This window comes from Nerophis lumbriciformis, linkage group LG08 (assembly GCF_033978685.3).
Source record: "Nerophis lumbriciformis linkage group LG08, RoL_Nlum_v2.1, whole genome shotgun sequence".
NCBI lineage: Eukaryota > Metazoa > Chordata > Actinopteri > Syngnathiformes > Syngnathidae > Nerophis > Nerophis lumbriciformis.
Genome location: NC_084555.2, coordinates 7,777,501 through 8,057,500, shown reverse-complemented (window position 1 = coordinate 8,057,500; position 280,000 = coordinate 7,777,501). Strand labels below are relative to the sequence as shown.

The window sequence follows — 280,000 nt, the reverse complement described above, 5'->3', positions numbered from 1 at the left end:
GGGTGGACTACGAGATATAATGACTGATGAACACCTTCGTTCGATAATGAAGGTTGCCTCAGCTCAAAGCCTGAGCCCCGACATTAATGAACTAGCATCCAAGAAAAGATGCCAGGTATCTGGCTTGGGCACATCAGATTAGATCAGTGTGTTGCAAACTGAGCAGTTTAAAGTCCTGAATGGTTGGTTTATTCATTGTTATTTTATTTTCAAATTTATTAGCCTGTGGAAAAAGTTAATGTTGATATTTACCTCAGAAGGCTGCAAATAGAAAAGAGGCATTCGATTTTTATTTAAATTGTATTTGATATGCCATTGATATTTTTTAATTATTATTATTATTATTTGAAACTCGATTTTTCATGTCACTATAAAGTTATATAAGCCTTGCTTGTTCAATATTCAATGCAAAACTTGTTTGGGTCCCTATTAAAAGGTTCAACCTTGGCCCACAGCTTTGTTCAGTTTTAAATTTTGGCCCACTCTGTATTTGAGTTTGACACCCCTGCTATACCGTCTCTGAAATGTACCCATCTTTTTAAGAGGGGTATTTTTTCCAGCACACTGTGCTTTGATTGATTGATTTAAAAAAAACTTGTATTAGTAGATTGCACAGTACAGTACATATTCCGTACAATTGACCACTAAATGGTAACACCCGATTAATTTTTTCAACTTGTTTAAGTCGGGGTCCACGTTAATCAATTCATGCTGTAATAATGCATTCCTGTTAGTAATTCATTTCCACTACTTTTACTTCGGAAAATAACCAGAGCGACTGCAAATAACCCACAAAAACAACACTGGCGCAACAGTCCTTTCTCCTGCCACTTATTAATAATGTCCAGTGAAAGGAACTTTGAATGCTCTAGGACAGTATTTTTCAACCTTTTTTGCGTTGAAAAATCCGGAGGCACACCACCAGCAGAAATCATTAAAAAAGGAAACTCAGTTGACTGTAAATTGTTGGATATGACTTTAAACCACAACCAAGCATGCATCACTATAGCTCTTGTCTCAAAGTAGGTGTACTGTCACCACCTGTCACATCACACCCTGACTTATTTTGAGTTTGTTGCGGTTTTCCGGTGTGTAGGGTTTTAGTTCCTGTCTTGCGCTCCTATTTTGGTGGCTTTTTCTCTTTTTTTGGTGTTTTCCTGTAGCAGTTTCATGTCTTCCTTTGAGCGATATTTCCCGCATCTACTTTGTTTTAGCAACCAAGGATATTTCGGTTGTTTTCATCCTTAGTGGGGACATTGTTGATTGTCATGTCATGTTCGGATGTACATTGTGGACGCCGTCTTTGCCCCACAGTAAGTCGTTGCTGCCGTCCAGCATTCTGTTTGTGTTTACTTTGTAGCCAGTTCAGTTTTAGTTTTGTTCTGCATAGCTTTCCCTAACTTTCATTGCCTTTTCTTAAGGGCACTCACCTTTTGTTTATTTTTAGTTTAAGCCTTAGACACCTTTTTACCTGCACGCTGCCTCCCGCTGTTTCCGACATCTACAAAGCAATTAGCTACCGGTGTCATGACGTGGACTTTTTCGCAGCTTGCTGCGAGGATTGTTTTCCCGTGATGCAAACGGACTTGACCGGACATCGGTAGCAGGTAAAAACATGATTTAATTATTCAAAGTCAATGAGGGAAAAACAAAAAGGCGCACAAGGCGGAGACACAAACTTAGCGTATGAAACAAAAAATAACCCGAAGGTGAGCGTGCCTAACGCACGTAAAAGCAAAGGCAAAAACACTTAGGACATGAAAATCTCGCTAACTGTGACATGAAACATGAAACTTAAAAAAACTCACTAGACTGTGGCTTGAATATACAAAAACTTACGTGGCATGGCATGAAGCATGAACTATGGTATGAATCGATCATGAAAAGCACATCAACAGAGCATGAACAGAATATCAATGTCGCCAGGACGACTAACTGAAAATGACAGGCTTAAATAGTCTCTTTGATTACAACAAGTGCGTGAGTCCAAACAAATGAGGCAGGTGAAACTAATGAGTTGCCATGGTGACCAAACAAGGGAGTGCACAAACAGGAACTATTGCAGTCGTCATGGAAACTAAAACAAACAAGGGTGCACAAAAACAGGAACTACTGTAGTCCAAAACTAGCAGAAAATAACAAAACATAATCCAGACCACAGAACATGACAACCGGCTGCCACCTACTGATATGGAAGAGTATTACACGGTTACTCTGCCAAGCTCTAAACAGCACCGACCGCTCAACAACAACACATCATTTGCAGACTATAATTACTGGTTTGCAAAAAATATTTTTAACCCAAATAGGTGAAATTAGATAATCTCCCACGGCACACCAGACTGTATCTCACGGCACATAGTGTGCCGTGACACAGTGGTTGAAAAACACTGCTCTAGGATACCAAAACATTTTGGACAATTCCATTAAATGGCACTTCAAGTTCATATGTGCGTCAAGGCAGGTGGCCAAATACTTTTGGCAATATAGTGTATCTCCTGCTTGTTTATAAACATAGCAAAATGGCACAGGTAGAAGTATGATAACAGGAAAGCGCAATAAATAAGAGTGTATCTGAGGTTATGTCCCGTATAGTACACACAAAATCCTCATTTTAAATAAGGCGGTCTGCACCACATTTCCATTGCACACGCAGTCTTAGTAAATCGCAGGCAACACGCCCACTAACAGTAGACACGTGGTGTTTGGATCTTACTAAATCAGTTCCCAAGAGTTCTCTTCACACACTGCAAAAAGTCAGTGTTCAAAAACAAGAAAAAAAATACAAAAATTAGGGGTATTTTATTTGAATTAAGCTAAATTATCTGCTAATAGAACAAGAACATTTGGCTTGTCAAGACTTTCCAAAACAAGTAAAATTAGCTAACCTCAATGAACCCAAAAATACCTGAAAATAAGTACATTCTCACTAATAACAAGTGCACTTTTCTTGGTAGAAAAAAAAAGAGACCTTTTTGCTCAATATATTGAAAAATATTCTTAAATTAAGTAAATGCTAGTGCCATTATCTTGACATAATGATATCAATCAATCAATGTTTATTTATATAGGCCTAAATCACAAGTGTCTCAAAGGGCTGCACAAGCCACAATGGCATCCTCGGTACAGAGCCCACATAAGGCAAGGAAAAACTCACCCCAGTGGGGAGTCGATGTGAATGACTATGAGAAACCTTGGAGAGGACCGCATGCAATGGATGTCGAGTGGGTCTGACATAATATTGTGAGAGTCCAGTCCATAGTGGATCCAACATAATAGTAATAGTCCAGTCCATAGTGGGGTCAGCAGGAAACCATCCCGAGCGGAGACGGGTCAGCAGCGCAGAGATGTTCCCAACCGATGCACAGGCGAGCGGTCCACCCCGGGTCTTGACTCTGGACAGCCGGCACTTCATCCATGGCCACCGAACCTGTGCCCCCCTCCCCTCCACAAGGGATAGGGGGGAGCAGAGGAGAAAAGAAAAGAAACGGCAGATCAACTGGTCTAAAAAAAGGGGGGCTATTTAAAGGGTAGAGTATACAAATGAGTTTTAAGATGGGACTTAAATGCTTCTACTGAGGATATGCGCTCGGCATCATGATTTTTTTTTTTCATGCTTGAAGTAAGAAATTATTACTTTAAAAAAGTAGTTTTATACTTGTGATTGTTAATGACACAGCTTTGCATCAGTTGATATTCTAGTTTCAAGCATGTTTTACTCAATATAGGTCATACAATCTGAGCAACAAGCTGTAATATCTTACTGAGATCATTTAGGACCAAAACCATTAAAACAAGTAAAACACTCTAACATAAAATATGCTTAGTCAGAAGAATCATCTTATCAGACAGAAAATAAGCAAATATCACCCTTATTTGAGATATTTAGTCTTACTTATATTTCAGTTTTTGCAGTGCAGCGGGGGGAATTCATGAGATATCAGTAACAGGAACAAAGTGCATGAATTAACATGGAGTCATCACATTCGCATTATGAGTCGAGTAACATTTTCTCTGTGTTGCTGCTTAAAAAAGAAGGATCTACTTTGCATGCATATGTGTTGGGGGTCAAGGAGCGCACCCACCCATCATCACTATCATCACCGCCCCTCCTCCAGCACTCTCCTCCATTTTCTTGTAAGTTTGTGTCAAGCACACATCTTCATGCATGAAAGACGATTGGTGTAGCCCACCGCCAAAACAAAGATCAGCACTCAAGTAGAGGGATGCCCTCTCTATGGTTCTCCCCGTGAGAGGCAATCAAAGCCCATGGGTGCAGATCAAAAGAGGAGGGATTGAACAGCCTCGAGGAGGTTTTATGTACCTCGCGGGCAAATATCGCTTTACATGTATGTGACATGTTTTTCCTTGACCGTCTCCTCCTTGTAAACACGGCTGTACAAGAGGAGGGCGGCACGTGTACTGAAACTCTAATAACCTCTTTAAACTTATATGTCGGCGTCCAACGGGATCTCCAGCGTGTGTTTTGCTTCTTCCTCTGATTTTTTGCAAAATGTACAAAACCAGTGAAGTTGGCACGTTGTGTAATTCGTAAATAAAAACAGAATACAATGATTTGCAAATCCTTTTCAACTTATATTCAATTGAATAGACTGCAAAGACAAGATATTTAATGTTCAAACTGCAAATAATCATTAACTTTGAATTTAATGGCAGCAACATTGCAAAAAAGTTGGCACAGGGGCATTTTTACCGCTGTGTTACATGGCCTTTCCTTTTAACAACACTCAGTTAACGTTTGAGAACTGAGGAGACTAATTTTTAAAGTTTTTCAGGTGGAATTCTTTCCCATTCTTGCTTGATGTACAGCTTAAGTTGTTCAACAGTCCGGGGTCTCCGTTGTGGTATTTTAGGCTTCATATTGTGCCACACATTTTCAATGGGAGACAGGTCTGGACTACAGGCAGGCCAGTCTAGTACCCGCACTCTTTTACTATGAAGCCACGCTGTTGTAACACATGGTTTGGCATTGTCTTGCTGAAATAAGCAGGGGCGTCCATAATAACGTTGCTGGGATGGCAACATATGTTGCTCCAAAACCTGTATGTACCTTTCAGCATTAATGGCGCCTTCACAGATGTGTAAGTTATCCATGCCTTGGGCACTTATACACCCCCATACCATCACATATGCTGGCTTTTGAACTTTGTGCCTAGAGCAATCCGGAATTGTTCTTTTCCTCTTCGTTACGGAGGACACGACGTCCACAATTTCCAAAAACAATTTAAAAATGTGGACTCGTCAGACCACAGAACACTTTTCCACTTTGCATCAGTCCATCTTAGATGAGCTCGGGCCCAGCGAAGCCGGCGGCGTTTCTGGGTGTTGTTGATAAATGACTTTTGCTTTGCATAGTAGAGTTTTAACTTGCACTTACAGATGCAGCGACCAACTGTAGTTACTGACAATGGTTTTCTGAAGTGTTCCTGAGCCCATGTGGTGATATCCTTTACACACTGATGCCGTTTTTTTGATGCAGTACCGCCTGAGGGATCCAAGGTCATAGGCATTTAATGTTACGTGCAGTGATTTTTCCAGATTCTCTGAACCTTTTGATGATATTACAGACCTTGGTTGGTGAAATCCCTAAATTCCTTGAAATAGCTCATTGAGAAATGTTGTTCTTAAACTGTTCGACAATTTTCTCACACATTTGTTCACAAAGATGTGACCAACGCCCCATCCTTGTTTGTGAATGACTGAGCATTTCATGGAAGCTGCTTTTATACCCAATCATGGCTCCCACCTGTTCCCAATTAGCCTGTTCACCTGTTCCAAACAAGTAATTGATGAGCATTCCTCAACTTTCTCAGTCTTTTTTGCCACTCGTGCCAGCTTTTTGTTTTGTTTTTTGTTGCAGGCATGAGATTCCAAATGAGCTAATTTTTGCAAAAAATAACAAAGTTATCCAGTTCGAACGTTAAGTATCTTGTCTTTGCAGTCTATTCAATTGAATATAGGTTGAAAAAGATTTGCAAATCATTGTATTCTGTTTTTATTTATGATTTACACAACGCGCTAGCTTCACTGGTTTTGGGGTTTGTATATAATTAAACCGAGTTAGGGCAGTGCGTCTCAATTACTTTCTGTCATGACCCCCATGGGGGACAGAAATTTCCACCCAACCCCCTGAATTTAATTACTATTAAGAATTTGATAATGATTATACTCATTTAGTTATCTGAGCTATATTCTTCATATTCGCCCAGGGCAACATGACTTTCTTTTCATTCCTTTCACATACTTCTCCATCTCTTCGCACTCTAACACACATTTAACACACATTTAACACACTTCCTTGTGGTGTAGGTCAGGGATCTCAAACTTGATTTACCTGGGGAGCTGCATGGAGATAGAGTCAGGGTGAGGCTGGGTCACACAAAATATTCACTTTAGAATTGGGTTTAACAACGTGACTAAATTACTACTTCTGTCAGCAGCTATATTAGGCTCTAAATCAGGTGTGTCCGAGCCACGGCATCTTCAATTTGGCCGGCGAGACGACTACACAGGTTCAATTTCAATAACCAACCTGGTCGTGTGGGGTGTTTTCATATAAAATTGAAGTACTCAGGGGTCTGACAAGTGGCAATTTGTCACCATTTTGTGGACATTGTAAGAAACCTGGGTCAGTGACCATGATGTGCACTTTTTTAACTTCACAAGAACAGCATTTCCCTTTTTTGACCCAATCCAAACAACCTTTCCTAGTCATGGTGCAGGAAAAAAAAAAAAAAAAAATCCATCCAGCACAATAAATAAACACATGGTCACACATAACGCAACCTGCTCAGTGAACTTTGTGGATATTATTAAAAAAAAACATCCTATCAACATACAACAATTCTAAATTACACCCATTCAAATCCATTGCAAGGCATAGTGGGGAAAAATGCTAAACACTCTCTCCACACTTACCAATGTTTGACTTATAGCTGCTTGATATTTTTGATCGATTACAAAGCTTTCAAAAGGTCGTCACGGAAGTAAACGAGGTCGGAGTTGAACTTTCACATTCACTTTCTCTTAATATTCAATTATAAATAATTATTAATAATCTATCCATTATATTATCATAATATTTAAACAAACACACATACATATATATATATATATATATATATATATATATATATATATATATATATATATATATATATATATATATATATATATATATATATATATATATATATATGGTTACTTTGCAGGCAGTCGGCTTTCGACCCCCCGGCAATTTTTTTTAGCCCAATGCGGCACCCCAGTCCAAAAGTTTGGACACCCCTGTTCTAAGTCATTATTACTGTAAAATGTTATGTAAAAATTTTTTTAAATAAAAAATAAATAAATAATACAATTTATAAAAAAAAAAAAAAAAAAAAAAAAAAAAAAATATATATATATATATATATATATATATATATATATATATATATATATATATATATTAGGGGTATGGGAAAAAATGTATTCGAATTCGAATCGCGATTCTCACGTTCTCATTTAAAAAAAATATTTTTTATTTTTTTTATTTTTAAATTATTATTATTAATTTTTTTTTTTTAATTAATCAATCCAACAAAACAATACACAGCAATACCATAACAATGCAATCCAATTCCAAAACCAAACCCGACCCAGCAACACTCAGAACAGCAATAAACAGAGCAATTGAGAGGACACACAAACACGACACAGAACAAACCAAAAGTAGTGAAACAAAAATGAATATTATCAACAACAGTATCAATATTAGTTACAATTTCAACATAGCAGTGATTGAATCCCTCATTGACATTATCATTAGACATTTATAAAAAAAAAAGAAAAAAAAAAAGAACAATAGTGTCACAGTGGCTTACACTTGCATCGCATCTCATAAGCTTGACAACACACTGTGTCCAATATTTTCACAAAGATAAAATAAGTCATATTTTTGGTTCATTTAATAGTTAAAACAAATTTACATTATTGCAATCAGTTGATAAAACATTGTCCTTTACAATTATAAAAGCTTTTAAAAAAATCTACTACTCTGCTTGCATGTCAGCAGACTGGGGTAGATCCTGCTGAAATCCTATGTATTGAATGAATAGAGAATCCTTTTGAATCGGGAAAAAATAATTTTTGAATCGAGAATCGTGTTGAATTGAAAAAAAAATCGATTTTGAATCGAATCGTGACTCCAAAAATCGATATTGAATCGAATCGTGGGACACCCAAAGATACACAGCCCTAATATATATATATATATATATATATATGTATATATATATATATATATATATATATATATGTATATATATATATATATATATATATAGAGAGAGAGAGAGAGAAACTGTTGAGTTCCCCAAGAGATGGTCAGAGAGACTCCGTTGGTTGTGTTGTATTTTTTTCTGTTTGCACCGTTATTCTAGTTAATGTTCTTTCTAGTGAGAGTCAAGATTGCCATGATAAGTTTTACCATTAGCCGCCCAGGTTGCGTTACACTAAATCTTTAAAATAAGTAGAGGGACACAAAAAATGGGCCGCTGACCGCTAGATTGAGGCCCCTGGTCTGGATAATATGTATTAATATGTTTTGGTGTCGGCCCTGCGATGAGGTGGCGACTTGTCCAGGGTGTACCCCGCCTTCCGCCCGATTGTAGCTGAGATAGGCTCCAGCGCCCACCGCGACCCAAAGGGAATAAGCGGTAGAAAATGGATGGATGGATGGATGTTTTGGTGTCAATTTTGCTCCACAGTGACATTTTTAAACACATTTTTCGAGTATACCTCATTTTGTAGGGCTGTCTTTTTAGATGCAAGTAAACCCCTCAACTCCCTATTTGTTCAAGACAAAATCTATTTTTGTTTTCAAACACAGTCGAAAATAAACTTTCTAGCATATCTCACACATGTTTAAAGGGGAACTGCACTTTTTGGTAAAATGTAAAATGTATTTTTTGTCTATGCATTCTAACATGTAAAAATTGGCTTGCTCTAGGTGGTTAGCAATGAAGCAAATGAGAGCAATCAATTCTACCTCGAAATCACTTTAAATTTGCATTTAGAAACTGTCAACAATACTTAACTCATGTTCTGTAGCCCGTATAATAACTCAACTGTTATTGTTATTGTAAGAGCGAACACTGAGGAACTATTTTTCTATCGTGGTAACACATCAGCGTGCTACGGTATTAGTCGTAAAAGCTAACTACGGCAAGAGATAAGCTACCTTCTACGTCAGCACGAAACACGTTTCTAAAGCACAACACTGCGATAGTACACCGATCTGTACTGACTGAAAAACATAAACAATCATATTACAGTATCTGTAAAGTATTAGCCCATATTTCGTGTTTTGTTTGTACACAGGTGAGCTAGCCAGATAGAGTATGTACTGTAGTTGTTATGACACATGTGACGTGTTGCGTGTATCAGGGTCGATATTATAGTGACTCACTTGATGGACAGTTGTCTTTTTGGTCCAGCTGACCAGGGACGTTTCCTGTTGATTTTGGGTAAGTACGCCATTTATGTTGAAATAACTTGTCTCCAAACTCCACATTTGCAGCTTCAAGTGACTTTCTCCTCATTCTCTCGGCTCCAACGTTTCACCCTCTTATTCGTGCTCGCTACTATGGGCAACAGTTCATCCTCCGTATATTCAGCTTCAAAAAGATGAGGTAGAGAATCCTCATTTGTCCAAAAAGAAATAGATCCCGGAAATTATTTAACCTCTAAAGGCCTTAGTGGCCACATGCGTGGACAGCACCTTTTAGCTCTTATTTCCAAAATTGTGTACACTACTGAATTGGGGTCTTATGGCCTTTATGTGGACACTTATACTGCCATCTGGTGGTGTCAGAAGAGTATAACATACAATGGAATTTGGAAAACAAAAGTGTAAAAATAAAAATGTGCGTGTCACTACACATGAAGTACACGTTTGTGTACTTATGGACTAAGTACTTCATATTAAAATATTATTTTTTGTTTTTATTCTAATTAGGGTCCGATAAGCCCAAATAGCAAAGAGGAATAAAAAAAAGTATGTAAACAAACAAACAAACCTTAAGAAGTTAAATGATCAAAATACGGTAAAAATTGTACATATTAAATATTGTAATGATCGTGTCTGTTACTACGTTATATATAGACTTGTAGTGTGTATTTAAAACGTTGATGGAGTATTTTGAAGTTGTTTTAGAGGGCTGTGAAGGCTACAACTGTGACTCCCATTAGCCCCATCAAGTGTTTCTTTTTTATCATTTTTAAATTCCTAAAAAAATAAATAAAAAAAGACATGCGTGTTTTTGTCTCTCATAATGATTGTAAACAATAGGCATAATTCCAAAAAAAAAGCGCAGTTCCCTTTCAAGGATGGGTACCGTTTACATTTGCACCGATACAGTACCAATTTCCCGTTACCTGGGAATCGATACTGGTACTCAACGGTATCTATTTTCGGTACTTTTGTGTGTGTTGCTAAATATTGTTTTTGATAATAAAATCTAATTTTTTATTGAAACATTGATTATGAAAACTGCTGTCTGGTAGTTATATCTTGTTTTATTATCACAATTCGTAGTCTTATTTGCAGGTATAACATTAAGTTGCAATTACAGTTGCAAGTATCATTTTGGTGTGTCGTTTTTCTTGTTGCCCCCAAGAAAGTGTAAAACTGTAAGTATTGTACTTATTACGTGCCAGCTGTTTGATTGCATTTTGCAACGTAGTTGTAGTTTTTATTAACAAATTTGGTGGTGTTGTAATTGCCATGTAAAATCATTAATGCTAATCAGTAGCATTCCAATGTACATTAGCATCAGGCTCGTACATTTTTGCATATTTAAATTTTTGGTGGACCCTTACTTTACTTACATTGTAGAATTTTTTGTTGGCATTGAAAATTGCAACGTTACTGTCACGGCGGGATGCAAACGGATCACTCCGGACAGGACTTGCAGGTAGGAACATGATTTAATCTTGAACAAAACTCAAAGAGGTACAAAAAACGGAAAACAAGGCGCCGATCGCACTTGAAGCTAAAAACTTAGCATGGACTAGAAGACAAGAGACTTGACGAGAGCATGAAGCAAACACTTAGCATGAACTATGGCCTGGAACACTCAGGGAACTGTGGCATGAAACTAGCAAGACATACTTGGCAAGGCATGAGACAAACAATGACGCCAGGACGACTGACTGGCAAAGGCAGGCTTAAATAATGTCTCTTGATTAGAGCCAGGTGAGCGTCCCGAACACCAGCGGCAGGTGAAAATCGTAAGTAGCCGAGGCAACAAAGCCAAAATAAGGTGTCAAACAGGAACTAAAAGAGTCCAAAACTAACAGAACATAACAAAAACATGATCCGGACCACGGATCATGACAATTACCCAGTGTCAGTTTGGCTGAGTCTGTTCTCAGTGCTGCTCGAATAATCGGCAGGCGCCGAAGTACGAAGAAACGGGCGAGTCGACAACCGGGCATGACGTCACACACAGGCCGGGCAAAATGCAGATTATGATATTGGGGTTAGGGCGAGTAGATACATTCCAATACTTGTCTACTCTAATTCTCCGTTCGTGGCCCTCAAATCGATCATAATTGTGTCTTGTAGAGCAGAAAACTTCTCCGAGATGTTGTCCAGTTTGCTGTTGAGTTCTGAGATCGCCACAATCTCAGTGCCAACCGCCCTGCCTATCCCATCAGTCGTGACGGGCAGCTTCTGGGTGCCTTAAACGGCTGCCCATTTGTCGATATACCAGGGCAACGTTCAATCCAATCAACAGATGCCCTATTATCGTAGATCCGAATAGGTTGGTGATAACAATGTCCTAAACAGAAAGAGTCGCTAGGTACATGACCCTCCACTCCTCCCCATTGGTCCATTGTCTATACAGCAACAAACGTTCCGTCAGGAGCTTCTTCTTGAGAAAATCTTGTCAATCGCTTTTATACAAAATAAACCATTACGAGTCTGAGACTCTGAGTTTTTAATCATAACCTGATCATTATGGATGATTTCCTATGAGAATCATATTCATTCACTAGGAAATTATCATTACTATTTTATTTTTTTTTAATCGGAGCATAATCTTCTTCCTGGAACGAGTTGTATCTTCGCGATTCCACTTAAGAACAATTGTTCGACATTTTGTAAAACAGTGGTACCTCAACTTAAGAATTTGAGTGTTGAGAGTTAAGGGTGTTTTGAGACAAGAGCTATCCCTCGGCTAATTATGCGACATGTTGCAAGCAAAAATTGGAGTTACAAGCATCTTTGCCATTAGTTGGCGTATTGATCTTACTCATTAGCATTAGCCTTCGCTAGAAATTGACATAACTTTGTTTTCCAACCATGGGAAGGAAGAAAGTGTGTGTGAAGGACAGGTGATATTCATTGAGTCAAAGGAACACATAATCAAAAACATGACAGACCAAAGCAATTTAAGCATATCACTAACAGTCCTCACCATACTGAGGCAGATTGAGTCTAATACAAACCACAGCCATAGCTAACGTCATGTTAAAATAATATATAAATGGCAGTCAATTATCCATGAAAATATGGATGAGCTCCAGATGGTGTGTTTGACTGCGGAACCATAGAAGTGAACTCTCCAAGAAAATTGTTTTCCTTTTTTTTTTTACATTACCTTAGAAAACTACTGTCATTGTTTGAAGTACATTCTATTGTATGTTTTTTTATACAATATTTCTTATCTAAACATTTGTTTTCCTTATTAAAAGGCATGTTAAAATTGTGTTGTTTTGGGGGGTTAAACCAGGGGTTGGGAACCTTTTTGGCCCAGAGAGCCATAAAAGCCAAATATTTTAAAATGTATTTCCGTGAGAGCCATATAATATTTTTTTAACACTGAATACAACTAAATGCATGCAATTTTAAGTAAGACCAACATTTTTAGAGTATAACAAGTCTCTTTTTCTTTTTAATAACATTGTTATTCTGAAGCTAACCAATACTAAATAAAATGCTTCTTACCAATAATACGACTTCTTGAACAAGTGGGGTAGAAAACGGATGGATGCATTGAAATGCATGAGAATGTTTTATATTTTGAGAGCCAGATGGAGTCATCAAAAGAGCCACATCTGGCTCGAGAGCCATAGGTTCCCTACCCCTGGGTTGAACTGATATTAATTCATTTCAATCGAGAGGTTTATTTGAGATACCAGTTTTTGTTTTTGTTTTGTTTTGTTTTTTTGGATGAATCAATCCAACAAAACAATACACAACAATACCATAATAATGCAATTCAAATTCCAAAACCAAAACGCGACCCAGCAACATTCAGAATAGCAATCAACAGAGCAATTGAGAGGACACACAAACATGACACAAAACAATCCAAAAGCAGTCAAACAAAAATGGATATTATCAATGACAGTATCAATATTCAATATTTCCAACATAGCAGTGATTAGAAATCCCTCATTGACATTTTCATTACAGCCATTTATAAACAATAAAAACATTTAAAAAAATCAACAATAGTGTCACAGTGGCTTACACTTTAATCGCAACTCATTGTGTCCAATATTTTCCACAAAGATAAAATAAGTCATATTTTTGGTTCTGTGGAAGTCGCTTCATATCCGTTCCACTATTATACACGACACACGAGCCAAGATTGCAGTTTTTAGCAATGTTTTAATGTCCATAGAATTTCTCACAGATTTCCCTCCAGCAGGACGTGACTTTTCAGCCACCTCCGTATCCTATCCCCCTCCTGCTCTCGGGCGCTTACTGTTAAAGACAACAGATGATTAGATTAAAGGCCTACTGAAATGCGATTTTCTTATTTAAACGGGGATAGCAGGTCCATTCTATGTGTCATACTTGATCATTTTGCGATATTGACATATTTTTGCTGAAAGGATTTAGTAGAGAACATCGACGATAAAGTTCGCAACTTTTGGTCGCTGATAAAAAAGCCTTGCCTGTACCGGAAGTAGCAGACGAGTAGCGTGACGTCACAGGTTGTGGAGCTCCTCACATCTGCACATTGTTTACAATCATGGCCACCAGCAGCGAGAGCGATTCGGACCGAGAAAGCGACGATTTCCCCATTAATTTGAGCGAGGATGAAAGATTCGTGGATGAGGAAAGTGAGAGTGAAGGACTAGAGGGCAGTGGGAGCGATTCAGATAGGGAAGATGCTGTGAGAGGCGGGTGGGACCTGATATTCAGCTGGGAATGACTAAAACAGTAAATAAACACAAGACATATATATACTCTATTAGCCACAACACAACCAGGCTTATATTTAATATGTCACAAATTAATCCCGCATAACAAACACCTCCCCCCTCCCGTCCATATAACCCGCCAATACAACTCAAACACCTGCACAACACACTCAATCCCACAGCCCAAAGTACCGTTCACCTCCCCAAAGTTCATACAGCACATATATTTCCCCAAAGTTACGTACGTGACATTCACATAGAGGCACGCACGTACGGGCGAGCGATCAAATGTTTGGAAGCCGCAGCTGCATGCGTACTCACGGTACCGCGTCTGCGTATCCAACTCAAAGTCCTCCTGGTAAGAGTCTCTGTTGTCCCAGTTCTCCACAGGCCAATGGTAAAGCTTGACTGTCATCTTTCGGGAATGTAAACAATGAAACACCGGCTGTGTTATCCGGCACAACAGTCAGGGGGTGCATTCTACGGCGGGGGTGCGTTATCCGGCACAACACCTGCCGCAATACACCGCTTCCCACCTACAGCTTTCTTCTTTGTTGTCTCCATTGTTCGTTGAACAAATTGCAAAAGATTCACCAACACAGATGTCCAGAATACTGTGGAATTTTGCGATGAAAACAGACAACTTAATAGCTGGCCACCATGCTGTCCCAAAATGTCCTCTACAATCCGTGACGTCACGCGCTGACGTCATCATACCGAAACGTTTTCAGCAGGATATTTCACGCAAAATTTAAAAATTGCACTTTAGTAAGCTAACCCGGCCGTATTGGCATGTGTTGCAATGTTAAGATTTCATCATTGATATATAAACTATCAGACTGCGTGGTCGGTAGTAGTGGTTTTCAGTAGGCCTTTAAAGACAACAGATCATTAGATTAACACGTACCACCTGTGAAATCTAATCACCTGCCAGCTGTGTCTCGCCGTCAGCACCTGCCCCGCCCCTATCCGATGGTGTTTGTCCTCGGCACCATAGACAGAGGCGGTGACCTTTGCTCCCGCAAGTGCGCTGGCCACACCTCCCTCCACAGGTTAATTTAATAGTTAAAACTAATTTAAATTATATATGACTCATTATTATAATTTCCATAGCTTGTGTATACCATTCAGTATGAGTTGGACTATCAACATCTCTCCATTTTTTTTTAGTATTACCCTTTTTGTTATGATGCGTATTGAAAGATACCAGTTTTGATTAAAGAGCTTTGTCACCAAACCAATGAAGCTTATAAGTTGAGGCACTACTGTAATATAAAATAAATAACAACAACATATTTATAGTCATTTTGTTTTCTAAATTTTGTACCTGGATTTGCATGGTCTATAGTTTATAACGCTTGTAGAAATATTTAAATTTATGCCAGTGGTCTATTTTTAGTCAACTATAAGCTCACAAGCTCTGCTGTAGACGAGTCGGCGTATGCAACCCACTGACCTGCAAAAAGAGCGCTCTTCTCCTGAGAGGTTTGGATGCAGACTCCAACAAGCTGCTTGCGCCTTTGGGATACTAAAAAAACAAACAAAAAACTGAAAAAGATGACTACAACTTGTTTTTTTTTATACCACTCAGCGGGCTGCACGTCCTTGAAAACTGCTCTTGTCTCCAGCCCAATGCCGTACTTTGGACAATCATCACTAAAAGATGACTTCTGAATGCAAACAACGAAAGGATAGGGAAAATATTCCAGATATCGACTTGATGTTGCACACACAAAAAAAAAGTTATTGAATGTCTCCTCATTCTTTGTGTGCTCTTTTCACAGCACTTACGAGCGAGCAGATGGCTGATATTCTATTGAGGAAAACGTAATTTATTTTTGATGGAAAATATTTCTCCCACTCGTGAATAAAACATGGCTGCGCGAGGGCAGATATGAAACGCTGTGTAACATGCGCAAAGGCAGGATGACAGTGACAGTGAAATTATTTATTTACGATTTACAGATTGGGCTCTGTGGTCTTGTGTGTGTGTGTGAGAGAATGTGTGTGTCTAGTCTAGTGTTGGTCCAATGAAAAACATCTGTCTCCACAATGGTTATGAGTTTTTCGGATACAGTTCCAAAGATTGTAAAAAAACAAAACAAAAAAAAACCAGCCTGTATGTCAGCTTTGTGTTATCAGCATCAACATTTATTTTTTTCCCTTACATTAAACCTCTTTGCTCTTTTAATTCCAGTTGTTTTAGTAATAGTATTTTTAGAATGTGCCATGGGCTGTTAGAAAATTAGTTAAAAAAGCCGCACTTAGAACTGACCTTTTTTTTTAAATGTATGTTTAAATCTGCTTGGTAAAATACATTTTTGTACAAAACATTGTGTAAATCGTAAATAAAAACAAAATACAATGATTTGCAAATCCTTTTCAACCTATATTGAATTGAATAGACTGCAAAGACAAGATACTTAACGTTCGAACTGGAAAACGTTATTTTTTTTTGCAAATATTAGCGCATTTGGAATTTGGTGCCTGCAACATGTTTCAAAAAAGCTGGCACAAGTGGCAAAAAAGACTGAGAACGTTGAGGAATGCTCATCAAACACTTTGAGCGATATTTCCTGCATCTACTTTGTTTTAGCAATCAAGCATCTTTCGGTTGTTTTCATCCTTCTTAGTGGGGACATTGTTGATTAAATAAATAAATGATAAATGTGTTATACTTGTATAGCGCTTTTCTACCTTCAAGGTACTCAAAGCGCTTTGACAATATTACCACATTCACGCATTCACACACACATTCACACACTGATGGCGGGAGCTGCCATGCAAGGCGCTAACCAGCAGCCATCAGGAGCAAGGGGTGAAGTGTCTTGCCCAAGGACACAACGGACGTGACTAGGATGGTAGAAGGTGGGGATTGAACCCCAGTAACCAGCAACACTCTGATTGCTGGCACGGCCACTCTACCAACTTCGCCACGCCGATTGTCATGTCATGTTCGAATGTACATTGTGGACGCCGTCTTTGCTCCTCAGTAAGTCTTTGCTGTCGTCCAGCATTCTGTTTGTGTTTACTTTGTAGCCAGTTCAGTTTTAGTTTTGTTCTGCATAGCCTTCCCTAACTTTCATTGCCTTTTCTTAAGGGCACTCACCTTTTGTTTATTTTTAGTTTAAGCCTTAGACACTTTTTTACCTGCACGCTGCCTCTCGCTGTTTCCGACATCTACAAAGCAATTAGCTACCAGCTACCACCTACTGATATGGAAGAGTATTACACGGTTACTCTGCCGAGCTCTAAACAGCACCGACCACTCAACAACAACACATAATTTGCAGACTATAATTACTGGTTTGCAAAAAATATTTTTAACCCAAGTAGGTGAAATTAGATAATCTCCCACGGCACACCAGACTATGTCTCTCGGCACACTAGTGGTTGTGGAAAATCCCACAGGTGAACAGGCTAATTGGGAATGGGTGGGTGCCATGATTGGGTATAAAAGCAGCTTCCATGAAATGCTCAGTTGTTCACAAACAAGGATGGGGCGAGGGTCACCACTTTGTGAACAAATGCGTGAGCAAATTGTTGAGCAGTTTAAGAACAACATTTCTCAACGAGCTATTGCAAAGAATTCAGGGATTTCACCATCTAAGGTCTGTAATATGATCCAAAGGTTCAGAGAATGTGGAGAAATCACTACACGTTAGCGATGATATTACGGACCTTCGATCCCTCATCAAAAAGCGACGTCAGTGTGTAAAGGATATCAACACATGGGCTCAGGAACACTTCAGAAAACCACTGTCAGTAACTACAGTTTGTCGCGACATCTGTAAGTGCAAGTTAAAACTCTACTATGCAAAGCCAAAGCCATTTATCAACAACACCCAGAAACTCTGCCGGCATTGCTGGGCCCGAGCTTATCTAAGATGGACTAATGCTAAGTGTAAAAGTGTTCTGTGGTCTGACGAGTCCACATTTCAAACTGTTTTTGGAAACTGTGGACGTCGTGTCCTCCGGAACAAAGAGGAAACAAACCATCCGGATTGTTATAGGCACAAAGTTGAAAAGCCAGCATCTGTGATGATATGGGGGTGTATTAGTGCCCAAGACATGGGTAACTTATAAATCTGTGGAGGCACCATTATTGCTGAATGGTACATACAGGTTTTGGAGCAACATATGTTGCCATCCAAGCAACGTTATCATGGACGCCCCTGCTTATTTCAGCAAGACAATGCCATACCACGTGTTAAAACAGCGTGGCTTCATAGTAAAAGAGTGCGGGTACTAGACCGGCCTGCCTGTAGTCCAGACCTGTCTCCCATTGAAAATGTGTGGCGCATTATGAAGCCTAAAATACCACAACGGAGACCTCCGGACTGTTGAACAACTTAAGCTGTACATCAAGCAAGAATGGGAAAGAATTCCACCTGAAAAGCTTCAAAAATTGGTCTCCTCAGTTCCCAAACGTTTACTGAGTGTTGTTAAAATGAAAGGCCATGTAACACAGTGGTAAAAATGCCCTTGCGCCAACTTTTTTGCAATGTGTTGCTGCCATTAAATCCTAAGTTAATGGTTATTTGCAAAAAAAAAATAGAAATTCTCAGTTCGAACAATAAATATCTTGTCATTGTAGTTTATTCAATGGAATATAAGTTGAAAAGGATTTGCAAATCATTGTATTCTGTTTTTATTTACGAATTACACAACGTGTCAACTTCACTGATTTGGGGTTTTGTATATAAAATGAATTAATTAAAAAAAAAAGGAAACTGCAAACCACACCAAAAATCGAAATATGCTAAAATATCCTGCAAAAAAACAGCTTTAAACTTTTTCTCGTTACATTACTCCTGTTCGCTCTTTTATTACATTTACTAGGTTTTCATTTTAAATGTTTTAGTAATGGTACCTGCCAAGACCCACAATCCACACTTTGGATAGCCCGGTTAAAAAAGTGTTTTTTATGTTAGGATCTCTTTGGTTGAATGAATGTACGCATATTATATTAATTACATTAAAAAGGGAAACCACAAAACAAACTACCGTATTTTTTCGGACTATAAGTCGCAGTTTTTTTCATAGTTTGGCCAGGCTCCAGTGCGATTTATACATGTTTTTTTCCTTCTTTATTATGCATTTTCGGCAGGCGCGACTTATACTCTGGTGCGACTTATACTCCGGAAAATACGGTAATCACACCAAAAATCAAACCTATCCATGCCATCTGTCATGAAATAAAACAATAAAATAAACAACAACTAAACAATAACAACAATATTTGTCCTAAAATCTATGTTATAAACGTGTTTTCTGCATGATTCCGATCAATTGCTAGCATTTCTTGGGGTAAAAAAAGCACTGAATTTGCACATATCAGGGCAAAAAACTAAACCGAGTTGCAACTTAGAATGTGAAAACTAATGAAATGGGCGACTTGCCGATGACTTTTAGTTTTTCAGTGTGCCGCTGCAATATAAAGTTTGCAAAAATACTTTTTCTCATGCCCTTCTACAGCCTGTGTAATGTAACGCGTGTGACATCTATAATCTTGCTGATTGGAACAATAAACTGAAAAGAATAACCATAAAGGGACCTAAAGGGGCATGCACGTAAATCTGACTCCTTACCAGCCATGAACCTACTAAATAACTGCAAATAGTACCATTTTTGAGGGTGTGTTGGACTTTGTCAATTAAGCACGTCTCACAATGCTAATCTAGGACACCAAGTACCTCTTCAGAAAACACTTGGCTGTCGAAGTACCACCATAATGACCACAATTTAAAAAACAGCATAGTAGGCCTAAATATTCATTAAAAACAAGTACATCTTTAGCACCGCCCTAGTTTTTTCCATTTTTGAAAAAAAAGATGGGAGGGAAAAATATATTTGTTTTTTTAATAATGTATGTGTAGGAGGACAAACATGACACAAAACTTCCTAGTTGTTAGAAAGCCCACTGTTTAATATGTTTGTGTTTATGCTTCACTGACGAGAATATTTGGCCAGCGCCGTTTTGTCCTACTAATTTTGGCGGTCCTTGAACTCACCGTTGTTTGTTTACATGTACAACTTTCTCCGACGCTGCCACAGAAAGACGTTTTTTTATGCCATTCCGTCTTTGTCTCATTTTGTCCACCAAATGTTTTATGCTGTACGTGAATGCACAAAGGTGATATTTGTTGATGTTATTGACTTGTTATTGACTATTTAGGCTAGCTATGTATACATATTGCATCATTATGCCTCGTTTGTAGCTATATTTACTTTATTTATATACTGTGTGGGCATTAAGGGCGCCGCCCTCAACTGGTTCCGGTCGTACCTAACCGACAGGAGTTTTTGTGTAAAAGTAGACAGTTTTATGTCGTCCACAGCTCCTTTACCACATGGGGTCCCCCAGGGCTCAATCCTTGCCCCAATTTTATTTGCGCTTTACCTTCTCCCCCTTGGTTCTATTTTTAGGAAGTACAGTATTGCATTTCATTTTTATGCCGATGATTGCCAGATTTATTTTCCCATGGCACAAAATAACACGGTTCAACGTCTTATTGACTGCCTGCACGACATCAAAGTCTGGCTTTCAGCTAACTTCCTGAGCCTAAATGAAGACAAAACAGAAGTTATGTTGTTCGGTCCAAGTCGCTCTCCCTCCCCCAACGTTGACCTCGGCACTCTGACCCCGTATCTCAGCGACTCTGTCACAAACCTGGGGGTAAAGTTTGACTCAGATTTTAAATTCGAAAAACAAATCAGCAGCGTCGTTCAAAAAAGCTTTTATCAATTACGCCAAATAGCGAAAGTGAAACCGCTTCTATCAGGACATGATCTTGAGAAATTAATCCACGCCTTTATCTCGACTCGTCTTGATTATTGTAATGCCCTGTATGTTGGCATTAGCCAGGCCTCCCTCGCCCGCCTGCAGCTCGTGCAGAACTCTGCTGCTCGTCTGCTAACACAGACCCGCAGACGTGAGCACATCACCCCTATTTTAGCGTCCCTTCACTGGCTCCCTGTGCGTTACCAAATCAATTTTTAAACTCCTTTTATTTGTTTTTAAATGTCTAAACAACCTCGCGCCAACCTATCTCTCCGACCTCCTTCAGCCTTACTGCCCCACCCGATCCTTAAGATCAGCCGATCAGCTGCTGTTGACGGTCCCTGACACAAGGCTGAAGCTTAGAGGTGACAGAGCTTTCGCCGTTGCTGCTCCCAAGCTCTGGAACGACCTACCCCTGAGTGTTAGACAAGCCTCCTCTCTTCCTGTTTTTAAATCTCTCTTAAAAACATACTTTTATTCCATGGCTTTTAACACTGAGTGATATCCATCCTGCAATGGCGCCCCATAATACACCTGCTGTGATCCTGTTTTTATGTTTTTATGTTTTTATTAATTCTATTTTAATTATTTATTTTTTATCGTGTTCTGTTTGTGTTGTGTTGTGTTTGCTCGGTACTCGTTTTATCTTTTAACCTGTTCATTGTACAGCACTTTGGCTACCCCTGTGGTCAATTTTAAATGCGCTTTATAAATAAAGTTGATTTGATTTGATATTTGAGTTTATTTAATTTCCTTTACTTAATTCCCCTGTGTATTTAGTTTATATTTACATGTCTCATGACACAATATATGTATGTAATATTAGGTGCATTTCTGTGCCATGTTGTTTCGGACCACAATAAACGTTGCCCAGTTGTTCCAGACCACAGCAAACATTACCCAGCTTGCCAAGATTATAATTAATCCATTAGAAGACAGCCTGCTGTTTCCTTTAACTTGGACACACACATCTATACCTTTGGCAGTTTTACGCCAGTCATTTCCAGGAATTATCTCACCTTCTGAGACACTTACTTAATGTGTTGCCTTCATTATAACACTTATACAAGACTTTTAAAGTCATTTTGATAGTAGGCTAATACAGCTAATATAAACACTTATTAATGTGTTGCCTTTATTATAACACTTATATAAGACTTTTAAAGTCATTTTGATAGTAGGCTAAAATAGCCAATATAGACACGTACTTAATGTGTGGCCTTCATTAAATCACTTATATAAGACTTTTAATGTCATTTTGATAGTAGGCTAATATAACTAATATAAACACTTACATCATGTGTTGCCTTCATTATAACACTTACATAAGACTTTTAAAGTCATTTTGATAGTAGGCTAACATAGCTAATATAGACACTTAATGTGTGGCCTTCATTATAACAATTATATAAGACTTTTAAAGTCATTTTGATAGTAGGCTAATATACCTAATATAGACACTTACATCATGTGTTGCCTTCATTATGACACTTATATAAGACATTTAAAGTCATTTTGATAGTAGGCTAATATAGCTAATATAGACACTTAACTAATTGGTTGCATTCATTATGACACTTACATAACACTTTTAAAGTCATTTTGATAGTAGGCTAATATAGCTAATATAGACACTTTCTTAATGTGTGGCCTTCATTATAACACTTACATAAGACTTTTAAAGTCATTTTGATAGTAGGCTAATATAACTAATATAGACACTTACATCATGTGTTGCCTTCATTATATCACTTATATAAGACTTTTAAAGTCACTTTGATAGTAGGCTAATATAGCTAATATAGACACTTAATGTGTTGCCTTCATTATATCACTTATATAGGACTTTTAAAGTCAATTTGATTGCAGGCTAATATAGCTAATAAAGACACTTACAACATGTGTTGCCTTCATTATAACACTTACATACGACTTTTAAAGTAATGTTGATTGTAGGCTAATATAACTAATATAAACACTTACATCATGTGTTGCCTTCATTATAACACTTACATAAGACTTTTAAAGTCATTTTGATAGTAGGCTAATATAGATAATATAGACACTTACTTAATGTGTGGCTTTCATTATAACACCTATATAAGACTTTTAAAGTCATTTTGATAGTAGGCTAATATAGCTAATATAGACACTTACTTAATGCGTTGCCTTCATTGTAACACTTATATAAGACTTTTAAAGTAATTTTGATAGTAGGCTAATATAACTGATATAGACACTTACTTAATGTGTTGCCTTCATTAAAGCACTTATATACGACTTTTAATGTCATTTTGATAGTAGGCTAATAGAACTAATAAAGACACTTACATCATGTGTTGCCTTCATTATAACACTTACATAAGACATTTAAAGTAATTTTGATAATAGGCTAATATAGCTAATATAGACACGTATTCAATTTGTTGCCTTCATTTTAACACTTGCATCAGACTTTTAAAGTCATTTTGATAGTAGGCTAATATAAACACTTTCTTAATGTGTGACCTTCATTATAACACTTGTATAAGACTTTTAAAGTAATTTTGATAGTAGGCTAATATAGCTAATATGGACACTTACTTTAATGTGTGGCCTTCATTATCACACTTATATAAGACTTTTAAAGTCACTTTGATAGTAGGCTAATATAACTAATCTAAACACTTACATAATGGGTTGCCTTCATTATAACACTTGTATAAGACTTTTATAGTAATTTTGATAGTAGGCTAATAAATTTAATAAAGAGACTTACATCATGTGTTGGCTTCATGAAAGCACTTATATATAATATATAATATTATTTATAATCAATTTTATAAACGTTTTGTTTCTTAAAATGTATGAAATTGAAGAATTATTTCCCAAACCTGATTCGTGGTGACTCAATGCAGCTCTGATGAACCCTAACTAACATAACTTTGTGTTGATACCGCATTTTTCTTGGTTAAGATTGTTTTGTTGAAATTGATGGACGGGACCGACTTTGACGGCCCATAAAATCCAAACCGAAACAGTAATTAAAACTCTTTGGTCAACTTTTAATCAGAAGGGTTCAATCTCTCTCCTGTGCTAGTTTGAAGCCGACACGACAAACGCGCTCAGAGGAGATAATGTTTGAAAAAAGGTGACCGGTTTTTACAAAACTTTTGTTTTGAAGGGGGAATTGCAAACTTCCGTTTTTAATAATGCTGACTTACTGGTCAATTTTATAAACGTTTTGTTTCTTAAAATGTATGAAATTGAAGAATTATTTCCCAAACCTGATTCGTGGTGACTCAATGCAGCTCTGATGAACCCTAACTAACATAACTTTGTGTTCATACCCCATTTTTCTTGGTTAAGATTGTTTTGTTGAAATTGATGGACGGCACCGACTTTGACGGCCCATAAAATCCAAACCGAAACAGTAATTAAAACTCTTTGGTCAACTTTTAATCAGAAGGGTTCAATCTCTCTCCTGTGCTAGTTTGAAGCCGACTTGACAAACGCGCTCAGAGGAGATAATGTTTGAAAAAAGGTGACCGGTTTTTACAAAACTTTTGTTTTGAAGGGGGAATTGCAAACTTCCGTTTTTAATAATGCTGACTTACTGGTCAATTTTATAAACGTTTTGTTTCTTAAAATGTATGAAATTGAAGAATTATTTCCCAAACCTGATTCGTGGTGACTCAATGCAGCTCTGATGAACCCTAACTAACATAACTTTGTGTTCATACCCCATTTTTCTTGGTTAAGATTGTTTTGTTGAAATTGATGGACGGGACCGACTTTGACGGCCCATAAAATCCAAACCGAAACAGTAATTAAAACTCTTTGGTCAACTTTTAATCAGAAGGGTTCAATCTCTCTCCTGTGCTAGTTTGAAGCCGACACGACAAACGCGCTCAGAGGAGATAATGTTTGAAAAAAGGTGACCGGTTTTTACAAAACTTTTGTTTTGAAGGGGGAATTGCAAACTTCCGTTTTTAATAATGCTGACTTACTGGTCAATTTTATAAACGTTTTGTTTCTTAAAATGTATGAAATTGAAGAATTATTTCCCAAACCTGATTCGTGGTGACTCAATGCAGCTCTGATGAACCCTAACTAACACTATATAAGACTTTTACAGTAATTTTGATAGTAGGCTAATAGAACTAATATAGACACTTACTTAATGTGTTGCCTTCATGAGAACACTTACACAAGGCTTTTAACTTTTTGCGGCTCCAGACAGATCTGTTTTTTTGTATTTTTGGGCCAATATGGTTATTTTAAACATGTCGGGTTGCCGACCCCTGCACTAGGACAAAGAATCACTTTAGCTAACAAATGAATTTGTTGTGGCCTTCATTCCAGACTGGTCTGAGACACAAACTCCGGATGCTTCCAGGGAAAATGGTCAACACTGTCTACAGTGATGAGGAGAAGGGAATCCAAGACAGGGAAAGCAAGGAGGAGACCATCTTGGCCATGTTGGGCATCATTGGGACCATTCTCAACTTGCTAGTCATCATCTTTGTCTACATCTACACCACGTTGTAGAGCGCTTTGGTTTTGCAGCTCTCGACCGCCATGTCGACCAATGAGGAGAAGCGCAGAGGAGCACGATGGCGGACAGAAGCCAAGCCATACAAACATCCAGTTAGTTGTGACTTGTACATAATGCATGAAGACTGCGGGTCGATCAGGCTTTAAGGAGCAGCTTTTCCCCACTCATGGACAACAAAAGATCGCAAATACTTCTTTTTTTAATGAATATTATTAAGTAAAAAAATAAAGCTGTAACGTGTGCTTTTAATTCAACATGCAGGTTTTTGGGGCTTTTTCTAAAAATATTTTCTCAATAAAACCATGTCTTTTTGACCAAACGTGTAAAAGAGCAGATATGATCAAAAAGTTTACTTTTAAAATTTGGTAGTTTTTGTGCTTTATTCTTGAGAAAAAAAAGTGTGTAAATTTGTGTAAAACTGTTCGTTAAATAGAGATTTCATGGAATTTTATGGATACATCACTAAATGTACCGCATTTTTCGGACTATAAGTCGCAGTTTTATATGTTTTTTTCCTTCTTTATCATGCATTTTCGGCAAGTGCAACTTATACTCCGGTGCGACTTATACTCCGAAAAATACGGTATTTAATTTCATATTTCAAGAACAAGGGAGAATTTGAACCCGTTCGCATACCAAACATTTTGTGACTACATTTCACATAGCTAACATTTATTTTGCGACTAAATCAACAGCGCCTCTGCTGGTCCCAGCCATATAGTGCACTCATTTTTGACTTAATTGCTTTAAGACGTAATTATTTAACACAGGGGTGTCAAACTCATTTCAGTTCTATTCCCAAGTGGGCCGTAATGGTAAAATCATGGCACGATAACTTAAAAATAAAGACAACTTCATGGTTGATAATAATAATAATATATTTTATTTGTAAAACGCACTTTACATTCAGTAAACAACCTCAAAGTGCTACAGTGTATTAAAAAAAATAAAAAGATAATAAATACAAATAATAATAAAAACTAGAACAGCCTAATAGCTAGAACTAGTATGCATTTATCTAAAACATTTTTTTTTTTTTTTTTTTAAAGGGTTTTTAAGCCTTTTTTAAAAGCATCCACAGTCTGTGGTGCCCTCAGGTGGTCAGGGAGAGCGTTCCACAGCCCGGTCTCTCATTGTTCGTAGCTTTGTCCTCGGAGGTTGGAGGAGGTTAGCCTGTCCGGAGCGGAGGTGTCGTGTGGAGGATTTGGGGGTGAGTAGTTCTTTGAGGTAGAGGGGGGAATTTCCATGGAGGCACTGGTGGGTTAGTAGGGAGACTTTGTATTCAAAGTTGATTTCTTTGTTTTACTTTGGCCAAAAATAGAACAAGCACATTCTGAAAACGTACAAAACACTTCAGGTTTGTTGAAAATTCTGAGGAAATTGGTGCAGCTTCAAAAACACAATGAGCTTAGACTTGGTCTCAGTGTGTCTACAAAGCCAGGATTAATTTAAGTCTTTCTGGGATTGAACAAAAACACAACATGTAAACTCTTCGAGGTATCAAATACTCCCTTGTCATGTCCACGTATCAATCCAGTGCTAACTCAACAAACCGTAAGAAACGAAGGTAAACACTAGGGATGTCCGATAATGGCTTTTTGCCGATATTCCGATATTGTCCAACTCTTTAATTACCGATACCGATATCAACCGATATATACAGTCGTGGAATTAACACATTATTATGCCTAATTTGGACAACCAGGTATGGTGAAGATAAGGTACTTTTTTTTTTTAATTAGTAAAATAAAATAAGATAAATAAATTAAAAACATTTTCTTGAATAAAAAAGAAAGTAAAACAATATAAAAACAGTTACATAGAAACTAGTAATTAATGAAAATGAGTAAAATTAACTGTTAAAGGTTAGTACTATTAGTGGACCAGCATTATAATAAAAAAAACGATATCGATAATTTCCGATATTACATTTTAACGCATTTATCGGCCGATATCGGTAAAAACTATTCAAATATCCAGTAAAAACTATTCAAAAGGGTTAAGTTCACTTTTCTCGTGTTTAACAGAGACATTTTGAGCGAGTAAGGGTGCCAAATAACGACGTGTTTGAAGGAGATTACATAAAACCGCAGGTTTTAAGTTCCATGTGGGTCAAGGAGGAGGAGCCACAGTCACCCTTTACTGCGTACCTCTTGCTTGGCTCCGGTATAAACTGTTTGCTTGCCTAACAGAATTGCTATTGTGACATCAAGTGGACACATTTAGAACAGCAGTTTCTTTCTTTAAAAAAAAAAAAAAAAAAAGCAGCTAATTTCTATACTTGGCAAACTTATCATGCGGGCCGGATAAAACCTGTTTGTTTGACACCCCTGATTTAACATCAAGTCTACACAATCTACTGTAATTCTCAACTACCAAGTCAAGTATTAATATGTCCTGTCTGACCCGTAGCAGCGGTTTCAGGTATGGGGAACATGTCATTTGAATTGTATACATGGTTGCTGTATTCAAGTCCATCTGACTCCTTCAAACTTTTACTACCCCTGTAGCTTCCAGTTACCCGGTCAGTCTTTCCAGTCTCCAGTATTAGCTGGTAGGTCTGGTTTTAAAAGATATTGAACTTCATTTTAATAATGTGTATTTTTAGATGATGTTTTAGTGTACACTAGGTTAGAGTGGTTTGAGTGTCCGCCCTGAGATCGGTAGGTCGTGAGTTCAAACCCCGGCCGAGTCATACCAAAGACTATAAAAATGGGACCCATTACCTCCCTGCTTGGCACTCAGCATCAAGGGTTGGGATTGGGGGTTAAATCACCAAAATGATTCCCGGGCGTGGCCACCGCTGCTGCTCACTGATGGGTCAAATGCAGAGGATAATCTCACCACAACTAGTGTGGGTGTGACTGTCATTGGTACTTCAACTTTAACTTTTTATTTTATTTTATCGTCACTAAAACGACTCTATGTTTAACAACGTACACAATTCTAAAATGCACCTGTAGTCGAAAACAACCACTCCTTTTCGAGACTTATTTTTGGAATAATGGTTTTGCAAAAATTTTTCGGGGTAGTTTCCAGTAAAAAAAAGAAAAAATTACTTGCATGGGTGAGTGTTAGGAAGAAAAGCAGTGACTTTCTTGGGGAAAACTCATTTGATTTGCAATATAAAATACCCAGTTAGTTCTCGCGAAAAAAAGAAATTCTGTCTTTTACTTGAGTCAATAATATTTTATTTTCATGTAAAAGTCATTTACCGTATTTTTCGGAGTATAAGTCGCACCGGAGTATAAGTCGCACCGGCCGAAAATGCATAATAAAGAAGGAAAATAACATCTAAGTCGCACTGGAGTATAAGTCGCATATTTTGGGGATATTTATTTGATAAAACCCAACACCAAGAATAGACATTTGAAAGGCAATTTAAAATAAATAAAGAATAGTGAACAACAGGCTGAATAAGTGTAAATAAATAACCAACACATATTATGGTAAGAGTCATTCAAATAACTGTAACATATAGAACATGCTATACATTTACCAAACAATCTGTCACTCCTAATCGCTAAATCCCATGAAATCTTATACGTCTAGTCTCTTACGTGAATGAGCTAAATAATATTATTTGATATTTTACGGTAATGTGTTAATAATTTCACACATAAGTCGCTCCTGAGTATAAGTCGCACCCCCGGCCAAACTATGAAAAAAAACTGCGACTTATAGTCCGAAAAATACGGTAATTACTTTACAGATGCTACGATGTACACGTACAACAGAGTTCTTCGTTATTTTATATTCATGTAAATGTCATTTCATTACTTTACAGATGCTACGATGTACATGTACAGCCGAGTTGTAGGTTATTTGGTAGTGTGGATGGATCTGTGGTACAAATGTAGAGTTTTTGTGCATAATGACTGTGCGCCTTAAACATGTTCAATTATCAGGTTTTTATTATCTCGTGAAATACTTCACTTGTCGTGTACAGTACATGTACAGTTCACTACCAATGTTCCGTTTTTAACAATGCTGACTTACTGGTCAATTTTATAAACGTTTTGTTTCTTAAAATGTATGAAATTGAAGAATTATTTCCCAAACCTGATTCGTGGTGACTCAATGCAGCTCTGATGAACCCTAACTAACATAACTTTGTGTTCATACCCCATTTTTCTTGGTTAAGATTGTTTTGTTGAAATTGATGGACGGGACCGACTTTGACGGCCCATAAAATCCAAACCGAAACAGTAATTAAAACTCTTTGGTCAACTTTTAATCAGAAGGGTTCAATCTCTCTCCTGTGCTAGTTTGAAGCCGACTTGACAAACGCGCTCAGAGGAGATAATGTTTGAAAAAAGGTGACCGGTTTTTACAAAACTTTTGTTTTGAAGGGGGAATTGCAAACTTCCGTTTTTAATAATGCTGACTTACTGGTCAATTTTATAAACGTTTTGTTTCTTAAAATGTATGAAATTGAAGAATTATTTCCCAAACCTGATTCGTGGTGACTCAATGCAGCTCTGATGAACCCTAACTAACATAACTTTGTGTTCATACCCCATTTTTCTTGGTTAAGATTGTTTTGTTGAAATTGATGGACGGGACCGACTTTGACGGCCCATAAAATCCAAACCGAAACAGTAATTAAAACTCTTTGGTCAACTTTTAATCAGAAGGGTTCAATCTCTCTCCTGTGCTAGTTTGAAGCCGACACGACAAACGCGCTCAGAGGAGATAATGTTTGAAAAAAGGTGACCGGTTTTTACAAAACTTTTGTTTTGAAGGGGGAATTGCAAACTTCCGTTTTTAATAATGCTGACTTACTGGTCAATTTTATAAACGTTTTGTTTCTTAAAATGTATGAAATTGAAGAATTATTTCCCAAACCTGATTCGTGGTGACTCAATGCAGCTCTGATGAACCCTAACTAACATAACTTTGTGTTGATACCGCATTTTTCTTGGTTAAGATTGTTTTGTTGAAATTGATGGACGGGACCGACTTTGACGGCCCATAAAATCCAAACCGAAACAGTAATTAAAACTCTTTGGTCAACTTTTAATCAGAAGGGTTCAATCTCTCTCCTGTGCTAGTTTGAAGCCGACACGACAAACGCGCTCAGAGGAGATAATGTTTGAAAAAAGGTGACCGGTTTTTACAAAACTTTTGTTTTGAAGGGGGAATTGCAAACTTCCGTTTTTAATAATGCTGACTTACTGGTCAATTTTATAAACGTTTTGTTTCTTAAAATGTATGAAATTGAAGAATTATTTCCCAAACCTGATTCGTGGTGACTCAATGCAGCTCTGATGAACCCTAACTAACATAACTTTGTGTTGATACCGCATTTTTCTTGGTTAAGATTGTTTTGTTGAAATTGATGGACGGGACCGACTTTGACGGCCCATAAAATCCAAACCGAAACAGTAATTAAAACTCTTTGGTCAACTTTTAATCAGAAGGGTTCAATCTCTCTCCTGTGCTAGTTTGAAGCCGACTTGACAAACGCGCTCAGAGGAGATAATGTTTGAAAAAAAGGTGACCGGTTTTTACAAAACTTTCGTTTTGAAGGGGGAATTGCAAACTTCCGTTTTTAATAATGCTGACTTACTGGTCAATTTTATAAACGTTTTGTTTCTTAAAATGTATGAAATTGAAGAATTATTTCCCAAACCTGATTCGTGGTGACTCAATGCAGCTCTGATGAACCCTAACTAACATAACTTTGTGTTCATACCCCATTTTTCTTGGTTAAGATTGTTTTGTTGAAATTGATGGACGGGACCGACTTTGACGGCCCATAAAATCCAAACCGAAACAGTAATTAAAACTCTTTGGTCAACTTTTAATCAGAAGGGTTCAATCTCTCTCCTGTGCTAGTTTGAAGCCGACTTGACAAACGCGCTCAGAGGAGATAATGTTTGAAAAAAGGTGACCGGTTTTTACAAAACTTTTGTTTTGAAGGGGGAATTGCAAACTTCCGTTTTTAATAATGCTGACTTACTGGTCAATTTTATAAACGTTTTGTTTCTTAAAATGTATGAAATTGAAGAATTATTTCCCAAACCTGATTCGTGGTGACTCAATGCAGCTCTGATGAACCCTAACTAACATAACTTTGTGTTCATACCCCATTTTTCTTGGTTAAGATTGTTTTGTTGAAATTGATGGACGGGACCGACTTTGACGGCCCATAAAATCCAAACCGAAACAGTAATTAAAACTCTTTGGTCAACTTTTAATCAGAAGGGTTCAATCTCTCTCCTGTGCTAGTTTGAAGCCGACACGACAAACGCGCTCAGAGGAGATAATGTTTGAAAAAAGGTGACCGGTTTTTACAAAACTTTTGTTTTGAAGGGGGAATTGCAAACTTCCGTTTTTAATAATGCTGACTTACTGGTCAATTTTATAAACGTTTTGTTTCTTAAAATGTATGAAATTGAAGAATTATTTCCCAAACCTGATTCGTGGTGACTCAATGCAGCTCTGATGAACCCTAACTAACATAACTTTGTGTTGATACCGCATTTTTCTTGGTTAAGATTGTTTTGTTGAAATTGATGGACGGGACCGACTTTGACGGCCCATAAAATCCAAACCGAAACAGTAATTAAAACTCTTTGGTCAACTTTTAATCAGAAGGGTTCAATCTCTCTCCTGTGCTAGTTTGAAGCCGACACGACAAACGCGCTCAGAGGAGATAATGTTTGAAAAAAGGTGACCGGTTTTTACAAAACTTTTGTTTTGAAGGGGGAATTGCAAACTTCCGTTTTTAATAATGCTGACTTACTGGTCAATTTTATAAACGTTTTGTTTCTTAAAATGTATGAAATTGAAGAATTATTTCCCAAACCTGATTCGTGGTGACTCAATGCAGCTCTGATGAACCCTAACTAACATAACTTTGTGTTGATACCGCATTTTTCTTGGTTAAGATTGTTTTGTTGAAATTGATGGACGGGACCGACTTTGACGGCCCATAAAATCCAAACCGAAACAGTAATTAAAACTCTTTGGTCAACTTTTAATCAGAAGGGTTCAATCTCTCTCCTGTGCTAGTTTGAAGCCGACTTGACAAACGCGCTCAGAGGAGATAATGTTTGAAAAAAGGTGACCGGTTTTTACAAAACTTTTGTTTTGAAGGGGGAATTGCAAACTTCCGTTTTTAATAATGCTGACTTACTGGTCAATTTTATAAACGTTTTGTTTCTTAAAATGTATGAAATTGAAGAATTATTTCCCAAACCTGATTCGTGGTGACTCAATGCAGCTCTGATGAACCCTAACTAACATAACTTTGTGTTGATACCGCATTTTTCTTGGTTAAGATTGTTTTGTTGAAATTGATGGACGGGACCGACTTTGACGGCCCATAAAATCCAAACCGAAACAGTAATTAAAACTCTTTGGTCAACTTTTAATCAGAAGGGTTCAATCTCTCTCCTGTGCTAGTTTGAAGCCGACTTGACAAACGCGCTCAGAGGAGATAATGTTTGAAAAAAGGTGACCGGTTTTTACAAAACTTTTGTTTTGAAGGGGGAATTGCAAACTTCCGTTTTTAATAATGCTGACTTACTGGTCAATTTTATAAACGTTTTGTTTCTTAAAATGTATGAAATTGAAGAATTATTTCCCAAACCTGATTCGTGGTGACTCAATGCAGCTCTGATGAACCCTAACTAACATAACTTTGTGTTGATACCGCATTTTTCTTGGTTAAGATTGTTTTGTTGAAATTGATGGACGGAACCGACTTTGACGGCCCATAAAATCCAAACCGAAACAGTAATTAAAACTCTTTGGTCAACTTTTAATCAGAAGGGTTCAATCTCTCTCCTGTGCTAGTTTGAAGCCGACACGACAAACGCGCTCAGAGGAGATAATGTTTGAAAAAAAGGTGACCGGTTTTTACAAGACTTTCGTTTTGAAGGGGGAATTGCAAACTTCCGTTTTTAATAATGCTGACTTACTGGTCAATTTTATAAACGTTTTGTTTCTTAAAATGTATGAAATTGAAGAATTATTTCCCAAACCTGATTCGTGGTGACTCAATGCAGCTCTGATGAACCCTAACTAACATAACTTTGTGTTCATACCCCATTTTTCTTGGTTAAGATTGTTTTGTTGAAATTGATGGACGGGACCGACTTTGACGGCCCATAAAATCCAAACCGAAACAGTAATTAAAACTCTTTGGTCAACTTTTAATCAGAAGGGTTCAATCTCTCTCCTGTGCTAGTTTGAAGCCGACTTGACAAACGCGCTCAGAGGAGATAATGTTTGAAAAAAGGTGACCGGTTTTTACAAAACTTTTGTTTTGAAGGGGGAATTGCAAACTTCCGTTTTTAATAATGCTGACTTACTGGTCAATTTTATAAACGTTTTGTTTCTTAAAATGTATGAAATTGAAGAATTATTTCCCAAACCTGATTCGTGGTGACTCAATGCAGCTCTGATGAACCCTAACTAACATAACTTTGTGTTCATACCCCATTTTTCTTGGTTAAGATTGTTTTGTTGAAATTGATGGACGGGACCGACTTTGACGGCCCATAAAATCCAAACCGAAACAGTAATTAAAACTCTTTGGTCAACTTTTAATCAGAAGGGTTCAATCTCTCTCCTGTGCTAGTTTGAAGCCGACTTGACAAACGCGCTCAGAGGAGATAATGTTTGAAAAAAGGTGACCGGTTTTTACAAAACTTTCGTTTTGAAGGGGGAATTGCAAACTTCCGTTTTTTAATAATGCTGACGTACTGGTCAATTTTATAAACGTTTTGTTTCTTAAAATGTATGAAATTGAAGAATTATTTCCCAAACCTGATTCGTGGTGACTCAATGCAGCTCTGATGAACCCTAACTAACATAACTTTGTGTTCATACCCCATTTTTCTTGGTTAAAGATTGTTTTGTTGAAATTGATGGACGGGACCGACTTTGACGGCCCATAAAATCCAAACCGAAACAGTAATTAAAACTCTTTGGTCAACTTTTAATCAGAAGGGTTCAATCTCTCTCCTGTGCTAGTTTGAAGCCGACACGACAAACGCGCTCAGAGGAGATAATGTTTGAAAAAAAGGTGACCGGTTTTTACAAAACTTTTGTTTTGAAGGGGGAATTGCAAACTTCCGTTTTTAATAATGCTGACTTACTGGTCAATTTTATAAACGTTTTGTTTCTTAAAATGTATGAAATTGAAGAATTATTTCCCAAACCTGATTCGTGGTGACTCAATGCAGCTCTGATGAACCCTAACTAACATAACTTTGTGTTGATACCGCATTTTTCTTGGTTAAGATTGTTTTGTTGAAATTGATGGACGGGACCGACTTTGACGGCCCATAAAATCCAAACCGAAACAGTAATTAAAACTCTTTGGTCAACTTTTAATCAGAAGGGTTCAATCTCTCTCCTGTGCTAGTTTGAAGCCGACACGACAAACGCGCTCAGAGGAGATAATGTTTGAAAAAAGGTGACCGGTTTTTACAAAACTTTTGTTTTGAAGGGGGAATTGCAAACTTCCGTTTTTAATAATGCTGACTTACTGGTCAATTTTATAAACGTTTTGTTTCTTAAAATGTATGAAATTGAAGAATTATTTCCCAAACCTGATTCGTGGTGACTCAATGCAGCTCTGATGAACCCTAACTAACATAACTTTGTGTTGATACCGCATTTTTCTTGGTTAAGATTGTTTTGTTGAAATTGATGGACGGGACCGACTTTGACGGCCCATAAAATCCAAACCGAAACAGTAATTAAAACTCTTTGGTCAACTTTTAATCAGAAGGGTTCAATCTCTCTCCTGTGCTAGTTTGAAGCCGACTTGACAAACGCGCTCAGAGGAGATAATGTTTGAAAAAAGGTGACCGGTTTTTACAAAACTTTTGTTTTGAAGGGGGAATTGCAAACTTCCGTTTTTAATAATGCTGACTTACTGGTCAATTTTATAAACGTTTTGTTTCTTAAAATGTATGAAATTGAAGAATTATTTCCCAAACCTGATTCGTGGTGACTCAATGCAGCTCTGATGAACCCTAACTAACATAACTTTGTGTTCATACCCCATTTTTCTTGGTTAAGATTGTTTTGTTGAAATTGATGGACGGGACCGACTTTGACGGCCCATAAAATCCAAACCGAAACAGTAATTAAAACTCTTTGGTCAACTTTTAATCAGAAGGGTTCAATCTCTCTCCTGTGCTAGTTTGAAGCCGACACGACAAACGCGCTCAGAGGAGATAATGTTTGAAAAAAGGTGACCGGTTTTTACAAAACTTTTGTTTTGAAGGGGGAATTGCAAACTTCCGTTTTTAAAAGGGGGAATTGCAAACTTCCGTTTTTAATAATGCTGACTTACTGGTCAATTTTATAAACGTTTTGTTTCTTAAAATGTATGAAATTGAAGAATTATTTCCCAAACCTGATTCGTGGTGACTCAATGCAGCTCTGATGAACCCTAACTAACATAACTTTGTGTTGATACCGCATTTTTCTTGGTTAAGATTGTTTTGTTGAAATTGATGGACGGGACCGACTTTGGCGGCCCATAAAATCCAAACCGAAACAGTAATTAAAACTCTTTGGTCAACTTTTAATCAGAAGGGTTCAATCTCTCTCCTGTGCTAGTTTGAAGCCGACACGACAAACGCGCTCAGAGGAGATAATGTTTGAAAAAAGGTGACCGGTTTTTACAAAACTTTCGTTTTGAAGGGGGGATTGCAAACTTCCTGTTGATTTTTGCTGAGGGTTGTTGATATATGAAATGTAGGTCTAAGTGAGACCTACATAAAGGTTTTGGTTTCATGTCTCTAAGACATTCTTACTGGAAGTTACAGGCAGTTTTGTCTGAGTGTTCCTCCTAGGAGCAGTTGTGTCTGTGTTTTCTTCCTAGGGGGCGCTAGAGCGCAATTTTGAGTTTTGGGGTTGGGGTTTTTTTTTAGATCGCAATTTTTGCCAGTCCTGATGTGTGTGTCCAGTTTGGTGAGTTTTGTTAAAGAGGTAAAATTACAGGTCAAAGAGGCAAAAGTGACTGTTTTTACTAAAATTTAGTTTTGAAGGGGGAATTGCCAACTTCCTGTTGATTTTTGCTGAAATATGTCAATGTATGAAATCTAGGTTTAAGTCAGACCTACATAGAGGTTTTTGTTTCATGTCTCTACGACATTCCTACCGGAAGTCACAAGCAGTTTTGTCTGTGTTTTTTCCTAGGGGGCGCTAGAGCGCAATTTTGAGTTTTGGGGTTTGGTTTTTTTTTTATTAGATGGCAATTTTCGCCAGTCCAGATGTGTGTGTCAAATATGGTGAGTTTTGAAGCATGTTAAGGGGGTCAAATTAGAGCTCAAAGAAGCGGCAGAATAATAATAATAATAATAAAACGCACGGAATACTATAGGGTCCTCTGTCCCAAAGGGACATTGCGGTCCCTAATTAAATGCATGGAGGTAATGTTTATACAAATTGTTCAGTTCTGAGTCGCCATATTGGTGTACAGTCCAATGCAGGGGTGTCCCAAAAGGGGGACTTTTGGGTCCTGAAGCCGCTTTGACGTATTCTATCAATTTGATTAAATCATTAAGGATTTATGCCAAAAGGTTACAAGGAAAGACTGCATCATGTTGTTTGCCAGTCTCCGACATCACGACTTCAGAAAGTGCCTGAGACCTGCGTGTCTCCATACTCACAGAAACGACACAACAGTGACTTTATCCAACTTGGTCAAAACTTTACCAGACCGCCAGGAAGAAACCGTACCTGCGAGTACAAGCTGCATTCTGGATCCGCTCTGCGGCCACCGCGGGACTGAACTCCTACCAGGTGGATCGATAAAGTCTGCTTTCAGCTGAAATCATGAGGAAAAACCGCCTTGTAAGCACACAGAAAAATATACTGAATGTATTTGTGATTCTTGTAAACATTATTCCTAAACTCTAACAACTATACTGGTGTTAAATTCATGCAGATGATTAAACTCATTGAATCCTGAGAAACAAAAGCATTGATTGATCGATTGAAACTTTTATTAGTAGATTGCACAGTACAGTACATATTCCGTACAATTGACTACTAAATGGTAACACCCGAATAAGCTTTTCCAAAAAGTTGTTTTTTTGTTCCGGTAATAGAAAATATCCAATAAATAAAGTAGTGCCAATAGAACAGGGCTATTCACCCATATAGTTCTGGGGACACATTGTTTACATTGCAAAGGACACAAGTCAAAAAGTGTATTACAACTGAAATAGATATTTTTTGACTGCCCTTTAAGCGGCGCTCGTGGCCCATAAATAGGTTAAAGACCTACTGAAATGCGATTTTCTTATTTAAACGGGGATAGCAGGTCCATTCTATGTGTCATACTTGATCATTTCGCGATATTGCCATATTTTTGCTGAAAGGATTTAGTAGAGTACATCGACGATAAAGTTCGCAACTTTTGGTCGCTGATAAAAAAGCCTTGCCTGTACCGGAAGTAGCAGACGAGTAGCGTGACGTCACAGGTTGTGGAGCTTCCTCACATCTGCACATTGTTTACAATCATGGCCACCAGCAGCGAGAGCGATTCGGACCGAGAAAGCGACGATTTCCCCATTAATTTGAGCGAGGATGAAAGATTTGTGGATGAGGAAAGTGAGAGTGAAGGACTAGAGGGCAGTGGGAGCGATTCAGATAGGGAAGATGCTGTGAGAGGCGGGTGGGACCTGATATTCAGCTGGGAATGACTAAAACAGTAAATAAACACAAGACATATATATACTCTATTAGCCACAACACAACCAGGCTTATATTTAATATGCCACAAATTAATCCCGCATAACAAACACCTCCCCCCTCCCGTCCATATAACCCGCCAATACAACTCAAACACCTGCACAACACACTCAATCCCACAGCCCAAAGTACCGTTCACCTCTCCAAAGTTCATACAGCACATATATTTCCCCAAAGTCCCCAAAGTTACGTACATGCACATAGCGGCACGCACGTACGGGCAAGCGATCAAATGTTTGGAAGCCGCAGCTGCCTGCGTACTCACGGTACCGCGTCTGCGCATCCAACTCAAAGTCCTCCTGGTAAGAGTCTCTGTTGTCCCAGTTCTCCACAGGCCAATGGTAAAGCTTGACTGTCATCTTCTGGGAATGTAAACAATGAAACACCGGCTGTGTTATCCGGCACAACAGTCAAGGGGTGCATTCTACGGCGGGGGTGCGTTATCCGGCACAACACCTGCCGCAATACACCGCTTCCCACCTACAGCTTTCTTCTTTGCTGTCTCCATTGTTCATTGAACAAATTGCAAAAGATTCACCAACACAGATGTCCAGAATACTGTGGAATTTTGAGATGAAAACAGACTACTTAATAGCTGGCCACCATGCTGTCCCAAAATGTCCTCTACAATCCGTTTTCAGCAGGATATTCCGCGCGAAATTTAAAATTGCACCTTAGTAAACTAACCCGGCCGTATTGGCATGTGTTGCAATGTTAAGATCATTGATATATAAACTATCAGACTGCGTGGTCGGTAGTAGTGGGTTTCAGTAGGCCTTTAAGCAACACTGGCATACAGTATATGTGCCCTAGAAATGGCTAGTGAGCAGTTTAAGATGTACCAAAACCAGCTGGGATAGGCTCCATCTTACCTGTATCCATAATGATGATAAGCGATACAGTGAAGTGAAGTGAAGTGAATTATATTTATATAGCGCTTTTTCTCTAGTGACTCAAAGCGCTTTACATAGTGAAACTCAATATCTAAGTTACATTTAAACCAGTGTGGGTGGCACTGGGAGCAGGTGGGTAAAATGTCTTGCCCAAGGACACAACGGCAGTGACTAGGATGGCAGAAGCGGGGATCAAACCTGGAACCCTCAAGTTGCTGGCACAGCCACTCAACCAACCGAGCTATACCGCCCCTGTACTCATAGGGTTAGGGTTAGGGTTAGGTTTAGAAAATTAATGATTAAAAAAACATAGAAACAATAAAACAAACAAAAACAAGAGATTACCTCAGGGGTCGGAAACCCAAAACGTTGAAAGAGCCATTGTTAAAAAAAAAAAAAAGAATTAAAAAAAAGAAAAAAAAGAAAGAAAGAGCCATTGTTAGAATAATTGTATCTAAGTTATCACAATACTTTGTGTTGAAATCAGTTCCCGGCGAGAAGACAAAAGCTGGACCATAAATACAAAAAACAAATCTGTCTGGAGCAGCAAAAAATGAAAAGCCTTATATAAGTCTTATAATGAAGGCAACATATGACGGAAGTGTCTATATTAGCTATAATAGCCTACTATCAAAATGACTATGCGTCGCAGGCTGAAGCAAATCTTCATTGACAGAAATGTTGAAGTTTAATATTTATTCTACACAATTTTACAACATTAGAAACCATTAGTACATCAGAGGCTACTCAGAAGGTGAGATAACTCCTGGAAAAGACTGTTTTTTAATGGCCAAAAGGTATAGATGTTGTCTGGAACAACACGGCACACAAACAACTATCTGAAACGCAGCCAATATCACATACAGATAATGTGTCATGAGACATGCACACCTAAATTATACACAAAGAGGATAAAAGTAAAGGATATTAAATGAGCTCAAATATACCTACAAACGAGGCATAATGATGCAATATGTAAATACAGCGAGCCTCAATAGCCTGGTTAGCACTCCAACAAGTCAACAACATCAACAAAGAGCACCGTTGTGCATTCACGCACAGCATAAAACTTTTGGTGGACAAAATGAGACGAAGAAGGAGTGGAAGATTTCACACGTAAACAAACTGTTGCGTCACAGTCCACACTATGGCGAGTTCAAGAACCGCCGAAATTAGTAGGACAAAACGAATGTTCACTAAATACTCACATTAAACATATTAAACAGTGGGCTTTCTAACAATTGCGAAGGTGTTACGTGTACAGGAGGAGGAGACGGCACAGACAGGACAGACGTCGTTTAAACTCTATGTATTCATATATATATATATATATATATATATATATATATGCACAATATATTTATATAAATGATAAATGAAGTGTGTGTATTAATCCAAGATGTGTATGGTGTGCGACTATGTGTAGGAATTAAATGAGTGTTACCGGGAGTGTTGAGCGACAGTTGCGGAAGGTCGGAGGTCCGTGAGCAGGCAGGAAGTCGGGGGGCTGTAGCGAGGCGTCAAAGGTCCGTGTCCAGGCGGGAGGTCGAGATCCAAGAGGCAGTCAGGGAAGCAGAGGGAACAAGGGGAGGCGAGACACACAGCCCGTCACGCGGGAACGGCGTTATGCTGTTGGAACGACAAGGAGGACACGAGACAATAAACACGACGGGGGAGAAAACACAGAGAGAGCAGGTTTGCATAGAGCAGTGGTTCTTAACCTTGTTGGAGGTGCCGGACCCCACCAGTTTCATATGCGTATTCACTGAACCCTTCTTTAGTGAAAAATAAAATGGTTTTTTTTTCAAATTCAAGACAAAGTTATATGTTTTTTGGTAACACTTTAGTATGGGGAACATATTCTAAGTAACAAATACTTAATTTAGAGTTTTTTGGACAATAGGGGAACATATTCCAAGTAACAAAGACTTAATTTAGAGTTATTTGGTTAGGGTTAGGGTTAGAGGGTTAGGGTTATAATAAGGCCATGCCGAATAAGGCATTAATAATGACTAGTTAAGAGCCAATATGTTACTAATTTGCATGTTAATAAGCAACTAATTAATGGTGAATATGTTCCCCATACTAAAGTGTTACCATGTTTTATTACTGGTGCACAAAATGAACCGTGCATGAACATCACCTTGTTCAAACAACAAAACCAACACAGTGCATAAACTCACAACAAATTACACACCGTGCAAATCAGTCTGACTTCTGCTGTTGCCGTATCCGTAATACACCGATAGGGAGAAGTTTTTATTTACACGATGAGTCGGGTGTGTCTTGACCTCCGCCGAAGCCTTCGGTTTCCACTGGCATGATGATATGCAACTTACTGTACAGGACAGGTAGCTACGTTCTGGCCCGGAACGCAGGTCTGCACTGGTATTAAAAAGTCCAGGAAGCTCATCAACGACAGGTGCGCTGATTGCTGGCGATTGACTGCAGCCGCTTGCCGCAGCCGGACTGGCGCACGCCTGATGCGCGCCTGGAGGTGCGCTTAGCGCGGCGCACACATGAATGCGCACTGAGGTGACAGAAGGTTTGTGTCATGCTTACTACTGCTACTAAAAAAAAATACATTTTTCCCCATCTTTTTCCATTTTTAATCCTTTTTTAAATAATGCTCCAGGGAGCCACTAGGGCAGCGCTAACGAGCTGCATGCGGCCCGAGAGCCGCGGGTTGCTGACCCCCGTGTTACATTCTCAGGGGAAGTAACAAATGAAAATTAAAGCTGCAAGCAGCGTTGGTCGGGCCCGCGTATTTGGCAGGTGCTAGTCCTAAGTGTCCCAATACTTTTGTCTACTTTTAGTCTGAAGTGTCCCAAGACTTTTGTCTAGTGTACCTACCTTGTCTGCATTGTGTGGGCACGTTGGTGCTTCCTGCTTTTAAGCAGCCATCTTAAAAAACCAGCACCGCAGCAGCATGAGTGCAGCGGGTCTTTGAAGGGTCATAAAATCAAAACCGGAGCACTTAATTAAAAAGCGCTTCTGTTGTTGTATTCACAAGGGTTCAATGTCTCTCCTGTGTTATTTTGAAGGCGAAACGACAAACGCGCTAAGAGGAGTTCGTTTTTGAAGGAAGGTGACCGGTTTTTACAAAAAAATTGTTTTGAAGGGGGAATATCAAACTTCCTGTAGATTTTTCCTGGGGGTTGTCAATTAATGAAATGTAGGTCTAAGTGAGACCTACATAGAGGTTTTTGTTTCATGTCTCTCCGACCTTCCCAGTGTGAGTTACAGGCAGTTTGGTAATTTTTTTCTTCCGAGGAGCAGTTTGTTGTCCGTTTTATTCAAAAATTGCTGTACAGCGCAATTTTTAGATTTGGGGTTAGGTTTTTTCATTATATCACAGTTTTAGCCAGTCCTGATATGTGTGTTCAGTTTGGTGAGTTTTGAAGCATGTTAAGGGGGTCAAATAGCAGCTCAAAGAGGCAAAAGTGACAGATTTTAGTACTTTTTTGCCAACCTCCTGTTGATTTTAGCCCGAGGATGTACAATTATGAGAACTAGGTCTAAGTCAGACCTACATAGAGGATTTTGTTTCATATTTTTCCGACCTTCCTAGTGGGAGTTACAGGCAGTCTAGTTTTTGTTTTTCCTAGGGGGCGCTAGAGCGCAATTTTGAGTTTTGAGGTTTGGTTTTGTGATAAAAAGTTTTGCCGTATATTACTGATGTGTGTGTAAAATTTGGTGAGTTTTGAAGCATGTTAAGGGGGTCAAAGTAGTGCGCAAAGCTGCGGAAGAATAATAATAAGAAGAAAGAAAAAACGATCGAATAACAATAGGTCCTTATGTCCCATTGCATAAGGACTCCCTGTGGGAGTCCTTTTGCAATGGGCCATGGCGGGCCCTAATAAAACTTCCCAAAACAGCAATGATAAACATACAGTAGCCTACTTTAACCTCCTCGGCCCTTTTTTTTTTATTATTATTATTTTTTTTACAGAACATACAGAGCAGATTGTGTTGAATTGCTGATTGATGCTTGAGCTCAGCAGATTTTCCATGCAAGACGTTCAATCTCGCTGAGCTGACAACTTGAAGAAAAGCTGCGCGGGCGATTAATTCATCCACCACGTGCGCCACACCAAATCAACAAGACGTGCTAATGACTAACAATGGCCAACGCTTTCTATTGTCATTCAAGACCAGGTTTCAGCGATGGCAGCAAAACACAGTCAAATTGAATATGACCGGAAAAATAAACACTGTACCCAATAGTGGACACGCATTTGTATGCTTGGAGAAAAAAAATAATAATTATGATATTAACAGCCGACAGATTATTTCATTATGGCACAGTCCTTCAAGCGTCATTTCACTGCATGAGGAGATAACTGTACCTGACTGGGGGCGGGGGGGGGGGGGGTCAAATGTATAATCACATTCCTGTAATTAAATCGAGGCGGTGAGAAAAATTCTGTTGGGATGCATTTCTTTTTCCGTGAAGCAGGAGCAAACGCGCATCAGTATGTGATGCAATTTCATAGCTGCAGGCGTGCACAATAGGCCGAGGGGGCCGATGTCCACATGCACTTCTCAGATGGATTACACCATCTTTTTTCATCTGAAGAATTCATGTTAAAAACAAGCACAGCTTTTCTGCTCTGATCTAGTTGGGGTAAAACAGCTTCACTGTTAGTACCGTATTTTCCGGACCATAGGGCGCTGCCGATGAATGGTCTATTTTTGATCTTTTTTCATATATAAGGCGCACCGGAGTATAGGGCGCATTAAAGGCCTACTGAAACCCACTACTACCGACCACGCAGTCTGATAGTTTATATATCAATGATGAAATCTTAACATTGCAACACATGCCAATACGGCCGGGTTAGCTTACTAAAGTGCAATTCTAAATTTTGCGCCAAATATCCTGCTGAAAACATCTCGGTATGATGACGTCAGCGCGTGACGTCGCGGATTGTGGAGGACATTTTAAGACAGGATGGTGGCCAGCTATTAAGTCGTCTGTTTCATCGCAAAATTCCACAGTATTCTGGACATCTGTGTTGGTGATTCTTTTGCAATTTGTTCAATGAACAATGGAGACAGCAAAGAAGAAAGGTGTAGGTGGGAAGCGGTGTATTGCGGCCGACTTTAGCAATACAAAACACGGCCGGTGATTCATTGTTTACATTCCCGAAAGATGACAGTCAATCTTTACCATTGGCCTGTGGAGAACTGGGACAACAGAGACTCTTACCAGGAGGACTTTGAGTTGGATACACAGACACGGTACCGTGAGTACGCTTCCAAACATTTGATCGCTTGTCCGTACGTGCGTGCCGCTATGTGCATGTCACGTAAATAATTCAATGTATACACCCTGATGATTATCTTGTGTGATGACTGTATTATGATGATAGTATATATGATAGTATATATCTGTATCATGAATCAATTTAAGTGGACCCCAACTTAAACGAGTTGAAAAACTTATTCGGGTGTTACCATTTAGTGGTCAATTGTACGGAATGTGTACTTCACTGTGCAACCTACTAATAAAAGTCTCAAAAAGTCTCACGTACGTAACTTTGGGGACTTTGGGGAAATATATATGCTGTATGAACTTTGGGGAGGTGAACGTTACTTTGGGCTGTGGGATTGAGTGTGTTGTGCAAGTGTTTGAGTTGTATTGGCGGGTTATATGGACGGGAGGGGGGAGGTGTTTGTTATGCGGGATTAATTTGTGGCATATTAAATATAAGCCTGGTTGTGTTGTGGCTAATAGAGTATATATATATATATGTCTTGTGTTTATTTACTGTTTTAGTCATTCCCAGCTGAATATCAGGTCTCACCAACCTCTCACAGCATCTTCCCTATCTGAATCGCTCCCACTGCCCTCTAGTCCTTCACTCTCACTTTCCTCATCCACAAATCTTTCATCCTCGCTCAAATTAATGGGGAAATCGTCGCTTTCTCGGTCCGAATCGCTCTCGCTGCTGGTGGCCATGATTGTAAACAATGTGCAGATGTGAAGAGCTCCACAACCTGTGACGTCACGCTACTCGTCTGCTACTTCCGGTACAGGCAAGGCTTTTTTATCAGCGACCAAAAGTTGCTCTCTACTAAATCCTTTCAGCAAAAATATGGCAATATCGCGAAATGATCAAGTATGACACATAGAATGGACCTGCTATCCCCGTTTAAATAAGAAAATCACATTTCAGTAGGCTTTTAAAGGAGTCATATTATTATTTTTCATTTTTTTCTAAATTGACAACCCTTCCTTGTGGTCTACATAACATGTAATGGTGGTTCTTTGGTCAAAATGTTGCATAGATTATGTTTTACAGAACATCTTCAAGCCGCTTTCTGACAGTCGCTTCAGGATGTGGGCAGTCTTATTTACGTGGCTCACCTTCGGCAGCGTCTTCTCCCCGTCATCTTTGTTGTAGCGGTGTAGCATGCAAGGACGGGAGTGGAAGAAGTGTCAAAAGATGGAGCTAACTGTTTTAATGACATTCAGACTTTACTTAAATCAATAACGGAGCAGCATCTCCTCATCCAGAAACAACCACACCGGAAATGTGTCCCGTGAAAAAACGTTCGACCGGAACTCTAATAACGAAAGTTCCTTGGGTGAATAATGTAAACTCACTACGCCGGTATGTTTTAGCGCTTTCATGGCGAGTTTACTGACAAATACAAGTAAGAACTTTACACTACTTTATATTAGAAATGGCAACAGCGGAAGATTGTCCGCTCTGAGATCGGTAGGTCGTGAGTTCAAACCCCGGCCAAGTCATACCAAAGACTATAAAAACGGGACCCATTACCTCCCTGCTTGACACTCAGCATCAAGGGTTGGAATTGGGGGTTAAATCACCAAAAATGATTCCCGGGCGCGGCCACCGCTGCTGCTCACTGCTCCACTCACCTCCCAGGGGGTGATCAAGGGTGATGGGTCAAATGCAGAGAATAATTTCACCACACCTAGTGTGTGTGTGACAATCATTGGTACTTAATGTCCCATAACAAGAAGGTAGAGAAAAAGAAGAAGCTTATCGACTACGGTGTCGGCACGGACTACAAAGGCGGACCCGCGCAATTTTTTAGGATTCATGCAGATCCCAAATACAGATCAGCAGGTTCCAGAAGATAAGAAAAGTTGCTTTTGCATACTATTGCGAAACAAAACGCCAGATAATATGTCTTACCTTATACCCACACCATAATAATAATTGTATGTTTAATGTGCCAACAATCCTTCAAGCGATGCGGCTTTATAGCTTACCAAAGTCGTACTAAAACATTTTCATAGATTTTTGAGCGCCGTGTGTAATGTTCTATATTTTCAATGGAACATTCAAAATGTTGCTGTTGTTTACTTGAGACATATTGCCATCATAGTGCAGGCTACACCATACTTGCCAACCTTGAGACCTCCGATTTCGGGAGGTGTGGGGGGGCGTGGGCGTGGTCGGGGGCGTGGTTAAGAGGGGAGGAGTATATTTACAGCTAGAATTCACCAAGTCAAGTATTTCATATATATATATATATATATATAAGAAATACTTGACTTTCAGTGAATTCTAGCTATATATACAGTATATATATATATGTATATATATTTATTTTATTAAATATATATATATATATGTATATGTTTATTTTATTATATATATAAGAGAAATACTTGAATTTCAGTGTTCATTTATTTACACATATACACACACATAATACTCATCTACTCATTGTTGAGTTAAGGGTTGAATTGTCCATCCTTGTTCTATTGTCTGTCACTATTTTTATTAACCATGCTGAACACCCTCTCTGATTATGCATTCTGCTTCGTCTCCTTGTTGTGTGCGCAGTTGTGCACTGCACTCTCTAAAAGCCCTAGATGTTATTGTCACATATGCATGTACAGTAGATGGCAGTATTGTCCTGTTTAAGAGTGTCACAACATTGCTGTTTATGGCAGACAAACTGCTTTACGGTAGACAAAAACATGACTGCTGTTGTTGTGTGTTGTTGCCGCGCTGGGAGGACGTTAATGAAACTGCCTAACAATAAACCCACATAAGAAACCAAGAACTCACCCTCGATCATTAGCTGTTTATATTGTGAGAAAGCGGACGTGTGAACAGGCTGTCAACACGTCACTCAGGTCCGCATGGAGCTGGAGATTTTCGGGAGAAAATTTGTCCCGGGAGGTTTTCGGGAGAGGCGCTGAATTTCGGGAGTCTCCCGGAAAATCCGGGAGGGTTGGCAAGTATGGGCTACACTTGTCTTTTTTGTTTGACTGCCATCTACTGGTCACACTTATCATTACAGCATGTACCAAATAAAATAGCTTCAAGGTGGGCTAGCTCAACCAAACTTATTCCTTACATCAGGCGCACAGGGTTATAAGGCGCACTGTCCAGTTTTGAGGGGGGAAAAAGGATTTTAAGTGCGCCTTATAGTCCGGAAAATACGGTAGTTAAATGGCCATTTCTGCGCATTTTACAGTGGAAGTGTTTAAGTAAGGTGGCCATTGGCGGCCGGTATCTTAGTTTTGTTTTGTTTTGTTCATTCCAGTGGTTCTCAAAATGTTTTCACCAAGTAGCACCTCAGAAAACACTTGGCTCTTCAAGTACCATCCTAAAGGCCAACATTAAAATATAGTTGCATATTATGGCCTAAATATTCATTAAAAGAAGGCAGATGTTTTATTTATGTATTTATTTAACAAGTATATTCAATATTTTGGCCACTGTAACATTACACACAGTTTGAACAGTAACACTGTGTTTGAATATTTAAGTGGGTTTTTTTTCATCACTTTGAGAATAGCTAGTCTATTCTGTCATTTATATCAGTGAAAATGTCACCAAGACAAAACAAGAGGGATATTTTTTGAAAATTTAGGAAATTAATAGCTCAGTAAGCATTTAAATGCCTTACAAATGTCAACATGTTGTCTGCCCTGCATACTACCAGTAAAATATTTCCCATCCTAATCTTCTCCTTCTTCTCTTTGACACTTTCGTCTGTCGAGTGTAACGTTCACACCGGGCTTTTTCATGCCTTCGATTTTTTAAAACCACAGGATTTATTCCTCCGCATGAGTTACTGTGACAAAAGGGAGCTCGCCATGCGTGCCCCTTTGTGACGGCAAATCTACTTAGAGCAACATCTGCTGAAAAAAATCTTCACATCTTTTAATTGAGGGAGGACATTAATGACAGACGGAGGGGCGGGCGGCCGTCACGTCATTGATACTCGAGAGAAAACCGTGACTTGCTTGACTTTTATCTGAACCTAAAAAAATTGCTACTCATGCAAACATTATAGCAGTCTGAAAGTGCGAATAGAAGATGAAAAAACACGAGGCTCCCAGTGCAACCCACACTGGTTTAAATGTAGCTTAAGGCGTGTCAAACTCATTTTAGATCGGGGGCCACATAGAGAAAAATCTACTCCCAAGTGGGCCGGACTGCTAAAATCACGGCACGATAACTTAAAAATAAAGACAACTTCAGATTGTTTTCTTTGTTTAAAAATAGAACAAGCACATTCTGAAAATGTACAAATCATAATCGTGTTGGGGTTTTTCTACTCTTACATGTTGTACTTTGCAACATCGCGTGGACATCGGGGGCGGTACCTCTGGATTGGCAGACCGGGGTGGTGGTTCCTCTCTTTAAGAAGGGGAACCGGAGGGTGTGTTCCAACTATCGTGGGATCACACTCCTCAGCCTTCCCGGTAAGGTCTATTCAGGTGTACTGGAGAGGAGGCTACGCCGGATAGTCGAACCTCGGATTCAGGAGGAACAGTGTGGTTTTCGTCCTGGTCGTGGAACTGTGGACTAGCTCTATACTCTCGGCAGGGTCCTTGAGGGTGCATGGGAGTTTGCCCAACCAGTCTACATGTGCTTTGTGGACTTGGAGAAGGCATTCGACCGTGTACCCCGGGAAGTCCTGTGGGGAGTGCTCAGAGAGTATGGGGTAACGGACTGTCTTATTGTGGCAGTTCGCTCCCTGTATAATCAGTGTCAGAGCTTGGTCCGCATTGCCGGCAGTAAGTCGGACACGTTTCCAGTGAGGGTTGGACTCCGCCAAGGCTGCCCTTTGTCACCGATTCTGTTCATAACCTTTATGGACAGAATTTCTAGGCACAGTCAGGGCGTTGAGGGGATCTGGTTTGGTGGCTGCAGGATTAGGTCACTGCTATTTGCAGATGATGTGGTCCTGATGGCTTCCTCCGGCCAAGATCTTCAGCTCTCACTGGATCAGTTCGCAGCCGAGTGTGAAGCGACTGGGATGGGAATCAGCACCTCCAAGTCCGAGTCCATGGTTCTCTCCCGGAAAAGGGTGGAGTGCCATCTCCGGGTTGGGGAGGAGATCTTGCCCCAAGTGGAGGAGTTCAAGTACCTCGGAGTCTTGTTCACGAGTGGGGGAAGAGTGGATCGTGAGATCGACAGGCGGATCGGTGCGGCGTCTTCAGTAATGCGGACGCTGTATCGATCCGTTGTGGTGAAGAAGGAGCTGAGTCGGAAGGCAAAGCTCTCGATTTACCGGTCGATCTACGTTCCCATCCTCACCTATGGTCAAGAGCTTTGGGTCATGACCGAAAGGACAAGATCACGGGTACAAGCGGCCGAAATGAGTTTCCTCCGCCGAGTGGCGGGGCTCTCCCTTAGAGATAGGGTGAGAAGCTCTGTCATTCGGAGGGAGCTCAAAGTAAAGCCGCTGCTCCTCCACATCGAGAGGAGCCAGATGAGGTGGTTCGGGCATCTGGTCAGGATGCCACCCGAACGCCTCCCTAGGAAGGTGTTTCGGGCACGTCCGACCGGTAGGAGGCCACGGGGAAGACCCAGGACACGCTGGGAAGACTATCTCTCCCGGCTGGCCTGGGAACGCCTCGGGATCCCCCGGGAGGAGCTGGACGAAGTGGCTGGGGAGAGGGAAGTCTGGGCTTCCCTGCTTAAGCTGCTTCCCCCGCGACCCGACCTCGGATAAGCGGAAGAGGATGGACATGTTGCGGTTAATAGTATTCTATCTTTATTTGTCCTTATTTTTATTTTCTGAATAAATGATGTGATAATGTTCATCAGTCAACTTATTGGTGTTCATTTTCAATCTATCTATATAAAAAAAATAATATCAAATTCAAATTACAGTGTGTTGTTTATGTAGTTTGATCATTTTCCTCGACTGATGTATACAAAGCCCCTAAGGGGAAATGGAGGACATTTTTTTTTTAGATATGTATCTCTTGTACTCACGCAAAAGTTTCTCGTGCGCTCGAGATAGTTTCTCGTGAGCACAAGAAACATATAGGGACATGGGGAAAATATTTTTTTAGATATGTTTCTTGTGCTCACCGGAAAACATCTTGTGTGCACGAGATACATATCTAAAAAAAAATGTTTCCCCCAGGTCCCTTTAGGGGCTCCGTATATTTACTAACATCATGTGTTTTTTTTTTGTTTTTTTTTACATTTATAGCATCATCTACAAAGATACAAATAATTGTGTGGAGGGGGGCGTGGTCTGCGGGCCTGCCGCGGAGCGGGGTGTGTAAGGACTGGCCTCGAAGCACAGCTGGCAGGTGATTGGATTACCCAGCTGGGGCTGATCCTCCAATCACCTGCCATGCTTATTAGCAGAGACACGGGGGATGGAGTTGGAGTTCGAGCGGGACGCTCACACGCGCCCGAGACCACGCCAAGGGAGAGACAGGACTAAAAAGTTGCTGAGCAGACTGCTAACCTGGCGCATATGCACCCAATAAAAACTTTGTTACACCAGACTACCGGGCTCACGAGAAGATCTATTACGGTCAGGAGAACCCACAAGAGGGAAACCTCCACAAATTGCTATTGCGACATCTAGTGGACACATTTAGAACAACAGTTTCTTTAATTTAAAAATTTCTGGTTCATTTTTATACTTAGCAAACTCATCCTGCGGGCTGGATAAAACCTGTTCGCGGGCCTGATCCGGCCCTCAGGCCTTGACTTAAATGCCCCTGATATAGATAATGGGTTTTACTATGTAAAACGCTTTAAGTCACGAGAGAAAAGCGCTATATAATTCACATTATTAACAGCACACGATTTGATCTTGACAATAACGCAAATCACATGAAAATTGGTCGGAAAATTGGCAAATTATGATTAATTTTCAATATACATGCATTGCCTTAAATGGGGAACTTGGCTGAAATCGTAGGTACACTATATTGCCAAAAGTATTTGGCCACCTGCCTTGACTCACATATGAACTTGAGGTGCCATCCATTGGAATTGTCCAAAATGTTTTGGTATCCTGGAGCATTCAAAGTTCCTTTCACTGGAACTAAAGGGCCAAGCCCAACTTCTGAAAAACAACCCCACACCATAATTCCTCCTCCACCAAATTTCATACTCGGCACAATGCAGTCCAAAATGTACCGTTCTCCAAACCCAGACTGGTCCATCAGATTGCCAGGTGGAAAAGGAGTGATTCATCACTCCAGAGAAGGCATCTCCACTGCTCTAGAGTCCAGTGGCGACGTGCTTTACACCACTGCATCCAACGCTTTGCATTGGACTTGGTGATGCATGGCTTAGATGCAGCTGTACGGCCATGGAAACCCATTCCATGAAGCTCTCTGCGTACTGTACGTGGGCTAATTGGTAAGTCACATAAAGTTTGGAGCTCTGTAGCAACTGACTGTGCAGAAAGTCTTTGCACTATGCGCTTCAGCATCCGCTGACCCCTCTCTGTCAGTTAACGTGGCCTACCGCTTGGTGGCTGACTTGCTGTTGTTCCCAAACTCTTCACTTTTCTTATAATAAAGTTGACTTTAGAGTATTTAGGAGCGAGGAAATTTCACGACTGGATTTGTTGCACAAATGGCATCCTATGACAGTTCCACGCTGGAAATCACTGAGAGCAGCCCATTCTTTCACAAATGTTTGTAGAAACAGTCTCCATGGTTCAGTGCTTGATTTAATACACCGGGCCAAGTGGATAGGATAGGATAGGATAGGATAGGTCTATATTTTCATTGCACAAGTACAACGAAACTTTGTTTTCAGCACAAACCCGTTCAAGATTAGACAAACAAACAGTGTACAGGGTTACAGAAAAGGAACGCTGATGGGTCGCCACAAGGCGCTCCGTAAAAGATGGGGACAAGGTCAACGCTGGGGAAGGATGAGTAAAAAAATACAATCTAGACTGGGCTCCTAAGGGGGCCTAGTCTGGAGTGGGAATAAACCTCCATAGCAAAGCACATATTCATATTACAACGTACATGTCGAGATATATAGCAACAGAGGGGAGGGAGTGGAGGGTCATGGAGGCTGGCTGCAGCTCTCAGGCGCTGCCCATCCTTCCATCACCCCTATGGGATTTGCGTCGAGGGCGTTGGATTTGGGTGGGGTATGTGTGTGTGGCATATATTTTTGTGGGTGCATGTGTGTGTGTAGGCCTGCCGCGTGGCTCTGTTCCGCGGCCTTGATGTCGTGCAGCCGATAAGTCCAAAGTCAACAACAACAGGTGTGTGTCCATGAGAGACAAGAAGGGAGTTTGTTGTGTCTTTGCCGCACTGTCCTTCAGGAGAGTCTCGAAGCCAGGGAAACAATCCAAGTTTTAATGTTTTGTATACGAGTGAAAATAAAATTTGCCTTTCACTCCAAATTGTCTATGACTGGTCCTCAGACAGTCCGATGTGATCCAAAATCACAAGAGTGTCCACAGTTCTTCCCGCATCCTCCAATCATTTGCAGCAGCTTTGGGGTACTTTGAAGACTGCCAGCAACTTCCAATTTGTTGACAAACCAGAGCAACGCTTACTCCAATCAGCAGATGTCCTGTTGTCATAATTCCGAATAGGTAGATATCTTCACGTCCTCGACTGAAAAGGGTCGCCAGGCACGCGGCACTCCTTCTTCTGCCAAGAGTCCGTCGCGTGTCCAGCAACAACCGCTCCGTCACGACAAACAGGTTCCCCCAAACCCAAGATCTTGTCAATTTGGTTGAGGCCAGTTAAACAGTTCCAATGTTTAGATTTGGAGAGCAGCTGATTCTCATCATTTTGGATGGGTGACCACATTTTTTTGGCAATATAGTGTATGTCTCGAGCATTATTGCTACAGCCCGCTGGCATATCTCATCGTTGGTACATATTAATGGGCACTCCTAGCAAGATGTTAAAATTAAAGCTACACACTAGTGATCAACAAACCACAAACAGAGGCTAAAAAGTGCTAACAGAGACGGATAAACTACTGGGAGAGGCTAACTTAGAGCTAACAGAGGCCAAGACAATCACAGATGCCAACAAGTGCTGTAAGTGACTCATTAAACCACTATCAGAGGAAGCGCTAACAGTAGCTAATAAAGTATAATACTGGTGAGCCCGGCCCACTAACAGAGATTAGCACATAATATGATGGGTTAAAAGTGCTAACAGTGACTACTAAGATATTAAAAGGTTAATTACAGCTTACAGAAGAGAACGCATCAGAGGCTAAAAAGTTGCTGACGGCGACTACAAAGTTACCATGGGAGGCTAACGCATACTTGCCAACCTTGAGACCTCCGAATTCGGGAGATTGGGGGGGTTGTTGAGGTGGGCGGGGTTAAGGGGGAGGAGTATATTTATAGGTAGAATTCACTGAAATTCAAGTATTTCATATATGTCATACTTGCCAACCTTGAGACCTCCGATTTCGGGAGGTGGGGGGAGGGGGTGGGCGTGGTCGGGGTGGGACGGGGGCGTGGTTGGGGGCGTGGCTAAAAGGGGAGGAGTATATTTACAGCTAGAATTCACCAAGTCAAGTATTTCATATATATATATATATATATATATATATATAAGAAATACTTGACGTTCAGTGAATTCTAGTTATATATATGTCAGGACTTGGACTTTGGCTTGGTTTGTTCTCCCGTGGTGCAAATGAACTGGACTGGTCAAGGCTTGAAGGTGGGTACATGATTTATTTAAACTATCAAAAAAGGAATAAACGAAAAGCGCGCACAGGGGCAGAGGTACAAAACTAGACTTTAAACACAAAACTTGCACATTGGCAGAAACTATGAACAATTAAACAAAACACTAACTGTGGCTTAACAAACAAAAACTTACTTGGCATGGAACCGGCATGAAAAAAAAGAGTAGCAAGGGTCATCAGGGTGTGGAGAGTGTGCAGGAGCATAAATGCGGGGATGTCGTCAGGACGAACAACAGAAAATGAATGAACTTAAATACTATGGACATGATTAGTGAAAGCAGGTGCGTGACTCAAAACGTGAAACAGGTGCGTGACGTGACAGGTGAAAACTAATGGTTGCTATGGTGACAAGAGTGCACAATGAGTCCAAACGTGGAACAGGTGCGTGACGTGACAGGTGAAACTAATGGTTGCTATGGTGACAAAACAAAACAAAAGTGCACAAAAAGTCCAAAATTTAAACCGAACATTACTAAAACAAAACATGATCACACAGACATGACAATATATATATATATATATATATATATATATATATATTTAAAATAAATACTTGAATTTCAGTGTTCATTTATTTACACATATACACACACATAACACTCATCTACTCATTGTTGAGTTAAGGGTTGAATTGTCCATCCTTGTTCTATTCTCTGTCACTATTTTTCGAACCATGCTGAACACCCTCTCTGATGATGCATTGATGTGTAGCACGCACAAAAGTGCTTTCATCAAATGCACTAGATGGCAGTATTGTCCTCTTGAAGAGTGTCACAACATTGCTGTTTACGGCAGACGAACTGCTTTACGGTATACAAAAACGTGACTGCTGCTGTTGTTGTGTGTTGTTGCCGCGCTGGGAGGACGTTAATGAAACTGCATAACAATAAACCCACACAAGAAACCAAGAACTCGCCCTCCATCATCCTACAGTTATAACGTGATTGGGCAGGTATGCTGTTTATATATCCCGCCTGAATTTCGGGAGATTTTCGGGAGAAAATTTGTCCCGGGAGGTTTTCGGGAGAGGCGCTGAATTTCGGGAGTCTCCCGGAAAATCCGGGAGGGTTGGCAAGTATGGGCTAACGTACGTACTTTTAAAGTACCAGTACAGTGGAAAAACAAGTTGCCTCTACATTGAAGCTCTTACCATATATATCCGATTTATGACACCAAAAAGACTTCCAAACTTTGCGGATAAATAGGTATGATCAAAATAGTATCAATTTGACGGACATTCCTGAGCCGTTTTGAGATACAATGAGGAAGCCAGCCACGTGATTGCTTGACGTCGCATGAGGAACCACAGAGCCCTTCCCCATCAACAACAATGCTAATCAAGTAGACTGTGTGAGCGCCAACAATGATTACTTTTGTAGAAATTATGATCCAAGACATTATATTTATGAGCCCAAACACAAAGAGGATGAGCAATAAGATTTAGAAGCCGAGTGAATGGATGCAGTTTTATTGTGGCGCTACAGCGTCCGCAGCATTGCTAGGTGCTAAACATACAAATTAACCATCCATCCATCCATCCATTTTCTACCGCTTGTCCCTTTCGGGGTCGTGGTGTGTGCTGGAGCCTATCTCATCTGCGATCGGGTGGACGGCGGGGTACACCCTGGACAAGTCGCCACCTCATCACAGGGCCAACACAGATAGACAACATTCACACTCACATTCACTCATTAGCCATAACAAACCAAAATAAAACAAACACTTACTGTACAATGTCCACTCTCGCTGGGATGCCGACCGTCAGGACGCTCACATAATTCTGTTTAGATGAAGAATCAATCCCAATTCTTACGAAGGGTTAAAAAAAAAGTGCCTACAGGAAGCGTCTTTTGGGCTCTATTTCACCATCTCAGGGACTTGAAAGCCGACCAGCAGGTCGGTCCATGGCCACATTTGTCTACCACCAGGTGAGAGATGCATGAATTATAATCTAGAATTTACTTTTAGCAAGTTTGAGACGAAGCAGAAGTGTGTCCACAACAGCAGCGTAAGCTAGCATTAGCTCACTGCTAGCAAAGCACGGCTAAAATAGTCCATCTGCGTTGGCACTTATGATAACAATATCACTCATATTTGGTTAATTTACAATTCACGACATGTAAATAGAGTATTGTTGGCGCTTTCTTGATGTTTTTAGAGAGAGTATAATGAGTGCAACAGAGGACCCTCGATCTGGTGACTCAATTAGCAATTTATTCTTTTTTTGACGGTACTTAAATGTATTATAGACTGTATTTATATTATTCACATGTGAATCATGTTGTATAATAGACTGTATTTATATTATTCACATGTAAATAATGCTGTATAATAGACTGTATTTATATTATTCACATGTGAATCATGTTGTATAATAGACTGTATTTATATTATTCACATGTGAATAATGCTGTATAATAGACTGTATTTATATTATTCACATGTGAATCATGTTGTATAATAGACTGTATTTATATTATTCACATGTGAATAATGCTGTATAATAGACTGTATTTATATTATTCACATGTAAATAATGCTGTATAATAGACTGTATTTATATTATTCACATGTAAATAATGCTGTATAATAGACTGTATTTATATTATTCACATGTGAATCATGTTGTATAATAGACTGTATTTATATTATTCACATGTGAATCATGTTGTATAATAGACTGTATTTATATTATTCACATGTGAATAATGCTGTATAATAGACTGTATTTATATTATTCACATGTGAATCATGTTGTATAATAGACTGTATTTATATTATTCACATGTGAATAATGCTGTATAATAGACTGTATTTATATTATTCACATGTGAATCATGCTGTATAATAGACTGTATTTATATTATTCACATGTGAATCATGTTGTATAATAGACTGTATTTATATTATTCACATGTGAATAATGCTGTATAATAGACTGTATTTATATTATTCACATGTGAATAATGCTGTATAATAGACTGTATTTATATTATTCACATGTGAATCATGTTGTATAATAGACTGTATTTATATTATTCACATGTGAATCATGTTGTATAATAGACTGTATTTATATTATTCACATGTGAATAATGCTGTATAATAGACTGTATTTATGTTATTCACATGTAAAAATACCTAAATGTTTATTGTTTATTGTGAGCGATCTGTGGTGCTGAATTTCCCCCAGGGATCAATAAAATACTTTCTATTCTATTCTATTCTATTCTATTCTATTATTTACGATTTTGAATGCATCAAAAAGCCAAGCATAAGGATTGTGAATGATAAACATCACATCTCTTTCCGATGTTTGTGTATTTCCAGTATGACTGATCTGATAATATGGTCAGTGCAGTGACGTGCAGTCAGGGGAGGCAGGTGAGGCGGGGCCTCACGTGTCATCATGGAAAGAAAAAAAATGTAAAAAGAAAAAAAAAAAATTAAATTGTTATATGTATCCAGTGATTATACTATAAAGTTATTTTCCATTTAACTTCACCAGTTTTACATTATTTTTATTAAAAATCGCTGAATTTTCACATTTGCCGTTCAATTACTGAGAAGAGACTTGCGGTGATCAGCAGCCAGTTGAGCCTCACCATGGATTGCGCAATGACTCGGCTAACTGCTGGTCTGCTGTGCAGTGAGACCGTATTGCTATATGAATTGTATTATACATTTCCATAGTTTAGTTAGCTGAGGTATATAATGTACAGTGTATTTTGTCAACAACTGTATGTGTGTAACGTATTTCTTGTGCTGAGCAATCATAAAACGGCTGCGAAGACGCACTGGATGAGGCTCGCAGTTCTCCCGACTCATGGTGGTGGAGGGCGCTAGTGATCCCAGGGATCATTCTTGCGACTACTCGGCTGTAGAATAAGTGACAACAAGCCACAGTTAGCAAGTCAAGTGCAGTGGCAGCGATCATTTATTTTTTTCCTCTCGCCTGGACTTTTAACATGGAGGATTACATATCTAAAATAAAACAGTTTTCTAAACTGGACTTTCAATCGAAGCAGGAGGTAATAATTAAAGGAAGATCTCCATCGAGACAGAGAGACTTTTAAAACTGAAGAAAGATAAGGAAGACTTCTATAAACAAGTTATCGATGCTTTTGTTCAGAAGGAGCGGCACATGGACTTCATTTATAAGTAAAGGTAAGACCATAATAAGGTTTTTTTTTAAATTAAATGTGCTTTTTTGTGTGCTACAGTTTGTATGTGTAAAGAATGCTGGTATGAGCTTTTAAACATAACCCGTTAACTGCTGCCAATCAAATGGTGAATAAGATACCCTTTAGGACAGTGGTCCCCAACCACCGGTACCGGTCCGTGGACTGATTGGTACCGGGCCGCACAAGAAAAACATCCATCCATCCATCCATTTTCTACCGCTTATTCCCTTTGGGGTCGCGGGGGGCGCTGGAGCCTATCTCAGCTACAATCGGGCGGAAGGCGGGGTACACCCTGGACAAGTTGCCACCTCATCACAGGGCCAACACAGATAGACAGACAACATTCACACTCACATTCACACACTAGGGCCAATTTAGGGTTGCCAATCAACCTATCCCCAGGTGGAAAACATAATAATAATTAAAAAAATTTTTTTTTTTTTTTTTATTAAATCAACATAAAAAACACAATATATACGTTAAATATCAATATAGATCAATACAGTCTGCAGGGATACACTCTGTAAGCACACATGATTGTATTTCTTTATGACAAAAAAAATAAAAAATAAATAAATAAAATGGCTAACAATTACTAACAGAGACTTAAAGGTGACTAAAGAAGCACTCCTTTAACAAATACGAAATATTAGAGGAATAAGAATGAAATGTGCGATTTAGTTTTTTACTTTAAATGTGCTAGGAGTAATCAATTAGGTTAATATTTATTCAGAGCCTTGAGTCAACTGTCAACTTTTATTTTTCTTAATCCGGGCTGATTTCCCTCAGTATTGTGCCAGCTGACTGGAAAGTCTTAGCATACATTTGGAGATTTATGGGTAAGTCTCAGCCTTACCGAGCATACTGTACTGCATGTGTGTATTCCTTACACACAATGCATCCGGAAAGTGTTAACAGCGCTTCAATTTTTCCACATTTTACGGCCTTATTCCAAAACGGGATACGTTCATTTTTGTCATGAAAATTGTACAGACAATACCACATCATGGCAGTGCAAAAAGTTTTGTTTTTTGTTTTTCAATTTTGCAAATGTATTAAAAATGAAAAACTACAAAAAAAAGAAAAAGAAATCACGTGTACATTAGCATTCACAGCCTTTTTTTTTTTTTTGCTGCAGCTGTTACATATACTGTAATGGTATTTGGGATTTGTTATATATTGTATATATTATATAAAAATATAATATAAAATAATATAATATATCAGTTTATACTGTTTATATAATATGTAAATATTACATATTTGTTAAATTTGATATTGCTACTTTATACTTTATATATACTCTATATACTTTATATGGCTCTATATTGCTCTGTACTGAAAAGTTAAAATTTGAATGTCAATAAAAGGAAGTCGAAGTCAAAGTCTATGGTACATTTTTAGTCTACTTAAAACCTGCATTATCATTTCCATCCTTAGAAACCGAGCTACTGTGTGGAACAATTTCCCTTGTGGATCAATAAAGTTTGTTTAAGTCTAAGTCTAAGTCTAAGCAATCGGATTTGACAAAACCTCATCGAGCTGGATGCAATCTTACTTGGAGGGGAGGGAACAGGTGGTAGAGGTGAACGGCACCGTGTCCCCCCCCCACCTCTCAGTGAGCTGTGGAGTCCCCCAAGGCAGTATATTGGGGCCTTTACTGTTCCTAGTTTACATAAACGACTTGTCATCGGCATGCGACTGTGAATTGTTCTTGTTTGCGGATGACTCGGCCCTGCTGGTATCAGACAAGGACAAGTCACAGGTGGAGAAAATCCTCAGTGCTGAACTTTGTAGAACTTGCACCTGGCTCGCTGACAACAAGCTATCCATACACTTGAGTAAAACGGAATCCATCCTGTTTGGGTCCCACATCAACCTTAAGAAAGTCAATGACTTCACTATAAAAGTGGGTGACATTGTTATCACCAGGAAGGATGAGGTCACCTACCTAGGTTCCATTCAAGAGGCTAATCTTTCCTGTGATAAAATGGCAACCAAGATAATCAAAAAGGTCAACCAACGAACGAGATATCTCTATAGAATCTCCTCTTTGGTCAACAAAAGCACCATGAGGATTCTAGCGGGAACTCTCGTTCAACCCTTTTTCGATTACGCATGCACCTCCTGGTACCCTAGCACCTCCAAAACCCTCAAATCTAAACTCCAAACATCCCAGAACAAGCTAGTCAGATTACTTCTAGACCTCCACCCCAGATCACACCTCACTCCTACCCACTTCTCCAAAGTGGGCTGGCTCAGGGTGGAGGACAGAGTAAAACAACTTGCACTGAGCCTAGTCTATAAAGTACATGTCAAACTACTTCCTTAACATAAATGACCGCCATAACCACAACACAAGGGGGAGCTCCACTAACCACGTTAAACCCAGATTCCGATCTAACAAAGGTCTTAACTCATTCTCTTTCTATGCCACATCAATGTGGAATGCGCTTCCAACAGGTATAAAAGAAAGGGCATCTCTATCCTCCTTCAAAACCGCACTAAAAGTACACCTCCAGGCAACTTCAACCCTAAACTAACACCCTCCCAGATTGTTAATAAGCAAATGTAAACAATCAAATGTAGATACTTTTTTTATGCCTTCTGATCTGTCACTCTCTCTCTATGCTCTATGTCCACTACTTGCTGTACATATCCTACCAAGTCAGACCTACACTGTTTCAATATCCATTTCTTTGTTCTCAATTGTTGATGACTGATGATAACAACCAAACCTACCCCCCCCCCACACACACACACACACACACACTATACACCCTGATGATTATCTTGTGTGATGACTGTATTATGATGATAGTATATATGGTAGTATATATCTGTATCATGAATCAATTTAAGTGGACCCCCAATTTAAGTGAACAAGTTGAAAAACTTATTCGGGTGTTACCATTTAGTGGTCAATTGTACGGAATATGTACTTCACTGTGCAACCTACTAATAAAAGTCTCAATCAATCAATCAATCAAGTCTAAGTTTGCTTAATACTTTGTTGATGCACCATCTTTTTAAATAGGATGCCACAAGCTTGGCACACCTATCTTTGGGCAGTTTCACCCATTCCTCTTTGCAGCACCTCTCAAGCTCCATCAGATAGGACAAGAAGTGTTGGTTTTCATCCGGGATGTCTCTGTACATTACTGCATTCATCTTAGTCTAGTCAGGGAGGTGACCAAGAACCCGATGGTCACTCTGTCAGAGCTACAGCATTCCTCTGTGGAGTGAGGAGAACCTTCCAGAAGGTCAACCATCTCTGCAGCAAACCACCAATCAGGCTTGTATGGTATAGGGGCGAGATGAAAGCAACCCTTTTAGTAAAAATGTTCCCAAAGTGCACCTGAAAGACTCTCAAATCATGAGAAATCTAAGTTCTCTGGTTTGTTGAGACAAAGCTTGAAGTCTTTGGCGTGAATGCCAGGTGTCATGTTTGGAGAAGACCAGGCACCGCTCATCACCAGGCCAATACCATCCCTGCAGTGAAGCGTGCTGTGGGGAAGTTTTTAATCGGCAGGAATTGGGAGACTCGTCAGAATAGAGGGAAAGATGAATGCAGCAATGTACAGAGACCTCCTGTATGAAAACCAATGCTTACCACCCAGCTGATGCTGCAAAAAGGATGCTGCCTAAAGATAGGTGTGCCAAGCTTGTGGCATCATATTCTGGATTGGGAAAAGGCTGTGAATACTTATGTTCCTATGATTTTTGTAGATGTTTTACTTTAATTCAATTAGCAAAAAAAAAAAAAAAATCACATTGTCACTATAGGGCAGGGGTCGGCAACATGCGGCTCTTTGATCACTCTGATGCGGCTCAGCAGCTTACTTGCTGAACCCCCCAATTGTCCCGTGAGACTTCCGGATTTCAGTGCCTCTCGCAGAAAACTCCTGGGATTAATATTCACCGATTTTCACCCTTATAGCTATATTAAGGGCGTGCCGTGATGGTACAACATTTGGCGCCCTCTACAATCTGCATTGACAGCATGCCAGCCCAACACTTGTTATACATTATACATCTTCTGCTTGCACACTACTTGACAGCAAGGCATACTTGCTCAACAGCCACACAGGTTACACTGACGGTGGCCATATAAAACAACTTTAACACTCTTACTAATAATGCGCCACACTTTGAACCAAAACCAAACAAGAATGACAAACACATTTCGGGAGAACATCTGCACCTTAACACAACATAAACACAACAGAACAAACACCCAGAATCCCATGCAGCCCTGACTCGTCCGGGCTACATTATACACCCCTGCTACCAACAAACCCCGCCCCCACCCCAATCCTGCTCCCTCACACATCAACCCCCCCCTTGTGCGTCGGTTGAGGTGGGCAGGGTTTGGTAGCTGGGGTGTATAATGTATCCCGGAAGAGTTAGGGCTGCATGGGATTCTGGGTATTTGTCCTGTTGTGTTTATGTTGTGTTACGGTGCAGATGTTCTCCCGAAATGTGTTTGTCATTCTTGTTTGGTGTGGGTTCACAGTGTGGCGCATTATTAGTAAGAGTGTTAAAGTTTTTTTTATCCCACCACCGTCAGTGTAACCTGTGTGGTTGTTGAACAAGTATGCCTTGCTGTTACCTACATGAGCTACCGGAAGCACCATACGACATGTGGCTGATCAGGCACGCTGGTTTAGTGGGTGTTATATGCTGTACCATCACGGCACACATGACGTGACAAGCGCTATTCATTCAAAACCCGCGTTCCGCACCACCTTAAAAATTCCATATAAAAGGTGTGGGCAGCGTGTCTGAGTCCCCTGGTTTATACATAGCACAAAGCAAAAAAAAAATTTTATATACAGTGTTATTTCATTTAAAATTTCCAAAATTTTTTGCGGCTCCCATTGTTTTCTATAATTTGTGAAACTGGTCAAAATGGCTCTTTGACTGGTAAAGGTTGCCGACCCCTGCTATAGGGTATTGTCTCTAGAATTTTAAGGACAAATATGAATTTATTGGAGAAGTAGTATTGTATCCAGTCTTCATTGGCTCCCAGTTAAATTCCGCATTGAGTTTAAAATTTTAGTCCTGACATTCCGTGCGTTGCATAGTGGGACCCTCAGTACATCACTGACTTGCTATGTCCCTACTCTTCAGGGCGCAGCCTCCGGTCTTCAGGCCAGGGTCTTCTAAAGATCCTCAAAACTCGTTTTAAAACCCGTGGAGACCTGGCATTCCAGGCCATAGCTCCCAGACTCTGGAACAATTTGCACCAGTCCCTCCGTAATCTTGACTGTGATGAAACGTTGAAGAAACATTTGAAAACGTATTTTTTTTTAGTAAAGCTTTTAGTTAGTGCACCTTTTAACTATCAATTTTAATCCACTTTGTATCGTTTTTGTGATGTTGCCTCTGTTGTTTTAGTTGAATTGTTGCTTTACTTTACCTATGTTTTGTACAGCACTTTGTAATTTTATCCGTGAAAAGCGCTTTATACATAAAATGTACTTACTTACTTATTCCATTTTTTAATAAGACTGTGACATAACAAATTGTGGAAACAGAGAAGTGCTGTGAATACTTTCTGGATGCACTGCATAGCATAAAAGTGTCACTCTGGGTCGGCCTTACGTCAGGACAGAAGTCCCTACTTGGACTGTTTGTCTACCAGTTGGACACTGGGGATGTTTTCAGAAACCAAGTTGTAGCTTTTGTGAAAAACTGAACCAGTCCTTTGATGCAAACTGATTGGTTTAGCATGCTGATTAATGGATTACTTATTTTGACTGTTTTCTGTAAAATAGAACTTTGGAAGAAAGGCGGGAAAGCACAGATAACAGCAAGGTGTTACTTTTAATGGGCGGTGAAGGATGACAAAGAGTGATGTCTCAAGCTGAGGTCAGACGGCTCGTTGTTGTCTGAACAAAGACTGCTGAACTGATGGAAGGTTCTGCAGACCACTTCAGGAAAACTGACTATACAGACTATTTCTGAGCATCTTGTGCAAGGAAAAAAACCTACTGTTTAGCATTAAAGCATTAGACGCCAAACAGTGCCGGTCGTAAAGTGCAAGCTAGATTTGATCAGGTGTGAAATGAATGCTTGGCTAACTACCCACGCGGTCGCAGAAAAAGCTCAGCAGAATGAGTTTTGCTCTTACAGAGCCCTTCTCCTTGTGAATTTCTGATATTTGATTTGCACCCAGAGGAGAGCAATGGCCGGCTCCCTGGCCGGATGATTAAGGACCAGGTAGAGTCCAGAGTTTAAGCAGGCTGACCGGCAGGCAGGTCGTATTATTCAAGGGCTGAAACACCTCAATGCACTTCAATCAGTTCAGGCCGTGGAGGTTCATGCAAGCTGATGTGCATTCCTCATATCTGCTACAAGAACAAAGCATTTAAGTCTTTAAGGTAGTTGTAGTTTATAATAATGGACTGTCGTCCTTTACCAATGACAACCATGTCAAGTTATATTTCATAAAGTAATCCTAAACGCAGTGACGTGCGGTCACTGGAGGCGGGGCCCTCACCTGCCATCATGGAAAGAAAAAAATAGTAAAAAGAAAAAATTAATTAAAAAATTAATTAAATTGTTATATGTATTCAGTGATTATACTATAAAGTTATTTTCCATTTAACTTCACCAGTTTTAGATTATTTTTATTCAAAATCGCTGAATTTTCACATTTGCCGTTCAAATACTGAGAAGAGACGGTGCGGTGATCAGCAGCCAGTTGAGGCACGTCACTCAGTTGTGCCTCAACATGGATTGCGGACTCGGCTAATTGCTGGCCTGCTGTGCAGTGAGACCGTATTGCTATATGAACTATATTATACATTTCCATAGTTTAGTTAGCTGAGGTATATAATGTACAGTACCTAACCGACAGGAGTTTTTGTGTAAAAGTAGACAGTTTTATGTCGTCCACAGCTCCTTTACCACATGGGGTCCCCCAGGGCTCAATCCTTGCCCCAATTTTATTTGCGCTTTACCTTCTCCCCCTTGGTTCTATTTTTAGGAAGTACAGTATTGCATTTCATTTTTATGCCGATGATTGCCAGATTTATTTTCCCATGGCACAAAATAACACGGTTCAACATCTTATTGACTGCCTGCACGACATCAAAGTCTGGCTTTCAGCTAACTTCCTGAGCCTAAATGAAGACAAAACAGAAGTTATGTTGTTCGGTCCAAGTCGCTCTCCCTCCCCCAACGTTGACCTCAGCACTCTGACCCCGTATCTCAGCGACTCTGTCACAAACCTGGGGGTAAAGTTTGACTCAGATTTTAAATTCGAAAAACAAATCAGCAGCGTCGTTCAAAAAAGCTTTTATCAATTACGCCAAATAGCGAAAGTGAAACCGCTTCTATCAGGACATGATCTTGAGAAATTAATCCACGCCTTTATCTCGACTCGTCTTGATTATTGTAATGCCCTGTATGTTGGCATTAGCCAGGCCTCCCTCGCCCGCCTGCAGCTCGTGCAGAACTCTGCTGCTCGTCTGCTAACACAGACCCGCAGACGTGAGCACATCACCCCTATTTTAGCGTCCCTTCACTGGCTCCCTGTGCGTTACCGAATCAATTTTAAACTCCTTTTATTTGTTTTGAAATGTCTAAACAACCTCGCGCCAACCTATCTCTCCGACCTCCTTCAGCCTTACTGCCCCACCCGATCCTTAATATCAGCCGATCAGCTGCTGTTGACGGTCCCTGACACAAGGCTGAAGCTTAGAGGTGACAGAGCTTTCGCCGTTGCTGCTCCCAAGCTCTGGAACGACCTACCCCTGAGTGTTAGACAAGCCTCCTCTCTTCCTGTTTTTAAATCTCTCTTAAAAACATACTTTTATTCCATGGCTTTTAACACTGAGTGATATCCATCCTGCAATGGCGCCCCATAATACACCTGCTGTGATCCTGTTTTTATGTTTTTATGTTTTTATTAATTCTATTTTAATTATTTATTTTCTATCGTGTTCTGTTTGTGTTGTGTTGTGTTTGCTCGGTACTCGTTTTATCTTTTAACCTGCTCATTGTACAGCACTTTGGCTACCCCTGTGGTAAATTTTAAATGTGCTCTATAAATAAAGTTGATTTGATTTGATTTGATACAGTGTATTTTGTCAACAACTGTATGTGTGTAAAGTATTTCTTGAGCTGAGCAATCATAAAACTGCTGCGAAGACGCACTGTGTGAGGCTCGCAGTAATCCCGCCTACTGGTGCCGGTTAATGCACCCCCGCCGCAGAATGCACCCCCCCACGGGAGCGCCACACCAACCAAAGCCCACACCCAAACCCTCCACGTGCAAGACCGAATCTACCCCAAAAAAAGTCACTTAACAAGAAGCCAAAAAGTGCAAAAACAACAATGCTCGCGCCGGAGGAGCCGTGAACGACTGCAGGGACACAACATTAGGTACACCTGCAGACTGCAGCACGGATTTCATATTTCATTAATTTACAACTCCTCCAACACCAACACCACTGTTCCCGCACTTATAAGTAAAGGTAAGACCATAATAAAGTTTTTTTAATTAAATGTGCTTTTTTGTGTGCTACAGTTTGTATGTGTAAAGTTAAAGTTTAGTTAAAGTACCAATGATTGTCACACACACACTAGGTGTGGTGAAATGTGTCCTCTGCATTTGACCCATCCCTTGATCACCCCCTGGAAGGTGAGGGGAGCAGTGGGCAGCAGCGGCGCCGCGCCCGGGAATAATTTTTGGTGATTTAACCCCCAATTCCAAGCCTTGATGCTGAGTGCCAAGCAGGGAAGAATGCTGGTATGAGCTTTTAAACATAACCCGTTAGCTGCTGCCAATCAAATGGTGAATAAGATACTCTTTAGGGTTTACATGTTTGTAAATCTGACTGTGATGAAGTCAGTGCCTCACCAGCCATGAACCTCACCGCACGTCACTGCCTAAATGTAAATCCACGTCAATATAAGTTTATTAATGTAGAATATTTCAGCGGAGTTGTCAAGTATATACTGTATTGTATTGGAGTAGAGCAGTGCTTCTCAATTATTTTATGTTACGTTCCCCCCCCGGTACCCCATGAAGAAGAAAACATTCCACGCCTCCCCCCTACTACCTGCCGTGACTATAAATAGTACCATTTGTTTAGAAAATTGTTATAAGTACACCTCTGCATAACATTGTATCCTTATTAACATGAAAAAAACCCAAAAAATATATATATCAACTAACAATAAATAGTACATTCATTAACATTGTTTTTAGTCTGTAACAGAAAATATTTAAAGTGCATCAGTTTGTCTGAAATTAAATATGTATATATAAAAACATGATTTGCACTATAAACATTTTTTGAGTGATTGAGCACTTCGATACTGATTTTTTAATTTTGTTTTTATAAACTCAATACAACATTAAATCAGGAGCCCAATGGTATGAAGGGGATTCTTATGGCCCATTTAAAGTTAAAGTTAAAGTTAAAGTACCAATGATTGTGAGTCATACCAAAGACTATAAAAATGGGACCCATTACCTCCCTGCTTGGCACTCAGCATCAAGGGTTGGAATTGGGGGTTAAATCACCAAAATGATTCCCGGGCGCGGCCACCGCTGCTGCCCACTGCTCCCCTCACCTCCCAGGGGGTAGTTGCGGTTAGCCTGACACATTAACGCGATGGATTTGGGGCGTGCGCTATCCACTTTAGCCGCCAGAGGGCAGTGGAGTGTTGAATATCTTAAAATATGTTTTGTGGCAATTCCAACTGGCACTTTCCATAATTTTCAGCAGACTGCATTGCAAAATGATTCCCACCCCCCCTTTTGGATCCACCCAGGAATGGGGCAACATGAATCCCTTCCCCACTGCCGCACTGTATCCCCCCCCCCCCGGTCCCCCATGAAGAAGAAAACATTCCACGCCTCCCCCCTACTACCTGCCGTGACTATAAATAGTACCATTTGTTTAGAAAATTGTTATAAGTACACCTCTGCATAACATTGTATCCTTATTAACATGAAAAAAAAAAATATATATATATATATATATCAACTAACAATAAATAGTACATTCATTAACATTGTTTTTAGTCTGTAACAGAAAATATTTAAAGTGCATCAGTTTGTCTGAAATTAAATATGTATATATAAAAACATGATTTGCACTATAAACATTTTTTGAGTGATTGAGCACTTCGATACTGATTTTTTTATTTTGTTTTTATAAACTCAATACAACATTAAATCAGGAGCGCAATGGTATGAAGGGGATTCTTATGGCCCATTTAGTTGCGGTTAGCCTGACACATTAACGCGATGGATTTGGGGCGTGCGCTATCCACTTTAGCCGCCAGAGGGCAGTAGAGTGTTGAATATCTTAAAATATGTTTTGTGGCAATTCCAACTGGCACTTTCCATAATTTTCAGCAGACTGCATTGCAAAATGATTCCCACCCCCCCTTTTGGATCCACCCAGGAATGGGGCAACATGAATCCCTTCCCCACTGCCGCACTGTATTCCCCCCCCCACCCCCCACACATTTTTTATAAATAAATATGAGGAAGCCTAGATTAATGGCTACAATGAGCATGTTTTGCAGTAAACATCTTTTTGAAGCGGGGTTTGAAGCATGATACTGCATGATGCTGATAAAAATGTCACCTGGAGTCACACGGGCCCCCCCCCCTGGCATCGCATCATGTCCCCCCAGGGTGGCTCGCCTTGATACTATCCACTGCTTCTTTCCCCACTGTCCTTCAGGCTCACCTTTCTCTTTTCCACTGGTTGGAAAAACAAAGTTATGTCATATGGTTATGTCGATTTCCACTATATCACTGTAATAGAGACATATGTTGAGCTGCTGGATGAATTAAGGGGCTGATTTGGCGCTAGCAGACACCAAAAGTAATCAATTGATTTTTTTTTTGTCTGCCGGCGATTTTTTTTCATATTAGAGATGAAAAACTTTCCTGCAACACGGCATTTTTAATTGCGTCCCAAAGTGTCGGTGATGCACCAAAAAGTTGATAGCTAAAAAACTGATTTTGTTGTACAAACCCCGTTTCCATATGAGTTGGGAAGTTGTGTTAGATGAAAATATAAACGGAATACAATGATTTGCAAATCATTTTCAACCCATATTCAGTTAAATATGCTACAAAGACAACATATTTGATGTTCAAACTGATGTTTTTTTGCAAATAATCATTAACTTTGGAACTTGATGCCAGCAACATGTGACAAAGAAGTTGGGAAAGGTGGCAATAAATACTGATACAGTTGAGGAATGCTCATCAAACACTTATTTGGAACATCCCACAGGTGAACAGGCAAATTGGGAACAGGTGGGTGCCATGATTGGGTATAAAAGTAGATTCCATGAAATGCTCAGTCATTCACAAACAAGGATGGGGCGAGGGTCACCACTTTGTCAACAAATGTGTGAGCAAATTGTTGAACAGTTTAAGAAAAACCTTTCTTAACCAGCTATTGCAAGGAATTTAGGGATTTCACCATCTATGGTCTGTAATATCATCAAAGGGTTCAGAGAATCTGGAGAAATCACTGCACGTAAGCAGCTAAGCCCGTGACCTTCGATCCCTCAGGCTGTACTGCATCAACAAGCGACATCAGTGTGTAAAGGATATCACCACATGGGCTCAGGAACACTTCAGAAACCCACTGTCAGTAACTACAGTTGGTCGCTACATCTGTAAGTGCAAGTTAAAACTCTCCTATGCAAGGCGAAAACCGTTTATCAACAGCACCCAGAAACGCCGTCGGCTTTGCGGGGCACTGAGCTCATCTAAGATGGACTGATACAAAGTGGAAAAGTATTCTGTGGTCTGATGAGTCCACATTTCAAATTGTTTTTGGAAACTGTGGACGTTGTGTCTTTCGGACCAAAGAGGAAAAGAACCATCCGGATTGTTATAGGCGCAAAGTTGAAAAGCCAGCATCTGTGATGGTATGGGGGTGTATTAGTGCCCAAGACATGGGTAACTTACACATCTGTGAAGACGCCATTAATGCTGCAAGGTACATACAAGTTTTGGAGCAACATATGTTGCCATCCAAGCAACGTTACCATGGACGCCCCTGCTTATTTCAGCAAGACAATGCCAAGCCACGTGTTACATCAACGTAGCTTCAAAGTAAAAGAGTGCGGGTACTAGACTGGCCTGCCTGTAGTCCAGACCTGTCTCCCATTGAAAATGTGTGGCGCATTATGAAGCCTAAAATATCACAACGGAGACCCCCGAACTGTTGAACAACTTAAGCTGTACATCAAGCAAGAAGGGGAAATAATTCCACCTGAGAAGTTTAAAAAATGTGTCTCCTCAGTTCCCAAACGTTTACTGAGTGTTGTTAAAAGGAAAGGTGATGTAACACAGTGGTGAACATGCCCTTTCCCAACTACTTTGGCACGTGTTGCAGCCATGAAATTCTAAGTTGATTATTATTTGCAAAAAAAAAATAAAGTTTATGAGTTTGAACATCAAATATCTTGTCTTTGTAGTGCATTCAATTGAATATGGGTTGAAAAGGATTTGCAAGTCATTGTATTTCGTTTATATTTACATCTAACACAATTTCCCAACTGATATGGAAACGGGGTTTGTAGATTGCACTGGAGGAGTGATACTAATAACCCAGTAAAGGTGGCAGAGATGATGTTGTGTGCAACATAGCAAAACGTCGCAGGTTGCTGCATGATGCCCTGGATATTCAGTGAATGAGTGTATCCATGGTGACAGCCGCTACGCTCAAAAACCAATATATAAATAGGGCAACATGCACAACTATCAAACTTGTTTAGGCTCGAGGAAGATCGAGCCCAAGGTGTTATAAAATGTGGTTTCATTGGTTATTTTATTTGTTGTGCCGTAGCTTAAAAGTCAAATATATTCGATGCAGCAGAACGCTGCAAACATATGTATGTTTGTACAGTGAATGTGCATGTGGATGTACAGTATGTACCGTGTGTGTTTATATGTTTACTGTATTTGTCTATGTAGGTGAAAGCGTATGTACCTACAGTATGTATGTGCATAAATACCTATGTGTGCACATATGTATGTATGAATGAATGTAGGTATGGTTGCATTAATCTATGAATAATTGTCTGTATGTTTGTGTGTTCGTATGTACAATATATTTGTCTCCCAGTATGTGCGGGAGCCAATGTATGGCCCCAGGCACCCAGAGAGCCCATCCCAAAACAGCAGGTGTGGTGCCCAGGGAACAAGGGACCATCTGCCCCGAGCAGTCAGGCCAGTCAGCGACAGGACCCCCGGAACAGAGCCCACCGTTCCGCACGGCAGGCCATAGACAGGTGCGCCCAGCAGCGGACAAGGCACGGGAAAAGCAGGGGACAGCCATCCCCCAAGCTAGCGAGAGACCACACCCTATGCGGGCAGAAAGACGAATCCCTCCCAGGAGAGCCCGGCAGGGTTGGCCATAGTGGGACCATCCAGCACGGGGCCACGGAAACCACCCGCCCCACCTGTAGGGACCCCAATGATGGAGATGGAACATCCAGCAAATGCCCTGGTGGATCCTCCCCCTAAGGAAAGAGGAAGAGACCCCACCATCCACCAAGAACCAGCCAATCCATTCCCCCCCTCCCACAGGCCTGGCCACGGCCGCGCCTACCTGAGGGTCCCCCACTACATCCATAACAGAGATGGAACCCACCCCCACTGCTCCCGGCACAGGACTCCGGGCATAGACAGAGCATGCCTCACCCTGCACGGGATTGGCAGGCTACCAGTCCCTGGAGCCTGTGCCGGTCGAGGAAGCAATGAGGGGCACGTCGCACCCCTGAACCCTGAACCCACTCGTGCATTTGATGTGGGAGTGTATAAGGGCCCCCCAGAATTTCTAATGTGTAGTTAAAATGAGTTGGAATTAGGAGGTCAGCCATCACAGCCGACCTCCTATTGATGTGTGTGCTGTAGCGTGAGGTAGATATGTATACGGGTGGGGACTAATGATGCGATTAAAATTGGGGGACATCAGGGTCATGGTGGGTCTCTACCATGCCAATCCCCCCAAGCCCTAAGTGTTTAACATACAGTTAAAATTGAGGGACGGGCAAAGCAGGGGACAAATCATAAGGACTGGAGCCCCATAGAGGCATCCTCATCCCCCCCGCCATTCCCTCAAAGTCCTATAGATGTGTGTGCGCTGTAAGTAGGAGGAGCAGAAGGCCCAGACACAGCAGAATCCCTCATCCAAACAAAAATCATAACCAAAAGTAACAAAATAGGCCCAGTCCCCTAGCAAGGAAACCCCAGATAAACATAAAGCCAAACAAAGTCATCGCCATCATCATCACCGTGGTAAATGAGTCATAATTGAAAAAAAGAAATAGATGGCAATGTTCCATATTTCTGCAAAACTCTACAATAAGAAAGGTCCATACTGTAGTTTCTGATGCCTTCATAGCAGTTTATTCAATACGTTGTTAAAGAGGGTTTTCTTTCCAGTGTGGCAGGGCCATATTTGTTGTGATTAATGGCTAAGTAAATGAATCAAAATGAAACAAATAAGCCAATAGCAATTATCTTGAACTAACAAATTGTTGGACCAGAACATTTACGCGAGAAAACAAAGGCTGATCATCCGAGGATTGCCTTCATCCTAAAACTCCGAACAATGGAAGCTAAATAACACAATAAACGAGGCCTATTTTTGGACTTGTAAAACAGTGCAGGGTATCATTTTTGGCGCGCTATCATGCTTGTTAAAAGGGGACAAGATCTTTAACCAGTCACACTTGAGCGGCTCTCAAAAGGGGGGGGGGGAAAAGCATGGCAGCTTATTTGTGCAGGGCTGGAGCACCTTCATCCGGCTGGAAGCAGGAGCTACAGCGTGTGTGCGGGACAAAAACAAACAAGGCAGTGGAGGATGGAGGAGATGTTTTCATTTCAAGCACTTGAGATGCTTTAATAGCCTAGAGGACATACAGTATATTGCCATATAATTGTTGTAAGAGATGTTGAACTGGAATTTGAATAGTTCAGTTTTAATACCGATTTACGATATCCTTACATGTATACATCCAAGCTCAAGTACTTTAAGGAACTGGACAAACAACTGTGTGCGGGATCTTCTCAATATGTGCTTATCTTTGTCAGCTACTGACATCTAGCTGGCACACAAGGCAACAACACATCATATCTCAACACAAACCACTCAAGTAATCGTCTCCACAAACTGATAGAATCCCTCGTTTCAGTCTAATACCAGTGTCAGGTTCAAACACAGGACATCTGATTACACAAGACAAAAGGCAAGGAATCAAACAGAGACAGAATTCAATTTGGACTCAATTGAGGAGAGACGGCTTCAACCTGTAACCTCTTACGGTGTCTTAGCACGCTCTGACGAAGAAGGTTCTCGTCTCCTCTTTTAATTCAGATGTTCCATGTTCACGCACCAACATATGTCACAATAGGAATGGGGAGGTATGTAAAACAGTCATTGTTTTTGGTCGCTTTGAAGTCCAAGAAGAGGACTTCCCGGGCTTGGCTCTTCCTGGATCCAGCTGGGGCAGGTGTTGGAGGACAATGGACAACCCCTCCCGTCTCCTGTCCACAGTGACTTCAAGAGGGCAGCGTGTCGTAAATAGCGTTGACCAAATAGTTGGAAGAGAGTTTGTGAATTACTTCAAAGAGAGTTCGTTTAACACTTCAAAGAGAGTTCCTCCAGGAGTTGAGCACATCCTGCCATCTGTCCGTGCTGAAATCACAGTGGCGTTTCACGAGCCTTCATCCTTTTGTTAGGCCTCGAAATACAGCATTCATAATACAACATTTCTTTTGTGATAACTTACAAACAATTATTCCAACAACCAGTATTTCCCCAATCTACTGCAATTTAGGAGTGCGTTCTCAGTGTGCATGTAGCCTCCTGGAGCCAAAAACACATCTATTTTTATGTATACAGTCGTGGTCAAAAGTTTACATACACTTGTAAAGAAAGTAATGTCATGGCTGTCTTAAGTTTCCAATCATTTCTACAACTATTATTTTTTTGTGATACAGTGATTGGAGCACATACTTGTTTGTCCCAAAAAACATTCATGAAGTTTGGTTCTTTTATGACTTTATAATGGGTCTACTGAAAATATGACCAAATCTGCTGGGTCAAAAGTATACATACAGCATACTTGCCAACCTTGAGACCTCCAATTTCGGGAGGTGGGGGTTGGGGGGCGTGGTCGGGGGTGGGGCGGGGAGCGTAGTTGGGGGCGTGGTTAAGATATATATATAAGAAATACTTGACTTTCAGTGAATTCTAGCTATATATATATATATATATATATATATATATATATATATATATATATATATATATATATATATATATATATATATATAAATAAATAAAAGAAATACTTGAATTTCAGTGTTCATTTATTTACACATATACACACACATAACACTCATCTACTCATTGTTGGGTTAAGGGTTGAATTGTCCATCCTTGTTCTATTCTCTGTCACTATTTCAGAACACACACATTATACAAATATACATAATAAAATCAATAAGAAAACGGGAGCTCTAATTTGGGAGTCTGAATTAGGATCAGAAGTTCCTATATAAACATTGCGTACTCACGTCGCCATTTTGTATTGATTACTGCAGCTGTGCACTGGATTCATTCACAAATACAAACTACAACTCACAAACACTTTAGAGTTAGGCTCCACCATCAGAATGTGTACTTAAACTTATAAAGATCACATGGATATTATTCAGTGAGTTGATTCACCAAAACTAACCTGTTATACAGGAGGAAAAAGCACACAGGACGTTTCAATTGTTCACAGACTGGTCGCGCTCATCAGAATGACAAGACACTTCCGGTCTGCAGGTGATAGCATTCAATTGGGAAGAAACGCCCTACTGACCCCTACTGACCAATGCGAATACTGATAAATGTGTAATGACAGCTCCAAAAACTAATTCAAACCACAAAATAAAATAAATAAATCAACACAAAAATGTGACACATTATGGGTGATTCACATATGCATGTACAGTAGATGGCAGTATTGTCCTGTTTAAAAGTGTCACAACATTGCTGTTTACGGCAGACGAACTGCTTTACGGTAGACGGAAACTTGACTGCTGTTGTTGTGTGTTGTTACCGCGCTGGGAGGACGTTAATGAAACTGCCTAACAATAAACCCACATAAGAAACCAAGAACTCGCCCTCGATTATTAGCTGTTTCTATTGTGGGAAAGCGGACGTGTGAACAGGCTGTCAACACGTCACTCAGGTCCGCATGGAGCTGGAGGGGGCGTGGCCTCCAGCTCCGCCTGAATTTCGGGAGAAAATTTGTCCCGGGAGGTTTTCGGGAGAGGCGCTGAATTTCGGGAGTCTCCCGGAAAATCCGGGAGAGTTGGCAAGTATGACATACAGCAATGTTAATATTTGGTTACATGTCCCTTGGCAAGTTTCACTGCAATAAGGTGCTTTTGGTAGCCATCTACAAGCTTCTGGCAAGCTTCTGGTTGAATTTTTGACCACTCCTCTTGATAAAATTGGTGCAGTTCAGCTAAATGTGTTGGTTTTCTGACATGGATTTGTTTCTTCAGCATTGTCCACACGTCAGGACTTTGGGAAGGCCATCCTAAAACCTTAATTCTAGCCTAATTTAGCCATTCCTTTACCACTTTTGACGTGTGTTTGGGGTCATTGTCCTGTTGGAACACCCAACTGCGCAAAAGACCCAACCTCAGGACTGATGATTTTAGGTTGTCCTGAAGAATTTGGAGGTAATCCTCCTTTTTCATTGTCCCATTTACTCTCTGTAAAGCACCAGTTCCATTGGCAGCGAAACAGGCCCAGAGCATAATACTACCACCACCATGCTCGGCGGTAGGTGTGGTGTTCCTGGGATTAAAGGTCTCACCATTTCTCCTCCAAACATATTGCCGGGTATTGTGGCCAAAGAGCTCAATTTTTGTTTCATCTGACCTGAAGGTCTTATCTTTGTCCATGGGATATCAAACTTCATGAATGTTTTTTGTGACAAATAAGTATGTATCACTCTATCACAAAACAATAAGAGTTGTATAAATGATCGGAAACTCAAGACAGCCATGACATTATGTTCTTTACAAGTGTACATCCTCGTTCATCAACAAGCATAGCACGCAGATATTCACTTTGGCAGCCTATTTTGTTAGATGTGCAGGTACGTTAAACTGTTCAACAGCCCGCAGACCAACCCACACATGTCCAAACATCATTAAAAAGTCTGTTCCTCCAAGTCTGTTCCTCCAAGTTATTAGCGAGGTTGACCACTCCTCTTGATAAAATTGGTGCAGTTCAGCTAAATGTGTTGGTTTTCTGACATGGATTTGTTTCTTCAGCATTGTCCACACGTCAGGACTTTGGGAAGGCCATCCTAAAACCTTAATTCTAGCCTAATTTAGCCATTCTTTTACCACTTTTGACGTGTGTTTGGGGTCATTGTCCTGTTGGAACACCCAACTGCGCAAAAGACCCAACCTCAGGACTGATGATTTTAGGTTGTCCTGAAGAATTTGGAGGTAATCCTCCTTTTTCATTGTCCCATTTACTCTCTGTAAAGCACCAGTTCCATTGGCAGCGAAACAGGCCCAGAGCATAATACTACCACCACCATGCTCGGCGGTAGGTGTGGTGTTCCTGGGATTAAAGGTCTCACCATTTCTCCTCCAAACATATTGCCGGGTATTGTGGCCAAAGAGCTCAATTTTTGTTTCATCTGACCTGAAGGTCTTATCTTTGTCCATGAGATGTCAAACTTCATGAATGTTTTTTGTGACAAATAAGTATGTATCACTCTATCACAAAACAATAAGAGTTGTATAAATGATCGGAAACTCAAGACAGCCATGACATTATGTTCTTTACAAGTGTACATCCTAGTTCATCAACAAGAATAGCACGCAGATATTTAATTTGCAAGGCTATTTTGTTAGATGTGCAGCTACGTTAAACTGTTCAACAGGCCGCAGACCAACCCACACATGTCCAAACATCATTAAAAAGTCTGTTCCTTCAAGTCTGTTCCTCCAAGTTATTAGCGAGGTTGACCACTCCTCTTGATAAAATTGGTGCTGTTCAGCTAAATGTGTTGGTTTTCTGACATGGATTTGTTTCTTCAGCATTGTCCACACGTCAGGACTTTGGGAAGGCCATCCTAAAACCTTAATTCTAGCCTAATTTAGCCATTCTTTTACCACTTTTGACGTGTGTTTGGGGTCATTGTCCTGTTGGAACACCCAACTGCGCAAAAGACCCAACCTCAGGACTGATGATTTTAGGTTGTCCTGAAGAATTTGGAGGTAATCCTCCTTTTTCATTGTCCCATTTACTCTCTGTAAAGCACCAGTTCCATTGGCAGCGAAACAGGCCCAGAGCATAATACTACCACCACCATGCTCGGCGGTAGGTGTGGTGTTCCTGGGATTAAAGGTCTCACCATTTCTCCTCCAAACATATTGCTGGGTATTGTGGCCAAACAGCTCAATTTTTGTTTCATCTGACCTAAAGGTCTTATCTTTGTCCATGAGATGTCAAACTTCATGAATGTTTTTTGTGACAAATAAGTATGTATCACTCTATCACAAAACAATAAGAGTTGTATAAATGATCGGAAACTCAAGACAGCCATGACATTATGTTCTTTACAAGTGTACATCCTCGTTCATCAACAAGCATAGCACGCAGATATTCACTTTGGCAGCCTATTTTGTTAGATGTGCAGCTACGTTAAACTGTTCAACAGGCCGCAGACCAACCCACACATGTCCAAACATCATTAAAAAGTCTGTTCCTCCAAGTTATTAGCGAGGTTGACCACTCCTCTTGATAAAATTGGTGCAGTTCAGCTAAATGTGTTGGTTTTCTGACATGGATTTGTTTCTTCAGCATTGTCCACACGTCAGGACTTTGGGAAGGCCATCCTAAAACCTTAATTCTAGCCTAATTTAGCCATTCTTTTACCACTTTTGACGTGTGTTTGGGGTCATTGTCCTGTTGGAACACCCAACTGCGCAAAAGACCCAACCTCAGGACTGATGATTTTAGGTTGTCCTGAAGAATTTGGAGGTAATCCTCCTTTTTCATTGTCCCATTTACTCTCTGTAAAGCACCAGTTCCATTGGCAGCGAAACAGGCCCAGAGCATAATACTACCACCACCATGCTCGGCGGTAGGTGTGGTGTTCCTGGGATTAAAGGTCTCACCATTTCTCCTCCAAACATATTGCCGGGTATTGTGGCCAAAGAGCTCAATTTTTGTTTCATCTGACCTGAAGGTCTTATCTTTGTCCATGGGATATCAAACTTCATGAATGTTTTTTGTGACAAATAAGTATGTATCACTCTATCACAAAACAATAAGAGTTGTATAAATGATCGGAAACTCAAGACAGCCATGACATTATGTTCTTTACAAGTGTACATCCTCGTTCATCAACAAGAATAGCACGCAGATATTTAATTTGCAAGGCTATTTTGTTTGATGTGCAGCTACGTTAAACTGTTCAACAGGCCGCAGACCAACCCACACATGTCCAAACATCATTAAAAAGTCTGTTCCTCCAAGTTATTAGCGAGGTTAAATGAGAATACGCACCGTCACGTATTAATGAGCTCAAGTATTATTGAGATTTAGTGCAAACAATCTACGTGGCATCGGTCTGGCAGCGGCAGGAGAGCGATTCTTTAATGAGCGCGACCTCGTAGTCACCTCATTTTTACTCTTTAAGCATCTGTTAGAGTAAGAGTGGGAAATGAAATACGACCTTTGGAGGGGGTAATTTTCACGTGTCTGCTCGTTTGGCGCCACTGACGAGATTAGAGGGGACGATTATTCCATTAACTTATGTGTCACGTCCTGAGGATGAACGGTTAATGTACTACGCCCTCTTGTATACATGAATAATTCATCGCCATTAATTGCAACCGCTGCACGACTGTACCAAATTACACAGATCTTTTAAAAAAAAAAAAAAAATTAAAATACAATCACTCTAGTACAGGGGTCGGCAACCCAAAATGTTGAAAGAGCCATATTGGACCAAAAATACAAAAAAAAATCTGTCTGGAGCCGCAAAAAATTAAAAGCCATATTACATACAGATAGTGTGTCATGAGATATAAATTGAATTAAGAGGACTTAAAAGAAACTAAATGACCTCAAATATAGCTACAAATGAGGCATTATGATGCAATATGTACATATAGCTATAGCATGTTAGCATCGATTAGCTTGCAGTCATGCAGTGACCAAATATGTCTGATTAGCACTCCACACAAGTCAATAACATCAACAAAACTCACCTTTCATGCACAACTTTAAAAGTTTGGTGGACAAAATGAGACAGAAAAAGAAGTGGCATAAAACACGTCCTAGAAAGCCGGAGAAAGTTATACATGTAAACAAACTACAGCTGAGTTCAAGGACCGACAAAATTAGTAGGACAAAACGGCGCTCGCCAAATACTCGAATCAGTGAAGCATGTTTAATATAAACAGTGTGCTTTATAACAATTAAGGAGATTTGTGTCATGTTTGTCCTCCTACAGAAACCATATTAAAACAAAAAATAGATTGTTTTCCCCTCATCTTTTTCCATTTTTCATACATTTCTGAAAAAGCTCCTCCAGAGAGCCACTAGGGCGGCGCTAAAGAGCTCTAGAGCCGCGGGTTGCCGACCCCTGCTCTAGTAGAACCTGAGGAACACAAAAAATACAGTTAGGATTTCAACCAAAATATTATGGAAAACTATGCCTCAAAAGTTTGGTGTTTAAATGGGAACTGCACTTTTTGGGGGGAATTTTGCCTATAATATGTAAGACAAACACTTTTTTTTATGCATTCTAATTTGTAAAATACGGCAAATACGAGATGGCTAACAATGCAGCTAATGGGAAAACACTATTTCGCCCACAAAACCCTCTAAAAACATCCATAAACCGCTAACCGCAATTAGCAATAAGGTTATTATAAGCGCTATCGTTAAGGAAGTATTTTTAGCGGCGCCGTTATCACAGAAAGCTAACTGGCTTATGCACCTACAGTATTGACGTACTGAGCTGCTGCAGCTGCAACGCCTCTGAGCTGGTAAAAGTGAATTCTCGATTATAACTCATGCCTCTCACCTGGAAAGTAGAAAATTGTGTCCATAAACTGAAAAGTTGGTCATTTTTTACATTAAACTAAAACTCAGGGATGAAGAGAAAGACACGAAAAGATGCTTTTTTTTTTTTTTTTTTTTACCTGCGCGAGGATTATGATGAATTATTTATCTAAACAAGAAGATATAAACGTTCCATCAGTCTGCATCCCAGTGAGAGCAGATATTGTACAGTAAGTGATTGTTTTATTATTGTCAGGTTCAAACACTGATGACACCTATTAAACAAGACAAGAAGCAAGGAATTAAACAGAGACAGAATTAAATTTGGCTCAATTGAGGAGAAACGCGTACACCTGTACCCGTGTACAGTGTCACCACGCTCTGACGAAAGATTGTACGCCTCCTCTTATATTTGGACTTTCCCTGATTAAATAAATAAATGATAAATGGGTCATACCTGTATAGCGCTTTTCTACCTTCAAGGTACTCAAAGCGCTTTGACAGTATTTCCACATTCACCCATTCACACACACATTCACACACTGATGGCGGGAGCTGCCATGCAAGGCGCTGACCAGCAGCCATCAGGAGCAAGGGGTGAAGTGTCTTGCCCAAGGACACAACGAACGTGACTAGGATGGTAGAAGGTGGGGATTGAACCCCAGTAACCAGCAACCCTCCGATTGCTGGCACGGCCACTCTACCAACTTCGCCACGATTACATGGCAACAGCTGTTTCTAAGGGAGGGGGGTCATAAACAGCCATCGCCTTTGATTAAAAATAGTTCAAAGAAAAGGTCGGTTCAAAGAAAAGGTCGTAAAAGAGTTCAAAGAAGAGGTCGTAAAACAGTAAAAAGAAGAGGTCCCTGGAGCTTGGCCAGGTCCTGCTTTCTCTCCAAAATCTGTCTGTGGATTACAATAGAAGAAAGAAACTGACGCCTTCATGTCGCTTCCCATCGTACACAGTGGAGTTTTACAAGCCTTCTGCTTGGTAGGATCAAAGACATCTTTTGTTCTCTCGCAGGGCGAGCTGAACTCAATGTAACACAAAGTTTTGTGATAACTTAGATACAATTATTCTGACATTTCTGTTTGTAGTTTGTATTTCTTGTTTAGCACTTAGCAATACACTATAGCATGATGCTTATGGTGTTTCACTAAAGCTGTATCTTTTTATCACACAGCTTCTAAAACGTGTAGCTCCTTTTATATTCAGGCTTAAAATATAAGGTACTGGATCATCATTTGTCCCATATTAGTCTTTGTTGTCTCTTATGGAGTCTGACATGAGTAGTCGTAGTTGTCGTTGAAGGAAAGGAAAAGCGAACGTTGTGATGTGTCGGTAAAATGAATATGCAATATGGAATATGTGGGCTCTGTACCGAGGATGTCGTTGTGGCTTGTGCAGCCCTTTGAGACACTTGTGATTTAGGGCTATATAAATAAACATTGATTGATTGATTGATTGATGCCTGTCAGGGCGGACGAGGGGGGTCGCAGCTGACTGTGGGGTGGTTCGTTCTCCCGGGATGCAGACGGAACACTCCGGACAGGACGTGCAGGTAGGAACATGGTTTATTTGTCGAAAGTCAAACAAGTACCAAAAACTGAAAACAAGCCAGAGGAAAAATGTGCTGATCGCACTCGAAGCTAAGGCTAACACTTAGTATAGGCAAGAAGACAAGGAATACTCACGTAACTGTAACAAAAGCAAACAATGAAGCCAGGCCGACTGACCGGCAAAGGCAGGCTTAAATAGTCCCTCTGATTGGTGCTCGGGAAACAGGTGAGCGTCTCGAGCACCAATCAGAGACAGGTGGAAACAATAAGCACCCATGGTAACTAAACAACAAACAAGGGTGCACAAAAACAGGAACCCAGGGAGTCCAAAACTAACAGAATATAACAACACATGATCCAGGCCACGGATCATGGCAATGCCACTGTACTGTATGCTTAAAATGAGCAAAATATGTAAATATTACATGTTATTAAGAATGTTCCTGTTACTACATTGCATATATACTCACAGCATGTATATAAAATGATGATGAAGGCTTTTGGATGTTATTAGAGCACTTTATTGGTGGAATAGAGCGACTCCCATTAGCTCTATTGTTACTGTAGCTGACTTTTGCACACATCTAATTACGAGTTAAGATGCCTAGAATAAAACAAATTAAAAACATTAAAAAAATTAAAAAGTGTGCTTGTCTCACATACGGATAGACAAAATTCCAAAAAAGTCCAATAATTTTATCAATCTCTCCCCCCAGTTAATTTGGAAGTGGATAGGAAGCCAATTTGGTACGAACTCCGTACTACCGAATACCAATACACACTATATTTCAATGCCTTTGTTGCATGTGATGTCACGTCCGGTTGCACAGTTGACCCCCCCCCCCCAAACTGACGTATTAATAACAAACTGCCTCTTGGTCAGTGGATCTCAACTGATTTTCCCCAAGTACCACCTCAGAAAAAACTTGGCTTTCCAAGTACCACCATAATGACCAGCATTAAAATACAGTAGCATAGTAGGCCAAATTGTTTATTAAAAAATAGGTAGAGGTTTTATTCAACAAGAATATTTAATATTTTTGGCCACTGCAACATTACACAAAGTTGGAACAATAAAACTGTGTTTGAATAAAGGAAAACAAAACAACGTGATTTTTTAGGGCACCACTATATGGAACCCAGGTACTACGGTTTGAAAATCACTGCTCTAGGTAAGATTGCAATTTTCAAAATGCGCTAGCATTATGCTAATTTGCATTGGATATACATGCGTTTGATTAGTATTTGTCATGTCTGTGTAATCATGTTTTGTCTTAGTCATGTTTTGTTTAGTTATTGGACTTTTTAGTTTCTGGCTTTTCACTCCTTTGTCTTGTTTCCATGATTACCCATTAGTTTCACCTGTTCCACGTTTGGACTCATTGTGCACTCTTGTTTGTCACCATAGCAACCCATTAGTTTTCACCTGTCACGTCACGCACCTGTTTCACATTTTGAGTCACGCACCTGTTTTCGTTAATCATGTCTGTAGTATTTAAGTTCATTGTTTTCAGTTTGTCTTTCTGGTGACATCCCCACATTTATGCTCTGCACAGTTCTGACTCTTTTTTCATGTCCATCGTTCACGCTGCTCCTTTTTGTCCATGCCAAGTAAGTTTTGTTTATTATTGCCACAGTTAGTGTTTTTTGTTGTTCATAGTTTTTGCCTTTGTGCAAGTATTTGGTTTCATAGTTTGTTCTCCGCCATTGTGCGCGCCTTTTGTTTACTTCCTTTTTTTGTAGTTTAAATAAAAATGTACTTACATTCCCGTCTCGCCCGAGCCAACTTTCCGTTGCATCCCGGAAAAGCAAACACCCTGGATCAAGTCTTGACAGTATTAGTGATTTTACGTGGAGATTTCACCACTTCCAAATTTGAAAACTAAGATGCACGTTACAAACAAACAGCCGGTGTGAAATAAGTACAATACTTACAGTATAAACACTTTCTAGGGCGCAACGCAGACAAGACTGGCACATTCAACTTTATGGCAAAGACTACTTCCTGACCACGGCCACACACTCAGGACCAACTGAAATTAATATATACTTAAAAATATTATAAATATACAAAATAACATGTATTACTATATGAACACACAAAAGTACCAAGTTGAGTCCCAGTATCGATTCTCAGGCACAGGGAATTGGTACCGTGTCGATTCAAATGTGAAAAGTACTCATCCCTATTTGGAAGGCATATTAAATGTCAGATATCGTCCAGTGGGATACATTGTAGTCATTATTTTAAGCTAGTTTTTTTAATTGTTTTTGCGAGTAAATGCAATTTTGAATTATACCCGACATCTTAGTTTAACACGTGTACAGTATTTAAAAAATATATAGCTAAAACCTGCATACAAAACAAGGACCCAACACTTCCATCCAGTTATCGGCCAATCTCCCTGATTAAGGATGATCTTAAAATTATCCGCAAAGTATTAGCTCAATTATTAGAAATCACTCCTTATGTAGAACATCCTGATCAAACAGGTTTCTGTCATGTCTGTGTAATCATGTTTTGTTTTGTTTAGTTATGGACTCTTTAGGTTCTGGCTTTTCACTCCCTTGTCTTGTTTCCATGGTTACCCATTAGTTTCACCTGTTTCACGTTTGGACTCATTGTGCACTCTTGTTTGTCACCATAGCAACCCATTAGTTTTCACCTGTCACGTCACACACCTGTTTCACGTTTTGAGTCACGCACCTGTTTTCGTTAATCATGTCTGTAGTATTTAAGTTCATTGTTTTCAGTTTGTCTTTCTGGCGACATCCCGCATTTATGCTCTTCATACCCCTGTCACACTCTGTTAACCTCTGCGCACTTCATGCCATGTCCATTAAGTTTTCTTTATTCATGCCATAGTTTGCAAGTTTTGTTTCTTTGTTCATAGTTTCTGCCGTTGTGCAAGTTTTGTATTTATAGTCAAGTTTTGTACTTCCGCCCTTGTGCGCGCCTTTTGTTTACTTCCTTTTTTTGTAGTTATAGTGTTTAAATAAATCATGTACTCCCCTTCACGCCACATCTGGTCCAAATCTTTTGCACCTCGGGAGAACAAACCACGCCACAGTCCCAGTCGTGACAGATGTCGCCAGCAAGACAAACTGAAAACAATTAACTTAAATACTACAGACATGATTAACGAAAACAGGTGCGTGACTCAAAACGTGAAACAGGTGCGTGACGTGACAGGTGAAAACTAATGGGTTGCTATGGTGACAAACAAGAGTGCACAATGAGTCCAAACGTGAAACAGGTGAAACTAATGGGTAACCATGGAAACAAGACAAGGGAGTGAAAAGCCAGAAACTAAAGAGTCCATCACTAAACAAAACAAAACATGATTACACAGACATGACAGTTTCATCAAAGGGAGACAATCGTCCAACAATGTTCGCCGTCTACTCAATCTGACAGACTATTCTGTTATTAATATTCTAAAAATCGCTGTTGTTTCATTGATGCTGAAAAAGCATTTGCAAGAGTGAATAAAAATGTTCTTCTAGCTACAGAAATTTGGATTTGGAGACTCATTTATAGCATGGATCAAGGTTCTATATAGTTTCCCTACAACTTCGGTTCGAACGAACAGCCAAATCTCTCCAAGGTTGTCCACTTTCTTCGTCACTGTTTGCTATATTTATTGAACCTCTTGCAACCGCAGTTCGACATCATGCAAATATTAAAAGCATCCATACCGCAACCGTTCATCATAGAATAAGCCTTTATGGTGATGATGTATTACTTTTCTTACAAAATCCACAATCTTCTCTTCAAGACACAATCACACTCATTAATAAATGCAGTTATATTTCAGATCAACTGGTCCAAATCTACTTTGTAACCTATTCATTTTGACTTTCAGAGCACCTCATCGATTCCACTGCACAAAGGGAATACTAAATACCTGGGTATCAATATTTCCTCCACATTGTCAGATCTGAATCGCTTGAAATACTCCCCAATCTTAAAATCGATTGAGGATGACCTAGTGCGTTGGAAGACACAGCCCATCTCACTTATGGGAAGAGTTTGTACCGTGAAAATAATGGTCTTGCCTAGGGTTAATTATCTTTTATCAATGATTCCCACCAAACCTTCTCAAATTTGGTTTAAATCACTAGACTCACATATCAATCGGTTTCTTTGGAAAAGTAAACCAGCACAAATCAGCCTTAAAACATTACAAAAACCCAAAGAATATGGGGGTCTAAAACGCCCAAATTTTTCCAATTACTTCCTTGCAAATAAACTACAATACATATTCACAATGGATCAATCCCAATTTATTTGATCATTTATGGTTAGATATTGAACAATCACTCAGCCAGGAGATCCCAATTTCTAACTTGCCCTGTATTAGCCAAATTCTCCAAAAAAACGACTGCTTTAAAAGTATTAATATACGCACTACCTTAACAGTTTGGTGGGAATTTATTAAAATAACTGGCTCAATCCCTGCCAATTTACGCCTATTTGGAATAATCCTTATTTTCTGTTTAACAAGAAACCATTGAACTTTCCTACATGGTATGATAAGGGAGTCAGATGCCTTGGAGATGTCATCAATGGAAACAGTTGTATCTCTTTTAAAAGTTGAATGTGAATTAGTGAAGTGAATTATATTTATATAGCGCTTTTCTCTAGTGACTCCAAGCGCTTTACATTGTGAAACCCATTATCTAAGTTACATTTAAACCAGTGTGGGTGGCACTGGGAGCAGGTGGGTAAAGTGTCTTGCCCAAGGACACAACGGCAGTGACAAGGATGGCAGAAGCGGGGATCGAACCTGGAACCCTTAAGTTGCTGGCATGGCCACTCTATCAACCGAGCTATACCGCCCTATTTGAATTGAATTGAATTGAAGTATTTATTTCAAACCTGCACAGTACAACAACACACTTTTTTTTTTTTTTTACACTTTGGCAGAGACATTTATGCAAGGCTTGAAAAGGGGTTGGATGAAGCAGATGCTTATAATATCCCAAACCCTCTCACTCATTCCACATTTAACATAAACAATATAATAGAAGAACAATACTATACAAACAAAAACAGGAAAACTAACAATACAATAGTACCACTGTTACTATGAGACAAGACAAGACGAGACAAAACACACACACACACACACACACACACACACACACACACACACACACACACACACACACACACACACACACACACACACACACACACACACGCACACACACACAAATAATAATATAATAACATATAATAACACAGTATGCAGTACATCCTAAACAAATCCCAGAATATATACAAATCAAATCTGTAATCAGCACAAGATTCAACAAAACAACATGGGAAAGTAATCCTACTACTGTTAAATTCTTCAAAATATCTGCCCCCAAAGCTTTATCCCAATTATATGCTCTATTATCAAGAATAGATAACACAATAGGTATCCCAACTTCCAAATGGCATTGTCATTTCTGCATTAATATTTACTTCACTAACTGCTTCTCTGCTTTCACTTTTACTATCATATTTGCACATACCGTATTTTCTAATGCTGTTCTGTTGTTGTTTTTGTTATTGTTGTTGTTAGTGTTGTGTTTGTTGTTGTTGTCTCTCTGTCTTATCCCCCTCTTGTCCTTGCATTTTCCCCCCTCTGTATTCCTTTTTTTCTCTTTCTATCCCCTCCTGCTCCGGCTCGGCTGCGCCAAATAATAATATAAATCCATTTAATAAAGTCAAATACAAATAAGGCAACAAGAGAAGTATCCTACACTTCTCTTTTGTAAAGTAAATATGTACAGCCAATATGGGCATCTTCATCAACAATATGATTTGCCTGTACAGGACAAAAAAGAAATAAAAAAAGAAAATGTAGCCCACTTTTTTTGGTATATTTTATCAAAAAAAATAATATTTTAAATGTACTGTATTTTTTAAAATGTCAGTTTAATAATAATGTATAATATGAGGAATATAATAAATTTGCATGAAGCGCATACAATGAATTAAAAATGTATTTATTTATTTTACCTATTTTATTACTTACTGGGTAACCATTTTTACACTTGTATGACAGCTATTATACTGTTGTGAAATTAGACGTCAACACAAATTGTGCTTGCTGTTCTGCTTGTGTACATTTATTGTAATCTACACGTGTATTCCCTGTGTGCGTGCTTGTGAACAGACGGGGGTTGATGCCCTTTTCAGAGAGCTATCTTTTAACGAACACTGACAACCTTTTAGAGACCACTTACCGTTTTTTATCTGGCCCGTAAGATGAAGTCATTCAGTCAAACAACAAGTGATTGATTCATTGTCCCGAGACAGATACCAAAAAAAGCACACAAAATCAATATTTCACGAGTGAAGACGGACATTTTTGGAATTCTGCTTTGAAAAATGCCCAATTACGAGGGCTCTAATGTTCTTTATTGAACATTGACGAAAGAGTGTGTGTAGCACCACTAGAATGTTGTGCCAGTGATTCTCTATGAAGTATATTAAACCTTTGTAAAGAGCTTTCTAGTGATGACGGAGGACTTTACTAAAACAAAAACTAATAGTATACTAAATAAAACACCAGGTTTACCAAACATATATTAACTCCATGTGATCAGCAGCAAACTTTAGACGAGCCTTATTAAGGTGTCGCTTCTTGCATGGTAGCATCTCAGTCCATGGTGATGCAAAACACGCTTGACACCTGTGTTCCAGCAGCTTCCAATTCATTGCAGACCTGCTTTTTGATGGTTCTCGGTTAACTCTTGATCATCCTGACCAATTTTCTCTCAGCAGCAGGTGATAGCTTGCGTTTTCTTCCTGATCGTGGCAGTGACAAAACTGTGCCATGCACTTTATACTTACGAATATTTGTCTGCACAGTTACTCTTGGGACTTTAAACTGCTTTGAAATGGCTCCAAGTGACTTTCCTGACTTGTTGATGATTTGTTTTTTTCAGATCTGTGCTGAGTTCCTTTGACTTACCCATTGTCGCTTTTGTAACCGAGTCTAATGACTGCATCACATGAGCCCTATTTAAATGGGCTCAGAGAAATCAACACGTGTTGTCAATCATAGTCACTCACATGAAGTTAAAGGGGAACATTATCACCAGACCTATGTAAGCGTCAATATATACCTTGATGTTGCAGAAAAAAGACCATATATTTTTTTAACCGATTTCCGAACTCTAAATGGGTGAATTTTGGCGAATTAAACGCCTTTCTAATATTCGCTCTCGGAGCGATGACGTCACAACGTGGCGTCACATCGGGAAGCAATCCGCCATTTTCTCAAACACCGAGTCAAATCAGCTCTGTTATTTTCCGTTTTTTCGACTGTTTTCCGTACCTTGGAGACATCATGCCTCGTCGGTGTGTTGTCGGAGGGTGTAACATCACGAACAGGGACGGATTCAAGTTGCACCAGTGGCCCAAAGATGCGAAAGTGGCAAGATATTGGACGTTTGTTCCGCACACTTTACCGACGAAAGCTATGCTACAACAGAGATGGCAAGAATGTGTGGATATCCTGCGACACTCAAAGCAGATGCATTTCCAACGATAAAGTCAAAGAAATCTGCCGCCAGACCCCCATTGAATCTGCCGGAGTGTGTGAGCAATTCAAGGACAAAGGACCTCGGTAGCACGGCAAGCAATGGTACAGTTTGTTCCCGCAGACAAGCGAGCTAAACCCCCTGGATGTCTTGGTTCACACCGTCCCTTATGCCACCGAAGATGATCAAGAGAAGAATATCGACCCTAGCTTCCCTGGCCTGCTGACATCAACTCCAAAACTGGACAGATCAGCTTTCAGGAAAAGAGCGCGGATGAGGGTATGTCCACAGAATATATTAATTGATGAAAATTGGGCTGTCTGCACTCTCAAAGTGCATGTTGTTACCAAATGTATTTCATATGCTGTAAACCTAGTTCATAGTTGTTAGTTTCCTTTAATGCCAAACAAACACATACCAATCGTTGGTTAGAAGGCGATCGCCGAATTCGTCCTCGCTTTCTCCCGTGTCGCTGGCTGTCGTGTCGTTTTCGGCGGTTTCGCTTGCATACGGTTCAAACCGATATGGCTCAATAGCTTCAGTTTCTTCTTCAATTTCGTTTTCGCTACCTGCCTCCACACTACAACCATCCGTTTCAATACATGCGTAATCTGTTGAATCGCTTAAGCCGCTGAAATCCGAGTCTGAATCCGAGCTAATGTCGCTATAGCTTGCTGTTCTATGCGCCATGTTTGTTTGTGTTGGCTTCACTATGTGACGTCACAGGAAAATGGACGGGTGTATATAACGATGGTTAAAATCAGGCACTTTGAAGCTGTTTTTAGGGATATTGCGTGATGGGTAACATTTTGAAAAAAACTTTGAAAAATAAAATAAGCCACTGGGAACTGATTTTTAATGGTTTTAACCCTTCTGAAATTGTGATAAAGTTCCCCTTTAAGAGGCCATGCCATGAAGCTAATTTGATTTGATTGTAACTTTTCTACATCACCAAAATTGATAATGTATGTTGCTGTATGTATACTTTTGACCCAGCAGATTTGGTCACATTTTCAGTAGACCCATAATAAATTCATAAAAGAACCAAACTTCATGAATGTTTTTTGTGACAAACAAGTATGTGCTCCAATCACTCTGTCACAAAAAAAATAAGAGTTGTAGAAATTATTGGAAACTCAAGACAGCCATGACATTATGTTCTTTACAAGTGTATGTAAACTTTTGACCACGAACTGTATATATAAACAGAGATCCTGCTTTAGTTTTTGGCTGAGACCAGGGATCGAAAAGGTTGGTCAAGGCTGGTACGTCAATATCATTTACTTAAAGTATAGTGTTTTACTTTACAATATTCAAACATAGTGTAACTGTTCAAACTGTGTGTAAACATATTAAATATACTTGTCAATTAAAACATCTGCCTTGTTTTTAATGAATACAATGACCTACTACTCTACTGTATTTTAAAGTTGGTCGTTATGGTGGCACTTGGAGAGCCAAGTTTTTTTCTCAGGTGGTACTTGGTGGAACAATTTTGAGAACCACTGTCTTAGACAAATAAAAATATAACCACTGAACTCCAAAACTAATGTAAAAAAATAATACTAAGTGAAAGTACCTGCCCTTGGAAGACACCTGACACCTGACTACCTTTCCCTTTTGATTCGATATGGTCCTAATACTTAATATTAGGGATGTCCGATAATGGCTTTTTGCCGATATCCGATATTCCGATATTGTCCAACTCTTTAATTACCGATACCGATATCAACCGATACCGATATCAACCGATATATACAGTCGTGGAATAAACACATTATTATGCCTTATTTGGACAACCAGGTATGGTGAAGATAAGCTACTTTAAAAAAAAAATTAATAAAATAAAATAAGATAAATAAATTAAAAACATTTTCTTGAATAAAAAAGAAAGTAAAACAATATGAAAACAGTTACATAAAAACTAGTAATTAATGAAAATGACTAAAATTAACTGTTAAAGGTTAGTACTATTAGTGGACCAGCAGCAGGCCCAATCATGTGTGCTTACGGACTGTATCCCTTACAGACTGTATTGATGTATATTGATATATAATGTAGGAACCAGAATATTAATAAAAGAAAGAAACAACCCTTTTGTGTGAATGAGTGTGAATGAGTGTAAATGGGGTAGGGAGTTTTTTTGGGTTGGTGCACTAATTGTAAGTCTATCTTGTGTTTTTTACGTTGATTTCATAAAAATAAAAAAAATAAAAAAAACGATACCGATAATTTCCGATATTACATTTTAACACATACTGTATATCGGTCGATAATATCGGCCTGCCGATATTATCGGACATCTCTACCTAATACTAAACAAACCAATTTTTCAGATTTCTGTGTGTGTTCCTGTCCGATCAAAAAATGTTTGTTAGGTTAAAAATTAAATGTCATGTTTTGATTTAACATTTAACAGTAAGCAGGAATGACTGTCCAGTTGTTATATATTGTTTTTTTTTACACTTCTGAGTCTCATTTACAAGTATTATAAAGCAGATTTTTGCCTTCGGAGCTGCACCCAAACGTGACCTCATGTCATACTTGCCAACCCTCCCGGATTTTCCGGGAGACTCCCGAAATTCAGCGCCTCTCCCGAAAACCTCCTGGGACAAATTTTCTCCCGAAAATCTCCCAACATTCAGGCGGAGCTGGAGGCCACGCCCCCTCCAGCTCCATGCGGACCTGAGTGACGTGTCAACAGCCTGTATTCACGTCCGCTTTCCCACAATATAAACAGCGTGCCTGCCCAATCATTATAATTGTAGAATGATCGAGGGCGAGTTCTTGGTTTCTTATGTGGGTTTATTGTTAGGCAGTTTCTTTAACGTCCTCCCAGCGCGGTAACAACACACAACAACAGCAGTAATGTTTTATTCTACCGTAAAGCAGTTCGTCTGTCGTAAACAGCAATGTTGTTGTAATATATTGAGTTGGAGGCAATAACCAGGCGAGGTGATGAAGTACGTCTCTTTACTGTAGACTTCAGAACAGACTCACACACTTGACGTCAGGTGCGCAACACCACGTAAATCGTTGGCCAACCAAAAAGTAACCCCAGTATGCTATAGCCAACATTCACCAGGAGATGGCAACAGACAAACATAGATCACTCTATTACATTCCTCCCCTTTTAGAAATGTAGAAGTTACTTAAAATAAATAAACAACCCAACCAAAAAATGCAGCAGCTCAATTAAAAAACTGTACTTAAGCCACATTCTTTTTTTTTTTTTTAGTACTGAACTCTTAACCCTCATTTGTAAACAATAACATGCTTATTATACAAACAGTATTTGTACACCTTTAACACAGATTTCTATACTCTCTTCAGAGATTCAGTTTTTTTGGTGGTACTGGAAACCTTTCTGGGTACCTGCGAAAGGGTGTTCAGCATGGTTAGAAAAATAGTGACAGAGAAAGGACAAGGATGAACAATTCAACCCTTAACTCAACAATGAGTAGATGAGTGTTATGTGTGTGTATATGTGTAAATAAATGAACACTGAAATTCAAGTATTTATTTTATTTATATATATATATATATATATATATATATATATATATATATATATATATATATATATATATATATATATATATATATATATATATATATATATATGTATGTGTGGGAAAAAAATCACAAGACTACTTCATCTCTACAGGCCTGTTTCATGAGGGGTTCCCTCAATCATCAGGAGATTTTAATGGGAGCATTCACATACCATGGTTTGTATAGGGCACAGAGTGGGTGGGTACAGGCTGGCGTAGGGGCGTGGTGATTGGCTCATGTGTTACCTAGGAGGTGTTTCCGTCTGTGGCGGCATGCTGATACAATTTCGCTGCGCTTGTTGAGGGATGACAGGTCTGGACGGTAGATAATAAACAGTTTCTCTTTCAAGCATAGGTTGCATCTTTTATTACCACTATTGTAAGGTGTGCTGGATGCAAGAATTTGCCATGTTATTGAATATTCAACATTATTGTCTTTGAGGTCCCAAATGTGTTTGCTGAGTTCTGTGGTATTCCGCAGGTTTTGGTTCCTGAAAGAAGCCTTGTGATTGTTCCATCTGGTTTTAAACTCTCCCTCGGTTAATCCTACATATGTGTCGGATGTGTTAATGTCCTTGCGTGTTACCTTAGATTGGTAAACAACTGATGTTTGTAAGCACCCCCCGTTGAGAGGGCAATCAGGTTTCTTGCGGCAGTTGCAGCCTTTGTTGGTTTTGGGGTCGCTCTGTCTGGGGGCCGACGGCTCATTTGCAATTGTTTTGTTGTGGTTTGAGATGATTTGTCGTATATTGTTCATACAGCTGTAGCTCAATTTAATGTTGTTCTTATTGAATACTTTTCTTAGGGTGTTGCCTTTGGGGAAGTGTTTGTCAATCAGACTGAGGAATTTGTGGCCAATGTTAGTTGAGACGTTTTTGCTGTATGGGGGGTTGTACCAGATGATGTTGTTTCGTTTTCTGTTCTTTTTTGGTTGGTTTCCTGGCGTGGGTTCATAGGTGAGGGTGAAATTGTATCCGCTTTCATCAAGGGCTTTTTGGTACGGGGGGGTTGCTTGGTCAAATTCAGCTTTGCTAGATGACAGCATCGATAGCCTTTTATTAATTCCGGTAGGTATTCTTTTCGTGGTGGTGGGTGGGTGGTTGCTGTCATGGTGCACGTATTGGAGTGTTGTGTTGGATTTCGTGAATGGTTGGTAGCTGTTATTTCTCAGGTTGAAAGTGACATCGAGGAAGTTGACGGTTTGCTTGTTGGCTTCAATCGTGATCCGTAGGCCGTTCTCTTTGAAAATTTGGCATATGCGCTTCTTGGTATTCTCGCTGCTCCTTGGCGAGGCGCGGCACACTGCCAGTCCGTCATCACGGTAAATACCAAGGTTCAGGTTGAGGCTAGCAAGCTGGGAGAGGAGGAAACTCCCAACGAGTTCACACGTTTCTGCTCCGTCAAAACTTCCCATAGTGACGTCAAATGTTGAGTTGTTCTTTTTTTGCCATGGTGTACTGTTGTGGATGAGTATGGAGTTTTTTGCGTGGATGATGATGTTTCTTTCGTTGCCTGTGATTGAGTCGTAGTCTGAGGCGAAGTCTCCACGTCCCTACGCCAGCCTGTACCCACCCACTCTGTGCCCTATATAAACCATGGTATGTGAATGCTCCCATTAAAATCTCCTGATGATTAAGGGAACCCCCCATGAAACAGGCCTGTAGAGATGAAGTAGTCTTGTGATTTTTTTCCCACACATACATATATTGCGCTCTACTACGGTATCGAGCACTATTTTTTGGATAACCTTATTAAGACATATATATATATATATATATATATATATATATATATATATATATATATATATATATATATATATATATATATATATATATATATATACATGTGTATATATATATATATATATATATATAAATATAAATATATATATATATATATATATATATATATATATATATATATATATATATATAAATATATATATATATATATATATATATATATATATATATATATATATATATATATATATATATAATAAAATAAATATATATATATAGGTAGAATTCACTGAAAGTCAAGTATTTCTTACATATATATATATATATATATATATATATATATATATATATATATATATATATATATATATATATATATATATATATATATATATATATATATATGTATATGAAATACTTGACTTGGTGAATTCTAGCTGTAAATATACTCCTTTCCTCTTAGCCACGCCCCCAACCACGCCCCCACCCCCCCAAAATCGGAGGTCTCAAGGTTGGCAAGTATGCTTCATGTGCAACTAAGGTATCGAAATATGGCACCGTTTGATTTTACGTAACTTGGTACCATGAGTACCGACAAACTTCGGTCGGTACTTGTGAAAGTACTGAACTCGGTACCCCTAGTATGTTTTTGTACAGGGTGGGAACGATGCCTTCATTTCAATGAAAATGAATGGGGATTTTGAGTCTCCATGAAAATACCACCAATCCACTCCCACTGAACACTCATGCATATATGCACATAGGTTGGAACATAGACACCGAGAGAGGCGAGTTCACCGCTCATCGGGTGAAACGTTTCATGCACGGCAGCAGTGAACACGAGAAGTGGATACCGGAAGCAGGCCGACCACGATAAAAGCAGGAGCGCCAACGTGGGGGCACGCAATCGCTGCATTTTTTTGTTGTCCGGGCTGTGTGTTTGTCGTATAAAAAATGAAGCGATTACAGCTTGTCCCAACGCCACACGGCTTCTAAAGTTCCTGTTGGAAATATTGTTTTTTTAGCGTGTGATGGGAGAGGGACGACTTCCTCTCCTCAAAAGACACGTTGATAGCGAGTCAAGCTGTAAATTGATGACGCTTCATTCGGATTAATAAATTAAAGCGACCGACTTGTACCGGAATACATTTACATTTTAATGAGATTACGGGCCTGACACACACAAGCTCATTACTAGCTTTCTCTCCCGAACGTCATGAGACGCAGTGACGGGGAGAACAATACGTACACCAACTGGGTGATTGATGTGATGAATCCCAAGCTGCGCATTACGAGTGCTGGGATTTAGACGCCGTGCATTAGGCGCTAATGTACGTTGTCCAAGCTGTCAGTGCTGGAGGGATTGGGAGTGTTTACCGACACCTGTAATCACAGGGAACCTGTCATGAAAAAGAAAGAATGGCCACACAACTTTTTATTGCACAACTTCCTCAAAGAAATCACCAGTTGCATCACTATTACTCAGTCAGTGTCAGATTAATGACGAGGCAAACGACTGCATGCAAATTGAGTAGCACTTGACTCTGGTTAAGTACACACTCCTTTTGTCATATTATTATATTTTCTTGAAGTCATTTCTGAAAAAGGTCTTATTAAATGCCACTTTCTATTAATTCCTTCCCAATCCGGATGCAATGTAGGTAACTGTGGTCAAAAGGTGGTAGATTAGCCAAAAACTCTACTTAAGTATGAGTACTGTTAATTTAGAGCTGAGGTGATAATTACGTCGATCAGGCATTGAAAAAAAACCCGAAAAAAATGCCCACTCGTCAATCTTGACTATGGCGTCACATTCGTCCCTTGATTGACACAGCAAACGATTTGAAAACATATCTAAAAAATAACTTTTTTTACATTGTCATTGTGGGGAAGGGTTATTTTGCCCAACAGTGGCTTCACACTCTGCTGCGGAACGATCCAGTGAGATTTTAAGCTCCTGGTCAGATAAAGCCAACAGGACGACATCATCTGCTAAAAGCAAAGACCTCATCCTGCAGCCACCAAACTGGATCCCCTCAACGCCCTGACTAAGCCTAGAAATTCTGTTCATAAAAGTTATGAACAGAACCGGTGACAAAGAGCAGCGTAGTCCAACCCTTCCTGGAAATGGGTCAGACTTATTGCCGGCAAGCTCTGACCCCGATCATACAAGGAACCACAATCAGGCGGTCCGATACCACATACTCACAGAGCACTCCTCACAGGACCTCCCGAGGGACACGCTTGAATGCCTTTCCAAGTCCACAAAGCACAGGGAGCCTTTTTGAGCAAACTCTCATGCACACTTGAGGATCCTGTCGAAAGTATATAGCTGGTCCACAGTTCCATGACCAGGACGAAAAACCACACTACTCCTCACTATCCGGGGTAGCCTCCTCTCCAGTACACCTGAATATACATTACCGGGAATGCTGAGGAGTGTGATCCCACGATAGCTGGAATACACACTTGATTTGCAGACCACCCCTGGTCTGTAAATCCAGTGGCAGTGCTCGCTAAGTCCCTGCAATAGCGCAGAGTCTTGTCAGCCTAGATAGCTCCATAGCATCCAGAGCCTTAAGGAACTCTCATCCACCCCTGGGGCGCTATCACCGAGGAGCTTTTTAGGACGACGTGTAGATGAGATTAAAGAGGTCTTTGAAGTATTCCCTCCCACCGATCCACAACATCCCAGGTCGGGGTCAGTAGCACACCATCCCCATCATACACTGTGTTGACAGTGCCCTGCTTCCCCTTCCTGAGGTGGCGGATGGTCGTCCATCTTCGAAGCCTTCCAGAATTGGTTTTCAATGGCTTCCCCGAACTCCTCCCATGTCTGAGTTTATGCGTCTGCAACCGCCAAGGCCGCACACCCTTTGGCTGGTCGGTACCTGTCTGCTGCCTCCGGAGTCCCACGAACTAAAGGACACGATAGGACTCTTTCTTCAGCTTGATGGCATCCCTCAATGTTGGTGTCCACCAGCCTGCTCTGGGATTACCACTACGGCAGCCACCGACCACCTTGCGGCCACAGCTCTGATCGGACGTTTCGACAATAGAGAAACGAAACATGGTCCCCTCGGATTGAATGTCTAGCGCTTCCATCGTGACATGTTCAAAGTTTTCCCGAGGTGGGAATTGAAACTCTCTCTGATGGGAGACTCTGCTCGACGTTCCCAGCAGAACCTCACTATACGTTTGGGCCTGCCATGTCTGACTGGCATCCTTCCCCACCATCACAGCCAACTCACCACCAGGTGGTGATCGGTGGAAAGTTCTGCCCTTCTCTTCACCCAAGTGTTCAAAACATGGGACACCAAAGTCGATCATCGAACTGTGGCCAAGGGTGTCCTGGTGCCAAGTGCACATATGGACACCCTTATGTTTCAAACATGGTGTTTGTTATGGACAATATTTGATAAGCCCAAAAGTCTAATAACGAAACACCCCTCGGGTTTAGATCAGGGCGGCCTTTTCTCCCAATCACGCTTCACAAGGTTTCACTGTCTTTGCCAATGCTAGCATTTAAGTCCCCCAGCAGAAGAAGGGAATCACCTGGGGGAGCACTCTCCAGTACGCTCTCCAGTGAATCCAAAAAGGGTGGGTACCCTGAACTACTATTTGGTGCATAAGCACAAACAGTGGCGGAGGCGGAGGGAAGCTACCCTCTTGTCTACTGGGTTAAATTCCAACATACAGGCTCTAGGGCAACAAGTATTTCCACCCCTGCTCGTCACCTTTTACTGCTTGCAATGCAAGAATGGAAGAGACTCAAGCCCCTCCTGAGAGAACTCATTCTAGACCCCTTGCTGTGAGTGGAATTGAGTCTGACTCGATCCAGCCGGAACTAGCGGGATTGGACCGCCAAGAGCCGTGTCTTTGGCTGCCGCCCAGCTCACTATGCACCGAACCTCTTGTCGCCCTCATATGACTGGTGAGCCCATTGGGGGTGGACACCGACGTTGCCTCTTCGGGCCCCATGTGCACAGGCCCAGCCACCGGATGCTCGCCATCGAGCCCCATCTGCAGTCCTGGCTCCAAAGGGTGAAATCTGGGTCCTTGGTTTTGTGTTTCCATAGAGGTTATTCAAGCTGCTCTTTGTCTGGTTCTTTGCCTTGAGAGACCCTACCAGGGGGTGTAGAAGCCCCTAGACAACATAGCTCATAGGATCATTGAGACACTCAAACTCCTCCACCACGATAAGGTTGCAGCTCAGGAGAGGTTTGCTATGGAAGCGCTAAAAACTACAACATGGCTGACGGGATGGAGACACAGTTGTGGAGGACTACATAAAGCCGCCCACAAAACAACACGGTCTGAAGAGACGGCCTGAAAACGGTTTGAAGATAGTCTGTAAAACATAATCCATGCAAAATGTTGACCAAAGAACCATCATTACATGTTACGTAGACCACAAGGAAATGTTTTAAACGTAGAGAAAAGATCATAATATGACCCCTTTAGGAAATGATCAAGACGTGAGCCTCAAACTACATACAGGATGAGCTAGAAATCTCACGACTGTCTGAATCCGGAGGATATGAAAGTCATATCAGTGAATCTGTGCGAGTGTGTATGTGTGTGCATGTGTGTGTGTGTGTGTGTGTCTGTGTAAGCTCGTGTGCGACAGTGTGTCAGAGCTTAGGTCACTGGTCTTCACCCTCTTGAGGTATATACAGTATCTCCCACTGCAGAACCTTTGCCTCCCACCAATCTATATTGTTCCATGCACCACTTTCTGACTTGTCACTTTTACTTGAGGCTGCAGAACAGTTTTTTTTTGTGTCAGAGACTCTGCCCAGCAGTGTTGGTTGGTTTATGGGAAAAAGGAGTTCATGGAAAAATGGAAATGATGCACACAGTAAATGAGCTTATAGTTTGAGAATCTGCAAGCGTGTACTTTGACTTGAATAGCATTTGCATAAAAATGAAAGTGCAAGGGAGAATACAAATTACAACCCATACAGTGTGATTCACTCATATGATTACAAAAGAAAAGACTCACCTAAGACTATGCGTTAAATCAGTCCCTACTAGGTAAATAAAGCCCCCGAAGTCATTTTCATCCTACAATGCATCAACTAACCAGTAAGGCAAAACTCAAATAGAAAACCAAGTCACAGCGAGAAGAGTAATACATGTCCACTGACTAAATGCAAGATTTTTAAATCCCAGCTGGACGCTTTGTATAGGCTGCATGTGTCAGTTACTGAGATTGTGACAGGTCTAACATTGAAACATAATTACGAGTGATGGGTCTAACCAGTGACGTGCAGTGAGGTTCATGGCTGGTGAGGCACTGACTTCATCACAGTCAGATTTACAAACATATGAACCCTAAAGAGTACCTTATTCACCATTTGATTGGCAGCAGTTAACGGGTTATGTTTAAAAGCTCATACCAGCATTCTTCCCTGCTTGGCACTCAGCATCAAGGGTTGGAATTGGGGGTTAAATCACCAAAAATTGTTCCCGGGCGTGGCGCCGCTGCTGCCCACTGCTCCCCTCACCTCCCAGGGGGTGATCAAGGGATGGGTCAAATGCAGAAGACAAATTTCACCACACCTCGTGTGTGTGACAATCATTGGTACTTTAACTTAACTTTAACTTTACACATACAAACTGTAGCACACAAAAAAGCACATTTAATAAAAAAAAACGTTATTATGGTCTTACCTTTATGTAATATATTGGGTTGGAGGCAATAACCAGGCGAGGTGATGAAGTACGTCTCTTTACTGTAGACTTCAGAACAGACTCAACACACTTGACGTCAGGTGCGCAACACCACGTAAATCGTTGGCCAACCAAAAAGTAACCACAGTATGTTATTGCCAACATTAACCAGGAGATGGCAACAGACAAACATAGATCACTCTATTACATTCCTCCCCTGTTAGAAATGTAGAAGTAAGTTACTCAAAAGAAATAAACAACCCAACCAAAAAATGCAGCAGCTCAATAAGAAGCCCAAAAGTGCAAAAACAATAATGTTCGTGTTGGAGGAGTTGTGAATGAATGAAATATGAAATCCGTGCTGCAGTCTGCAGGTGTACCTAATGTTGTGGCCTTGCAGTCATTCACAACTCCTCCAACACGAACATTATTGTTTTTGCACTTTTTGGCTTCTTATTAAATAACTTTTTTAAATAGATTTAATCTTGCACGTGGAAAGTTTAAGTGTGGGCTTTAGTTGATATAACACTCCCGTCAGGGGGTGCGTTCTACGGCGGGAGTGCGTTCTCTACCACCAGGAGGCGGGATTACTGCGAGCCTCACACAGTGCGCCTTCGCAGCAGTTTTATGATTGCGCAGCACAAGAAATACGTTACACACATACAGTTGTATGTGACTGCACGTCACTGGGTCTAACGATACTGAAGTAGGGTTGTACGGTATACCGGTACTGGTATAGTATGGCAGTACTAATAAATCAAAAACGGTACTATACTCTGTTTGAAAAGTACCGGTTCCCGGGCACGACGGCGCGTCGTCACGTCGTGACATTGCTGGTTTTGCGAGCAGACGAGCATGTTCGACAGCACACAATCACGGAGTACTTACAAGCAGACACCGTGTGTAGACAGAAAAGGGAGAACGGACGCATTTTGGTCTAAAAACTAACGATAAAGGTGAAGTTATAACACTGAAACGTCTTCAGGAAGACGTGCTTTAAGATATGACAAATAGCGGCGAACGTCCATTTGTAACAAACGCACCCAAGTTCTCCGGGTGTCTCTGCCACTACGCAATTAAGGAGTCACAGGTGGGACCTGATATTCAGCTGGGAATGATTAATATAGTAAATAAACACAAGACATATATAACTATTAGCCACAAGACGATCAGGCTTGTATTTAATATGCCACAAATTAATCCCGCATAACAAACACCTCCCCCCTCCCGTCCATATAACCCGCCAATACAACTCAAACACCTGCACAACGCACTCAATCCCACAGCCCAAAGTACCGTTCACTTTCCCAAAGTTCATATAACACATATATTTCCCCAAAGTTCCCAAAGTTACGTATGTGACATGCACATAGAGGCATGCACGTACGGGCAAGCGATTAAATGTTTGGAAGCCGCAGCGTACTCACGGTACCGCGTCCGCGCATCCAACTCAAAGTCCTCCTGGAAAAAAGAGTCTGTTGTGCCGGTTCTCCACAGGCCAATTGAAAGTCCACAAAAAAGGTGAAAAATGAGGATTCTTCCATGAAGTGGCTCCGTAGCAAAAACGCTGGGTCTGACAGGTGCTCCTAGGTGGTTTGTGACGTCAATTTCCGCTTCCGCCTGGTCTGATAGCACCGGATGCCTTTTATATCCCCACATATTATTGAGTTACATTTTTAATATTAACATGATTATTTGATACGCCTGTAACAGTTTATAATAAGTAAATGGATGACATAATAAGTATATATATATTTATTTTCCCAGCTGAGCACAAGTTAACTGTGACTGGCAATATTTATTATATATATACGCCTCGATGGACCCCTATGGCCATTACACATTCGCAGTTGGCAGTGTTTAAGTTACCTCTAAATCACTAATCCTCACCTCCATGGCGACAAATAAAGTACGTTTCTTACAAGTATCCTCACATCTGCGGTCCCCTCCAAGGTTTCTCATTGTATCCCATTGGGTTGAGTTTTTCCTTGCCCTGATGTGGGATCTGAGCCGAGGATGTCGTTGTGGCTTGTGCAGCCCTTTGAGACACTTGCGATTTACTTTGATTGATTAAATCCTTAAAGAGAGTTCCTCTCTTTAAGAAGGGGAACCGGAGGGTGTGTTCTAACTATCGTGGGATCACACTCCTCAGCCTTCCCGGTAAGGTCTATTCAGGAGTACTGGAGAGGAGGCTACGCCGGATAGTCGAACCTCGGATTCAGGAGGAACAGTGTGGTTTTCGTCCTGGTCGTGGAACTGTGGACCAGCTCTATACTCTCGGCAGGGTCTTTGAGGGTGCATGGGAGTTTGCCCAACCAGTCTACATGTGCTTTGTGGACTTGGAGATGGCATTCGACCGTGTCCCTCGGGAAGTCCTGTGGAGAGTGCTCAGAGAGTATGGGGTTTCGGACTGTCTGATTGTGGCGGTCCGCTCCCTGTATGATCAGTGTCAGAGCTTGGTCCGCATTGCCGGCAGTAGGTCGGACACGTTTCCAGTGAGGGTTGGACTCCGCCAAGGCTGCCCTTTGTCACCGATTCTGTTCATAACTTTTATTGACAGAATTTCTAGGCGCAGTCAAGGTGTTGAGGGGATCCGGTTTGGTGGCTGCAGGATTAGGTCTCTGCTTTTTGCGGATGATGTGGTCCTGATGGCTTCATCTGGCCAGGATCTTCAGCTCTCACTGGATCGGTTCGCAGCTGAGTGTGAAGCGACTGGGATGAGAATCAGCACCTCTAAGTCCGAGTCCATGGTTCTCGCCCGGAAAAGGGTGGAGTGCCATCTCCGGGTTGGGGAGGAGACCCTGCCCCAAGTGGAGGAGTTCAAGTACCTAGGAGTCTTGTTCACGAGTGGGGGAAGAGTGGATCGTGAGATCGACAGGCGGATCGGTGCGGCATCTTCAGTAATGCGGACGCTGTATCGATCCGTTGTGGTGAAGAAGGAGCTGAGCCGGAAGGCAAAGCTCTCAATTTACCGGTCGATCTACGTTCCCATCCTCACCTATGGTCATGAGCTTTGGGTTATGACCGAAAGGACAAGATCACGGGTACAAGCGGCCGAAATGAGTTTCCTCCGCCGGGTGGCGGGGCTCTCCCTTAGAGATAGGGTGAGAAGCTCTGCCATCCGGGGGGAGCTCAAAGTAAAGCCGCTGCTCCTCCACATGGAGAGGAGCCAGATGAGGTGGTTCGGGCATCTGGTCAGGATGCCACCCGAACGCCTCCCTAGGGAGGTGTTTAGGGCACGTCCAACCGGTAGGAGGCCACGGGGAAGACCCAGGACACGTTGGGAAGACTATGTCTCCCGGCTGGCCTGGGAACGCCTCGGGGTCCCACAGGAAGAGCTGGACGAAGTGGCTGGGGAGAGGAATGTCTGGGCTTCCCTGCTTAGACTGCTGCCCCCGCGACCCGACCTCGGATAAGCGGAAGAAGATGGATGGATGGATGGATGGATTAAATCCTGTGCATTAAGGTGACTCTGAGTCCGTCGTTACTGACCTGTGTACAAAAGGCTGTTGACAACCAGATACTGAAAGTTACAAAACAGAAAAAGCAAGAACCGGATTTTAAAGGGCACTGCCATCCACACCTCACATCCAATCATCTTTCGCCTCGTGTAAATGCCGCGTGACACTCATCTATCACTCAGCAAAAAAGCCATAACCGTCCTTTTCCCATCTTCTCGGCTTCGGGTCTAAAGGTCCGATTGGGAAAGGGGCTGTGGGGTTGAAAAAAGTGCCTCTGGAGGCGGTGAGAGAGGCGAAAGGTTAAACTGTGACAGCACATAAGGGAGATTGTGGATGTCAGGTGTATGCTTATAAAAAAAAAAGTCAGAGAAATGGCTTGTGTTTATGCTTTACAGCAAGTAATAAGGACAAAGCAGCGCTGTCAAGGACCCTACTGTTGGTGGCTGGCTGATGGACAGGACGTGTTTTTTGTCATAAATCACAATGAAGTTAGCCCATGTGATAAATAGCTTTCCCCACCGGTGATGTCTGCTGAAAGACAGAATGCAGGAAGGCAATATGGAAAAACAGTGTCTGTGTTTGAGGATATGTTATCATCGCATATTGTTACACTGACAGTAGCTTGCAAAAGTTACCCACAACTCGCATTTAAGCAACCATTTAAAAAAAAAATTTTTTACAGTAGATTTACTTGAGGGACAATACAGTACTATATAAATGATACTTTGGTATCCTTTAGAGTAGTCAGTGTACAGCTTGGATATCAGTATAGATTTAGTGGGCAGCAGTCAAGTGTGGTGTGATGAGAACAGACTTTTATGGAAAAATATGCCAAAGCGGACTTATATCACAACGGGGGAGAAGATGACGGTACCTCTTCCAAGAAAACAAAACACGCCTCACCACCCCCACCCTGCAACCTCCATTCTCCCCCTCTGTGTTCTCCTTTCTCTCCTTCCGTGAACTGCTCCTTTGCCAATGTTAATGTACTGTTAGCGGATTTATTTTAAAATATTTAATTATTGTAGTAATATGGTTGTTAACAATTGTTGTGATTTCTGATCATTTGTGAGGGCACTTCTGTGTGTTAACAGAGCAGCGCATAAAGCACAGTTGAGCTTATAATTTTTGTTGTTTTGGCTTGTTAATAAAGAGATAGTTAGCTCATCACCTCCTTGTTATGTTTTTTTTATACACAGTACTGAATAGTACTCTATATCAGTGTTTTTCAACCAGTGTGCCGTGGGAGATTATGTAATTTCACCTATTTGGGTTAAAAATATTTTTTTGCAAACCAGTAATAATAATCTGCAAATGTGCCGTTGTTGAGTGTCGGTGCTGTCTAGAGCTCGGCAGAGTAACCATGTTGTACTCTTCCATATCAGTAGGTGGCAGCAAGTAGCTAATTGCTTTGTAGATGTCGGTAACAAGGTTTGTCGCGATCACAATATGCAGACGACAGCGTGCAGGTAAAAAGGTATCTAATGCTTAAACCAAAAATAAACAAAAGGCGATTGCCGCTACGAAAAGGCATTGAAACTTAGGGAAGGCTATGCAAATCGAAACTAAAACTGAACTGGTTGCAAAGTAAACAAAAACAGAATGCTGGACGACAGCAAAGACTTACAGCGTGTGGAGCAGACTGCGTCCACTATGTACATCCGAACATGACATGACAATCAACAATGCCCCCGCAAAGAAGGATAACGGCAACTTAAATAGCCTTGATTGCTAAAACAAAACAGGTGCGGGGAATAGCGCTCAAGGAAGACATGAAACTTCTACAGGAAAATGCCAACAAAACAGTAAAAGCCACCAAAATAGGAGCGCAAGACAAGAACTGAAACACTACACACAGGAAGGCACCAAAAAACTCCAAATAAGTTACAGTGTGATGTGACAGTACTTTGAGACAAGAGCTATAGTCATGCATGGTTGGTTATGGTTTGAATTCTTTATCCAACACTTGCGAGAACAACTTTTTATTGTCAATATCAGCTGCTGAGTTTCATTTTTTCATTTTCTACTGGTGGTGTGCCTCCACATTTTTTCAATGAAAAAAATGTGCTTTGGCTCAAAAAAAGGTTGAAAAACACTGCTCTATATTGTGTTCAAAGTGTACAAACCTTAACTAAAATAGGGACTTTTGTCGAGGATGGAACCCATTATTCATATTTACATTGTTTCTCGCGGAGACATTTGCTGCACTATACAAACTTTTCGATTTACAAACCCAGTTCAAGAACCAATTGAGTTTATAAATTGAGGTTCCACCGTATATAGATTTTTGTAACATGTTTTATTAATGTGAGCATTGTTTGGTTTTTTTTAACTTTTTTAATCAAACTTAAATTCAAGTTTTGTTCCACGTTTTCCCCTCTCAGCAATGCGAGAGATCCTGGGTGCTATTTACTTTAAAGGCCTACTGAAATGCGATTTTCTTATTTAAACGGGGATAGCAGGTCCATTCTATGTGTCATACTTGATCATTTCGCGATATTGCCATATTTTTGCTGAAAGGATTTAGTAGAGAACATCGACGATAAAGTTTGCAACTTTTGGTCGCTGATAAAAAAGCCTTGCCTGTACCGGAAGTAACAGACGATATGGGCGTGACGTCACAGGTTGTGGAGCTCCTCACATCTGCACATTGTTTACAATCATGGCCACCGGCAGCGAGAGCGATTCGGACCGAGAAAGCGACGATTTCCCCATTAATTTGAGCGAGGATGAAAGATTTGTGGATGAGGAAAGTGAGAGTGAAGGACTAGAGGGCAGTGGGAGCGATTCCGATAGGGAAGATGCTGTGAGAGGCGGGTGGGACCTGATATTCAGCTGGGAATAACTAAAACAGTAAATAAACACTAGACATATATATACTCTATTAGCCACAACACAACCAGGCTTATATTTAATATGCCACAAATTAATCCCGCATAACAAACACCTCCCCCCTCCCGTCCATATAACCCGCCAATACAACTCAAACACCTGCACAACACACTCAATCCCACAACCCAAAGTACCGTTCACCTCCCCAAAGTTCATACAGCACATATATTTCCCCAAAGTCCCCAAAGTTACGTACGTGACATGCACATAGCGGCACGCACGTACGGGCAAGCAATCAAATGTTTGGAAGCCACAGCTGCATGCGTACTCACGGTACCGTGTCTGCGTATCCAACTCAAAGTCCTCCTGGTAAGAGTCTCTGTTGTCCCAGTTCTCCACAGGCCAATGGTAAAGCTTGACTGTCATCTTTCGGGAATGTAAACAATGAAACACCGGCTGTGTTATCCGGAAAAACAGTCAGGGGGTGCATTCTACGGCGGGGGTGCCTTATCCAGCACAACACCTGCCGCAATACACCGCTTCCCACCTACAGCTTTCTTCTTTGCTGTCTCCATTGTTCGTTGAACAAATTGCAAAAGATTCACCAACACAGATGTCCAGAATACTGTGGAATTTTGCGTCGAAAACAGACGACTTAATAGCTGGCCACCATGCTGTCCCAAAATGTCCGCTACAATCCGTGACGCCACGCGCTGACGTCATCATACTGAGACGTTTTCAGCAGGATATTTTGCGCGAAATCTAAAATTGCACTTTAGTAAGCTAACATGTGTTGCAATGTTAAGATTTCATCATTGGCCGGGGGCTGGCCTCGCCGCGCTCTCCGGGGGTGGGGGGTGGGCTCGTGGGGGCCCGGTTGCCGGTGGGGCGGGGGCGGTCTTCCCGTCCGGTTGCGGGGAGTCTCTGGGTCCCTCGGGCGGGGCGTCTCGCCTTTCTGCCCGTGTGGGGTGTGGTCTCTCGCTGGCTTGGGGTCTGGCTGTCCCCTGCTTTTCTCGTGCCCTGTCCTCTGCCGGGTGCGTCTGTCTGCGGCCTGCTGCTGGCCCTTGTGGGCGGTACGGTGGGCCGGGCTCTGGGGTTCCTGTCGCTGGCCGGCTTGGCTGCGTGGGGGCGGTGGTCCCTGGTTCCCTGGGCACCACGCCTACTGTTTGTGGGTTGGGCTCTCGGGGGTGATGGGGCCGTGCTCTGGCTCCCACGCACTCTGGGAGTCGAATGTATTGTACATACAAATTCACATATGCTCACATACGTACATAGGTACCTACGCTCCCACATACATACACAAATACAGTACATATTTACCTACCTAATGTTCGTACATCCACACGCACATTCAATATACAAACATACACATACACATACTGTACATTTACATTCACTGTACAAACACATATACACATTCTGTACATATACATTCATTGTACAAACACATATACACATTCTGTACATATACAAGTACATATGCATACTTACACTCATGCACATAATCACGTTTCATCAAACATATATTAACGTTGTTGCCCTAGGGTAAACTGGGTGTAACACATGGCACACTGACAAAGCTTAACCTATTGTGACTATAACAATCTACAAGGTTAATGTAGGTTGCTTCTCTTTCTCCCCCTCCATTTTTCTGCATTCTTTCGTATCTCAAGTTATCATTACGTATATGTATTGTTGCATTTAAACAACTGTATTGTTGATAAAAAAGGTAAATTATTGGTATTGTTCATTATCAATAGCGCTATTTCTATTGGTATCTGTATTGATCCATTTGTAGTGTAATAATGCTCATTATCATTTCTGTATTATTTTTTATTTTTCGCTAACTGCTTATTTGCTATTACTTTTACCATCATATTTGTACATGTCGTATTTGCTGATGTTGCTCTATTGTTGTTGTTGTTGTTGTTTGCTGTTGTTGTTTTTGTCTCTCTGTCTAATCCCCCTCTTGTCCCCACAATTTCCCCCTCTGTCTTCTTTTTTTTTTCTCTTTCTATCCCCTCCTGCTCCGGCCCGGCTGCACTAAATGATAATATAAATACATTTAATAAAGTCAAATACAAATAAGGCAACAAGAGAATTATCCTACACTTCTCTTTTGTAAAGTAAATCTGAACAGCCGACATGGGCATCTACATCAACTATATGATTTGCCTGAGAAGCTGGACAGGACACAAAACAAAAAAACAAAAAACAAAAACAAAAAAAAAACAAAAAAAAGATTTCATCATTGATATATAAACTATCAGACTGCGTGGTCAGTAGTAGTGGGTTTCAGTAGGCCTTTAATAGACCACGCACCCACCAACAATAGAAGACCAGCTCACTTAAAAAATGCATGAATTGGTGCATTTTCAAAAATAATTATCCAATGTTATTGTGTCACAAGAAGAAGTTGGAAATGCTACAATCACACTGCTGCTATTAGCGCATATGACCTAGCAAACACTGTTTTGACCATTATCCAAGCTTCTAAATAAAGTCTTACCAAATAACCTTGAGCCCGTCACTGTACATCAAGCTTCTCCACGGCTGCACTGAAAGTAATAAAATAAACTGAAACCAAAATGGACTTCTAATCAAAAAAATAAAAAAATAAAAAAAAAACCAGCAAGATGACATATGCTGTAGCCCATTTGATTTGAGGGATGAATCACCCGTTGTCCTTGAGTGAAATTTGCGGTTCAGTGCCACCTTTGACCTGGGCGTGTGAGCAGTGTGCATTTCTATAGGTCACAAGGGAAGCTCGTAACCGTGTTGTTGGCACACAATCACAAACACACACACACACACGGTTCAGAGTATAGACACACGGCAACAAAGTCAGCAGAGTGTAAAATGAGAATTATACAATGGCGGTGAAGCCAGCCAATCAGTTATATTTAGCAGTGCATTGGCAAGCAGAAACAACCTTTTCTGGAACAATTTCTCTCAGACGCTTGACGTGTTTCGCTTTGTTTTTCCAAGAGGAATAACACCTTGATTTTGAGAACGTTCCGACCCACCTCCAGTCAATACTTGGTTTATTTATCGGCAAATAAAAAGGCAATAGCCCTTCAGTACGATCCGCATCAGTTAAGGCCGTGTTGCATTTTTGCTGGACGGTTGTTAATCTTTTATTTGCATGCTGTTCTTGTCTTAAATCACATGATTGTTGACAGATCTTATTGTTTATGGATAAACGATAAAACGTATTGCTTTTATAAGCATTCATGTAGGAATTATCAAGCTTGTTGTAGTCTGTTCTGTTACAAAGTGTATTGAGTTAGTAACACAGAATGGGTGACATGCAGGGGCGTCACTAGCTTTTAAGGACAGGGGGGGCTTAGCCCCCAGGAGATGCACAGGATGCGAGCGAACGTAGCGCACGAGCACAAAACTTCACAAACGGCTAACAAAGACTTAGAAATTATTCATTGTTATTATTATTATTAAAGTGGGTTTATTTTCAATCTGTGTTCAGTACAACAACAAACATGGGTTTGCACAGTGACATTTTGTTTACAGCATCAACAAGAAACAAGGACTTGCATGATCCTTCAAGATATGAAGGATCATGGCATTAGCCTTTATGTTATTAATTCACAACATAGAGGCTAATGCCACCACTTTCGCTCACAATACAATAATTGTTTGTTCCCAAATATTTTGACGTTGCACAGATTACATTTTGGGCACATGTGTGACTAAAATAGTTGTATATTCAAGCCCTGGAAATATTACTTAATTACTTGAATTAAAGTAATATCTGGATCGGGATAATTTGGCTTATATATAATATATATATATATATATATATATATATATATATATATATATATATATATATATATATATATATATATATATATTATGGCCAGCCGTTAAGGAAATTAAATATATATGGAAGTCTGAATAGAAATGAGAAAGGTTTATATATACTGTAAATAAGAAAGACTTAGAGTCCATCTGCTGATCTGAAAAAGAGCCAAAGCTGTCAAAGAGCTGAGGGACCATCTTCAAAGTGCAATTCTGAAACAAATAATGCAAACAATAAAATGTAACTTCTCTTATGTCCATTTTGCATCCGTTCACGTTCTTGTTCTGCAGTGCTGTGTGCTAATGTGCTTCGTACACCTGCAGGACCGCAAGCAAGGTCGCAGAGAAAATGCGGACTGGTGTTTGAATGATGTGGGTATTTTCTGTATGAACAAGTGGAATGGATTGGATACCGACGCACTAAAAGGGCTCTCTACCTTACGCTATGAAGTGAGGGGAAACTGAGTGAATAATGACAGGATATATGATTATTTATTTAAACTCATATTCGGGCCACTTTATAATAAATATGTCGGCATGTATATGTAAAAAAAATATATATATATATATATGTATGTGTGGGGGAAAAAAATCACAAGACTATTTCATCTCTACAGGCCTGTTTCATGAGGGGGGTACCCTCAATCGTCAGGAGATTTTAATGGGAGCATTCGCATACCATGGTTTATATAGGGCACAGAGTGGGTGGGTACAGGCTGGCCTAGGGGCGTGGTGATTGGTTCATGTGTTACCTAGGAGGTGTTTCCGTCTATGGCGGCATGTTGTTACAATTTCGCTGCGCTTGTTGAGGGATGACAGGTCTGGACGGTAGATAATAAACAGTTTCTCTTTCAAGCATAGGTTGCATCTTTTATTACCACTATTGTAAGGTGTGCTGGATGCAAGAATTTGCCATGTTATTGAATATTCAACATTATTGTCTTTGAGGTCCCAAATGTGTTTGCTGAGTTCTGTGGTATTTCGCAGGTTTTTGTTCCTGAAAGAAGCCTTGTGGTTGTTCCATCTGGTTTTGAATTCACCCTCGGTTAATCCTACATATGTGTCGGATGTGTTAATGTCCTTGCGTATTACCTTAGATTGGTAGACAACTGATGTTTGTAAGCATCCCCCGTTGAGGGGGCAATCAGGTTTCTTTCGACAGTTACATGCTTTGTTGGTTTTGGAGTCGTTCTGACTGGGGGTCGACGGCTCATTTGCAATTGTTTTGTTGTGGTTTGAGATGATTTGTCGTATATTGTTCATGCAGCTGTAGCTCAATTTGATGTTGTTCTTGTTGAATACTTTTCTTAGGTTGTTGTCTTTAGGAAAGTGTTTGTCAATCAGGTTGAGGAATTTGTGTCCAATGTTCGTTGAGACGTTTTTGCTGTATGGGGGGTTGTACCAGATGATGCCGTTTCGTTTTCTGTTCTTTTTTGGCTGGTTTCCTGGCGTGGGTTCATAGGTGAGGGTGAAATTGTATCCGCTTTATATATATATAAATATATATATATATATTAATATAAATATATATATATATATTTTTTTTTTAACACCAAATTATTTAGGGGGGCTTAAGAATATTTTAGGGGGGCTTGAGCCCCCCTAAAATAGGCCTAACAACGCCAATGGTGACATGTAAATATTTCCTCTGAATTACCGTATTTTTCGGAGTATAAGTCGCACCGGAGTATAAGTCGCACTTGTCCAAAATGCATGAATAAAAAAGGAAAAAAACATATATATAAGTCGCACTAGAGCCTGGCCAAACTATGAAAAAAACTGCGACTTATAGTCCGAAAAATACGGTAATACATTTTAAAATATACAGCAGGGGTGTCAAACCTAAGGCCCGAGGGCCGGATCAGGCCCACGAACAGGTTTTATCCGGCCCACGGGATGAGTTTGCTCAGTATAAAAATCAACCTGAAATTGTTGAATGGAAGAAACCGCTGTTCTAAATGTGTCCACTGGATGTCGCAATAGCAATTATTTGTATCTTTATAGATGATTAGATTTAGATTTAGATTTATTGGTCCCCGTTGGGGATATTCATTTTCACTGCCATACATTTAAACAATAGACATTACACATCACGAACAAAAATAACAAAAAGACATCATACATGACCAACACATTTACAGGCTTGTCAGACAGGTCGGCCGGGCCTGCTGTTTAGGGCGGCTATAGCTGCAGGGATAAGGCTTTTCCCGAGGCGGACCCTCCGGAATTTGATAATTCTGTACCTGCGCCCTGATGGTAGTGGGATGATGTATTGGTGTAGTGGGTGAGTCATATCCTGGACTATCGTGTTTGCCAGTCGAATGATGGACCTGTGGTTTAAGTCTGAAATGTTGGGTGTGGGTAGGCCGATGATTTTAGCTGCTATGTTTGTAATGCGTGGGAGTTTGGTCCGGTTGGTTACAGAAAGCATAGTGAAAAAACATGTGGAACAGTACATGAGGATGGGTTGAACGATGCTTTGGTACAGTAATAACAGGAGGTGAGGTGCAACGTATAGTCCTTTAAGTTTACGGATGGCTGACAGTCTTTGTTGACTTCTTTTTTGAATGTCCGTGGTGTGCTGATCAAAGGTGAGTTTATTGTCCAAGGTTATGCCCAGGTATGTGTCAACTGTTTTAACTGTTTGTGTGTTTATGATGATGGGATGCTGAGGTGAGGGGGGGTTGAACCATATTTCTTCTGTTTTATTGACATTGATTTCCAGATAACTGGCTGTGCATGACTCTGTGAAATGTTGCTACATATGTACAAAATAAACCACATGACGTTAGTATGTCAGTCGAGGAAAATGAGCGAACTACATAAATAACATCCTGTAATTTTTTTTTTAATATAATTGTTTGACCCGGAAGGGAATAAGCGGTAGAAAATGGATGGATGGATGGAATTGACTGATGAACATTATCACATCATTTAATCAGAAAATATAAATAACGACAAAAAAAGATATAATACTATTAACCACAACTTTTAAGTGTAAAAAAACAACAACATTATCATTTGTACATTTTCACAATTTGTTCTATTTTTAAACAAAGAAACAATCTGAAGTTGTCTTTATTTTTTTTACACCCCGGCCCGCCGTATGAGTTTGCTAAGTATAAAAATGAGGTGAAATTTTTGAAAGAAAGAAACTGCTGTTCTAAATGTGTCCACTAGATGTCGCAATAGCAATTCTTTGTATCTTTGTAGATTATGTTACATATGTAAAAATTAAAAAATAAACCACAAAGATTGAAGATTAACACCAATGAATTGACTGATGAACATTATTACATAATTTATTCAGAAAGTATAAATAACGACAAATAAAGGTAAAATACTATTAACCGCAACATGTAAGTGTAAACAACACCCAACAACATATATGATTTGTACATTTTCTGAAAAACAAAGAAAACAATCTGAAGTTGTCTTTATTTTTAAGTTATCGTGCCATGATTTTACCAGTCCGGCCCACTTGGGAGTAGATGTTGCTCCATGAGTTTGACACCCCTGATATAGAGCATTTACGTGGGAAAATGTTGCCTTGCTTTGAATGATTTCCACCATGTTTGGCTAATTCCAAGGCTTTTTTTTTTATAGTGCTTGCTGTTAAAATGGGACTGCACAGGCTGGGCTTCCGTACATTTAAGTTCCCAACTTTACAGGAGTGTACCACGTTTAAGTGTTGGCAAACTGCTATATTGACCTAAAAAGTTTAGAACAATACGGATCATATCTTCATCTTTGTACACCTCCTCGCCAAAATCTAATAAACAATGAGGTGTTATTTGCTCTAAGCAAAGTAATGTGATCATGAATGAGACCGAATCTTTTGCATTCTGGTCTGAGACCAATGAAAAAAATATGTGAAAATAACCTGCCGTATTTTCTGGACTAAGCCGAACCCACAAAGTTTTAGAGGAACATTTTTTTTTCCATATATTAGCAGCACCATAATCCCCCTATTAAAAGGAGGGGACCCTAGTAATCTAAATAATTACAGACCGATCTCTAAACTCTCTGTTCTGGCAAAAGTGTTTGAATCCCTTATCAGTGAACAGATAAAATACTTTTTGGACACCAACTTTATTCTGTCACCATTTCAGTCAGGTTTTCGCAGCAATCACAGTACTGTAACTGCTGCTATGAAGTTTATAAAAAATGATGTAACTGAAGCTCTTGACAAGAAGCAGTGCTGTCTGTCCCTCTTTATTGACTTTTCAAAGGCATTTGATACGGTTGATCATGTCATTTTAATCAAACGTCTTTCAGCTATTGGTTTTTCTCAGCAAGCAGTTGGATGGTTTGCAAATTACCGCACAAGTGGAACTCAGGCTGTTCAGATAGAATGTTCTTCCTCGGACGTGAAAAAGGGTGTCCCTCAAGGTTCTGTGTTGGGCCCCTTATTATTCACTATTTACATAAATAATCTTGGACAGAATACTCCGAACTCAACTTTCCATTTCTGTGCTGATGATACTGTCATATACTGCACAGCATCCACTCCTGCTGAGGCCTTTAAATATCTACAACATGCATTTGACAGAGTACAAAAACAACTTTGCTATCTTCAACTGGTTTTAAATGCAGATAAAACAAAGTGTATGTTCTTTACCACATCAAAAACTGTAAGATCAGCACTGTGTGAGAACATTTTAACAAGAAATGGGCAACAAATTATGTTAGTATCTGCTTTTAAATATTTAGGATTTTTAAATGATGACCACTTGAGTTTTAAGGAGCACATTCAGTATGTTGTAAAAAAACTGAAACTTTTACTGGGATTTTATTATAGAAACAAGTCTTGTTTTTCATTTACTGTGAAACAGAAATTGGTGGAAACAACCTTTTTACCTGTTATTGACTATGGAGATGTGTTGTACATGAATACTACTGCTGGTTGTTTCCACAAGCTGGATAGTGTGTACCACGGGGCACTGAGATTCATCACCAACTGTGCTCCCCTTACTCACCATTGCGTGTTATACTCAATGGTTAACTGGACATCTTTATGTGCTCGACGCCTCAATCATTGGTATGTTTTCATCTACAAAACCATTCTGGGTATCGCTCCATCTTATCTGTCTTGTCTTTTAACAAAGAAACAAGGAAGTCACATTCTTCCTTCAATGAATGTTCTGCAATTTGTCGTCCCCAAAGTAAGAACTGAACTGGGCAAGAAAGCATTTAGGTTTTCAGCACCGAAGGCTTGGAATAACCTACAATCGAATATTAAAGGGGAACATTATCACAATTTCAGAATTGTTAAAACCATTAAAAATCAGTTCCCAGTGGCTTATTATATTTTTCGAAGTTTTTTTCAAAATTGTACCCATCACGCAATATCCCTAAAAAAAGCTTCAAAGTGCCTGATTTTAACCACCTGTCCATTTTCCTGTGACGTCACATAGTGAAGCCAACACAAACAAACATGGCGGAAAGAACTGCAAGCTATAGCGACATTAGCTCGGATTCAGACTCGGATTTCAGCGGCTTAAGCGATTCAACAGATTACGAATATATTGAAACGGATGGTTGTAGTGTGGAGGCAGGTAGCGAAAACGAAATTGAAGAAGAAACTGAAGCTATTGAGCCATATCGGTTTGAACCGTATGCAAGCGAAAACAACGAAAACGACACGACAGCCAGCGACACGGGAGAAAGCGAGGACGAATTCGGCGATCGCCTTCTAACCAACGATTGGTATGTGTTTGTTTGGCATTAAAGGAAACTAACAACTAAGAACTAGGTTTACAGCATATGAAATACATTTGGCAACAACATGCACTTTGAGAGTGCAGACAGCCCAATTTTCATCAATTAATATATTCTGTAAACATACCCTCATCCGCGCTCTTTTCCTGAAAGCTGATCTGTCCAGTTTTGGAGTTGATGTCAGCAGGCCAGGGAAGCTAGGGTCGATAGCTCGCTCGTCTGCGGGAACAAACTGCCGCCATTGCTTGCCGTGCTAGCGAGGTCCTTTGTCCCTGAATTGCTCACACACTCCGGCAGATTCAATGGGGGTCTGGCGGCAGATTTCTTTGACTTTATCGTTGGAAATGCATCTGCTTTGAGTGTCGCAGGATATCCACACATTCTTGCCATCTCTGTCGTAGCATAGCTTTCGTCGGTAAAGTGTGCGGAACAAACGTCCAATTTCTTGCCACTTTCGCATCTTTGGGCCACTGGTGCAACTTGAATCCGTCCCTGTTCGTGTTGTTACACCCTCCGACAACACACCGACGAGGCATGATGTCTCCAAGGTACGGAAAACAGTCGAAAAAACGGAAAATAACAGAGCTGTTTTGACCCGGTGTTTGAGAAAATGGCGGATTGTCACGTTGTGACGTCATCGCTCCGAGAGCGAATAATAGAAAGGCGTTTAATTCGCCAAAATTCACCCATTTAGAGTTCGGAAATCGGTTAAAAAAATATATGGTCTTTTTTCTGCAACATCAAGGTATATATTGACGCTTACATAGGTCTGGTGATAATGTTCCCCATTAAACTTCAAACCCTTGTTACATTGAATGAGTTTAAAGCTTCTGTGAAAGGACCGCAGTCTACCTTGTCTGTATGCACATGTGTCATGTGAGCAAGTTTTAATGTTGTAAATGTGATGTTTTATGTATTTGTTTACTGTTTTTAATGTAACCTTGCTGCTGTCCTCTTGGCCAGGTCTCCCTTGGAAAAGAGATCTTTGATCTCAATGGGATTTTACCTGGTTAAATAAAGGCTAAATAAAATTTAAAAAAATAAGCCGGAGATACATATCGCTACAAAAGACTTTGTAAATGTTTATTTACATACCTTAATTGTTTCCAAACGGTGCTTGTCACACGGCAGTGAAAGGGCTGAACAAAAACAGAAGTCATCGCCATGGACCCACTAGCTGTGGAACCAAGCTGTTCAATCAGCTAAACAGACTCCACGGTGATGTTTTGTGTTATCATTCATATTCTCGGAAGAATGGCCAAGAAATCATAAATTCTCCCAGGGTATGTAAACTTATGAGCACGACTGTATGTTTCTTTGATACACAGTACTGTAGAGCAGGGGTGCTCATTACGTCGATCGCGAGCTACCGGTCGATCTCGGAGGGTGTGTCAGTCGATCACCAGCCAGGCATTAAAAAAATAGTCCTAAAAATGAGCGATCATAAATCTTCACTATGACGTCACTTTCGTCACTTGATTGACATTCACGGCACCCGAGGGTCTTCTGAGATGACGCTGGCTGCTGCCAGCTCATTAAAATTACCGACAGGAAGGCGAGAAACACTTTATTTCAACAGACTCTGGCGCCGCACCTGTCGTCAAAACTCCAAAGACCGACTGCACAGTTGCACAATAAAAGCTCTGCTTCATCCTGCCTGCGCTACCAAAATAAGAGTCTCAGAAAGCTGGCGTGCACAAGCTAGCAAGCTACGGAGTTTGCCGACAATGTATTTCTTGTCAAGTGTATACAAAGGAGTACGGAAGCTGGATAAATAAGATGCCAAAAACCAACCACTTTCATGTGGTATTGAACAGAAAGGAGGACTTTTTTTCTCCTCCATTCGAAAATGCGGACGTTATCATCACTACTGTCTTATTCCAATCAATGCAAGTCATCAGAATCAGGTAATACACCAACTTATATTCTTGTCTTCATGAAAGAAAGGAATCTATATGTGTTAAACATGCTTGTATTATCTTTAAACACTTTTAACTTATTAACATTATTAACTTTTTTTGTTAAACATGCTTGTATTATCTTTAAACACCTTTAACTTGTTAACAATATTAACTATGCGTTAAACATGCTTATATTATCTTTAAACACCTTTAACTTGTTAACAATATTAACTATATGTGTTAAACATGCTTGTATTATCTTTAAACACCTTTAACTTGTTTACAATATTAACTATGTGTTAAACATGCTTATATTATCTTTAAACACCTTTAACTTGTTAACAATATTAACTATATGTGGTAAACATTCTTGTATTATCATTAAACACCTTTAATTTATTAACAATATTAACTATATGTGTTAAACATGCTTGCATTATCATTAAACATCTTTAACTGGTTAACAATATTAACTATATGTGTTAAACATGCTTGCATTATCTTTAAACACCTTTAACTTATTAACAATATTAACTATATGTGTTAAACATGCTTGTATTATCATTAAACACCTTTAACTTGTTAACAATATTAACTATATGTATTAAACATACTTGTATTTTCATTAAACACCTTTAATTTTTTAACAATATTAACTATATGTGTTAAACATGCTTGTATTATCATTAAACACCTTTAACTTGTTAACAAAAACATATATTTCATAAATAAGTAAATATAAATTATATATATGAATGAGGTAGATCCCTACGACTTGATCAATTGAAAAGTAGCTCGCCTGCAGAAAAAGTTTGAGAGACCAAGAGAGCCAAAGAGAGCTGTAGAGAGACCAAAACCGAAACACGGCCGGTTTTGGATCTGAAACTAATAGCTAGAGTACAACTGTCCCTTTGGTTGTAAATGTCTTAGACTTCCTTTTTATTGTCATTCAAATTTGAACTTTACAGTACAGATAAGAACAAAATTTTGTTGCATTAGCTCATGGTAGTGCAGGATAAAAAAACAATAAGGTGCAGACATAAATAAATAAATAGATTACTGTACAGATGAATATATTGCACTTTTGCATATGCATCCACGTTTATGGATGTATGTTATATTGTCTTTATATTCCAGCGAGTTAATCCATTTTGGGGGGGAATTAAGGGGATTATTATGATGCGTTCAAGTGTCTTACGACCTGAGGGAAGAAGCTGTTACAGAACCTGGAGGTTCTGCTACGGAGGCTGCGGAACCTCTTTCTAGAGTCCAGCAGTGAAAACAGTCCTTGGTGGGGGTGGGTGGAGTCTCTGCAGATTTTCTGAGCCCTGGTCAGGCAGCGGCTTTTTGAGATCTCCTAGATAGGAGGAAGAGGAGTTCTGATGATCTTTTCCGCCGTCCTCACCACTCTCTGGAGAGACTTCCAGTCTGAGACACTGCAGGCTCCAGTCCAGACAGAAATGCAGTTGGTCAGTAGGCTCTCTAAATGTCGATCCGAAATCAGAGGAGAATGTCACCAACAAGCTACGACAAGTAGTGCTCGTCGGGAGGAGGAGCTAGCCGGAAAAATAGACATTTTTATGGAACTCTCAAATGCCAAACGACACAAAAAAAAGGTCAGGGTGGTTTGGCCTCGATTTACTGCTTAAAGCCAAACATATTGTCACATTTCCTCAGACTTGCAGGAGGCTGAGTGGCTGACTGAGCCCCACAAACAAAAAAATGTCCAATGCATTACCGCAGAATATATTAGCGCACAAGAGGACATTTAAAAGTCAGTCCGATTTTTGATCAATTGAGACGGCAAGATGAGCATCCAAGACAGGCACACCCCAAAAAGTGATCAAGTCGATTACGGAAGAGCAATTCCCCTTTAAAATTAGGATGGGTGGCAGCACATAGAGGACACGGGAAGAGAGCCAAGCCCAAAAAGGAGTAGACATGTTTTGGGTTTTATGCCGTGTAACATGATTTCCCCTGGGTGGGCGAGGACGCTGTCATCAGTCTGGCATAAAAAGAAGCTGATGAATTTCAAATAACAGCAAAAATGTATGGATGAATAAAAAAAAAAGACAGCAGCTATAGGTTAAATGTTGGAGAATAAACAGTTGAGTGCATGCAGCATGTCGTCCCTTTGAGTAAATATCATTAGCCAGGCTGTTTATGGGCAGTCAGACGTTCCTGTGGCTCAAGGGGGGAAAATCCATCCTCGGTATTTGATCCATTCCAAACAATTTAGCAAACAGCCTGCAACACTGCATGCTGAAGATGCTAGGCTTTCAGGCCATCGCCATGGTTACAGGATATTATTGAATGGGACTTTTTTTGTGTGTGTCTTACAGTTCAAAATATGAAAAAGACTCCATTTGTCATTACAGATAAGCACATATTTTTATTTTATTTTAACACATTGCAGTATTTTCACACTTTTATGACAGGTAAGATGCTACATAAAACACTGACAATGCACAGTTAGACATTGGAACAGATTAATTTAATTTATGTTTCCACTGTAGTCATACTTGCCAACCTTGAGACCTCCGATTTCGGGAGGCGGGGGGTGGGGGTGGGGGTGGGCGTGGTTGGGGTGGGATGGGGGCGTGGTTAAAAGGGGAGGAGTATATTTACAGCTAGAATTCACCAAGTCAAGTATTTCATATATATATATATATTATATATATATATATATATATATATATATATATATATATATATATATATATATATATATATATAAATATATATATATATAAAATAAATACTTGAATTTCAGTGTTCATTAATTTACACATATACACACACATAACACTCATCTACTCATTGTTGAGTTAAGGGTTGAATTGTCCATCCTTGTTCTATTCTCTGTCACTATTTTTCGAACCATGCTGAACACCCTCTCTGATGATGCATTGATGTGTGGCACGCACAAAAGTGCTTTCATCAAATGCACTAGATGGCAGTATTGTCCTCTTGAAGAGTGTCACAACATTGCTGATTACGGCAGACGAACTGCTTTACGGTATACAAAGAAGTGACTGCTGTTGTTGTGTGTTGTTGCCACGCTGGGAGGACGTTAATGAAACTGCCTAACAATAAACCCACATAAGAAACCAAGAACTCGCCCTCCATCATTCTATAGTTATAACGTGATTGGGCAGGTACGCTTTTTTATATTGTGGAGGACCTGAGTCCGCCTGAATTTCGGGAGATTTTCGGGAGAAAATTTGTCCCGGGAGGTTTTCGGGAGAGGCGCTGAATTTCGGGAGTCTCCCGGAAAATCCGGGAGGGTTGGCAAGTAAGACTGTAGTTGCTTATAACATGCTCAACTATTTTCTGTGATGGGGCCCTCGGAAGAAGAAAACATTTCCACTTTCTGCTGTGATATAGTATCATTGTTATGTGTACAGGAGGAAGGAGACGGCACAGACAGGAGGGACGGCGTATAAGCTCTATTTCTTAATATACAGTATATACACTATATATATGTATAATTAATGCACGAGGGAATGGAGTGTGACTAGATTCAAGAGTGTATGGTGTGCGACTATGTGTGAGGGAATTAACTGTTGTGTGTTACCGGGAGTGTTGAGCGAGAGGCGGAAGTCCAAGAGGGCCGAGGCTGGCTCGGAGATCCGTGAGCAGACGTGAGGTCTTACTGTAGAGGAACAGATGACTACGTTCTGGCCTGGGATAGCAGGTTGTGCTGGCTTATAAAGGCAGGTCTCATCATCAGGTGTGTTGATTGCCGGTGATTGATTGCAGCTGCAGTCGGGCTGGCGCACACCTTGCGCACTCTCAAAGGTGCGCCCAGATTAAAGCGCACTGACGTGGGCCCGGACCGTGACAATCATTGTGTGAACGCTTGGGCATTCACATATTAGATTCTACACCAAAAAAATCATCTATTTATTATTATAAGTTCGGCGTGCTCCACAGCCCACAGTCGAAACCCTTCAAGTATCAAAACGTTCGGCTCGACCGGGAATCGTGAGAAACTCAAAATTTTAAGGAAAAATATCCTGGACTACACAGAATTCCCAGTTTTCCCGGACAAAACATACCTCTTAGTTGAGACAACAAACGCTCCTATTTTTTTCCCCTACTAATTCCTGGTTTTCCCCAAATTCCAGGAATTCCGAAATACCTATTCACAATTCTTTCTTTTTACCACGTCAACATTTTTTTAAATGATTTCAAAAATTCCAACACCAACCCATTCATATCATCTAGGACGGGGGTCAGCACCGTGGCTCTAGACCAGGGGTGTCAAATGTAAGACCCAGGTTTTAACAGGTTTTATCCGGCCCGCAGGATGAGTTTGCTAAGTGTAAAAATGGGGGGAAAAATTTGAATGAAAGAAACTGCTGTTCTAAATGTGTCCACTAGATGTCGCAATAGCAATTCTTTGTATCTTTGTAGATTATGTAAAAATTAAAAAATAAACCACAAAGATTGAAAATTAACACCAATGAGATGACTGATGAACATTATTACATAATTTATTCAGAAAGTATAAATAACGACAAATAAATGTAAAATACTAATAACCGCAACATGTAGGTGTAAACAACACCCAACAACATTATGATTTGTACATTTTCAGAATGTGCTTGTTCTATTTTTAAACAAAGAAAACAATCTGAAGTTGTCTTTATTTTTAAGTTATCGTGCCGTGATTTTAACAGTCCGGCCCACTTGGGAGTAGATTGTGATGTGGACCCCGATCTAAAATTAGTTTGACACACCTGCTCTAGACCTTTAGCGCCGCCCCAGTGGCTCCCTGGAGCTTCTACAAAAATGTATGAAAATGGAAAATAATAGGAGAAAAAAACTTATTTTTTGGTTTAATTTGGTTTCTGTAGGAGAACAAACATGACACAAACATTACTAATTGTTAGAAATCCCACTGTTTATATTAAATATGCATCATTGGTGATAGTATTTCCATTTTGTCCTACTAATTTCGGCAGTACTTGAACTCACTAACGTTTGCCACAGAAAGAGGTCTTTGATGCCACTCCTTCTTTGTCTAATTTTGTCCACCAAACGTTTTATGCTGTGCGGGAATGCACAAAGGTGAGCTTTGTTGATGTTACTGACTTGTTGGAGTGCTAATCAGGCATATTCGGTCAATGCACGACTGCAAGCTAATCGAAGCTAACATGCTATTTAGGCTAGCTGTATGTACATATTGCATCATTATGCCTCATGTGTAGGTATATTTGAGCTCATTTAATTTCCTTTACATATGTCCTCTGTGTATCTAATTTATTTTTGCATGTCTCATGACACATTATCTGATTATCTTATTGGTCAATAATGGGTAACTTGGCAGGACCTGGACAAAGACTGCATTTTCCGACCTATAAAAATGGAAAATACACACACGTGTACTTTTTAAAAACAGACTTGCACTTGGGAATGTCTGCAGTGAAAAAGCATATGCAATCCTATTGGTTGCCCTTGGCCCAAAACACACAGCATTTGATAGATTTGAAGATATTCACAGTGCATTAATTATGAAATACCTGCCTGTTTGACTCTGCATTGTTTGGAAGTGAGCCAGGCCCGCTAGGACGTGCACAAAGAGAACGCAAAGCTCAATAGTACAGCAAACATACGGTATGAAAAAAGTTCACTTTGTGGAGGGTTAGGGCCCCAATTAAAAATAAACCAGAGTTGTTAATAACATTACAAAAAAATTCTTTTTTTAAAATAATTAGCTTGATATTTGTTGTTGTTGTAAAAAGGTATTACTAACGTCTTTAATATATATTTTTCTGGGTTGTTTTTTTTATATATAAAATTGCAACTTATTTTTTTCTTACTATAAATTTTGTTCTAATAAAATTACATATTTTTTTTATCGTGATCCTAACATTTTTTCTCACATGAACTTGCATCTGTAATCAGAATATTCAACTATTTTCATTTCTAATATTATTTTGGGAATTGATTCAAACGTTTGTTCATTTTGTAATTAACACATGTAAAATATGGTAAATATTTAAGTTCAAATTAGGCTGATCTTGTTTTGATAAAATACACCATACGCTTTTTTTTGCTGTATTACATCATTCTCATAAATTTAGAATTTTGCTTATAATTCTATGATTTTGAGAATTACAACTTTTGTATTTTTTTTTATTTTTTTACTAAGAAAATTCTAATTCTAATCTGTATGAATGTACATGTATATATGCACCATATGTTACGGTAGACTTAATTCATCCCACTACGGGGAAATTATGTGGTTGCAGTGCAGATACAGTAAGTCCACAAAAAACAAGGTAAAAACACATGAAAACAAGAGGGAAACATCAAACAACACAAAGGACATAAAAGACATGAAAATAGATGTATATTTTTATATATGTATGTGAATATATATGTAAATTTTATATATATATATATATATATATATATATACTTGTATATCCATCTATCTATGCGGAAGGCGGGATACACCCTGGACAAGTCGCCACCTCATCACAGGGCCAACACAGATAGACAGACAACATTCACACTCACATTCACACACTAGGGCCAATTTAGTGTTGCCATACAACCTATCCCCAGGTGCATGTCTTTGGAGGTGGGAGGAAGCCGGAGTACCCGGAGGGAACCCACGCAGTCAGGGGGAGAACACACAAAAAGACCATGAGCCTAGGGATCGAACCCAGTCCCTGAAATGCCCTGAAGAGCAGGGAAACCATATCACATGTTCTCTCGTAAAATTTTCAATTTTATTCTCATAAAGTGAGAATAAAATTCTTCTCAACTAAAGAGGAGAAATATAACCTTAGAGGAAAATCTAATTTAAAACATTTGTATGCACGCACAACACTTACAACCTTTAGCATATCAGTATGTGGGATTAAATGATGGAATGGATTAAGTAATGAAGTTAAACATTGTACTGATATGATCCAGTTTAAGAGGTTGTTCAAATTAATGGTGCTTACAATGTACAAAGAAGAAGATGTCATGACGTGGACTATGGTGTGTTTGTTTTCCCGAGATGCAAGTAAAGCTGGACTGGTCATGGCGTGAAGGTAAATACATATTTAATAATAACACTCAAAGGAACAAAAAGCGCGCTCAAGGCGGGTGTACAAACTTGACTAACGAAACAAAAAGACTTGCACGTGGGCAAAAAAAACTGTGAACAATTAAACAAAAACACTAACTGTGGCAATAATAAACAAAACTTACTTGGCATGGACAAAAAGGAGCAGCGTGAACGATGGACATGAAAAAAGAGTCAGAAATGTGCAGAGCATAAATGTGGGGATGTCACCAGAAAGACAAACTGAAAAACAATGAACTTAAATACTACAGACATGATTAACGAAAACAGGTGCGTGACTCAAAACGTGAAACAGGTGCGTGACGTGACAGGTGAAAACTAATGGGTTGCTATGGTGACAAACAAGAGTGCACAATGAGTCTAAACGTGGAACAGGTGAAACTAATGGGTAATCATGGAAACAAGACAAGGGAGTGAAAAGCCAGAAACTAAAGAGTCCAATAACTAAACAAAACATGACTAAGACAAAACATGATTACACAGACATGACAGAAGAATTATGAGAATGACTGAATTAATTAATTACATATTACAAAACTGTTGTGTATACCGTATTTTTCAGACTATAAGTCGCAGTTTCTTTCATAGTTTGGCCGGGCTCCAGTGCAACTTATATATGTTTTTTTCCTTCTTTATTATGCATTTTCGGCAGGTGCGACTTATACTTCGAAAAAAATACGGTACTAATTCACAGATGTTATTTTATTATAAAAAGGTCAGTAAATGATTCCATATATTTGTAAACGCTCTGAAGTGGGAAAGGGGTAGGATTAAATAAGCTTTGCTTCTTCCTACTCCTTTTCGGGACATGATGTAAAGTGAAATGATATGAAACTGTGTGATGTATTATACTGTGTAAGTGTCTTCATGTTCGAAATAAACTAAAGAAAGGAAGAAAGAAAGAAAATAAAATGGCATCATATTTTTGTCAATAAAAACAAATCAAATTACTTATTACATTTCGATTTCATTCAAATAAAAATGTTATTTCCTTATAATATTCAAACTTTATTCTCATAAATTAACACTTTCTCTGTCACTGACAGTTTGGTTGTGTTCGGCTTTTCTCTGTATTTGTGTTTTATTTCCTGTCAGCACTCTTATTTTGGTTCCTTCCTGAGCGCTTGTTTCCCTCACCTGTCCCTAATTGGCAGTCTGGCAATTGCCACCAGGTGTGCCAATCAGGTTACTATTTATACCTGCCTCGCTCTCCAGTCAGTGCTGGAGTATTGTTAGCTTTTTGCGGTTTGCTGTCTCCTGGTTTCTCGCATCTTGTATCCTGTTTGTTAAAGTTCAGGTTAAAGTACCCATGATTGTCACACACACACTAGGTGTGGTGAAGTTTGTCCTCTGCATTTGACCCATCCCCTTGTTCACCCCCTGGGAGGTGAGGGGAGCAGTGAGCAGCAGCGGTGGCCACGCCCGGGAATCATTTTGGTGACTTAACCCCCAATTCCAACCCTTGATGCTGAGTGCCAAGCAGGGAGGTAATGGGTCCCATTTGTATAGTCTTTGGTTTGAACTCACAACTTACTGAGCTCAGGGCGGACACTCTAACCACAAGGCCACCGAGCAGGTTTGCTGGTTCCAATTTGCCTGTTCCCTGGTTCCTGGTTCCTGATTCCTGCATTTTCTACATTAATAATGATGTTTTTCTTCAACAAGCCTGCCATCTCTGCATCTTGGGTTTCATCCCCAATACTTCCTGACATTTTCATTTAATATGCTTAGATTATTATAAAATTACAACTTTGAAATAGTCCTAACAATAATTCTCTCATAATTAATTCCTTCTTGGTAATTTGTGCTTTCATACTATGGATTTTTTTTTTCCAAAAATTTGAACTATTCTCATTTAACTTTTTGTCTGTTTTAATTCCAATAAAACATATTGAATATAATAACTTTCTCAAAATGCTCTAACCAACGTTTTTGAAACCAAGAGCTACTTCTTGGGTACTGATTAATGCGAGGGGCTACCAGTTTGATACACACTTAAATAAATTGCCAGAAATAGCCAATTTGCTCAATTTACCTTTAACTCTACAGGTAAAAGCCAGTAAATTAGAATATTTTGAAAAACTTGATTTATTTCAGTAATTGCATTCAAAAGGTGTAACTTGTACATTATATTTATTCATTGCACACAGACTGATGCATTCAAATGTTTATTTCATTTAATTTTGATGATTTGAAGTGGCAACAAATGAAAATCCAAAATTCTGTGTGTCACAAAATTAGAATATTACTTAAGGCTAATACAAAAAAGGGATTTTTAGAAATGTTGGCCAAATGAAAAGTATGAAAATGAAAAATATGAGCATGTACAATACTCAATACTTGGTTGGAGCTCCTTTTGCCTCAATTACTGCGTTAATGCGGCGTGGCATGGAGTCGATGAGTTTCTGGCACTGCTCAGGTGTTATGAGAGCCCAGGTTGCTCTGATAGTGGCCTTCAACTCTTCTGCGTTTTTGGGTCTGGCATTCTGCATCTTCCTTTTCACAATACCCCACAGATTTTCTATGGGGCTAAGGTCAGGGGAGTTGGCGGGCCAATTTAGAACAGAAATACCATTGTCCGTAAACCAGGCACGGGTAGATTTTGCGCTGTGTGCAGGCGCCAAGTCCTGTTGGAACTTGAAATCTCCATCTCCATAGAGCAGGTCAGCAGCAGGAAGCATGAAGTGCTCTAAAACTTGCTGGTAGACGGCTGCGTTGACCCTGGATCTCAGGAAACAGAGTGGACCGACACCAGCAGATGACATGGCACCCCAAACCATCACCCAACCATGCAAATTTTGCATTTCCTTTGGAAATCGAGGTCCCAGAGTCTGGAGGAAGACAGGAGAGGCACAGGATCCACGTTGCCTGAAGTCTAGTGTAAAGTTTCCACCATCAGTGATGGTTTGGGGTGCCATGTCATCTGCTGGTGTCGGTCCACTCTGTTTCCTGAGATCCAGGGTCAACGCAGCCGTCTACCAGCAAGTTTTAGAGCACTTCATGCTTCCTGCTGCTGACCTGCTCTATGGAGATGGAGATTTCAAGTTCCAACAGGACTTGGCGCCTGCACACAGCGCAAAATCTACCCCTGCCTGGTTTACGGACCATGGTATTTCTGTTCTAAATTGGCCCGCCAACTCCCCTGACCTTAGCCCCATAGAAAATCTGTGGGGTATTGTGAAAAGGAAGATGCAGAATGCCAGACCCAAAAACGCAGAAGAGTTGAAGGCCACTATCAGAGCAACCTGGGCTCTCATAACACCTGAGCAGTGCCAGAAACTCATCGACTCCATGCCACGCCGCATTAACGCAGTAATTGAGGCAAAAGGAGCTCCAACCAAGTATTGAGTATTGTACATGCTCATATTTTTCATTTTCATACTTTTCAGTTGGCCAACATTTCTAAAAATCCCTTTTTTGTATTAGCCTTAAGTAATATTCAAATTTTGTGACACACGGAATTTTGGATTTTCATTTGTTGCCACTTCAAATCATCAAAATTAAATGAAATAAACATTTGAATGCATCAGTCTGTGTGCAATGAATAAATATAATGTACAAGTTACACCTTTTGAATGCAATTACTGAAATAAATCAAGTTTTTCAAAATATTCTAATTTACTGGCTTTTACCTGTATGTTATTATTAATAATTAATGATATTTATCTTTGTGGGAACACTGATCATCTTAATGATTTCTCACAATAAATATATATAGAAACAGATAAATATCAATATGCAACACTTTATTTTTATATTTTCTCTAAGTGCACATTTTTCAAATTGAACATTTTCAAATGATCACTTCTAAGACAGTCTTGTGAAATCACAATATCCCATTTTAACTAGCTAGCCACTAACATTTTTATAAAAGAGGAGAAAACACGAAAACAATGAAAATAAAATTTTGAAACATAGTTTCTTTAATTTTGACTCTTTAAAATTCAAAATTCATCAGAAAAAAGAAGAGAAAAACTAGCTAATTCGAATCTTTTTGAAAATATTTTAAAAAGAATTTATGGAACATCATTAGTAAATTTTCCTGATTAAGATTAATTTTAGAATTTTGATGACATGTTTTAAATAGGTTCAAATCCAATCTGCACTTTGTTAGAATATATAACAAATTGGACCAAGCTATATTTCAAACAAAGACAAATCATTATTTCTTCGATATTCCAGAACAACAATTTTAAAAGAAATTCAAAAGACTTTGAAATAAGATTTAAATTTGATTCTACAGATTTTCTAGATTTGCCAGAATATATATATATTTTTTTAATCATAACAAGTTTAAAGAAATATTTCACAAATATTCTTTGTTGAAAAAACAGAAGCTAAAATGAAGAATTAAATTAAAATGTATTTATTATTCTTTACAATAAAAAAAATAAATTTACTTGAACATTGATTTAAATTGTCAGGAAAGAAGAGGAAATAATTTAAAAGGTAAAAAGGTATATGTGTTTAAAAATCCTAAAATCATTTTTAAGGTTGTATTATTTCTCTAAAATTGTCTTTCTGAAAGTTATAAGAAGCAAAGTAAAAAATAAATACATTTATTTAAACAAGTGAACACCAAGTCTTTAAAATATTTTTTTGTCTCTCTTAGAATTAAAAATGTCGAGCAAAGCGAGACCAGCTTGCTAGTAAATAAATACAATTACCTTTAACTCTATGTTATTATTAATAATTAATGATATTTATCTTTGTGGAAACACTGATCATCTTAATGATTTCTCACAATGAATATATATAGAAACAGATAAATATCAATATGCAACACTTTTTTAAATATTTTCTCTAAGTGCACATTTTTCAAATTGAACATTTTCAAATGATCACTTCTAAGACAGTCTTGTGAAATCACAATATCCCATTTTAACTAGCTAGCCACTAACATTTTTATAAAAGAGAAGAAAACACGAAAACAATGAAAATAAAATTTTGAAACATAGTTTATCTTCAATTTCAACTCTTTAAAATTCAAAATTCAACTGAAAAAAAGAAGAGAAAAACTAGTTAATTCGAATCTTTTTGAAAAAATAAAAAAAATAATGTATGGAACATCATAAGTAATTTTTCCTGATTAATTTCAGAATTTTGATGACATGTTTTAAATAGGTTAAAATCCAATCTGCACTTTGTTAGAATATATAACAAATTGGACCAAGCTATATTTCTAACAAAGACAAATCATTATTTCTTCTAGATTTTCCAGAACAAAAATTTTAAAAGAAATTCAAAAGACTTTGAAATAAGATTTAAATTTGATTCTACAGATTTTCTAAATTTGCCAGAATCATTTTTTTGAATTTGAATCATAACAAGCTTGAAGAAATATTTCACAAATATTCTTTGTCGAAAAAACAGAAGCTAAAATGAAGAATTAAATTAAAAATGATTTATTATTCTTTACAATAGAAAAAATAAATTTACTTGAACATTGATTTAAATTGTCAGGAAAGAAGAGGAAGGAATTTAAAAAGTAAAAAGGAATATGTGTTTAAAAATCCTAAAATCATTTTTAAGGTTGTATTTTTTCTCTAAAATTGTCTTTCTGAAAGTTATAAGAAGCAAAGTAAAAAAATAAATGAATTTATTTAAACAAGTGAACACCAAGTCTTTAAAATGTTTTTTTTGTCTCTCTTAGAATTAAAAATGTCGAGCAAAGCGAGACCAGCTTGCTAGTAAATAAATACAATTTAAAAAAATAGAGGCAGCTCACTGGTAAGTGCTGCTATTTGAGCTATTTTTAGAACAGGCCAGCGGGCGACTCATCTGGTCCTTACGGGCGACCTGGTGCCCGTGGGCACCGCGTTGGTGACCCCTGCTCTAACTATTTTGATCAAATGTCATCCTTATAAAAAAATTCTCATAATACAGTCATTTTATTTTATTTTTTTCACACATTACAACTTTATTCTCATAAAGTACATACAAAAATCTTCTAAATTTTAAAAAAGTTATTGTAATTCTATGCCTTTATTCTCCTTCTGTAGCTGTTTTTTTCAGCATGGCCTTAAAGGGGAACATTATCACAATTTCAGAAGGGTTTAAACCATTAAAAATCAGTTCCCAGTGGCTTATTTTATTTTTCGAAGTTTTTTTCAAAATTTTACCCATCACGCAATATCCCTAAAAAAGGCTTTAAAGCGCCTGATTTTAACCATCGTTATATACACCCGTCCATTTTCCTGTGACGTCACATAGTGATGCCAACTCAAACAAACATGGCGGATAGAACAGCAAGCTATAGCGACATTAGCTCGGATTCAGACTGGGATTTCAGCGGCTTAAGCGATTCAACAGATTACGCATGTATTGAAACGGATGGTTGTAGTGTGGAGGCAGGTAGCGAAAACGAAATTGAAGAAGAAACTGAAGCTATTGAGCCATATCGGTTTGAACCGTATGCAAGCGAAACCGACGAAAACGACACAACAGCCAGCGACACGGGAGAAAGCGAGGACGAATTCGGCGATCGCCTTCTAACCAACGATTGGTATGTGTTTGTTTGGCATTAAAAGAAACTAACAACTATGAACTAGGTTTACAGCATATGAAATACATTTGGCAACAACATGCACTTTGAGAGTGCAGACAGCCCAATTTTCATCAATTAATATATTCTGTAGACATACCCTCATCCGCGCTCTTTTCCTGAAAGCTGATCCGTCCAGTTTTGGAGTTGATGTCAGCAGGCCAGGGAAGCTAGGGTCGATATTCTTCTTTTGATCATCTTCGGTGGCATAAGGGACGATGTGAGCCAAGACATCCAGGGGGTTTAGCTCGCTCGTCTGCGGGAACAAACTGCCGCCATTGCTTGCCGTGCTAGCGAGGTCCTTTGTCCCTGAATTGCTCACACACTCCGGCAGATTCAATGGGGGTCTGGCGGCAGATTTCTTTGACTTTATCGTTGGAAATGCATCTGCTTTGAGTGTCGCAGGATATCCACACATTCTTGCCATCTCGGTCGTAGCATAGCTTTCGTCGGTAAAGTGTGCGGAACAAACGTCCAATTTCTTGCCACTTTCGCATCTTTGGGCCACTGGTGCAACTTGAATCCGTCCCTGTTCGTGTTGTTACACCCTCCGACAACACACCGACGAGGCATGATGTCTCCAAAGTACGGAAAACAGTCGGAAAAAAACGGAAAATAACAGAGCTGATTTGACTCGGTGTTTGAGAAAATGGCGGATTGCTTCCCGATGTGACGTCACGTTGTGACGTCATCGCTCCGAGAGCGAATAATAGAAAGGCGTTTAATTCGCCAAAATTCACCCATTTAGAGTTTGGAAATCGGTTAAAAAAATATATGGTCTTTTTTCTGCAACATCAAGGTATATATTGACGCTTACATAGGTCTGGTGATAATATTCCCCTTTAATACTGCCCGTGATGTGTGTTTTTGTGTGTTTGTGCATGCGTCTGGACATTTTCCGACAAATAATACGCCGCATGACCGAAGGACGTTTTCATGATGTATCATTTCTCAGGCGGTATTGTCTCAGGAAAATTCCTACGTTCGATTTCCGGCACGGCCTTTTTTTCTGATCGATTAAAGGCCTACTGAAATGCGATTTTCTTATTTAAACGGGGATAGCAGGTCCATTCTATGTGTCATACTTGATCATTCCGCGATATTGCCATATTTTTGCTGAAAGGATTTAGTAGAGAACATCGACGATAAAGTTCGCAACTTTTGGTCGCTGATAAAAAAGCCTTGCCTGTACCGGAAGTAGCAGACGAGTAGCGTGACGTCACAGGTTGTGGAGCTCCTCACATCTGCACATTGTTTACAATCATGGCCACCAGCAGCGAGAGCGATTCGGACCAAGAAAGCGACGATTTCCCCATTAATTTGAGCGAGGATGAAAGATTTGTGGATGAGGGAAGTGAGAGTGAAGGACTAGAGGGCAGTGGGAGCGATTCAGATAGGGAAGATGCTGTGAGAGGCGGGTGGGACCTGATATTCAGCTGGGAATGACTAAAACAGTAAATAAACACAAGACATATATATACTCTATTAGCCACAACACAACCAGGCTTATATTTAATATGCCACAAATTAATCCCGCATAACAAACACCTCCCCCCTCCCGTCCATATAACCCGCCAATACAACTCAAACACCTGCACAACACACTCAATCCCACAGCCCAAAGTACCGTTCACCTCCCCAATGTTCATACAGCACATATATTTCCCCAGTTACGTACGTGACATGCACATAGCGGCACACACGTACGGGCAAGCGATCAATTGTTTGGAAGCCACAGCTGCATGCGTACTCACGGTACCGCGTCTGCGCATCCAACTCAAAGTCCTCCTGGTAAGAGTCTCTGTTGTCCCAGTTCTCCACAGGCCAATAGTAAAGCTTGACTGTCATCTTCCGAAAATGTAAACAATGAAACACCGGCTGTGTTTGTGTTGCTGCAGTCGACTGCAATACACCGCTTCCCACCTACAGCTTTCTTCTTTGCTGTCTCCATTGTTCATTGAACAAATTGCAAAATATTCACCAACACAGATGTTCAGAATACTGTGGAATTTTGCGATGAAAACAGACGACTTAATAGCTGGCCACCATGCTGTCCCAAAATGTCCTCCACAATCCGTGACGTTACGCGCTGACGTCATCATACCGAGACGTTTTCAGCAGGATATTTCGCGCGAAATTTAAAATTGCACTTTAGTAAGCTAACCCGGCCGTATTGGCATGTGTTGCAATGTTAAGATTTCATCATTGATATATAAACTATCAGACTGCGTGGTCGGTAGTAGTGGCTTTCAGTAGGCCTTTAAAGCCAGATATTAGACAACGCTGATGTTATTCACGGCGTCTGAAGTTGAGTTGTCACATGGCCCTAATTATTACAGTAGAAGCCCTGCAAGATGAAAGATCTTCAGCCTCAGTTAGAGAGCGAGACTGATTCCCAAACCCTTCAGCCATACATGCCAGCATAAACAAGCGTATACATAAATACATAAAAGCACACAAATACCCAAAGCGTGGCCGCATATGTGCCTGTATGACAGAGCACATCAGTCACACTACGACACTGAGCCAGGCCGGCTGAGGAGGTGGCATGACATTATTCCAACTCATTAGCATCAACCTGGAATATCGGAACATGACAAGATCTGGTCGGAAGCTTGCTATTAATCTATTTTTACCCAGGTTATACGGCCATAAATGGAGGAAGCCGGTGAATGCCCTGTGGCCACAACAACGAGAATGAGGCTGTAAAATATGGAGAATAAAATAAATGGAGTGCGTAACAATATGGGTGTCCCCCTTAAACATTACAGCAATTGAAGGGGACATTCCATGCATTTGAGGTTGTTAGATAAAAAAGAAAGGGGAGATTAGGTTTTAAAGAACTTGAATGTGATGTGAAAAGAACTGTCTTTAGGATTTAAATTGTCCAGTCAGCAAAAAAATTAAAAAAAAGGTCTGAACTGCTGATGCAAGACTTTTGCAATCTCAGAAATGGACCCTGGCCACAGCTCGTCTTCACACTAACGCTACTTCTCATTGAAGTTATGAATAACAGAAACCAGAAGTCACTATTTTATTCTAAATGATATAGATGTATACGTTTTCACATGATTGTTACGTACATTTGTGGCGCCCCCTGTGGTTTGAAGCAAAAATGCAAAAAAGACAAATGGTCAATGAATTACTAGGGATGTCCGATAATGGCTTTTTTGCCGATATCCGATATTCCGATATTGTCCAACTCTTAATTACCGATACCGATATCAACCGATACCGATACATACAGTCGTGGAATTAACACATTATTATGCCTAATTTGGACAACCAGGTATGGTGAAGATAAGGTACTTTAAAAAAAAAAAAGTAATAAAATAAAATAAGATAAATAAATTAAAACATTTTCTTGATAAAAAAGAAAGTAAAACAATATAAAAACAGTTACATAGAAACTAGTAATTAATGAAAATGAGTAAAATTAACTGTTAAAGGTTAGTACTATTAGTGGACCAGCAGCAGGCACAATCATGTGTGCTTACGGACTGTATCCCTTGCAGACTGTATTGATATATATTGATATATAATGTAGGAACCAGAATATTAATAACAGAAAGAAACAACCCTTTTGTGTGAATGAGTGTAAATGGGGGAGGGAGTTTTTTTGGGTTGGTGCACTAATTGTAATTGTAAGTGCATCTTGTGTTTTTTATGTTAATTAAAAAAAAAAAGAAAGTCCGATACCGATAATAAAAAATATGATACCGATAATTTCCGATATTACATTTTAAAGCATTTATCGCCCGATAATATCGGTAGGCTGATATTATCGGACATCCCTATGAATTACCATTAGAGATGTGCCAATCAGTATTGGACGATTTTAGTAAAAAAAAAAGAAAGTGATCAATATTGTCGAATAATGCCGATGACAAATGCCGATCCCCTCTGGCTGACAACACTATTTTAGTTTAACGGTTTTGTAGATCCTGCAGTGTTTCGGTTTCAAAGTCTTCACAATAATGCAGCGACGTGTGACAGTATCAAACAAAAACTTGGTGTGTAGTTTTTTTCTGGCGCTTTAGCGTTAGGCCCGGGTCGGAAAATAAACTACATCTCCCAGAATCCTCTGCCCAGTGCAGCACCAGCAAGGTGGAGGCGTGGAACGTCGTTAGCAGGAAGTGAAGTGTGTTCGTAGTAGATGCGAAGATTTGTTGTTTTCGGACATTTCATCAAAATCTGTCCAGGACTTTTTGAGTTATGTTCATACTTGCCAACCCTCACGATTTTTCCGGGACACTCACAAATTTCAGTGCCCCTCCTGAAAATCTCCCGGGGCAACCAATCTCCCGAATTTCTCCCGATTTTCACCCTGACAACAATATTGAGGGCGTGCCGTGATGGCACTGCCTTTAGCGTCCTCTACAACCTGTCGTCGCGTCCGCTTTTACTCCATACAAACAGCGTGCCGGCCCAGTCACATGTTGCATGCGGCTTCTGCATACACACGTATGTGACTGAAAGACATACTTGATCAACAGCCATACAGGTCACACTGAGGGTGGCCGTATAAACAACTTTAACACTGTTACAAATATGCGCCACACTGTGAACCCACACCAAACAAGAATGACAAACGCATTTCGGGAAAACATCCGCACCGTAACACAACATAAACACAACAGAACAAATACCCAGAACCCCTTGCAGTACTAACTCTTCCGGGACGCTACAATAACAGCTCGAAGGGGAAGTGGTATGCTGCCTGCACCTCAACTCCGCCCCCTCAACCCCGCAACCACGCACCCCCCAAAGCCCGCCTCTGCAACCACACAACCCCCCAACCCACACCCCCAACACCACCCCCCGCGCCCCATCTCCCGAATTTGGAGGTCTCAAGGTTGGTAAGTATGGTTATGTTGCTAACAAACACGCAAACAAACCCCAGCGAAAACATAACGTTTTTGGCGTAGGTAAGAAAGTCTGCATTCGCCGCTTTCGTCTCGAGCTTTTCCGAGGCATCACGACACAGCGCTGGACGGAATTCCCCCCCAAAAATTGTACATCGCGGGAAACACGGGTAAACTGAAAAACTTTGTGATAAATCCTCAATCCATCCATTGATTTTCTACCTTTTTTCTCTCTTGATGTCGTGGTGGGCTGGAGCTTATCCAGCCGCGCTCGGGCGGAAGGTAGCACCCTGGACAAGTCGCTACCTCATTCCACCAGGAAAACATATTTAAAGCCAGCGAATCCAAAAGTGGAATTGTTGATTCACTTTTCTTAGAAACAGCACATTCCAGACTGATACAAACATGTCCACTGTGGAGGACGCTGCTTGTCAGTAAGTAAAAGTTGAAAGACACTAAAGTGAACATTATTGCTTTACACCGGATGTTACATTGTCACTGTAAAAACACTCAACTGTAATTTTTTTTGAAATATTTGCTTGAAACAGTGGATGTTCCTGCACAATTCTTTGCACTTAAAAATGCATGTTTGTAGTAATACATGTGATTAGAACATTTTAGCATCATGTTTGTTTTCAATGACAGTAAGTGTTTCTTCATTTTAAACACTATAACATTGTAGAGGTTGCCCTCTAGTGGGTTCTTCAGACCACCACACACTGCCAGGAGAGCCTGGAATTCTGGGTATAACGCTGTTTTATTTTCCTCAAATCGTGCAAAGTCTTTTGCTTTTCAGCAAAGTGTCTTTTCTGCGTCTGTGTCTCTCAGCAGCAACTCCAACTACTCGTCTCATCACGGCTGCTGCTAATAAAGGCGACAGGTGATTAGATAACAAGGCCCACCTGGGCCATCCACGCACCTGTCGCTGTCTTCGAGGCCGTTCCTGACACACCCTGTTCCGCGGCAGACCCGCAGGCCACGCCCCCTCTCCACAAACATTTTTAAGTTTTTATTTTTTTTATTTTTTATTAAAATACCACAATAATATTGAACAATGGCCTTAATACCTTGATAATATCGTACTATGAGATTTTGATACCGTACATCTATAATATTAAAACCCCCAACCGACAAGCGGTTATCAGCTAATTATGTGTTTCAGTGGTGTACCGTCAGGGCCAGCAAGGCCTTCTCTGGTGGCCTAACAAAACCAGAAATCATGATCATAATTAAAGATAAAAGTATTTATTAATTTACTTTCCCTAAATATATAAAATTATTCATATTCTTTTCATGTCATATTATGCTCCTTTCAGCGCTGTTATTTATAGTTTAGAGTTTTTATCCAATCAGAATTCAGCTAGTTTGTTGCCATGCTGTACCAAATCTGCCCAGGGCCTTCAGAATCAACGATGCAGTCGTCTATGCACTTTAAGTGAACGGGCACATACGGTTGATAGACAGTTGCGACAGCCAATCAGATCACGAGTTCTTGTCAGTAAGGCCTTCTAGAAGAATGTGACATTCACGCGTCCTGTGATTGGATACTCACCGGGACCGTTAGCGGATGAATTTGAGAACATAGAGTTGAGTGACAGTTGCGATAGCCAATCAGATCACAAGTTGTTGACAGTAGCCGATCTAGGTAGCTTGATGTTAACGAGACTGTGATTGGATACTCACTTGTCATTCCTGCGAAGTTGCGACCTAGCAGGAAGCAGGAAGTGTTGACCTACTAAGAAGGAGAACAAAACGTTGATTAGGTGGCAGATATATATTTGCAAGGCCATTTTCAAGAGGGATATTTAAAGAGAGACTACATCTTGTGAGACCATGTTGGCGTAGAAATGGGGAAATGCCCGCCATTTCCACTCAAATTGATGAGGGGTACCACTGGCTTATACGGCGTCCAGTGGGTTCTTCAAAATTGTGAGTTCAAATATTTAATTTCTTTATTTTTTCACATTTAATATGTTTTTTGCAATTTTTATTTTGACAGTACCACATAAGATATGTTTTAATTGCCGATGCAGGTTTATTGATTCTTAAATGCGCCAGAAAATAACCTGTTTTGTACACTGTTGATGTGTTTCAATGCCCAGTAGTGCGTAAATGTGTTTCTGTATAGTATTTCTCCAGCAATGGTCATGTGGTGACATCAAATATGGTATTTTGTGAGGTAATCTTTGAAGTCGGACATCACTGAAGGCCTAGGTGGGAAACGCACGGCCCGCCATTGATGTGTTTATATACACAGTGTGGAACTACCCTTCATCCATCCATCCATCCATCCATTTTCTACCGCTTGTCCCTTTCGGGGTCGTGGGGGATGCTGGAGCCCATCTCAGCTGCATTCGGGTGGAAGGCGGGCTACACCCTGGACAAGTTGCCACCTCATCAAAGGGCCGTAACTGCCCTCCTAAGTTAATAATAACCTTTGATTGGTAAACGACACGTAACACGCAAGGACATTAACACATCCGACACATATGTAGGATTAACCGAGTGAGCGTTCAAAGCCAGATGGAAAAATCACAAGGCTTCTTTCAGGAACCAAAGCCTGCGGAATACTACAGAACTCAGCAAACACATTTGGAACCTCAAAGACATTAATGTTGAATATTCAAAAACATGGCTAATTCTTGCATCCAACACACCTTACAACAGTGGTAATAAAAGATGCAACCTATGCTTAAAAGAGAAACTGTTTATTATATACCGCCCAGACCTGTCATCCCTCAACAAGCGCAGCGAAATTGTATCAGCATGCCGTCACAGACGGAAACACCTCATAGGTAACACATGAGCCAATCACCACGCCCCTATGCCAGCCTGTACCTACCCGTTCTGTGCCCTATATAAACCATGGTATGTGCATGCTTCTATTAAAATCTCCTGATGATTGAGGGAACCCCTCATGAAACAGGCCTGTAGAGATGAAGTAGTCTTGTGATTTTTTCCCATACATACATACATACATACATACATACAAGCTGACCCGTCTCCGTTCGGGATGGTCTCCTGCTGGTCTCCTGCTGGCCCTACTATGGACTGGACTCTCACTACTATGTTAGATCCACTAAGGACTGTTCTTTCACAATATTATGTCACTCGACATCCATTGCTTTCGGTCTCCCCTAGAGAGGGGGAGTTACCCACATATGCGTTTTTTTTATAGTCATTCACATCGACGTCCCTTATGTGGGCTCTGTACCGAGGGTGTCGTTGTGGCTTGTACAGCCCTTTGAGACTTTTGTGATTTAGGGCTATATAAATAAACATTGATTGATTGATATAATAATCAAACAATACTATATATATTAACTAAGGAAATGGAGTGTGTCAAAACCCAAGAGTGTGTGTGTGTGAGGCTATGTGTGTAGTTAGCTGAAGTGTGTGTTACCAAGTGTTGAACGAGAGACGAGGAAGTCCAGGGGAGAGCGAAGTCTACAGGTCTGAGTCCAAAGCGGGGGAAGTCAAGGATCGAGGGAGGCAGTCAGAGTCCAGAGGGAGATCCGGGGGAAAGTGAGACGCACAGCTCACTTTCCAGGCGACGGAGGTTACTGCGGGGACGACACAAGAAAACACACACTGAAAACACGGAGGGGCAAAACACAGAGAGAGCAGGATTGCATCAAGCAGGACATGGCTTACTGTACGCGAACAGAAGGTTATATTCCGGTGCGGCATGGCAGCTTGCGCAGGCTTAAAAAGACAGCTCGATCATTACAGGCAGGTGCGCTGATTGCCAGCAGGGCCGGCCCGTGGCATAGGCCGTATAGGCAAATGCTAAGGGCGCCGTCCATAAGGGGGCGCCATGCCAGTGCCACAAATGTTGGAGAAAAAAAAAAAGAAAAAAAAAGTTGTTACTATTATTTCTAAATAAAAAAAATAATCTCACGTTAATTAAAATGCAAAGTAAAGCCTATTTAATAGAAATATTATTTGTTACAACATTACGCCCCCCCTCCTCCCCACGCACGGTGCGCCCCCTCCCTTCCCGTATCATGACTCTTTTTGGACGTCACCACATCAAAAAATCAACACAAGATGTCAAAACGGCCAAAACTGTCAGGTGCCCAGGGAAGAAAAAAGAGAAAAGAAGATTAATTAAAATTATTTGTCTGTTACAGAATGTGATAGTACCTGGCTTTTTAGCATTAAGCTAATGTTACATGATTCGGCAATTGCTAATCAATAAATAGCTAGTTCTGTTTTAACGTCGGGTTAATATTGTGGAGGGGGCTAAATTGTTATGGAAAATAATAATGTAACGTTAGGTAATTACAGTACTCCCACCTTACATTCCTCAGGGACATTTGTATTAGATCTTTTAAGCAGGTGTTTTTTGTTTACATTATTGCCTTCTGGTTAGCTAATGTTTGCCCTGCAGGTAATAGTCACTTTTCCACCCCTTTATATATTAGGTATAGTTGTAAGTAAAAAAAAAAGGTCAAAGACAAAGCTATTCGGGTTCTTCTGAGTATATACACTTCACTGCCGATGTGGGGGGGGCGCCACCTAAAATCTTGCCTAGGGCGCCAGATTGATTAGGGCCGGGCCTGATTGCCAGTGAATGATTGCAGCTGGTGGCTGCTGCAGGGCGGAGACACGCGCGGCTGTGGGCGTGTCCCGGGGTGCAACAAGCAGAGCGCAAGGATGAGGCCTGGCCGTGACACCTTGTTTTTAATGAATACTTGGCCTACTACGCTACTGTATTTTATTCTGGGTGATTATTGTGGTACTTGGAGAGCCAAGTATTTTCTGAGGTGCTACTTGGTGAAAAAAAGTTTGAGAACCATTTATAGAGACGCTTTTATAAAGTAACCCGATTATCAAACATTTATAACGGTACCCTTTCCGTAATATGTTACCAGAACTGAACATGACGCCCCCAAGAACATCCCCCATCTCTTGCATTTGTCCCGTCTACAAAAGCTTGTTTTTTGCCCCCCCCCCCCGTTGCTTGACCTCGACAGCGAGGAGAGAGAACTACAAGGTGTCAGAGCGTCTGCACACGCTCTCCTCCACATGCTCTCATGCTGCCTCGCGCCTCCACATCTCTTCCGCCCTGCCTCCCATTCTCCCGCTTGTTATTCTGCCCGCTTTCTCCTCCGTCCGGGTGTCGCGATGTCCACGTGAGGTGCGCGGCTGCGACTTGTGCCAGATTAAAGACAAAAGCGGGGGCACATGCTCGATGAGGAGGTGAAGGAGAAGAAGAAGAAGAAGAAGAAGAAAAAGAAGAAAAGGAGGAGGAGGCTGCTTAAACGTGCTCACAGGCTGCCGCTGTTGTTTCTTCCCCTGTGAGTGCCTTCGTCCTGAGCAGAGCAACAGCATGGATCTCTCCTTCATGGCCGCGCAGGTGAGTGTCGTTTTTTTTTTTTTTTTTTAGAGCGTCGCAACTTTTTCGTTAAAAGAGATTTTTTTGGGGGCTATTTAGACAATTGTGGGTCCTTTTTTATTGACAAGCTTCAATACAGTTGGTTTGCAACGACGACAACCCCCATAAGGGTGACGAAAAGTTGCCTGTTTATAATGTTGTGTTGACTACTTCATGGTTTGTTCAATTGTTTGCTGCGTTGCAAGAATGTGTCGCCTTTGTGTATGGAAGTAGAATTGTCTCACATCAATTTATATATATCAATATGATATAGATACATATGTAACAGGGTCAATTATGTATTTTATAATGTTTTATTATTTTTATAATTACACAAAATGTGTAAATTACTTGTAAATACCTGAATATTATTTGATGTTTCGTCAATGTGGAACCATTGTCTCGTTGTCCTTCCTACTGCAATAATTACTGTGACACCTGTCTTTTTATAAGCGTTGGACACGCCTTCCAACTTCCCTTTGGTCTACAACATGGGTGTCAAACTCTGGCCCGCGGGCCAAATTTGGCCCGCCGTGTAATTTAATTTGGCCCTTGAGGCGATATCAAATTAACACTAAAGCTGGCCCGCCGATTATATATTGCGGCGGTGCCATGGTATTCACCGCTAATTCTCATACTTGCCAACTAGGGATGTCCCGATCCAGGTTTTTGCACTTCCGATCCGATACCGATACTGGCCGATACTGGCCTATCCGGGCATGTATTAAAGTTTAAAGTTATTTAGCCTACTTAGTTGTCAGAATCATGTTGAAAAGGGTTTTAGTACTCTTGATAACAACGAGCCAGCTGAACTAGGGGAGTTTGAATAATACACAATGGTTGGTAACAAGAAACTGACCTGTTTATTCAAGGATAAACACAAAATAGACAAAATTATACATGCCAAACAGAAATGGCATCATTGAACTAGGGCTGGGCGATATGGCCTTTTTTTAATATTGCGATACTTTAAGGCCATATCGCGATACACGATATGTATCTCGATATTTTGCCTTAGCCTTGAATGAACACTTGATGCATATAATCACAGCAGTATGATGATTCTATGTGTCTACATTAAAACATTCTTCTTCATACTGCATTAATATATGCTACTTTTAAACTTTCATGCAGAGAAGGAAATCACAACTAAAAAAATCACTATTTTTTTCATACGGTGTTGATCTGGAAATGTTTGCCTCGGCATTTTGATGGTGTGGGTGTGTGGCACCAAATGGAGATAAGCGTCTCGACAGACGTTACAATATTTGAACAATGATGACGAAAACTGTTTTCTCTGTCGTGTCCGTGTGCCGAAAATTGTTATGCGCTTATTTTTTTATTTGATTTTGTGCGTGGCATATATTTGCCTTGCGCAGAAGACGCTTGAGCAGTGCGCAATTGCACAGGCGTGCACCTTGGAGGGAAGGTTGCTCGCACGGCTGCGCTAGCATCACAGCTAACGTTAGCCATGCTGCTACGTCTCTGCTGGGAGAGGGCGTATACGTATGTGACGTATGATGTGACAGTATGTGATGTGTGTAAGAAGGTGCGCTTGCTGTCTGTGAGAAGGAGACACAGGAAAGAATGAGAAGAGCCTGTCGTGTAATGCCAGCAGCTAAAGGCAACTGCGTGAGAATCCACATACCTGTGGATGTGTTGAAGGTGTGCTGGAAAATGCGTAACAGAAATTAGAGAGCAGCAGAAAAGTGGAATGTATTATTTAAATCGGTGCGTTGGAAAACACAGACCAGAGATCGGCATTTTCCCATGCCCTGCCGATACGCATTTTTTTGCAAATATCGGCGGCCGATCCGATCCAAATATCGGATCGGGACATCCCTATTGCCAACCCTCCCGGGAGACTCCCAAATTTCAGTGCCCCTCCCAAAAATCGTCACGTCCGCTTTTCACCCAGTCCTACAAGTGCTGGCCCAGTCACATAATATGTGCAGCTTCAGCACGCACACACACGTGAATGCAATGCATACTTGGCCAACAGCGATACAGGTTACACTGAGGGTGGCCGAATAACATTTATTAAAACTGTTAGAAATATACGCCACACAGTGAATCCACACCAAACAAGAATGACAAACACATTTCGGGAGAACATCCGCATCGTCCCGGAAGAGTTAGTGCTGCAAAGGATTCTGGGTATTTGTCCTGTTGTGTTTATGTTGTGTTACGGTACGGATGTTCTCCCGAAATGTGTTTGTCATTCTTGTTTGGTGTGGATTCACAGTGTGGCGTATATTACTAACTGTGTTAAAGTTTTTTATACGGGCACTTTCAGTGTACCCTGTATCGCTGTTGATGAAGTTGCATTTACGTGTGTGTGTGTACAGAAGCCGCACATATCTTGAAACTGGGTCTGCACGTTGTTAGAATGGATGAAAAGCGGACGTGACGATAGCTCGTAGAGTACGTTAAAGGCAGTGCCTTAAAGGCACGCCCCCAAGACTGTGGTCTGGTTGGACTACGAGATATAATGACTGATGAACACCTTTATTCGATAATGAAGGTTGCCTCAGCTCAAAGCCTGAGCTCCGACATTAATAACCTAGCATCCAAGAAAAGATGCCAGGCACATCAGATTAGATCAGTGTGTTGCAAACTGAGCAGTTTAAAGTCCTAAATGGTTGGTTTATTAATTGTTATTTTATTTTCAAATTTATTAGCCTGTGGAAAAAGTGAATGTTGATATATACCTCAGAAGGCTGCAAATAGAAAAGAGGCATTCAATTTTTATTTAAATTGTATTAAATATGCCATTGATATTTTTAAATTATTATTATTATTATTTGAAACTCGATATTGCATGTCACTATAAAGTTATATAAGCCTTGCTTGTTCAATATTCAAGGCAAAACTTGTTTGGGTCCCTATTAAAAGGTTACTTTGTTCAACCTTGGCCCGCGGCTTTGTTCAGTTTTAAATTTTGGCCCACTCTGTATTTGAGTTTGACACCCCTGGTCTACAATAACGGGAGAGGTAGGCGTCCATGCGACGGCAGAAAATGTATTGTCTTGTTAAGAACTTAAGTTCACTTTCTTGTTCATTATTATATTTGTGTAGGGGCTCGACGATGGAAAAAAGTTATTGACGACAATTGTATTCTGTGTATTATCAGGTACGTTTATTTCACTGTTGTACGCGACTTGCTCTTTTGACTACGATAACGGGAGAGGGGCTCGACGATGGCCGAAAGTTATTGACAACAATTGTATTCTGTGTATTATCAGTAAAGTGCAGCTGAGCAATCCATGGTGTTGGTCGTGTTCCAAACAATCCACACAACGCAGAGGAAAAGACCACCGATTACACATATGCATATATTAATAAATATACAAATACAAATACAAATGTCATATACAAATAAGTGAATAATTTGTATAAATAAACGCATATTTGTAAATATATTTTTGAGATTTGAAAATATGTACAAATAAAATTTATAAATATAAAAATGTGACTTACAAATAAGGGCAGCACGGTGGAACAGGGGTTAGTGCATGTGCCTCACACTACGAAGGCCCTGAGTAGTCCTGAGTTCAATCCCGGGCTCGGGATCTTTCTGTGTGGAGTTTGCATGTTCTCCCCGTAACTGCGTGGGTTCACTTCGGGTACTCTGGCTTCCTCCCACCTCCAAAAACATGCACCTGGGAATAGGTTGACTTGGCAACACTAAATTGGCCCTAGTGTGTGAATGTTGTCTGTCTATCTGTGTTGGCCCTGTCATGGTCCAAATTTAATGCCCCCACTCGACATCTATTCCATAATTATCATCTCTTAAGACTGACAGAGTTCAATATTTATCACAATGCTTGTCTAACCCATCAAGTCATCCACAGGCTGAATCTTAGGCTCTGTAGCTTGGTTCCTATCTATCATCCCCAGCATGCCCACAACACTCGTAACTTAGATCTGATATCAGGTAAACATCGTCTACTGACTTGTACCGCTCGAAGTGTTGTATGCAGGGGACCAAAGATTTGGAACCGGCTTGATGAGAGCCTCAAGATGCTGTATTCATTCTCCAACTTCAAAAAGAAACTGAAAACTTACCTATTAACCACCTATCTCTAATGCCTCATGTGGGGTAGACTACTGTTGGGTTTTGCATGGTTGAATGAATGTATGTATGTATGTGTATGCTTGCTTTAGCACTATTATTTTGTGTTTATCATATAGCGTTTTTTGTGCTTACCACCATGTTTCAGCATTCCATGTATATACTGTCCTCTGGACCCCCTGCCATAAGCTTCTTCTAGCTTATTTGGGGGACCCTTTCACTTACCAACATCCTTAAATGATATTCACTACTATTGTAATTGTTCTATGGTATTGTGAATAAACTTGAAAACTTGAAACTTGTGATGAGGTGGCGACTTGTCCAGGGTGTACCCCGCCTTCCGCCCGAATGCAGCTGAGATAGACTCCAGCACCCCCCGCACCTCCAAAAGGGACAAGCGGTAGAAAATTGATGGATGAATGGACATACAAATAAATCAAGAATTAGTATAAATAAATGTGTATTTGTTAATATATATTTGAGATTTGAATATAAATATGCTTGGAATAGAATAGAATATATCTTTATTGTCATTGTACATTGTACAATGAAATTGCACACAAATTTGTAGGTACTATCGTAATGTAATCAAGCTAGCGCTGTTAGCATTAAGGAATATGCTAACACATTTACAAGTGTCTGTGTTAGTATTATTAACTTACAATGATGTTAATTTTGTATTGGTTCGGTTTCGTAAATTCACCAAAACGTCACCAAGGAGTTATTGAGTCTGTTTAGCTGATTGGAGAGCTGACTTCCCCAGCTAGTTGGTCCATTATGATGACCTTTGTTTTGTTTGATCAGCTCTTTTACTGCCATGTGACAGGCACCGTTTGGAAACAATTAAGGTATTTACAAAATCTTTATATCCGTGGCTAATGGTCCGGTGCGGTTAATATAAGTCAAAAATATTTAATTTCTTCTCAAATTTGGTGGGTGCTGCGCTATTGCCCTGAAAATACGGTAATATTCGTCAATATTGTCCTTTCCTCAAAACAATATGTGTTTGCATCCTCAAGCAATACAAATACAAATAAAACATGCCCTTGTTTTTGTATACATGTCAGTTATTATCATTCAGTCAAACATTGCTCATATCGTTCATTTGCGCGCTTACCATTTCAGAAAATGGATACCCCAAACAAATATCCCACTACGTTAGTGACTAAAATTAGCCAACATAGAGCCAAAAAAGTTGTGAGTGCCAGCACTTTTTTAAAAGAAGTTGAGAAACATTACTGAATTGAAGAAAAAAACTGCTAGTAAAATACACAAGTGGCATCTGCGTGGCTCTCCACTCCCCTCTAGCCTCTTTGCTCCTTTGTTCACTGACCTACAATAAAATGTAGAAGTGATAGTAAATCTTAATTTATATGTATTTCACAGCAAATTAATGGCTAATCAAAGTGATATTAAAAGTATTTTACCAATAACAGTTAATTGCTTTGAAATATAAGGGTAACACATTTTTTATAGTCAGTTGTAATGTTACAGTCAATTTTGATTAAAGAAAAATACTGTGAAATTTTTGTAAATTTTTACATTGTAGGGCTGTCAAAGTGAACGCATTGATCCATGCAATCAATCACAAAATAGTATTGCATTTATTCCATACAAATAAAGATTATTCACGTGATTTATTTTGACTGCACATGCTCATTAACCTTAACTGTGGATGGTTACCTGAAAGGCGGGTTGGGTTGTCATTGGGTTGGGGTGTGCTCTGTGACAAAGTTCGCTTCAAAATGCACCCCGATGGGACTTTAAATAAACCTGTTAGCAAGTTTTGAGCCAATAAATGACGTGCATTCAAGTAAAGCATTTTAAAAATGTTCCTCTATACATAGATATGAATGTGAATAGCTGTTTGTCTATATGTGTCCTATTGGCTCCACCTTACCCGGGACCTTAGTGAAGATACGTCTTATAGAAATTGGATGGACAATCACATTTCAAAAGTGTGATTAATCTGATTAAAAATGTAATCATTGGGCAGCACTAGTATTTTGCATTATTTTCTGCATGAGCAACTAAAATTGTTCTCTAAAAGATGTGTTTTGTGTTAATATTTGTGGGTGTCTGTAACAGATTCATTGTGTTTGCATTATTTCAAATAGAAAAAAAATGCTTTTTCTCCATTTGATTCGGTTTTCTTCTGAACTTTTTGACTATCAGTGTGTCATTGTCCAATATCAACTCATTATTGTTGTCAAACCATTCAATCTGTGAAATATGTATATTTATTACTGAATGTGCAATAACTAGGGGTGTAACGGTACGTGTATTTGTATTGAACCGTTTCGGTACAGGGGGTTCGGTTCGGAGGTGTACCGAACAAGTTTCCACATGGACATATTAAGTAGCGTACCACACATTGTGTAAACAATGCACACCAAGGCACAACACACGGCATGCTAGCAGCGACCGAGCTACGACAACATGTAAAAGCCAGAGCTGGAAGACCCTCCTGCCTCGTTAAGATCTCCCGTTTGTGAACACTTTGGATGCGCGATACAACAATGGAGGAGGTTTGCCGACATTGTTCAGCAGCTGCTTCTGACAACACGTCAAACATGCTAACCCATTTGAAGCGTCACCACCGCATTCAAGCAGCCTCTCCTCGACGAGTCAGGCAGGGCTAAAGCAATAACAAGTGTTTTTATAGCAGCAGATTTAAGACCATATTGCATTAGAAACTAGATTTTGACCCACTTCTATGGTGTGTTGCGTTTGGACCAGTTGTTCCTCCCCAGGGAATTCAAGTTTCTGGTCGCTCCCAAGCTCTTTACGACACTAAAAGCTGAGTAAAAGAACCACCAGAGACAGAATAGGTATTTTGTAATTTTATCCCCAAAGCTTTGGAAATATAATGAGACCAGTCCAGCATAGAACATTCAATCGCGCAGCTAAGATGGTCTGCTCTAAAATATGAAAACCTTCTATTCTATAAAGTCTCTCTCCCTCCCACCCTCGCTGTCTTGTCTTTCCAGCCCAAACACATGCCCATTGTCCTCTGCAGCTGGACACAAGAAGAGATAAGGAGAAGGATTATCTCTCCTCCTTACATTCCATAGTCAAGGTTAGCACACAGTATTTGCAGACAACCAAAAGACCACAATTGGAAGAAAAACACTAGCTGTTTTGTAATATGATTATGAAAATAAAGAAGTAACACTTAAATACGGATATATGTAAATATCTGCCTCCGACAGGTGCAAGAATAACCCCATATATCCTCTTACTGCCAAGTTAGCCAGGCTGGGGAGGGGAAAGAAAAGTTAATCTGAGGCTGAGTTGACTTGAAACTGTTTAATGTTGCACTTTTTATATGTAGAAGAAAAGTTTTGTCATTTTATTTAATCTGAGCAACAACTTGAGGCAGTTTAATGTTGATTAACGTGGACCCCGACTTAAACAAGTTGAAAAACTTATTCGAGTGTTACCATTTAGTGATCAATTGTACGGAATATGTACTGTACTGAGCAATCTGCCGTATTTTTCGGACTATAAGTCGCAGTTTTTTTCATAGTTTGGCCGGGCTCCAGTGCGACTTATATATGTTTTTTTCTTTCTTTATTATGCATTTTCGGCAGGTGCGACTTATACTCCGGTGCGACTTATAGTCCGAAAAATACGGTACTAATAAAAGTCTCAATCAATCAATCAAAAAAAGCACTTTATATGTAGAAAGGTTTTGTTAAGAAACCATTCTGAGCCTTATCTTATTTATTTTTTATATGTTGACCACATTAACCCTGGCAATGGACCCTGTGTGTATATGTATGTTATGCCATTGTTTACAAATTTGGTAAATAAATAACCAAAAAATGTATATTTTGTTGTTTTCTTACTGTACCGAAAATTAACCGAACCGTGACCTCAAAACCGAGGTACGTACCGAACCGAAATTTTTGTGTATCGTTACACCCTAGCAATAACCCACACTGCCATACTACTTGTTCTCATACATATATAGTCACAACAATGCACCTGTTATTTTTGTATTTGTTTTATTTATCTAATTATTTTGTCTTTATTTTTCTATTTTCTGTTATTCTGTTGTCTATTGCAGTGGTTCTCAAATGGGGGTACTTGAAGGTATGCCAAGGGGTACGTGAGATTTTTTTTAAATATTCTAAAAATAGCAACAATTCAAAAATCCTTTGTAAATATAAATACAAACCTATCTTTTTTTCCAAATAGTTCAAGAAAGACCACTACAAATGAGCAATATTTTGCACTGTTATACAATTTAATAAATCAGAAACTGATGACATAGTGCTGTATTTTACTTCTTTATCTCTTTTTTTCAACCAAAAATGCTTTGCTCTGATTAGGGGGTACTTGAATTAAAAAAAATTTCACAGGGGGTACATCACTGAAAAAACGTTGAGAACCACTGGTCTATTGCGTATCTGCACCCTTATACCAGCAATTATATTTACATGGTGAAACTAATATACTGTATGACATAAGCTCATAACATGCAGCTCAATATATTTCAAGACTTCTTTTGATATATTTTCGATGAATATGGCGTACAGCTTATGAAACTATCGAATTGAAAATCTCAGAAAATTTGGGGTTTTCAAAAACTGCAAACCATGATCAAAATTCTAACAAAAAACCTTGACATTGAGAAAGCGGCGAGAACCTATGCAAAATTAGGACCAAAGCACCACCATTACATGTGAAGTAGACCACAAGGAAGTGTTTTAAATGTAGGAAAAAATGAAATTGATCTTAGATATGATATTGGAGAGCCGGTGGCGTTAGCAATGTGGAATGACAACGCGGGACACGCAATGCTAACAAATGTTTGCATTCTGTTTTCACTTGTTTCAACAAGTCAACTCGAAAGAGACTTCAGACTGTAGAGAATGCGTCTGCCAGACTGTTGACCGGTGCAACCAGAACAGCCCACATTAACCCCATTCTATCAAGTCTTCATTGGCTTTCTGTCAAATTTCGCTTTGAGTTTAAGTTTTTCGTCCTGCTTTCCGTGCTTTGCATAGTAAAGCGCTTCAGTATGTCGCTGATTTGTTGTGGCCCTACACTTCAGGGCGGGAATAAGCAGGAAATGGTTTTTATTGTGAATGTTTAAATGTTTCAAATGTTTTCTGAAAATGTGTTTTATTCTGGTTAAAACAGAAATCTTGTGTGCTTGTCAACATAATAGCAGACAGACATCTAATCAATCTAATCTGATATACGGCTCTGTATAAAGGCACAATCAGATAAATACTGAATCTTCTGTTATGGCTCTCATGTGCAAATGTTGCCTCAAAGGGAGTTTATCTCGGTTTTTTCTTTTGTTGCTTGTCTGTACAAACAACACAGAGACAGAACGAAGGGAATGAATCAACCTAGGCCCGGGCGATATGGCCTGAAAATAAAATCTTCGATTGTTTCACACAAAAATTGACTCACGATTGCGTTCCCTATTTTTTTTAAAAACCATTAAATACAAATGACAGAGATAATTCAAAACAAGCAGTTTGTAATGACACTGTGTGTACTTTTTATTGAAAAATGTTCAAAGAACTAAATTAAAAGCCTCTTCTGTGAGGCAATACTTCTGTCTTAAATAAAATACTTAGGTAATCAAAAATGTATCAATTGCACACTACGTGCAAATAAATAATAATCTCCAACATTGGGATTAATAAAGTGCAAACGTAAAAATTCTGTCTTGAATAAAATTCTTCTGTAAACAAAAATGTTGCATTGCACATTCCATGCAAATATATTAAAACTCCAAAAGAAATCAACATACCAATAGTTAATAAATAGTAATAAATAATCAAATAAATAGAATACAAACTTAAAAATTATGTTTTGAATACCATTTTTCTGTAAATAAATAAATCAAGTAAAACATTGAGATGGCTCTGTAGTTTTAGTAAGTGGATAATGGCAGGATTTTTCATTGTACAGGTACCTGCACCACATCTTGGCGGTGTGCAGAGCGACTGCTTTAGTGATCGCTCTGTGCATTGTGCTCCTTTTTCATCATACAGGGTGCCTTGTGTAACTGATTCCACCACAGTAAGATGTTTTTTTCAGCGAGAATGTGTTGTTGTTTCGGTTTTGTTTGCCTCGTCAAGAGTTACATTTACCCCACTGGGATGGTTGCCTAGTTTTGAGTTGATGGACTAAGTTTGTTGTGCTGCTGTCTTTTTTTTAAACAAACTTTGCAGCGTGCAGTCATTTGTTTCACGCCTTTGGCCGCAAATATAAATCACTGGCGACACTTTTCTTTTCTTTGGATTGAACGTCTCGCTCTCGTTAGCGTTAGTATCAGCTATGTTAAAGTTAAAGTACCACTGATAGTCACACATACACACTAGGTGTGGTGAAATTACCCTCTGCATTTGACCCATGCCCTTGTTCCACCCCCTGGGAGTTGAAGGGAGCAGTGAGCAGCAGCGGTGGCCACGCTCGGGAATCATTTTGGTGATTCAACCCCCAATTCCAACCCTTGATGCTGAGTGTCCAAGCAGGGAGGTAATGGGTCCCAATTTTATAGTCTTTGGTATGAGTCTTTGGGGTAACCACAAGACCACTGAGCAGGATGGCACACCAGACATTGTCATGCATCTTGTGATTGAGTTGGATTCTGCGTGCAATGCTCAATGGATAGATGCTAAATCTTTCATTAGGGCTTTGAAATGCAAATGTTTATAAATTGCTTCCAATTGTAGTCTGCCGCTTCCTTATTTGTGAAAGTAGCCCCTTTCACACAACCGGCAAATGCTGGCATTTTTTCTGCCTGTTGTTCTGTATGAATAACATAGACACAGAAATAGGGTAATAGAGTCCACTTGGCAACTTCCCCCCTAATGAGGTAGTGTGAGTGCCTGTGTAAAAGGGCTTTCTTAAACAGGGTTGTTGGCTGTTTAATTATTAATTAATTAGCGTTGTGATGCATGTACTTGGTTCGGTGCAGAAGGCACAAGTGGTGAATCTTCCTTTATGACTCCGATGTTGCGATTTTGCAGGATCTCTGTCTCAAAGAGGCCGTTATCTCCGCAAGCAATTGCCAAAACAAGCTGTGAGACAAGAGCTCACAATTGTTTCAAAAAGGGGAACACCGCCTCCTTCTAAATAGAAATGCATTGAAGCATGCCCTGCTTTTTCTCTCTCTGTTTAATATGACGTGAGCGATAGCGTTCCACAGCTCCCCATGTGAAGTGCGACTCCTCCCCTTCTCTAATTGTGCAAAGTTTCCGTGAGTGAAATATCAGAAGAGCTAAATTATTCACCCCGCGCAGGCAAAAAAACATGTCACCGAGTCGTTGGTGCTTTTGAAAAACCAAGAATAGCAGCAGCGGCGGTCGGTCTCAGAAGGAGAATTACTGAGGAGGGAAATTTGATAATCATATTCATAACTGAAGGATGGTTGAGCATCATTGTGTGAAGTCGCTCTGCCAACAGCCGCAGGTCGCTACCTTCTTCATCAGAGACTCACACGCATACACACACAAGAGACTGTTGGCGCCTCAGGAGTGTGTTGGCTTTGGAACACTTGGAAGCAATTATGGGGTGTTAAAAATGGCACTGGGCCACTAATTAAAAAGGATGAAATTGCTTCAAGAATAAAATATTTAATAATAATATGAATAAAAGAGTCGGGGCTATGGATTCATGTTAGTGGTCTGAGATGAATCTTACCAGGAAACACTACGGTAACACGCTAAAAAAAAAAACTTTAATGGAAAAAGAAACAATCTGTGATCAAACCCTATGTCAGACCTGGGCAAATTAAGGCCCGGGGGCCTGTTAAAGGGGAACATTATCACAATTTCAGAAGGGTTGAAACCATTAAAAATCCGTTCCCAGTGGCTTATTTTATTTTTCGAAGTTTTTTTCAAAATTTTACTCGTCACGCAATATCCCTAAAAAAAGCTTCAAAGTGCCTGATTTTAACCATCGTTATATACACCCGTCCATTTTCCTGTGACGTCACACAGTGATGCCAATACAAACAAACATGGCGGTTAGAACAGCGAGGTATAGCGACATTAGCTCGGATTCAGACTCGGATTTCAGCGGCTTATGCGATTCAACAGATTACGCATGTATTGAAACGGATGGTTGTAGTGTGGAGGCAGGTAGAGAAAAGGAAATTGAAGAAGAAACTGAAGCTATTGAGCCATATCGGTTTGAACCGTATGCAAGCGAAACCGACGAAAACGACACGACAGCCAGCGACACGGGAGAAAGCGAGGACAAATTTGGCGATCGCCTTCTAACCAACGATTGGTATGTGTTTGTTTGGCATTAAAGGAAACTAACAACTATGAACTAGGTTTACAGCATATGAAATACATTTGGCAACAACATGCACTTTGAGAGTGCAGACAGCACAGTTTTCATCAATTAATATATTCTGTAGACATACCCTCATCCGCGCTCTTTTCCTGAAAGCTGATCTGTCTAGTCCAGTTGGAAATGCATCTGCTTTGAGTGTCGCAGGATATTCACACATTCTTGCCATCTCTGTCGTAGCATAGCTTTCGTCGGTAAAGTGTGCGGAACAAACGTCCAATTTCTTGCCACTTTCGCATCTTTGGGCCACTGGTGCAACTTCAATCCGTCCCTGTTCGTGTTGTTACACCTTTCAACAACACATCGACGAGGCATGATGTCTCCAAGGTACGGAAAACAGTCGACATCAACATCTAGGTATATATTGACGCTTACATAGGTCTGGTGATAATGTTCCCCTTTAAGCTTTTCAATCTGGCCCGCCGGACATTCCCTGCTATGTTGGAATTCTTGTTAATATTGATACTGTTGTTGATATTGTTCATTTTTGTTTGACTACTTTTGGATTGTTTTGTGCATGTCTGTGTGTCCTCTCAATTGCTCTGTTGATGGTTATTTTGAATGTTGCTTGGTTTTGGTTTTGGAATTGGAATTGTATTATTATTGTATATTATTTTGTTCGACAGATTAATAATAAAAATCTAAAAACAATTTTTTTATATGAAATTCTACAAAATTCTTTACTTACTTTACTACTTACTTTACTACTTATTTTCTGTTACACGCAGGAAAAATAAAACATTTTGCGCCCCTAACCACACTCTGCTGTGACTTGAAATAGTATCATTTGTTTATTAGATTGTCATAACTAAACCGCTCCATAACATGGTATCCTTATTAACTTAGAGCAGTGATTCTCAGACTGTGGTACAAGTACTACTAGTGGTACGTGGGCTCTTTCTAGTGGTACGCTAAAGAATCACTTGATTAAATATTGTAATATAACAGTTTGATTTTCTTATATTCGGACACAGTTCAAACTGTGTCTTAAGATACAATATACATGTTAAGGCAGACCTGGGCAAATTAAGGCCCGGGGGCCGCATGCGACCCGTTAGGCTTTTCAATCTGGCCCGCCGGACATTCTCAAATAATTTTTTTCGATCTTTAAGATGGAAACTTTAGCTGCCATTATGATGTGCAGTGATGTTTTCAAATGACCGTAAGTCTTGAACAGTACAAAGTATTTCAGTGGTTGGAATCTGTGCTTTTGCATGATATACTAGTTACTATGGTAATCTATGTCACAGCAGCTCAGACGAGGCACCAAGCAGTGTGGGTGGGGAGCGTTTCCACAGAGTGTTTCCAGAGCGGCCAACCTGGGTGTCAGGGACAGACGTGGAAGGAGATATTTACAACAAAGTTCTAAAGCTTAGTGATGTATCAGATATATCAGATTGTAGGTGGGCTTATTTTTTAACTTTCGCGTTCATATTTTGCGGTGTTTGTTGCATTTTTGTTGCGTTTCGCTTGATTGTAAAATATGTCGATCGAGAGGGGGTGTGACGTTCATATGTTGTCAATATTCAGTGTTTTATCGTTCATAGTTAATATTTCTAAATCACACATTCTTTATTTTCAAGTACATTCTGGGTGTCTTATTCAGTAAAAAAACATTTAAAATTCCATTGTTTTTTTAAGGCGGTCTGTCATAAGGTTTTTAGCATTCAATCAGACACTATTGTGAGGTTTTGTACTAGTGTTCCTAAAATTCAGTTATACCGGCGCCCAGACACATGTTTTTCTCAAAATTTGGCCCCTTGAGGCAAAATAATTGCCCAGGCTTGCCCTATATTAACTATAGGATCAACATTTTAAGGATAGACATGAAAATAATCAATTATTAGATTTTTAGAAATTCTACCAAATGTGTGGAACTGAGTGCTGATTATTTCCTCTGGGCAGTAATGTTGTGCTGAATACGACACCGTTGGGGAAACAGGAGCTCAGAACGTTCGCCCATCCCATTGAACTATTTATTTGAAAATAACATTTTCCCAATAGTTTAACAAGTACATTAGGTCATACTGGCAGTTTTAAAGGGTATCTGCATATTTTTTTTTTTGCCTATCATTCACAATCCTTATGAGAGATAGGAAGACAACAGTTTTGGGTTTTTTCTGCATTCTAATTTGTAATAATCGGCACATTTTAGGTAGGTAGCAATGCAGCTAATGGGAACAATCCATTTTGCCTCTAAACCACTTTAACAATGCATCCAAAAACTGCCATCAATACTTCATTTACATTCTGTAACCTGTATGATAACCAAGCTGTAGTGACATTATTGTAAGAGCGAACAAACTGTTTTTCTATTGTAGTAACTAGGGATGTCCCGATCCGATATTTGGATCGGATCGGCCGCCGATATTTGCAAAAAAATGCGTATCGGCAAGGCATGGGAAAATCCAGATCCAGTTTACAAAATCCCGGGTCCGTGTTTTCCAACGCACCGCTTTAAATATTACATTCCACTTTTCTGCTGCTCCCTAATTTCCGTTCCGCATTTTCTAGCCCACCTTCAACACATCCACAGGTCTGTGGATTCTCACGCAGTTGCGTTTAGCTGCTGGCATTACACGACAGGCTCTTCTCACTCTTTCCTGTGTCTCCCTCTCACAGACAGCAAGAGCACCTTCTTACACACGTCACATACTGTCACGTCATAAGTCACATATGTATACGTCCTCCCCGAGCAGAGAGGTAGCAGCATGGCTAACGTTAGCTGTGATGCTAGCGCAGCCGTGCGAGCAACCTTCCCTCTAAGGTGCGCGCCTGTGCTCAAGCGTCCTCTGCGCAAGGCAAATCTATGCCATTCACAACATCAAATAAAAAAATAAGCGCATAACAATTTTCGACACACGGACACGACAAAGAAAAGTTTTCGTCATCATTGTTCAAATATTGTAACATCTGTCGAGACGCTTATCTCCATTCGGTGCCACACGCCCACACCATCAAAATGCCGAGGCAAACATTTCCACATCAACACCGTATGAAAAAAATAGTGTTTTTTTTAGTTGTGATTTCCTTCTCTGCATGAAAGTTTAAAAGTAGCATATATTAATGCAGTATGACGAAGAATGTTTTAATGTAGACACATAGAATCGTCATACTGCTGTGATTATATGCATCCAGTGTTCATTCAAGGCTAAGGCAAAATATCGAGATATATATTGTGTATCGCAATATGGCCTTAAAATATCGCAATATTAAAAAAAGGCCATATCACCCAGCCCTAGTTCAATGATGCCATTTCTGTTTGTCATGTATAATTTTATCTATTTTGTGTTTATCCTTGAATAAACAGGTCAGTTTCTTGTTACCAACCATTGTGTATTATCCAAACTCCCATAATTCAGCTGGCTAGTTGTTATCAAGAGTACTAAAACCCTTTTCAACAGGATTCTGACAACTAAGTAGGCTAAATAACTTTAAACTTTAATACATGCTCGGATAGGCCAGTATCGGCCAGTATCTGTATCGGATCGGAAGTGCAAAAACAATATCGGTATCGGATCGGAAGTGCAAAAACCTGGATCGGGACATCCCTAGTAGTAACACATCGCCTTCCCACGGCATGCTACTGCATTTGCAAAAGTAAGGTAGCTTCTGCGTCTGACAGCTGAATAGCTTTTGAGTTTATAATGCACAACACAACGCCATAGGACACTAATCTGTACTGACTGAAAAACATGAACAATCATATTACAGTATCTGTAAAGTATTAGACCACATTTCATGTTTTGTTTGTACACCACTTGCTCGACAGTGTATGCACTGTAGTTGTAATAACGAGTATATTCAAGTTCATAAAGATACTGTAAGGTTGTGAATCCTTATGTGTCCAAAAATAGTTGTCCTCGTTGTCTGCTACCAAAGTCTGACATGATTAGAACACACTCGCAATAATGTTTGATGAGGTGTGATTGTATGCTTGAGTGTATGTATGTATGTATGTATGTATATGTGCTTGTGTATGTACAGTATGTACAAACCCCGTTTCCATATGAGTTGGGAAATTGTGTTAGATGTAAATATAAACGGAATACAATGATTTGCAAATCAGTTTCAACCCATATTCAGTTGAATATGCTACAAAGACCACATATTTGATGTTCAAACTGATAAACTTTTTTTTTTTTTTTTTTTTTTGCAAATAATCATTAACTTTAGAATTTGATGCCAGCAACACGTGACAAAGAAGTTGGGAAAGGTGGCAATAAATACTGATAAAGTTGAGGAATGCTCATCAAACACTTATTTGGAACATCCCACAGGTGAACAGGCAAATTGGGAACAGGTGGGTGCCATGATTGGGTATAAAAGTAGATTCCATGAAATGCTCAGTCATTCACAAACAAGGATGGGGCGAGGGTCACCACTTTGTCAACAAATGCGTGAGCAAATTGTTGAACAGTTTAAGAAAAACCTTTCTCAAGCAGCTTTTGCAAGGAATTTAGGGATTTCACCATCTATGGTCTGTATTATCATCAAAGGGTTCAGAGAATCTGGAGAAATCACTGCACGTAAGCAGCTAAGCCCGTGACCTTCGATCCCTCAGGCTGTACTGCATCAACAAGCGACATCAGTGTGTAAAGGATATCACCATATGGGTTCAGGAACACTTCAGAAAACCACTGTCAGTAACTACAGTTGGTCGCTACATCTGTAAGTGCAAGTTAAAACTCTCCTATGCAAGGCAAAAACCGTTTATCAACAACAACCAGAAACGCCGTCGGTTTCGCTGGGCCTGAGCTCATCTAAGATGGACTGATACAAAGTGGAAAAGTGTTCTGTGGTCTGACGAGTCCACATTTCAAATTGTTTTTGGAAACTATGGACGTTGTGTCCTCCGGACCAAAGAGGAAAAGAACCATCCGGATTGTTATAGGCGCAAAGTTGAAAAGCCAGCATCTGTGATGGTATGGGGGTGTATTAGTGCCCAAGACGTGGGTAACTTACACATCTGTGAAGGCGCCATTAATGCTGAAAGGTACATACAGGTTTTGGAGCAACATATGTTGCCATTCAAGCAACGTTATCATGGACGCCCCTGCTTATTTCAGCAAGACAATGCCAAGCCACGTGTTATAAAGCCTAAAATACCACAACGGAGACCCCCGGACTGTTGAACAACTTAAGATGTACATCAAGCAAGAATGGGAAATAATTCCATCTGAGAAGCTTAAAAAATGTGTCTCCTCAGTTCCCAAACGTTTACTGAGTGTTGTTAAAAGGAAAGGCCATGCAACACAGTGGTGAACATGCCCTTTCCCAACTACTTTGACACGTGTTGCAGCCATGAAATTCTAAGTTAATTATTATTTGCAAAAAAAAAATAAAGTTTATGAGTTTGAACATCAAATATCTTGTCTTTGTAGTGCATTCAATTGAATATGGGTTGAAAAGGATTTGCAAATCATTGTATTCCGTTTATATTTACATCTAACACAATTTCCCAACTCATATGGAAACAGGGTTTGTATATGTTTGTATTTTGAATGTGCATGTGGATGTATGTACCGTGCGTATGTATGTATGAATGTACATACAGCATGTAAACACTGATGAGATGTGATGTTTGCCGCTTTCTAAACGCTTTTCCAGCATTATCTGGTCTTATAGTTTCCAGTCTAGTGCAGATTATAGTTGCAGTTAAGAGTTGAACTTATTTTCTGAGCCTCAAGTCACCCCAGTGGGGACTTTGACTCATTAGACCTATGCCGTCATTTTGTGTCTGAAAGATGATAGAATCTGCCAGAGCTGCCCTCTACCTTGGGAAGAGTTAGCCTTTGAAGAACATCAAATGAGCAGCAGGGACACAAACCGTGACCATTAGTTGAGTATATTGTGACAGGGCATGAAGTTTATTAGTACTGTATATCCTCCAGGGAACAAACAACTCATCCCTCAAGACAAGAAAATAGAGGTAAAGCATAGCACTTCAAGATGTGACAATAATTAGGGCCAGTTTGGCCACATTTGTCTTTTTTGCTGCAAAGGTTTTGTAGTACAAGCCCACAAACACTCTATAAAGAAGGACACTCTAGTGTTTTGCAGTATTTTTTGCACTGCATTGTTAGATTTGGGCCTTTTGTTTATCCACACAAACTATGGTTGATCAAGTGTACATTTCTCTTGTACCTAAAATGGTGTTTCACATATATACCAGGAAAACTAGTCCTTGCATGTTGTTAAAAAAGTTTCTCTTCTGACAATATTATAAATCACTCATCAAAATCATCAGTACATCTAACATTTAAAATACAACATATCTGTTCAGCCGGCAAGAGATTGACATAACTGATTGGATTTTTTGTTTGTGAATCACATTATATGTTTGCATTATAGATGGGTAACTTTCACATTCAAACCGATACCGGTACCAGAAAATCAGTGCAAAAATATATACAGTGCAAAAGGAGTGAAAATAAAATGTAAAAAAAACCATCAGCAGCTCAAAAGTCAAAACTCACTTTTAGCATTACTCCAGGTTTCCACAAACAACCAGCTTACCTACTCCCACCGCGACAGAATGTACAGCCTTCCTTAAAATAGTCTAAGGCCCTCCCTTGGGCATACCACTGACACAGAAAAAAGGGGGATAAAACCAAACTTGTGCCCTCAATGTATCTAGGTAACAATTTACCATATCTCATTTTAAACACAATCCAGTACATAGATATGCATACCATAGCCCTCTAATGACACTTGATACATCTATAACAAAATAAAGAAAATAATAAAAATAAATTAATAAAAATAATAAAAAAATTAAGGAAGACAACAACTGGATATTCCGGCAAAAATATGAAATTTTGACAAGTATGCAATGGATGGCGTTAAAGGGAGGGCACAGCTGCGTGAGCGTCGCATTGAAAGCAGCTGACCACACAGGAGAAGAATTCTGACAAGAACTCAAATAAATGCCCTGTCAGATACCAAAACATATTTGGGGAGAATTATTGATGATGAGAGTATATTTCATTCTTAAACTTTTCTCATGGAGGGCAAAAAGGCTCATGCTTGAGCAGTGGTTATCACTACCTACTTCACAGATTATTATTTTTTTAATACTAAATACTGGTATCATATGTGTTTAGTCGTAGGAAATTGTGTTTAAAGATTCTGCAATATCTCGAGGATGTTTAATTTAAAGGGGAACATTATCACAATTTCAGAATGGTTAAAACCATTAAAAATCAGTTCCCAGTGGCTTATTATATTTTTCGAAGTTTTTTTCAAAATTTTATCCATCAAGCAATATCCCTAAAAAAAGCTTCAAAGTGCCTGATTTTAACCATCGTTATATACACCCGTCCGTTTTCCTGTGACGTCACATAGTGAAGCCAACACAAACAAACATGGCGGAAAGAACAGCAAGCTATAGCAACATTAGCTCGGATTCAGACTCGGATTTCAGCGGCTTAAGCGATTCAACAGATTATGAATGTATTGAAACGGATGGTTGTAGTGTGGAGGCAGGTAGCGAAAACGAAATTGAAGAAGAAACTGAAGCTATTGAGCCATATCGGTTTGAACCGTATGCAAGCGAAACCGACGAAAACGACACGACAGCCAGCGACACGGGAGAAAGCGAGGACGAATTCGGCGATCGCCTTCTAACCAACGATTGGTATGTGTTTGTTTGGCATTAAAGGAAACTAACAACTATGAACTAGGTTTACAGCATATGAAATACATTTGGCAACAACATGCACTTTGAGAGTGCAGACAGCCCAATTTTCATCAATTAATATATTCTGGAGACATACCCTCACCCGCGCTCTTTTCCTGAAAGCTGATCTGTCCAGTTTTGGAGTTGATGTCAGCAGGCCAGGGAAGCTAGGGTCGATAGGGGGTTTAGCTCGCTCGTCTGCGGGAACAAACTGCCGCCATTGCTTGCCGTGCTAGCGAGGTCCTTTGTCCCTGAATTGCTCACACACTCCGGCAGATTCAATGGGGGTCTGGCGGCAGATTTCTTTGACTTTATCGTTGGAAATGCATCTGCTTTAAGTGTCGCAGGATATCCACACATTCTTGCCATCTCTGTCGTAGCATAGCTTTCGTCGGTAAAGTGTGCGGGACAAACGTCCAATTTATTGCCACTTTCGCATCTTTGGGCCACTGGTGCAACTTGAATCCGTCCCTGTTCGTGTTGTTACACCCTCCGACAACACACCGACGAGGCATGATGTCTCCAAGGTACGGAAAACAGTCGAAAAAAACGGAAAATAACAGAGCTGATTTGACTCGGTGTTTGAGAAAATGGCGGATTGCTTCCCGATGTGACGCCACGTTGTGACGTCATCGCTTCGAGAGCGAATATTTGAAAGGCGTTTAATTCGCCAAAATTCACCCATTTAGAGTCCGGAAATCGGTTAAAAAAATATATGGTCTTTTTTCTGCAACATCAAGGTATATATTGACGCTTACATAGGTAGCAAGTTGAATAATGCTTGTTTTCCTGTTAAGTCCTAGATATACAAATCTTAATTTAGGACGTCTTATCAAGTAAAAATATATTTCCATGCAGCTAGTTAATTTCACCACTTTTTTGTTTTTTTCCCCCTAAAATAGTGTTTTTATCTTAGCTCTATTTTACTATGTTTTGTAGTTCAGCATCTTTTACACAGAGACTGAGCAAAATAGCTGGAATATAGCTACAGTAAACTGCAAAGGCTACATAAGGGAAAAAACAGGTAGTAACCTGTGCCTTTTGTACAAAAACCAACAAAGTGGGTAATGTATTTTTACACAGCGACACGGTATCTTGATTACAAGCTTACCAGGATTGCGGAATATCATATGTCATATATATCGTAGCAGTAATCGTTTCTGAAAAAAAATAGCTGTCTGTGCTTTATAATTAAGTATTTTAGTAAATAAAACCCCAGAAGACAAAATCATCCGTCTTCCTGGCGGTCATCCCCTCCAGATCCAATCACAGAATTCAAAGAAAGGAGGGGTGGCCAGACCCCACAAAGGAGCCTCCTCATTGGCTGACACGATATATAGTGAAGCGCGTGCATTGTTCGAACTTGTTTGCAGTAAAACATGGCTGCCAAACACCCATCTAGAAAGATCGCAATACCTGCGCTTGCTGTTACAGCATATACTGCTGAAAAACCCAAAAGAGGAAATCGGAGGAAGAAAAGAAAGATACTGTATGTCTAAAAAAACAAAGAAGAACAAAAACTTAAATAAATATTGGTCCGATAGTTACCGATAGTCACATGTAGGGTTGTACGGTATACCGGTATTAGTATAGTACCGCGATACTAATGAATCATTTTCGGTACGATACCGTCTCTGAAACGTACCGGTCCCGCCCCACCCCCGCACCCGTGTCGAAGTCACGTCGTGACATTGCTGGTTTATTAGCAGACGAGCATGTTCAGTCGCACACAATCACGGAGTACTTACAAGCAGACACAGTGTGGAGACAGAAAAGGGAGAACGGACTCATTTTGGCTTAAAAACTAACGATAACGATGAAGTTATAACACTGAAACGCCCTCAGGAAGAGGTGCTTTAAGACATGGCTAGCTAGCTAGCGGCTAAAGTCCATCCGCCGTCGGCAGTGTTTTAGCTACTTTTAAATCTCTAATCCTTGTCTCCATGGCGACAAATAAAGTAAGTTTCTTACAAGTATCATCCCTGCAGGACAAGGAATAGCTAAACATGCTTCACTGCACACCGTAGCTCACCAGCATCAAAATGTAAACAAACGCCATGGGTGGATCAATACCTAACATCCACTGTAATGATATCAAGTACAGGCACGTATCTAGTCGATACTAGTATGATTACGTCAATATTTTTTGGCATCACAACATCTTCTTTAGTTTAAAAAAAATATATATTATGTTTAAAAACTCAGGAAATATGTCCCTGGACACATGAGGACTTTGAATATGACCAATGTATGATCCTGTAATGACCTGGTATTGAATTGATACCCAAATGTGTGGTATCATCCAAAACTAATGTAAAGTATCAAACAACAGAAGAATAAGTGATTAGATTATTACATTTTAACAGAAGTGCAGATAGAACATGTTCAAAGAGAAAGTAGGCAGATACAGTAAATGAACAAGTAGATTAATAATTAATTTTCTACCACTTGTCCTTTATAATGTTGACAGAATAATAGAATGATAAATGATACAAAATGTTACTGCATATGTCAGCAGACTAATTAGGAGTCTTTGTTTGTTTACTCACTACTAAAAGACAAGTTGTCTTGTATGTTCACTATTTTATTTAAGGACTTAAAGGGGAACATTATCACCAGACCTATGTAAGCGTCAATATATACCTTGATGTTGCAGAAAAAAGACCATATATTTTTTTAACCGATTTCCGAACTCTAAATGGGTGAGTTTTGTCGAATTAAACGCCTTTCTAACATTCGCTCTCGGAGCGATGACGTCACAACGTGGCGTCACATCGGGAAGCAATCCGCCATTTTCTCAAACACAGAGTCAAATCAGCTCTGTTATTTTCCGTTTTTTCGACTGTTTTCCGTACCTTGGAGACATCATGCCTCGTCGGTGTGTTGTCGGAGGGTGTAACAACACGAACAGGGACGGATTCAAGTTGCACCAGTGGCCCAAAGATGCGAAAGTGGCAAGAAATTGGACGTTTGTTCCGCACACTTTACCGACGAAAGCTATGCTACGACAGAGATGGCAAGAATGTGTGGACATCCTGCGACACTCAAAGCAGATGCATTTCCAACGATAAAGTCAAAGAAATCTGCCGACAGACCCCCATTGAATCTGCCGAAGTGTGTGAGCAATTCAGGGACAAAGGACCTCGGTAGCACGGCAAGCAATGGCGGCAGTTTGTTCCCGCAGACGAGCGAGCTAAACCCCCTATCAACCCTAGCTTCCCTGGCCTGCTGACATCAACTCCAAAACTGGACAGATCAGCTTTCAGGAAAAGAGAGCGGATCAGGGTATGTCTACAGAATATATTAATTGATGAAAATTGGGCTGTCTGCACTCTCAAAGTGCATGTTGTTGCCAAATGTATTTCATATGCTGTAAACCTAGTTCATAGTTGTTAGTTTCCTTTAATGCCAAACAAACACATACCAATCGTTGGTTAGAAGGCGATTGCCGAATTCGTCCTAGCTTTCTCCCGTGTCGCTGGCTGTCGTGTCGTTTTCGTCGGGTTCGCTTGCATACGGTTCAAACCGATATGGCTCAATAGCTTCAGTTTCTTCTTCAATTTCGTTTTCGCTACCTGCCTCCACACTACAACCATCCGTTTCAATACATGCGTAATCTGTTGAATCGCTTAAGCCGCTGAAATCCGAGTCTGAATCCGAGCTAATGTGGCTATAGCTTGCTGTTCTTGCCGCCATGTTTGTTTGTGTTGGCTTCACTATGTGACGTCACAGGAAAATGGACGGGTGTTTATAACGATGGTTAAAATCAGGCACTTTGAAGCTTTTTTTAGGGATATTGCGTGATGGGTAAAATTTTGAAAAAAACTTCGAAAAATATAATAAGCCACTGGGAACTGATTTTTAATGGTTTTAACCATTCTGAAATGGTGATAATGTTCCCCTTTAACTGCAATAAGAAACACATGTTTGATGTACCCTAAGATTTTTTGTTAAAATAAAGCCAATAAGGCAATTTTTTTGTGGTCCCCTTTATTTATAAAAGTACCGAATTTTTTTTAGTACCGGTACCAAAATATTGGTAGCGTTACAACACTAGTCACATGATTGCTCCGTGTATTTACAGTTTGAATCCTGCCTGGTGACACCAGATTCAAGCACCCCAGCTTTAATACACTAGTGTCCCGCCTCGGTTACTGTTGTGATACTTCTTCCGAAGGAATAGCAGTTAACTGTTTTCCGTTTTATTTGGTGTGGGTGTCGTTAATGCAAAACAGTGTTGTGAAAAAAAAGCAGAACATATTAATAGGCTGTGTGTCACACTGGCTTGAACTAAAGGAGCAGACGTGTAGGGCAGCAAACACCTCAGGGCTCACTCGGTCAAGAACACACTGACCCACTGGTGTTTGGCTTTTCTGTCTTATTTTTGCAACATGCCGCGGCAAGGTTGCCCGTGTTGACTTCCTCCACGCTCAAACCTTCCCATTGTGTGCAGAAAAGTGCTGCATTGTGGCCGTAGGAGTTTCTCTTCATGACAGCCCATCACCGTATCTCATTACTCATTGCCTTATTTGGACGAACTGCCTCGCTGAGACATTCTGTCTGACTTGGCTGTCCATCTCAGACGAAGGGTGAGGATGGAGAGGAGGGGGCCGTCCACCACAGCCCTCCCCCTTGACCACATTCAGACAATTACACTCGCCTGATGAAACAATCAGGACCGCACAATAACAGCAAGAGACTTCATTCAATGTGGCTTAATGCAGGAGGTCAGAATGAATCAATTTTTAGACGAAGCACCATCTTCTATCTAATATGTGGCCACACATGCAAATGGCAGTTGGGAATTTCAATTCAGCAAAATAGCATCTGCCATGAGGTGCAGATCGAGGCCATCTTTGTTGTCCGTTGTATAAAAATTCAATTAATGGATCGTGTTATCTGCTGTGTGTCATTCATGCACTTTTTTTTTATTTATTTATTTTTTTTTTACAAAGGATCATTCCCCTTGTCTCTATAGCAGAGGGTTATTTGACGGATACAATAACAACCTTAACTGGAGGAGATAGGGAGCTTTTCTGTGACACATTTAATCTTGAGATAAATAAAAAAGATTGCTAGAGTGTCAGGCCTCCACCAAAGGCTGAACCCCCCTAATGGGAATCGTCACCTTTTACAGAATGTCCACCTGCATATGCCGTAATTGCGTTATTAAAATTAATGTATTATTCATAGAGACATAAAAGGAAAGTTTTGCAATAGCCAGCGCTTTTCAAATGTTCGTGCTAATCCGCAACAAAACACAAACCTCGTCTCCTGGGTGGAGTAAAATCATACTTGCCAACCTTGACACCTCCGATTTCAGGAGGTGGGGGGCGTGGTCGGGGTGGGGAGGGGCGTGGTTGGGGCGGGGGGCTTGGTTGGGGGCGTGGTTAAGAGGGGAGGAGTATATTTACAGCTAGAATTCACCAACTCGCGTATTTCATATATATATATATATATATATATATATATATATATATGTGTATGAAATACTTGACTTTCAGTGAATTCTAGCTATATATATATATTTACTTTATTATATATATAAATAAAAGAAATACTTGAATTTCAGTGTTCATTTATTTACACATATACACACACATAACACTCATCTACTCATTGTTGTACTTGAAAGTACAATGCAATACAATTCCGGGGCAATGGCACCTATCAAATACACAGTAATGAAAACACAGTTGTTCTACTAACTGTACTGTGTGTTATGAGAGTAGAGTATGTGTGTGTGTGGCCCTTTAATAGGTGACAGCATGTGAAATGAGTGACGTCAGTGAGTGTGTGGGCGAGAGAAGAGAGGGAGCGGTAGTGTGAGTGCGGGGAGGGACTAGTTGGTTTCGTGTTGGATTGGCTGTGTGCAAGCAATCAATAAAGCAAGATTTGCAACTAATCGCTGGACTCATCATTCACCCTAAAGTCGTCCGCTGTGGAGATCCACTGCCGGGTAAGGTGAAGGGTGTTGCCCCGAGCATACATCGGCCCTGGAGAAGTGTTTCCCCTGCGCTCTTCGACTATGGTTTCGTTCTTCTGCTTCGTCTCCTTGTGTGCGCACATTGGACTCAGGTCCGCATGGAGCTGGAGGGGGTGTGGCCTCCAGCTCCGGCTGAATTCCGGGAGATTTTCGGGAGAAAATTTCTTCCGGGAGGTTTTCGGGAGAGGCGCTGAATTTCGGGAGTCTCCCGGAAAATCCGGGAGGGTTGGCAAGTATGAGTAAAATAGCTGACAAAGTCGATTGGATGAACCTAATAGGGTTCGTCCTTGGCCATTCCTTCACAATGTTTCCGGAAAATATGTTAAATTTTGTTTTTTATTTCTTTTTTTATATTTCAATATTGCTAAGAAACACACAAACTATAACTTCCTTGGTAGAGGTAACAATTGCTAATGAACTTGGTGGAGGACAATATAGTATACCAGAGGCTCTTAACCTTTTTGACCTAGGGGCCCAGCTTATCCACTTTAGAGGGTCCCGAGCTCCACTCAAATATCAGCACTGAATGAGTCATTTTACTCTTGACTTTTAATGGTATTCACTATTCAGTAATAATATCTAATGGGTTATAAATGGGTTATACTTGTATAGTGCTTTCCTACCTTCAAGGTACTCAAAGCGCTTTGACACTATTTCCACATTCACCCATTCACACACACATTCACACACTGATGGCGGGAGCTGCCATGCAAGGACCGAACCACGACCCATCAGAGGTGAAGTGTCTTGTTTAAGGACACAACGGACATGACGAAGTTGGTAAAAGGTGGGCATTGAACCAGGAACCCTCAGGTTGCTGGCTCGCCACGCCGTCCCCATCTAACCTACTTACAGTTCACACGCTTGTCAAATGATACGGAACCATTTGTTAATCACAAAGATTATTATTTATTTAACACATAAACCTTAGGCTTAGGTCAGGCTGATTAGAAAATTAAGTACGAACCAAATATACTCCATAAGAAGGGACTCATAAATAAATAACAGACAAAAAATAAATGTACAGGCAATTATGTTGTGCTAAAATAAATGAACTAAATTAATAATGAATATGTTTCTTAACTGAACTTTAAATACAATTAAAGTGCAAATGAAAATACAGCTTCACCACTTTAGTCATAATTGTTGCGCTTAAAAAACTTCTTTATGACTTAAGTTCCAGACTTATTCTGTTTATTTTAATACACTTTTCCACCACTTGTGGCTGTAATGTCAATATCAAGCAGAGTACCGCTGCGGCTCACAGCTGAGAAACAGATATTTTTTGGCGCCCCAACAATGATTAAGAAACACTGGTCTAATTAACATCTAATTAAGACTCATTCGCACAAAATAAAATGATGTTACCTCCTTGGTAGTGACGAAAAATGATGACAGAACTTCCTTGGTGGAAGTAGCAAATATATTACATTTGGGGTTCATACTACCCACTAAACCAGGGGTCGGCAACCCAAAATGTTGATAGAGCCATATTGGACCAAAAATACAAGAATAAAATCTGTCTGGAGCCACAAAAAATTAAAAGCCTTGTATAAGTTTCTGTCTTGCCTCTTGGTAAGGGCGGTCGCATTTTTCTCCGCTCCCTCCTTCCTTGCTTGCTTTCTTCGTGTCCTTGTCCTGTCTGAACTTTTTTGAAGCCTATTTCTTTGCGCTGTCCTCAAATCTAAACATCAAACATGGATATGATCAGCTGGAATCTCGACGCAATTGACAAAGTCTTTTCGACAAGGAAAAGAGGTTTGGGGGAGCCTGGCTGCCCTGATGGAACCATTGCTGCGGGGTACGTGAGAGACTCCTGGGATAAATGGAGAATCATGTGCCTCTCAGTCCTTTCCATCGAGGACGTGGAAGACATCTACCTATTTGGAACCGTGATCGCGGGGCACCTGCTGATTGGGCTGGGCATTGCTCTGGTGTATCGTCAAATTCGGAAGACGATGGCAGCCACTCAAGGGGCCCAACGGTTATTCATCGCAATGGAAGGATTGGGTCGGGCTGTGGGAACACAGACTGTGGCGATTTCTGATTTGAATCGCAAAATGGATCTCATCATGGAGAAGCTTGCTGAGAAGGAAGAATTAAATTGAACTTGAGAGAGCCAGCACGGACACAGAGCAGGAATGTCATTGTTTTGACTGCTCGAAGAAAACAACATCTTAATCTACGATTTGACTCCCTCGAATGGCCTTGATGCTATCAGGATCAGGCTGTTCTGGAAAAACTCCCCCGAGGACTCCTCAACGATGGACGCTTTTGACCTTCCTTTTTTTCAATAACACCTGGTGTCGAACTTTGAGATCGGCCCCAGTCCACAAAAACATTTCAACATCTCACCCAAGTTAATGGGCATACATGCACACACCCGCCCCTCCCCCAATCAACGCCCTCACCACTGCTTAATTCCTCTTCGGGGTTGTGGACGGCTGAGTAGCGCTTTATAGCGGCAGCCGGCCTCCAGGGCCCCAACACCCCCCCTGTTACGAGTTGTTGTGATTACATGTATCATGTTTATGTGTGCTATGCTATGTGAGGTTTTTTACTTGGACTCAGTCTGGACCCCTCCCGAGGGTCCAGCCTTAGACTGATACTTTTTTTACTCTTCCCCCTTTCCCAATGTCACCTTTTTCCCACCTTATTTAAGGAGCGCCGTAAGTGGCTGATCCGTTGGCGGTCCCGTCTTATCCCCCTTGTAACATATGTCTGCTCTTAGTGGGACTGTGCCGAAAATGTAATTTCAGTTCTTATGTGTCTTGTACATGTTAAAGAATGGACAATAATAAAGCATCTTGAATCTCTTGAAGTGTAATAATGAAGACAACATATGACATAAGATGTCACGTTCAAACACTGAGGACATCTATTAAACAAGACAAAAGGCAAGGAATCAAACAGAGACAGAATTCAATTTGGACTCAATTGAGGAGAGACGGCGTCGACCTGTAACCTCTTACAGTGTCTTAGCACGCTCTGATGAAGAAGGTTTTCGTCTCCTCTTTTATTTAGATGTTCAATGTTCATGCACCAACACATGTCTCAGCAGGAATGGGAAGTATGTAAAACAGTCATTGTTTTCGGTCACATTGAAGACCAAGAAGAGGATGTCTCGGGCTTGGGCTTTTCCTGGATCCAGCTGGGGCAGGTGTTGGAGGACAATGGATAACCCCTTCCGTCTCCTGACCACAGCTGCTTCAAGAGGGCAGCGGGTCGTAAATAGCGTTGACCTCGGTTACCAAATAGTTGGAAGAGAGTTTGTGAAATGCTTCAAAGAGAATTTGTGAAATACTTCAAAGAGAGTTCCTCTGGAAGAAAAGCAGATCCTGCCATTTGACTGTGTTGAAATCACAGTGGAGTTTCACGAGCCTTTTTCCTCTTGGTAGGCCTCGAAAGACAGCCTTCATCTTCTTATCAGGAACATAATGTAATACAACGTTTATTTTGTGATAACTTACAAACAATTATTCCAACAATAAGTGTCTATATTAGCTTTAGTAGCCTACTATCAAAAAAACGATGTGTCATAGGCTGACGCAAATCTTTGTTGACAAATGTTGAATTGTAATATTTATTCTACACATTTTTACAACATTCAAAATCATTAGTAAAATGGAGGCTTCTCAGAGGGTGAGATAACTCCTGGAAATTACTGGCATAGAAATGCCAAAGGTATAGATGTGTGTGTCCAAGTTGAAGGAAACGGCAGGCTATCTTCTTCTGGTAGATTTATTACAATCTTTGCAAGATGGGTAATGTTTGTTAGGGTCTATCACGGCACACAAACAACTATCAGAAATGCAGTCAATATTACATACAGATAATGTGTCATGAGACATGCAAAAATAAATCTAATTAAGAGGACTTGAAGGAAAGTAAATGAGCTCAAATATACCTACACACGAGGCATAATGATGCAATATGTACATACAGCTAGCCTAAATAGCATGTCAGCATCGATTAGCTTACAGTCATGCAGTGACCAAATATGCCTGATTAGCACTCCACACAAGACATCAACAAAGCTCACCTTTTGTGCATTCACGCACAACATTAAAAGTTTGGTGGACAAAATGAGACAAAAAAAGAATGGCATAAAACACGTCTTAGAAAGTCGGAGAAAGTTGTACATGTAAACAAACTACCGTATTTTCCGCACTATAAGGCGCACCTAAAAACCACAAATTTTCTCAAAAGCTAACAGTGCGCCTTATAACCCGGTGCGCTTTATTACGATTAATTTTCATAAAGTTTCGATCTCGCAACTTCGGTAAACAGCCGCCATCTTTTTTCCCGGTAGAACAGGAAGCGCTTCTTCTTCTACGCAAGCAACCGCCAAGGAAAGCACCCGCCCCCATAGAACAGGAAGCGCTTTAAGCAACCACCCGCCCCCGGAAGAAGAAGAAAAAACGCGCGGATATCACCGTACGTTTCATTTCCTGTTTACATCTGTAAAGACCACAAAATGGCTCCTACAAAGGACAAGGATCCGGTTCATAAAAAGACGCAATCTCTCCATCCGCACACGGATTACTACCGTATTTCACAGCAACTGATATTCCTGTGGAACGGGAGCACGTACGGTGAATATTCGCACCACAGGGAATGAGAAGTCATCCTTCACTGTGGTTCTAGCTTGCCATGCTAACTTCCACCCATGGTGATATTCAAAAGGAAGACCTTGCCAAAAGAGACCTTTCCAGCCGGCGTCATCATAAAAGCTAACTCGAAGGGATGGATGGATGAAGAAAAGATGAGCGAGTGGTTAAGGGAAGTTTACGCGAAGAGGCCGGGTGGCTTTTTTCACACAGCTCCGAAGGCGAACACACCTTCACTAAGACGGGCAGATAGCGCCGGTCGACATACGCCAACATCTGCCAGTGGATCGTAAATGCCTGGGCAGATAGTTTCGGTCACAACTGTGGTCCGAGCTTTCCGGAAGGCAGGATTCACAGAACTGCTGCACAACAACAGCGACACTGAATCCGATGACTTCGACGAGGCGGAGCCGGCCATTTTTGGATCCCACGCTTGCGCAACTTTTCAATTCGGACACCGAAGACGAAGAATTCGAAGGATTTACGAATGAAGAATAACTTCAGAAGGTGAGCGCTATGTTTATTTTGTGTGTTGTGACATTAACGTTCGAGCAACATTATGTTGCTATTTATTGCTCTACACCATTTTGAATTTTACTATGTTTGTGATTGCACATTTGCGTACATTTTGGGACAGAGTTGTTAGAACGCTGGTTTTCAATATATTATTAAAGTTTGACTGAACTATCTGACTGTTTTTTTGACATTCACTTTAGCGCAGCGTTTTTTTGACATTCACTTTAGCGCAGCGTAGGCGCGGCTTATAGTCCGGGGCGGCTTATTGGTGGACAAAATTATGAAATATGTAATTCATAGAAGGTGCGGCTAATAATCCGGTGCGCCTTATAGTGCGGAAAATACGGTACAATGAGTTCGAGGACCGCCAAAATTAGTAGGACAAAACGGAAGCATGTTTAATAGAAACAGTGTGATTTCTAACAATTAGGGAGGTTTGTGTCATGTTGTCCTCCTACAGAAACCATATTAAAAGAAAAAAAATATTTTTTCCTCATCTTTTTGCATTTTCATACATGTTTGTAAAAGCTCCAGAGAGCCACGAGGCCGGCGCTATAGAGTCGCGGGTTGCCGACCCCCGCACTAAACCCAGTGGGAATTGGAAGTAGTAGTACTAATAGATGTTTATGCATAGTACTGCAAACTTAAAAGGCCTTTTGTGGAAAATGTCGTGAAAATGCACCCCTGCTTAGACCTTCGTATAGTGTTACTAGACGACTCTTAATGATAGGTTGAAGGGGAGGTCAGACACTTCATAGCACTCACTCTCTCTCACGATTGATCCATCACGTTGCGAGAAGACGCTTGAGGGTTCAAGAATAAACACGTTGTGCTGCATTTAAACAAAATGTGTTCCGCTGTTCTCCTCAAACATTCGTTAATTAAAAGCCATTGTTTTAATTGCTCCAACTATTGCTGGTGGTGAAGCCTCAGGTTCTAATACAAGATCTATGTTTAACATTGATTACTGGTGGAGTCGGCATAAAAACCACACTGTAATTAAATGAGCACTTCACTAAGCCCTGAACACCGATTGTCCGATCATAGCCCAGCAAGTGCAAGCAATCGTGTCGATGTTTGAATTTGCATGGTTTGCTGTTGTTGGAAAGACATGTCGATTATATAGATTGAACGCATATAGATTGTACGCAATCAGGGGTATGATTTGTTTTCTCGTTAGTTTGGCAATTGGAGTTTTAATAGTATCCAAATATATGCTGTGTATTGATGAGTTAGTATGTGAGTGGGTCAATACGGTACCGTGTTCATCATATAAATTATGCAAGCAGTAAGAGGAAAACAAGAATCTTATTTAGTACCAATACAAAACCCTGCATCCACCACTAAATGCTGGATTCTATACATCACATGGCCCATTATTTTATCAATCTGATTTTCATACTTGTTTTTGAAACTTGATATTAGCTATTTGTGCATTCATTTAGAAAGCTGGTTAGCTCATTAATCACAACATTTAGAAACGTCAAACAAACATAAAACAGGGTGATGAATCTATTGATTAACAAGCCAAAACAACAAGCTGAACTATCCTGCAGGCGCTGCTCTACCAACTCACACATACAGAAGTTATTTTGGTAACCTCACAATAACCATATTGCTACAATAGAAAATTATTTAAAAAAGTAAAATCCACTTTGCCTGAGCAGCTGAAAAGAAGAGAGAAATGAGCAGAATGGAAAGGGCTTGAAGAAGGAGCCATGTGTGTGCTCTAAACAAGAAGTGGTCTTATCCACCGCTGTCATATAAATCCGCTTTGGCATCTTTTTCCAGAAAAGTTTGTTCTCATCACAATTCAAATCTTGCTGCGGTCTGAAGACTGCTTTGTCATTCTCTTCATTATGAGCAGGCACAAAAAAGCTGCCAGCAGGACAAAAAAATGAATGAATGAATGAATGAAGAATTCGTACACAGAGACATCGTTCACAAACAGAGGCCTATTTGGTTAGATCTAAAAGTTTGTAAATTGAAAAGCTTGCAAATAGAGGGGTTCATAAATTAAACTTCCACTGTACATTAGTTGTTTTTTTTCAAATCTCAAGATTTTTACCCACAGTTCATACAAAATGGCAAAACTAAAATAATGCTATTCGGTGACAGTAGAAGATAAAGTCAAACACAAATACAAATAGACAGAATAGAAATTGAAAGAGTAAATGAAACCAAATTTCTAGGTATAATGATTGATGATAAAATGCACTGGAAATCTCATATATAAATATAAAATATACAACACGTCAATAATGAATAAAGAAAAACATGTTCTAGACCACAAATCACTCCATATTCTCTACTGCTCGCTAGTGTTACCATATCTGAGTTATTGTGCAGAAATATGGGGAAATAACTACAAAAGTACACTTCATTCATTAACCGTGTTACAAAAAAGATCAGTTACAATAATACATAATGTTGAATATAGAGAACATTCAAACCCTTTATTCATTGAATCGAAAATACTGATATTCCATAAGATAGTGAATTTGCAAACAGCTAAAATTATGCACAAAGCAAACTACAATCTGCTACCCAATAATGTACAACAATTCTTCTCAACAAAAGATGAGAAATATAATCATTGAGAAAATTTTTCTTTTAAACATTTGTACGTACGGACAACACTTAAGACCTTTAGTATATCAGTATGTGGACTTAAATTATGGAATGGATTAAGCAAAGAAATCAAACAATGTACTAATATGATCCACTTCAAGAAACTCTTCAAACTTAAAGTGTTTACAAAGTACAAAGATGAAGAACCGTGATGAACATTCTGAATTTATTCCATTCATTTTCTAGATAATCTTATTTATCTGACCATATGAAATATAAGTATGTATATAACTATAACTTTGTATCATGTTGTATGCATGCATGTTCGAAATAAACACAAACTCAAACTCAAAATAATGTTTACTCTACTAGCAAGTTAGCTCGAACAGCTACTTTGGAAGTTTTAAAGGATTTCATAAGTGCGATTGCTTCTAAAGAATATTGTGCTGCGTTGTTCTTACATCTGTCGAATGCTATTGACAAGATCGACCATTCGATCTTGTCCCACAAACTAAAGGATATTAGAATGTCAAATGGTTTGGTATCTTTTTGAGGGGTAGAACACCTGGTTCAGGTCAATGGTGTGTGTTCAAACTTGTTGTCTATTAAAACCATGTCCCCCAGGGGTCCATATTAGGTGGCATTTTATTTACTATCACCCTGAACGGGACAAGCGGTAGAAAATGGATGGATGGATGGATGGATCTACACCCCAAATTTCATTTTTGTATTGTTCTGCTTCATCTTAAGCAAGTGCCACTGAAGGTCTGCTATCTGCTTTTGAAATGTCTTATCAAGTAAGACTGTACTCAATTCTGACGAAATAAAATTATGAGCTTTACAAAGTCGTGGAAGACACATAATGTCGGTCCAATTGTTACGCTAAGTGTCAACATGTTGAATGTGTTTCTGCCTACAAATATCTGGGATTTTACCTGGAGGAAAACTTGTCCTTTAAACGCAATATTGAGTGTCAAAAAAAAAAAAACTCCTTATGAAACTTGTTTCTTTGGTAAAAACAAGGATTGTTAATCTTTTAGTTTGAGAAAAAATGCTTATACAGGCAAACTCTTTATCCATACTGGACTGATGACATTTTGTACATGCATGCAAATCTCTCCTCTCTGCAAATGCTGAATTCAGTGTATCATGCAGTATTAAGATGTGTGACTGACTCAGGTTTTCGTACTCACTGTAGCTTATATGAGAGTGTTGGTTTGCCTTTTCTGCACAACCGTAAGTTTATGTTTTGCTTTATAAAGCCATTCTATAATTGCCTTTTCACTTACGTTCCCTCTGGATTCCAAAAGTTACCTACAGGAGTAATTTCCCAGCCGAGGGACAGATTATCATCAGTCATTCATCAATCAAAATGTATTTATGTAGCCCTCAATCCCTTGATCTAAGCCCACATCCGAGTAAGGAAAACTCAAAAGACCCCAACTGGGGGAAAAAGCAAAAACCTTAAGAAGGAACAACAAATGAAGGGACCTCCCTTTCAGGGTGATGTCGAATGGGTATAAATATTGAAATGTTAAATAAATACAGATAGTCCCTATGACAGATAGTCATTGAGGGATCTTCTTCCGGGTATAGCCAAGTCAGCCTACAGCTGTGTGTGGAAGAGTGGTCCACCCCATGTCACAACTCGGGCTAGCTTTTGTGCATCATTCCTCAGACGAAGACTGTTTTTGGTGAAACTGCATTAAAAGCATTTGGACCCGCATCCTGTTGTAAACTACCCAGTCATCCTAAATTGGATTATCTGCCAAATATGGGGCAGTTTAAAACTAGAATTAAAAGGGAACCTATTATCCAAAACTACCTTTTCTTACTTATTGGTACCTGTTTTTGTCTATTTGAGAGCTGCGTAAGTCCCGATACTTTTAAATTAAACCGTGGAGGCATGGCGGAGATATTCATAAAACAATCTTCCATCATATTTACTCTGAACGAGTCGTTTGGAATTTGCACAACTTGTCATGTTTTTCCAACTGGTGACGTCAGCAGATATCTCCATATATGGTCGAAATTTAGCCGAATAATTTTAAGAAAGAGCTTTTATAGAGTCCCGAAATAAATGGTTCATAAAGGTAATAGAGTCAGGGAAAAACGAAAGTGCATCAAAGGAAATGGCTCTTAAAATGATCACTTTCATCATCTTGTGGAATACAATCGGACCATGCTTGTGTCTGCAGTGATCACTTTGGAAAATGTTTCAACATTTGGTTTGTTTGAGAAACTTTCTGTGACGCAATCGAGTTATTCTCTACTACATTAGTAGTGTTTGAGAGCAGAACTAAACGTGAAGAAAGGACAACAGATTGCATTTGTTTGTGTTCTTTTGTGGATGCTATGTATAAATATAACTACAAAGACCTGGTTGTGCAAACACACTAAAGTCATGTTACGTCCTAGTAATAAATATTGTGATTGTTGGTCTAATCCACCGTATTTTGGTTGTCGATTTTCATAACAGAAACTAAAAGCTTAGTTGTTGTTGTGCAGGAAAGCCAAGTGCTTTATTTAAGTGGTCCCCAACCACCGGGCCACAGCCCGGTACCGGTCCGTGGATCGATTGGTACCGGGCCGCACAAGAAATAAAAAATAAATAAATAAAAAACATTTTTTTATTTTATTTTTTTTATTAAATCAGCATTAAAAACACAAGATACACCTACAATTAGTGCACCAACCCCCCAAAAAAACTCCCTCCCCCATTTACACTCATTCACACTCATTCGCATAAAAGGGGTTGTTTCTTTCTGTTATTAATATTTTTGGTTCCTACATTATATATCAATATAGATCAATGCAGTCGGCAGGGATACAGTCCGTAAGCACGAATGATTGTATTTTTTAATGGAAAAAATAAATAAATATATATATATATATATATATATATATATTTATATATATATATATATATATATATATATATATATATATATATATAATGATAGCAAAAGAAAAAAAAAAAATATATAAATATATATATATATATTTTTTTTTTTTTTTTTTTTTTTTAATTTGTTTTTTAAATCCTCCCCGGTCCGTGGGACAAATTTTCAAGCGTTGACCGGTCCACAGTTACAAAAAGGATGGGGACCACTGCCACACGGATGACCACATAATAGCGTCTTTGGTGATATTTGTTAGCATCAAGGAAATATTCCTAATAGTATTAATAAACTAAATGAATAAATCTCTCGTAGGCTCAACAGCATATACTGAATCTTGATATCGCTAGCAAACACTGCTGAGCAAGAGAGACATTTATAGCTAAATAATGAGACAAAATATGAACTTCACACCATAAAAACAACTGCAGGCATGAGTTGCAGATAAGACCAATATTTGTAGCACGAAATCAATGGCAATCAAACATATCCTTTTTCCTCATTTGCTTTATGGTCACAGCAGCACAGCACTCGTTATGTCAATCAAATACGTTACGATGCACAAATAAGTCAAACTTTGTCTTTCACAGAATAATGTTTCATTTGTGGACCCCTCTAGATGTATAACCAATCATTTATTTTCTAAATATCGTAAGTATCAAGTGAAGTAAGGTAGCAGTAATTTTTAGTCTATTTTATACTGTAGCTGCATTGTCCTTTCCATCCTTACACTTTCCATCCTTTGTAACTGAGCTACTGTGTGGAACAATTTCCCTTGTGGATCATTGTTTGTCTAATCACAAAGATTATTATCAAAGATTAAGTCAAGCTGATTACAGTAATCCGTAAACAGTAATAATACACATGTTTTTAAAATGAACTGTCAAAAAATTAAAGTGCATATGAGTAGAAAATGGATGGATGGATGGATGAAAATATAGCTTCACCACTTTAGTCGTAAGTCTTGCGCTTAGGAAACTGCTCTATGACCTTAGCTTCAGACTTCTGAGATTGTCATTATTTGCACAAGACCCACATTTTTGCACTGTAAATCATAGCAAAAGTACAAAAAAGAACATTTTGTAACCCAAACACAAATGTCTACTGCAGAGGATGTTAGTTCTCATGAGAAAATGTATCGAGTTTCTTAGCTTTTGGAAATGGCAGCCACTCTCTGATTACTGCACGTTATCCTGTTTTTTGAGGTCTCGATCAATAATGCCACAGCTGTAATTACAGCGTTTACGGTATATTTAGCATGCGGATGAGTGATTTCGCATTGAAAGAAACCCTGCAGAAAATGAAGGCGATGAGTCCTGATGGAGTGTGGCAGCAAAGTATGAGGCAATAACATCATTCCCTAATAGACCTAACCTCCTAACTGCATGATGCTTCCTATACAGTATGACTGTGCCTTTGATATTCAGGAAGTATGAATTATGCATCCCTGCATTAATTATCTATTTGCCTTCCGGCCTGGTATCATTTCAAAGCAGCTTTATTCTTCTTGTGTTGATTCTGTACGTCTCGGACTAAACAAGATCTATGATTTGGGATGACAATTATCGCTGTAATTTGTCATAAGGCGCAGCTCCTCGCTGACATTTGTGCCATGAAAAGGCAAACATGAAATGCAAAACTGAAAGTTGTGAGCATTTGTTGTGATGAAAAAGAAACAAGGGTAAAAATGATGAGTTGAAAAGCGGGGAAGGCAGAAGTAGGAAGAAGCGCTTATGATTTATGATTGGAGTTCATTATCAGCCTGGGTGCTTGAGTTATTGCTATCATTAAGCATTTCGGGAATCATTAGCGTGTCAAACTATAAAGTTGTTTTCTTAAAATGTGTAAAATGAAAAAGCATGAGTCGAAACACAATTAACATGACTGATTTCTGGACTTGAACCAAATTGCAGTTTAACTGAATCCTATCAAAATAAATCCTATCGATATTGTCCCCTTCCGATATTTTCTGTGCGCAGAACAAAGGGTGCAGATTTATTTGGAATATGCTAATATCTATATATGTTCAAACTGTATTTATGATCTCAACATGGCCCAAAAATCATATCTTCTTCCTCAATTTAGACCTTTTCTGCCTCATAGGTGATTCAAGTGTAATATGCCAACTTCTCCATTAGGTAGCAGAACTAAGTTCTCAGTTGGTTATTTATGCCTCATATAACATACACTTTTTCAGCCTGTTGTTCACTATTCTTCATCTATTTTAAATTGCCTTTCAAATGTCTATTCTTGGTGTTGGGTTTTATCAAATAAATTCCCCCCAAAAATGCGACTTAAACTCCAGTGCGACTTATAAATGTTTTTTTCCTTCTTTATTATGCATTTTCGGCTGGAACGACTTATACTCCGAAAAATACGGCATATTCTGCTTGCCATAACTTACATTATTTTCTCCTAATCATCAACATTAAAATTGCACTTTTAACATGTGCATTAATAAAAAATAAATAAATAAAAATGCTGTTCACCCTCACATAAGTTTTGGCATCCACACACCAGCGCTCTAATGTGCGCTCTATTGCAGCGGTCATGCAGAAATTATGTCTGTGTATGTAAAGTTCTGGGCCCTACACACAATTTTATAAATTTGTTTGAGTTACACACATGAAACCATTCATCGAAGCAACATAACTTTTTTATAATCAAATTCATCGATTAATTTTGCAGCCCTACTGTGTTTATTTCCTCATTTTTGGAGCTTAAGGTTGGGAAGTTTAAAATATCATTGCCTCCACTTTAAGCGGCGGCGTGCCTTAATTGTGTTTTGCAAATAGATGCCCGGCCCTCCCTGCAGTTAAGTAAACAATATCCACTATATCCTCCTGAGAACCAATGTCCTCTGCAGTTTTTGGTCGATTTCTTTTTTATTAAAAATAGCCATGTTATGCATAACATAAATGTCCACTGCACAGGACGGTGGTTCTCAGGAGGATGTGGGGAAATACACTAATGCTTGCTTTATGATTATGCTAGAAATAAAAGCGAGCATAACTCCGTCTCTTCATGCTCAATGAGAAACTCAAACAACCAGGTCCACACATGGAGTCATTATTTTATATTACGCCTCCTCCATTACATCTCAATTATTTCAGCCTGGCAGCTCATTTTGTGTCATATGCATCCACTAATTTCAGTTACAAATGGTCTCCCCTTCTACTCAGAAAATGTCAATTACTGTATATCACCTCCTAATGTGTTGCTCTGACATCATGAGACTCAAGACGTTATTTCCATCAAACTATTCGAGCTGCACGGCTCCTTTATGTACATGGAGCACATATGAGCGGGACTCTTCTCATTTCGGATGCATGCAATTTTAATGGCGAGGCGATGAGTCAGGCACTTACAGTACAGTGAGTTGTATTACATACGGACATGATTCTCAATGCACGCGGCTGGTATGCATGAGTGGTGGTGAAGTACACTAACTTTGATTTTCCTGAAAATGTTGAATTTTTCATGGCCGGTGCTACCCAACCCAGTGCTTTCCTCACTCTGAGCCACCCTAAAAAAAAACATAAACGTGGACTCTACTATATGTTGCATTATACAAAATACAATGGACAATAATATTTTTTTTCTGTATTATTATATTTATATAACTGTATACTAAACACATTTTTTGCAATGGTATTTATGGCTTTTAATTTCATTTTGTCTACAAAATTCTTTACTTAAGTCAGTGCTTTACCAATATTCTCTGTTATCCCCCACTCCCAGGAAAAAGAAAACATTTTGCGCCCCTAACCACACTCATGACTTTAAAGGCCTACTGAAATGCGATTTTCTTATTTAAACGGGGATAGTAGGTCCATTCTATGTGTCATACGTGATCATTTCGCGATATTGCCATATTTTTGCTGAAAGGATTTAGTAGGGAACATCGACGATAAAGTTCGCAACTTTTGGTCGCTGATAAAAAAGCCTTGCCTGTACCGGAAGTAGCAGACGATATGCGCGTGACGTCACAGGTTGTGGAGCTAATAAATAAACACAAGACATATATATATACTCTATTAGCCACAACACAACCAGGCTTATATTTAATATGCCACAAATGAATCCCGCATAACAAACACCTCCTTCCTCCCGTCCATATAACCCGCCAATACAACTCAAACACCTGCACAACACACTCAATCCCACAGCCCAAAGTACCGTTCACCTCCCCAAAGTTCATACAGCACATATTTCCCCAAAGTCCCCAAAGTTACGTACGTGACATGCACATTAGCGGCACGCACGTACGGGCAAGCGATCAAATGTTTGGAAGCCGCAGCTGCATGCGTACTCACGGTACCGTGTCTGCGTATCCAACTCAAAGTCCTCCTGGTAAGAGTCTCTGTTGTCCCAGTTCTCCACAGGCCAATGGTAAAGCTTGACTGTCATCTTCCGGGAATGTAAACAATGAAACACCGGCTGTGTTATCCGGCAAAACAGTCAGGGGGTGTTGCGGCAAACACCTGCCGCAATACACCGCTTCCCACCTACAGCTTTCTTCTTTGCTGTCTCCATTGTTCATTGAACAAATTGCAATAGATTCACCAACACAGATGTCCAGAATATTGTAGAATTTTGCGATGAAAACAGACGACTTAATAGCTGACCACCATGCTGTCCCAAAATGTCCTCTATAATCTGTGACGTCACGCGCAGGCGTCATCATACCGAGACGTTTTCAGCAGGATATTTCGCGCGAAATTTAAAATTGCACTTTAGTAAGCTAACCCGGCTTTATTGGCATGTGTTGCAATGTTCAGATTTCATCATTGATGTATAAACTATCAGACTGCGTGGTCGGTAGTAGTAGGTTTCAGTAGGCCTTTAAATAGCATATTTTGTTTATTAGATCATCATAACTAAACCTCTCCATAACATGGTATCCTTATTAACTTAGAGCAGGGATTCCACTCGTGGTACGTGGGCTCTTTCGAGTGGAACGCCAAAGAATCACTGAATTAAATATTGTAATGTAACAGTTTGGTTTTACTATACAGTGGTGCTGTTCAAACTGTGTCTTAAGTTACAATATACATGTTAAGTCAGACCTGGGCAAGTTAAGGCCTGGGGACCACATGCGGCCCGTTAAGCTTTTCAGTCTGGCCCGCCGGACATTCCCAAATAATTGTTTTAGATCTTTAAGATTGAAACTGTAGCTGCCATTATGATGTGCGGTGATGTTTTAAAATGACCGTAAGTCTTGAACTGTACAAAGTATTTCAATGGTTGGAATCTGCGCTTTCGCATGATATACTAGTTACTATGGTAATCTAAGTCACTGCAGCTCAGACGAGGCACCAAGCCGTGTGGGTGGGGAGCATTTCCACAGAGTGTTTCCAGAGCGGCCAACCTGGGTGTCAGGGACAGACGCGGAAGGAGATTTTTACAACAAAGTTCTAAAGCTTAGTGATATATCAGATATATCAGATTGTAGGTGTTTTGTTTTTTTACCCTTAGCGTTCATATTTCGCTGTTTGTTGCATTTTTGTTACGTTTCCCTTGATTGTAAAATATGTCGATAGAGAGGGGGTGTGACGTTCATATGTTGTCAATATTCAGTGTTTTATCGTTCATAGTTAATATCGTAAATCCCAACTTTATTTATTTTCATGTACATTCTGGGTGTCTCGTTCAGTAAAAAAAAAAAATTAGAATTCCATTCCATTTTTTAAGGCGGTATGTCATAACGTTTTTAGTATTCAATCAGACATTATTATGAGGTTTTGTATTTGTGTTCCTAGAAATATATATATTGGCCCCCAGACACATTTTTTCTCTAAATTTGGCCCCCCGAGTCAAAATAATTGCTCAGGCCTGTGTTAAGTAAAACATCTACCTTTTTTTTAATGACCACTTATGCCTACTATGACACTATATATTAATGTCGGTCTTGATGGTGGTACTTGGAGAGCCAAGTGTTTTCTGAGGTGGTACTTGGTGAAAAAGGTTTGAGAACCATTGACTTAGCGTAAACAAAATAAGAAATATAGATAAACTTGCAACAAATAATAACTTTATTAACATTGTTTTTTGTCTGTAAAAAGATCAATAGAAAAATTTGATCCTTATATTAAACTATAAACATTTCGGTAACACTTTAGTATGGGGAACACATATTCACCATTAATTAGTTGCTTATTACCATGCAATTTAGTAACATATTGGCTCTTAATTAGTCATTATTAAGTACTTATAAATGCCTTACTCTGCATTGCCTTATTATACAACCAGCCAACTGCCATTAACTAAGAGTCTTCCCTCAATAACCTCAGAATTATTGCTTATTCGTAACCCTAACTCTAACCTTATCCCTAACCCTAACAATGGATTCTTAATAGGACTAGTTGTTAAAGATCCCTAAATATTCAGCACAACAATTAAATGGGGTTGGAGATGTTCTCTTGGGTGGGGTGGAGTTTGGCAATAATCATGTGGTGCCACCAGTACAACACATCTTCAGTTGTGTTCCCCGACGTCATTGGGCGTTTCAGCCATTTATCACAAGACACCCTCTGCCAAGGTTGGCCCACCACAGGCTGATCAGACCTGGGTGTGTGTCGCATGGTGGCACCACGTGGTTATTTGGCAGCCCATGCTGCATCCCTGCGCTTCAGCCACAGCCAGTGACTGCTCCGTTCTGCTGCGGTGGCAAGTTCTTTAATAGCCTTGCGTTGGGCCTGTCCTCTGATTCCTACTTCTTTTAGGAGCCTTGTGGTGGAACTGGCTACAAAGCCTCTACAGCCCACCTTCACTGGCCACACCTTCACGTTCCAGCCCTGTGCCTCTGCTTCAGCTGCCAAGTTGGCATATCGCAGCCTCTTTCGTTCGAATGCTTCATCGATGGCGTCCTCCCATGGGACTGTTAGCTCAACGATGAAAACACGGCGGCAGGACATGGACCAGAGGACCAGGTCTGGGCGCAGACTGGTTGCTGCAATTTTGGGTGGGAAGATATGCCTCTGGCTGAGGTCTACCCGCATTTCCCAATCTCGGGCTGCGTTCAGTGGGCCTAAGTCTGGAGGTGATGGCTTGGTCCGCCGTTTCTCTCCTTCCCGGATGAAAGTTGTTTTGTGTGGGAAGGTAGCCTGAGCATTTAGAGGCATGGCATTGGTGACTACTCTCAAATTCTCAAGTTCGGCAGCCAAGCACTTCAGTACCTGGTTGTGGCGCCAGGTTTATCTCCCTTGAGTCAGACTGGTCTTGAAACCTACCAAGATGTGTTTGAGGGTTGCTGGGGCTGTACACTGGAGACAGGCTGGGTCCTCTCCATACCAGAGATGTAGGTTGGTTGGAGAGGGCAGGACATCATATGTGGCTCTAATGATGAAACTTAGTCTTTTAGACTCCATGCTCCATATTTCGTTCCACGTGATTGTTCTCCTCTCCACACCCTCCCACCTTATCCAGCGGCCCTGCTCGGCTTGGGAGACTGCCTTGGCACACCTGGCTGCTTCCTCCTGGTGGCGCACTTCCTCCACCACCATGTGCCGCCGTTCGGTTGCAGTTGCCTTTTGCCACGTGGGTGTTGTTGCTTCCAAACCAAGGCCCCCTCTGCCGTATTGGACATGCCCCACTATATCCCGGGCAGTCTTTGCCACTGCGACTGCTGCAGATGGATTCCATTTCCTCCCTGCCGCTAGGGTTGGAGCAGCACCTCTGACGAATGGGTCCCTTATATGTTCCCATAGTGTCCAAATAACTCAAAATTAAGTCTGTGTGACTTTAATAGGCAACTAATTAATGGTGACTATGTTACCCATGCTAAAGTGTTACCAACATTTCTTTACCAACTTAACCAATTTGATATAAAAAAAATTAAATTAAATAAACAAATCTAATATATCAATAACTCAGGAGCACAACATAAAAAATACTTCAACCTACAAAATATAGATTGTTTTTTAAATACAGTAAATCAAAATGATGAAGTCAGGGTTAAAGGCTACAACGAGCAACATTTTGTAGTGCGCAGCTTTTGGAAGCTGTGTTTGAAGCATGATACCGATAAGGCTCAAGCGTATCCCCCCTGGCATCTTTCTGCCCCCCACCCAGGAGGGCCTGCCCCAATATTTGAGAAGGACTGACTTAAGTCAATGTTTCTTCATGCTTCGTGCGTATGCTTTCATGCAGACACCCAACACTACAATATGTCACTTCAACATTGAGGCCATGCTAAGCTGAAGTGTTACATTATGGGTATCTAGGCCAATGTGTGACAAACTCCAAACTAACCCACCCCCCTTAACGCAGCTCATCTTCCCGCAGGGAAATATGTGCAGCAATCATTCACAAAGGCTGAAGCCCACCTGCCGCAATACACACAGCGCTGTAACCAGCAACGCCCACGTGCTAATTTCATTTGATGGCTGCTGCGTTGTCGGCTATTTGCTATTACGGCAACACAAACGTCCATCATTGCCTCAAGTAATTTGATTCAATGTCAGTTTTATGCATCAAAACACTGAAATGCAGTTCAACACTGATACTATGAAGCGCTAACAGCTTGTTGGCGGAATCATCAATAAGAGTTCATTTGCATTAGCGCAACAAGGGCAATTAAATCAAGCAATTTTTCATTTGATAATGAGACCAACGGCAGACCAATCAGAGAGCGATGGGTTTGTTCATATTTATAATGTCGGGTAATGCAATAGAGTTACAAGTTTGTGTTAGGGACCTCTACAGGGAAGACGACGCTGTGTAATTTATTCAAATCTTATTCCACTCCAAGCCACACTGTTGGCTTAGGGTCTTTTGTCAATGTTTCCCCCGACTATGTGTTTAATGGACTCTTCAAATATTGTGTGCTGGGAGGAATGGCAAGGCACATTAAATATGTACTGTCATGTGCATATTTATATTAGTCACCAAGTCCATTTGCTGTGTTTTTTTTTATTTATCTAAGAGGATGCGTACATGTAGCACACAATAAATGTTCGACAGCATTCATGCTATCTCTTCATTATACTGTACAATATCTCAATAAATACACCGTCCCTGGCTTTGTGGATTATTTCAAGTCGTTCTGTTTACTTCTGGAGCGCAAAGTAGCGGCTATCAATAAAGGGGAACATTATCACCAGACCTATGTAAGCGTCAATATATACCTTGATGTTGCAGAAAAAAGACCATATATTTTTTTAACCGATTTCCGAACTCTAAATGGGTGAATTTTGGCGAATTAAACGCCTTTCAATTATTCGCTCTCGGAGCGATGACGTCCCAACGGGACGTCACATCGGGAAGCAATCCGCCATTTTCTCACTTTCGTCGGTGTGTTGTCGGAGGGTGTAACAACACGAACAGGGACGGATTCAAGTTGCACCAGTGGCCCAAAGATGCGAAAGTGGCAAGAAATTGGACGAAATTTGTTGAAAATACGAGGCTGTGGGGAAAGCCGACGAAATGGTCAGTCGTTTGTTCTGCACACTTTACCGACGAAAGCTATGCTACGACAGAGATGGCAAGAACGTGTGGATATCCTGCTTTACTCAAAGCAGATGCTGACATCAACTCCAAAACTGGACAGATCAGCTTTCAGGAACAGAGAGCGGATGAGGGTATGTCTACAGAATATATTAATTGATGAAAACTTTATTCATTACTCGCGGTTTTACGTAAATTATTATACATAAACTGTGTTTACCGATAATTTACCTTAAAAACTTTTTTTTTTTTCAATCATTCGAGTACATTTGGGTATTCTTGTGTAATGCAGTATTTTGTGTCTATTTAGGTATGGTTAACCTGAGTGCTGAAATCGTGGAAAAATATATGTTCTTAGCGCGCCTGAAATGGGCTGTCTGCACTCTCAAAGTGCATGTTGTTGCCAAATGTATTTCATATGCTGTAAACCTAGTTCATAGTTGTTAGTTTCCTTTAATGCCAAACAAACACATACCAATCGTTGGTTAGAAGGCGATCGCCGAATTTGTCCTCGCTTTCTCCCGTGTCGCTGGCTGTCGTGTCGTTTTCGTCGGTTTCGCTTGCATACGGTTCAAACCGATATGGCTCAATAGCTTCAGTTTCTTCTTCAATTTCGTTTTCACTACCTGCCTCCACACTACAACCATCCGTTTCAATACATGCGTAATCTGTTGAATCGCTTAAGCCGCTGAAATCCGAGTCTGAATCCGAGCTAATGTCGCTATATCTTGCTGTTCTATCCGCCATGTTTGTTTGTATTGGCATCACTGTGTGACGTCACAGGAAAATGGACGGGTGTATATAACGATGGTTAAAATCAGGCACTTTGAAGCTTTTTTTTAGGGATATTGCGTGATGGGTACAATTTTGAAAAAAACTTCGAAAAATAAAATAAGCCACTGGGAACTGATTTTTAATGGTTTTAACCCTTCTGGAATTGTGATAATGTTCCCCTTTAAGAACTGGCGGGAGGAGCAATTTCATCAAACAAAAAGTAAGATAAGTTTTGCATAAAAATGGAATTTGAATTTATATCAAATTTGGTACTTTTGTGTGTGTTAATGTGGTCATAAATGTTAACGTGTTTAATTAAAAATAATAATTTTGATGATAACATTGTTGATAATGATAACTGTGATGTTCAGCTGTTTATTCTTGTTTTCTTACACATCTGAGTCTCATTTGCAAGTGTACATTCATTTCAGTTTGGTTTGTTCATTCAAGGGGAACTGCACTTTTTGGGACATTTTGCCTATTGTTCACAATCATTATGAAAGACATGACGACGAATGTATATATTTTTTGAACGCATTTTAACTCGTAAATAAAAGTCTACTTACAGCGGAACCAATGGCAGATCCTCTACTCCGCCTATAAAATCTAATAAATAACCATCCAAAAACTGCCAACAATACTCCATTTACATTCGGTGACTTGAATATTAAACATGTATTAGTGATATTGTTATTATAAGCACTAACGCAGACAAACTATTTATGGCGGCGCCGTGATCATGAGCTTGTAGGGGTGTAGCGGTACGTGTATTTGTATTGAACCGTTTCGATACGGGGGTTCCGGTTCGGTTCGGAGGTGTACCGAACGAGTTTCCACATTGACATATTAAGTAGCGTAACACACGTTGTGTAAACAATGCACACCGAGGCACAACACACGGCATGCTAGCAGCTAACAGGCTACGATAGACTGACTATATGTCCTCTGTTGACCGGATATGTCCTCTTTTGCGGAGCTGTCAGGGCGGAGTTTCTTAAATGCCTCAAATGTCCAGCATTTTCAGTTAGGGTTGCATGTATTTTCAATGTACGTTCAAGGTTAAGAAGGGGTTAAAAACAAAACAAATTGTGCGCGCAGCAGCATTCGTAAGGGAGGGGCAGAGACAGAGAGAGCAAGAGAATTATGATAAACGCGCATGCGTCGCCAGGCTCTGCTTTTTATCCATAGATTTATCAGATTTAATTTTTTATTATCTATAGCAGGAGTGAGGCCATTTGCGGCCCACAGCTAATGTTTTAAAGGCCCACGGCACATTCTAAAAATACTGTTAAAATAAACAAAAACATAACAAAAGTGAAATAAAAAAGCTTAAATGTTAAATGTAATTTAGAAAAAGTTGCAATGTTGACTAATAAAACAAAGCTGATTTTTTTTTCTTTCAAACTGTCTTTGCTTAAAACATAATATTAAATCAGAATCAATGTTATTATGAATTATTGACCTATCCAAGGTTCCGATTACTTCACATCAAATATTCCACTAAGAAAAATATTTTTGGTGGAAGATTTAGCAAATTTGGTAAATAAATAACCCAAAAATGTATATATATTTTTTTTTTTACTGTACCGAAAATGAATCGAACCGTGACCTCTAAACCGAGGTACGTACCGAACCGAAATTTTTGTGTACCGTTACACCCCTATGAGCTTGTGTGCCAATGTTGACATGATCGAATGATCAGCTGCATCCTTGTTTCCTTCCTCGTCAAACTTTTTAAAGTAGATCATAAATCATGCCTTTCACCTGGATAGTAGAAGAATGAAGACATAATCCGACAATTGGCAGTCAATTTAGACATGGAAAGGGCGAGAACGACACGAAAAGACGCTTGGTTCCATCCCCATTTTTTTTTGCGAGGATAATGAGACATTCTTCATCTAAATATGAATATATGAACACCCTAGCAGTCGAAATCCTAATGACAGCAGACTCTGTACAGTAAGTGATGTGTTATTATTTTTGTTGGCTCTCAAAGTCTGCAGTTATTAAAAATTAAAGTTAAAGTCCCAACGATAGTCACACACACACTAGGTGTGGTGAAATTATCCTCTGCATTTGACCCATCCCCATGTTCACCCCCTGGGAGGTGAGGGGAGTAGTGAGCAGCAGCGGTGGCCGCGCTCGGGAATCATTTGGTGATTTAACCCCCAATTCCAACCCTTGATGCTGAGTGCCAAGCAGGGAGGCAGTGGGTCCCATTTTTATAGTCTTTGGTATGACTCGGCTGGGGTTTGAACTCACGACCTTCCAGTCTCAGGGCGGACACTCTAACCACAAAGCCGTGACACATTTTTTAAAGTTAATGCGCCACGTATGCTTAAAATGGTCAAAATACATAAATGTTACGTTATTATTAATGTGCCTGTTACAACATTACATATATACTTACATCATGTTTATAAAACTGTAATGGAAGTGTTTGGTTTTTTTTTAGGGGCTTTATAGGCAGAATAGAGCGGCTCCTATAGGCTTCATTGTAATGGGATTTTTGATCGCATTTATTTAATATTTGGAATGCATTAACAAAAATACATCCGTCACCATGTCTTTCATAATGATTGTGAACGATTTGCAAAATTCCAAAATAAGTGCAGTTCCCCTTTAAGTTGAATGCGTCAGGCTTGTCTTTTGTTATTTCCAACAAAGTGTTTATGTCAGGACGAGGACTATGAAGTGGTTTGTTTTCCCGAGATGCATAAGAATTGGACCGGACATGGCGTGAAGTTAAATGCATGATTTAATAATAGACTATAAAAAGTATAAACAAAAGGCGCGCACAAGGCGGGGAACAAACTTGGCTAATAAAACAAAACTACCACAAAGGCAGAACTATGGAAAAAAAGGAACAAACAAAAGGTGCTCACAGCGGAGGTACAAAACAGTGGCTTGAATAAACAAAAAACTTACGTGGCAAGAAAAGAGCAGCATGAACTATGACCTGGACAGAGTAAGCAGCGTGTCAAGAGTGCAGAGCATGAATGTGATGTCGCCAGGCCGACCAACAGAAAATTACAGGCTTAAATAGTCATGTGGTGATTGAAAACAGGTGCGTGAGTTCAAATGAATCAGGTGCGTGAGTCGTGAGGACAGGTGAACTGATTGGTAGTCATGGAAACAAAACAGGGAGTGAAAAAACAGGAACTGACAGAGTGCAAAAACCAAACAGAACATAGCCAAACTAAACATGATCACCAAGACATGACAGTTTATACTGTACAAGCTTTTTGAGTGTAACATTCATATAGTTGTCGTTTTCATTACCAAATGTGGACGTGTTGAAATCACCATGTAAAATGGTTAATAATGATCAGTAGCATGTACCGTATTTTTCGGACTATAAGTCGCAGTTTTTTTCATAGTTTGGCCGGGGGTGCGACTTATACTCAGGAGCGACTTATGTGTGAAATTATTAACACATTACCGTAAAATATCAAATAATATTATTTAGCTCATTCACGTAAGAGACTAGACGTATAAGATTTCATGGGATTTAGCGATGAGGAGTGACAGATTGTTTGGTAAACATATAGCATGTTCTATATGTTATAGTTATTTGAATGACTCTTACCATAATATGTTACGTTAACATACCAGGCACGTTCTCAGTTGGTTATTTATGCCTCATATAACGTACACTTATTCAGCCTGTTGTTCACTATTCCTTATTTATTTTAAATTGCCTTTCAAATGTCTATTCTGTCATGTCTGTGTGATCATGTTTTGTTTTAGTCATGTTCGGTTTTGTTTTTGGACTTCTTGTGCACTTTTGTTTGTTTTGTCACCATAGCAACCATTAGTTTCACATCCTCAAGTCACGCATCTGTCTCACGTTTTCACATTTTGCTTCACGCACCTGCTGTCACTAATCATGTCACTATTATTTAAGCTCCCAGTTGCCAGGCTGTCTTCCTGGCGACATCACCCTCTCTCTACACACCCTTGTTATTCATGCTTCATGCCATGCCACAGTAAGTGTTTTTGCTTCGTGTACTTAGTTAATTGCCTATGTTTTTGTTTTCATAGCCAAGTTTTTTTTACCTCCGCTGTGAGCGCCTTCGGTTTATACATTTTTGAGCTTTTTGAGTTAAAATATTAAACATGTCCTTACCTTCACGTCGTGTCCGGTCAAGTCGCTTTGCACCACGGGAAAACAAACCACACCATAGTCCACGTCCTGACATATTCTTGGTGTTGGGTTTTATCAAATAAATTTCCCCCAAAAATGCGACTTATACTCCAGTGCGACTTATATATGTTTTTTTCCCTTCTTTATTATGCATTTTCGGCCTGTGCGACTTATACTCCGGAGCGACTTGTAGTCCGAAAATTACGGTATATGGCAAATCCAATTTAAATTAATTTGAGAGAAAAAAAAAGCTAACTTTGCATGCAACGTTAGCGTTTTCACTAAGTGCGATTCACGTGACCGCTGTTTGATAATTACAAGTGAAGGCACAGATACATAATAATACCTACATGGGCCACTGTTTTAAAGAAATGTAAAGCTAAATCAATCCATCCATCCATCCATTTCCTACCACATATTCCCTTCCAAGTTTCAATAACACCACAAGAGACAAATGCAAAAAGAAGACTGCCAGGTTTTTATATTTTGTTTAGTTTTTTGACAGATTTGGGTTTGCACACACAGAAGCCCGGGATATGATACGAGGTGTGATATAGTTCTTGAGGAGGTGTGTTACCGTGTTGCATGATGAGGAGGGACTGTTGTGCAGCCTTGGGGGCGCCAGACAGGAAAGTATTGCAGACCAATAATGACAAGCTCATAGCGGCCCGGAAGCTCAGAGTTGCGTTCATCTCAGACCAGGAGTGCTTGGCTGTGTCTCAGAAGTGGCTTGGTGGCACACTGTGGGAGAAAATTGAGTGTTAGGAGGGGGAAGTCAAGGCAACCTGCAAAGTCATTTCAATAAAAGAGTACCATGTTCCTCGGGCGTTATGATTTCATTTAAAATGACAGAGTTCAAAGTCATTTACTATATTCTGTCTCAAATTTGAAGCAAATATGAAGGACACAGACCCATTTGCGTTATTACTATTTTATTTTCCTATTCACACTTTATCCCCCCCATCATCATTGATTTTTGTTAGAAATGAGTGTGATACTAAATTCTCCTGTCCTGTTGTGTTGAAAGCGAGTGTCCTTGTACGATAAAACTTTATATTTCACACCAGACGCCTGTGCTGACATCATCTAATAATCTGATTGCAGGACGCCGTGTTGCTGCGTGAAAGCATTGCAGTTTAGGTTTTCAACTGAAGAATTTCATGGTCAGACCTTAATCGTTAGATTTGGCCGATAGTTAACTGATCGCCAATATATTTTTTTTCCAAGAGCACATTTATTGGGGATCCCCACAAAAAAAAATAAAACATCCCCTTAAAGGGGAACATTATCACCAGACCTATGTAAGCGTCAATATATACCTTGATGTTGCAGAAAAAAGACCATATATATTTTTTAACCGATTTCCGGACTCTAAATGGGTGAATTTTGGCGAATTAAACACCTTTCTAATATTCGCTCTCGAGCGATGACGTCACAATGTGACGTCGCATCAGGAAGCAATCCACCATTTTCTCAAACACTGAGTCAAATCAGCTAAGTTATTTTCCGTTTTTTCGACTGTTTTCCGTACCTTGGAGACATCATGCCTCGTCGGTGTGTTGTCGGAGGGTGTAACAACACGAACAGGGACGGATTCAAGTTGCACCAGTGGCCCAAAGATGCGAAAGTGGCAAGAAATTGGACGTTTGTTCCGCACACTTTGCCGACGAAAGCTATGTTACGACAGAGATGGCAAGAATGTGTGGATATCCTGCGACACTCAAAGCAGATGCATTTCCAACGATAAAGTCAAAGAAATCTGCCGCCAGACCCCCATTGAATCTGCCGGAGTGTGTGAGCAATTCAGGGACAAAGGACCTCGGTAGCACGGCAAGCAATGGCGGCAGTTTGTTCCCGCAGACGAGCGAGCTAAACCCCCTGGATGTCTAGGCTCACACCGTCCCGAAGATGATCAAGAGAAGAAAATCGACCCTAGCTTCCCTGGCCTGCTGACATGAGGGTATGTCTACATAATATATTAATTGATGAAAAGTGGGCTGTCTGCACTCTCAAAGTGCATGTTGTTGCCATATGCTGTAAACCTAGTTCATAGTTGTTAGTTTCCTTTAATGCCAAACAAACACATATCAATCGTTGGTTAGAAGGCGATCGCCGAATTCGTCCTCGCTTTCTCCCGTGTCGCTGGCTGTCGTGTCGTTTTCATCGGTTTCGCTTGCATACGGTTCAAACCGATATGGCTCAATAGCTTCAGTTTCTTCTTCAATTTCGTTTTCGCTACCTGCCTCCACACTACAACCATCCGTTTCAATACATTCGTAATCTGTTGAATCGCTTAAGCCGCTGAAATCCGAGTCTGAATCCGAGCTAATGTCGCTATAGCTTGCTGTTCTTTCCGCCATGTTTGTTTGTGTTGGCTTCACTATGTGACGTCACAGGAAAATGGACGGGTGGTTAAAATCAGGCACTTCGAAGCTTTTTTTAGGGGTATTGCGTGATGGGTAAAATTTTGAAAAAAACTTCGAAAAATATAATAAGCCACTGGGAACTGATTTTTAATGGTTTTAACAATTTTGAAATTGTGATAATGTTCCCCTTTAAACACATTTTCTAAAACATACTTGTATAAACAAATAAACATGGCAAAACTGGATAGTTTGTGGAGGTCCTCCAATTGGCTACGACTCGAGGCACACAGTTGCAAGGGATGTACCGTATTTTTCGGAGTATAAGTCGCACCGGAGTATAAGTCGCACCTGCCGAAAATGCATAATAAAAAAGGAAAAAACATATATATAAGTCGCACTGGAGCCCGGCCAAACTATGAAAAAAAACTGCGACTTATAGTCCAAAAAATACGGTAATAATAAACTGCAGTAAAATTCCCAACGGTTAGAATTACCTTTCAAATTTAGAATTATCAAGAACAAGTGATTGTTTACTACACTTTGAGAAACTCAAGTAAAACTGGTCGTTTCCTATAGATTGTTAACTTGCTTAAATTTCTCCTACAACATCCGATGTCCCAACTTAAGATACAAACCTCCCAGATTCTGCGTTTTTGTGTGCATATAAAATATTGAAGGATGACGAGGAGATGATAGGCTCCAGCGCCCCCCGCGACCCCAAAAGGGAATAAGCGGTAGAAATGGATGGATGGATGGACGAGGAGATGGTCAATTAATAATCACTTTATAGTGAAGGTGGGGTTAATTAATCATTTTTAGCACACAATCTAGATTGTGCTTTGAATTTTGGCCCCCTATGTTTTTTTGAGTTTGACATTCCTGCTTTAGTCTTGTATCTGAATGAGCTGCTGATGTAATTTTGACAACAATGACAATTCTTTTGGTAACTTACAATCTAAGAAGAAATAAAAAAGGGTGCATTGTTCTAGTTCAGTGGTTCTTAACCTGGGTTCGATCGAACCCTAGGGGTTCAGTGAGTCGGCATCAGGGGTTCGGCGGAGGTCAAAACACACACGACTCATCGTGTAAATACAAACTTCTCCCTATCGGCGTATTACGGATACGGCAACAGCTGACTGACTTGCAGGTGTGTAATTTGTTGTGAGTTTATGCACTGTGTTTGTTTTGTTGTTTGAACAAGGTGATGTTCATGCACGGTTAATTTTGTGCACCAGTAAAAAAAAACATGGTAACACTTTAGTATGGGGAACATATTCACCATTAATTAGTTGCTTATTAACATGCAAATTAGTAACATATTGGCTCTTAACTAGTCATTAAGTACTTATTAATGCCTTATTCGGCATGGCCTTATTATAACCCTAACCCTCTAACCCATACTTGCCAACCTTGAGACCTCCGATTTCGGGAGGTGGGGGGCGGGGGGGGGCGTGGTCGGGGTTGGGCGGGGGCGTGGCTAAGAGGGGAGGAGTATATTTACAGATAAAATTCACCAAGTCAAGTATTTCATATATATATATATAATTAAAAAAAAAAATATATAGCTAGAATTCACTGAAAGTCAAGTATTTCATATATATATATATATATATATATATGAAATACTTGACTTTCAGTGAATTCTAGCTATATATATATATTTTTTTTTATTATATATATTTCATATATATATATATATATATATATATATATGAAATACTTGACTTTCAGTGAATTCTAGCTATATATATATTTTTTTATTATATATATATATATATATATATATATATATATATATAAATAAAAGAAATACTTGAATTTCAGTGTTCATTTATTTACACATATACACACACATAACACTCATCTACTCATTGTTGAGTTAAGGGTTGAATTGTCCATCCTTGTTCTATTCTGTCACTATTTTTCTAACCATGCTGAACACCCTTTCGCAGGTACCCAGAAAGGTTTCGAGTACCACCAAAAAAACTGAATCTCTGAAGACAGTATAAAAATCTGTGTTAAAGGTGTACAATACTGTTTGTATAATAAGCATGTTATTGTTTACAAATTAGGGTTAAGAGTTCAGTACTAAAAAAAAAAGAGAAGAATGTGGCTTAAGTACAGTTTTTTAATTGAGCTGCTGCATTTTTTGGTTGAGTTGTTTATTTATTTTGAGTAACTTCTACATTTCTAAAAGGGGAGGAATGTAATAGAGTGATCTATGTTTGTCTGTTGCCATCTCCTAGTGAATGTTGGCTATAGCGTACTGGGGTTACTTTTTGATTGGCCAGCGATTTACGTGGTGTTGCGCACCTGACGTCAAGTGTGTGAGTCTGTTCTGAAGTCTACAGTAAAGAGACGTACTTCATCACCTCGCCTGGTTATTGCCTCCAACTCAATATATTACAACAACATTGCTGTTTACAGCAGACGAACTGCTTTACGGTAGAATAAAACATGACTGCTGTTGTTGTGCGTTGTTACCGCGCTGGGAGGACGTTAATGAAACTGCCTAACAATAAACCCACATACGAAACCAAGAACTCGCCCTCGATCATTCTACAGTTATAACGTGTTTGGGCAGGCACGCTGTTTATATTGTGGAAAGTGGACGTGAATACAGGGTGTTGACACGTCACTCAGGTCCGCATGGAGCTGGAGGGGGCGTGGCTTCCAGCTCCGCCTGAATTTCGGGAGATTTTCGGGAGAATATTTGTCCCGGGAGGTTTTAGGGAGAGGCGCTGAATTTCGGGAGTCTCCCGGAAAATCCGGGAGAGTTGGCAAGTATGCTCTAACCCTGACCCTAACCAAATAACTCTAAATTAAGTCTTTATTACTTAGAATATGTTCCCCTAGTGTCCAAATAACTCTAAATTAAGTCTTTGTTACTTAGAATATGTTCCCCATACTAAAGTGTTACCAAAAACATATAACTTTGTCTTGAATTTGAAAAAAAACAAAACATTTTATTTTTCACTAAAGAAGGGTTCGGTGAATGCGCATATGAAACTGGTGGGGTTCGGTACCTCCAACAAGGTTAAGAACCACTGTTCTAGTTGCTGTGGTAGAATCCAGTTAAATACTACCATGCTTTTATTTTGAAGCTCAATCAGCACTGAACAGGAAGTCACTGTACCTGCATTTAAGTGCTGTGTAACTAGACCGTAGTTTGGTTGCTGTTGTCGTTTTAGCATGTTAACAATATTAAGGAAGTTGACAATAACCCAACATATGTTTACAAAAACTGAAAACAAAAGTCTTGCGGGGCTCTAATTTTATGTTGACAAATTTGACACTTTTAGTACAGTAATTAGAAGTAGACGGCGGACCAGGAATTGATGAGTTGGTTGACATAGACAGGTTTAAGTGGGTTCCACTCTATCGTGTCGTGGGGTTCTGTGTGTAATACAGGAATAAATAATAAATGTGGAATTTTTTTGTGATCTCTGTGTGAAAGAAGTTTAATGTCACTGTACTGTATAAAAGGCACAATATTCAGCTTTTTTGCATAATTCTGCGTGTATTGTTATAGTTCATTCAGTCACTTCAGATTTAATATTTTTTTTAGATAAATACATGCAGTTTGAATTTGCATTTTTCCATCCATCTATCCTTCTTCCGCTTATCCGAGGTCAGGTAGCAGCCTAAACAGAGTAGCCCAGACTTCCTTCTCCCCAAGCCAATTCGTCCAGTTCCTCCCGGGGGATCCCGAGGTGTTCCCAGGCCCAAACCATCTCATCTGGCTCCTCTCGATGTGGAGGAGCAGCAGGTTTACTTTGAACTTGTCAGAGTTTGTAGGTGACGAACCCCAAGATGCAGAGAAGGCGGAAGGCATTGTACGAGAAAACATGATTTAATTATACACTAAGGCAAAACAACAAACGAAAAGGTAACAAAAGGCGCGCACAAGGCGGAGAACAAACTTGGCTATGAACTAAAATAGCACAGAGGCTAACTGTGGACAAGAAACCAAAAACACTTACTGTGACACGAAGGAACTAGGACATGAGCAGAGTGAAACCAAAAGTAGACAGAGCTACAACGACAAGTATTAAGAACAACGACACGACAGGTAGGAACGACAATGATCCAGCAATGACTGGAGGAGAAGGCAGGTTTAAATAGTAGATTGACACCAGGTGTGGCCAGGTGCCAATCAGCCACAGCTGAGGGGACACAGCACTCAGGGAGAAACAGGAAACAGAACCAAAATAAGAGCGTTGACAGGAAATGACAGAGGAAAAACTAAAACTTGACCAAACTGTCAGGAACAAGCCTGACAGAACTCCTCCCGAACGGCAGAGCTTATCACCCTATTGCTAATGAAGAGCCCCGCCACCCGACGGAAGAAACTCATTTTGTGATCTTGTCCTTTCGATTATAACCCAAAGCTCATGACCACAGGTGAGGGTGAGAATGTAGATCGACCGGTAAATTGAGAGTTTTGCCTTACGGCAGGTGCTAAATTGTAATCCCAGACGCTTCTCTCTCCGCTGTGAACCGAAGATTTTGGTCAGATGAAGCCATCAAGACCACATCCTCTGCGAAAAGCAGTCACCTAATCCTTGCATTTTTCATTAAATTAAATTACGCCTTATTTACTCTCATCATCATTATTAATAAACTATCTGCTTGGATTGGCTGAGAGAAATCTCCTGAGTCTACTGTCTTACAGCAAAGCTCAAGTTACCAAATAAGTCTTGGTAGAGGTGAAATCCTTAGTTTTATAGGTGCCATATATAATCATTTAATGTCAAATCATCACTAAATCGCCTTGATATGTCAAAAGGCATTAATAAATCATGTTCTTTTCGAATACCTTCATAACTGATAACGGAAGTTCAGCCGGGATATGCTCATTTCAAAATTAGATTTACAGCCCTGAAATATTGTTATTGTTTTCATTTCGATGCCTCGCTCTCCACCGTTTAACCAATTATAAAGTCAGTGAGTGTGTCACATCCAGGTTGCCAGTTACGCACCGACCTCTTCGTTGAGCTACTGCCACTGGTAAAGTTACTAAACATGTCAGACCTTAGTAAATCTAAAAGGCGTCGTTACAATTCTCAACTTATTCATGACAAAGCCAGGAACAAAACAAGGATTTGTATCGGGGATGCCTTTGAAAGCTGGAAACGATTGAAGACAGAGAAGATTTTTTCATCTGATGCCAAACTTGCTAATTTCCTCCTTGATAGGTAAATCAGGCATTTGCGTTTTCTTATTACTTGTAATGAATGGAAATGGACATTTCGTATGTAAACTATATTGTCCAAAACAGTCTATGATCTTGTCTAACAAAGGTATTATGTTCGTGCAACGAATGCTTCGGAGCAAAGCACTATCACACTAGTGTAGCTTAGCATGCGAGCCCGGTCAATGACACATCAACAACTAACGGGGGGAAATATTTGCCAGTTAGCCTGACAGGGCAAAATATATTTCCGACAAATAAAACCAATGTGGATATGGGTAGTGTCAGTGCCTATTTCTTTCTCAATATGCTGATACGCTGAGGAAATGTGTTCCAACATTAGCCCGGCTAATTGCGGTTTCTGGTACTGTGTGTGCATCAAACACATATGGGGTGGTATTTGCTTGGCACAATAAAATGCATTACATGTAATGATTTTCTACTTTATGTATTGACATGGTAGTAGACTATATGATTTATGCGTAACGTGGGTTTTGCGTAACGTGGGTTGGTTCATAGAATTGCACTCTGCACTGAAAGATAGTGATGTGCGTACATGGAAGAAAATGCAGTGCGTCAGGTTGTATGCAACATGGAGTTATGCTGAACGAAATGTGGCGGTATGTTTACTGTTGGCCTTGGCTTGCCATCAAAGTAGGCCTATGCGATATATGATATATTATATATTATTAAATATAATTATTTTGATGGTGGTCCTTGCAGTCAAACTAGACATTTTAGCAGGGTAATTAATGCCAACAATCTGTCACGACTCCCAATAGAAATATTGCTGCATAACTTTACATATACATTTTGCTAATCGACATTAGTCAAATGTGGCATAATTACTTAGTAAACCATCTTGCAAGAAGCATAAACAAGAGTAACCTACAGCGGAGGACTCGTCCATTGCCATTTGAAGTTCCTTGGAGTTTGCCTGACTCTCGGCAGACCCTTGTAGTTCACTGAGCTCAACACAAGGGTCTGGGCTCAAAGGCATTGCAAACTCCTTCCAGATAGCAAAAAATAATGAATCAATCAGGATCGCTGGGCGGGATTTCATAGATGTGACGTAGCGCCGAAGCGACTGTTTGATTCAAACAACAATGGCCGCATGCAGCCCTCGCTGCGTCGTGTGCTGACATTGATTCTGAATAATAATTCTTTAAAAGATGAACAGAGAACGGTTTTGAAGGCATTTATTGGTGGCAAGGATGTTTTGGCTCTTCTTCCGACCGGGTTTGGATTTCCCAGCATCACTCTCATCAGCGTCACGGGTTGATTTCGATGTGAGTGGTTGAAGTAGCACGTCAATCAAGATAACGGACAAGTGGTTTATCCAATCACATACAATGATTTTTTTACAAGGCCCCGCCTTCTGAAATGAATCTCCTATTGAGAACTCCCAGATCAATGTGTGAATCTCAGCAAACTACAAGGATTTGGCGAGACCTTGGAGTAGGATTCGGATTCGTATATGGCAACCTCAGTCATGGAGAGTGGGAGGGGACTACAGAATTTTGACCATTATTGCAGTACTATTTTTGGCCACATAACTACATATGGCACCTTTTAAAGGCCTACTGAAACCCACTACTACCGACCACACAGTCTGATAGTTTATATATCAATGATGAAATCTTAACATTGCAACACATGCCAATACGGCCGGGTTAGCTTACTAAATTGCAATTTTAAATTTCGCGCGAAATATCCTGCTGAAAACGTCTCGGTATGATGATGTCTGCGCGTGACGTCACGGATTGTAGAGGACATTTTGGGACAGCATGGTGGCCAGCTATTAAGTCGTCTGTTTTCATCGCAAAATTCCACAGTATTCTGGACATCTGTGTTGGTGAATCTTTTGCAATTTGTTCAATGAACAATGGAGACAGCAAAGAAGAAAGCTGTAGGTGGGAAGCAGTGTATTGCGGCAGGTGTTGTGCTGGATAACGCACCCCTGCCGTAGAATGCACCCCCTGACTGTTATGCCGGATAACACAGCCGGTGTTTCATTGTTTACATTCCCGAAAGATGACAGTCAAGCTTTACCATTGGCCTGTGGAGAACTGGAACAACAGAGACTCTTACCAGGAGGACTTTGAGTTGGATACGCAGACACAGTACCGTGAGTATGCATGCAGCTGCGGCTTCCAAACATTTGATCGCTTGCCCATACATGCGTGCCGCTATGTGCATGTCACGTACGTAACTTTGGGGACTTTGGGGAAATATATGTGCTGTATGAACTTTGGGGAGGTGAACGATACTTTGGGCTGTGGGATTGAGTGTGTTGTGCAGGTGTTTGAGTTGTATTGGCGGGTTATATGGACGGGAGGGGGGAGGTGTTTGTTATGCGGGATTAATTTGTGGCATATTAAATATAAGCCTGGTTGTGTTGTGGCTAATAGCTTTAGTTTATTTACTGTTTTAGTCATTCCCAGCTGAATATCAGGTCCCACCCGCCTCTCACAGCATCTTCCCTATCTGAATCGCTCCCACTGCCCTCTAGTCCTTCACTCTCACTTTCCTCATCCACAAATCTTTCATCCTCGCTCAAATTAATGGGGAAATCGTCACTTTCTCGGTCCGAATCGCTCTCGCTGCTGGTGGCCATGATTGTAAACAATGTGCGGATGTGAGGAGCTCCACAACCTGTGATGTCACGCTACTCGTCTGCTACTTCCGGTACAGGCAAGGCTTTTTTATCAGCGACCAAAAGTTGCAAACTTTATCGTCGATGTTCTGTACTAAATCCTTTCAGCAAAAATATGGCAATATCGCGAAATGATCAAGTATGACACATAGAATGGACCTGCTATCCCCGTTTAAATAAGAAAATCACATTTCAGTAGGCCTTTAAAGCAAAACTGTTGGTTTTTTTTCCAGGTATTACGCCTATGCTTACAATTCAGTTTGACAGATACTGTGTGAGATGATGATGCTGTGGTCTTTATCCATTAGTGAGGACAAATGACAATGGCAAACAGGATTTATTTTATTTTTAATTTTTATGTGGCAGCACGGTGGAACAGGGGTTAGTGCGTCTGCCTCACAACACGAAGGTCCTGAGTAGTCGTGAGTTCAATCCCTGCCCCGGGATCTTTCTGTGTGGAGTTTGCATGTTCTCCCCGTGACTGCGTGGGTTCCCTCCGGCTTCCTCCCACCTCCAAAAACATGCACCTGGGGATAAGTTGATTGGCAACACTAAATTGGTCCTAGTGTGTGAATGTGAGTGTGAATGTTGTCTGTCTATCTGTGTTGGCCCTGCGATGAGGTGGCGACTTGTCCAGGGTGTACCCCGCCTTCCGCCCGCTTGTAGCTGAGATAGGCTCCAGCGACCCCAAAGGGAATAAGCGGTAGAAAATGGATGGATGGATGGATGGATGTGGCAATTTAATGGGAAAAGCTGATTTAGTTGATGGTTCAACATGAATGAATGAAAGATTTTCATTTCCAGAGTGGATGATCATCACCATTTGTCACCAGCATTCCAAGTGCAAATGAATATTTACAAACAGTGGCGGTCTAAAAGGATGTAAGGACGGTGACGGGGCAAGCAGGAAAAAAGATGTTTCTTCATCTTGTCATTGCTCTCTGCTCTGCACTTCAGAGTGGATTGAAGTCGCTGTGCTGCGTTATTTCAGTCGTAGGAGGCGAAACCACCCCCTCAGACTGAGTCTTACATGAGTGGAGATTCAATTAAAGGCTTCCATCCCTGGAATGTGTCTGCATTGCAGAGGGAACGCTGGTTTAGTCCTTTTTTTTTTTGTATTACTCCTATGACAAGTTGTCTGTAGTACAACTGGAACACCAGAACTCATCAAAAGCTGTCAAGCAAAATGCTTGGATGCAAAAGTGTCGAAGCAGCTGGACCCCACCGAAAAAAAACAAAAGCGTTCAGTGGGAAGACCGCGGCACAGCGGGGATGAGCAACACAATCAGTGACGAGGATCTGATAGGACTGGACGGAAATTGGTGGACTTAATAAACTCAGATGTGTCACAGTAGGGTAGAACACAAGGGAGGGCGAGGAGCTGACTGGCTGACAAGATCACACGCAGCATGCATGGAGACAATATTTAAGAACGACTATGCTACTTAGGAGAGTGTATACCAGGGGCCTCATGTATTAAAGGTTACATGGATTTCCTACTAAAAATAGTGTATGCTAAAAATCCAGTAAACTTTGTACCCACAAACAGTTCCAGATGTACAAAAACCAAAACCAATGAAGTTGGCACGTTGTGTGATACGTAAATAAAAACAGAATACATCCATCCATCCATCCATCTTCTTCCGCTTATCCGAGGTCGGGTCGCGGGGGCAGCAGCCTAAGCAGGGAAGCCCAGACTTCCCTCTCCCCAGCCACTTCGTCCAGCTCTTCCTGTGGGACCCCGAGGCGTTCCCAGGCCAGCCGGGAGACATAGTCTTCCCAACGTATCCTGGGTCTTCCCCGCGGCCTCCTACCGGTCGGACGTGCCCTAAACACTTCCATAGGGAGGCGTTCGGGTGGCATCCTGACCAGATGCCCGAACCACCTCATCTGGCTCCTCTCGATGTGGAGGAGCAGCAGCTTTACTTTGAGCTCCCCCCGGATGGCAGAGCTTCTCGCCCTATCTCTAAGGGAGAGCCCCGCCACCCGGCGGAGGAAACTCATTTCGGCCGCTTGTACCCGTGATATTGTCCTTTCGGTCATAACCCAAAGCTCATGACCATAGGTGAGGATGGGAACGTAGATCGACCGGTAAATTGAGAGCTTTGCCCTCCGGCTCAGCTCCTTCTTCACCACAACGGATCGATACAGCGTCCGCATTACTGAAGACGCCGCACCGATCCGCCTGTCGATCTCACGATCCACTCTTCCCTCACTCGTGAACAAGACTCCGAGGTACTTGAACTCCTCCACTTGGGGCAAGATCTCCTCCCCAACCCGGAGATGGCACTCCACCCTTTTCCGGGCGAGAACCATGGACTCGGACTTGGAGGTGCTGATTCTCATCCCAGTCGCTTCACACTCTGCTGCAAACCGATCCAGTGAGAGCTGAAGATCCTGGCCAGATGAAGCCATCAGGACCACATCATCTGCAAAAAGGAGAGACCTAATCCTGCAAAACCGGATCCACTCAACGCCTTGACTGCACCTAGAAATTCTGTCCATAAAAGTTATGAGCAGAATCGGTGACAAAGGGCAGCCTTGGCGGAGTCCAACCCTCACTGGAAACGTGTCCGACTTACTGCCGGGAATGCGGACCAAGCTCTGGCACTGAGCATACAGGGAGCGGACTGCACAAACAGAATACAATGATTTTCAAATCCTTTTCAACTTATATTCAATTGAATAGACGGCAAAGACGAGATATTTAATGTTCAAACTGAGAAACTACATTTTTTTTCGCAAATAATCATTAACTTAGAATTTAATGGCAGCAACACATTCAAAAAAGTTGGCACAGGGGCATTTTTACCACTGTGTTACATGGCCTTTCCTTTTAACAGCACTCAGTTAAAGTTTGGGAACTGAGGAGACACATTTTTTCAAGCTTTTCAGGTGAAATTCTTTCCCATTCTTGCTTGATGTACAGCTTAAGTTGTTCAACAGTCCGGGGTCTCCTTTGTGTTATTTTAGGCTTCATATTGTGCCACACATTTTCAATGGGAGACAGGTCTGGACTACAGGCAGGCCAGTCTAGTACCCGCACTCTTTTACTATGAAGCCACGCTGTTGTAACACGTGGCTTGGCATTGTCTTGCTGAAATAAGCAGGGGCGTCCATGATAACGTTGCTTGGATGGCAACATATGTTGTTCCAAAACCTGTATGTACCTTTCAGCATTAATGGCGCCTTCACAGATGTGTAAGTTACCCATGCCTTGGGCACTAATACACCCCCATAACCATCGCTGGTTAGCGCCTTGCATTGCAGCTCCCGCCATCAGTGTGTGAATGTGTGTGTGAATGGTTGAATGTGGAAATACTGTCAAAGCGCTTTGAGTACTGTTGCGTTTGGATCAGATGTTCCTCCCAGGGAATTCAAGTTTCTGGCCACTCCCAAGCTCTTTTATGACTGTACAGCTGAGTAGAAGAACCACCAGAGACAGAATAGGTATTTTGTAATTTTATCTCCAAAGCTCTGGAAATATAATGAGACCAGTCCAGCATAGAACATTCAATCGCGCAGCTAAGATGGTCTGATCTAAAATATGGAAACCTTCTATTCTATAAAGTCTCTCTCCCTCCCACCCTCGCTGTCTTGTCTTTCCAGCCCAAACACATGCCCATTGTCCTCCGCAGATGGACACAAGAAGAGATAAGGAGAAGGAGTATCTCTCCTCCTTACATTCCAAAGTCAAGGTTAGCACACAGTATTTGCAGACAACCAAAAGACCACAATTGGAAGAAAAACACTAGCTGTTTTGTAATATGATTATGAAAGTAAAGAAGTAACACTTAAATACGGATATATGTAAATATCTGCCTCCGACAGTACCTTGAAGGTAGAAAAGCGCTATACAAGTATAACCCATTAGCTGGATGTTGACATCACTTTGTTTTTTCTAGCATGGGAAAGAAGAGAGTGATTGCGAAGGACAGCGCTGAGCCAAAAAAATAGAACAACAACAGTCATACTCTATAGTTAAAAGTACAAATTACTTACAACATAAACATAAAAATCACGCAATAGGTAAAAAATAAAAGGTTTCAATAAGAACTATTTAGAAATAAGTTACAAAACAAGTACAGTGCTCAATAGAAACAGCTTCTCAATCCTTTAAAATGGCCTGAAATTGCCCCAAAGTGATCAGGTATCCTCAGATCCTTTTGTAATTCATTCCATGACCATGGAGCAGCAAATCTGTAGGCTTTTTTTTTTTTTTTACCGAGATTTGTCTTGGCTCTAGAAACATATGAGCCAAGGATGTCCTGCGAACTTAATCTGTAGCGTCTGTTATGGATCCCTGTGTGAAAGGCACTAGTGTAAAAACACTGCCCGCAAAACAAGGACTTCACCAATTCAAGGCTTTCTTTCCCCGGTTTATCTTTGGAAAGAAATGGTTTTCTGTTGTCACTTTCTCACTGCATTGTTGCTACTCATCTTCTCACCGTGGTTCTACTTTCCATTGATGACCCGAGGTATTGTGAAGTACTATGTCGTACCCTGTTGCTGTGCCTTAGCTCTGCAAGCGGCAGTTTTAGACTGTACAGTCTCCACTTTGATATTGTACTAAGTTTTCTTGCTGCCCTTAGTCTACTCTTGGAAAACATTTCTCTTTATGCTTAAAGGTACATACAGGAGACACTCATTCTCTTACATTGTTATTGGTTGTTAACGGCATACTGTAGGTAGTAATCAGTGACAGGCAGTCAAGAGAGGCAGGGGCCCCTGGCAATCGTGAAAAAAGAAAGGCTTGATAATAAAATTAAAATAAATATTAATATTTGTCAGATGGTATGTATTCATTAACCCCTTTTACATTCCAATCCAAAATTAAAATCTTTTTTTTTTTTTAATTATCGTATTTTCTGGACTATAGGGTGCACTTAAAATCCTTTGTTTTTCTCAAAACTCGACAGTGCGCCTTATAACCCGGTGCGCCTAATGTACGGAATAATTCTGGTTTTGCTTATCGACCTCGAAGCAATTTTATTTGGTACATGGTGTAATAAGTGTGAACAGTAGATGGCAGTCAAACATAAGTGATACATGTAGACTGCAATATGCTGGCAATATGACTCAAGTAAACAACACCAACATTTTAAATGTTCCATTGAAAACATAGAACATTACACACGGCGCTCAAAAATCTATCAAAATGTTCTAGTACTACTTTGGTAAGCTATGAAGCCGCACAGCTTGATGGATTGTCGGCGCATTAAACATACAAGTATTATTGTGTGTATAAGGTATGAAATATTATCTGGCGTTTTGTTTCGCAATATTATGCAAAAGCAACTTTTCTTACTTTCGGGGTACCTGCTGATCTGTATTTGGGATCTGCATAAATCGTGAAAAATTGCGCACTTCCGCATTTGTAGTCGGTGAGCTTCATCTTTTTCTCTATCTTCTTGTTATGGGACATTCATCCTCCGCTGTTGCCATTTCTAATATAAAGTAGTGTAAAGTTCTTACCGTATTTTCCGCACTATAAGGCGCACCTAAAAACCACAAATTTTCTCAAAAGCTAACAGTGCGCCTTATAACCCGGTGCGCTTTATTACGATTCATTTTCATAAAGTTTCGATCTCGCAACTTCGGTAAACAGCCGCCATCTTTTTTCCCGGTAGAACAGGAAGCGCTTCTTCTTCTACGCAAGCAACCGCCAAGGTAAGCACCCGCCCCCATAGAACAGGAAGCGCTTCTTCTTCTACTGTAAGCTACCGCCCGCCCCCGGAAGAAGAAGAAAAAACGCGCGGATATCACCGTACGTTTCATTTCCTGTTTACATCTGTAAAGACCACAAAATGGCTCCTACTAAGCGAAAAGGATCCGGTTCATAAAAAGACGCAATCTCTCCATCCGCACACGGATTACTACCGTATTTCACAGCAACTGATATTCCTGTGAACCGCACTGTGGAACGGGAGCACGTACGGTGAATATTCGCACCACAGGGAATGAGAAGTCATCCTTCACTGTGGTTCTAGCTTGCCATGCTAACTTCCACCCATGGTGATATTCAAAAGGAAGACCTTGCCAAAAGAGACCTTTCCAGCCGGCGTCATCATAAAAGCTAACTCGAAGGGATGGATGGATGAAGAAAAGATGAGCGAGTGGTTAAGGGAAGTTTACGCGAAGAGGCCGGGTGGCTTTTTTCACACAGCTCCGAAGGCGAACACACCTTCACTAAGACGGGCAGACAGCGCCGGACGACATACGCCAACATTTGCCAGTGGATCGTAAATGCCTGGGCAGATATTTCGGTCACAACTGTGGTCCGAGCTTTCCGGAAGGCAGGATTCACAGAACAACAGCGACACTGACTCCCGATGACTTCGACGAGACGGAACCGGCCATTTTGGATACCACGCTTGCGCAACTTTTCAATTCGGACACCGAAGACGAAGAATTCGAAGGATTTACGAATGAAGAATAACTTCAGAAGGTGAGCGCTATGTTTATTTTGTGTGTTGTGACATTAACGTTCGAGCAACATTATGTTACTATTGCTCTACACCATTTTGAATTTTACTATGTTTGTGATTGCACATTTGCGTACATTTTGGGACAGAGTTGTTAGAACGCTGGTTTTCAATATATTATTAAAGTTTGACTGAACTATCTGACTGTTTTTTTGACATTCCCTTTAGCGCAGCGTAGGCGCGGCTTATAATCCGGGGCGGCTTATTGGTGGACAAAGTTATGAAATATGTAATTCATTGAAGGTGCGGCTAATAATCCGGTGCGCCTTATAGTGCGGAAAATACGGTACTTGTATCTGTCAGTAAACTCGCCATGAAAGCGCTAAAACATACCGGTGTTGTGAGTTTACATTATTCACCCAAGGAACTTAAGTTGTTAGAGAGTTCCGGTCGGACGGTTTTTCACGGGACGGATGAGGAGATGCTACTCCATTATTGATTTAAGTAAAATCTGAATGTCATTAAAACAGTTAGCTGCATCTTTTAACACTTCTTCCACTGCCGTCCTTGCACGCTACAACAAAGATGACGGGGAGAAGACGCTGCTGAAGGTGACCCACGTAAATAAAACCGCCCACAAAACGGCGCATCCGGAAGCGACTGTCAAAAAGCAGCTTGAAGACGATCAGTAAAACATAATCTGTGCAACATTTTGACCAAAGAACCACCATTACATGTTATGTAGACCACAAGGAAGTGTTTTGCATTTAGAAAAAAAAAATATAATAATATGACTCCTTTAATGCGCCCTATAATCCGGTGCGCCCTGTGGCAGCACTTTGCTGTGCCGCTCAGCAGATCGTTTAATCCCTCACAAACTAGTGATGCTAATAGTCTTTTGCTAACCCTCCTGTATGTCGCAAATAAAAATAAAAAATAAAAAATAAAAAAATAAAATATATATATATATATATATATATATATATATATATATATATATATACAGTATATAGTATATATAAAATATCAGTGACGTGCGGTCACTGGAGGCAGGTGAGGCCCCGCCTACAGTGGGGGGCCTCACCTGCCATCATGGAAAGAAAAGAAATGTAAAAAGAAAAAAAAAATATTAAATTGTTATATGTATTCAGTGATTATACTATAAAGTTATTTTCCATTTAACTTCACCAGTTTTAGATTATTTTTATTTAAAATCGCTGAATTTTCTCATTTGCCGTTCAAATACTGAGAAGAGCCGGTGCGGTGATCAGCAGCCAGTTGAGGCACGTCACTCAGTTGTGCCTCACCATGGATTGCGGACTCGGCTCACTGCTGGCCTGCTGTGCAGTGAGACCGTATTGCTATATGAACTATATTATACATTTCCATAGTTTAGTTAGCTGAGGTATATAATGTACAGTGTATTTTGTCAACAACTGTATGTGTGTAACGTATTTCTTGTGCTGAGCAATCAAAAAACTGCTGCGAAGACGCACTGTGTGAGGCTCGCAGTAATCCCGCCTCCTGGTGCCGGTTAATGCACCCCCGCCGCAGAATGCACCCCACGACGGGAGCGCCACACCAACCAAAGCCCACACCCAAACCCTCCACGTGCAAGACCGAATCCACCCAAAAAAAGTCACTTAACAAGAAGCCAAAAAGTGCAAAAACAACAATGCTCGCGCCGGAGGAGCGGTGAACGACTGCAGGGACACAATATTAGGTACACTTTCAGACTGCAGCACGGATTTCATATTTCATTCATTCACAACTCCTCCAACACGAACACCACTGTTCCCGCACTTATAAGTAAAGGTAAGACCATAATAACGTTTTTTTAATTAAATGTGCTTTTTGTGTGCTACAGTTTGTATGTGTAAAGTTAAAGTTAAGTTAAAGTACCAATGATTGTCACACACACACTAGGTGTGGTGAAATCTGTCCTCTGCATTTGACCCATCCCCTTGCTCACCCCCTGGGAGGTGAGGGGAGCAGTGGGCAGCAGCGGCGCTGCGCCCGGGAATAATTTTTGGTGATTTAACCCCCAATTCCAACCCTTGATGCTGAGTGCCAAGCAGGGAAGAATGCTGGTATGAGCTTTTAAACATAACCTGTTAACTGCTGCCACTCAAATGGTGAATAAGATACTCTTTAGGGTTCATATGTTTGTAAATCTGACTGTGATGAAGTCAGTGCCTCACCAGCCATGAACCTCACCGCACGTCACTGTAAAATATAAACTCAACACTTGTTTTTGCTCACATTTTTCATGAGTTGAACTCAAACATGTAAAACTTTTACTATACACCCAAAAGACATAGTCCTCTCAAAAATTGTTCACAAATCCGTCTAAATCTGTGTTAGTGAGCACTAATTCTTTGCCAGGATAATCCATCCCACCTCACAGGTGTGGCATATCAAGATGCTGATTAAACATCATGATTATTGCACAGGTGTGATATGGCTGCCTTACCTTTGCTTTCGTTTGGACTGCCTTCATGTGTATGAAACCTTGCCTGGAATAAACCCACTTCTGTCTGTTTTGCCAACTCTGCCTTTGAGTCCTCCTTCCACCAGCAAACCTTGACAGTTGTACAATAATATGGCAAAAGCCTCATAAATTACTGCTTGTTCACGTGGAGACACGACTGCAAATTGGGTAAAAAAACCCGGCTGTGGTCAAAATATCTCAAAACTAGGGATGTCCGATAATGGCTTTTTGCCGATATCCGATATTCCGATATTGTCCAACTCTTTAATTACCGATACCGATATCAACCGATACCGATATTAACCAATATATACAGTCGTGGAATTAACACATTATTATGCATAATTTGGACAACCAGGTATGGTGAAGATAAGGTACTTTTAAATTTTTTTTATAAAATAAGATAATTATAATGATAAATGATAAATGGGTTGTACTTGTATAGCGCTTTTCTACCTTCAAGGTACTCAAAGCGCTTTGACACTACTTCCACATTTATCCATTCACACGCACATTCACACACTGATGGAGGGAGCTGCCATGCAAGGCGCTAACCAGCACCCATCAGGAGCAAGGGTGAAGTGTCTTGCTCAGGACACAACGGACATGACGAGGTTGGTACTAGGTGGGGATTGAACCAGGGACCCTCGGGTCGCGCCCGGCCATTTTCCCACTGCGCCACACCGTCCCTATAAAAATTTAAAAAAAATTCTTGAATAAAAAAGAAAGTAAAACAATATAAAAACAGTTACACAGAAACTAGTAATTAATGAAAATTAGTCAAATTAACTGTTAAAGGTTAGTACTATTAGTGGACCAGCAGCACGCACAATCATGTGTGTTTACGGACTGTATCCCTTGCAGACTGTATTGATATATATTGAAATATAATGTAGGAACCAGAATATTAATAACAGAAAGAAACAACCCTTTTGTGTGAATGAGTGTGAATGGGGAAGGGAGTTTTTTTGGGTTGGTGCACTAATTGTAAGTGTATCTTGTGTTTTTTATGTTGATTTAAAAAAAAAAAGTGTCTCTTGTTTGCGTGTTGGCGTTCGGGCTGACCGGCGGGCTGGCGCCGGCTGGTCTCCGTGGCCCTGGTGGCGTGTGGTTGCTGGTCGCAGTTTTTTTTTTGATCGCTTTGATTTGATTGGCTGGTGCTGGCTGTCTGGGGTTATTGCGGCTGCTGTTTCTGCTGCCGTTTGTTTGTGGTGTGGGCGCCCGTGGCTGCTGGGTCTGGTGCAGGGGTGTGGCTGATGTTGTGACTGGTGGCAGCGCGCGCGTGATGGCTGTCGGGGCTGACGAACTGTGTATATGTATGTATATGTGTGTGTATGTATGTATGTTTATATATGTGTATGTGTACATATGTGTATGTATATGTATATATGTGTATGTGTGGGTATGTATACGTGTATGTGTGTATGTGTATGTATATATGTATGTATGTATGTATATTTCTGGGGGTACGCTCTGGGCCTGCCTGTCAGACGGGGGTCGACGCCTCAGGCTACTGCATCCGAACTGCGTGTCTGGAGCTCCTGGGTCCCGCTGTCCATCCCTTCCGGGTGCCCGTCTTGGTTGGGGCCTGTTGGGCCTAGTCCCTGCGTCTGTTGTGGTAGCTTGGTGCTGCAAGGTATTCCGAGGTGCTGCGAGTCGGCCAGTTGCTGGGGTAGTGACCTTGTTTGTCAGCATGTCTGTGATCTTCTTTTAATTCTTTTTTTTTTTTAATTATTTAATTAATTTATTTATTTATTTATTTATTTTTTAATATATTTTATTAATATTATTTTTTTAATTTTTCCCCTCCCTCAGGGGGGGGCCTCGGCGGGCGGTTGCTGGTTGTTCCATCTCCATCGTTGGGGTCCCTGCGGGTGGGGTGGGTGGTTCCCGTGGCCCTGTGCCTGGGTGGTCCTGCGGCGGCCGGTTTGGGTGGGGTGGCCGGGGGCTGGCCTCGCCGCGCTCTCCGGGGGTGGGGGGTGGGCTCGTGGGGGCCCGGTTGCCGGTGGGGCGGGGGCGGTCTTCCCGTCCGGTTGCGGGGAGTCTCTGGGTCCCTCGGGCGGGGCGTCTCGCCTTTCTGCCCGTGTGGGGTGTGGTCTCTCGCTGGCTTGGGGTCTGGCTGTCCCCTGCTTTTCTCGTGCCCTGTCCTCTGCCGGGTGCGTCTGTCTGCGGCCTGCTGCTGGCCCTTGTGGGCGGTACGGTGGGTCGGGCTCTGGGGTTCCTGTCGCTGGCCGGCTTGGCTGCGTGGGGGCGGTGGTCCCTGGTTCCCTGGGCACCACGCCTCCTGTTTGTGGGTTGGGCTCTCGGGGGTGATGGGGCCGTGCTCTGGCTCCCACGCACTCTGGGAGTCGAATGTATTGTACATGCAAATTCACATACGTACATAGGTACCTACGCTCCCACATACATACACAAATACAGTACATATTTACCTACCTAATGTTCGTACATCCACACGCACATTCAATATACAAACATACACATACACATACTGTACATATACATTCACTGTACAAACACATATACACATTATGTACATATACATTCATTGTACAAACACATATACACATTCTGTACATATACAAGTACATATGCATACTTACACTCATGCACATAATCACGTTTCATCAAACATATATTAACGTTGTTGCCCTAGGGTAAACTGGGTGTAACACATGGCACACTGACAAAGCTTAACCTATTGTGACTATAACAATCTACAAGGTTAATGTAGGTTGCTTCTCTTTCTCCCCCTCCATTTTTCTGCATTCTTTCGTATCTCAAGTTATCATTACGTATATGTATTGTTGCATTTAAACAACTGTATTGTTGATAATAAAGGTAAATTATTGGTATTGTTCATTATCAATAGCGCTATTTCTATTGGTATTTGTATTGATCCATTTGTAGTGTAATAATGCTCATTGTCATTTCTGTATTATTTTTTATTTTTCGCTAACTGCTTATTTGCTATTACTTTTACCATCATATTTGTACATGTCATATTTGCTGATGTTTCTCTATTGTTGTTGTTGTTTGCTGTTGTTGTTTTTGTCTCTCTGTCTAATCCCCCTCTTGTCCCCACAATTTCCCCCTCTGTCTTCTTTTTTTTTCTCTTTCTATCCCCTCCTGCTCCGGCCCGGCTGCACTAAATGATAATATAAATACATTTAATAAAGTCAAATACAAATAAGGCAACAAGAGAAGTATCCTACACTTCTCTTTTGTAAAGTAAATCTGAACAGCCGACATGGGCATCTACATCAACTATATGATTTGCCTGAGAAGCTGGACAGGACATAAAAAAAAAAATAAAAAAAAATTAAATCGATACCGATAATAAAAAAAAAAAAACGATACCAATAATTTCCAATATTACATTTTAACGCATTTTTTGACTGTCGGCTTGTATTTGTATACAAACAACCAGCTTCTTGCAAGTTCACATTTTCCCATTAAAATTCTACGTATCTTTTAAATTAGGTTTTTTTACTTAATTTATATATTTTATTATAGGTTATTAGAAATGTACTTCTGTAAAATATTAAGTAATAGAAGTACAATTTTTAATTTTTTGGGGGGGATTATAATTGACAAATGTAAAAATGTTATATATAATTTCCTTTTTTTAATCCCTCAAAATGACAATCAATGGTTATATTTTATAATACATAAGATGTAGAAAGAATTTGAATAGACCTTATTTGTTTGGGAAAAAAAAAAAACAGTTCATAATGTTTTACACATTAAGTCTTGCCCTGGGCGCAATTTATACTGTAAGTACAAGCAGCCAGCCAGGGTTGGCATGTGACTGCGCTGAATGCCTTTTAATTGAAACGACATCCCAATGCAAGATGCATGAGCAGGTTTGTGCATCTATGATTTTGAAAAGTAAAGTGTGCATAAAAAGAAATATGTTTCTGCACCATGATATGTTCCTTGGTGTAAACTATACCATAAAAACACATGCCGCACATAAAATATTTAAAATATGTGCTCCTATTAATGATTTAGGGCCTTTGGCTTTGGGGGAGAAAAACATATTTTATGGCCATTTTGAAAAGAAAAACATGACGTGAGTGATGGATAACTACGCATAAATAAGATATTAAAGTAAATAAGACAAACTATGTGTAAGTCTACTTTCACGATAGTTTATCTTCGATTGAAAGAAAAATCAAAGTCAAATATTTTAATGCTTAACAGACTTAGAGTGAGGGACTCGACTAGCTGTTGTCGTCATGGTGACCCTGAAGTTTTTAGTACTTACATAGCGAGTCTACTGACAGATATAAGTTCGAACTATACGCTACTTTGTATTAGAAATGGAAACAGCGGAGGATGCATGTGCATGTACGAACCAGTCTGCCCCACAACAAGAGGATGGAGAAAAAGAAAGAGCTCATTGACTACAACCTTGGATTTGAATGGCAAACTTGCGCAAAGCACTTTGGGTAAATGTATACCATATATGGAAAAAATCCTCTGACGTCACATATTAGAAAAAACGTAACAATTGGGGGAAATTCCAAATGGCTCTTTTGGAAGAAGTTTGAAGAAAGGCAATTATAAATATCTCTGCCATGCCTTCATGGTTTGCTTTCAAATTTTTGAGACTTATGCAGATCCCAAATATACAAAAACAGCTATCAATAATTGAGAAAAATTGGTTTTGCGAAATGGTAATGGAAAATATTATTTTGCTGGTAAAATTGGATTTTAAGATTAGGAAAGTACTCACAGACTTTTTCCTTACCCCATTTCTGACAGTTCCTGAAATGTGCCCATAACTTTTTAAGCTATCTATGGAGGAATGAAAAAAATAGAATAAAGCCTCTAGCCAGTCATCGACTGTTTTATCTCTGTGGGTGGAGGCAGGGCTGAAAGCATAAACACACAGAAGTTGAACCTTGTAACGTACATTTAAGGTAACATAGTAGAAATAATCTGAATCAGCCCCAAATTGTAATCACGTGTTCCTTATCCAATTTTCGGACATTCCCAGAAAGTTTCATGAAGCTTTTTTTTTTTTAAGTTATTTTGCTAACTAACAAAACAAACCAACTGCAAATAATAAATGTTTTTGTTTAGCTTAGCTTTAGCTTATCAATAAAAAAAAATGCACAAAAAAGTGGCTACAAATGTAATGGAGTACAGTGCAAGCTCAATTTACGAACTAAATTGGTTCTTGAACAGAGTTCGTAAAAGTTGCTATAGTGAAGCAAATTTCTCCAAGAAACAATGAAATTATGAATAATGGGTTGCAGTCTCGTCAAAAGTCCTTATTTTAGTGAAGGTTTGTACACTTTGAACTAGGGCTGCAACAACTAATCGATTAAAATCGATTATAAAAATAGTTGGCGATTAATTTAGTCATCGATTCGTTGGATCTATGCTATGCGCATGCGCAGAGGAATTTTTTTAATTTTATTTATTTAAAAAAAAAAAAAAAAATTATAAACCTTTATTTATAAACTGCAACATGTACAAACAGCTGAGAAACAATAATCAAAATAAGTATGGTGCCAGTATGCTGTTTTTTTTTTTCAATAAAATACTGGAAAAGATAGAAATGTAGTTTGTCTCTTTTATCCGATTCTTAATCGAAGTAATAATCGACAGATTAATCGATTATCAAATTAATCGTTAGTTGCAGCCCTACTTTGAACACAGTAAAAGTGCTATACATAAAAAAAAACATAAGGGGGTGTTGGATTAACTATCTCTTTATCAACAATACAAAACAACAACGACAAATTGAACTGTGGTGTATGCGCTGCTCTGTCAACACATGCACACACACAGAAGTCCCTTTTGGTGCCCCCACAAACAATCAGCAATCACACAAATTCTTAACTTTAACAACCATATCGCTACAATCATAAACATTAAAAAAAAAAAAGATCCGTTTACAGTACATTAACTTTGGCGAATGAGCAGCTCCCGAAAGTGACAGGGGGAGAAGGGAGGGAGTGGTGGGAGGGGCTGTGTTTGTGCTCTTGGAATGACAGGTAGGTTTTCTCCTCTGCAGGCAATAAGTCCACTTTGGCATAATTTTTCAGAAAAGTCTGTTCTCATCACAATTAAAAACTTTGCTGTGGTACGAAGCCGGCTTCCGCAATCTCTTAGAGATGGAGACATGGTTCGCACAAACAGGCATATTTGGCATAATCTAAAAGTTTGTAAACCAAAAAATTTGCAAAAAAAAGGGGTCCGCAAATCGAGGTTCCACTGTAGCTTCAGATCAGAAAAAAGGGCAACTAAATGTTACTGTTAAAACACAATCAATTATTCACATTAAGTCAATGTTGTCCTTGCAGTAAAGGTTTTTGTATAATGCAGTGCCCTAAATGATCAATCAATAAATATCCTGAATCAATACATCTCAAAGGAATATGTTATTTTGTTACTCTGACAAGACATTTGAAAAATATCTGTAAGTTTTGCTGTTAAGGAGCGAGAACATGCAATCATATTAGATTAAATGACAGTGTTATATAGCAACAAATCACTTGTTGCTGCCCTAAGGTGACAAATGTTCAATAGCTAGAAGGCTACTCGACAGTATGTTGGATTCACTGTAATATAATCTAGTGCAATATATTTTTAAAGTGTTTTCCTGGCCACACAGTTTGGCAAAAGTAATAAAATGTAATTCAGTCTTCTTCCCACCAAATTAAATAAGCATCTGTTCTATCTTCTCTACCACACATTTCCTTCAGCAAAACACAGTTTCCAATGCAATTTTACTTTTAGTCATATATTTTATTAATGACAAGTGCACAGAGCCATGGACTGACATTCTGTACGATGAAGCAAACAGTGTCTAAAACAACATATTTCTAGACGACCAAGGAAAATAAATGATTGTTGTCCTCTCAGGTACTGTGACAGATGCACAAAGTTTGAATATAATCCAAATAATTATGTGACCTACAGCATTCACAGTCATACTTGCCAACCCTCCCGAATTTTCCGGGAGACTCCCGAAATTCAGCGCCTCTCTCGAAAACCTCCCGGGACAAATATTCTCCCGAAAATCTCCCGATTTTCAGCCGGATCTGGAAGCCACGCCCCCTCCAGCTCCATGCGGACCTGAGTGAGGACAGCCTTTTTTCATGACGGGAGGACAACAGGGTGACAAGAACTAAATCATCCAGACTAGAGATAAATTGTATTATTATGTTTATCTTACCTAAAAATAAATATATTTAGTAATTAAAAAAAAAAATCCAGCCATAGAGTTATACATTAAAATAAACTTATTTAAAATAATTGATTTTAAATTATCATAATAATTCATTTAAAATGACCATATTTATTTATTAAAATAATTGCTTGTTTATCAACAACTTTAGCATTTTATTCATTACATTTTGAAACTCTCAGAAGCCAAGTTATGTTATATTCCTTAATATTTATTTATGCAAGTTTGAAGTATCAATTATCTAAACAGTTTTGTTTGCATATTTTCAGGATGTAGATGTGTATATATATATATATATATATATATATATATATGTATATGTATGAAATACTTGACTTGGTGAATTCTAGCTGTCAATATACTCCTCCCCTCTTAACCACGCCCCCAACCACGCCCCGCCCCACCCCCGACTACGAAATCCTGAAATCAGGGGTCTCAAGGTTGGCAAGTATGTTCACAGTGCTTCACCTTTTCCACATACAGCCTTTGTTCAATACTTTGTTGGTGCACCTGGCAGCAATTACAGCCTCAAGTCTTTTGAATACGATGCCACAAGCTTGCGGAGCTCGAATTTAACCACGGCAACTGCGGCAAAAGTCGCGACGGCTTTCGTCATTTGCCGTAAGCACTAAAAAATTTACCAACATCGGCGGCAAGAACATGTCATGACCGCCCTTTACTTTTTACTTGTTAATGGACGAGGGATCTAACAGGAAGCGGTTTAATGATAATTTGCGATAAAATTCCAGAGGGTTAGTAATACCGTCTAATTTCTTAATTACTGAAAAACTGTCATTTATGAATGCATTTTAGGCAACAATAAGTCAGGCGCATGCACACGAGCGTCGTTTGGCTTGATAATCATGGCGGACTAAGGACACGGACTTTGCTCGGGAGATTTACCCTTGGAGTAAACGGAGCCAAGCGCTTGGTTTAACGTCATTTTCCCTCACTTCCCGCCGTGCGTTTAAGAGAGCGCTGCTGTGTTTAGATGGAGACAGGTGTGGACAATAATGGAGACACACGCACTTGTCCCCACACTAAAAGTATACAGCGAAGGAGAAAACTATTTGATGTTTTGCAGCAGGCGATGTGTTGTGAACGTTGCCACAACTTGTTTATAAAGTCTTTACTTTGTTTACTGGGATGTTCAATCCTCCTTTATTTAACTGCAAACTGTATCAGTGTTCAAATAACATCAATACTCGCTAAAATGTTGTGTCATCTCATTGAACTGAACGAAGGCTGTAAAAATTGTGTATTCGATGTGAAAGGTGTCACTCTTTATTTTTGTTGGCCAAACTGTTGCACTGAACCAAGAGAAGAACAAAGCTTGTTTATTAGACTTCATCTTCATTAGCCAAACTGCTGTATGTTGTATTTTAATATCAAAAAGTAAACACAAGGTTTTTATACATCACTTGTGTTTTTTTTCATGTCACAAAAGTATTACTTCAAAAACATTCATGTGACACAGCATTTTGTTCATGTGTTATTGTGTGTAGTTAATTCCTATACGACATATTTCTGCTCAAACTCTTAATGGATCTGTCCTGATACATCATCTACATGTACATATAAATGTATATAACTTTTAAAAATAAATAAATAATTTACAAAAATAGCTCCCTCTCAAAATGTAAAAATAGAAATAAACGCATCATGAAATAACAAAAAGCTGACAATATATATATATATATATATATATATATATATATATATATATATATACTGTATATACTGTATATATATTAGGACTGCAATGATTAAATAGATTAAAATCGATTATAAAAATAGTTGGCGATTAATTTAGTCATTGATTCGTTGGATCTATGCTATGCGCAGAGGCAATAAAAAAAAAAAATGTTTACATTTTTTTTTTTTATATAAACCTTTATTTATAAACTGCAACATGTACAAACAGCTGAGAAACAATAATCAAAATAAGTATGCTACCAGTATGCTGGGTTTTTTTCAATAAAATACCTCGAAGGATAGAAATGTAGTTTGTCTCTTTTATCCAATCATTAATCGAAGTAATAATCGACAGATTAATCGATTATCAAATGAATCGTTAGTTGCAGCCCTAATATATATATGCATGCATGTATTGGAGCCCCTGACGCGAAAGAAGGCTCCTGCAAAAGACAATGTTTGCTTTGGTGCCTTAAAATATGAGCCCTATTTTAAGGCAACACTTGCCTTGACCTTAAAAAGTAAAAATTCGAGGCCTTAACTTGGCACACCTATCTTGGAGCAGTTTCTCCCATTTCTCTTTGCAGAACCTCTCAAGCACCATCAGGTTGCATAAGAAGCGTTGGTTTTCATCCAGGATGTTGCTGCTTTTATCTTTCCCTCTATCCTGACTCGTCTCCCAGTTCCTGCCACTGAGAACCATCCCCACAGCATGATGCTACCATCACCACGCTTCAATGTAGGGATGGTATTGGCCTGATGATGAGCGGTGCCTGGTTTTCTCCAAACATGACGCCTGGCATTCACGGAGAGTTCAATGTTTGTCTCATCAGACCAGAGAATTTGCTTTCTCATGGTCTGAGAGTCTTTCGGCAAACTTTTTACTAAGAAATGGCTTTCATCCGGCCACTATACCGTACAGGCCTGATTGGTGGGTTGCTGTTTTTTTCCGGAAGGTTCTCCTTTCTCCACAGAGGAATGCTGTAGCTCTGACTGAGTGACCATTGGGTTCTTGGCTGACTAGACTAAGATGAATTCAGCAATGTACAGAGACATCTTGGATGAAAACCAACATTTCCCATCCAACCCGATGGAGCTTGAGAGGTGCTGCAAAGAGGAATGGGCTAAACTTGCCCAAAGATAGGTGTGCCAAACTTGTGGCATCATATTCAAAAAGACTTGAGGCTTTCATTGCTTCCAGAGCTGCATATGGGGCATTGTCTTTAGAATTTTGAGAGCAAAAATTACTTGATTTCATTTTGGAATAAAGCGGTAACATAACAAAATATGGAAAAAGTGATAAAGCGCTGTGAATACTTGCCTGTACTGTATGTTCGGGGAAAAAACAAAACAACAACAACCACTGACTGAAGACTGTGATTTCAATGAATCCCTGGGGTTCCCCTCCGTGTGATACAATATACATGCTTTCACACACAACCAAACACTGCACCTTGTTTCCCATCTGGCAGGAATAAGAAATCACTTTGTTAGCGGGCGGGTAATTCTTGTTTCATAATTGATTCCATCTCTTATCTGTAGTCATCGTGTGACTGCAAATTAGCATCATATATTAGTGATACCAGATGTAAACATGCATTTTCTCTCCCTTCCCTCAACTTTTCTTCGCAGTTACCCCTCACATGCCATTTCTAGTCTTATTCCTTTGTCTTGTATTTCAAAGTTAAAGTACCACTGATAGTCACACACACACACTAGGTGTGGTGAAAGTACTCTCTGCATTTGGCCCATCTCCTTGTTCCACCTCCTGGGAGGTGAGGGGAGCAGTGAGCACCAAACATTTTATACTGGGCATGAATGCACAAAGGTGAGCTTTGTAGATGTTAGTGATTTACTGGAGTGCTAATCAGGCATATTAAACATGCTTCACTGATTCGAGTATTTGGCGAGCGCCGTTTTGTCCTACTAATTTTGGCAGTCCTTGAACTCACCGTAGTTCGTTTACTTGCGTAACTTTCTCCGACTTTCTAGGACGTGTTTTATGCCACTTGTTTTTCTGTCTCACTTTGTCCACCAAACCATTAACGTTGTGTATGAATGCACAAAGGTGAGTTTTGTTGACGTTATTGACTTGTGTGGAGTGCTAATCAGACATATTTGGTCAATCCATGACTGCAAGCTAATCGATGCTAACATGCTATTTAGGCTAGCTGTATGTACATATTGCATCATTATGCCTCGTTTGTAGGTATATTTGAGCTAATTTAATTTCCTTTACTTATGTCCTCTGTGTATTTAATTTATATTTGCATGTCTCATGACACATTATCTGTATGTTATATTGGCTGCATTTCTCATAGTTATGTGTGTGCCATGTTGTTCCAGACCACAGCAAACGTTACCCAGCTTGCAAAGATTGTAAATAAATCCATTCGAAGAAGACAGTCTGCTGTTTCCTTAAACTTGGACACACACATCTATACCTTTGGCCATTCTGAGCCAGTCACTTCCAGAAGTTATCTCATCCTTTAAGAAGCCTCCGTTTTACTAACGATTTTCCAATGTTGCAAAAATGTGTAGATTAAAAATTTAAATACAACATTTCTGTCAAGGAAGATTTGCGTCAGCCTTTGATAGTAGGCTAATATAGACACTTACATCATCGGTTGTCTTCAAGGCTTTTAATTTTTTGCGGCTCCAGACAGATTTTTTTTTTTTTTTTGTATTTTTGGTCCAATATGGCTCTTTCAACATTTTGGGTTGCCGACCCCTGCTTTAGTAGCTTTACACTTTATTGTTCCAAGCATCAGTGGTGACAAACTGGTGCAGGTGTCAAGCACAGATCACGCCACCCTTGTTTTACTGAGTTATAAGAGTTATTTAGAAAAGACAAAAAAGGCTGTTGGAGCTCCTGAGAGAGAAGGGAAAAATAATCAATGAGAACACAGCTGTAAATTTCAGCAATAGGAGGAACCCAGGCCTGAAAGTGGCGGTCTTAACAAGTCTGAGAGGGTGAACAAGCGTCTTTAAAACTGTCACAAATCTCTCTGTAAATTTACGTCTACGGAGGTGACAATAAACTAGTGTGACCGCACACAAAGTATGTATCCTTCTGTTTCCAAGATGCGTCGTGCTGCTGGAGCTCCTACTCTTTTTGTCTCCTGACTTATCGCATCAAAAAGTTTGTTTTGTGTACTATAGACATGTTTTATATATATATATATATATATATATATATATATATATATATATATATATATATATATATATATATATATATATATATATATATATATATATATATATTATTTCCTTTGAATTCAGAGATTATACAGTAACTGTTAGTGAGGAAAATTAAAACAGATTTTCACAAAAAATAAAGTATGAGCCAAAGATGGACACACACAGAAAATGTTTTCTAACATTGCAACATTTTTTTTAATTTTTTTTTTTTTTTTACATTATCCACAGTTTCTAAATGAAGCATCGATCTTAATGACAACATTTAGGTAGATTTAACAAATCTCTGGGCGTTAATTGTATTAAGGTTTACCGTATTTTCCGCACTATAAGGCGCACCGGATTATTAGCCGCACCTTCTATGAATTACATATTTCATAATTTTGTCCACCAATAAGCCGCCCCGGACTATAAGCCGCGCCTACGCTGCGCTAAAGTGAATGTCAAAAAAACGCTGCGCTAAAGTGAATGTCAAAAAAACAGTCAGATAGTTCAGTCAAACTTTAATAATATATTGAAAACCAGCGTTCTAACAACTCTGTCCCAAAATGTACGCAAATGTGCAATCACAAACATAGTAAAATTCAAAATGGTGTAGAGCAATAAATAGCAACATAATGTTGCTCGAACGTTAATGTCACAACACACAAAATAAACATAGCGCTCACCTTCTGAAGTTATTCTTCATTCGTAAATCCTTCGAATTCTTCGTCTTCGGTGTCCGAATTGAAAAGTTGCGCAAGCGTGGGATCCAAAAATGGCCGGCTCCGCCTCGTCGAAGTCATCGGATTCAGTGTCGCTGTTGTTGTGCAGCAGTTCTGTGAATCCTGCCTTCCGGAAAGCTCGGACCACAGTTGTGACCGAAACTATCTGCCCAGGCATTTACGATCCACTGGCAGATGTTGGCGTATGTCGTCTGGCGCTATCTGCCCGTCTTAGTGAAGGTGTGTTCGCCTTCGGAGCTGTGTGAAAAAAGCCACCCGGCCTCTTCGCGTAAACTTCCCTTAACCACTCGCTCATCTTTTCTTCATCCATCCATCCCTTCGAGTTAGCTTTTATGATGACGCCGGCTGGAAAGGTCTCTTTTGGCAAGGTCTTCCTTTTGAATATCACCCTGGGTGGAAGTTAGCATGGCAAGCTAGAACCACAGTGAAGGATGACTTCTCATTCTCTGTGGTGCGAATATTCACCGTACGTGCTCCCGTTCCACAGTGCAGTTCACAGGAATATCAGTTGCTGTGAAATACGGTAGTAATCCGTGTGCGGATGGAGAGATTGCGTCTTTTTATGAACCGGATCCTTGTCGCTTTGTAGGAGCCATTTTGTGGTCTTTACAGATGTAAACAGGAAATGAAACGTACGGTGATATCCGCGCGTTTTTTCTTCTTCTCCCGGGGGCGGGTGAAGCGCTTCCTGTTCTATGGGGGCGGGTGAAGCGCTTCCTGTTCTATGGGGGCGGGTGCTTTCCTTGGCGGTTGCTTGCGTAGAAGAAGAAGCGCTTCCTGTTCTACCGGGAAAAAAGATGGCGGCTGTTTACCGAAGTTGCGAGACCGAAACTTTATGAAAATGAATCGTAATAAAGCGCACCGGGTTATTAGGCGCACTGTCAGCTTTTGAGAAAAATTGTGGTTTTTAGGTGCGCCTTATAGTGCGGAAAATACGGTAGTTCTTCAAAAAATGACTAAAGTTAAAAAAATGTTCCAGTCAAATAATGTTGATTTTCTTTCTTTAAAAAAATTAATTAGATAATATGTTAGGCTACATTCACACTAGAGTTGTACGGTATACCGGTATTGGTATAGTAGCGCGATACTAAAGAATCATATTCGGTACTATACCGCCTCTAAAAAGTATGATCCTGTAACTACTTGGTATCGGATTGATACCTAAATTTGTGGTATCATCCAAAACTAATGTAAAGTATCCAAACAACAGAATAGTAAGTGATTATTCAAATTTAACAGAAGTGTAGATAGAACATGTAGATTAATAATTAATTTTCTACCACTTGTCCTTAATATTTTGACAAAATAATAGAATGATAAATGACACAATATGTTAACAGCTAAATTAGGAGCCTTTGTTTGTTTAGTTACTTATGAAAGAAAAGTTGTCTTGTATGTTCACTATTTTATTTAAGGACAAAATTGCAATAATAAACATATGTTTAATGTACCCTAAGATGTTTTGTTAAAATAAAGTAAATTTTTAAAATAAAGCCAAAAATGCCATTTTTTGTTGTCTTTATTTAGAAAAGTATCGAAATACATTTTGGTACCTGTACCAAAATATTGGTATCGGGACAACACTAATTCACACTGCACTGTATGATGTACAATTCCATTTTTTTGGGAAAATCCAAACTTTAAATATAGTTGTTCACATTACAAAAACTACTGCTGTCTTTGGTATGTATAGGTATCAAATTCTGTACTCCGAGCCCACTGATTCATGTAAACTCATACCTTTGTTGTACATTACGGATCAAGCACTTGGCGGGTAAACAGGCATATTCAAAGCCGTCTGCTTCTCGGTAATGTTGCCATTTTTCATGCCAACTAGGCAAGTATGCCTGATAGAAAGCGCTCCAATGTAAGGCTCCAGTAGAGCTGGGCGATAAAATGATATCAATGAATATCACGAGTGGTCCATAATCAATATCAATAAAAAAATCTGTTCGAAAAAACGTACCGTGTTTTTGTGCTCCATACTAGAAATAGACCAACGGTGTATTCATATCTCTAAAGTTAAATCAGTTTACGGTTTGTACCAAATATTTTTTACACATTTAGTTAACACTTTTTAGTGTTAAACGCAATTATTGCTGCCTGACAAGTGTTTTAAATGCCACACCAAAAATGTCAAATTGTACGACTTTAAGAGGATTCAACTTGACAGGTTCCAGTAGGGTAGTCCCGATACCAATATTTTGGTACCGGTACCAAAATGTATTTTGATCATTTTCGATACTTTTTTTTAAATAAAGGGGACCACAAAAAATGGCATTATTGGCTTTATTTTACCAAAAAATCTTACGGTACATTAAACTTATGTTTCTTATTGCAAGTTTGTCCTTAAATAAAATAGTGAACATATACGAGACAACTTGTCTTTTAGTAGTAAGTAAACAAACAAAGGATCCTAATTTAGTTGCTGACGTGTGCAGTAACATATTGTGTCATTTATCAGTCTATTATTTTGTCAACATTATTAAGGACAAGTGGTAGAAAATGAATTATTAATCTTCTTGTTCATTTCCTGTTAATATCTGCTTACTTTCTCTTTTAACTTGTTCTATCTGCACTTCTGTTAAAATGTAATAATCACTTATTTTTTTGTTGTGTGGATGCTTTCGATCCGATACCAAGTAGTTATCATACAATGGTCATAATTTAAGTCCTCATGTGTGCAGGAACATATTTCCTTTTTAAAAAAACGAAAAAAGATTTTGTGATGCTAAAAAATATCGGTGTAATCATAGTAGTTCTGACTAGATACGCTCCTGTACTTGGTATCATTACAGTGGATGTCAGGTGTAGGCATTTGTTTACATTGTGATGCCGGTGAGCTACGGTGTGTAGTGAAGCATGTTTAGCTATTCCTCGTCCTGCAGGGATGATACTTGTAAGAAACGTACTTTATTTGTCGCCATGGAGGCGAGGATTAGTGATTTAGAAGTAACTAAAACACTGCAGACTGGGGCTGGACGTTAGCAGCTAGCTAGCTAGCCATGCTTAAAGCACCTCTTCCTGAGGGTGTTTTAGTGTTATAACTAGGGATGATGTTTGATAAGAAATTATCGAGTTCGAGCCTATTATCGAATCCTCTTATCGAACCGATTCCTTATAGATTCTCTTATCGAGTCCAGATAGGTTGTTGTATATGGAAAAAAACACACAATATTTGGTTTAACAAAAGCTCACTTTTATTATATAAGAAAAAAATTAAATCTAATAAATAAATAAATATTGACTGTTACCCCCCTAAAAAAATAAAATAAAATAAGTAAATATTGACTGTTGTTACCCAAAGTATATTAAGTGGGATTTTTCAGAAAAACAAATATATACAGTAACACAAAAACAACCTGTCTCTGTGATCACTATAGGTGTATAAATAATAATATAGTGTTAAATAAAATCAGTCCCTTGGGCACAAAACTGAAAATAATACAGCTCTCCAAAAAGTGCACTTCTGCCATACTTGCCAACCCTCCCGGATTTTCCGGGAGACTCCCGAAATTCAGCGCCTCTCCCGAAAACCTCCCGGGACAAATTTTCTCCCGAAAAACTCCCGAAATTCAGGCGGACCTGAGTGACGTGTTGACAACACACAACAACAGTGTCTACCGTAAAGCAGTTCGTCTGCCGTAAACAGCAATGTTGTGACACTTTTAAACAGGGCAATACTGCCATCTACTGTACATGCATATGTGACCCACCCATAATGTGTCACATTTTTGTGTTGATTTATTTATTTTGTGGTTTGAATTCGTTTTTGGAGTTGTCGTTACACATTTATCAGTATTCACATTGGTCAGTAGGGGGCAGTAGGGCGTTTCTTCCCAATTGAATGCTATCACCTGCAGACCGGAAGTGGCTTGTCATTCTGATGAGCGCGACCAGTCTGTGAACAATTGAAACATCCTGTGTGCTTTTTCCTCCTGTATAACAGGTTAGTTTTGGTGAATCAACTCACTGAATAATATCCATGTGATCTTTATAAGTTTAAGTACACATTCTGATGGTGGAGCCTAACTCTAAAGTGTTTGTGAGTTGTAGTTTGTAAATGAACACTGAAATTCAAGTATTTATATATATACAGTATATATATATATATATATATATATATATATATATATATATATATATATATATATATATATATAGGTAGAATTCACTGAAAGTCAAGTATTTCTTATATATATATATATATTAACCACCCCCCCCCCCCCCCCCCCCTCCCCTCCCGAAATCGGAGGTCTCAAGGTTGGCAAGTATGACTTCTGCTGCTATTTGACATAACTGTTTGTTACGATGCTTTGACATTTTTGCACTTTATTTCTTTATTGAAAGAAGATTCTATGAAGAGAAAAGTTGTTTGCAAATGTGGTTACAATGCTCAAAAATGAAAAGTTAAAGTTAAAAAAAGAAATACACTTTATTGAGTTAACATTATTTCTTTATAGGGTGAAAGATGTGATGTTATGAGCTAGGGCAGGGGTCGGCAACCCAAAATGTTGAAAGAGCCATATTGGACCAAAAATACAAAAACAAATCTGTCTGGAGCCGCAAAATATTAAAAGCCATATTACATGCAGATAGTGTGTCATGAGATATAAAGTAAATTAAGATGACTTAAAGGAAACTAAATGACCTCAAATATACATGAGGCATAATGATGCAATATGTACATATAGCTAGCCTGAATAGCATGTTAGCATCGATTAGCTTGCAGTCATGCAGTGACCAAATATGTCTGATTAGCACTCCACACAAGTCAATAACGTCAACAAAACTCACCTTTGTGCATTCATACACAACGTTAATGGTTTGGTGGACAAAGTGAGACAGAAAAACAAGTGGCATAAAACACGTCCTAGAAAGTCGGAGAAAGTTATACAAGTAAACAAACTAAGGTGAGTTCAAGGACCGCCAAAATTAGTAGGACAAAACGGCGCTCGCCAAATACTCGAATCAGTGAAGCATGTTTAATATAGACAGTGTGCTTTATAATAATTAGGGAGGTTCGTGACATGTTTGTCCTCTTACAGAAACCATGTTAACACAAAAAATACATATTTTTTTCCCCTCATCTTTTTCCATCTTTCATACATTTTTGAAAAAGCTCCAGAGAGCCACTAGGGCGGCGCTAAAGATGCGGCTCTAGAGCCACGGGTTGCCGACCCCCGAGCTAGGGAATATAACAACTACACTACCCAGCATGCAACGGGAGCGATGAGCATGCGCGGTAGCCCCGAAAAGTGTTGTTGCATGTCGCCACGCCGGCAGCTAAGAATGAGGTTATGAGCACGCTGTGAAAGTAAACGTCAAGAACTCAGCCAACACACCTCGTCTGCATTATTTATAATTAGACAGGAAAACACATATACAGTGTGATTTTGTTTTGTTTACAAGGAAAGAAAAACAAAAGTTAAAAAAAGGGAGATATGTTGTGTATATATATGTATGTGCTGCGGTTGCTTTAAGAAGGTTGCGACAGCTGCCGTAAAGGAGGTGCGTTGCTAGCCTGGTTGCTATGTTTCCGGTTGGTCGTAAAAGTGTTCGTCATGTGTTTGTACCCTGCTCAAATCTCTCAGTAAAGTTACTCATTGGATTATACCTTTTAGTTTTGAACTTTATTCCACCTTGGAGCGCTTTTTCCGGTCCATTTTTTTTCCTGCTTTCGTTATCTGCGCCTAATGACTGAGCTACGTGACGTCATTTCTTGTGATGTCTCACGGGGCATTTCTGGTCGGGGCGGGATTCGTTCCGAGGGATTCGAATAAAGAACCAACTCTTTTTCTTTACTATAGTGGTCTCGATAACGGGTACCGGTTCTCAAAAAGGGATTCGAGTCCGAGGACTCGGTTCTTTTCTTATCGAACAACCGGGAAAAACGGTTTCGAGTATCATCCCTAGTTATAACTTCACCTTTATTGTTAGTTTTTAAGCCAAAATGCGTCCGTTCTCCCTTTTCTGTCTAAACACTGTGTCTGGTTGTAAATACTCTGTGATTGTGCGCTGCCGAACATGCTCCTCTGCTTGTAAAACTAGCAATGTCACGACGTGAGGACGATGCGCCATCATGCCTGTTAAAAAAAGGGGGGAACCGGTACTTTTTATTGGCGGTATAGTACCGAATATGATTCATTGGTATTGCGCTACTATACTAGTACCGCAATACCATACAACCCTAGGTTCCGGTGTCTTTTACTGATCATCTTGGCTTGTGTGTCAAGTTATAGATTACATTATAAGCGCGACAATGCAAGTGAGGACCAGAAAGTACGACATCAAAACACAGACCTAAGGCACAAACAATGTAGCATGATGCGTTGTGAGACAATGAAACTTTTCTTGCAGGTAAAAAAAAACAAAAACGTTGTGGTTCTGTCCTACAGCTGCCGTGTGATGTCATCAACTGCCAAGCACACTACAGTCCATTCTTCACACTGCAGGGATTCTCATCAGAGCCTGTGTTTCCCCTCCAGAACAGCTTGGTTCTCACGAGGACACGAGCCTTTCCCTTCCCCTTATGTGAGATTAATACCACAATATAATCGTAGCGTGCACAAACCCATTTGAGAGGGAATTGTGATATTTGGATTCCCTCTATCGGATAACGTTTACAGGTGCACTTTTTTTTTTTTTAGGGCTATGTTGTGAAGGGGTTTCAGGGAGCGCTTAACTGGTGGCGCAGGCAATTACGCTTCATTCCATTTCACAATTAGCGTGCTCATCCATGTCACGCCACGAACAGTTGGGGAGAATGACTCAGGCTATGGAAGCAGAGCAGGTGGGAGGAGACTCAATAACCCCAATGCATGACAGGGACTGTACAAAAAAACTGCATTTTCCTGTTGCGCTGTAGCCCAAATCAACCAGACAATTTCCCACCACTGAATGTAATGTCAGAGCTGGGACGGCGGCTGGATCTGAGGGGTTTTCCACAATGCCGACCTGTTGTGTTACAAACCCCGTTTCCATATGAGTTGGGAAATGGTGTTAGATGTAAATATAAACGGAATACAATGATTTGCAAATCCTTTTCAACCCATATTCAATTGAATGCACTACAAAGACAATATATTCGATGTTCAAACTCATAAACTTTAATTTTTTTTTGCAAATAATAATTAATTGCCTACTCAGTGGCCTAGTGGTTAGAGTGTCCGCCCTGAGATCGGTAGGTTGTGAGTTCAAATCCCGGCCGAGTCATACCAAAGACTATAAAAATGGGACCCATTACCTCCCTGCTTGGCATTCAGCATCAAGGGTTGGAATTGGGGGTTAAATCACCAAAAATGATTCCCGGGCGCGGCCACCGCTGCTGCCCACTGCTCCCCTCACCTCCCAGGGGGTGATCAAGGGTGATGGGTCAAATGCAGAGAATAATCCCGCCACACCTAGTGTGTGTGTGTGACAATCATTGGTACTTTAACTTTTAACTTTAACTTAGAATTTCATGGCTGCAACACGTGCCAAAGTAGTTGTGAAAGGGCATGTTCACCACTGTATTACATCACCTTTTCTTTTAACAACACTCAATAAACGATTGGGAACTGAGGAAACTAATTGTTGAAGCTTTGAAAGTGGAATTCTTTCCCATTCTTGTTTTATGTAGAGCTTCAGTCGTTCAAAAGTCTGGGGTCTCCGCTGTCGTATTTTACGCTTCATAATGCGCCACACATTTTCGATGGGAGACAGGTCTGGACTGCAGGCGGGCCAGGAAAGTACCTGCACTCTTTTTTTATGAAGCCACGCTGTTGTAACACGTGTTGAATGTGGCTTGGCATTGTCTTGCTGAAATAAGCAGGGGCGTCCATGAAAAAGACGGCGCTTAGATGGCAGCATATGTTGTTCCAAAACCTGTATGTACCTTTCAGCATTAATGGTGCCTTCACAGATGTGTAAGTTACCCATGCCTTGGGCACTAATGCACCCCCATACTGTCACAGATGCTGGCTTTTGAACTTTGCGTCGACAACAGTCTGGATGGTTCGCTTCCCCTTTGGTCCGGATGACACGATGTCGAATATTTCCAAAAACAATTTGAAATGTGGACTCGTCAGACCACAGAACACTTTTCCACTTTGCATGAGTCCATCTTAGATGATCTCGGGCCCAGAGAAGCCGGCGGCGTTTCTGGATGTTGTTGATAAATGGCTTTCGCTTTGCATCGTAGAGCTTTAACTTGCACTTACAGATGTAGCGACGAACTGTATTTAGTGACAGTGGTTTTCTGAAGTGTTCCTGAGCCCATGTGGTGATATCCTTTAGAGATTGATGTCGGTTTTTGATACAGTGCCGTCTGAGGGATCGAAGGTCACGGTCATTCAATGTTGGTTTCCGGCCATGCCGCTTACGTGGAGTGATTTCTCCAGATTCTCTGAACCTTTTGATGATATTATGAACCGTAGATGTTGAAATCCCTAAATTTCTTGCAATTGCACTTTGAGAAACATTGTTCTTAAACTGTTTGACTATTTGCTCACGCAGTTGTGGACAAAGGGGTGTACCTCGCCCCATCCTTTCTTGTGAAAGACTGAGCATTTTTTGGGAAGCTGTTTTTATACCCAATCATGGCACCCACCTGTTCCCAATTAGCCTGCACACCTGTGGGATGTTCCAAATAAGTGTTTGATGAGCATTCCTCAACTTTATCAGTATTTATTGCCACCTTTCCCAACTTCTTTGTCACGTGTTGCTGGCATCAAATTCTAAAGTTAATGATTATTTGCAAAAAAAAAAAAATGTTTATCAGTTTGAACATCAAATATGTTGTCTTTGGAGCATATTCAACTGAATATGGGTTGGAAATGATTTGCAAATCATTGTATTCCGTTTATATTTACATCTAACACAATTTCCCAACTCAAATGGAAACGGTTTATTTTTTTATTTGAAAATGATCCCCATTAGCTGATTTCATGGCAGTCTGCTAGTCTTGCTTAACCTGACTCTCGCCAGACCTTTGTAGTTCGCTGAGCTCCACACAAAGATCTGGGATCGAGGGCAATGCAAACTCCTTCAAGATAGTAAAAAATAATGAACCAATCAGGATCGCCGGGCGAGATTTCATAGATGTGAGGTAGCGCCGAAGCGACTGTTTGATTCAAACAACAATGGAGGAGTCGTGTCCTGACATTGATTCTGCTATTGCAACTGTTTTGTCGAATCTATTGAATATTAATTATTTAAAAGATGACCAGAGAACGTTTTTGAAGGCATTTATTGGTGGCAAGGATGTTTTGGCTCCTCTTCCGACCGGGTTTGGCAAGAGCTTGATTTACCAAATCGCTCCACTGGTGGTGAAGCAAATGGGACGAGTGCAGAACCCAGTCGTTACAATTGTCTCCCCGCTGAATGCTCTGGTAGGGGATCATATTTTCTTTGCAAAAACGACATGGATCGTCCACTGACATTGCTGCGTTGTTTCAGTAAAAGTTCTCTAACTTTTCGCTCTGTCGTTATCCAATATGTCGGCTGTTCTGTTTTGGATTTCCCAGCATCGCTCTCATCAGCGTCACGGGTTGATGTCGATGTGAGTGGTTGAAGTAGCACGTCATTCAAGGTAACGGACAAGTGGTTTATCCAATCACATACAATGATTTTTTTTACAAGGCCCCTCCTTCCCAAATACATCTCCTATTGAGAACTCCCAGATCCTTGTGTGGAGCTCAGCGAATTACAAGGATCTGGCGAGAGTCAGGTTAAGTCTTACTGGGGTCCACACAAAACATTCCAAAACACATTTAAAAATGACGCATGAGTTCACAATATAATGCATCACTATCAATATACGTATAAAATAAAAGAGAGGAGGCTACGTCGGATAGTCGAACCTCAGATTCGGGAGGAGCAGTTTGGTTTTCGTCCTGGTTGTAGAACTGTGGACCAGCTCTATACTCTAGGCAGGGGTGCATGGGAGTTTGCCCAACCAGTCTACATGTGTTATGTGGATTTGGAGAAGGCATTCGACCGTGTCCCTCGGGAAGTTCTGTGGAGAGTGCTCAAAGACTATGGGGTATCGGACCGCCTGATTGTGGCGGTCCGCTCCCTGTATGATCAGTGTCAGAGCTTGGTCCGCATTGCCGGCAGTAAGTCGAACCCGTTTCCAGAGAGTGTTGGACTCCACCAAGGCTGCCCTTTGTCACCGATTCTGTTCACAACTTTTATGGACAGAATTTCTAGGCACAGTCAGGACGTTGAGGGGATCCGGTTAGGTCTCTGCTATTTGCAGATGATGTGGTCCTGCTGGCTTCATCAGGCCAGGATTTTCAGCTCTCACTGGATCGGTTCGCAGCTTAGTGTGAAGCAACTGGGATGAAAATCAGCACCTCCAGGTCCAAGTCCATGGTTCTCGCCCGGAAAAGGGTGGAGTGGCTTCTCCGGATTGGGGAGGAGATCTTGCCTCAAGTGGAGGAGTTCAATCACCTCGTGGTCTTGTTCACGAGTGAGGGAAGAGTGGATCGTGAGATCAACAGGCGGGTCGGTGCAGCGTCTGCAGTGATGCGGACCCAGTATCGGTCTAGTCGTGGTGAAGGAGCTAAGCCGAAAGGCAAAGCTTCCAATTTACCGGTCAACCTACATTCCCACCCTCACCTATGGTCATGAGCTGTGGGTAATGACTGAAAGGACAAGATCACGGATACAAGCGACCGAAATGAGTTTCCTTCGTCATGTGGTGGGGCTCTCCCTTAGAGATAGTGAGATAGGTGAGAAGCTCTGTCATTCGGGAGGAGCTCAGAGTAAAGCTGCTGCTCCTCCACATCGAGAAAATTAACGCAGGTACAAAATAATGCATTAAATAACATACATTAATTTAGTTTAATGCCAATCCCTCAACTGTGGTCATTTCCATTCCAGTAAATACCTTTGCACTCGTTTTCTAAAGGCTTATTTAACTACTATTAGACGAATATCGAGTGGCATATTATTCAAATAAGCAATGGCTTTCTGTCTTTGAACTCGGTATGACAACATGACTGTTAACAGCATATCTTGTATTGTAATTATGTGCATCAATAGGCGATCTGGTGAAACAAAATCTGCAGCACATTAGGACTGGAGGAATGACCCGCCTTTGTGTCACGTACGGCTGCGACCTCTCCCGTGTTTTAACAATAAATTGAGTGTTTACACAAGATTCAAAGTCTTTCATATATTTGTTGATAGCACTGGAATGTTTACATTTTAAAAGATAAAGTAATATTACATAATTTTTACATGAAACTATCTGTCAGCAGGCTATTGTATTAACACATTTTGCTGCAAGTTACACAAATTATATTTATACTGGTAGCAATCAAAGTCATCAACCTCTTCTTTTTTACGTGTCATTGCGGGGACTATCTTTTCAATCGTGCAGCACTACTTCATCTCGGGTCCGCCCGTCGGTTTTGGCCATGCACATCCATCTTCTTCTACACCTTCTTCCTGATGTCCGACGTTTCTTTTTTATTTCAGCCCGTGTGTGGTTATCACCGGAGCACACAGCAATGACAGGCTCTCAATCTCAACCCTCTGTCGTTTGCTGGAATCGTGAGAAAAAAAGCCCCCCCTACTGAATTGTGATTGGGCAGAGATTGTAGATCTCAAGGACATGTGCTTAGATTTGTGTGTGCGCACACTTTAAAACATGTGAATTTTTTTTTGCACAGGGGAGGCCCAGGTCTATGTATTTATTCTTTTATTCTTATTAGTTTATTTGGACTGGGACAATGGACATTAATCAACATTGCTATAAATGTGCCAGTTTTAGCTACAAAAATTTAGCTACACATAGGGATGATGTTTGATAAGAAATTATCGAGTTCGAGCCCATTATCGGATCCTCTTATCAAATCCTCTTATCGATTCTCTTATCGAATCCAGATGGGTTGTTGTATATGGAAAAAAACACAATATTTGGTTTAACAAAAGCTCACTTTTATTTTATAAGAAAAAAATAAAATAAATAAATATTGACTGTTACCCCCGTAAAAAAAAATTAAAAAAAATATTGACTGTTGTTACCCAAAGTTTATTAAGTGGGATTTTTCAGAAAAACAAATATATACAGTAACACAAAAACCACCTGTCTCTGTGATCACTATAGGTGTATAAATAATAGTATAGTGTTACATAAAATCAGTCCCTTAGGCACAAAACCGAAAATAATACAGCTCTCCAAAAAGTGCACTTCTGCTGCTATTGGAACCTACTAACTACCGTACACACACTATGACACTAAGAACACCAAAGTCATCAATCAACAATTCTTCCCCCCTTATATGAGAGCGAAGCCTGGCAATAATTGCATATTGCCTGTCCTGCCCTCACTATACGTGTTGAGGTTATACAGCTTGGCAGACAGCTAACAAACAATCCAAAGCAGATGAATCCATTTAGGCTCTTCATTGTTGTTGATCTTGCTTTGTCTTTTCCTATCTTTACCTTTGTCTTGCACTGGACTGTTGTTTGTTTTTTTTTAAACTGAAATTACTACAAATGTAATCAATATTTTTTGCCAATAGGGGGTAGCAGGCGGTGTATATTGTAGCATCCCGTAAGAGTTAGTGCTGCAAGGGGTTCTGGGTATTTGTTCTGTTGTGTTTATGTTGTGTTACGGTGCGGATGTTCTCCCGAAATGTGTTTGTCATTCTTGTTTGGTGTGGGTTCACAGTGTGGCGCATATTTGTAACAGTGTTACAGTTGTTTATACGGCCACCCTCAGTGTGACCTGTATGGCTGTTGATCAAGTATGCCTTGCATTTACTTGTGTGTGTGAAAAGCCGTAGATATTATGTGATTGGGCCGGCACGCAAAGGCAGTGCCTTCAAGGTTTATTGGCACTCGTACTTCTTCCATTGCCGTGTACACAGCGGCGTTTTAAAAAGTCATACCTTTTACTTTTTGAAACTGATACTGATCATTTTGAAACCGATACCGATAATTTCCGATATTACATTTTAAAGCATTTATCCCTACATATACATTTGAAAAGGTATTAATTGGAGGAGTGGTGCTTTTATTTTGTACACAACAACTTGTTAGCATTAACATACAAACTGTAGATGCTAACATGTCCTCACATGCCCCGTGTGTTTGAATGAAACCTTCATTATGTGGAAGGTTCATAAAGGTTTGTTTGATATACTTTTACTGGTTATTATTTCCCATTTAAGTATTATCTTAATATTATTAATTTTACTTAAACACGTTTGCTACGAGTGTTTCGAAAAGCGCTAACTCGACGTGTCCAAATAAAAGAAAGCAAATTTGAGCAAAACCTAATAAAGTTAAGCTTTTACCAAAGGCAGCAATCATAAATGAATATTTCAGCACATACACAATGTTGACGTCTATTTTGATAAAGACGGGAAAACACGCTACTCGTAAACGGTGCGCGCCGTCAAGTCGTCAATTTTCAGATTCATGTGTGATTGAAGCAAAGCAACACAATTCCCTCATGGCCAAACGCAGGGAAAGGGAGACATCCTGCCACCTCTGACTCCTTGTTCCAAAGAGGGGTTGTCGTTGTCTCCTCTGACTCTGGTTTCCATGGTAACTGCCCCCCCCGACCCTGCAGGCTTATCTTGATGATTATTGCCGCTCGCAAATACCTCGCACCCTCATGTCAGGGCTCTATTGTGTGTCCCTTTATATGTGTTACTTTAAGGGCCTACTGAAATGTGATTTTCTTATTTAAACGGGCATAGCAGGTCCATTCTATGTGTCATACTTGATCATTTCGCGATATTGCCATATTTTTGCTGAAAGGATTTAGTAGAGAACATCGACGATAAAGTTTGAAACTTTTGGTCGCTGATAAAAAAGCCTTGCCTGTACCGGAAGTAGCAGACGAGTAGCGTGACATCACCGGTTGTGGAGCTCCTCACATCTGCACATTGTCTACAATCATGGCCACCAGCAGCGAGAGCGATTTCCCCATTAATTTGAGCGAGGATGAAAGATTTGTGGATGAGGAAAGTGAGAGTGAAGGACTAGAGGGCAGTGGGAGCGATTCAGATAGGGAAGATGCTGTGAGAGGCGGGTGGGACCTGATATTCAGCTGGGAATGACTAAAACAGTAAATAAACACAAGACATATATATACTCTATTAGCCACAACACAACCAGGCTTATATTTAATATGCCACAAATGAATCCCGCATAACAAACACCTCCTCCCTCCCGTCCATATAACCCGCCAATACAACTCAAACACCTGCACAACACACTCAATCCCCCAGCCCAAAGTACCGTTCACCTCCCCAAAGTTCATACAGCACATATATTTCCCCAAAGTTCCCAAAGTTACGTATGTGACATGCACATAGCGGCACGCACGTACGGGCAAGCGATCAAATGTTTGGAAGCCGCAGCTGCATGCATACTCACGGTACCGCGTCTGCGCATCCAACTCAAAGTCCTCCTGGTAAGAGTCTCTGTTGTCCCAGTTCTCCACAGGCCAATGGTAAAGCTTGACTGTCATCTTTCGGGAATGTAAACAATGAAACACCGGCTGTGTTTGTGTTGCTGCAGTTAGCCGTAATACACCGCTTCCTACCTACAGCTTTCTTCTTTGCTGTCTCCATTGTTCATTGAACAAATTGCAAAAGATTCACCAACACAGATGTCCAGAATACTGTGAAATTTTGCGATGAAAACAGACGACTTTATAGCAGGCCACCATGCTGTCCCAAAATGTCTTCTACAATCCGTGACGTCACGCGCAGGCGTCATCATACCGAGACGTTTTCAGCAGGATATTTCGCGCAAAATTTAAAATTGCACTTTAGTAAGCTAACCCCGGCCGTATTGGCATGTGTTGCAATGTTAAGATTTCATCATTGATGTATAAACTGTCAGACTGCGTGGTCGGTAGTAGTGGGTTTCAGTAGGCCTTTAAAACTGACCATTTACAGCAATACCTAATTTACTATAATACATATGTGGTCTTAGTATGCAGAAATATAATAGGAATATCAATATACTCATTTTTTTTGGTTGTATGTGTATGCTCGCAAAATGTGTAGTTAGCTTTAAAAATATTCAAACCCTTCACATAGACACTTTCTGAAAACAACAATAATCTTTGTTTACCGAGGCAATGCAGTTATTAGTAGGACTTTGACAGATGGGTTAGTTTCCTGTTGTAAACGGGGAGGAACACCATGTGACAGTAGCAGCTGTCAGGAAACATTCCCCATCCCTGTAGCCCACAAATACCAAACCATCTGCCTTGAAGATCTCAAGGACTTGAACCATAACACACAGGCAGATAGATGTACGACATGCATCATATCTGGCTGCAGTGGTTCTATGTTTTAGTAGAACTGGTCAGATGGTAGGAATTTTAAAAGGTGTGCTGCTGCTTTTGGATATCAGACACAAGAGTAACTGGATCAGACAGGAGCGTTTCGAGCTGTCAGCACGGCTTTCTTCTGCTAGGATGAACAAATTTGGGGATATCCGGTCGGAGATTGCAGGGCGTTTCAACTAAAGGGAAACAAGTGTGCAGAATATTTTTTGCCAGTGTTTTGAGCCTCTTATCTCGAATGTGACCTGACAGTGTTACTCCCAGAACACATTCCTTCCCTGCAATGATTTTGTATTTATGGGCATATACCCCAGCAGGCACAAGACATTGATAAAACGTTGATTATACATATATGTTTTTTAAAACTGACTTCTAAACAACGTTGCCAAATAGTGTAGTAAAGTAAATTGAGACAACGTTGATGTCTAGCGTTGGATCCGCATTGGTGGTTGAGAAATGACCACATTTCAATGGTCAGATTAACGTCACAACCTGACATTAAATAACTGTTGTCAAAAAGCATGTTGTATTTGTGTTGTAAAATATTGCTTGGGAAATGACCAAAACTCAATGGTCAAATCAACGTCTGAACTCAACATTGATTAAGCAATGTCAAAATGCATTTTGTTCCAACGTTAAGGTTTAGGAAAAGGGTGGAGTGCCATCTCTGGGTTGGGGAGGAGACCCTGCCCCAAGTGGAGGAGTTCAAGTACCTAGGAGTCTTGTTCACGAGTGAGGGAAAAGTGGATCGTGAGATCGACAGGCGGATCGGTGCTGCGTCTTTAGTAATGCGGACGCTGTATCGATCCGTTGTGGTGAAGAAGGAGCTGAGCCGGAAGGCAAAGCTCTCATTTTACCGGTCGATCTACGTTCCCATCCTCACCTATGGTCATGAGCTCGGCCAAAATTAGTTTCTTCCGCCGGGTGGCGGGGCTCTCCCTTAGAGATAGGGTGAGAAGCTCTGTCATCTGGGGGGAGCTCAAAGTAAAGCCACTGCTCCTCCACATGGAGAGGAGCCAGATGAGGTGGTTCGGGCATCTGGTCAGGATGCCACCCGATTGCCTCCCTCGGGAGGTGTTTAGAGCACGTCCAACCGGTAGGAGGCCACGGGGAAGACCCAGGACACGTTGGGAAGACTATGTCTCCCGGCTGGCCTGGGAACGCATTGGGATCCCCCGGGAAGAGCTGGACAAAGTGGCTGGGGAGGGGAAAGTCTGGGCTTCCCTGCTTAGGCTGCTGCCCCGGCGACCCGACCTCGGATAAGCGGAAGAAGATGGATGGATGGGATGGATGGGTTAAGGTTTAAGTTGCTCAAAGTCAGGACCTAATTCTACAAGTTCTCAACGTTGTTTGAATGTTTTGTGCCTACTGGGTACTGTGTGACAATTTTAAAGACACCAGATATACTAAGCTCAGTGATTGGATGCAGAAAGGGGCGATTAGCTTTCTTCAAAGGATGTCATGACATATAAGATGTGCACGCCTGGTGATCAGGGTATTCCACAATGCTGGTTCTGGGGTGAGAAATTTAACACTTAACACTCACGTCCCTCACACTCTAAAAGAGTGGTCCCCAACCTTTTTGTAACTGCGGACCGGTCAACACTTGAAAATTTGTCCCACGGACAAATGTATTTATTTATTTTTATTTTTTTTGTCATAAAAAAATACAATCATGTGTGCTTACGGACTGTATCCCTTGCAGACTGTATTGATATATATTGATATATAATGTAGGAACCAGAATATTAATAACAGAAAGAAACAACCCTTTTGGGCGAATGAGTGTGAATGAGTATAAATGGGAGAGGGAGGTTTTTTGGGTTGGTGCACTAATTGTAAGTGTATCTTGTCTTTTATGTTGATTTAATAATAAAATTAAAAATTAATTTTTATTTTTTATTTTTTTTATTTGCTTGTGCGGCCCGGTACCAATCGATCCACAGACCGGTGGTTGGGGACCACTGCTCTAAAACACTGTAAAAAAAAAATAAAACAAATAAAACTGTGAATTTTAGTGGGGGTGGGGAGACTGCCAGCTCAGTCGCGAGAATTTTACCGTACAAGTTAGTGTTTTTTTTACAGTGCATTAATGCAAATGAAAAAACGGTAACATTGTTATTTTAACAGTAAAATCCTGGTGATTGATCAGCCAGTTTTTAATAGTAAAATCTACAGTCGATCTCCAGAGCCTGTAGTCTTTTTTTTTTTTTTTTAGGGTGCATTACTCGAATTGGGGAAAAACAATACCACTGTTATTTTCACAGTACAATTCTGGCAACTGAGCTGTCAGTTTTGTATCCAGTAATCTACGGTCGTCGTGTTTACAGTGCATTACTGTAAATGGAAAAACAGTACCGCTGCTATTTTTAACGTGTAATTCTGACAAATGGGTTGCAGTTTTTCTACCGTAAAAACTATGGTCGTTTCTACAGTGCATTACTGTTAGTGGAAAAACGATACCACTGTTATCGGTATCGTTTTTTTTTTTATTATCGGTATCGGGTTTGTTTGTTTTTTTTATTTATTTTTTTTTATTAAATCAACATAAAAAACACAAGATACACTTACAATTAGTGCACCAACCCAAAAAACCTCCCTCCCCCATTTACACTCATTCACACTCATTCACACAAAAGGATTGTTTCTTTCTGTTATTAATATTCTGGTTCCTACATTATATATCAATATATATCAATACAGTCTGCAAGGGATACAGTCCATAAGCACACATGATTGTGCGTGCTGCTGGTCCACTAATAGTACTAACCTTTAACAGTTAATTTTACTCATTTTCATTAATTACTAGTTTCTATGTAACTGTTTTTATATTGTTTTACTTTCTTTTTTATTCAAGAAAATGTTTTTAATTTATCTATCTTATTTTATTTTATAATTTTTTTTAAAAAAGGACCTTATCTTCACCATACCTGGTTGTCCAAATTAGGCATAATAATGTGTTAATTCCACGACTGTATATATCGGCATCAGTTGATATCGGTATCGGTAATTAAAGAGTTGGACAATATCGGATATCGGCAAAAAGCCATTATCGGACATCCCTATTGCCAACCCTCCAGATTTTCCTGGCAGACTCCCGAATTTCAGTGCCCCTCCCGAAAATATCCCGGGGCAACCATTCTCCCGAATTTCCCCCGATTTCCCCCCAGACAACAATATTGGAGGCGTGCCTTAAAAGCACTGCCTTTGCGTGCCGGCCTAATCAAATAATATCTACGGCTTTTCACACACACAAGTGAATGCAAGGCAACACCCATACAGGTCACACTGAGGGTGGCCGTATAAACAACTTTAACGCTGTTACAAATATGCGCCACACTGTGAACCCACACCAAACCAGAATGACAAACACATTTCGGGAGAACATCCGCACCGTAACACAACATAAACACAACAGAACAAATACCCAGAACCCCTTGCAGCACTAACTGTTCCGGGCTACAATATACACCCCCCACTACTCCCTGCCCGCCCCAACCCCACCCACCTCAACCTCCTCATGCTCTCTCAGGGAGAGCATGTCCCAAATTCCAAGCTGCTGTTTTTAGGCATGTTAAAAAAAATAATGCACTTTGTGACTTCAATAATAAATATGGCAGTGCCATGTTGGCATTTTTTTCCATAACTTGAGTTGATTTATTTTGGAAAACCTTGTTACATTGTTTAATGCATCACAACAAAATTAGGCATAATAATGTGTTAATTCCACGACTGTATATATCGGTATCGGTTAATATCGGAATCTGTAATTAAGAGTTGGACAATATCGGAATATCTGCAAAAAAGCCATTATCGGATATCTCTAATTTTTACAGTATAATTCTGCCGACTGAGCTGTCATTTTTTACAGTAATATAAACAGTCAAGGTTTTACATTACAGTACTGTAATTCGAAAAACAATACTTTATTTTTATGGTAAATATTCTGGCGACTGAGCTGCATGATTTTTACTGTAAAATCTAGTCTTTTTTACAGTGCACCTTGACGTGGGGAAAATTGTCCGACAAGCAAGGACGTTTTTTTGCTCTTAGCAATGTGGGCGACCACCCAGGGCGCAATCTTTGTGAAAATGGTCAGTTTTCCAGACCACCACCGCTCATTTCCATTCGTGGCCCTTTTTATCCGGAGAAGGCGGCACATTTTATCTAAAGTAACAGTTTATAGAACTCGAGGCGGAAATAAGTGTACCATCCGAGGCGGAAAATCGGCGGACCAAAACAGACCCCTAATTTGCCGCCCTCTGTATAAAATGATGACCAAGCTGCCAAAAGGACGGGCAAATTGGTGGCTTGTTGATTTGTAAACAAACGGCTACTGACACCTCAACTTGCTGCTAAGAGTGACATTGGTTGTGTGTGTCTGAAGAGGCAAGGAAGAGGAGGGCAGGGGATAGACTGATCCCAGGCCAGTGTTGACACACAACACAGTCTGCTTCCAAATAAATTGTATTTCATTCTTAAAATTAAAATAGACCCATATACCTACATAGAATTAGTTATTTGGATTATGTGGAAAATTTAAAAAAAATTACGAGTCTGTGCAATCATCTACGTGACTCCGGTTGATTTATTCAAAACCATCGCTCAACATTGCTATGTTGCCGTCTGAGATGTGTAGTATCCCAAATAGCTGCAATCGACGGTTTCCTTCTCTTAAAGGTATTCATGTGTGATTTCCAAAAGCGCCTGTAAATGTACAAGACGGAGGAACACGGGCATGTCTGGATGACTCGCCTCCATCTTTTTAGTGGTTGCCGCCGAGTTACCGAACGGGTTGTTATGAAGCTGGCCGTGGCGCGTTCTTTCTGACGTCACTTCCTGTGTGGGGCGCAGTCTTTCTGGCGTCATTTCCTCTCTGAACTCAGTTTGTATACGATCAATGAGTCCATACAAAGCTAAGAGCCAGAGATTCAAGAAATACACGGCGCACTTACCCGTGTAAAAAATTGTCCGAGGAGGGGGACCTCAAACCGTGATTTAGTGTGGCTGAAACGAGGCTTAGGCTAAATAATTATTCGTTTAAGGGGTTATCCGGCTTAGTGTTGTCATGTCTGTTAATCATGTTTTTGTTTGGCTATGTTCTGTTTGGGTTTTGGACTCTTTTTAGTTCCTGTTTGTTTTGTTTCCATGACAACTTATTAGTTTCACCTGTTTCACGTTTTGGACTCGCGCACCTGGTGCCAATCATGTCATTGTTATTTAAGCCTGTCAGTTTCTGTTGGTCGTCCTGGCGACATTACGTCTGTTCACTCTGCTCATGCCATTGTCATGCTGCCATAGTTTTATGCTGTTTGTTCTGGTCACAGTCAGTGTTATTTGTTCATGTCCATAGATTTGTTTCATTAGCCAAGTTTATACTTCCGCCTTGTGCGCGCTTTTTGTTCCTTTTTTATAGTAAAATTAAATGTACAGGTAAAAGCCAGTAAATTAGAATATTTTGAAAAACTTGATTTATTTCAGTAATTGCATTCAAAAGGTGTAACTTGTACATTATATTTATTCATTGCACACAGACTGATGCATTCAAATGTTTATTTCATTTAATTTTGATGATTTGAAGTGGCAACAAATGAAAATCCAAAATTCCGTGTGTCACAAAATTAGAATATTACTTAAGGCTAATACAAAAAAGGGATTTTTAGAAATGTTGGCCAACTGAAAAGTATGAAAATGAAAAATATGAGCATGTACAATACTCAATACTTGGTTGGAGCTCCTTTTGCCTCAATTACTGCGTTAATGCGGCGTGGCATGGAGTCGATGAGTTTCTGGCACTGCTCAGGTGTTATGAGAGCCCAGGTTGCTCTGATAGTGGCCTTCAACTCTTCTGCGTTTTTGGGTCTGGCATTCTGCATCTTCCTTTTCACAATACCCCACAGATTTTCTATGGGGCTAAGGTCATGGGAGTTGGCGGGCCAATTTAGAACAGAAATAACATAGTCCGTAAACCAGGCACGGGTAGATTTTGCGCTGTGTGCAGGCGCCAAGTCCTGTTGGAACTTGAAATCTCCATCTCCATAGAGCAGGTCAGCAGCAGGAAGCATGAAGTGCTCTAAAACTTGCTGGTAGACGGCTGCGTTGACCCTGGATCTCAGGAAACAGAGTGGACCGACACCAGCAGATGACATGGCACCCCAAACCATCACTGATGGTGGAAACTTTACACTAGACTTCAGGCAACGTGGATCCTGTGCCTCTCCTGTCTTCCTCCAGACTCTGGGACCTCGATTTCCAAAGGAAATGCAAAATTTGCATGGTTGGGTGATGGTTTGGGGTGCCATGTCATCTGCTGGTGTCGGTCCACTCTGTTTCCTCAACGCAGCCGTCTCCCAGCAAGTTTTAGAGCACTTCATGCTTCCTGCTGCTGACCTGCTCTATGGAGATGGAGATTTCAAGTTCCAACAGGACTTGGCGCCTGCACACAGCGCAAAATCTACCCGTGCCTGGTTTACGGACCATGGTATTTCTGTTCTAAATTGGCCCGCCAACTCCCCTGACCTTAGCCCCATAGAAAATCTGTGGGGTATTGTGAAAAGGAAGATGCAGAATGCCAGACCCAAAAACGCAGAAGAGTTGAAGGCCACTATCAGAGCAACCTGGGCTCTCATAACACCTGAGCAGTGCCAGAAACTCATCGACTCCATGCCACGCCGCATTAACGCAGTAATTGAGGCAAAAGGAGCTCCAATCAAGTATTGAGTATTGTACATGCTCATATTTTTCATTTTCATACTTTTCAGTTGGCCAACATTTCTAAAAATCCCTTTTTTGTATTAGCCTTAAGTAATATTCTAATTTTGTGACACACAGAATTTTGAATTTTCATTTGTTGCCACTTCAAATCATCAAAATTAAATGAAATAAACATTTGAATGCATCAGTCTGTGTGCAATGAATAAATATAATGTACAAGTTACACCTTTTGAATGCAATTACTGAAATAAATCAAGTTTTTCAAAATATTCTAATTTACTGGCTTTTACCTGTATTTACCTCCAAACCATGTCCGATCCAACTTCTCATGCATCTCGGGAAAACAAACCTCCCACAGTCCACGTCGTGACAAGTGTAGACATAGCCTTAGTCAAAAGGACGCCACTAAAGCGAGCAATTATATTCTTCACTTTTTTATGTTTTGATCTGGTTGGAGCAAAATGACGAATGTTAACCTTTACGACTTTTTCAGAACAGTTCGTTCTCTTTGCTGTGCTCAATCGTTACCATATGGAGTACCATATTGTACAGTGTCACTGAAGTCACTGATCCATGAAATGTCAATAAGCATGCGACCCCTGTCAGGAACGCATAGCGGATGACCATCTTCGCCCACTTAAGTGCTAAGATACTTCGGAATACTCCCCTCCTGAGCTCCCTGTCGAGTCTCCCTCCGATCCATTAGTTATCAGCCTCTTGCCGCATTATGTCATGTGCAACATGAACATGGGAATTGTGACTTTGGAGAAAAGACATGAGAGCAGCCCTGTAGAGGAAGAGCTATATTGATGCACATGCTGTAACTATAGGCACAGAATTAGAAAAAATAATAATAATAAAATAAAATATGTAGATGTCAGCAACATCAACTGGAATATTTTTGCCCACTTTGTTTTGTAGAGAACACTTCCCAATTTATGCAAACAACTGGCTTCTGTGGACAATGACTTACTGAATAAAACATAAATATAAAGAATGCAGACAGGGTTGAGAGCTTCTGTTCGCGTTAGGCTGAATGTTGGAAGAAGTCAATGTAACAGGAAGCTTTTTGTGTTGTTTTTTTTAGAAACGTTTGGTTATTACAGTATTTCACTATAATTTAATTTTTCCCCACATTGTTTTTTGAAGAGAATGTTTTAAAGAAGTATACAAATCATACAATATAATATTTATGAAAATAAAAGGGACAAGCAGTAGAAAATGGATTTAACCCTGTAAGACCCAAATGTAGAAAAACCTAAAAAAAAATAGAAAATGGACCTTTCAGATGTTGTTGTAGGAGGCATTTGATGCAGAAATTGAAGAGTTAAAAAAAAAAAATTTTATGTATGTTTTTAGAGAAATGCAACATTGGGCTTTGATGGGAGCAGAATTTTTGTATTTGTACTCGCGTTGTCTGAACAACTAAGGCAGGGGTCGGCAACCCGCGGCTCTAGAGCCGCATGCGGCTCTTTAGCGCCGCCCTAGTGGCTCTCTGGAGCTTTTTCAGAAATGTATGAAAAATGGAAAAAGATGAGGGGAAAACAATCTATTTTTTGTTTTAATATGGTTTCTGTAGGTGGACAAACATGACACAAACCTCCCTAATTGTTACAAAGCACACTGTTTATATTAAACATGCTTCACTGATTCGAGTATTTGTCGAGCCCCGTTTTGTCCTACTAATTTTGGCGGTCCTTGAACTCAGCGTAGTTTGTTTACATGTATAACTTTCTAGGACGTGTTTTATGCCACTTTTTTTTTCTGTCTCATTTTGTCCACTAAACTTTTAAGGTTGTGCATGAAAGGTGAGTTTTGTTGATGTTATTGACTTGTTGGAGTGCGAATCAGACATATTTGGTCACTGCATGACTGCAAGCTAATCGATGCTAACATGCTATTTAGGCTAGCTATATGTACATATTGCATCATAATGCCTCATTTGTAGCTATATTTGAGGTCATTTAGTTTCCTTTAAGTCCTCTTAATTCAATTTATATCTCATGACACACTATCTGTATGTAATATGGCTTTTCATTTTTTGCGGCTCCGGACAGATTTTTTTTTGTATTTTTGGTCCAATATGGCTCTTTCAACATTTTGGGTTGCCGACCCCTGAACTAAGGGTTAATTTGCAGGGTTGATTGGTATATACCCCATAACGGTATATACCACTAATAATAATCACACATTAGTTATATTTTTTTGAAGTCATCTATTACAAATATAAAAAATATGAAACAAGATAAAACTCAAACGGTTTTTCCCCCTCTTTTTTTCTTTTCATAAAATTGGTCATGAAGACTTTCATTGGTGGTGAAAGTCCTAAAAACAGTCCCTGTCATTTGTAAAACAAAGGCGAACATCACACTTTGGCTTCAAGCGGGAATATGTTCAACATTTATGCGGCAAAAGCGTTGCTACAAAAAGTAGCATCATTTGAAAAGTCACCCGCTAGAGAATGAGGAGTGTTTGAAACTCCGCATGTCAACATCTCTGGCCGGTGCCACACCAACAACTATTTCCAGATCAACATCGTATGAAAAAAAATAGTCAACAACAGAAGGAGGTAACGTCCGCAGAACCTATTATGGAGCTCATTTTTATTCGACAGTTATTGAAATATCTTGTGTGACATCATGCACAAAAGTGCACTTTATTTGTTTTTAACTATTGTAGTGGCGTTCTGTACAAAAAGTATACTTTAATTTAGTGTTGTTTTGATATGTCATCTTGGTGACATCATTCACAAAAGTGCACGTATAGCTTGTTTTAAAATGTCTGACAATCTTGCACTTTCAGTTTTGGAAATGACATGAATGTTTGTGCCACTGCTTAAAGGGGAACATTATCACCAGACCTATGTAAGCGTCAATATATACCTTGATGTTGCAGAAAAAAAGACCATGTATTTTTTTAACCGATTTCCGAACTCTAAATGGGTGAATTTTGGCTAATTAAACGCCTTTCTAATATTCGCTCTCGGAGCGATGACGTCACAATGTGGCGTCACATCGGGAAGCAATCTGCCATTTTCTCAAACACCGAGTCAAATCAGCTCTGTTATTTTCCGTTTTTTTCGACTGTTTTCCGTACCTTGGAGACATCATGCCTCGTCGGTGTGTTGTCGGAGGGTGTAACAACACAAACAGGGACGGATTCAAGTTGCACCAGTGGCCCAAAGATGCGAAAGTGGCAAGAAATTGGACGTTTGTTCCGCACACTTTACCAACGAAAGCTATGCTACGACAGAGATGGCAAGAATGTGTGGATATCCTGCGACACTCAAAGCAGATGCATTTCCAACGATAAAGTCAAAGAAATCTGCCGCCAGACCCCCATTGAATCTGCCGGAGTGTGTGAGCAATTCAGGGACAAAGGACCTCGGTAGCACGGCAAGAAATGGCGGCAGTTTGTTCCCGCAGACGAGCGAGCTAAACCCCCTATCGACCCTAGCTTCCCTGGCCTGCGGACATCAACTCCAAAACTGGACAGATCAGCTTTCAGGAAAAGAGCGCGGATGAGGGTATGTCTACAGAATATATTAATTGATGACAATTGGGCTGTCTGCACTCTCAAAGTGCATGTTGTTGCCAAATGTATTTCATATGCTGTAGACCTAGTTCATAGTTGTTAGTTTCCTTTAATGCCAAACAAACACATACCAATCGTTGGTTAGAAGGCGATCGCCGAATTCGTCCTCGCTTTCTCCCGTGTCGCTGGCTGTCGTGTCGTTTTCGTCGGTTTCGCTTGCATACGGTTCAAACCGATATGGCTCAATAGCTTCAGTTTCTTCTTCAATTTCGTTTTCGCTACCTGCCTCCACACTACAACCATCCGTTTCAATACATTCGTAATCTGTTGAATCGCTTAAGCCGCTGAAATCCGAGTCTGAATCTGAGCTAATGTCGCTATAGCTTGCTGTTCTTTCCGCCATGTTTGTTTGTGTTGGCTTCACTATGTGACGTCACAGGAAAATGGACGGGTGTTTAAAACGATGGTTAAAATCAGGCACTTTGAAGCTTTTTTTAGGGATATTGCGTGATGGGTAAAATTTTGAAAAAAACTTCGAAAAATATAATAAGCCACTGGGAACTGATTTTTAATGGTTTTAACCATTCTGAAATTGTGATAATGTTCCCCTTTAATAACTGTTTAATAAATACACTTTTGGTAAATTGACTTAGTTGTGATTTCCCTCTCTGCATGAAAGTTAAAAAAAAGTAGCATATATTAATGCAGTATGAACAAGAATGTTTTAATGTAGACACATACAATAATCATACTGCTGTGATTATATGCATCAAGTGTTAATTCAAGGCTTAGGCAAAATATTGAGATTTACTGTATATCGTGTATCGTGACATGGCCATATTAAAAAAAGGCCATTTTGCCCAGCCCTAATACTAACTGTAATGTTTTGTCATCTCATCGAACTGAACGCAGGCTGAGTTGTCGGTGAGGCACAAAGAAGTGGGAGGTATCACTCCTGTTTATTTTTGTTGGCCAAACTGTTGCACTGAAGTACATGATTGTTGGAAAAGAACAAAGCTTGTTTATTTGACTTTATCTTCATTAGCGAAACTGCTTTGTGGTTTATTTTGATATCAAAAAGTAAACACCATATTTTTTACATTACTTTTGTTTTTCATTCCACAAAGTACTTACTTTAATAATAATTTATGTGACATAGCATTTTGTTAATGTCTTATGGTGTGTAGTTAATATCTACATGACAGATTTCTTCTGAAACTCTCAGTGGATCTGTCCTGATACAGCATGTACATGTACACACATTAGTACATGTAAATGTGTGTACATAACTTAAAAAATACCTCTCTCTATGAAAATGTAAAAATAGAGATAAAGGCTTCCATGTATTAAAAAAGCTGACATGCTGATATTATTTTAAAAAACAACACAAATATTTGTCTTTAAATATAAAGATAACGTTCATTTAGAGCATTTTTATTAGACATTACAAATTACATGATGGCGTTCACACCCCAACACTGTTTTACCAAACATAATGAATAATCCTGATTTCAATATTGAAAAAATAATCGTATTTATTATTTTTCCCATAGCTGTGCAGTCCTATGTGTAAGACTAGACCTCATATATGAACACTACTTTTATCTATATGGACAAAAAGTGCAGTTACATCTTATGTCCATCAGGTGCCATCTTGCAAAATGTTCACATTTATTTTTATTTATTTATAGTATTATTTTGTTTCTGTCATATTACTTTGTTTATAATGCCTGTGTTGCTTTCATGTGCACATTCAACTTTCTACTTGAGGTACATACTGTATATAAATTTTTAATGTGTTGTTTGTGGGTTTTTTTTAATAAAACGTGTATAAAGGGGAACATTATCACAATTTCAGAAGGGTTAAAACCATTAAAAATCAGTTCCCAGTGGCTTATTTTTTTTTTTCGAAGTTTTTTTCAAATTTTTACCCATCACGCAATATCCCTAAAAAAAGCTTCAAAGTGCCTGATTTTAACCATCGTTATATACACCCGTCCATTTTCCTGTGACGTCACATAGTGATGCCAATACAAACAAACATGGCGGAAAGAACAGCAAGCTATAGCGACATTAGCTCGGATTCAGACTCGGATTTCAGCGGCTTAAGCGATTCAACAGATTACGCATGTATTGAAACGGATGGTTGTAGTGTGGAGGCAGGTAGCGAAAACGAAATTGAAGAAGAAACTGAAGCTATTGAGCCATATCGGTTTGAACCGTATGCAAGCGAAACCGACGAAAACGACACGACAGCCAGCGACACGGGAGAAAGCGAGGACGAATTCGGCGATTGCCTTCTAACCAACGATTGGTATGTGTTTGTTTGGCATTAAAGGAAACTAACAACTATGAACTAGGTTTACAGCATATGAAATATATTTGGCAACAACATGCACTTTGAGAGTGCAGACAGCCCAATTTTCATCAATTAATATATTCTGTAGACATACCCTCATTCGCGCTCTTTTCCTGAAAGCTGATCTGTCCAGTTTTGGAGTTGATGTCAGCAGGCCAGGGAAGCTAGGGTCGATATTCTTCTCTTGATCATCTTCGGTGGCATAAGGGACGGTGGGAGCCAAGACATCCAGGGGATTTAGCTCGCTCGTCTGCGGGAACAAACTGTCGCCATTGCTTGCCGTGCTACTGAGGTCCTTTGTCCCTGAATTGCTCACACACTCTGGCTGATTCAATGGGGGTCTGGCGGCAGATTTCTTTGACTTTATCGTTGGAAATGCATCTGCTTTGAGTGTCGCAGGATATCCACACATTCTTGCCATCTCTGTCGTAGCATAGCTTTCGTCGGTAAAGTGTGCGGAACAAACGTCTAATTTCTTGCCACTTTCGCATCTTTGGGCCACTGGTGCAACTTGAATCCGTCCCTGTTCGTGTTGTTACACCCTCCGACAACACACCGACGAGGCATGATGTCTCCAAGGTACGGAAAACAGTCGAAAAACGGAAAATAACAGAGCTGATTTGACTCGGTGTTTGTAATGTGTTTGAGAAAATGGTGGATTGCTTCCCGATGTGACGTCACGTTGTGACGTTATCGCTCCGAGAGCGAATAATAGAAAAGCGTTTAATTCGCCAAAATTCACCCATTTAGAGTTCGGAAATCGGTTAAAAAAAAATATGGTCTTTTTTCTGCAACATCAAGGTATATATTGACGCTTACATAGGTCTGGTGATAATGTTCCCCTTTAAAAGTTTTCAGTACAAGTAGTTTTTGTAAGTTTTGAGCACATTTAAAATTACCGCGATAATGATAACTGTGATAATTTTGGTCAACATAACCGTGATAAGAAATTTTCATACCGTGACATCCCTAATTGGGAGGTAGGGCCTAGCGGTGGTCTGCACTCTTTGAGTGCTTTTCTAGTTTCTAAGGGTAACAGATTTTGCGTTTGATGTTGTCATCCTCGGAGATTTAACTGTAATATCTCTCTGGCACTCACTGAAGGCGGACGCTCCCTTTCCCTCTCCCTTATCTCCACTGCTTGCTTTTTTGTTGTATCTTGTCTTTCTGTGTCAACGTGTGTATACGTGCTTATCGGCTATCAAGTTTGTTTTTTCTCGGCCCCAGTCTGCCCCCATAGGAGCACAGTCTGAGATCGACTTCTTTATTTTTTTTTTACATATCCCCCCTCCTCCGCATCCACCTTGTCCAAGCTTTTACAGGGAACCGTAAGTGGCGACCCATCAGCGTTCCTGTTCTGTCACCCTGTAAAATGTACCGTATTTTCCAGGCTGTAAGGCGCACTAAAAATCTTTTTTCTCTCTCAAAACTCGACAGTGCGCCTTATAAACTTACTGTAAGGAATACGTTTGGTTGAGCTTACCCACTTCGAAGCTATTTTACTTGGTACATGGTGTAATGATAAGTGTGACCAGTAGATGACAGTCAAACATAAGAGATAAGTGTAGGCTGCACTATGATGGCAATATACAACATATGCGTATTATTATCAGAATCAGAATCAGAATCAGCTTTATTGTCATTACGCAAGGTAACGAGATTGAGGCCATTCCATACAGTGCGATGTGTGCATGCTAGAAAAACAATGTGCAAATATATAAAAATATAAAAAATGTAGAAGTGCAATGAATATGGTGTGAAATGAATATATACATGAAAAAAACAAAAACAAAAACAGGGTGGTTGGTGGAATGGGTTATTGCACCGAAGAGAAGGCAGTTATGAGGGACAATGGGGCAGTCCGTTCAGGATGGTTATGGCCCTGGGGAAGAAGCTGTTCTTTAGCCTGTTTGTTTTGGTTTTAATGCACCTGTAGCGCTTCCCAGAGGGCAGCAGGTGGAACAGGTCAGAGCCAGGGTGGGTGCTGTCCTTGATGATGGCACTGGCTCTGTTGAGGCAGCGGGAGGTGTAGATGTCCGTCAGAGAGGGGAGAGGGCGGCCGATGATCTTCTGAGCCGTCTTGACCACTCTTTGCAGCCTCTCCCTGTCTGCTGCAGTGCAGCTGCCGTACCATACCGTAATACAGTAGGTCAGCAGGCTCTCGATGGACGAGCGGTAGAAGGTCAGCAGCAGGTCAGGCTTCAGGTTGTACTTCCCGAGGACTCTAAGGAAGTGTAGCCGCTGCTGAGCCTTCTTGATGATTGATGTGGTGTTGACTGTCCAGGAGAAGTCATTAGAGATGTGGACTCCAAGGTACCTGTAGGTGTGTGTATAAGGTAAGACATTATCTGGCGTTTTGTTTTGCAATATTGTGCAAAAGCATCTTTTCTTACCTTCTGATACCTGCTGATCTGTATTTGAGATCTGCATAAATTCTGAAAAATTGTGCCGCCTCTGTAGTCCCTGTAGTTGATAAGCTTCTTCTTTTTCTCTATCTTCTTGTTATGGGACATTAATCCTCCGCTGTTGCCATTTTTCTAATATAAAGTAGTGTAAAGTTCTTACTTATATCTGTCAGTAAACTCGCCATGAAAGCGCTAAAACATACCGGTGTAGTGAGTTTATATTATTAACCCAAGGAACTTTAGTTTTTAGAGTTCCGGTCGGACGGTTTTTCACGGGACACATTTCCGGTGTTGTTGTTTCCGGGATAAGGAGATGCTGCTCCGTTATTGATTGAAGTAAAGTCTGAATGTCATTAAAACAGTTAGCTCCATCTTTTGACACTTCTTCCACTCCCGTCCTTGCACGCTACACCGCTACAACAAAGATGACGGGGAGAAGACGCTGTCGAAAGTAAATAAAAAAGGCGCATCCGGAAGCGCCTGTCAGAAAGTGGCTTGAAGATGATCTGTAAAACATAATCTATGCAACATTTTGACCAAAGAACCACCTTTACATGTTATGTAGACCACAAGGAAGTGTTTTCCATTCAGGAAAAAAAAAATAATATGACTCCTTTAATGCGCCCTATAATCCGGTACGCCTTATATATATAACATTTTTTTTTTTTTTAAATAGACCATTCATCGGCAGTGCACCTTATAATCCGGTGCGCCCTATGGTCCGGAAAATACGGTATGTCTACTCTTGAACGAGTTAGTACTGAAAATTAAATTTCGTTGTACTTGTGCAATGGCAATAAAGAATCAGAATCAGAATACCTTTGTTGTCATTGCATGGAAACAATGAAATTGAACAGCAATCCAGCTAAGTGCTTTTAAAACAACCTACATAAAATACTCTTAAGACAACAAACAATAATAAAAAAAATTTAAAAACATAATAAAAATGTTAAAAACATATTGCACAGCAGATCTCTATCAGAGCTAAGCAAGTTAATAAAGTGGTGAATGTTCAGGTAAGTGCAGAGTTTAGGGCAGGGGTCCCCAAACTTTTTGACTCTTGGGCCGCATTGGGTTAAAAAAATGTGTCCGGGGGCCGGTCTGTATATATATATATATATATATATATATATATATATATATATATATACATTGTCTTTTTAATCCGTTTTGATATTTAACATTGTCACGTTATCGATGGGAAAATTCATTTTTTAGACAATATGATTTGCCTGAGCGGCTAGGGGACACCGAGAGTAACAAGCGGTAGAAAATGGATTAGAAAGGAAAAATTGTATTTAGAAAAAAATAAATAAAAAAGATAAAAACTTTTTTTTTAACTTGGGACTTCCCGTGGGCCGGATTTTGGATGCTGGGGGGCCGGATCTGGCCCGCGGGCCGTAGTTTAGGGACCCCTGGTTTAGAGAAATAACAGCTCTAGGATAGAAACTGTTTTTCAGTCTATTTGTCCTTGCTTTGATGGTCTTATAGCGCCTCCCCGAGGGCAAGATTTCAAGCCAGTGGTGACCTGGGTGGGATGAGTCCCTGAGGATGCTGTTTGCTCTCCTGCTGCAGAGCTTCTTATCTTATCTTAAACCAAACAAATATATATCAGTTGAACAAATCTTGGTGTAAGAAATTATATATTTTACTAAGTAGTTATGCTAAATGGTTTTTGAGATTTTGCACAATCCAGCTCAACAACAACTTGTTTGGCAGTGATAACAGAAAGAAGCATGGACCATATGTGCCTACTCTTTTGCATCCATTGTCAAATGTTTAAACACCACTGTTTAAAAAATATTCAAGCTGATTATAGCACAAGAGTGACTACAGACTGTTTATGCTTGTGAGCAAGGCAGGGAGTGTGTGGGGGTGGCCCAGGTTTACTGGACGTGGTGCACGCCTGTCTGCCTCCATCATGCTCATGTTAACTGCAGACTCTCCACAGGATGTGTCATGTCATTATTCACCACCAGGGGCCAATGAAGGCAGTGGAAGAGAGTGCTTTCTAAACAGTGTTCTGCAAGCCTGGTGAGCCAGGGAAGCGTGTGTGTGTGTGTGTGTGTGTGTGTGCGTGTGTGTGTGTGTGTGTGTGTGTGTGTGTGTGTGTGTGTGTGTGTGTGTGTGTGTGTGTGTGTGTGTGTTAAAGGGAGAAAGAGAGAGAGTGAGTGAAGGTGAGCAAATGAGGAAGCATGGATTTCTGTGTATGCGAGAGTGCAACATCCCTCCGAGGTATTTTTAGCATTGTTTTCAGCCTTCCTCCGTGTTATCCGGCTACACGGATTTCTCAATCACACACCCCGAGCCATCGATGCCAGCATACGTGGAAAACTGGAACACACACACACACACACACACTGAAGCAATGAGTACTTTCTGCTCAAATGGTTCTCCCCTTGACGAGGCTCCTCGATTGTCCAAAACAATACATCACTTTCACTTGCTACATCTGAATTATTAATCCAACGTTAATCAAGCGCTACTTCCTAAATGTATACGCACGCACACATTCAACAATGTGTTTGCATGTGTGTGTGTGTGTGTGTGTGAGAAAGAGAGTGGGGAAAGATTTACTAATGATGTTGTGTTGGAGAATTTAGTATGATTCCATACAAAAAAAACAAAAATAACATGTTAATTGAGAGAATACTAACGAGGTTACAGGAGGTACACAAAGATGTCTTGCTGGGTTTAGTGCTCAAGACACACAAATACAATATATGCCAGCTCAAGTGTCTGTGATGTGGTAATCCTGCCAAAGTTCTGTGTAAAAGAGGATCGAGCTTTGGCTCAAAATCAGAGGTCACTGGGTAACACACGGCACACTGACAAAGCTTAACCTATTGTTACTATAACAATCTACAGTCGGAAAGGCCCAACAACGTCTTTTTTTTTTGTTGAGGAAACTAAAATGCGCAAACATTCCGCAGAAATCAATGGTCAACTTTTCCAACTGTGCCATCAGCAGTGTCCTCACTTACGGATTTTTAGTGTGGTTTGCTCGCTGCACTAAAGCGAACCAACAGTTTAAAGCGGTGGGGAAAATTACAAGGACGATACTCCCAGAGAGGAGTGCCATGTACACAACTCGCTGCCTAAAGCGAGTACACAACATCCTGAAGGACAGATATCACCCAGCACATGGCCTCTTCAACCTGCTACCCTCTGGAAGGAGGTATAGATCGATTCGCGCCAGGACCACCAGAATGTCTCACAGTCTGTATCCCCAGGCTGTGAGACTGCTAAATGAACAGCCTGCCCCGGACCATCTTATTACCTCACTCTTCACCACCTCAATAATTGTGCTCTGGACATTGCATTGCTGCAACATCAACGTAACACCCATCAGACATCTGACTGTTCCCACCCCCACGTCCCTCTTATCGCGATCTTCCTGACAATGCTAAAATGTAAACTATTGTCAACCTGCACATCAATGCAGTTTCTATGCCGCTGGACAAAGCTCAAACAAAAACTTGTTGTTCATGTATGACTTAAGTGTTATTATGACAATGACAATAAAGGGATTGATTGATTGATTGATTGAATCTACAAGGTTAATATAATGGCTTTTCTGCCGATATCCGATATTCCGATATTGTCCAACTCTTAATTGCCTATTCCGACATCAACCGATACCGATATATACAGTCGTGGAATTAACACATTATTATGCCTAATTTTGTTGTGATGCCCCGCTGGATGCATTAAACAATGTAACAAGGTTTTCCAAAATAAATCAACTCAAGTTATGGAAAAAAAATGCCAACATGGCACTGCCATATTTATTATTGAAATCACAAAGTGCATTATTTTTTTTAACTTGGCTCAAAACCGCAGCTTGGAATTTGGGACATGATCTCCCTGAGAGAGCATGAGGAGGTTGAGGTGGGCGGGGTTGAGGTGTGGGTGGGGGTACGGGGTAGTGGGGGTGTATATTGTAGCGTCCCGGAAGAGTTAGTGCTGTAAGATTTCTGGGTATTTGTTCTGATGTGTTTATGTTGTGTTACGGTGCGGATGTTCTCCCGAAATGCGTTTGTCATTCTTGTTTGGTGTGGGTTCACAGTGTGGCGCATATTTGTAACAGTGTTAAAGTTGTTTATACGGCCACCCTCAGTGTGACCTGTATGGCTATTGACCAAGTATGCATGTATTCCCTTGTGTGTGTGTGAAAAGCTGTAGATATTATGTGACTGGGCCGGCACGCAAAGGCAGTGCCTTTAAGGTTTATTGGCGCTCTGTACTTCTCCCTCATCATCGGCGGTCACTCGAACAGAGTATGACGATCCTCCTGGTAGGGGTGTATCCCTTTATGGAAGATGCCTGTGCGTGACTTTGTTTAACGTGGGGAGACTGGTGCACAGACAGTCACCACACGATCCTTGACAGAATCGGGTCAGGGTCCAGTGGCATGGAGTCCAAGACGACTGGGGACCCTTTTCTGCTGCAGCCTTCTTCCGCCATCGCAGCCATTGTGGTAGTTCTTAAATCTACAGTCTTCCGCCTGCTCCGCCGTTGAGGTCTTCACCGTATCCCTGGCTAGGGGGCAGTCAGGTACTATGCCTTTGCCAAGGGCCACCATTAATACTGAAAGGTACATACAGGTTTTGGAGCAACATATGTTGCCATCCAAGCAACGTTACCATGGACGCCCCTGCTTATTTCAGCAAGACAATGCTAAGCCACGTGTTACAATAGCAGGGCTTCAAAGTAAAAGAGTGCGAGTACTAGACTGGCCTGTCTGTAGTCCAGACCGGTCTCCCATTGAAAATGTGTGGCGCATTATGAAGCCTAAAATACCACAACAGAGACCCCCGGACTGTTGAACAACTTAAGCTGTACATCAAGCAAGAATGGGAAAGAATTCCACTTGAGAAGCTTAAAAAATGTGTCTCCTCAGTTCCCAAACGTTTACTGAGTGTTGTTAAAAGGAAAGGCCATGTAACACAATGGTAAAAATGCTCCTGTGCCAACTTTTTTTTGCAATGTGTTGCTAAGTTAATGATTATTTGCAAAAAAGAATAAAGTTTCTCAGTTCCAACATCAAACATATTGTCCTTGCAGTCTACCCAACCGAACATAAGCCGAAAAGGATTCGCAAATCATTGCATTCCGTCTCCATTTACGAATCACACAATGTGCCAACTTCACTGGTTTTGGCTTTTGTAAAATTCAGCTGGAATATTTCATCCCCCAAGATCTCGTAATTTAGGCGTTGCCTTTATTTGCTTTACATTTCTTTCATGGCTAAAAATAAAAAAATACTAGCGCATTGTGGTTTGCTTCCCCTCTTCCATCAGTTGTAGTCGCCACTTTTACTGGTGAGAAATGTTCGGTATTCATCAGCGCAGAGACCTCTGACATAGAATAACACTCTGGTCCTTTCTAGACATGCCTGAACACACACGCACACACACACACACACACACACACGCACACACAGATTCTTGTATTTCTTACCTTCTTGAGACCTGAGAAAAATGCCTAGCTCTTTAGGACCACCCTTTCTAGATATATAAAGATGTGTATTTACAACATTAATAATATATACATACTATGTATATGTAAAAAAAGCTTGTTGTGAAAAATTAGTTGGAATTTCACAAGAAAAAGGTCACAATTTCACAAGAAAAACTTAGAATTTTGGCAGTGTTACAACAAAAGTCGTCATTTCACTCAACGCAAGTCAAAATGTTACAAGAAAATCTGAACATTTGTGCAATATTATGATAAAAGTTGGAATTTTACTCAAAAACAGTCGCAACTTTACGAGAAAAGCTCAACATTTTGACAATTTTATGAAAAGAGTCGCAATTTTACTCAACAAAAGTCACAATGTTTATAAGGAAACTTTAACATTTTGGCAATATTATAACAATAATCGAAATTTTACCCGGCAAAATTATGACAAAAGTCATAATTTTACCTCAAAAATGTCACTATTTTACACAACTAAAAAATTACCAATACTGTGATAAAAGTCTGAATTTTATATGAAATATGTCACCATTTTGCAGTAAAAAGTAATATTTTTTACGAGAAAATATTGCAATATTACAGAAACAGAAAGAATATGTGAAATTGTTCCCAATTTTATGAAAAAAAAGTCAACACATTGTGAGAAAAAGACTGCTTTTAGTAAAAAAAAAAAACAACCTATGTTCGTGTACACAGCGGCGTTTTAAAAAGTCATACATTTTACGTTTTGAAACCGATACCGATAATTTCTGATATTACATTTTAAAGCATTTATCGGCCGATAATATCGTCAGTCCGATATTATCGGACATCCCTACTTATGACTTATTAAAAAGTCATTTTTTCATAATGAACAACCTTCTAGTTGACCTTACGTTCACAACCTCCAACTGTTTTTGTGACAATAAAAATGTGAAAAATTCTCTTCTTCTCTGCCAGATCCCAGTTATGACGGGAGCCTTCATGGACTCGTCGCCGAACGACGACTACAGCGGCGAGCACTCGCTCTTCAACTCGTCGGCCAGCGTCCACGCCGCCGCCTCCGCCGCCTCTGTGCAAGGCCAGCAGGACGAGTCGCAGTCCATGTCCAGTGACGCCATCTGGCTTTGGATCGCCATCGTCGCCACCATTGGGAACATCGTGGTGGTAGGCGTGGTCTATGCCTGCACTTTCTGATGCGCAAAGACCCAATTCTTTGGGAACATGTCCGGTTTTCCCGAGGGTCAGAGCGAAAGACTCGTTTCGTTGGACTCTACGATTCTCTTGGAAACGGGACACCGAGAACCACTGGAACTTTAATTCCTGCTAAGTTCGTTTCCATGTCTCCCCTCAGTTGCCATGCGGAGATGGAGATGCGAATGGATGTTAAATGGGGCTTGAGATCCGGGTTGATCTGGGGCCATCGCGAGCTTCCGCTGCCGCGAAGTAATTTAGGACAGCACGGTTTAATTATGCCCCTGAACATGGATGGTGAATCTTAAAAAATTCAGAAGGCACTGGGATTATTTTCATCTGAGGCGGCCCTGAGGCCCAACGCCATTAGGCTTCATATAAGGATACTTTGTGGACATACAAAAAGTGAACATTTCAACATGGCTCAACTCCGCTTACCGCACACTGAAAATCACACGACCATCACATTATCAAAGCCCATATTTAACGATGCAATAACTCAATTAGCACGACAACTTCCTCTTATCCACACTGCTGAACATTATTAACCAGACGTTATCTTCCACAGCTTTGGACCTACAGTACTGGACCTTCTCCCAGTTTTTGCAGCAAGCTGACAAGCTGCTTGCCGTGACCTTGAGGTGTTCATTAGGACCAGCAAGTTATGATTTCCCTCCTAAAAACCTGCTATTATTGTCATGAAGTGATTATGTTAGCCAGTGGCCACAACATTGATTAGTGTAATGATGCCTAGAGAGGAATCAATTTAACGATGTGTGGTTTTGCAGGGGTGTAGAACCTACTGCCTTTCGCTAAATATTGTCAAGAAAATATGAGAAACAAACTAAAACCTACAATGAACATATTGTTTAACAAATATAATTATGACAGGGTCAATCAACACTGAGCATTGTCATATTTGATACAGTTGGATGTATTGGATCTCATTAGAATGCACACTATATTGCCAAAAGTATTTGGCCACCTGCCTTGACTCACATATGAACTTGAAGTGCCAGCCCATTCCTAACCCATAGGGTCCACTTTTTGCAGCTATTACATCTTCAACTCTTCTGGGAAGGCTGTCCACAAGGTTGCGCAGTGTGTTTATGGGAATTTTCCACCATTGAGGTCACACACTGATGTTGGTCGAGAAGGCCTGGCTCTAAGTCTCCGTTCTAATTCATCCCAAAGGTGTTCTATGGGGGTCAGGTCAGGACTCTGTGCAGGCCAGTCAAGTTCATCCACACCATGACTCTGTCATTCATGTCTTAATGGACCTTGCTTTGTGCGCTGGTGCACAGTCATGTTGGAAGAGGAATGGGCCCGCTCCAAACTGTTCCCACAAGGTTGGGAGCATGGAATTGTCCAACATGTTTTGGTATCCTGGAGCATTCGAAGTTCCTTTCACTGGAACTAAGGGGGCCAAGCCCAACTCCTGCAAAACAACCCCACACCATAATTCCTCTTCCACCAAATTTCACATTCGGCACGATGCAGTCCGAAATGTAGTGTTCTCCTGGCAACCTCCAAACCCAGACTGGCCCATCAAATTGCCAGATGGAAAAGCGTGACTCATCAGTCCAGAGAAGGCGTCTCCACTGCTCTAGAGTCCAGTGGCGACATGCTTTACACCACTGCATCCCACGCTTTGCATTGGACTTGGTGATGTATGGCTTAGATGCAGCTGTTCCGCCATGGAAATTAATTCCATGAAGCTCTCTGCGTACTGCACGTGGGCTAATTGGAAGGTCACATGATGTTTGGAGCTCTGTAGCAACTGACTGTGCAGAAAGTCTTTGCACTATGCATTTCAGCATCCGCTGACCCCTCTCTGTCAGTTTACGTGGCCTACCACTTGGTGGCTGAGTTGCTGTTGTTCCCAAACTCTTCCATGTTCTTATAATAAAGCCGACAGTTGACTTTGCAATATTTAGGAGCGAGGACATTTCAGGACTGGATTTGTTGCACAGGTGGCATCCTATGACAGTTCCACGCTGGAAATCACTGAGAGCGGCCCATTCTTTCACAAATGTTTGTAGGAACAGTCTCCATGCCTAAGTGCTTGATTTTATACACCTGTGATTAGCACACCTGATTCTGATCATTCTGATGGGTGGCCAAATACTTTTGGCAATACAGTGTACCTAATGTTGTGGTCAGGAAAAAGGAGGTACGTGCATTTGACTTTATCTCCATCAAATATAGTTTAAATCAGAGTCGTGTATAAAGAGAGTATGGCCAACCCGGATTCAGGCGATCTTTCTCAATGATCGGTCAAAAGGCACTCACGTGACTACAGGGCGCCATGTTTGCTACCAACTTTGAGCTGATGCTATGCGTTCGCAGCGCTTCCTCGTTAGTTTTTCGAGGTGTGAAAATGGGGCTGCTCCGCCCGTGTGAATTGTGGAAAGCTTTTACATCGCATTCCCCATAACCCGGAAAGTAGACAAGTACGGGAAGTGAAGGTTCGTGAACAACAATGGAGCGTCTTGTGCGAGGTAACCACGCGACACAATATCTGCGTTTTGTCCAGGAGAGAACACACAGAAGCAAATACACATAATAACATAAGAAATCAATACATTTAAGAGAAGGTTTGACAAAAACAGACTATCCTCGAATCTCAGTAAACCTAAAATAATGCAGTTCTGTAACAGCAGAAAGTCAAACACAAATAGACGAACATTGAATGAGTAAAATAAACCAAATTTTGGGTGTAATAATAAATGAGAAAGTGAATTAAAAATCGTATAAAATATATGCAAGCTTTGCGTACTCACAAACTCACGGATATACACTCTGGAAGCCAGTTGTGCAGGGTTAAACGAAGGTTTAATGTTTTTCCAGTTTTCACTCGTATGTTTGTCCAGACTTTTCATTCTCACCAGTCCTCCTCCTCTTCCTCCTGCACCCGGCCGCTCACTGTTAAAGACAACAGATGATTAGATTAACACGTACCACCTGCGCAATCTAATCATCTGCCAGCTGTGTCTCGCCGTCAGCACATGCCACGCCCCCCGTCTGATGGCGCTCTGTTTTCAGCACCATGGACAGAGGCGGTGACCTTTTACTCCTACAAGCGCGCTGATCACACGCCCTTTCCACAATATACAGCATAAAGTGGCAAGAAATATGTCAACAATAAATAAATAAAAATATGTTCTGGACCAAAAAATCACTCCATAATCTCCACTGCTTGCCAGTGTGACCATATCTGAGTTGTTGTGCAGAAACATGGGGAAATACGTACAAAAGTACACCTATACGCTTACTATGTTACACAACATGTTACCATGAATTGATTAACGTGGCACCGACTTAAACAAGTTGAAAAACGTATTCGGGTGTTACCATTTAGTGGTTAATTGTACGGAATATGTACTGTACTGTGCAATCTACTAAAAAAAGTCCCAGAATAACACATAATGAGTGACACATACACTGATTACAAACACATTAGAGGCAGCCACCACAGTTGACATACTTCACACAAAAGTCATAATTTCTCTGTGATTGTTCGTCCGAAGCTAATATATATATTGGGAAAATGAGGGTTATAAGCAACGTTCCCTCTAAGGTGCGCACCTGCGCAATTGCGCATTGCTCACGCGTCCTCTGCGCACAGCAAATCTATGCCGCGCAAAAAATCAAATCCCACTCTAAACAAAATAAACAAATCGTTTGTTTTGTATGATTTTGCAATGCAACTGTGAGTAACAGGTGACGAAAGGCGGCCACAACAGATAAAACAATGTTTGTCAACACTTAAATTATTGTAACATCTGTGGAGACACTTGAAGGAGGACAGGATTTCCATCGGTCCCTTTATTTAGCGAAATTGTTTGCCGGCCATAACCACACCAAAACAATGTGTAAAATACTTTTACCTAGCAAAACTGGTCGTTGTCTACCGTACAAACCAAGCCAAAAGCAACTCTTTGTCATCTGTTATATCAACATCTCTCTCACCTGCACCAACACATACACTATGGCAATTAACCACTGGTGCGTTTATGGCCACACAAAAAGTTGGACAACTCCAACACTACACGTAAAGTGTACATTTCAGATCATTTTACTATGGCTCCTCAATCAGTGTGCTTATTCTACTGTCATTTGTTAAGAATGTTATTTTTTGGATTTTAATCATGAAATGATGTTACAACACTACATAATTGCTAATAAAAATATTTATTTTACGGACAGAAAGTTAATAAACACTTGATCTCATGCAACATGTGAATGTTTTAAGGGGAACTAAATGTGATCTCTGAAAGGGGTACACAATCTTTCCAAAGCAGGACCCCCACCCAGGCATAAAATACTATAGTGCATAGCTGATTTAAAAAAAACAATATCTAAGTGGGCCAAATCACATATATTAGAAAATAATCTCTTGAAATTGACTAGTCACTTGATTATAATAATAAGACATTTAAATTGTTATGTCAGGTTTGAGACTGGTATGACCACAGTGTGCATGTCTGTATTCCACTGAATGCTCACGGTGTTTGTGCGTTTGCTCACACACATGAAAAATTAGAGGGAACATTGCTGCTAAATAAGAGATAGTGATAGGGACAGACCGTGAGGACTCTTTCTGGGACATCTTCTGGATTGTCTGCATGTTTTTAAAGGTACATGTCCCACTCCAACAAGCATAAAAATGAATCCATCATTAACTAATAACAGAGGTGGGTAGTAACGCGCTACATTTACTCCGTTACATGTACTTGAGTAACTTTTGGGATAAATTGTACTTCTAAGAGTAGTTTTAATGCAACATACTTTTACTTTTACTTGAGTATATTTATAGAGAAGAAACGCTACTTTTACTCCGCTACTTTTATCTACATTCAGCTCGCTACTCGCTACTAATTTTTATCGATCTGTTAATGCACGCTTTGTTTGTTTTGGTCTGTCAGACAGACCTTCATAGTGCCTGCGTTTCAACAAATACAGTCACTGGTGACGTTCACTCCGTTCCACCAATCAGATACAGTCACTGGTGACGTTGGACCAATCAAACAGAGCCAGGGGTCACATGACCTGACTTAAACAAGTTGAAAAACTTATTGGGGTGTTACCATTTAGTGGTCAATTGTACGGAATATGTACTGTACTGTGCAATCTACTAATACAAGTTCCAATCAATCAATCAAAAGTGTGAAGGAAAAAAGACCATTTTTTATTTCAACCGTACACCCCGTCAAAAGCCTAAAGACTGACTGCACAGTTCCTGTCTTCACAATAAAAGTGCCGCTCCATCGCGCTTTCAAAATAAGAGTCTCCGAAAGCCTGCGCAAACAAGCTAGCAAGCTACGGAGTTTGCCGCCAATGTATTTCTTGTAAAGTGTATAAAAACGAATATGGAAGCTGGACATATAAGATGCCAAAAACCAACCACTTTCATGTGGTATTGGACAGAAAGGAGGAACTTTTTTTCTCCTCCATTTGAAAATGTGGACGTTTGTCATCACTACTGTCTGATTCCAATCAATGCAAGTCATCAGAATCAGGTAATACACTAACTTATATTCTTGTCTTCATGAAAGAAAGGAATCTATATGTGTTAAACATGCATGTATATTCATTAAAACACTATTAACATGTAAACAAAAACGGCAAAAAATATATATATAAATTATATATTGTATATATCAATGTATGTATATATATATATATATATATGTGTGTGTGTGTATATATATATATGTATATATGTGTGTGTGTGTGTATATATATATATATATATATATATATATATATATATATATATATGATATGTGTGTGTATGTTACTCATCAGTTACTCAGTACTTGAGTAGTTTTTTTACAACATACTTTTTACTTTTTCTCAAGTAAATATTTGGGTGACTCCTCCTTACTTTTACTTGAGTAATAAATCTCTAAAGTAACAGTACTCTTACTTGAGTACAATTTCTGGCTACTCTACTCACCTCTGACTAATAATTAGGAATAACAGCTTTAGAACGCTAGTCAACACGTGACACATCTCCAATGATCGGTTGGGTCTAACCGCAGGGAAATCAGACGCCGGCGATGCCGGGATCTCTTAGCCACTTCCTCTAGAACAGTGGTTCTTAACCTTGTTGGAGGTACCGAACCCCACCAGTTTCATATGCGCATTCACCGAACCCGAACCGGAATCATAAAATGATGTTATTATATTAAAGAAATACTAATAAAGGTGTATTTTACAAACAGAAAGTTACAGGAATGTACACATGATCCCATGTTTACATCTCATTGTGCAACATGTGAATGTTTTAGTGGGAACTAATGCAATATCTGAAAGGGGTACACATTATTTCCAAATTAGGACCCCACACCCAGACATATAATACTAGTACACAGCTCATGAAAAACAATATGTTATAGTCATTGTAAGTGGGCCAAAACACTTATATTAGAAAATAATCTCATGGAAATGACTGCTGCCATTTGATTACAAAAATAAAACATTGAACTTGTTATTTAGTCAGGTTTGGGACAGGTGTGCTGCAGGTGTGACGTCGCTCACATGTGCTCCACTGAATGCTCAAGTAGTTTTTGCGTTTGCTCACACATATGGAAAATTAGAGGGAACATTGGTTATAAGTTATTTTTTGGGTCAATCTGCGTATTTTTTCTCTTATTCTTACGTTTATTGCGCCGTCGGGTGCGTGTTCGAGTGCTTGCTGGTCACGAAACAAAGCAGGAATTTAACACCATAGTGCGTCAAACACGGCCGCAAAAGTATACTTTCACGAAATCAAAGCGTATACTAAATGTACTAATGAGCTAGACTATGTTTAGAATGATATATAGAGGTATTATTTTGGTTTATTTCATCAGAAAAACTAACATGACAGCAATTGCATGCATATGGGCACAGCTGCACACGTCCTTAGTAGCAGTCATGGCGCCTGTTGTTTAAATTGGCCATACTCTCTTTATACACCAATGTGGTTGAAATGACTCAGCAGCTCCCCTGCTGGTTGCAGCCAAGTAGTGAACTTGATTGACTAAAGACTGAATTCCACACTATTAGGAATTTGACAGACAATTATCTGTCCATCCCTAGTGAAATTATATCTCGATGTTGGAAAAATAACGTGTTTAAACATTTATTCTTAAAATATCCAGGCACAGGATTTCTTATTATATAAATAAAATATTATGATATAGAAAATATTGTCCAAATAAAAAATGACTCACTAAAGATGTGATGAAATTAAATGAATTCCCAAATTGTGTTGGAATGTTTACCATTAACATGCCACTTAAGCCAAATACCTAAAACATACTTGCCAACCCTCCCGAATTTTCCGGGAGACTCCCGAAATTCAGCGCCTCTCCCGAAAACCTCCCGGGATAAATATTCTCCCGAAAATCTCCCGATTTTCAGCCGCAGCTGGAAGCCACGCCCCCTCCAGCTCCATGCGGACCTGAGTGAAGACAGCCTTTTTTCATGACGGGAGGACAACAGGGTGACTAAATCATCCAGACTAGAGATAAATTGTATTATTATGTTTATCTTACCTAAAAATAAATATATTTATTAATTAAAAAAAAAAAAAAACTAAGTACATTTTTACTCTATTTTGCTAAAAACCTCAAAATTAATTGTATTTGTATTTGTATTTTTTCCTGACTCCTTATTACATCCAGCCATAGAATTATACATTAAAATAAACATATTTGAAATAATTGATTTTAAATTATCATAATAATTCATTTAAAATGACCATATTTAATTATTAAAAATAATTGCTTGTTAATCAACAACTTTAGCATTTTATTCATTACATTTTGAAACTCTCAGAAGCCAAGTTATGGTATATTCCTTAAGATTTATTTATGCAAGTTTGAAGTATCAATTATCTAAACACACTTTTGTTTGCATATTTTCAGGATGTAGATATCTATATATATATATATATATATATGTCTTAATAAGGTTATCCAAAAAATAGTGCTCGATACCGTAGTAGAGCGCAATATATGTATGTGTGGGGAAAAAATCACAAGACTATTTCATCTCTACAGGCCTGTTTCATGAGGGGGGTACCCTCAATCGTCAGGAGATTTTAATGGGAGCATTCGCATACCATGGTTTATATAGGGCACAGAGTGGGTGGGTACAGGCTGGCCTAGGGGCGTGGTGATTGGCTCTTACCAAAAAGCCCTTGATGAAAGCGGATACAATTTCACCCTCACCTATGAACCCACGCCAGGAAACCAGCCAAAAAAGAACAGAAAACGAAACGGCATCATCTGGTACAACCCCCCATACAGCAAAAACGTCTCAACGAACATTGGACACAAATTCCTCAATCTGATTGACAAACACTTTCCCAAAGACAACAACCTAAGAAAAGTATTCAACAAGAACAACATCAAATTGAGCTACAGCTGCATGAACAATATACGACAAATCATCTCAAACCACAACAAAACAATTGCAAATGAGCCGTCGACCCCCAGTCAGAACGACTCCAAAACCAACAAAGCATGTAACTGTCGAAAGAAACCTGATTGCCCACTCAACGGGGGGTGCTTACAAACATCAGTTGTCTACCAATCTAAGGTAATACGCAAGGACATTAACACATCCGACACATATGTAGGATTAACCGAGGGTGAATTCAAAACCAGATGGAACAACCACAAGGCTTCTTTCAGGAACAAAAACCTGCGAAATACCACAGAACTCAGCAAACACATTTGGGACCTCAAAGACAATAATGTTGAATATTCAATAACATGGCAAACAGCACACCTTACAATAGTGGTAATAAAAGATGCAACCTATGCTTGAAAGAGAAACTGTTTATCATCTACCGTCCAGACCTGTCATCCCTCAACAAGCGCAGCGAAATTGTAACAACATGCCGCCATAGACGGAAACATCTCCTAGGTAACACATGAGCCAATCACCACGCCCCTAGGCCAGCCTGTACCCACCCACTCTGTGCCCTATATAAACCATGGTATGCGAATGCTCCCATTAAAATCTCCTGACGATTGAGGGTACCCCCCCTCATGAAACAGGCCTGTAGAGATGAAATAGTCTTGTGATTTTTTTCCCCACACATACATATATATATATATGTATATATGTATGAAATACTTGACTTGGTGAATTCTAGCTGTCAATATACTCCTCCCCTCTTAACCACGCCTCCAACCACGCCCCGCCCCACCCCTGACCACGCCCCCACCCCCCACCTCCCGAAATCGGAGGTCTCAAGGTTGGCAAGTATGACCTAAAAAAAACGGTGGTACTTGCATAATAAAGTATTTTTGAGGTGGTACTGCTTGGGAACCATTTATTTTTGTTTTTATTGATTGAAATAATAAAAATTAAAAAAAACGGAAACAGAATAATTATTTCAGAAATGTGTCGGCCAACTAGTGTTGTGCTGCACTTAATCAACCATCCACAGTCTCAAATGGAGATTTTTTTTAATTATGCTAACCGAGTATCAAACCCTTCAGCCAAAGAAAATGATGTTCACTAACACTTCATTCACAAAAATATAAAACCTCTCTTTGAGAGTCTACTTATTGATGTGTGTGGTTTTTTAAACAGTCATTGTGTCATTTTGTTTTTTCCAACTTGAAGTGACCACATATTGTTTGACTTGTGTTGCTTTCTTCACCTCATGATGAAAATGATATGAATATTCATTAGTCAAATGTTTATTGCAACTTACACTGGTGACTGTAGCCTAGACAAAGTAAGTACAGTATCTTAACGAGTCCACTTGCTAAATGATTACTTTACAGGCCTGCTTTTCTGGTTTACTGGTTGATGTATTGAACTACGTAGAAATGTTGTAAACCACTTATACACAATACTCCGTTTGTATATGCTTTTTAGAATCCAGGCGGCATTGTATACTGTGTACTGTAAATATCTATAAAGGGAGCGCAAACACAACCAGGTGAGGAGGCGTTTTGGTTCTTTTGTGCTTTTCTTGGTCATCTCGGTCGAAAATGATGCGAAGCTGACTGTATTTTTGTGCGCTTTTTTTTTTTTTTTTCCACTTTTTTTTTTAATTATTGGAAACAAAATAGAGTTTTCAGTGGTAAAAGCAATGTAACATGATCTTCTGTATTTGCAGTAAAAAAAAAAAAAAAAAGTAGTTTTTTTTCTGAAGTGTATGTATTTGATTTATTGATCCTATTAAGGCAGAGGTTGGCAACCCAAAATGTTGAAAGAGCCATATTGGACCAAAAATACAAAAACAAATCTGTCTGGAGCCGCAAAAAATTAAAAGCCATATTACATGATAGTTGTGGATGTTGGAGGGAATACTTCGAAGACCTCCTCAATCCCACCAACACGTCTTCCTATGAGGAAGCAGTGCCTGGGGAGTCTGTGGTAGGCTCTCCTATTTCTGGGGCTGAGGTTGCTGAGGTAGTTAAAAAGCTCCTCGGTGGCAAGGCCCCGGGGGTAGATGAGATCCGCCCGGAGTTCCTTAAGGCTCTGGATGCTGTGGGGCTGTCTTGGTTGACAAGACTCTGCAGCATCGCGTGGACATCGGGGGCGGTACCTCTGGATTGGCAGACCGGGGTGGTGGTTCCTCTCTTTAAGAAGGGGAATCGGAGGGTGTGTTCTAACTATCGTGGGATCACACTCCTCAGCCTTCCCGGTAAGGTCTATTCAGGTGTACTGGAGAGGAGGCTACGCCGGATAGTCGAACCTCGGATTCAGGAGGAACAGTGTGGTTTTCGTCCTGGTCGTGGAACTGTGGACCAGCTCTATACTCTCGGCAGGGTCCTTGAGGGTGCATGGGAGTTTGCCCAACCAGTCTACATGTGTTTTGTGGACTTGGAGAAGGCATTCGACCGTGTCCCTCGGGAAGTCCTGTGGGGAGTGCTCAGAGAGTACGGGGTATCGGACTGTCTGATTGTGGCAGTCCGCTCCCTGTATGATCAGTGCCAGAGCTTGGTCCGCATTGCCGGTAGTAAGTCGGACACGTTTCCAGTGAGGGTTGGACTCCGCCAAGGCTGCCCTTTGTCACCGATTCTGTTCATAACTTTTATGGACAGAATTTCTAGGCGCAGTCAAGGCGTTGAGGGGATCTGGTTTGGTGGCTGCAGGATTAGGTCTCTGCTATTTGCAGATGATGTGGTCCTGATGGCTTCATCTGGCCAGGATCTTCAGCTCTCACTGGATCGGTTCGCAGCTGAGTGTGAAGCGACTGGGATGAGAATCAGCACCTCCAAGTCCGAGTCCATGGTTCTCGCCCGGAAAAGGGTGGAGTGCCATATCCGGGTTGGGGAGGAGATCTTGCCCCAAGTGGAGGAGTTCAAGTACCTCGGAGTCTTGTTCACGAGTGGGGGAAGAGTGGATCGTGAGATCGACAGGCGGATCGGTGCGGCGTCTTCAGTAATGCGGACGCTGTATCGATCCGTTGTGGTGAAGAAGGAGCTGAACCGGAAGGCAAAGCTCTCAATTTACCGGTCGATCTACGTTCCCATCCTCACCTATGGGCATGAGCTTTGGGTTATGACCGAAAGGACAAGATCACGGGTACAAGCGGCCGAAATGAGTTTCCTCCGCCGGGTGGCGGGGCTCTCCCTTAGAGATAGGGTGAGAAGCTCTGCCATCCGGGGGGAGCTCAAAGTAAAGCCGCTGCTCCTCCACATCGAGAGGAGCCAGATGAGGTGGTTCGGGCATCTGGTCAGGATGCCACCCGAACGCCTCCCTAGGGAGGTGTTTAGGGCACGTCCCACCGGTAGGAGGCCGCGGGGAAGACCCAGGACACGTTGGGAAGACTATGTCTCCCGGCTGGCCTGGGAACGCCTTGGGGTCCCACAGGAAGAGCTGGACGAAGTGGCTGGGGAGAGAGAAGTCTGGGCTTCCCTGCTTAAGCTGCTGCCCCCGCGACCCGACCTCGGATAAGCGGAAGAAGATGGATGGATGGATTACATGATAGTGTGTCATGAGATATACATTGAATTAAGAGGACTTAAAGGAAACGAAATGAGCTCAAATATACCTACAAATGAGGCATAATGATGCATAATATTGCTAGCCTAAATAGCATGTTAGCATCGATTAGCTTGCAGTCATGCAGTGACCAAACATGTCTGATTAGCACTCCACACAAGTCAATAACATCAACAAAACTCACCTTTGTGCGTTCACACACAACGTTAAAAGTTTGGTGGACAAAATGAGACAGAAAAAAGAAGTGGCATAAAACACCTCCTAGACCTAGAAAGTCGGAGAAAGTTATACACTACGGTGAGTTCAAGGACCGCCAAAATTAGTAGGACAAAACGGCGCTCGCCAAATACTCGAATCAGTGAAGCATGTTTAATATAAACAGTGTGCTTTATAACAATTAGGGAGGTTTGTGAAACCATATTAAAACAAACAAAAAACTATTTTCCCCTCATCTTTTTCCATTTGTCATACATTTTTGAAAAAGCTCCAGAGAGCCACTAGGGCGGCGCTAAAGAGCCGCATGTGGCTCCAGAGCCGCGGGTTGCCGACCCCTGTATTAAGGGCAGCTAATTCAGATTATTTTTTTTTGTTAAATCCAATCTTTTGATGTAGTCGTTCACATTACCATAAAAATATGTGACTTGCGGTTCATATACACTATATTGCCAAAAGTATTTGGCCACCTGCCTTGACTCACATATGAACTTGAAGTGCCATCCATTAGAATTGTCCAAAATGTTTTGGTATCCTGGAGCATTCAAAGTTTCTTTCACTGGAACTAAGGGACCAAGCCCAAGTCGTGAAAACCAACCCCACAGCATAATTCCTCCTCCACCAAATTTCACACTCGGCACAATGTAGTCCGAAATGTAGCGTTCTCCTGGCAACCTCCAAACCCAGACTCGTCCATCAGATTGCCAGATGGAAAAGCGTGATTCATCACTCCAGAGAAGGCGTCTCCACTGCTCTAGAGTCCAGTGGCGACGTGCTTTACACCACTGCATCCCACTATTTGCATTGGACTTGGTGATGTATGGCTTAGATGCAGCTGTCGGCCATGGAAAGCCATTCCATGAAGCTCTCTGCGTACTGTGCGTGGGCTAATTGGGAGGTCACATGAAGCTTGGAGCTCTGTAGCAACTGACTGTGCAGAAAGTCTTTGCACTATGCGCTTCAGCATCCGCTAACCCCTCTCTGTCAGTTTACGTGGCCTACCACTTGGTGGCTGAGTTGCTGTTGTTCCCAAACTCTTCACTTTTCTTATTATAAAGTTGACTTTGGAATATTTAGGAGCGAAGAAATTTCACGACTGGATTTGTTGCACAGGTGGCATCCTATGACAGTTCCACGCTGGAAATCACTGAGAGCGGCCCATTCTTTCACAAATGTTTGTAGAAACAGTCTCCATGCCTAAGTGCTTGATTTTATACACCGGGCCAAGTGATTAGGGCAGTGATTTTCAACCACTGTGCCGCGGCACACTAGTGTGCCGTGAGATATTGTCTGGTGTGCCGTGGGAAATTTAAAACTTCACCTAATTGGTCCAAAAAATATTTTTTGCAAATCAATAATCATAATAATGTGCCGTTGTCTAGTGCCTGTGCTGTGTAGAGCTTGGCAGGGTCATCTTGTAATACTCCATACCAGTAGGTGGCAGCAGGTAGTTCATTGCTTTGTAGAAGTCGGAACGCGTCGAGGATGGTTTGTCGTGATCCCAATATGCAGAGCACAGCGGGAGACAGCGTGCAGGTAAAAAGGTATGTAACGCTTAAACCAACAAATAACAAGGCAAGTCCCGCTAGGAAAAGGCACTGAAGCATAGGAATGGCTTTGTAAAACAAAAGTAAAACTGAACTGGCTACAAAGTCAACAAACACAGAATGCTGGACGACAGCAAAAACTTACAGCGTGTGGAGCAAAGAGGACGTCCACAAAGCACATCCCGTACATGACATGACAATCAACAATGTCCCCACATAGAAGGACAGCGTACACACAACTTAAAGAGTCTTGATTGCGAAAACAAAGCAGGTGCGGGCAATAGCACTCAAAGAAAGGCGTGAAGCTGCTACAGGAGAACACCAACAAAACAGGAAGGGTCACCAAAATAACAGCGCAAGACAAGAACTAAGGAAACAACAACAAACTCAAAATAAGGCACGACAACCCGGTGGAGTTTCATTGTTTAACCTTTTCTGCTGGTGGTGTGCCTCCATATTTTTTTTATGAAACAAATGTGCCTTGGCACAAAAAAGGTTGAAAAACACTGGATTAGGGCACCTGATTCTCATCTTTTGGATGGGTGGCCAAATAATCTGACATTGTCTTCATTTTTAAGTTATCGTGCCGTGATTTTACCAGTCCGGCCCACTTGGGAGTCGATTTTTCTCCATGTGGCCCCCGAGCTAAAATAAATTTGACACCCCTGCCTTAGATGCAAGTGTAAAGAAGTGTAAAAAAAAAACAAAAACAACAACAACGTTAATTTTTAAACAAGGAAAACAATCTGAAGTTGTCTTTATTTTTAAGTTATCGTGCCGTGATTTTATCAGTCCGGCCCACTTGGGAGTCGATTTTTCTCCATGTGGCCCCCGAGCTAAAATAAATTTGACACCCCTGCCTTAGATGCAAGTGTAAAGAAGTGTAAAAAACAAAACAAAAAAAACAACAACGTTAATTTTTAAACAAGGAAAACAATCTGAAGTTGTCTTTATTTTTAAGTTATCGTGCCGTGATTTTATCAGTCCGGCTCACTTGGGAGTCGATTTTTCTCCATGTGGCCCCAAGCTAAAATAAATTTGACACCCCTGCCTTAGATGCAAGTGTAAAGAAGTGTAAAAAAAAACAAAAACAACAACAACGTTAATTTTTAAACAAGGAAAACAATCTGAAGTTGTCTTTATTTTTAAGTTATCGTGCCGTGATTTTACAAGCCCGGCCCACTTGGGAGTAGATTTTTGTCCATGTGGCCCCCGAGCTAAAATACATTTGACACCCCTGCCTTAGATGCAAGTGTAAAGAAGTGTAAAAAAAAACAAAAAACAACAACAACGTTAATTTTTAAACAAGGAAAACAATCTGAAGTTGTCTTTATTTTTAAGTTATCGTGCCGTGATTTTATCAGTCCGGCCCACTTGGGAGTGGATTTTTCTCCATGTGGCCCCCGATCTAAAATGAATTTGACACCCCTGCTCTAGCACATATGCCTGATTAAACAGTAACTGGTATGTTTCGGCCAATTGTAATACAGTTTACACATTTTTAAATATTTATAATCATTTTACAAGTTGAATTCAACTCTCATCAATTGCTAATTGTGAATGGAACTGAGCCATTAAAAGTTTGCCTAGTTTCTCTTTTTGCACATCAAGTATTTCAACACTTTTTTAAACACATTCTTGTTCAATAAAATCACTCCACCACACAGGTAGCTGCAGCCAAAGCCTGGCCTGAACTCAAGCGGTGGAGAATTGATATATGGATGTTTCAAAATGCATTCCAATGTTTTAAGGTGCTCGGATTTAACTGCGAGCCAGATGCAGTAATCAAAAGAATCACATCTGGCTCCCGAGGCATAGTTTCCCTACCCCTGTATTAGACTATTGTGTTTTATAAACCTAACTTCGCCCGCCATGCTCTGCCGACAAGCAATGACGCAAAGTGAAATATTTCACAATTGACCATCACTAATATGACTATTGTACGTGGTTTAAGCCTGGTAGTAATCTGACAAAATCTCTCTAAGGCTATGTCTACATTAAGCCGGATAACACCTTACACAAATAATTATTTAGCCTAAGCACCGTGTCAGCCACACCAAACCATCGTTAAAGGTTCCCCTCCTTGAATAATTTTTTACACGGGTAAGTGCGCCGTGTATTTCTTGAATCTCCGGGTTAGGGTTAGGGTTAGGGTTAGGGTTAGGTGTTGGGGGTTAGGGTTAGGGTTGGGGTTGGGGTTAGGGTTAGGCACTGTCCATCAACAATCCGCCCAGTGACCCCCCACCAGACGCACACCCCCCAGGGACCCCGAACGAACACCGCCGAACGTGGCGTCAGGGTTAGGGTTAGGGTTAGGGTTAGGGGTTAGGGTTAGGGTTAGGGTTAGGGGTTAGGGGTTAGGGTTAGGGGTTAGGGTTAGGGGTTAGGGTTAGGGTTAGGGGTTAGGGTTAGGGTTAGGGTTAGGTTAGGGTTAGGGTTAGGGTTAGGGTTAGGGTTAGGCTTTGTATGGACTCATTGATCGTTTACAAACTGAGTTCGGAGAGAAAGTGAAGTCAGACAGCCAGCTTCATAACCACTGGAAAGATGGAGGCGAGTCATCCAGACATGCCCGTGTTTCTCAATCTTCTACACCAGGGGTCGGCAACCTTTACCAGTCAAAGAGCCATTTTGACCAGTTTCACAAATTATAGAAAACAATGGGATTTTTTTGGAAATTTTAAATGAAATAACACTGCATACATTTTTTTTTTTTTTGCATTGTGCTATGTATAAACCAGGTGTCTCAGACACGCTGCCCACACCTTTATGGGGAATTTGAAAGCTGGTGCGGCACGTGGGTTTTAAATGAATGGCGCTTGACAGTGTCATGCGTGCCGTGATGGTACAGCATATAGCACCCACTACAGCCAGTGTGCCTGATCAGCCACATGTTGTATGGGGAAGCAAGGCATACTTGTTCAACAACCACACAGGTCACACTGACGGTGGCGGTATAAAAAAAACAAAAACTTTAACACTCTTACTAATAATGCGCCACACTGTGAACAAACACCAAACAAGAATGACAAACACATTTTGGGAGAACATCTGCACCGTAACACAACATAAACACAACAGGACAAATACCCAGAATCCCATGCAGCCCTAACTCTTCGGGGATACATTATACACCCCCCCCCACACTAAACCCCGCCCACCTCAACCGACGCACTTATTTGGAACATCCCACGGGTGTGCAGGCTAATTGGGAACAGGTGGGTGCCATGATTGGGTATAAAAGTAGATTCAATGAAATGCTCAGTCATTCACAAACAAGGATGGGGCGAGGGTCACCACTTTGTCAACAAATACGTGAGCAAATTGTTGAACAGTTTAAGAAAAACCTTTCTCAACCAGCTATTGCAAGGAATTGGGGGGGGGGGGGTGATGTGGAGGGAGCAGGGTTGGGGTGGGGGCGGGGGCGGGGTTTGGTGGTAGCAGGGGTGTATAATGTAGCCCGGAAGAGTCAGGGCTGCATGGGATTCTGGGTGTTTGTTCTGTTGTGTTTATGTTGTGTTAAGGTGCAGATGTTCTCCCGAAATGTGTTTGTCATTCTTGTTTGGTTTTGGTTCAAAGTGTGGCGCATTATTAGTAAGAGTGTCAAAGTTGTTTTATATGACCACCGTCAGTGTAACCTGTGTGGCTGTTGACCAAGTATGCCTGCTGTCACGTACGTGAGCAAGCAGAAAATGTATATTGTATAACAAGTGTTGGGCTGGCACGCTGTTAATACAGATTGTAGAGGGCGCCAAATGTTGTACCATCATGGCACGCCCTTATTATAGCCATAAGGGTGAAAATCGGTGAATAATAATCCCGGGAGTTTTCTGTGAGAGGCACTGAAATCCGGAAGTCTCACGGGAAAATTGGGGGGTTCAGCAAGTAAGCTGCTGAGCCGCATCAGAGTGATCAAAGAGCCGCATGCGGCTCCGGAGCCGCGGGTTGCCGACCCCTGTTCTACACGTACAGACGCTTGTGGAAATCACACATGAATACCTTAAGAGAAAGCGATTGCAGCTATTTCAGATACAACACATCTCAGACAGCAAGAGAACTTGAATGTCCAGGTCAGCTGTGATTCTACAAAAAACTTTGTCCATTTGTCGAAAGGGAGACAACGAGAATGCGGGCTCCCGTGGATGTGATAAAAAAGGTACCGTGTGCTTTGTATTACCTGGCCGTCGAAGGAAGACTAA

At 40.3% G+C, this 280,000-nt stretch overlaps 2 protein-coding genes across 2 annotated transcripts in view; both read left to right on the top strand.

Annotated features, from left to right (window-relative positions):
* Nucleotides 1-25,947, top strand: part of tunar (TCL1 upstream neural differentiation-associated RNA) — a 66,754-nt gene extending 40,807 nt beyond the window's left edge. The window contains exon 3 of the mRNA XM_061968205.2: nt 25,352-25,947. Coding sequence (XP_061824189.1) covers nt 25,352-25,537 — 186 coding nt within the window. The 3' untranslated portion in view covers nt 25,538-25,947. The remainder of the gene's footprint in view (nt 1-25,351) is intronic.
* A 115,522-nt stretch (nt 25,948-141,469) lies between these two features.
* On the top strand, nt 141,470-266,820 carry LOC133611233 (uncharacterized protein C14orf132). The gene is given in 3 exon segments (XM_061967928.2): nt 141,470-142,021; nt 142,023-142,088; nt 261,841-266,820. Coding segments are annotated over 3 exon segments (408 nt in total). The 5' UTR covers nt 141,470-141,916; the 3' UTR covers nt 262,078-266,820.
* Nucleotides 266,821-280,000: the final 13,180 nt, after the last annotated feature.